Here is a 286398-nt window from a genome sequence, read left to right on the forward strand (position 1 = left end):
TATTTTGATGGCGTTTTCACTGAAGAACTTCCTGGGGTGTTACATACCCCTGCGGGTCTGGTCTGCCCGTCTCCCGGTCTGCAGCTCCTCATAACTTCCTGAACCCACCTTGTCTCATGGCAAGTTCCACCTCTGGACCTGAATCCAGCTGATAAATAATTTGCATTGATGAATCCAGGCAGCCTCAATTAATATGTAGCTCTGAATGCAGAGTCACATAGATCAAGCCTGTTCTCCCCTGCATCTTATTAACTGATTGGCTCATGTTTGTTCATTTATTTGTTTTGTTCTCCAAGAGAGAACAATTAAACTTTAATCAGCCTGTTATTAACTTCCAGCACGGAAGACTCTTTGAAAGCTCCACCCGTGGTCATATCTATTAGCCATTATTAAAATACACAGCGAGGCAGCCGTGGAGACAGTGATGGCATTTTGCTGCTTTGGAAGAGACTTTGTGAAATAGCCTTTGTAGGCTGTCACAGTCTCACAAATCAGTAGGCAAGGAGGGTGGTGCGGGAAGAGGGAACGAATCCCTCCAGGGGTTTGGGAACTCTGTGTGAGACATTTGCTGCAGCCTCCAGGCTTGGTGGATGTTACTGAGAGCCTGTACAATTTGCTGAGTAAGAGAGAAGATAATGTAGTGTTGAATGGGCAATAGATTGCGACCTGCAATCCAAGACTTGGTGTGTGAGCAAGGGCTCACCAAGGCTAAACCCTAAAACTGTAGTCAATGCCAGGGGCTTAGCCCTCGGGTGCTTCTGAGCATGTGCACAGTGCCTTGGATTTACAGTTGAGTAAAAACGCGGGTGACGCTGTGGGTTCAACCACAGAGCCCAGGACTTGCTGATCAGAAGGTCGGCAGTTCAAATCCTCGTGACGGAGTGAGCTCCCGTTGTTCAGTCCCTGCTCCTGCCAACCTAGTAGTTCCAAAGCACAAGTAGGTAAATAGGTACCACTCCGGCGGGAAAGTAAGAGGCGTTTCTGTGCGCTGCTCTGATTCGCCAGAAGCGGCTTAGTCATGCTGGCCACATGACCCGGAAGCTGTACGCCGGCTCCCTCGGCCAATAAAGCGAGATGAGCGCCGCAACCCCAGAATCGGCCACAACTGGACCTTTACCTAAAAACAACTGATCCTCATCTGCCTTTGGTGGCATGCACACCACATATTTTAAAGTACATAGCGTCCCCCAAAGAATCCTGGGAATTGCAGCTTCCCCACCCCACCCCCCACTCACAGAGCTACAGCTCCCAAAATTCTTTGGGGAAAGTCATGTGATTTAAATGTACAGGGTGTGTATGTAGTAGGGAATAGGGACTCAAGGACAGAAGATAATGTGGCTGTCAGACAGGCTTGTGAAAAACTGGAAGTGAGACTGATTGCAGGGCACCATGGGGAAAGAGGAAAAAAGTGGTCATTTTAAACAATGGTCGAGGTTTAAGTAGAATGTGCAGGGGTGACATTGGGAGGGAATGGCAAGGTTTGAGTACAGCAGGAAAGGAGCTGGAAAGGCTCTGTTGCAGTAGCTTTTTGGTGTTAGCTTTTGCGTTGTACCCATCTCTGCTGTTTCTCCTTCCTAAAACTGGTTTGTTTGGGGGCTGTTGTTGTTTTTAAACTCAGCTATACAGCTGCAAATAAAACGTCTGATGTGTGTTTTAAGTGCAATATACAATGTGACACTAAGACGGCGATGGTTAACCTTATGGAAAATTTAATGTATTTTTTTAAAAAAACGCTTTTTAAAAATAGCATTTGCAGAACATTTTTAATATGTATGTAGATTCCACCTCAGTGTTGGTCCATCCCTGCTTTTCTCAAATTTCTGCTGTTGTTATAAAGCAGCTCTTTTCCTCTCAGTGCTTCCCCACCTCTGCTTTTCTCAAACTTCTGTCATTTGCTTGGGAGTGAGCAACACAGAAATACTTCTTACTATTTCTGAGCAAAGTTGCACCATTAATCACACGAAGGGCTCATTCAGACATCCACTTGTCCCCCCGTTACTCCCCGGGGAAACCCAATCTTTACTGCTGAATCAGAGCAAGCATCCATGGGGTTTTCTGCAAACTGACTTTTGTGCTGATTCAGCACAAAAGAGTGGCTTTTCCCAGGGCAAACAGAAAACTGCTTGGACCCATGCTTTCTGAGCATGGGGTGAGCAGATGTTTGGACGACCCCTTACTAGGGAGTAAGCCCCACCGAACACAGAGCAGCAGGATCATGCATGAAGCGGTGCATCGGATTGTTCCATAAAACATTTGTGCTGAATACCAAAAATACAATTTGCTCGGATGCAGCAGCACAAAGGTGGTGAATATATTTGCTCTTCCAAATATAGATGCGATGAACCACTATTAACAGCTTTCTACGGGATTGCAATTCTGCTCTCTGGCTTCTTCTCCGCTGTCATCTGGGCTGAAGGAAAATGAAAAATTTCCTGGCCCTGGTAAATCCCAAATGGATATATTTTTTTAATCCCAATTTGTCTTGTTCTGCTTTTTGCATCTTCTCTTCTACCCATCGTTGGTTATCCCCCCCCCCAACCCTGTCTTGGACAGAGTGACAAGCATCCAAATGGGAAAGAGAAAAATAAGACTTTGAAGGGGTTTTTTTTAGGGGGGGTTATCCTGGCTATTGGTTTCCTAATAAAGTGAGAGAACTGCTGAAGCGTGAAGCAAGGTCGGAAAAGGTCTGTGCTCAGAGGGCTTCTCCCATCAATTAAGCAGCTTGCAGGGTGGGTAGAGGGGAAACCTCTGAAAATCTTAGCCAGCATGTGATTGGCAGAGGCTAAAACAAGGCTAGTTCCAGTCAGGACCATACACTATGGAAGCTTGATTCTGAGGGCCAAATCAAACGTCACACAGGAGAAGATTTCTGAGTGGCTCTCCCCATGCTTTCTTAAAAAAAAAAAAAAGATATTTAAAAGGAGCTGCTATGACCCTGAATTACAGCAGGGTGGTGGCATTGGAGGCTGGGAAATTGTTTCCCCAGCCCCATCAGTAGGGTGGCGCCTCATCCACCAATGTGCCCTCACAGCCAGTATAGTATAGTGGTTAGGGTGTAGGGATCAGCAAACTTTTTCAGCAGGGGGCCGGTCCACTGTTCCTCAGACCTTGTGGGGGGCCAGACTATTTTTTTGGGGGGGGGGGGAAATGAACGAATTCCTATGCCCCACAAATAACCCAGAGGTGCATTTTAAATAAAATGACACATTCTACTCATGTAAAAACACACTGATTCCCGGACTGTCTGCGGGCTGGATTTAGAAGGCGATTGGGCTGGATCCAGCCCCCGAGCCTTAGTTTGCCTACCCATGGTGTAGGATCTGGGAGACCAGGGATCAAATCCCTGCTTGGCCACGGAGTTCGCTGGGTGACCTTGGGTCAGTCACTAAGGAAAACAAAGGAAATGCATCACCAAACAAGACAACGAAAGAGGACACCCCTTTTCAGAAAATTGGCATAAAATAGATTTATCTGCAGAGGTGCAAATGTAGAAATAATCTCTTATAATTTAAACAGAACAACATCTCACCATAGTGGGGAAGGCAGGGACCAGGTGGCTTTGGAAGAGACAAATTCACAGTGGCTATGAGTCATGGTATCTGAAAGAGACTCCATGTGCAGAGGCAGCCTTATATTTAAGCACTAGGTGGCAAGGACTTGCAGTCAGGCAGGCAAATGGACTGCACAGAGGAAGGATATAGTGCTCTCAGTCTCTCCCTTGTCCACCCTCAGCAGGTTAATAAAAAAGATTGCAGTAACATTTATGTGTATATTTAGAAAGCTGCAGTACACTGTGGAGTGCTCAGTGCTCCTGTGGATAGTGCAATTCTACAGCTTAGTCACTAGGTGGCAGTTGTTTCCGGGTGGAGTCAGGAGCTTCCTGTGTCTGTTCCATGCTTGTTTTGAGAGAGACACCATAAAATTCTTGTCCAGCTTCCTGCCTGGAATGTCCCCCCCAGGTCTTGCATGATTTAGAGGCAAACCACAGAGGATGGCTATCGACTTTGTGCCCTGCTGGGAGGCACCTATAGGACTTCTGTTGGGAGGAGAATGTCAGATGAGATGGATCCCTGGGATTGATCCAGCATCTAAGTTCCTAGGCAGTAAGAAAACTGGAACTGGTTATTTTTTAACTCCCACAATTTGAAGGCACATTTGTGATTTAAAGCACCTATTTTGTGCAAGCAGGTAGAACTGGAACCATTAACATTTTGACAGCCTCTCAGCAGAGGGGAAGGGAGGGTTTGTGATGGCTGCTTGGGGGTGCATAAGAGATGCCTCAATGCGCTGGTTTCCTCCTCATCTCACCAGCAAGCTCCCCCCGGCTGCTCATTTCCCCTCCTCATAAATCCACACACTGACTGATACAGCCAAGCCAATTAACGTTCCAACTTTGGAAATTACTGCTCAGCTTCTACTCCATAGCCTGAGAGCTGGGATTCCTCTCACGGGAAGCACAAACACATAACACACACACACACACCTTTCTCCTTTACAGCTATTTTGACTACAAATAAACATTTCTAAAACAGACTGGATCTGCAGAGCTCCAATTTGCAATTACGGCTCCCTTGATTTACTGACTTTGGGACTCGCCCTTTTGGAAGCCGCAAAGGCATTTCAATGAATTGCAAATCATGAGTTAGGGCCTGCAACAGGAGGCTGTGGAAGTGGCTTGTCTTCACAATCCTGCCATCTGTGACTTGCACATCATTTTTAAGGTGAAAGGTTAGGCAAGGCTCAAAGTTAGTCCTTTTGAATTCATCAGGCCTTACTCCCAGGTAAGTGGGGTTAGGATCACAGCCTAAGTTTGCTGCACTTCCCATTCCCATTGAGGTCAGCAGAACTTAAGTCACGGTTCGCTTTCCGCATTAATTTCAGCGGGGCCCACGTTCTGCTCGTTTAGTCTGCATCTGGCCCACTGAGTTGTGTTTATTTTCCAAAGCAAGTTACTAGCCCTCAAGGAAAGGCTTCAAGGGCTCTTTGCTTGAGGTCTAAGCCATTGGTCAACTGAAAATTCAGGTTGTATAATGTTCAAGCTGCGTAATGGCTTGAACAACTCCTTACAAAGTTCCCAGTATTTTTTGCCTGGTGTCCTTTCCACACAGAGCCTGGCAAAACGGTTGCGCTATTATAGGGCTCGGTTGTGCTGAAGGGACACAACTTAGCTCACGCAGAGACATAAACCCGGAGCTCCAAAGTGGAACCACTCGTCCGTCGCGGCAGGCTACACAGCCTCACGTGTTCTATGTTTTCTCCCCCTTATTGTCTCTCTCACTCTGTGCCCTTTTGAAATCCATGCTTTGTGTAACCCGCCCAGGGGCCAAGAGCACAAAGGGCCGTGAAAGGACACTTCCCCTATTGTGTACTCTCACCTTGCTAGCTCCAATCTTTGCCCATGGCAGCAGCTGATTAAGATTTATGCCTCCAAGCATCCCCTGTCAAGGCAGCGGGGGAATCAAACTGATTGTCCGGGTGAGAATCACAGGAACCCAAACACAAATCCTGCAGCCTTTATCTGACAAGACCGGAGCAGGCCTTTCAATCACTCATCTCTTCAGAAAGACAGTGTTTGGGAGCGTTTGCATGACAATGAGGCAGAGGCTGGTGGAATGCAGAGAAGAGAGGAAAGAGACAGCTCACATTCCACTAGGCCAGAGGGGATTAATCCCCCCCCCATTTATTTTCCATTTTTATTTTGCAACACAAACACACACACTAATAAAAGGGAAAAGGAAAAAGAGCATGAAAAAGAAAAGAAAATATCAAAGGTAAATACAAAAACTTACACTAAACAAATATTAAACAATATGTATATGCGTACAGTGGTACCTCAGGTTAAGAACTTAATTCGTTCTGGAGGTCTGTTCTTAACCTGAAACTGTTCTTAACCTGAGGTACCACGTTAGCTAATGGGGCCTCGTGCCACCGCCGCACAATTTTTGTTCTCATCCTGAAGCAAAGTTCTTAACCTGTGGTACTATTTCTGGGTTAGCGGAGTCTGTAACCTGAAGCGTCTGTAACCTGAAGCATCTGTAACCTGAGGTACCACTGTATTCCTGTTCTTCTTTTCTTCCACTTGACTTCCTTCATCCTCAGCACGGTTCTGTTTTCATCTTTAGTAAACTGTTTCCTTCTCATTTCATTTTTGCCCCTTTTTCTTTCTGTTTTTAGCTTTTACCCCATAATATGTTTTGCAAAAGTTAATCAAAACAGGTCCAAGTATTAATTTGAGGGCATTGCTTTTTAAGGTATTCTCTATATTTCCCCCATTCTTTTTGGAATTTTTGTTTGTTCTGACCCCCTAATTGCATCTGTCATTCTGGCCAATTCTATATAATCAAATAATTTATCTTGCCATTTTTTTTGTCGGTGTTACTTCTTTTTTCCAATTTATGGCAATTAATGTTCTCGCTGCCACTGTGGCATAAAGAAATATTTTCTTAGTTTCCTTCGTTATCTCTATATCCAATATCCCCAAGAGAAAGGCTTCTGTTTTCTTGGCAAAATTTTGTTTGAACACTTTCTTCAGTTCTTCATGTACCATATCCCAGAAGCCTTTGATTTTATCACACAACCACCAAATCTGCAAAAGCGTCTGGAGGGGATTAATCTGAACCACGTCTCTCACCAGAGCTCAGGCTAGTTTTCTATGTTCCTGGACAATAATAATAAGTGTCTCTGAGCATGTGAAGATTGCTTGCTGCTCACCACTGACAGATCCGTGGTGGAGCCCCTTGTGTTGAGTCATAGCTCTGCTGCCATTTTATTGGTTATGCTATTAGTGTCAATTGCTCAAACCTAATTGATTTAAACATCCTTTCTTATTTATTACCATAATCCCAGTTCTCCGTGTTACATGTCAGATAGTTACACTATTATTGAAAACAGGCAATTCTGAATGCCATATGCTTATTCATGAATCCGACATCACATTTAAAATATAAAAATAGACTTTTTGGCTTCTCCCTGGCTGACCAATGTGAATATTTTTTTCCCAAAGACTTGAAAGAGTTATGGTGTACTCAGTGGTGTCTCCAGAACCAAATATTCCTGCTTTCCGTCCTACCGCATTCCCTGGTTAAACAGGTGAGTCTTGCCAGGTTTTGTAGCACTTCAAAGCCCTGCAAAATGTGTCTGACCACACACAAGGGCAGCAAAAAAGAGAAGGGGTGTCTGATGCACGGCATGGGCTCTAGCACATTAACATCAAATCTCTGGAAAATTCTTAATCTGCACACAGCCTTCCTATTACTGGCAGAATTCCTCTTTCTCAGAAAGAAGGAGGAGGAGTGAAGTGACTGTATTATGCTTCTGCACGAGCGTGCCAAAGCTTACATCTGCCAGAGATACCTCTGAATATTCATGAAGCTGATTCTGCTGCTCTCGGCTAGATGGATTTCGATGGATTGGCCTCTGTGGATCCCACTCAGAGGTCCATTGAGATGCACAGCGACTGCTGGCCTGCAAAGGGTGGAAGCGAAGAGAAAGGAAGTGGCTTCCATGTTCCTCCTCAGGCCTACACAAACTTTAACCACCGTTTGTGTGACTTCTAAAGCTGGGGCATCGGGAATTGAGGACCTCTGGATGTTGTTGGACTCCAACTCCCAGCAGCCCCCAGCCAGCATGGCCAATGGGTCGGGGATGATGGGAGTTGTAGTTTGGTAGGCCACAGGTTCCTCATCCCTGGCCTAAGGACACCTATTCCAAGTCGTGTGAGCTGCCTGTCAACCTGGTTGAAGGGCTTCAAATTGCAAACCAATGGCCTTTGGTGAGCGATTCACATTGGTGTTTTGCTGTTGTTTTTAGTTATAATTTATTATATTTTCAGCAATTTCACATATACATTCCAGTACGTGATAGGTTTTTCTTCTGTTTTCTCAACTTCCCATCCCATTTTCCATTTTTTTTTTTTATTTCTTCCCCCTTGGAGCACCCTATCTTCTCTCTCTCTCTCTCAATAATTGCAATAATACAATAATCTCTCGTTCCTTCTGTTGCTCATAGTTCGAATCCTGCTCGTGAATTCATCACACTATAATACTTCTACAAATAGTCTGAAAAGGGCTTCCATTCTTCTGCAAAACAATCATCATTAGGTTCTCTTATATTAGCTGTTCACCTTGCTGATCCCACATGGTCCAGCGATTCACATTGGTTAAGCTACCACAAACACAAATATGTTCCCATTTTAATCAGCAGCCTTTTGCCATATTATTCAGGCTGGTCGATATAAGGTTTCTGAATGTTATCAGCATTTCAAATTAAGAACTGTCTTCCTGGATGGCACTTGAGGCCCACTTAGTCTAGCATAGTGGTCAAGGATGGCCTGTCAGATGCCTCAGGGAAGCAGAAGTGATAGCTGGTGGTGACTACCCTCTGCTGTTTGTCTCCAGTATTTGGTATTCAGACTGCCTCTGAACATGGAAGCTCTTTTTAGCCGACTTTTAGCCATGGGTGGGCTCTCCCTCCAAGAATTTGTTCCTTTTTTCAGATCTATTATGCATTCCATTATTATTATTATTATTATTATTATTATTATTATTATTATTAAAGCCATCTAAATTAGCAGCCATAGCTACAGATTACTTCAGATCCACCTCAATGCCAGCTCAGGCTGGCTCCATGAACCCCCTTCATCGTGCTCTGTGGTGTGTCCCTCATATGTCAATGGGGCCTCCCAGCATGCTTAGCAGCAGCAATCCTCCAATCAGCAGTGGGTGTTGCTATGGGGCATTGTGGGAAATTTCAAATGGTGCCTCTTAGTCACCACTGCCTGGCAGTAGCCTAGAGATGCCTGGTGCCAACACCAGCCTCCCCCGCTCCCTGCCTCTGCCTCTGTTTTATTTTTAATTGCCTTCTGCAAGGATCTCACTGGGCTGGACAAACCCTGGGTTGCTGCCTTGCCCTTCACACAACAGCTGGATCTGCAGAAATCTGAACTTTCTTGCAGTGGGGAGAACAAGCTTCAGCCACCTGCTAATGCCCATGCATCAAGTTGCTGTTAAGGCACAGGAGCAGGGCCAGCAAAAAAGTCTGGCAACCCGTCCCCTTCCATTAGCCTCCTTTTCAGTAATGCTCATGGGTGAGGGGAAAGCTGGCGAGAGTGCAAAGAAACGGGGCTTGCTGCCAGATTTGTAGGCCTATGTACTCTGTGGGACATGATTGCTTCTAGGAAGAGAAGGCAGGAAACTGTGTAATCATCCAAGATCCCTAGAAATCACTAGGGCAGGAATCCAGCCTCCCACATCCTTCCTCTTCTGGGCTGAAAATCTGCTCAGGAGCTGCAGCCCCATCAGGCTGAATAGGAAGAACTGGCTGGGTTGGGGAGAGGGAGTAGCTGAATCACTCAGATAGGGAGTCAGGAGGGTGGGAAGCCTTTGGAAGCAAGGGACTCATCTGTTGTATAGCTACTTCACTTTTTTTATTGTCAGACCTCCTAAACCAGGGGACGCCAATGGTGCCCACTTGGTGTTGCTGGACTACACTTCCCATTAGCCCTTGCCAGCATTGCCAGTGATTTAGGTTGATGGGAGCTGTAGTTCAGCATCATCTGCAGGCCGCCATCTTGGCTAGTCTGCTCAATTTCAGTCCTCTCGGTTTCTCATTTCCCCCATTATTAAATTCTGCAGCAATCCGTGAATTTTAGTTAAAATATTCGTGGAAACTTGCATTGGTTTTTTTACAGTGAATTTCTCCTGATAAACAGAATTTTGTAAGCAATTCTAATATACGTTGATTTTTGCAAGCCATTTCCCCTGTTGCAATGCCTTTTTTGTATGCTATTTTTACTCATATGTGCATTTATGTACACACTTTACTTCTTTGCACACAGTGCATATGCATTTTGGTACACATTACCTGGCCTGAGAACTACATCGCAAAATTCGCAGAAGTGCAAATTTCAAAGAATGGCCGCGTTCTGGTTCGTAGATTGTTTCAGAAAGTGTGAATGAGGTCAGTTCACCTTTAAGTGGGAATTGAACTGAATCTCTCCTCTGTCCCTACATGATGAGGAAAGTCCCCCAGCCCCCGTTGGGTTCCTGCCAGCCAACCCATTGAGACATGCAAGGGCCTTTTCTGATGGGTGAGAGAGAATTTTAGCTTACACATATCTGCTAGAATTGAAGCCGATGTGCCCCAGAGATGTCTTTCCTTTGCAGGGGTGGAGGAGTGGAGGTATCTCTGTGGCTGCAACTGATAAGGATAAGGCTGTCAGCCTTAATGGGAAGGTGGGCGCTGATCAACCAAGCTTTGCTGAAGTTGTCAGCTGCTAATCGAGTCCCCTGGGGAGGCAGAACTGTTCAGATGTTGGTTGGTAGCAGCATGTAGAAGCCGGGGAGAGACAGAATCAGTAATAACAGGAGAAAGTAGTGGGTTGAGTGCAATGGTACCAATAAGCCAGGGCTTTGCCGCAGAAGCCCAGGGCATGCTCAGAATGCAGAATGAACAAGAGTGCCCCCAAATGGCACACTATGGGCAGATCCAGACCATACAATCAAAGCACGTTTGTCGTCGTCGTCCCCTCACTGAGCTATGATTCACAGGTACATTTCCCAGGATTCTTTGGGGAAGTCATGTGCCTCAACCCAGTATACTTGAAGGAGCGTCTCCACCCCCATCGTTCAGCCCGGACACTGAGGTCCAGCTCAGAGGGCCTTCTGGTAGTTGCCTCCCTGCGAGAAGTGAGGTTCCAGGGAACCAGGCAGAGGGCCTTCTCGGTGGTGGCACCCTTCCATCAGATGCCAATGAAATAAACAACTATCTGACTTTTAGAGGACATCAGAAGGCAATCCTGTTTAGGGAAGTTTTTAAAGTTTGATATTTTATTGTGTTTACCTGGCATTTCCAGGTAGTTCTGGGAGAAAAATCTGCTTGGAATCCTGGAGAGTCACTGCCCAATCAATGTAGACAACACTGAGCCAGATGGACCAATGGTCTGACTGAGTATAAGGCAGCTTCCTGTGTTCCTTCCTAAGTCAGTAAGTGATGTACACCTGGTCTGTGAAGCAGCCCTTACAAAGCAAGTCTTGGAGAGGGATGTGGACCCCGACCTGATCTAAGGTCCCCAGGCAGTCAGACAAGCTTCTGTAATGCCTGCTCCTCTACTGAGTGGCAGAGGTTGACTCATTCCCTTTGGAACCGAGCTGAAGCCGAGGAGTGAATTTGTGGTAAACTGTTTCAGCGTGTCAAAACAGATTAGTGGAGCTTTTCTGGATAATTCCCCTCCATCAGCTAAATGGCCTCATTTTCAGGAGAAAGCTGACAGAAATCCATGTGCATCTTCAACAATGCTCAGGCTGATGCTCCCTTTCACTTCGCCTGTTCCTTGGATTCCTGCTCATCTCTTTAATTTCCTCTTCAACCTTTTTGTTCTGGCTGAGCGCCTCTTGTGTGGCTGCCTCCGGGTGCGGGGGGGGGGGGGGGAGGGAAGTCTCAGCTAGCTTCCAAATTGAGAGATGCTGGGGCTCAAGTCCGTTCAAAAGCCACATGCTCTGATCCTAAAACCTTTTCGCCACATCCCAGATGAATGAGGCATGTGGCTGATATAACTCAGTAGCAAGGGGAAAGCACAGGGCTGGATGAAGACATTTTGCTGCCCGAGGAGAAGGCAAAATACCACCACTAATTTATTAAATTGTGCGTGCAATTGTTACATTTGTCTGAGAAGGGGGTTGTGGGAAATTGCAGTCAAACATAACTATGCATGAGTGCCAGTTAGCGCATGAAGGGGTTAAGACCAGAGAGTCCTGTTCCTAGACTCAGCTAAGTCACGCCTCCTCTTCTCCATGAAAAAGGGAGTGAAGAGGCTTCTCTTCCTGTTCCTCACTCTCTTCACACCATGCAACAGACCAAGGAAGAAGTGCCTAAGCAAGCTCCAAGTTTGGAGCATGCATTTGAAGCTTTCTGTATTTTCTACCCAAGAGTATTTTGCCTGTGTTCTCCTTGCTGCTATTTTGATAAATGCATGAATCTGACCTTTGGAGCGTTTTGTAAGTAAAGCATTTTAAGTTCACTTAGCACGGTGTGGTCTGTTTATTGCAAGAGGGGTAGAAAGAGAAGGTCACTGTTTGCAAGCAGTGCAACCACCTGTATGCCTAATGCTATACCTCTGCTTGACTTTTGTGAGTTTAAGCTCTGCTACAGGGCCTCTCTCCTGTTGGAGAGTGAGTTTAGCCCTGTGTTTTGAATCTAGGCACCCAGCTGATTCTTTTGTTATTTACATGTGGGTTGTGGGGATTTTTATTCTTCCCACACAGAGCTTAAAGGGGAGATTTCTCTGCAAAGGAGAACAGCATGACTCGCAATACCATGTGGAACTGTTCTTCTTCTAAACTAGAACCTTTCCAGCATCTTAAAATTGCAGCCTCTCGGGGAAACCCAAAGACCCATTTAGCTCACAGAGGGGAATTGATCAAGGGAGACGTAATTGCCACTTTAATACATTGACAAGGGTGCCTTATGTCACATGACTCACAAGCCTTTCATGACCATCCTCTGCAGTGCTGTTCTTTGAGTCTTCTCCAGTCCTCTTATGCCCTTCATAAAATATGTCAACTGGATCTCCAGCTGATATTCCAAAGGGGTAGGTTTTCTCCCACATCTTGTGCATGCTGTCAGTGCATTGTTGAATGGCATTTGCTGTCCCTGCAACGGAATCTGCATTCCTGCTGATTCAATGTTTTGCTAAAATCACCGAGCAACCCCCTCTCCCATTAGTGAGGCTGCCCTGGACTTGGCATCACCTTCTTGTGCCATGCATGGTAATTACACCAGTGATGCATTAGGGGGTGTCATGTTCTTGGAGAAGTCATGAAATTGGCTTTGGCCGGGTCCAGGGCTCCTAAGTGGAATAATGAGGTTAATAGCTCCCTTTTTTTGGAAGCCGCTGGTGCATTTACGCTCCCCCCGCCTCATTCACTGTAGAGGAGGCACTGATAGAACACCAAGAACTTACCAGGAGCTCATCTACATGATATGAGACAGAGCAAAAAACAAGAAAAGGGAGATTCAAAGCTGGGAAGTATCCAGCTATGTGCTTCCTAAGGAAGCCAGGATCACTTTAGAAGTGGAATTACCGTACTTCCTCATTGTGGGTTTGCCTTTCAATCAAGTACTTTTAGGGGCTCCTCCAGACAGACTTTTTCTCATGCATTTATGGTTATTTGTGCTCATGATCTCATGTGTGATTCTGCTTTCAATGCTGTTTTGAGCCTGCAAATGTCTCAGGGCAGACACCCTGCTTCGTTTCCTAGTGGTGCCATGTGCTGCAGCTTCCTGCAGAAATCCTTTAATTTTTCATACCGGAAATGTTCTGAGGGTGGTGGTGTTGCTGCCGTTGCCTGCGCCTCTTTCGAATCACAATAATGCGGTAAGATTTGAGAAGTGTCGCAGAACAGCTACGGAAGCGGAATGGTGTGTGGGTGCTCCAGGATAAATCCACCGCTAATGCGGTAGGATTGCATCAATGACAAGTTGCAGGAAACACCTGCAGAAACCTAAACTCCATTGGGAGGGGCTCCAGAGCTGGCAGGAGTTAGATCCAAGATGGGTAGAGGTAGGAAATGCAGCAAGCAGGGGTAGGATCCAGAAATGTACACTATTAAAAAGAAGCCTGCTGTCTTCAACTCGTCAAAAGACCTGCCCTTCCCCTTCATGAGTTTGCTGTTCATTTGTTGCTCTGTGATGATATGAAGACAATTAAATTTAGACTACCCAGCCCAGAATTGCTTGCTTAAATGAAGAAGGAAGCAATTCACTATGAAATATTCCTGCTTCAAGGGCACTCCCACTGATTTCCATAAAACACACAGCGAAGAGCTTCCTGATGGGCTATGCCCTAGGTTTATGCCTCGCAATTTCTAAATATTGTTGTCTTTCTCTCTCAAATTATTCACTACAGCTAATTAAAATCTATTTCTGGTGTCTGTCTGCTGTGTATCTGGAACACCGCTTCTGAACAGAGAGGCAGTGACTTCTGTTTAGAATGATGAGCTTTTGGGATATTTGTTTATTACATTTATATTCCACCTTTCTTTCAAGGTGCTCAAGGAAGCATGCATCGTTCCCCACCACACACCTCCATTTTCTCCTCAAAACAACCCTGTGAGGTAGGATAGATTGAGAGAAGTGGTCGCCCAGTGAGCTTCATGGCCCAGTGGGGGATTTGAACCCTGGTCTCCCAGGTCCTGGATGGACACTCCAACCACTACACCACGCTGGCTCCAGACACATTGGATGATTCGGACACCTCTACAGTATGTATGGTCTAGTTCCAGCTGATGGGATGACAAAACAATACCCACGTGGTGTCATTTTAGATGGGAGGATTTGAGGTGTCATTATTTCACTTGACATTACAATTTTTGCCCACATTTCTGCCCATGGACACACAAAATGGCTTCCAGTGGCTTCTCCGTCAGTATTATTGGTCTCTAGAATAGAAGAATAGAATTTCCCCAGCCACTCTGGGCAGCTTCCAACAAAGTATTAAAATACAGTCGTCTGTTAAACATTAAAAGCTTCCCTAAAGAGGGCTGCCTTCAGATGTCTTCTAAAAGTCTGGTAGTTGTTCTTCTCTTGGACATCTGGTGGGAGGGCATTCCACAGGGTAGGCGCCACTACCGAGAAGGCCCTCTGCCTGGTTCCCTGTAACCTTACTTCTCGCAATGAGGGAACCGCCAGAAGGCCCTTGGCGCTGGACCTCAGTGTCCGGGCAGAATGATGGGGGTGGAGACACTCCTTCAGGTATACTGGACCGAGGCCATTTAGGGCTTTAAAAGTCAGCACCAACACTTTGAATTGTGCTGGGAGCCAATGTAGATCTTTCAAGACCAGTGTTATGTGGTCTCGGTGGCCACTCCCAGTCACCAGTCTAGCTGCTGCATTCTGGCATCTCTGCTTGTCATCCATGGAGATGGGCAGAGGGTTGAAGGAAGCTGAAGAATCTGTCATACCCATTCAGAGGGTGAGGACCAGCCACTCTAAAAAAAATATGCACAGAGCTCTGTGGACTTTAAAATGATGGTGACCCTCTGCCTCAAAGGTGACTTCATGGAGCCCGTGGTTCTTTGTACAAGGTGGACACTACTGTTGACTCATTCATGTCTCACCAGGAGCCACATCAGATGTCACGGCTAAAAGACTCGTGAAAGGGGATGGGTTGAGCTCGGTGCCTGAAATGAATTAAATTGTTTTGCCTGCAAGGAAGGAGGCGCCTTTTGGTTCCAGGAAGCCTTTTTAATGGTTTGTTTATTGTGGCTCCCATCCTCCACAGTTCTATTTGGATCCCTTCCTAAATTAGAGCATTTCATTAAGTTCATTGACAAAGAAACCCATTACTCAGAAGGTGGCAAACAGCAGGGCAACTCGGCATTTTGGAAGAAGGTATTGTAGAAAAAGATGGAGAACGTTTCCTCTTTTGGGGTCTTGAGTGGCACGAGGGAGGGGGCTTCAGCCATTAACTGGTATCTACTCCCTCCACAGCCTCTGTGGGCCTTTGCCACCTGTGTCCCTCAATGAACCCACTCTACTTATTGTCATGATGAAAGCAAGAGGAAGTATAGTGCAATGAGTAGTTTGTTCCACTTGGATATATACAGGAGTCCATCTCTTGCCAGGCTCAGTCAACACACATTCAGCTGTTCAGGTAACTAGCAGAGAGAGGCTCAAAAACAAATATTGTTAGCCTCTTTTGCCAGTTCTGGGCACAAATGCTTGCTTGTTGGTGTTTTGTTTCAAAGACACACCTTGAATTCAGTTTGTTGGGTCTTCCAGGTTGAAATTGCTTTGCAATCTAGGTGGTCCCTGTGGGTGACAAGTTGGCCATCTCTGAGCTACAGAATCACTTCTATAGCCCATCTAAGGCAGGCAGGCTGCATTTTATATTAGAAGGTTAGAACATGAGGATTACTTTCCCCAGATCAGCTATCGGACGTATCGTCTGCATTTCAGGAGCAGCTACAAACTTTCCCACGGGGACAAGAGATACGCAAGCATGATATTTATATCTATCCTAGAAGAAGGGAAGCTATTTCAGCCTGAGGTTCACATTCCCATTCGAGGCCACTTGCTGTGGGATTTCCAGTCAAAATCACAAATGCATGATTGGCAGACAGTCACATGAGGGGCTAACACTCAGAGTTCCTGAATCAATATAGAAGGGACTGTATGAGGTCACTTCTTTAATGTTTTGGTCGGCATTTCTAACAAAGGAAATAATCCAATGTATTTCCTTCCTGCCTGAGTGCTCTCTCTCTCTCTCTCTCTCTCTCTCTCTCTCTCTCTCTCTCTCTCTCTTCTTTAAGCCAGGAATGTGAGAAGACATACCTGCCTCGGCTCTGCTCAGATCCCAAACTCCGTTTTGGAAACTAATTGTGTATTTTGAAACTACGAAGCATTCCCCCCCCCCCCCGAATATCGCTTAGAGGTATTAGTTGCCTGCATTGAATGTAAATAATAATAATAATAATAATTTTTATTTATACCCCGCCCTCCCCAGCCAAGGCTGGGCTCAGAGCGGCTTACAAGCAATAATAAAAACAAGTTGAATGATTACAACTTAAAAACAAAATTAAAATACAAGATTTAAATATTGAAACATTAAAATATTAAAATGTAGCCTCATCGCAGGAGGAGAAGGAAAGGAAAAAAGAAAGAGAGGGAGGGAGGGAATCAAATTGGCTCCAAGCCAAAGGCCAGGCGGAACAACTCTGTCTTACAGGCCCTGCGGAAAGAAATCAGATCCTGCAGGGCCCTGGTCTCATGAGGCAGAGCGTTCCACCAGGCCGGAGCCAGAGTTGAAAAGGCCCTGGCTCTGGTTGAAGCTAATCTAACTTCCTTAGGGCCCGGGACCACTAGGGTGTTGCTATTTATGGACCTTGAGGCTCTCCGTGGGGCATACCGGGAGAGGCGGTCCCGTAGGTACGAAGGTCCTAGATTTTTATTCTTACAGATACATGTGGTTTATTCTTAGCAATGGGGACAGACAAGGAAAAAGGGATACAATATGTAATTGCCTAATTCCTAGCTTTCAGTAAGCTGCAAAAGTGTGTAAGTGTTTTTGCTCTGCTAAAAAGGGCTTCACTGCCTGCTTATTCTCATATTTCTCCCACACACATGGGACAGGAGGTTTAAATGTTAACATTCCATTCAGGCAAAACCACTCAAGGATAATGTGAAGCAAGGTGGGTGATGGGGTGTGGCTGGCGTGGGGATGTGGAAAGGGGACAGTCCCAAGGGCCAGACAGGACAGGGGGGCCATATTTCGCCAACCGCTCCCAGGCCTGAGGTTCCACTTCCCTGCTGTTAGCTCTCAGCATGTGGTGGTCAGAGGGGAAGATTGCTGATGCTGCAGGTGGATGTTCTGACTTTTTGGTACCATCTGCAGTGGTTGATGCACACTGATAGAGCAGAAGGCGGGGAGGCTAACAGTAGGTGGCGCCAGAGCGAAGGACAGGCGGAGCCTCCAGCCCCATCCTCCTTCCTGCTGAGTTCTACAAGGGCAACAACACTGGGACTGAGGAGGAGGAAGCTACCCTGCACTGGATGTAAATAAGAAGGCAGGCAGGCAGGTGGGGGCTGACTGTGGGCAGAGAGAGGTTGGTGGGGCAGTGTCCCATTAGCCCTAATGAAGTAGCCCCCACCAGTTGGCACGGCCGATAGCTAGTCACTGATAGACCCGTCTTCCATCATGCAGTCATCAGCCACCAGACTGAGCCAATTTCTACAGGGGCTTCTCATAACATTGGGTGAATAATTTTACTTTAATTATGTATTAGTCTTTTAAAACATTCATGTCCTACCTCTCTTTCAAAATGAACTCAAGGCAGCTCATCGCGAAAAAGGTAAACACAAAGCCGCTGAAAGCATATACAATGCCTGAATTAAAACCACGTAGGACGGAGCCAAGCTCACATTAAATAGTCAACAGCAAGAACCATTGGTGATAAAATGGGCTATTAAGATCAAGAAGTATATCATTTTGTTTGCTCTTCCCAGGCTGCCTATCAGTTTCGGTGGATGACTGGAATTTTTTTTAAAAAATTATGAGACAGGAGGCAGAAGGGAGAGAGAGATAGACAGGCAGGGAGAAAGGGAACGTATTTTTCCCACTTTGCTTTCTTGGTGTCACTCATCACTTTTAAACATTATTCATTGCACTTTGCCGAGGAAGCTCAGGTCACTTACATACCACTCCACCCTTTTACCCTCACAACAACCCTGTAATTAATATTATTAATAATAATTTTTTACCCCGCCCATCTGACTGGGTTGCCTCAGCCACAATGGGTGGCTTCCAACATATATAAAAACATAATAAAACATTAAACATTAAAAAGCTTCCCTATACAGGGCTGCTTTCAGATGTCTTCTAAAGGTTATATCATCTCCTTGACATATGATGGGAGGGCGTTCCACAGGGTGGGTGCTACTACCGAGAAGGCCCTCTGCCTGGTTCCCTGTAGCTTCACTTCTTGCAGTGAGAGAACTGCCAGAAGGCCCTTGGAGCTTGGACCTCAGTGTCTGGGCTCAACATGGGGGTGGAGATGCTCCTTCAGGTAAGGTAGGTTAGATGAAGCTATCATGACTAGTTCTGTCTGAGCACTTTCTTCTTCTGTGCCTTCTTGCCACCACCACCCCCCCGTGAAAAAAACACCTCACTTGTTATTTCTAAGAATAGTCAAATTGGCTGTATTGACAGCTGCATCGATCCATTCACAGGATCAGTGAATTAGGCCCAAGCGATGATTACAATGCACTGTAAGGTGTGTGTTTTCCAAGTTACACAACTCTTTCCGAAGCCGGATATTAAAGGTAAGGAGAGGGGGGGGGAGAGATGTCTCCTTGAAAGAGCACTTTGTTAAATCCTGTGTGCGGTTTATTTCACAAGGCGATAACAGAGGAAACTTCTGCAGTCTTCATTGGATTAAGTCTGTGCCTTGTGCCAAGTTACATATTATATTGTCAGAGTTGCTTGAGGACAAGGAAGCCATGGAGGATTTGCACAACCCTTTGAAAATATAACCACAGCATAACCCTGGGGTGGGGAATACGTGTCCCTGCAGATGTTGCTGGACTCCGACTCCCATCAGCCCCAGCCAACATAGCCATTGGTCGGGGATGATGGGAGTTGTAGTTCAGCAACATCTAGAGGCCCACACCTTGGTTCAGATAATGAACCATTCCTCCAATACCATTTTATCTGCCCGTATTTTACTCTGTACCTTTCTCTAAAAGAAGACAGGTTCAATGAAAGAAGGAGTTGCGGGGAAGAGGAGATGGAAAGTCTGAAAGAAATTGAATTCAGACTGTCAGCAGAGAAGAACCTAACGGAACTTTAATGCCCTTATCTGCCTTCATACAGGCAGAATGTGGCAGCATATCATCGGCAAGGTACGTATTCATTATCAAAGCTCAGCCATCAAACAGACAACTATGTTCCAATTCACATATTATTCCAGGAAGTGCAAATCACGTCAAATTTGCCTCAATGTTAATTGCTGACCAAATGAAACCCTCAAGCATCCCTAGTTCATGGTAAACAAAATCTGAAGTGGGCTCCCCCCCCCCACAGACACATACCTGGTTCATATCTATTCCTCTTAACCACTATGGCAGACAACCCCACTCCCAAATGACTTTGAATATCTTGAAAAGACACTATCCGCTGGGGGGTGGCTATCTGTACCATCCTGGCTTTGGTGGAGCTAATGCAGGAGAATGCCCTGCTCAAAAGAATCTCTGACCAGTGTTTAATGTCTGCATTATTGCAGCATTTGTCAGTTCAGCTGAGAATTTAAGAACCAGCCTCCCGCTCCCCTCCCCCATCCCTCTGTATTTTCCTGCATGCAGATAAAATTTACTGCTGTAAAATGTTAGTTCATTGTGGGTGTGAATGTTTTATTTTCACCTCTGCTCCCCATTAATAGCTGCTGATTTAAAAAAAGAGAGAGAGAGAGAGGGAGGGGGAATGAAAGAGAAAGAAAACCCACTGCCTATGGAACGGGGATACTGCTAAGCAGGCAGTGGCCTTTGCACGCTCACACACCCCTTTGGTTCTTGCGAGGCGACAACAGCCTCCCATGAATCTCTCCGTTTTGGGGGCTGACGGCCTGACAAATGCCAGCCTCGTAATTAAGCTGCGGGAGACACCGAGAGAATCCGAGATGAGAGGAAACCACAGAGAAAGGGGGAAAGAGGTGGAGGAGGAGGCTGAAATGTTTGTGATTCTTGTTCATCCCATCTTCTCATTGATCCTGGTCCCGTCTACATCCCAGTGTATGACAGCATCTCGTACCACAGGGGAGGGGACCTTTTTCCAGCCCGAGAGCCGCATTCCCTCATTGCTAACCTACCAGGAGCCGCATGCCAGAGGTGGCCAGTGGATGTGGCTCTTTGTTCTTTGCACAATAAGATGCCAGGCAAAAGTCTCAAGCCTGCTGCAGTGAAAGGTTTCAAGGTACAGGCAAGCGGCTCAACGAAAGAGTCAACCTTTCCAGCTGGGCAAGAGCTAGGTGGTGGATTCCTCGCACAGTGAAGGGGAAGAGGCGTGGCTCGGTGGGAGAGCATCTGATTTGCATGCAGAAGGTTAAAGTGCAATCCCTGGCATTTCCAGATCGGGCTGGGAGTGCCCCTTGTCTGAATCACTGGAGAGCTGCTGTCAGATGGTGTACAGTAGAACATGCTGAGCGAGATTCAGTATAAGGCAGCTCTCTCTGTTCCACAACGTCTTCCATACTTTCTGCCACAAGGAGGCACTGGGCAGATCAAGCTGTCTCACTGAAATCAGGAAGAAACACATATTTGCTGTGGCTGCAGGCTACGCTGGCAGCCCACTTAGATTTCTCGAAATTCCAGCAACAACCTGCTTGCAGTCCTTCCTGTTTTGACCCTTGACCCTGTTACGTCTGGTTAGCAATGCTGCACTTCTTATCTTCTGAAAAAGCAGCTGGTGCTCAAACCGGCAGCTGACAGCAAAACAAACAAACAGACCTCCATTTATTCAAAACATTGGGTAAAGTCTGTATGCTTGGATTATTCTGTTTGCAAAAGTTTTTTTTTTTTTAAAGGATAAATAGATAGTAGGGAATGAGCATCAGTTCTGCACGTACCCTGAATGGCAAAGCAAATCAGATTCTCACATTTCTGAATTGGATCATGCCACTAAGAAAGCGTTTCAGATCAAACTGGGGACTCCCAGAGCTTCTGAGTGACTCTCTGGCCTCAGGTGTCCAAATATACACAGCCCAAAGTCAAGCTGGCTAGATAAACTCTCAAGAGCCCAGGAGGGGGTGGGGAAATGAGTAGTGGGATCTTTTATTTTGATGGACAGGGTTAACTTTTAATCCCAATGAATTATTTCCTCACTGCCCCGAAACACAGCAATTTGGGGGGAGGGATTAAATGTGGTATTTGCTTTGCATAAGAATCTGTTCCTTCCCTTACGCAAGTCAATGGAGACATCTCCATTGTATTCCCCAAAAGTCCATGAATGAGGTGGGGAGGGGATAGAATGCCACCTCCCACCAGTGGCCCCTGGAATAATAGAGTCCATGCTCAGGCAAGGATGATGTTTGCCACACCCTAGACTTTCCTGTGGATTTATTTTATTTTTCCTTCATTCACTTCCCCTATGAAAATCAAGGGAGATATATCTCTTTCCAAGGAAAAGAGGCTGTCTCCCAAGGGCTAGGGAAGAAGAAATATGCACCCCGTCAATAACTCTTGGGGTAGCAGCAGGATGTTTGCTAGGAGAGCCAGTGTGGTGTAGTGGTTAAGAGCGGTAGTCTCGTAATCTGGGGAACCAGGTTCGCGTCTCCGCTCCTCCACATGCATCTGCTGGGGGACCTTGGGCTAGTCACACTTCTTTGAAGTCTCTCAACCCCACTCACCTCACAGAGTGTTTGTTGTGGGGGAGGAAGGGAAAGGAGAATGTTAGCCGCTTTGAGACTCCTTAAAGGGAGTGAAAGGCGGGATATCAAATCAAACTCTTCTTCTTCTCTTCTAGGAAGGACGAATTCATAGTCATTTTTCCACTACCCTCTTTCCCATGCAAGTCAAGGGAGAGTTCTCTCTCTCCTAGGGAGAAGAAGCTGTATCCCAAAAAATCTAGGGGGGACATCAACAACCTGGGTCCTGACTGAGGTACATTTCCCCCACCCCAGCAATTCCTTGGGATTCATGGTGTTCCCTTTTACACCTCTATGATTCTTACTGCACCCACAATAAAATGGTGAAGTCTGTCTTTGCAGGATAATCACTGTAGCTACCATTCTGAACTTGGGCAGGCTCCATCTCATCACAAGGGGCAACCATGCCTCGAAGTTATATCCAATTGTAGATAAAACCCATTCAAATAAAGCAGCAAATAAATCCAATTCAAATAAAACAACATCAAACTTTAAACCCCTGGATGTACCTGCCTATAACCCAGGAGGCTTAATTCGCTTTAGAAGGACAGCTATAGCTGCAAATTTCAATCAATTCTGTGAAAAGCAAGGGAGGAGTTATAGCATTTTTTTTTAATTCCCCATTATAGCGAATAGAAGATGGGAAGACAGAGCTCCACTTTTTAATAGGTCTAATTCAACCCCAAATAACGTGTTGAATTGGAAAGACACAGGGAGACTCTGAAGCAGAGCAGGCTATTTCTCGAAGCTGCAGATACAGATAGAAGTCAAATCTTCTGGCTAGTGAACACCATAAATATATAGATAAATAGCACAATGCTGAACCCCATATGGGCACAGCCTGGCACATGGGGAAGTGGGTGCCAAGATGTTGAATGGAAACTTCTTTCCCTCTCCCAGCCAGTCCTTGGAACAACTTGATGCAAGCAATATTCCTTACACTGAGTTCAATAGGGAGGGAGATTTTGATGCCACTGATGCAATAATAGTGTGTTAGCGGTGGATTCATACGGGGCCATCGCTCCACTTGATTGGTGGTTCTGTGGTGCTTCCCCTGTGTTGCTGCATAATTGTTATCTGGAGGGGGCACTCTTGCACATTAGCGTCAAAAAGGTGGGGCACAAATAACAACAACAGCCCCAGAACATTTGTGGTATAAAAAGTCATGGGATTTTAGTAGGTCATTGCAAGGCACGTACTTACTGGGAACAAAGCAGTGCTCCCACTCCAAAACCTTGCCAGGTACAACAGGGTACTGAAAGTGGGAATGCTGTCACGATAGGTCAGGTGTGCGTGCAGGAGCCAGGCCCTGTGACCAGTACGGCTTCGCAGGACTGGGGCCTTCCTAAGTTTGTTCTGAAGAGGCAAGGCACAGCCTCACAGGTGAGGCCGATTGGTAACTCACAGCACCTGGTGGCAAGAGCTGGGAAGGGATATAAGGTCAGCATTTCCCTTCGGCTCTTTGCCACAGCAACACGCTTCCTGCCTTGCTGTGTTTGGCTTCTTGCTTCCTGATCCTTGAACCTCGGCTACTTGACTCCTTGCTTCTTGATCCTCAGACCCCTGACTTTGTGACTCTTTGCTTCCTGACCCTCAGACCCTTGGCATCTTGACTCCTGGCTCTCTGACCCTCAGACTCTTGGCTCCTGACTCCTGGATTCTGGACCCCCATTCCTGCTCCTACCCCGCCATCTTGCCCCCGGTCCTGACGTCCCCTGCTGGGACTTCGATAGCCCGTGAACCGGACCGTGACACGATAACGTCATGCGCACAGTTCATCCTGAACGTCCAATGGAAAGAGTCCCCTCAAGCTTAAAGTGAGAACCTTGATGATGTGAAACTGGGAGAAAGGACACTTTGCAAACAGCTTGTCTCCTGAACACCCCATGGAACTTGAGCACAACGTCAACATGACTCTTCTCAGAGCTTTCACACATACCTCACCTTAGGACTCAGTCAAAAACACCCAACAGCATCCGCCACCCCACTCCAACAGCTGGCCAGTGGAGACAAGGCCAGCACACCTCGTGCAGATAACTAAGGTAAGAGAGCAGCCATACTACGAATCAGGACCACAGAGACACTTTCATGGGATTTCATCCACTCTCCCAGCTTTGCTACATGTAAATAACAATAGTCTTGTCTGAGCTGCAGTGCTCTACAATGGGAGGTGTTCCCCTCCTCCACCATGCAAATTGCAGACATTGGTTCTCCATCTGGATCAGGGCCATAGCAATGTGGGGAGGATGAAGCCCCTGCTACTTCCCACCACTAGCACCACAATTCGGATCAGTGTCCCTGTGCCTGCAATTTATGTAAAAACACCCTGCCTTTAGATGCAGCTATGTAGCTAATGGAATGTTTGGTTTCCCCTTTTTGTTACTATACTATTTATGACAGTCCCTCCAATTGTGCCCTTAGCCTCATCTTCCCCTGCAACACACACACACACACACACACACACACACACACACACACACACACACTTAGCTTCAGACCTAGCTGCAGGATCCATTCTACCCTGTTTTCAAGTTTATTGGACTCTGCCACTTCACCCCAAAGCTTGTTGGCACTGTTTGCACAATCACTCTCTAGTGTGACTAGTCTTTGACAAAGGCGTTCTGGCATAGTAATTGCAAATATCCACTTGGGAATGCGCACTGTCCTCTTGGAAGGAGGGGGGAGGAGAATGCTCACAACAGGAGTCACAGGACAGGGAAATGGACCTGGCATTTGATGTACAGCCTCCCCAGTGATAAAACGAGGGCTGCTTCCCAAGCTGTGTTTTTAATGCCCTTCATAAAAAAGAGAGGGGAAATTCCACTGCACTGGAAACAACTCTTGCAAGCAAAAACAGGACCCAGGGAGCTGGGAGCCTGAAAAGTGAAACTGCACTGTACATGTGAGGAATGAATAGGAGTTGGTAGCAATGAAGGCGGAATCCAATTTAAACAGATTTATACACTGAATTTGATGGTTCTGACCCAATGAAGTGTCTGCTTATGTCTGAGTCACCCATGCGCTGTATTAAAGCATTGATCCACATGCATAATTTTATAAATATGAATACGTAAGTATTTTTATACCATTGCATGTAACATGCATGCATCTGGTTCCTTTAGGAAACCTGGATCATATACATATATAGTATGTGTTTAATATGTTCTTTAAAAATGCATTTTAACAGAACCTGCTAAAAATTAACCCACTTCTTCTTGAGATCAAGGAGCAAGGTAGGAATTGGGGGGGGGGGCAACAACCCTGTGCATATACACTCAACATGAAGAGTTTCAGAAAATTTCATCCTTAATCACTGGTTTTGGTTTCGCCTTCATCAACTAGGTTTAATAGCTAGTTTCACAAGTTCTGGTGCAACAGCAGAGGGCAACCTTCCTGCCTCATGTGAAGATAGTGTGAGACCTAAAAGTCTCCTATCCCACACCTACCCATACACATAACGTTAATTTTGATTACATCATTTGGCCACAATCCCACTTCAAATTCTGGATCCAGAAAAGCCTCATAAAGCACCGCCAAAAATATAATGAAATGCTTGTTATCTCTCTGGGAGACTGGAGCTATCTTGCATCTGATGAAGTGGACTCCTTAGTCCATAAAAGCTTACGCACCCACCATAAATCTGCTCATGTTTGTAATGTTGCACAAGGTTCTTTACTGATTCCCCCCACCCCCGCAGCAACCTAAGATGTCTACTCTATGTAGAGTAGTATCAGACACTCATTTGTGGCCAGGGTGTGGAGGAGGAAAATAACCGTGAGCACTGTCCTGTCTAGGGCACACCAGATTTCTCAAGCATCCTCTCTGTCCACCACCATTGACACTTTTTAGCGTTCTAAACTGAGATTCCCAAAGAATAGTCCATTTCAGGACCCTGGAGAGCAACACATTTGCCAACTTAAAACACAGCTAGGTTGCTCTTTTTCTCAGTTCTGATCCAAACTGGGGGATTTTTTGGGAGGGGGGGTGGACACACGTCAAAATGCAGTGTTTCTTAAGAAATAACAGGAAATATATGGGTTATGGCTAATATAAAGGGAATGTACACAGAGCCTTCCTCAAAAGTCTTTCCCAGATAAATGTCCTTTCTTTTTCTTTTTTTGCTGTGATAGCTACCTAACATGCAATTGTTCCACATAGGTTAAATGATATCCCAGCTTCCTGTACAAGGGCAAGGGTAACTTTTTAATGTGTGGTGGGGAAGGCAGTACTTTTTTTAAAAAAAGTAGATTGTGTATACCAAAACCACAAAAAATTAAGGAATTAAAAAGAAAATAGGGTGTCAAGTGTTCAAAATTATTCTGATAGGTAGAAGGGGGTGTCTTCCTTTAGGTGATGTCATGAACACCTTAAGTACTTCCTGTGCACTTTCTTCATGACATGCACAATCTCTGAACCTTTTCCAACTCTGAAGTCATTTTTGAAAGACAGATAGAGTGGCAGAAAAGGAGATTGTGACCTCGGCAAAGCCCTTAAAAATCACCACCACCACCACCACCACCACCCTCTCCTTCTCTCCTTCTCCTCTCTCAGCTATTTTTTCCTATTTTATATTTTGAGGTTGGCTGAATTCAGCATGATGCAATGAGGTTTGGGGCATTGGTTTCCCTCTGCTCGTATCTTAAAGACTCGAGGAGGATAGTATGGCATGAAAGTGGCCTCAGGCAGTGCCTCTTTGTAATATCTGAACTCCCCCAATTTGCCACTGTGTGTAAAATTTACTGGTCTGGTAAAAAAGACCTGTCTACCCACCCAGGCAGCCATTAGCTTGGACCTGCAAATGAACAAAGGGAGGGAGGACAACTATTGACGAAACCTCCAGACCTGCAAAGCCAGCCCTGTGAGTCAAGATGTTTTGCAACATTGAACAACAGCTAGAGCCAAATAAAAATCCATACCAGACATCAGGAGGGCCCAGAGAATGGTGCGAAGGCTCGTGATAAGACTGAAGGTAAACTAATCTGGTCCTGCCAGCTGCATGGATGTGGGGACTGTACAGGAGCCAGATGTATAATGCTCTGAGCCAAAAACATGTGGTAAATAAGAAACTAATTGCAAATAGAAAATAAATAATAAATGTTAATAGCAAATAAGATGTGCCACAACAGGCATGAATGCTGTTATGTGCAATGTAAACATAAGAAGAGCCAGCAGGATCAGGTATATGGCCCATCTAGTCCAGCAACCTGTTCTAACATGTGAAGCAATAGGAAAGATTGTGCATCCAAGCATGTGCAGAGTGCATTAGGCTACCACCAGGTAACATGAGAACAGACCTTTTCTGCTATGGTTCCCCGCTTGTGGAATGCTCTCCCCAAAGAGGTTCGGCTGACGCCTTCATTATCCACCTTTAGGTGCCAGGCAAAAACATTTATGTATTTTGTGGTTTTTATATTGTAATTTTATGTTGTAAACTGCCCTGAGATCTATGGATGAAGGGTGGCATAAATTTAACAGACAATAATATAAAAACAACAACAGCAAGAGGTCAGAGAGTAAAGTTTCCCAGCTGGCTTGAGCCCCAACAAATCAAGGTAGATAATTGAAATATTGAAAATAAACCTCAGCAGCAATCCGCATCACACATGAAACAGGAAACTACTAGTTTGTAGTCCAACAATTTGGCTACAGGGAATTTTCATTGCTAGCCTGAAATTGGGCAATCTGTTATTCCCTGGAAGTAAAAGAAAAAGCTACCAACTGAGTCTTCCTGGGGAGAGGGAAATGTGGGGATTTGGAGGGTCTTGTTGTGGTTTGTCATTATTTTCTCTGCCTTGTGCTTCTGCCATGCCATTCAGATTGCCTAAATAAAACTGTTCCACACACCACAGTCACTGATGGGCCTTCACACAGTCACTCAACTGCTAATGCAGCCTAGCAGGGCTGTGACCTGGGAGAGCTGGACTGTCAAAATCCACTACAAGGAAGACAAATGGTCTAAAAAGATAGTGGAAGTAACCAAGGCGACCTATTGCATGCTTAAAACACCCCCTTTCCCCTTAAAATCCCCCCCCAAGACCGTCCTTCCTGCAACCCCAATGGCTTATAGTGGTGCTGAGCTACTCACAGTGATTCGGTTTGTAGAGATCATTTTGAACTGTTAGCTTAACTACTCCAGAGTGTTTGCAATCAAGCCCGATGAAAATTTGGTTCACACCTTCGGTTGTAATTATGACGTGAGAAATTCATTCTGTATTAATGCCTCCTAATTACTGCTGGTACAATGGGCTGAGCCATTGAATTGATGCTGATAGATCTCTATGTAACACATCTAGTCAGCTCTCCGGGTGCCATTCAGAATGCAGGAGTGAGGCACATCCCTTGGCTAGAGATCTCGCAAGTGAGGTTAGAATGTCCTTGCTGGCGACAGTTTTGTACCGCAGAAACTATTGTGAATCACAGGGATGCAACTGTACCTTTGAGATCACCTACACAAATCTGCATCTGTAAAGCACATAATCCCACACAAGCCAACCTAGGCCCCCGCTTTTTAATAGTCACTTGAAGATTATCTCACATAAAGCTGCCTGTGGTTCTAGGCAAGGGACAAATTAATCAAAGGACTGGACTATAGTTTTACTACCCACATACTCTTTAAATAACAACTTGCACTAGTATAATGTCATTTTAACACTATGACAAGCTGCATTTTGCAACCTCTAGCAAATGTGCAAATCACATGTGTACATTCTAGTTTGGAAAGGCAAAAAAACCTACCAAGGGAACTGAAATCCCATTTTCTAACTGCATGAAATCTCACCTCACCTTTCCCTTCATAAATTCCACCAGCCATTGTCTGCATTTTTAAAAAGCCTCCCAGCCATCGAGGGAGAAGATGACCTTTCCTTTAATTGTTTAGGAAGCAGTTAATGATTTTTTTTTTTTTTTTTTTTTTTTGCATTAGGCACTAATGACTTGGAAGATTTTTCTTCAACAGCTTTTGATGGCTGGTGGTTCCTAGGTATGACACGCCCAACCTCCCTGAGTACAGGCTGGGGAGAAGTGGTCCAGCTGTTGGACTCTGGCCAGGGAAGGAGACAAGTGTTTTACAGCTGGAGGCAGCAATATTATGATTTTTTTTAAGGGAACAGATGATGATCGCCATCATGATATCTTCACATCCATGAACACAAGAAGCTTGCGTTTAAAAGTAGATAGTAAAGTGTTGTTCTAAGGGTGCTGATTTCTGGGCCCAGCACATGCCTGGTCCAAATACAGAATCCATACAGGCTTTTGGAAAATGCCCAGCAGGGTCGATGGCATGATCAAAGTCTCCCTCCTCCATCCCACTCTCGGCTCAATCTGCCGTATGCTGTGCCAAGGAATCCAGAGTTAAGCATGACAAATGGACTGATTTTCCTCATCCTTGGGAGTGTTTTATTTTGCCTCTGCCACCTCTGACAAGTTGCATTTTGCTATAAATCCCCTCAATTAGGCTCCAAAACAGCTCCGCAGTCATTTCCCTGATGTATGGCGATGGAATTAGCTTAATGTCCCTGGCAACCAATTCCTTGACTAAAAATAGTTCTCGAGTGCTTCTTTCCCTACCCCCCACATATCTCTTGCCCCCCTCCCGTCGCCAATATTTCACACAAAAAATTGTCATTGAAGACCTCTTCCACCCAATGAGGAACTGGGAAGGACTGGGAAGGTGCTTCTTGCCGTTGTGCTGCAGGTACCAGATTTAAGGAGCTGAAAGGAAGCGATGGAACTAATCCTTGGCCAAGGAAGGAGTGCCAACCAAACTGGAGGTGTCCAAGCAAGATCAATTCCTGCTCTTTTGCAGTGGAGGCTGGTTCACTGAGGCCAATGGGCCACTGCCTCCCTCCCCTCAAGCTGCCCCCACCTGCCTACCTTCTTCATTACAACCAATCAGCTGGGGGGCTCTGCCTGCCATTGACTCTGGCTCCCCCTAGTGTTGGTCTCCCTGACTTCTACCCTACCAGCCCCTAATGGGCACCAACCACCGGTGACCTTTTTCTAAAACCAATGAGCAAATGAGGATAGGAAGGTATGACAGACCAGTCTCCTGCCTGCCTCATTACTACTGCTTCACGTCGCTCAATTCCCCCAAGTGATAGGAAGTTTCAGGCGCAGCATTTTGCAAGGGAGGAGGGGTTCTGTGGGAAGTAAGAGGACTAAAGAGATGCATGCTTTTTTTCAGAATATCTGCTGATCTACAGCGTGTGGGGGCAGGTACGCAACCAGACAGTGCCAGACATTTAAAGTGGCATCAGTCATTGTCCCCCAAGAGAAACAGCATGCACACACAGCTGGAGCACACACACCAGAGAAACAGGCTTTTGCTTTTGCAACCTTCCAACTCCGAAATTGCTCAGGTCCACGCTTTGATCTCACCCCCCCACCACCACCCCAGACACACTTTTGTAGGTAGGCATGAGCATTCCTGGTTCTACAAATATCAACTGGCCAATTTGCAATCAAAGAAGCTATACAAAAGCCTAGAGACGATGTCATCCCAGAACCACATACGAGCTTTTCAGTGGTGTTGTTACATGCATGATCTGCATGCCATGAGAGGGCTTTGCTGACTGGGATCCAGCTCCAATTTTAAGACTGTACCGCTCTACAGAAATCACTTGCCTGTCCATTTTGTTCCACTTAGATAGCATCGTGTTACAAACAAATGTGCCATCTTTTCTCCCCAAAGAGTGTTAGGAGAATGGCGAGGAAAGTAGGAACAGAGCTGGGGCTACCAAGGGACAAGGGGAACATAAATTAATTCAAATACACAGGCTCCTGGTCTGCTTCTGTTTCACATCTTCATTGTAAAACAAAGACTGCAATTAGGCAACAGCTTCTCAGGAGAGTGGAGGTGGTATGATGGAGGCACAATTACATGTGGCTTGTACACAACCCCTACTGTTTGCTTCTTTTGTTGCAAAATGAATACATCGTTACGTATATGTGCTACAAATAATACTTCACAACTATCCAAAATTTTGATATCATAACTGTCAGGAGCCCAGGCTGCCATCTTGATAACGCAGCACACAAGTCGTAATTAGCTTGAAGATTTATTGCAAAACAAACAATCAGTCTCGGACGCTCTATCGGAGCTTCCATACCTTACGATTCAGTTGACCCTTCTGAGGAGCACTTCCTGGTTCTGCAGAATATCCTGAACCTATAACCCTTACGTTTCTGGGTTTGTTTCCTGTCTAATACCTTTCCCATACGTCTATTCCTTGGACTCAGGGGATTAATAGCCTCCTCTTCCAGTGAGGAAATGCTACCCCTCCTGCTTTCCAAGCCTGCCTATGCTTCTTGAGCGAGTTGGCTTCTCTCCATCTCGCTCTCTGCTAACGTCTTATCAACATCCCAATGTCAGGGGGAGGGGGAGTAGACAGCCGACTGCTCTCAGCTGTCTGACTGCTTTCTAACTCATGCTATGCTTCTCTACTTGGGGCAGATGTGTTCATGACAATAACCTTTTCAAGGGATCCAGAATGGTTTGTCCTACACCAGGGAAACCTGTAGCCCTCCTGTTGTTATTGGTATTCCATTTCCCAGCAGCCCCAGCCAGCAAGCCCAATGGCCAGGGATGATGGGAGTTGTAGTCCCAACGTCTGGTGGAGGACCAGACGGTTCCCACAACTATCGTTTACATTCATTTATTTAGTTCTGTTGTTGTCTCTGAGCAAGCTAAGCAGTCTTGCAGATACCTGAAGGACCGCACAACCCTGAACATTCCATTTATCAGCAACAATAGTGGGATGAGTTGGTAAATCACACACATTGTGTCTGTCATACCTTCAGCATTCTCTCTGGGGGAGGACTTTTGCACAGTCTCTATCACACTTTTAAGGGTGTTGTGGACCCATTAGACCTCCTTTGATTCCCCCTTGTCCGTGCGGCGTTCTCCTCCAACTACTACTGACATTCTGCTCCCTAAATCCAGATGTTTCCCATCCTTTGAAAACCCAAATAGCAGAGCTAAAACTCCAGATTTAGGGAGGAGAAAGTGTGGGGACAGCAGTAGTTGGAGAACGCAACATGGACGAGGGGGGGGGATCGAAGGAGGCCCAAGAGGTTCATGATCCACATTGAACTGAGTCTGATCAGGCCCTAACACACTGTCCTGCAGAGTGCTTGAAAGGGGCTCAGCAAGACTCAACAATCTGCTGATCGCCAGGGCTTGCTAAACCCCGGCCAAGTGTTCTCTTCTGCAGCTCTTGCAAGGAGCTTTGCAAGCTGGTGGTTGGGTTTTGCCAAGGCCTCTTGCAAAGCCCCAGGCACAGTGCTTTGCATGGCTAGGGCTTGGCATGTGCTACCCACCAGCTGACCCGTGGATGCCTGCAAATGCCTCTTTAGCTGAGCCCCACACATTGATGTCATATATGATGTGGGGTGTGGAGCAGCTGGGTGTGGTTTCAGTGAAATGGCTTTGCAAGCCTGCGGGATAGCTCAGTCAGTAGAGCATGAGACTCTTGATCTCAGGGTCATGGGTTCGAGCCCCACATTGGGCAAAAGATTCCTGCATTGAAGGGGGTTGGACTAGATGACCCTTAGGATCCCTTCCAACTTTACAATTCTATGATTCTAGGACACCAAATGGAGAAGCCTGGCAGGGCCTAAACTGGGCCCATGGGCTGGGGATTCCCCACATCTGCTCTAAGATAAAGCTTGCCATCTGTCTCATTTCCTAGAGAAAGGAATGGACAGCACATTCCTAAAATCCACAGACAGTACAAAACTGAGAGGATTTAGTGACCACTTTAGAGGACAGGAGCAAAAAAAAAATCCCAAGGCAACTTGACACACTTGAAGAGCTGGGCTGACAACTTTAAAATAAAACTGCAAGAGGGTAAATGCACACTTCTGCTCAAGGTGAGGACCAAAACGAGGCTCCAAAAGCCAACTGGCTGGGCAGAACCGGTGCTGAAAATTGAAAGGGGGCTGAGCATGAGCTGAGCATGTGATGCTGTAGCAAAAAGGGGGCCTTTTGGTTCAAATTAGTAAATGCAAAAATATCCAACTCTTAGGAGGTAATTTCAGCTCCACACTTAGTAGCTCCAAGAGCACGTTTCATATGTGAAGCTTAAATATGGCCGTGGGCCTTTCTTACGCTATTTACAAGGATGTTTGATCATGTTAATGTGGAAAGAGAGGCTTCTGCAGTGCAAAGCAAAAGAGGATCGTATTGCAAAGTGAATGAGGCAAGACCCTCTTTCCTTTAAGCTTCACATGCAAAAAGAATCTACAACCAGACTCCCACCCTGGGAGTCCTCTGTTCAGTTTAAAGGTAAAGGTAAAGGGACCCCTGACCATTAGGTCCAGTCGTGGCCGACTCTGGGGTTGCGGCGCTCATCTCACTTTATTGGCTGAGGGAGGTGGCATACAGCTTCCAGGTCATGTGGCCAGCATGACTAAGCTGCTTCTGGCGAACCAGAGCAGCGCACGGAAACGGCGTTTACCTTCCCGCCGGAGCAGTACCTATTTATCTACTTGCACTTTGACGTGCTTTTGAACTGCTAGGTTGGCAGGAGCAGGGACTGAGCAATGGGAGCTCACCCCGTCGCAGGGATTCGAACCGCCAACCTTCTGATCAGCAAGTCCTAGGCTCTGTGGTTTAACCCACAGCACCACCCGTGTCCCATCCGTGTCTGTTCAGTTTGGGGGGCCCTAATTTAAGGAGAATGTTGTGAAACTGGGAAGAGGAGTTGCAAGGAGATCTACAAGAGACTTGGAGACAAGCCCTATGAGGAAAGGCTTGAAGCAGAAAATTGCAATCTGTGTGACAGGGCACAATAACGCACTGTAAGAGAACTGCTAATGTGCTTGCAAAACGAACTATTTCAATCATATACTGTGGGGATCAAAGTAGCCATTGCCCATTGCCTCTTTGCATGTTTATGTACTCTGAACTTCCTTCCTTCCAATCTTGAGCATGCTCAGATCAGTGACTCGTGCAGAAACACAGAGGGCATACTCCTATGAAGGTACATAGCGTTCGATTTTACAAACTAAGCCCTTTCATTCGTGGAGGGGGAAACACACCTCGTTTATCAGACGTTGGGGAAACACTGGCTTCGGTGTGTGTTCAGTCGGGGGGGGGGGAGTAGGTTCAGGATGTGGGTGACAACTAAAAGTGTGTCCCAAAGTGGAGAGAAATTATTAATGCACCTTATCCTCTAAGACAGGGGAAGGGAGACCTGTAGTCCTTCAGATGTTGCTCGATTCTAACTCACAGCCAGCATGGCCAATAACCAGAGATGGTGGAAATTCTAAAGCACCTTTTAAATGCAATGCTATTCATGTGAAACAGCTAGATAGGCAAGTGCTTTCCCTATTATTTCCCACTTCCACTCGAAGAACTTGTCAGAGAGCAGCAGCTTCAAATTATAGGACTGTAGATTTAAGCCAAATGCCAGGAGAAATTTCTTAATAGGGCAGTTCAGCAGTGAATTGATGGCCTTTGAAGCATCTGGAACCTCCTCTTGAAGGTCTTCTATGGGAAGGTCAAACCATTAGGCAGAGTGTGAAGTAGCCTTAGATGGCAGGTGTTGGGCACCATTAAAACGCACCACGCATTGATGTAATTATGATTTTCTTTTTTTAATAGAGACTGTGTGGCTTTAGTCTCAGGTTGGGTTTGAGATCCTACGTTTAATCTTGGATGGTTCATCAGGGATCTTGCCCCAGAGCAGAAAACTGGAACTCGGTGGCCAGCTGAGACTTGGTTCATCTCAAGGCAGATAGGCTGATTTTATTGCACTGGCAACAAGTCCTTCTCTCCCCTTTCGTTATTCTAATTCTGTAGTGCTTCAAGACTGCACTCTGTTTACATCACACACACAAAGACAGGCCCATCAGAGAGAAGCAATGGGGTTGAGTGGCTATGATATTATTATTATTAGCCCTAAACGGCCTCAGTCCAGTATACCTGAAGGAGCGTCTCCACCCACATCATTTTGCCCGGACACTGAGGTCCAGTGCCGAGGGCCTTCTGGCGGTTCCCTCACTGTGAGAGGCCAAGTTACAAGGAACCAGGCAGAGGGCCTTCTCAGTAGTGGCACCCGCCCTGTGGAACACCCTCCCACCAGATGTCAAAGAGAAAACAACTACCAGACTTTTAGAAGACATCTGAATGCAGCCTGGTTTATGGAAGCTTTTAATGTTTAATAGATTATTGTATTTTAATATTCTGTTGGAAGCTGCCCAGAGTGGCTGGGGAAACCCAGCCAAATGGGGTATAAATCATAAATTATTATAATATTATTATTATATGATGGCTTCCTCCCCAAAGGCACAGCCAGGCCACCTCCCCACTCTCCACCTATAGCAAAAATGGGGAACCTTGGTCCTCCAGGTGTGGTTGGATGCCAACTCCCATCAGCTCCAGCCAGCAGAGCCAAGGGCCAAAGAGGTAGTCCAACAATATCTGGAGAGCACCAGGCTCTCCATCTGTGACCTACAATGTGTGCAGTAAACCGCCAACAGGTGCACGATGGGGAAGGGCTGTAGCTCAGTGACAGAGCATCTGAAGGTCCCAGCTTCAATCGCTGGCATCTCCAGGTAGGGTTGGAGGAGAGAGAGGGGGGGGAAACCTTGTCTGAAATCCAAGAGCTCCACTGCCCACCAGTTTAGAGACAAGGCTCCGCTATATGGGCCAGCGGTCTGACTCAAGCAGCATCCTTTGTTCCTACTCCTGCAGAACAAATGGGTCCAGGTGAGTCAGGTATGAGCTGGAACTCGAGCAGTTTTACTGGGGCACAGTGGGGTGAAATGAGAGAGACGGTGCTCAAGCCCAAATCAGATGGCGTTCAAAAGCCGGTGGTGGTGGTAGGTGACCGCAGAGCGGTGTCCTGGGCGATGTGAACATCCTCGCCTCCAGCTCAGGTGTGCGTAGGAGAGGGAGGAGTGTCCCCGCCTGCTTCTTAAACTGCAGGGGCCCTGCAATCTCCTGCTGGGGGGCGGGGAAGAGGCCACCCGAGGCTGCCTGTAGGCAGACCCTTCCCAAGACATAAAGTGGAGGCAGGTGGGGGCGGGGCAGGCCGGGGGAGGAGGCTGCCGCGGCGGCGGCGGCGGCTCGCCTGGCTCTTAGCTTAGTTTGGCTCGGCTGCTGCAGGAGATTTCTGGACTGGACGGGGACGACTTGAGCTGCAGAGCGATGGAAGCCCGGAGCAGGGGGTTGCAGGTAAGAGGCGGGCTGCGGTTTGACCTAGAGTGGGCAGAAGGGGGGGAGGGTTCTGGATCCCTCCCACTCCCCCTCGATTCAACTTTCCACTCCCCGGGGTACGCTGGTGGTGGTGGTTGGGGGCGTTGAAGGGAAGAGGGCAGAGGCAAGAGTGGGGATATACACACACCAGACTGGTAAATGTGAGCGGGGTGGAGGGGGGGGGAGAGAAAAGATCCCCTCTTCCTTCACCTCTTCTTCCTGCCCCTTCTCTTCCTCATTCAGCCTTCCAACCCCGGGGTGGGCAGCGAAACCGGGGGTGAGTTAGGGGTGTTCTGATCCAATATGGGCAGTGGAGACTGGGAGAGGAAGGGGAGTCTCGCCTCCCTCTCTTTTTAAATTTCCCCTCCCCTTTCTCCCATCTGTGGGTACGGAGTCTGTGTTTGTGTTTTTATTGTGTGAAGCCGGGAGCAGAGCCTCTTCCTCCTCTTCCATCACTGCCCCCCCCCCGGCTTTTTTTGCCTCTCTGCTGGAGCGCCTCAAAAAACGCCAGCCCAGCTTTCGAGTCCAAGACTCCCTGGCCAGCTTGCTTGCTTGTGTGTGAGCAAGTAACCCCAGCCTCTGAGTAACCCATGGAGTGAGCAGGCTGAGGAGCGAAGTGCTGTTCATGATGGGATCTTTTAAATAAATAAATAAATCCTGGTTAATTAATCTGTGATAACTGCTCCATTACTTAATGATCCCTAACACAGATTAGAATCTCCGCTCAGCCCCGCTAAACATGCAATGTCCCTGATTACAAGGAAGGAAGTGTAGTTGAAGCTATCAGGGCAACTGATAGCTCTCTCTCTCTCTCTCTCTCTCTCTCTCTCTCTCTCTCTCTCTCTCTCTCTCTCTGTGAGTGTGTAGCTTTGTTCCACACAGACCAAGAAATCTGTGTAGCATTTCAGGAAAGGCAAAATGCCACGGCAAACTGAAGATTCACATACTGTATTTGGAAACCAGCAATATTACTTTGTACTCTAACCTGGTGTCTTTCAGAATTTTGACCTTCAGGAAATGCCTTCCACACAGCTTCCAAGGAGCCCTTAAGTGCAAGTTTGTGTGGGTGGGGTGGGGGGACTCTGGTGGAACCTTGTTTCCAACAGAGGAGACAGCCGCAGTACTCTGAGCAGCGCCGGGCAGTTCCATATAGCTGCTCTGTTAATTTCCCATAATGCCCCAGACATAATAGGACTCCAGAGCATTGTGGGAAATTGAAACAGTGGCTAGCCTGGGTTGTTGTTTTTTAAGAGGTGTTAACCGTGAACCCTGCTGGAGCACTGGAGGCCTGGCAACTGTGGAAAGCCGGTGGGAGCTGTTCTTAAGTATCTGTCTTATGACCACTACACACTGCAGAGGATTTTGGGGCACATTCTAGCGATTCATAGTCTGGCCAGGTGAGCCTTGCCATGGTTTGTTGGGCCAGAGACTGTTCATAAGTGGTGAACTAAGGGTCTGCCTGCTGGTTGTACGTCGACGGGAAAATTGGCATTGGTGGGCAAGCTGCCCTTCAGCAAAGCATTGCAGGGGGTTGGACTAGATGGCCCTTAGGGTCCCTTTCAACTCTATAATGCTGTGATTCTATGAAAGCTCAGCTGCCATTACTGAGCTTCCCATTGAGGAATCCCTGATAGGCTTTCAGCAAAGAACGTGAGAGCCACTGCTCTGCTCCGCATTCCATGTGACATGGATGGTGCTGGAATAATGGGATGCAAGGTTGTGCAACTCTTCAGAAATATGGGGACGGATTGTACCCAATTAAAAAAACAAAACACTACGCATTTGCAAAGGCTCCCTAGCTGGCTTTTGTTTGTGTTGACTATTTGAATATTATATTTTTATACACCTCGGAACAGTCCCCCCCCCCTCCAGGTCATTGACTGGTGGTCCCAATTTTCGAAGCCTTCCCCTGTAGCAAGTAGCTCGACTCAGCGCATTCTTATGAAATTATTTGCTCTGAGGGCAGCTTTCGGCAATTCAACAGCTCTCTGCTTGCGGCACGAGGAGGACTAGAGCAGGACCGGTGTCAGGCTTGGGAGGACCCTTGGCAGGGTGCCCCCCCCCACAACCCAACACTTGCACACACTATGAAGGGCAGGCTGCAACCCTGGTTGTGATGGTGACAGCACCTCTGTGCTTTTGCTGCTGCCACTGTTGTGGTGCTCCCTGCCTCAACGCCAAACCCAGGGCAGAGGCACTTTTGAATGGGAGATAAGCTTCACTGCCTTCTATGATGGTCGCCTGTCATTGTAAGTTACCCCAAATGGTGTGCCCTGGCAGCTCACAGATCTATGAAATTTTCATGTTTTAGACTACAGATCAACGAAATACAAATCAGGGGTGCCAACTTGAATAAAATATGGGGGGGGTAGCTAAGCCCAGCCCTGTGTATTCGATCACAATACACCATTTGAATGGCAATGCCCATCAATGGGGGGGGCAGCCTTCTCAAATATTTTATTGGGAAGGGGCCCGAAGGGACCTTGGCCCCTAGGAGTCGGCTCCTGTGACCCATCCTATAGGCTGGAGCATTACATTTTCGACGACTTAAAAGGGCTGTTGGGAGAGGAGTGTGGCTCCTTTTCAAAAGTGCTGCTACTCCATCCAGAGCTGAAGAATATCCTTGTTGAGAGCAAAAACAGTGGCAAAGAAATCTGCAGCTGCCATTGCCACAAGCGAAACTGGACTCTGACCTGGTGGTGGTGGTGGGATTTAGGGGAAGTGATTTAGATAAATTTATTGTCATTGTCCGTATATACACAGTATACACAACAACGAAAATCAAACACCCACCCAAAGACCGGGTTCACATATACATTTGCACGTATCTCCGACACTCTCATCCTATTCAGACATAATCTATAAAAAACATAACATAATCCAGAATATAACATGACCTATTAAGGCATAACATAACCTAAAACCTATCTCATTCCTTCCTACTCCCTGCTTGCTAAACCTTGCAACTGGCCCTGAGATCATAATTTAGTGCAATCAGAGCTCTTGGATAGAAACTATTCAGAAGGCGTGTGGTTCGTGTTTTCATTGTCCTATATCTTCTGCCCGAAGGCAATAGTTCAAAGAAGTTGTGAGCAGGGTGGGTGGGATCTCTCAGGATATTATGTGACTTCTTCAAGATGCGAGACGTGAAGATCTCATCCAGGGTTGGTAGTCGGAGCCCAATAACATTCTGGGCAATTTTAATTATTCTCTGTAAAGCTTTTTTATCCGTTTCAGAGCTGCTCCCATACCACGATAATATACTATAGGTTAGGACACTCTCGATGGTACTATGATAATAGGACAGAAGTAGGTGCTGGGATAGATGCAGTCCCCTGAGCATTCTCAGGGGGGTGGAGGGCCCCATTACCAGACCTGTGCCAAGGTCCCTGCAAATCCGGCATTGGCCCTGCCGCAATCCTCCGTTTGCCACAAGCAGATCGTAAGGTGCACTGCCCACTGTTGAAAAGCACCTGGGGGTTGGATCAATGGGGAGGGGGGTGAATGGCAGCATGACTGGGTCAGGTCAGTGAGGGACCCTTCCAAATTCTTGGGGGCTCTGGCCAGTGACTGATATAGTTGACTGCTGGCACCAGGCATGGACTGACGGTGTGCCTTGATAGGCTGGTCAGTAGGGTGCAAAGTGTTCAAAACAGGAGCCTTGTATTTTATTCCACACTCTGTAACATCTAGGACAGCTTACCCATGTCATGACACGGTGGTGTTGTGGTTTCCCCATCCCACATCATTAGTGGGAAAATGCATGACACTGTGACATCCAGTTACAGGGAAATTATCCTAGGCATTATGGAAAGCAGGGTGGGCAGGGAAGTGGACAAATCGTTGCCATTGCTGGCTGCAACTGTGCATTTAAGCTCACTTGTAGTTTTGGTGTGAGGCACCATCACAAGCTATGTTAAAAATGCAAAGTCTGAATTGAAATCAAACCAATAGTTTTCACAAAAGGAAAACAAAAGGGCATTCGTGTCAGATAAGCTTAAAACAGAACACCACTGCTGAGATTGGAGCACGTTTCTGCTATGTGATTAGGTATAACTTTACTGCAGGAAAAGGATCTCTCCATCTCTCAAACACATTCATGTTTCCCTGGTGATGGTCATAGTAGTGGAGGACAATAATAATTGTGGAATAAATACGGGACACAAATTGCAGATGAGGCATGCTAATAGCCACAATGCCCATGTTCCGCCTCCTCTTTAAAAAAATAAATAATATTTATTAAATTTTCCATTTTAACAATCCAATAAAACCACATTAAAAATATTCCAAATCATAGTACAATTCAAAAAAACATTTTTTATATCTTTGGGTGACTTCCCATGCTCTGAAGTTCAGATGAGGCACAATGCCCATCTTCCACCTCCTCTGTCTTCTTGTATTCTTATGCTCTTCTGCAGTATTTTCCCCACACCCATGCTCAAGAACACACATTTCTCCAGAAAATGATGTGTCCTGGGCATGGTTCGAAGTTAGCCAGGCACCAGGTACATTTTGCAACCAGGGATTGGCAGATTGCAAGCACTTTGAGAAGTCTTGGCACCACATGTGGGGATTTGAGACTCCAGAAGAAAATTGTCACCACTGAGCACTGAGGGCGCAGGAGGAGAAATGAGAACCAAGGTACCACTGTAATTAAAATAAAATAAAATAAAAATGTCAGCCTTTGTAAATATCAATTATTCAATTGACTTATGGTTTTGGCCACGATTGCAGGGGCCAAGCCCCATTTACGTTTGTGGTGACCAATTAAGAATTGCTATTAAAAATGTGATATTGACAATGTGTCACTGATGTGAACTGTGTGTTAGTTCATGTGTTTAAAAAATATAAATAGAAAGTATGGCAGAATTGGGGGGAAGAGGGGAAATAATGCGACTAGACTTTGTGTTGTGGTGCCTGTAACCTAGGCTCCAGAGGCCAACAGCTTTTCAAACACTGGCCTGGGTCCTGCCACTGTATTAACATCTGGAATCTGGAGCAGCATGGGCAGGGCAGATCCCATGGGTTCTTTCCGCTCGATTGTCAGGCACTTTCTTGGCTGAGACATAATTGGGCAGAAAGGACCCAAATATTTGACTCTGGCTATGTGATTGCTGGTATTCATACATATATTGTAGCAGCACAAGAAGAGTGTTGGGGAAGTGGATCCCACAGTGATGTAAGCATGTGTGAATTGGGTCCCCCTTGTTTGGATGAAGTATAATAGGCTCCACAAACATGGATGGAGCTTCCAAACATTCCTGTGAAGTCATGGGATGAAGTCATAGGAAATGTCACCTCATTGCTTTGGTAACATAGAGAGTTATAGGTGGGTTCCAAAATATAATTTGTGCCTTTGAATACATTTCCCCACCATATCTCAGTTCTGGAACATATGAATTAACAATGTGCAGAGTGTCTCTCTCTCCCTCTCTCCCTCTGAGTAACCATGGTCTTTGATGTGCCCTGATACTTCTGTGGTTTAGTGGCGACATCATCCAGGTCAGAGGTATGGCTTTCAAGCAGACCGAAGCCCCAGCACCTCTCTCCTTCCTCAAGATGAAAGCAGCAGGCAGCTCCCAATTTCCACAGACGAATTAATGCATTTTGTGATGTGCATAATCCACACACATCCATTATTCCTTTGAGCAAATATAGTTGGCATAATTTCCCCCAACATATATTCATTCTGAATTCAGACAGGAATTAATGAATGCAAATCAACAATGGCAGTTATTTTTACACCTTGGGAAAGATACCCTTTTCTGAGGAGAACTTCGAGCCCATCCAGTGCTGTCGAAAGCATGAATATGTGAGGGGATGATTATAGTTTGCAGGCCCCCTTGGCAAAGGAATGTGGCAAAGTGCCTGAAGAAGCCATGAGTTGACTTCAGGTCTTGTGCAGTCAGGTTTTTTTTAATATAAAAAAGAATAGAATTCCCCCTGTGTTCCACCAATGTGCTTTATGTTTGCAAAAGTACAATGCATACTCAAGACCTCTTACTAGTTTATTTGTATTAAGTAAAAGGTAAAAGGATAAAGGACCCCTGGACAGTTAAGTCCAGTTGAAGATGACTATGGGGTTGCGGCACTTATCTCGCTTTCGGGCCAAGGGAGTCGGCGTTTGTCCACAGACAGCTTTCCGGGTCATGTGGCCAGTATGACTAAACCGCTTCTGGTGCAACGGAACACCGTGATGGAAACCAGAGCACACGGAAACGCCGTTTACTTTCCCGCCACCACAGTACCTATTTATCTACTTGCAATGGCATGCTTTCGAACTGCTACGTTGGCAGGAGCTGGGACAGAGCAATGGGAGCTCACCCCGTGGTGGGGATTTGAACTGCCAACTTTCCAATCGGCAAGGCCAAGAGCAGGCATCCCCAAACCCACCCTCCAGATGTTTTGGGACTACAATTCCCATCATCCCTGACCACTGGTCCTGTTAGCTAGGGATGATGGGAGTTGTAGTCCCAAAACATCTGGGAGGCCGAGTTTGGGGGTGCCTGTCCAAGAGGCTCAGTGGTTTAAACCACAGTGCCACCCACGTCCCTCATCTGTATTAAGTGATCCCAAGTGTTCACCCTGGCTTAAGAATGTAGGAAGTACTTTCCTTATCAGATCTGAGAGAAAACCAGAATTATTTGCAAGAATACCCGCAAACAGCAGGCATTAGATAGCCCACCAGAAATTAGCCAATGGTGCACCAAAGTCACTCATCACATGTGTGTATGGCTATTATTTGTACACACAACCCCCCCCCCCCAACAACCCAGCTGTTAAAAACTGAATGTGGATCATGGTTGGGAATAGGGACTGGGGCATTCTCAAGGGAAGGTATTATAACAGAAACATAGGAATGTTCATATTCTTCGCGCGCATTATCTCAGAAGTCCTTACCACATCTCTGATAGGTAGATCAATATTTACAAATGCGGCAGATTCAGGGGGCTGAGGCTAACAAAAAGAGAATGGATTCCCTAAGTCCACTGAATGGGTTTTATTCATGGCTGACAGCACAAGATGCTGATTTTAGTGAGATACTGATTTTCACAGATACACACATACTTAAGTGTGGCACTGTGTAAGGTTAATGAAATGAAAAGGGGAGGTTGAAATACAGATGATGGACTCCAGCTCCCAGCATTCCTGACCACTGGCTGATGGGAGCTGGAGTCCAACAACCCGGTTTTTGCCACTTTGGGGCTCCTTTGGGAGCAAGGAGGGGATATAAATTTAATAAATAGAATTAAGATATCTGGAGGGCCACAGCTATAGTTTCTAAAAGAAATGCTTGAGCTGTAGCTTTCTTGTTTGTAGAATTTGGAGTTAACCTGCTACATTTTTTTTGTCTTGAGGAAGAAATGTCAAAGTACGGCCCCTCTCCTGCATGTGAGGAAAATCGGCTGCAGAGTTCTCTGTGGAAGTCTAATGGAGAGGAATGAGAGCTGGCCAAGAACGTAGTAGCGGATTCTCCCACAGGAGTTCAATCTCCCTATCTTTATTAATTTATTGCATAAAATATATTTAAACTGCCCTTCATCCTTATGGATACCAAACTGGTATGCAATGGGCATTGTCAAATTCACTATGCCAAGCTAGAACAACTGGATAGCTCAGTTGGTGCAAGAGCGTGGTGCTGATAACATCAAGGTTGCAGGTTCGATCCCCATATGGGACAGCTGCATATTCCTTCATTGCAGGGGGTTGGACTAGATGATCCTCAGGGTCCCTTCCAAACGCCACAATCTATGAAATGCACTAGTACAAGGGGGGGGGACCCACAAATCTGCCAGTAAAACAGATTTTGAAACACCTGTCTTCCCACTCTGCTGACCTTAATGATTCATGGAAAGTCAACTGTGGATAGACTCTGTGCCCTGAGGTCAGACTCCTTTAGTACTGACATTGCTCGTTCTGGTTGCTGTTTGCCTCTCATTCACTGGCAAGCTGGAACTTACGAGCAAATTGATTTATTATTTCCTTTTTACAAAACTACCGTAAATCTCCAGTGCCCTTTTCCCTTGTCGGAAGAAAACTGACAATTCAAAAATGCTCTGAAGCTAACATCTCTCGAACAAGCAGAGCACAGCAGAGCCACATCTCTGCTTTCCATGTTCAGAAAAACTACAGTGGCTTTTGCCTCCCGGAATATGGGTACTGAATATCCCTCACAGGCTAGTGTAATAATAGCAGCGGGTTGCGAATTACCGGTCTATCCCATCTTAATGCAGGGGAGAAGGGAAGTCTAAAAGATTTACAGTTGTTTTAGAGTCATGGTGATTTGCAGTTAAATGAAACAACTACATCCAGTGATTATAAATCCCTATAACTTTAGACTAGGGATGGAGAACCTGGCTGTTGCCATTCAGGTGTTGATGGACTCTAGATCCTATAAAGTCATGTCCCAGAGTGTGGCTGCTGTCAGCTACTAGGAGCCACAGGTGAGAGCTGAGCGCCACATAATAAATCTTTACAAATAACATCAACCTACCGCTTCCCTCCCAAATCCCTGCTTCTCACTTAAACATATATTGAGTGGTCTCTCATAACACAGTTAACGCTAACCTGTTCCAAATTGTTCAAGGCACAGTTAAGAAAATGCCACCAGCTGTCTGCTTGTTAGCAAAATTACCTCAGGAAGGCTCGCGCCTCACAGTCGTTCTGCTGCCTGACTTCTGAGGGTGGGACTCTGGAGGCAAAAGCAGATGCCCAGAATTGCTCTGGAAAGCAGAGGAGAACAGTGCAGTGTTTTGGTCAATAAACATCAGAACTCTTGTCTTCCATAGGTAGTATCCAAACATATGTGAAACTGGGAACAGAAATGCATCATCACTTTTAATATAAGAGCAGACAGGACAACATTTCTATATGTTATGGGTGGGTGTGGACTTAAGAAATGCCCAGAGCCTACATATATACATAGTAGGATTACTGATTACAGTGGTACCTCGGGTTAAGTACTTAATTCATTCTGGAGGTCCGTTATTAACATGAATCTGTTCTTAACCTGAAGCACCACTTTAGCTAATGGGGCCTCCTGCTGCTGCTGCCATGCCGCCGGAGCACGATTTCTGTTCTTATCCTGAAGTAAAGTTCTTAACCTGAGGTACTATTTCTGGGTTAGTCTGTAACCTGAAGCGCATGTAACCTGAAGCGTATGTAACCCGAGGTACCTCTGTATATGGAAAGAAGCCAGCATCTATCAGAAACCCTGCTTCTCAGTTGTTCGTGTACACCAGCTTTTGCCAACTTAACACCCTTCAGACATTTTGGACTACAACTCCCATCAGCCAGTAGGGGTTGATGACAGTTGTAGTCCCTCCATAACTGGAGGACACCCCCTTGCCTACCACTGAACTACGGCTTGGGTTCACTTGTAGTACTTGCATCATGATGGATAGTGCCCTCTCAAGAACTGTCTCTGCATGTGTGCAGAGATAATTGTCACCAAAAGACAGGCTAGGGGATGTATAATGAGCCGTTCTGAGGTAATTTTAGTCTGTGGGCAGTCAATGGTACCACAAGACAGCACTCGGGTTGTAGGAGATTTTCATTGTGGGTTAAACAAGATCAATGGTTTATTGAGAGACATGTGTATTATTTGAGATTGTGTATTGGTGTGTTGTGTTCTTTCATCCTGGTGCAATGTTTGATTTGGGTGGGGCGAACTTGAAGTGTGCACTTTGCATAGCACAGTGACAATAAGCCTGTCTTGAGTAATCAAAACTGTCCTCATTCTTGGACAGCTGTTTAGCCCAAACATATGGGCTAGCAAGCCAAACTCCTAAACTTTCCCAATTTAATTGGGAGATTGCAGCCCCAAAAGACATTTTTTTTGCACTGTGCTCTTGCATGGGCCCGCTGACGCGCATGGGAGCATGGCCCCAAAAGACACATGTCTTGGAAACTATGGCAAGCATTGGATGCTGCCCCACTGGGGCAAATGGGGCACTGCCCCACCAACCTCTGCCTACTCTCAGCCTGCTCCCACCTGTCTGCTTTCTTATTTACAACGAGTCCAGCAGGCAGCCCTGTCTGTCAACTGCCTCCTCTTTAGTTTTGATGTTGCCTTTGTATAACTCAGCAGGGAGAAGAATGGGGACCAAACTAGAATTAGTTGGTTCTGCCGCTTGTTGGCTCTGGATCCAACTACTGTTGACCTCTCTGCCTTCCTCCCTACCCTACCCAGGAAGCAACAGTCACTAGTGCAAGCAAGTGAGCACCAAAGAGATCAAAACTTAACTTTGGTGTGAATATGCATAGGATCAGACTGTCAATGTACAAGGAAACATAACTTTTAAAGCTCATGTACAGAGTTACAACAGATGGTCCTATACAGGCACTGTGAATGATGAGAAGTTACCAGGAATTAGCCTCCCTTGGAAGAAGAGATCACTAGAGACTTACGGGGTTTTATAATATTTGTATAAGCCTGCAATTCAATGCACAATTACTTGGAAGTACTGTAAGCTCCACTGGCCTCAGTGGGACTACTTTCTGGGTAAAGATGCATAAGATTGTACTACTGTTCAGTGTCCAAGTGCTGACTGTTGAAGGACAACTTGAAAGCCCCTCCCTCTCTCTCTGTTTAGGGTTTTATTTTTACCTTTAAACCATATATTGGCTGGACAGCCATTCAAACAGAGGGGCTATCCTCTGCAAGAGACGCAGTTTGAATCCCCACGACAGGGTGAGCTCCCGTTGCTCGGTCCCAGCTCCTGCCAACCCAGCAGTTCGAAAGCACATCAAAGTGCAAGTAGATAAATAGGTACCGCTCCAGCGGGAAGGTAAACGGCATTTCTGTGCGCTGCTCAGGTTCACCAGAAGCAGCTTAGTCATGCTGGCCACATGACTTGGAAGCTGTCTGCGGACAAATGCCAGCTCCCTCGGCCTATAGAGAGGGATGAGCGCCGCAACCCCAAAGTCGTCCATGACTGGACCTAATGGTCAGGGGTACCTTTACCTTTATCCTCTGCAGAGGACAACACCTGGCCACCTGAATGCTTTCAGATCCCCAGAGTCATTCTTCCCTAAGTTGCTTTTATCATTTAGCTCACACTCTGCCTCTCCTCTTCAGTCTGGAGTCACTTTCCAACGTCAGAAAAATGCTTCTTTAGTTACCTCTCACACAAAGACTTTCCCATCAGCTTCATTCTCTCCATCAGTGGGAGTCATCTTCTGGTAGCTCTCTGGTTCAGAATATTTCAGAAATATCTCCAATAATTTCCCTGCCATTAGCACCATTAAGGAGCCATCAGCAACTCATCTCAAGTCATCATTTGTGCAGTCCTGTAGCTGATTGTGTGTGTGTTTGTTTCTGTGTGAGAGAAAGGCTTGCTGGCCCATTATGCTTCCATGTTGCAGATCTGCAATTTTGGACAAATGCAGCCCAAGACGTCAGATTATTAGAAAAATCTGGAAGCTGGACATGTATACACTTCTACATTGATTGGGGTGGGGACTGTTAGTGTATGTCGTAAAGGAACAGTAGCAAGAAATCTGACTTGCATATGGTCTGAACCACTGAGATTATAAGAAAAAGTGGTACCTGGACTTTTTAGAACCTTTCCCCAGATACCATTTTCTGTTTGGAGCAATATTATTAGCAGTACCAGGAGCAATGATAGTACATACGTTTATATACTGCTTAATGCCAAAATAGGTTCCTAAACAGTTTACAAAGTGAGGAAGAGGTAAGTGCACTGAGATCATCTGGCCCAAGCTCTTTCCCTCTTGATCCTGGAGTTGGTAATTTTGGGGAGAGGGGAGGAGAAAAGAACAGCAGACACCATGTATCTCTTTTTACTTCTCTCTTTCTCTCTGATTCTGGCATGCAGCTTAGAAACAGTGACCTCTTTCTGTGAAAGAAATTATCTTCCAGCAGTAGTGGAAAGAGAGATGAAATGTTGTGGTGGAGGAGGGAATGATTAACAGGGCAAAAACAAGTTATTTGCCTCCCCCTCATTCTTCCTGGAGATTTCGGAACAGTTACAGCTTGCTTACAAGGCGAGCGAGATGCTTAAATGGTGTCTGCCCTGCCATCGTGAAAAACGATTTAACATTTTTGCTTCTGAATGCAACGTTCCCTTGTTTTTCCCCATAGGGTGTGCTTCTTTGAGTCTCGCCCACAGTTATATATTTACACATGCTTCTGAGGCATTTCTTTCTATTTGGGAGTTGAGTTAATCCCCTTTTTTGCCTCTGTCCTCCATTTTACTGGGTGGGTGGGCAGAGTCGTTTTAAACTGACACAGGAACAAGTCTTGCAGCTGCTCTCAACCACAGACTCACACATGCCTGCATATTGTGTTATGCACCTGAATGGGGTTGGGACTGGGAGTCTGGCCCTACCCCTGGTATCAGACGGCTGCCATGGGGTATCTGCTCAGTGAGTGCAGGCATTTGAAAAGGAGCTATCTGCACAGGATCAGCTATTCATGCCTAGAAGCTCCAGGTCCACACTCAAATCAAGGGTGTGATGGGGCTCTTCTTCATCAGAGGTTTTTAAACAGAGTTTGGATGACCATCTGTCAGGGATGCTTTAGCTGTCCTTCCTGCATTGCAGTTCTATGAGTCTGTGTTGCAAGTGGGGCTAACTCAGTCATGTGACGCTTCATGCATGTAATATACATATGGAGAGGGCTGCACTCTTCCTGATTTGTGATTACCTGAGTCCTCCCTCCGTCTTTCTGTGAACTCAACTCCCAACAACATCCAGTAATATCACAGTTTTGTTCCAATTGTTTTTTAAAAAGTGAATCACTTCGCAAACTCATGTCCCATTGGAAAGCTGGGGTGTTCCCCCAAATATGTAGAAGCCACTGACTGATTTTGGAGGGCTCTGCTCTAGGCTGATGTAAACTCAAGCACCTAAATAACTTAGTAGACAGCATATCATCCTTTGTCTACTGTCCTGCAATGGAAGATACAATACCCCAATCCCACCTCTTCCGCTGTATATTAAAGGCAGCCCAATGCTTTCTTCTTCTTTTTTAACATCTTTATTGAAAGTTCAAAAATTACATAATTATATGTGCACTAAACATGGTGAGACTTAAATTAAAAAGAGAGAAAGAGAAACAGCCCGCGTAGAAGGGAAAATAAAGGGGGGGCCCAAAACTGTATATTTTACAAGGTTATTATTGTACTTCACCAGATCTTAACCTATTACAGTACAGTGGTGCCCCGCAAGACGAAATTAATTCGTTCCGCAATTTTTGTCGTCTAGCGAATTTTTCGTCTTGCGAATCACGAAATCCCATAGGAATGCATTGAAAATCAATTAATGCGTTCCTATGGTCAAAAAAAGTCCAAACAAAGCCAAATTTGGTACAACAACAGTTTATTAACTGCTCTTTAAAGTCACACATACTGTAAAGAGCAGTTCAAAAATTTAAGGGAAAATAAATTAACTTTATAAACAAAACATGTCTTTGTTTTTAGACAAAGAAAAAAAAGTCGCGAGACGTTTTCGTCTTGCGAAGCAAGCCCATAGGGAAATTCGTCTTGCGAGGCAAATCGAAAACGGAAAAACCTTTCGTCTAGTGAGTTTTTTGTCTTGCGAGGCATTCGTCTTGCGAGGTACCACTGTATTTGTAAGAATGGATTCCAAATATCATTGAATTAGTCCATGGCAAGTCTGCATTTATATGCAAGTTGTTCATATATTGCGAGTTTGTATAAGTCTTTTTTATTTTTCCATTTTATTGGTATCAGTCTTTTTGCTGTGGTAAGTGTACGGAGAGTCCACTTATACTGCCCTTTTGTAAGGTTCCATGTGCTGGGTATATAATTCAAGAGAATATTTTTGCTCGGTAAATGTAAGGTTGTTCCATACAGTTCTGTTGATGGTATCAGTTACTTTCTGCCAAAAACCTTTCACTATAGGACAATGGAAAAACATATGTTTTAAAGAAGCATTATCCCTATTGCGTCTCCAACAAGGGGGTCCAGTATATCCTAAATATTATTGTTTTGTTGTATGAGCCTCAATTTAAGCCCAGTGCTTTCTTTGACTCACAACCTGGCCAACCCATCCATGGAAGAACTTCAGAAAGATGGCCTTATCATTCAGGCAGGTTCATGTGGGAGCAAGGAAGATTCTTCTTAGACTTAGAGGATTTACGTTGCTGGGAGCAGCCTTGTGTTGACAACTTGTGGACCAGGAACTGCATGCAGATGAGTGAGTGGGCTGGCAGAGGAACGGAACGTTGTGTCCCAACTCCAACATCCTTCTCGGTTTCCATGCTAGCTCCGAAGGCAGGGAAGTCTCTTCTTCCTCCATGACCAGTGTGGAAATGCAGGGTGTGTGTGTGTGTGTGTGTGTGTGTGTGTGTGTGGTGACCTGACCCTCCTCTCCCAGCCCATTTGGTGGAAGTTGGCTTTTTTGTTTGCTTGCTTGCTTGCTAGCCTAGTAGACTGCATTTCAGTGCTGGGCATGAAGAAGGAAGAGGCTTCACAGAATCTAAAATGCTCATGGAAACTTCAACAAGTAATAAAACACGCTGACCTCCTCTGCCCTGTACATTTAAGGCAGCGTTATTCCACTTTAAGCAGTCGTGGCTTCCCTCAAAGAACCATGGGAACTGTAGTTTGCTGGACTTTGTTGAGAGACTCCTCTTCCCCTCACAGAGCTACAATTCTCAGAGTTCTCTGGGGACACGGGTCGACTGTTAAATCACACTGGGGCCTGTAGTTCTGTGAGGGCACTAGGGGTCTCCTAGCAACCCTCAGCACCCTTAATGAACTACAGTTCCCAGGATTCTTTGGGGAGAGCCATGACTGTTTAAAGATACTGCTTGAAATCTCTGGTGCAGACGAGGCCTTAGTGGGCATCACATTTTTGTATGTGGTGCTCTCTGTGTGCTCGCTCTACTTTTTCTACTAGTCCAGAGCAATATCTTTTTAAAAAGAAAGAAAGAAAAGAAAGCTCTTAGGACTAGGACTAAAAGCCTTAATTGCCGTGATTAATTGCAGATTAAAAGTGTGGGCTGTTAATCACAGTAGTACCCCATGGGGTGGGGTGGGGGAAGGAGCTAATGGCAGTGTTGCTAAACAAGCACTATGCATTGCTTGGCTGGAGGTTTCCCACACAGTGAATTATTTTCCTGTGCCACTTAGTAAAGAGAAACTCTTCTCTCCATCCTCGCCACTAAATAGCTTGGAAATATCACCTGAACTGAGGCTGCACCACAATACCTTTGAAGCACATTCAAGGCACATTCTTTACCTCAAAGGATTCTGGGCACTGTAGTTCGTTAAGGGTTGCTGGGGATTGTGACTCTGTGAGGGGTAAACTACATTGCCCAGAATTCTATGAGGGAAAGAATGTGCTTTAAAGATATGGCGTGCCTATGGTACCTGAGATAGTTGTTTGGCATTTCAGGTGAGATACCCACACAGTTGCTCCCAGTACCATTCACCACAAGGAAGCAGCTTAAGGTCCAAATTAATGTGGTAGAAGACAAGGTTCAGTAAACCAGTTCTGGACATAAATACAGACATATACAGATACTTACAAGTGCAAAGTATCTCCGTTGCTCCAAATAAACTGCAGTAATTCAAGATGTAACATGGACAAGTTAAACCAACAGGCTGACAACTCACAGACAAACTGACGGAGTTGACATACATTAATCACAGATATAGTCAGGGTACTCGGCCTTTGACATAGCAACTGGCTTGGCTGACCTTGCACCTGTGATTAGCTCATCCACTGAGTTATTTTCAGCTCATGAATGAAATCAACCCCTTCTCATGTTCATTTATTCCAACAGTAGTGACATATTGATTTTTAAGCAGATAATTAACTAAATAAGCATTTGTTGTGTACAACTATGGGCCAGTGTAGATGGTACAATAAATATGTGGCTGCTGAGAGTGTTTTCTGAATATAGGGAAAGCCAAATGTGTCACTTTTGATTTCTCATATTTCTAATCTTAAATTCAGTCTTCCACATTTCCTCATCAGGTTGCAATTTTATTTTATTTTAAACCTCTTAAAGATTTATCAGTGTTTAGTCTTTGTTTTCCTAATCTAATGTACAGTTGTTTGAATGCAATTTTGTTTAATATACTCATTTTTGCAAAGCAGTTTCCTCTAATGTATGCTATTTTCACTACTATGTGCATTTTTCTGCACACTTTGGTATATGCTTTTTTTTTTTTGTACACATTGCTTGGCCAGAGAACTGCACTGCAAAATTTCAAGAAGTGTGAATTTCAATGGATGGTTCTTGTCTACTTGGGAAAGTGCAGATGATGTAGGTTCGCCTTTAAATGCGAACTGAATCAAATTTCTGCCCCATCCCTAGCTGTATATGTATTAGATGTGTATGTGGTCTGTATATCTGTATACATTGTGTGTGTGTGCATGTGCATGCATACATATGCTTTGACCACACCCACTGCTGCCATGATCCCCAGAGGGTGGTTAATCATCAAATGTGGCCTCAAGGCAGAAAATGTTAGCCATTCCTGTACTAGACATCAATGAGGGAGAGCTAAATTAACTTTTGCCATAGTTTTGCTGGCAGCCATGTGTTTAATATAAAGTGCAAAAACAAGCACCAGATTCTCTGGTGGCCCACTGGAATGCAGAGTTAACCAGGACTATTGGCTGTCTGGCTCTGAAGCGTCCTCTCTGATTGCATGGTTTTCCCAGAGCTGAGGGCGATGAAACAATCGCTGTGAAGGTTAGAGCACCAGTGAAGCAAAACTCATTCTGAATCAGACTGAAAATGGGTTAGAGCTCAACGTCGAGCCTACCACGTGGTAATAGCGACAGAGAAGAGGACCTTATTTGCCACCTCTATTGCATCTGCAGAAAACAGCAGGTGGTCTTTCAGGTGGTCCACAATCTAACAGAACCACCTTCACCATTGGGATCTTGTAAGGACCCCAAGATCTCCTGCAATGATTTTGCAAAGTTTTTTTGCAGATAAAGTTGCTCAGATTCGGAAAGAGGTTGATTCCACCGTAGTGGGGCCAGGGCAGGAGAGTGCTAGAGTCCTGTCTGGTCAAGTCGCATGGGATCAATTCCAATCTGTTACCTCTGAGGATGTGGACAGGCTGCTTGGACGAGTGAAACCGACCACCTGTCTTCTTGTTCCTTGCCCATCCTGGCCCATAAAAGGAAGCTGGGAAGGGCTGGGCGATAGGCTCTGCGGGGTGGTGAATGCCTCCCTCTGTGAGGGAGTCTTCCTAGACCTGCTTAAAGAAGTGGTTATTAAACCGCTTCTTTAAAAACCATCTTTGGACCTGGCCAATATGTCCAACTATCGCCCAGTCTCAAATCTTCCATTCTTGGGCAAGGTGATTGAGCGGGTGGTCGCTGAACAACTCCAGGCATGCTTGGAGGATGCGGACCACTTGGATCCCTTCCAATCAGGATTCAGGCCTCATCATGGGACTGAGACTGCTTTGGTCACTCTAGTCGATGATCTCCGGTGGGCCAGGGACTGAGGTAAAAGCTGTGTTCTGGTCCTGCTGGATCTCTCAACAGCCTATGACATCCTTCAGGACCATCTAGAGGAGTTGGGAGCTGGGGGCACTGTTATACAGTGGTTCCATTCCTTCCTCCTGGGCCATGTCCAGAAAGTGGTGTTAGGGGGTGAGTGTTCAGACCCCTGGGCTCTCACTTGTGGGGTGCCTCAGGGCTCTGTTCTCTCCCCCATGCTTTTTAACATCTATATGAAGCCACTGGGAGAGATCATCTGGGGGTTTGGGCTGGGCGTTCACCAGTATGCAGATGATACCCAGTTCTACCTCCAAATCTGAACCTGTGAAGGCAGTGAAAGTCCTGTGTAAGTATCTGGACGCAGTTGGAGGATGGATGGCGGCTAACAGATTGAGGTTGAATCCTGACAAGACAGAAGTACTGTTTTGGGGAAACAGGTGGCGGGCAGGCATGGGGGACTCCCACGTCCTGAATGGGGTAACTGTGCCCCTGAAGGACCAGGTGCACAGCCTGGGAGTCATTTTGGACTCACAGATGTCCATGGAGGTGCAGGTCAATTCTGTGCCCAGAGCAGCTGCCCAGGGTGGCTGGGGAAACCCAGCCAGATAGGTGGGGTATAAATAAAATCATCATCATCATCTTCATCATCAATGGTTGCTACCAAATACTGACAAATACTAACTGCCATTACATGTCAACTGTCATATATTGCCAAGTATCAAATACTGAACAAAAAGCATTGCTTGTAAAAGATAGCACATAAGCAGTGTATATATCCAGCAAATATTCAAATAATCAGACAACAGATGGTGAATTTTTGACCTTGAAATTTCGAAAGGAAGAGTTCTGAAAGCATATTTGATTCAGATCCAGATTTAACCCTTTCGTTATTAGAAGATGTCTACACAGTGCACTTAAATCAACAGTTTGGGTATGTGAATAATAGAATTGTAGGGTTGGAAGGGACCCCGAGGGTCATCTAGTCCAACCCCCTGCAATGCAGGAATCTCAACTGAAGCATCCATGACAGATGGCCAACGTCTGCTTAAAAACCTCCAAGGAAGGACAGTCCACCACTTCTCATGGTAGTCTGTTCCACTGTGAAACAACTCTGACTATCACCAGGTTGGGCACTGCATCCACCAAACTTAATTCCCCCTCCAGGCTCCTTTAGAACATGAATTAGTAGTTCCCTTTAGGAGATTAAATTTCAAGGGAGAATGTGCTTCCCCCTGTAATCCAATTTAATCACCCCAAAGGGGCTGTGAAGGCACAGAGCCCTTTCAGCTTAAGGGATCCCATAGAGAGGGAGAATCAGACCCATTCCCTGACCTCATCCAGTGTGCAACTTATAACACCAACTTTCCTTCTAAAAGCAGAAAGGGAGCTGGCTTTCCCCTAAAGGCCTGTGTGTTTCTGAAGTCTGCTGCCATGCTCTGCCAGGACTCCTTCCAGGGAATTTCAGGTTGTACAATTAAATATGATTTTGTGTTCTTGGAGAACCTGCCTACTCAGAGAAATCTGACTTTCTTTCCTCTCTTTTTTTAACTGTAAGGAAAGTGACCGGGAAATGCACTTGAAAGTGTGGAGATAAAAATGTTTGATGTGATGACGTATAACCTCCCCACAAACAATGAATAATACATAATAAACAGGTTGTCTGGAAGTGAACTAAGGTACCCTGGCAGCATGTAAATGTTCAACTCTTGGTGTTGCCATGCTGTTTGCCCTCCTCCCTTTTAATTAAGCGTTAAAGGCCAATTTGTCAGCTGTATTAGGTGGCCTGCCACCAGCCTTCTTCAAAGCTTACTGATTCCTTTTCCTAAACAAGCCCATCACTTTTAATCCCTGTTCATATGAGCAGAAGGTACTCTACTGCAAAGGCCATTTAAAAAAAAAAGCATTCAGGGGAAGCTCATCATGAACGAGAATTAACTGAGCCATGGATCAGTGAAAAAAAAGGACCTGGGGTGGTGTTCTTTTTTGTTTCCAAATTGCTCAAATGAGTTAATAACTTTTCAGATTTATCCTACAGTTCGTGTGGCATACGGATGACACTCCAAAGAAATCAGCTTGCCATTCATGTGCTCACATTTATTCAATCAAACTCTCATGATTATCCATTAGTGGTTCTGTCAGATGAAATAGTGCAGGGGATACAAGTAGGGTTCAACAAGATAATTTAACCCATCATTGCCTCGTCTTCTTCAATTGATACACCTCCAGAATACGTAAATCTTCATTCTTGGGTTTCATTTGAGCTGGGGCTTCACTCCAGCCCTGGAGCATGTGAAATAGCAATAAGGAGAAGGATGATGAGCTCACAGAGGCTGTATTTGGACATCATGGTTAATGATAGTTTGCTGTAATGGGAATTAACTAGGCTCCTTCCTATACTTGCATGCGCCCCTCAAGGTGTAGATCAGAAGCTTTCACTTCTGATTTCAGTTCAGCAAAGTTTTGGATTAGTCTGAATCCTATATATGGTTAATGTTGACTATGGGTTTTTTTGTTTTGTTTTTTTAAAAGATGGATTCAATAACCATGGTTGGATGTTGGCTTCTTTCAAACAAACCATAGTTAAGATCAAGCACAATGTGCTGGGTTCAGTTAATGGGAAATGGAAGCAAAAAATTCCAAACTTCTCCCTGTGGCCATGCTAAAAGAGGAGGGGGAGTACATGAGACTGAAAGGAGCTAGGCATGTTTCCATCACACTACACCGTAGTTTACTGTGTTGCCCAGACACAGCCTGTATATGCTCAGATACCCTCTTTTTCTTTATTTCTGTTTCACATACTCCTGGGCTAAAGCATGTTTAAACCCATAGTTTATCCTGACATCTAAACACAGGCAATATGTGCTCAGTCTCCCCATTTTCATTATTACTATTTAATACACTCCAGGGCTAAACCATGGTTTATTGTTACCCGCTCTGAGACCCCACAGCTAATTCTCCCCTGGCCTCCTCGCCGGCCCAAGTAGGACCAATTCAGCCAGCTAGCCCTAATGCTTATTTCCCCTAAATTGATTTCTGAATTTTGAATTTTATTGTTATTCATGTTTTTATACTGTATTTTATGCTGCTTTTACAATTAAGTGTTTTAAATTTGTTGTTAGCCACCCTGAGCCCAGTTTTTGAACCGGGAAGGGTGGGGTATAAATAAAAATTATTATTATTATTATTATTATTATTATTATTATTATTATTATTATTATTTATTGTGCAGTCCGAATGCAGCTGCATAGACCACAGAGATTACAAGAGAGGGTCTCCTGGTCAAAGGGCATGCATTTCAGAGAGTCTTGAGCTGTAACATCTTTCATTTTAGAAATCAAATTCTGCCTTTTTAATTCAAAGCATCTCTCCCCCTCTCTCCCAGAGACATTGTTCTGTTTGGCTGTAAACAGCAGGAAGAATTATTTGCCCAATAAAGTGCGGCAATTATCTTGTAACAAGAGTGTCCAGAGCCCTGTTGGCGAATTCTTCCGAAGCTGCAACCCCATCCATCTTCCTTCTCCAGAGCTGTCAGGGCACTTCCTGACACAGCAATCACATCTTGTTGCAGACACTGAAATGTCTGGACCAACAGTGTACCCTTCTCATCAGCATATATCTGCATGTGTTACTTAGGCTGAAGGAAGGCATCCTTCTTCATATTTGCCTTTCATATGTTATAGCATCTTCAAGGTTTACCCTGAGCAATATAGGTGCCTGCTCACTCCACAAGCAGGTAATTACACTATCAGAGGACAGCGCTTTCATTTTTATTTTTTAATACGATGCGCTATAAACAGGAGCGAAGAAAAGGATGGAAAGATTTCTCCGCCCAGAATCCAGCAGACCTGGCAACCCTACTTACAGCAGCAGGCTGCTATCATCATCTCACACTGCTTGTGAACCTCACTGCAGTTTTGAAAAGGAATATTCATTGAGGGGAGAGATGGCACTTTACAGGCGATCAGTGGGTGATGAAGGAAAATGGATAGAGGAATTCCCATGCTGAAAATACTCTGAATGATCAAATATGTCCCAGGTATAACAGAATATTGGACATTTACATGAGCTATCCTTGTTAAGTGGGGCCTGCCAAAGCAATTAAAATATGCCAATATATCTGAAGCACATTTAGTACCTTCAGAAACATTAGCTCGTTTGTTTTTTTTTAAGTCACCATTCAGCGTTTAAATTACAAGGTCTCCTTTTTGCCAATTTTGAACAATTTGTTTCAGTTTTTCTCACAGTTCTGCTCTCCAAAGTTTGTGCTGGTGGAGTGAAAAACCACATTACTGCAGTCATTCCTACACTCCACCCAGCCTTTCAGAATGAGCTGCCATAGACTCATAACGTTACTGAATTTTAAGAGTTGGAAGCAGCCTCAGAGGTCGTCCAGTCCAGTTATTTGTAAGCCACATTTTCCACAAGTGCATTGGATTGGCTCCAAATTAAGTTAGTCGCACTTCAATGCAATCAATTCAACAAGCTAGTCATGACTTAATTTTAAGACCCATTGATTCCAAAGGGAGCAAAGTACAACTAGCTTACAGCACAGTCCTATACATGATTACTCTAAAGTGTGCTCCACTGACTTCTATGGGACTTGCTCACAGGTAAGTTGGTATAGGAATTGCAGCCTTACTCTGGTTCCAATCTACTGCACCCAGAGCAGTTCACAGAAAAGTCATAATCCATAATAACATTTTTAATACCGCTACAACATGACAATTCCAGTTAGCAATTCATTTAAGGCACATCAAAGATTTGACTTACTCCTTCTCACACAGGTTATTCTCTTCTGGATCAACCTTGCCGCAGCTTCCATCCAGGATGAACACTGTGAGAACCTTTCTCTGGCCACCAACATCACTGGTAAGTGGGCTCCTGCTATTTGGGTCTTGTCTCCGGAAAACCATCACACTATCCTGCTTCACGGACAGGGGAAATGCAAGCACTCGCCAAGGTTTTAAGACTACGAGATTGATCTCTGTGTTTTGAGACTAAGGTTTGTGCCCAGTGGCCTGGACTCAGTAAATGTCAGGTTCTGGTTGGCAGTGGGTAACTTGGCTCTTTAAGACCAAGGGTAGGGAATTTCAGGGCAAGAGGCCATGAGAGACAGATCTACACTCATGGTTTTTAATGTTTTCTTCCTCCTCCTCCTCTTCTTCTTTAATTTTTTAATTTTTTTTGACAAAGTAATAATTATAAATAAATAAGAATAAAAATGTGAACCCCACCACTGAGACCATTCCATTGTAACTATCCAACCTCCCAAAATTTCAACACCTCTTGTGTTTTAATGGTACAAATTCTACAAACACCCTCCATATCTCCTCAAAATAATTTCTCCTGCATATTCCCCGTCTTACTTTAATGGCATATGTTAATTTATCACCAATTGCTATACCCCACACCTCTTTATACCACTCTTCCATTTTGTATTCTGCTTGCCCCTTCCACTTCCTAGCTACAATAATACGTGCAGCTGTCAATAAATTTATGAGCAAGTCCTTCATAGCCTGTGAACCTTCCACCCCATCGTAAATTGCTAACAATGCTAGGTTTTTAATGTTAAGGAAGGGTTGAGGAATGGTTTTGATAACCATATGGCCGCATGACATTCTACTTTTAACGTTCATAATGCGTTACTAAAATATGACACCAGAGGGTCACCATGGACCAGAGCACGCCAGGCACTCGTGTCTTCCACTGCCTCCTGCAGTTTGGTCCAATATAAAAGCCAACAAAGCCACTTTCTATAAACAAACATTATCTTCAATCCTCAAATGCCCCTTTCCTGAAACTTTTCCAACTATAGGTTCCTGGAAGGTTGCCTAATGTCACCCTCAAACTGAAAAAGATTCATCCCGGCAGCAGCAGAGCAAGCCGATAGGGCACCTAAGGTGGCGCACATGCCCTGCGCCCAGAGCCAAGGCCAGTCGCCTGCGGGGCAGGGCAAGCTGGGGCAGGACGCTCCTCGGGGCCTCCAAGGAGTCTGCCTGCCTCCTTCCACTCAGCCGCCCTACAGCTGAGGCAGGGGCAGCAGGCGGACCATTTGGGGCAGCGCGGAACCTGCGGGCGCCCAAGCCACCGCGTCACTCCCTGGAGAGACGCATGACTCGGGTGCGCTGCAGGCCCCGCGGTGAGTGCCGCCCGGCATTTTGTCACCCCCCTCAGTGGTGACACCCAGGGTGACCGCCCCCACCGCCCCCCTCTTCTTCCGCCTCTGCATCCCGGTCCTGATAAGGCTCTAATCCCCTAAAGAGTGGGGAACAAGGCTGATATTGACTCATGAGTGAGGCAGGAGCCATTGTTATGCTTCCTAGCCCTGAGGATAGTTCAGTGATTTGTTTGGAGTGGGGTAGGAGACCCGAAGGACACAATATGGAAAAACTCCCTTCTCCAGCTTGTGTTTGACAACACTGGGCTTAGAATTATACTAGTCAAGACTCTCCTCCACCCAATCTAGAAATGCCCGGTGTAAATGGCATTCATTAAATTCATATTAATTAACTTGCAAGTTAATTTCCTGCCTAATTAAGGAGCACGCTTTGCCGCAGCTACTCCTTCGTGTGGATTGCATCTGCCAAGTCATTAAATCATACTGAGTAATTTTATAAAGCACGCTCGCATGAAGAGTTTCTGATTTGGGTCATGGGTTAAGTGTAAAGGGAATGGAGAGTGTTCTAGGCTAGGCAGGCAGGAGACAGAAAGTGAGACCTGTTTGGCTAGTTGCTCCTCCCCAGGGCCTTATACATCTGCCAGGGCTCCTTTGATAAGCACCTGACACCCTCCATTAAAGGGTAAAGGGACCCCTGACCATTAGGTCCAGTCGTCACCAACTCTGGGGTTGCAGCGCTCATCTCGCTTTATTGGCCGAGGGAGCTGGCGTACAGCTTCCGCGTCATGTGGCCAGCATGACTAAGCCATTTCTGGCAAACCAGAGCAGTGCACAAAAATGCCGTTTACCTTCCCGCCAGAGCGGTACCTATTTATCTACTTGCACTTTGACGTGCTTTCGAACTGCTAGGTTGGCAGGAGCAGGGACTGAGGAACGGGAACTCACCCCGTTGCGGGGATTCGAACCACAGACCTTCTGATTGGCAAGCCCTAGGCTCTGTGGTTTAACCCACAGCGCCACCTGCGTCCCAGACACCCTCCGTTATAACTGGCCTTTTATCGGATTTGCAGCTGTGGCTCAGTGCTCTCTCCTTTCCTCCTGGAGGCCTCATGTGGAAATCCATCACAGGTAGAATAAATGTTTGATGGTGCCCTCTGTTTGAGGACTGTCCAGTCAGTTTGAAGATAAGGAACTAGAAAAAGGGAAAGCGGGAGCCTTGAAGTTGCCCATCAGAAGCTGGCAGCAGCTGGTGCCTGCAACCAAGTCTCCCAGTGTCTTCGCCGTTACAGTGAGATGTATTGCATTTCTACTGAAATTATAGCAATTATTTCTAAATCTCCCATCTATGCATATGAATTCTCATGTGCAAATTAAATGCAAATTGGTGGCCTCTTTCCCCCCTCCCCCCACCATTATGGGAGGGGGGTGATAAAAGACCTTCTTCTTTGGCGACGCATTACTGGTCATCCTATTGCTTCTGCTTCAATGGTTCTCTGCCCTGGTATGCAGAGGGGCAAAGGCAACTGGGTAGGGAAGGAAATGGAGCAGGTGAGTCAAATGTTCTCCACCCAAAGGCAGTATTAAAACCCACAGTTTTCAAGCATCACCTAATACAGGTTGAGGGGGCCCCCACTGAATGCGTCTTGCCTAAGGATCCCCAGATTTTTGGGGCCAGCATTGTGGCCAAGGGTCATTTTTTAGAATCTGAAGAATGCCAGAGCCAGTGTGGTGTAATGGTTAGAGCACTGGGCTTGGACCTGGGAGTCCCAGGGTTTGAATCCCCACTTGGCCATGGAACTCGCTGGTTGACCTTCGGCCAGCCCACCATCTCTAAGCCTAACCTACCTCACAGGGTTGCTGTGAGGATGAAGTGGAGAGGAAGAGAACCACATATACCACTTTGAGATCCTTGGGAGATAAAAGTGATATGTACAGTGGTACCTCGGGTTAAGTACTTAATTCGTTCCAGAGGTCCGTTCTTAACCTGAAACTGTTCTTAACCTGAAGCACCACTTTAGCTAATGGGGCCTCCTGCTGCCACTGTAAATGGAATAACTAACTAACACAGGAAGCTAGCTTAGAATGAGTTAGACCATGCATCCCTTTAGCTCAGTGTTACCTGCACTGGCTGTCTCCAGGGTTTCTGGCTGGCACTTTCCCCCACTCTACCTGGGCACACCAGTGGATTGAAGCTGAGACCTTCTGCATGCAAAGCCAGTGTGGTGCAGTGGTTAAGAGCAGTAGACTCGTAATCTGGTGAACCGGGTTCGCGTCTCCGCTCCTCCACATGCAGCTGCTGGGTGACCTTGGGCTAGTCACACTTCTCTGAAGTCTCTCAGCCCCACTCACCTCACAGAGTGTTTGTTGTGGGGGAGGAAAGGAAAGGAGATTGTTAGCCGCTTTGAGACTCCTTCGGGATATCAAATCCAAAGCGGGATATCAAATCCAAACTCCTCCTCCTCCTCTTCTTCTTCTTCTTCTTCTTCTTCTTCTTCTTCTTCTTCTTCTTCACACCAAGTTACAGTCTATCCTAGGATTCCCAGGCCCTCTGTGGATACAGGTTCCAACACATGCATCAAAATATGCACAAACATTTTCTTGCTTTTCCTCCTTTGGTTTCAGATCCATTTTACTCACTTACCTATGAGGAGGTGGGGAGGGTGAGGGAGGATAAAACTCTGGATAGTGGCAGCCAACTACATTTTTCTCAGAATAAACTCATTGACGCGAATGGACCTAACTTAGTCCTCCTAATTCTTATGAGTCTGCTGTGAGCAAAACTGAGCTGAAGACCAACCAGGGGCATTGCAGGTATGCAGCCTCCTTAGGCCAGTTCTGTAGAAAGACCAGTGCTGGGGAGGAGAGACAGAGGGAGAGGAGGATGTGTGCTTGCAAAACACCTGGCCAAACGCTGCCACTGGCCGCGGAATCGTGGGCTTGTTTTTGGGGTTGATGGATGGGCTTTACGGATTGCAGATGATAGATGTCTCTGCCAAGCTGCTCATTTACAGGGCTTTGCAAAACTGCTGCCTGAAATTAAGTATTGGCATTTTCAGCAGGTGAGTCAGTCCTGTTTGAAAGAGGCTGCAGGGAGAACCATAAGGTCACCCTTTCCCTGCCCCCATTTCTCCAGACATAATTTACCTCTGGCCTGCCAATGGTCAGCAGGCCTCTCCACATAGACCAACATCATTAGCACTGTCATGTGGAAGCGGAAGCGTTAGTAACAAATGGTTGGTTAGTAACTTTTCTGACTTTATTTACAAGGCATGCCATAAATGAAACCCTGCATGTAAGTGGCCCCCTTGGCCCTTTCTATCGGCCCATATGGGACCAGCACGGGTGACCGGGCCTGGCGAATATTTAATATTCCTACCTTCATGGCTGTGATTCGTGGGTTGGCCACTTAATTTTATTTTGGTTTTACTGTGATTTTGAGCTGTGTTTTAATCAAGTGTTTGATTTTGTGTTTTTAATGTATTATATATTTGGTTTTAGCAACCCTGAGCCTTGGCCAGGGAGGGCGGGGTATACAATTATTATTATTATTATTATTATTATTATTATTATTATTATTATTAACCAGGGCTGTGGGTAAATTGTGATTCTGCAGGTGCACAAGTAAAAAAATGAGCATAAATCCAGTTTCCTAAGAATCTACTTGCTCTATTATCCCCCCCCCCAAAAAAAAACCCCACTGGATGCCATCTTTCATATATTTTTTTTAACCCCTCTTTAACTTGAAAAGCAAAATACGACACTTTTTGAAACCCATAATACTGCTGGGTCTTAAACTGGTGCAGAACCTCATGTCATCTATTCCTTACTTTTTCCTTTTGTGACTTGATTCGTGTTCTCCTTCACACTTTTCCTTATTTACCCCACACAATAGATTCATCTTATCCCAATTCATGTATCAACCCATTTGTATATACCCACCGATCAGTGAATACCCAGAAAAAGGACAAATATATCTGTTTGAGAAAAGGCAACGCTTTTTAAACGCGGCTTGCAAACTCTTCAGACAGTGAACACATTGTATTAGATTAGTATTAAAGAATGTGTTCGGAGAGGTATGTCTGCTCATTGATAGGATATCAAGATTTGGATTGATGATGGAGGGAGTCACCGCCGCATGGAGGATGCCCTTGCACCACTCACCTCTGTTGATGTACACAGTTGGATCAAATTTTAGCATCAAAAAGGAGGTGTGCATGAGGGTAGCTAGGGCTCTCCACCCTCCGATATCTTGCTTCCCTACAATCCGTCTTCTATCAGAACCCTGGCACCTCCTTCTGAAAGCCCAAGAAGCTTCTGTCTGGCTAAGAGATGGAGGCGTGATGCCCACATGCATGATGCCAGGACGTCAAGATGTCATGCGCCCCCTCCCCAATCTCCCTCGCAAGCTGGCACTTCTGGCCCTACGGAAAATTTCAGTGCATGCCACTGCTGCCAACCTCTCTACCTAATTTATATCTTGGCTTTCCTCTGAAGAATCTTAGGGTGGAATGCACAGTTCCACAGCAACTGGAGGTCTCAGAGCTGTGAATTTATTTCCCGCACATTTTCAGCCAGGCAGACTCAAGAGGAATGCCTCTTAGCGTGCACAGAAAATCTTCCCAGTAGCAGAAAACCATCTAAACTGAGGATGCTCACAGTCAAAGGATGCAGCTTCCCAGAAAGCTCCAGAGCTTCTAAACTAGAGTCATCTGTCCAGTAAATATGTGACGAAATGCTTCCCTCCCCTCTTTGGCTGGGAAAGGAACCTGCCTTCTTGTTTCTCATTTTTTTTCCACCCTAAAGGACCTCTTTCCTTTTGCTTTGGTAGCTGCCGCGTGCCCTTGGGTGCCAGCCGTGATGGATGGCCGCTGCTTTCCCCTGCCATTTGTCATGCCCAAACCTGTAGTGCCAGTGGCTTCTTGGGCTCCTCGTCCATTAATATCCCAGAGAGTGTCTGGGTGATGCACTGTTTGCTTGCCGCTTGCTACACACCTGCCAAGATTGATACAGCAAAGAAAGCGGCAAGCAGATGGGAAGATGCACAAGCGAGCCAACCCATAATCAAACTGTCCGTTACATGGCAGAGTGGTGGTGCTGGTGGGAACTATTAGCAAGATGTTCAGCCCTGGGGGTCCTAAGTTAAATCAGTGGTGCTGTTACATAATTTTAGACTCTGGACTTAATGGTGACACCGGTTTTTCCAGTCTTAAATTGTTTCACAGGAGCATCCCCCCTCATTAGATGATTGTGTGCCAACCCTGCTGTGTTTAGGGGCCTTCCTGCTCATTCTGCTGAGTCCTGCTGAGTCCCAGTCCTGCTCTGGTGGCACCACTGAGTTCAATTAATTGCAGAAGCGCTCCATAACATCAATGGAGGGAAAATAAAGGAGTGCAGCTCTTGAACTTTTTTTAGTGATGGCATTATCTTCCGGAGCGCCAGGGCAAGTGGTTTGATGAGGGAATAAGTTGACCATGAAGCTTTCCACTTTTACTATTATTTATGACAGATTAGCATAGAGAATAAGGGAAACAGCCAAGCAGAGGCTAGGCACTTCTTTCCTTTCCTTTGATGGAATCCCTACTTCAGGCACAGAGTTTTAATGATAACCCTTCTTTACAAAACTGTTTGTGTTTCTAATTAAAAGCTAAATGTCGCATTTCAGCTGCCTTAAAATCAGTGTGTTTTACAAGGTGAATCTGTGCTGTCAAAAGCAAGCACCACTGAGTATGTTGCAGCGTACTCCCAGAAAACTATACAATTACAGCCAACTTTTTTTCCAAGGGTGTGTACATTTCATTGTTTGTTTGTTTTGTAACAGAAGAAAATCCTTAATAAAAACAAATTAAAAACAAAGCAAAACTATACTCCCAGGAAGCTATATAATTAATTTCATGCTGATCCTAATGAACTGGGTATTGTGCTATGTATTGCTGCTCATGTGTCTGTTTGTAATTATTATTATTTTCTTATATATTAATTTATGTACCACTAATATGCCAGATTGGCTTCTAAGGTGTTTGCAACTATGAAATCAATACATAACTAAAATACCCAATAACAAGTCCATTGGGGCACTAAAACATCCTTAATTTAAATATATGGAAAGCAAAACATTATAATTAAAACGGCTTTTTAAAAAGTTAAAATAATTTTTGCTGTTCATTTATATACCATATTTATTAATCTGAATACCCATAATGATATATAGGATCAACACAGCATTCTATATTGAGTGGAAGAATGCAGCTGCCTGCATGTTTTTATTCTCTTTATGGCATGGCTGTGGGTTCCAGGGGGAAAGGGGGTATGGGGCCTGTAATCTTATTTCTAGGTTGCTTTCTATAAAAACATCTTTAAGTGGTGTAGAGCAAACCAAAGCATATCATAACAACACTGAAAGCATGCCATGAAATACCAAAATAAAATATAGCCTCTTAAAATACAAAAGGGCAGTCTCCACCTTTAACAATCCAGGAAAGCCTGAGCAAAAAAGCGTATCTTCAAGAGACTTTGAAGCAGGGAGGGATGGAAATCACACAAGAGAATGTTTGAGTGGTATTCCCTGTTGTTTTAGTCTTCAAGCATTATGTCAACAATTACACTATTTCCCGCCTTCTTTTTGGCATGTCCCTTCCATTGAAATGCATTTGAATCAATTGTGTGATTCGTTATGTAATTAATTTTGTTAGTTTCGGCCATAGCAGATAGGTTTTAGCAGGAGCCGGGGAGAAGCCGAACAGCAGCAGAAGGCAAACAGCGCTGATTGTGACAAACACAGGACAGCACAGAAACTGCTGCCTCCATACATCTCTAGACACAGGTGACCCAATAGCACATCCCAGCTATGAATTCCTGGACTTCAGAATTTAGCATGACACCACCGCATTGCATTCTACTGGGGCTCTTCAGCAGCTCCTGTTTATATCGGTGGAGACAGTGTAGCTGAAGTCTTTGTGACTTGTGCCTTGCGTGAGGCCAGCATAATATCCCTAACTCTGGGTTGTGATATCAGGTAGTGAAAGATGTATTTACTGGAAGTGTCTTTTTGTTGTTGTTGTTGTTGTTGTTTTTTGAAAATAATATTTATTACTTTTCCAACAATTTAAACACAACACTACAAAAAAAACAATACAATACAAAAACACTACATAACACTGACACATAACCAAACAAAAACAGCTTAAAACACATCAAACAATTTCAATATCTTATCTTTCATTCACTTATTTCAACGACCTCCTCACACCTCCCTTTTTGTATTCCACTTCTGTTAATTGTTTCCGCAATTCCTTTCCATCTTACTAAAGCCATAGAACGGAGTTATGCTTACTGGAAGTGTCAATGGAGGGTTTTTAAAATCAATCAATCAAGGGGCGTGGGTGGCACTGTGGTCTAAACCACATGACCCAGAAAGATGTCTGTGGACAAACGCCGGCTCCCTCGGCCTGAAAGCGAGATGAGCGTTGCAACCCCATAGTCACCTTTGATTGGACTTAACTGTCCAGGGGTCCTTTACCTTTTGAAATGAAGGAAGGAAGGAAGGAAGGAAGGAAGGAAGGAAGGAAGGAAGGAAGGAAGGAAGGAAGGAAGGATAATTCTCAGGCTCTATCTGTTAATTGATCCCATTTGCAAACTGCGATTGACATTCATCAGTACGCCTTTGGAGAGGGCCCAGAAGAAAGGAGACAGTTTTAAGTGTGAGGTGACTTGGTATTTTATAAGCAAAAGCTAGGACCAACCAAGGGGGGGGGAGTGGGGGCATGCAATGAAAAGTTGTGATGTGGAATGCTCCTGTTCAAGGATCCATCCTATCGTGTTCCAGGATACTCCATTACATTCCTCCTGCCTGCTGTTTTTCCATTCCCCTCCCTTGCTGCCAGCACTCTGTGGCCAGTGAAGCATACTTAGTTCCCACTGGGCTGTTTTTATCCCCACACGCAAACACTTTCGGAAGGATTCTAAATAATTTTTTGTACTTCTGCAAATCTTGGGGTGCTTCCAAGCCCACTGGCTGCCAGCCTCTTTCTTGTGTATGGATAGTGCCATTCTGACTACATAAGGATCCACACTCAGAGAACTGCATTTCTTTGATATTATTTCCTCTTTCAATGCGCTTGGGAAATTTTGAATATGGAGTCATTCTCCTGTGGTCTTAAATTGCCAAACAGTGTGACTGACAGGCAAGGATGCAAGAAACTCTTCAATTTCAGTTCCTCATGTTTTTCATCATTCCACTCTTAAATTCGGTTCTCCACATCTCTGCAGTATGTTATGATTTATTTATTTTTAAACAATCCTCCTGAAAACTTGTCTGTATTTTACTATGTGTTTCTTCCAATATGCAGCCTTTTTAATGCGACTTTGACTTTTTTTCAAAAAGTTTCACCTAATACAATGCACTTTGCATGTAATTTTCACTCCCATGTGCATCTTTCCCCCTAATATTATTCATTTTGTACTTTCTGTTTGGCTGGAGAACTGCCTTGCAAAATTTGGAGAAATGGAAATTTCAAAGGATAGCTGTGTTTTAATTCTCATATTCATGCAAATAAGGTAAAAAGGTAAAGGGATCCCTGACCATTAGGTGCAGTCGTGACCGACTCTGGGGTTGTGGCGCTCATCTCGCTTTATTGGCCAAGGGAGCCGGCGTACAGCTTCCGGGTCATGTGGCAAGCATGACTAAGCCGCTTCTGGCGAACCCTACCTTCCCGCCAGAGCGGTACCTATTTATCTACTTGCACTTTGACATGCTTTCGAACTGCTAGGTTGGCAGGAGCAGAGACCGAGCAATGGGAGCTCAACCTGTTGCGGGGATTCGAACCGCCGACCTTCTGATCGGCAAGTCCTAGGCTCTGTGGTTTAACCCACAGCGCCACCCGCGTCCCTGCAAATAAGGTAGTTTCTCATTAAAATCAAACAACAACAGTTCTCTCATCCAGCCCTACCGACAAGCTACATGGGTGTGCCGCTGGAAATCAATTAAACTGCTGAGGCTGCAAACAATGTCACGCTTAGCTGAGAGCAAGCCCCAGCAAACTCAGTGGGGCTTGATTCGGAGTAAACATGCATAGACTGAGAGCCAGTGTGGTGTAGTGGTTAAGAGCGGTAGTCACGTAATCTGGGAAACCGGGTTCGCGTCTCCGCTCCTCCACATGCAGCTGCTGGGTGACCTTGGGCCAGTCACACTTCTGTGAAGTCTCTCAGCCCCACTCACCTCACAGAGTGTTTGTTGTGGGGGAGGAAGGGAAAGGAGAATGTTAGCCGCTTTGAGACTCCTGAAGGGGAGTGAAAGGCGGGATATCAAATCCAAACTCTTCTTCTTCTTCTTCTTCTTCTTAGGCTTGCTCTGCAAAAGCTGTTGTGGTTCCCAAGGATCCAGTGGTGCAATTAGTTAATTTTTATCACTCTGGACTTTGTGGACTTAATTTTTGTGGCGGCGGGGTGTGTGTGTGTGTGTGTGTGTCTTTAGATGGTAAATGTGCATTGTTTCACTTATTTCAAAATTCAGTGGTACCTTGGGTCTCAAAATGCCTTGGTACTCAAACAACTTGGATCCCAAACACTGCAAACCCAGAAGTAAGTGTTCCAGTTTGCGAACTTTTTTCAGAAGCTGAATGTGCTCCATTTTGAGTGTTATGCTTCTGATTTGAATGACACACTTTCATTTTGAGTGCCACGCTTCCGTTTCGAGTATTATGCTGAGGTCTGTCTATTTTTGCTATTTATTTTGTGTTTTTGTGGCTCTTTTTGTTTTTGTGACTGTGTGGAACCCAGTTCAGCTACTGATGGCTTGTGTGACTGCAATACATTGTTTATTGCTTTCATTTTATGGATCTATGTTCTTGTTAGATAGTAAAATTCATGTTAAATTGCTGTATTAGGGGTTGTTTTTAAAAGTCTGGAACGGATTAATCCATTTTGCATTACTTTCTGTGGGAAAGTGCACCTTGGTTTTGGAATGCTTTGGTTTTAGAACGGACTTCCAGAATGGATTAAGTTTGAGGACCAGGGTACCACTGTATGCTAAGCCAACTCTACTGTCCAGCTGTCCAGCTGCCCTAAAGTTCTGCCCTAATGGCACGACTACTAAGTCTCACTGTGTGCTTTAATGGGGCTTATCCCCAAATAAAGGTGCCAAAGTTTGCAGCCTAAGTTATACTTGAGACAGGTAGTGCTTGCCTGGACACACAGAGAATTCTTTGCCTACCACAGAAGGTGGTCGTATGGATATATAAATGAAATTAGAGTTCGGAAACACTTTTTACAAAGAAAAGTGCTAGAGAAATGGCTATGAATAAGTTTTTTAAAAATACATCAGGGCCCAGAGCTGTGGTTAATGGTTATTTTTATTCCTTATCGTCTAGCTTTCTTCCAGCAGGATCAGAATCCAATTTTGACAGAGGCAGGCACTCAAAAGCTTTCAAAAGGCACAGGTTTTTTTCCTCCCTGCCACAATGGCCAGTAACGAAATAAACGCAGCAGGGACTTAACTTAAAAACCACAGAGCCGGTTCCAAGTAAAATATAAATGATACACCCATACACTCTGCTTAATGGAACTCTAAGTACAATGAAGTTAAAATGATTTCATGCAAGCTTTATTTCATCCTTTAGCCACAAAGCATTTTACCTCTGTCCTTTTTTTCCTTTTATGGTGTGAAATACAGAAAAGTCGTGGGCATCTGTGACGAGCTGGGCAGGATGTGTTTGACAGGCCACGAGAAACATGACATTACTCATGTTTGTTTGTTTTTTAAGTGTGCTTCAGCATGTCGCATTTGCTTGGAAGGAAAAGCACACCTATCTGGAGCATGCTCCTTGTCTCTGAACCTGTGCCAACTTCCCACCCAAAATTGCACACACACTCCTCCCAGCAGCCGTTTGTCATTGAAGGTGATGATTGCAGCAAAAGTTCAAGGCTAAGAGTTGTTACCCAAATGGGGTTCTGCCCCATGATTTCTAGGCCCATGAGAGTCTTTTTCCTTTCGTCCCACCTGTTTCCCTAGGAAAACCTGCAGTTTACTGCAGAATCGGAACATATGTTAACTCTGAGTCACAATTCACATCTTGGAAGTTTAGACAGCCAATCAGATTGGGAGTGGGAGTGGCCCAGGCTTTCAGAAATGTATATAAGGAGTTGCTTTGCACCTGTTGTCCAGTTCTGTTAGTTCAATAAAGGTTTTTGCTGTTATCACTGTGTCTTGTCTTGTGGGAACCCACCTTCACTTAGTCTAGGTAAAAGCCAAAAGTACATGTTTCTGCTGCTCCCTTTCATTTACATCTTGTAATTGCTGTGGATTTCTCTCATGCAAGGTGTGGAGGGATGTCCTCTGCTCTTGGGCACAGGGAAGCCTGTCGGATGACAAGGACAATCAAAGTTGATTAAGTGGGCAATTAGTTGCGGAAGGAAGCCCTGTAACGAATCTGTCTCTAGCCACCAAGACGGCATATTGCTTGCAACATGCTCTTTTAAGTAGGAGCAGCTGGTGGAAAGAGAGCTTTTCCCCTAGTGCTGACTTGGTTAAATCAGGCATCAGTAGCTTCCTGCACCCTCAGGTTGGTGTAGAAGCAGGATTCTTTTAGAGTGTTGCATATATGATTCTTGAGAGTGTTGCAAGTGCTTCAGAAGGACCCAGGTATTGAATGCTAAGTGTGTGTCCTGGCCACTGAGCCTCGGAAGCTACGTAGCTACACAGAAATTTTCCAAGGAAGCAGTTTTGTAGCATGATAATTAAGAAGCAAGCCTGCTATCACACGATAATTGTTCTCTTCCAAACAAATGTGTTTTGGACTGGAAACCAGTTAATTTTGAAAGTTTCCTAAAATCGAAGAGCACGGCAGCAGAACAGCTGAAGTATGCATGGGATCTGAAATGAATAATGATTAGATTTTCAACATCCAATAATCCAGCTGTGTATTTGAATATATTCTGGGAGTTGCGTTGCTGTGTTACGAAAAGTGGCTTTCCATATTTATTTTGTGTGTGTGTGTGTGTGTGTGTGTGTGTGTGTGTGTGTGGCTTGCTGCCTAACGAAGGACTATGTGCATTGGGCTGCTCCAAATATCTTGAGTGTGCCTCACATCTACCTATTATGGTGAGAACTGAAGCTAGTTTTTTTACTTAGGTTGTGCACAAAGAGATTGGAATCCCAGCAGCAGCTGATCTGGCTGGTGCAAAGCATAATAGACTGCGGGTGGTCATGGGCTATAGAATCATAGAGTTGTAGAGTTGGAAGGGATCCCAGGAGTCATCTATTCCACCCCCTTCCAATTCAGGTTATGTTTATCTATAGGCAGAGTGGCCGTAGCTCAGAAGCAGAGCTCATGTTGCATGTAGAAATTCTAAATCTCAGCCCCTAGCATTTCCCACTTAAAAATGGATCTCAAGAGGCAGGACTGGGAGCACCCACTCCCTGATTTAAAAAAGTAGACAGTACTGAGACAGCTGAACTCATCTGGTATGAAACGGTTTCAAGTAGTCACTGTACTTGCATGCTTGCACCCGTCTCTCTTTAATATCTGCTCCAGTGGTGTGTTACATCCATACAGTCATCCATACAGGGATCTGTGCATTCTGACTCGGGTGAATGGAGTGGTAAATCCGATGCCAAAAGAAAAATATCACCTTCTGCCAGTTGGCTCCTTATGCGTACGCCATTTCGACGGTTAGAAGAAGGAAGGCTCAGAAATAGCTGTGCCAGCCTTCTGTTACCAATTTTGGGCACAGATAATGAATCAAGAGCATGAATGGAAACTGGATAAACCGCTTCTGAATTTGATCCTGCCTACGTACAGGCTGTACTTGAACAACACACAGTCGCATATCTCTTATAAGTGAATCCATCAAATCATTATCAAACTGTATCCTCTTTTTGCCCCTGTTGCAGTGACCTAGCTGGTCTTCCAAAGAAATACATCAAGGGTTTTCCAAGGCTCTGTAATATTATGAAGAGGTCACCTGGGAGGTACCAAAAGGTTAATTTCAACACTTTGATTGAATACCAAATTCCATACAGGGCAGTTTGACTAATTAGTCTTATCCACAGAACTGCAAAAAAGAAAAAGGTAGAAGCAAGGATGTCTCTGTTTAGGTCAAGACCATCTAGTGGTGCGTAAGTTATACCTTGAGGATAAAGCACAGGGTTAATAGGCAGGTATGGTCTTTTCACCCTATACAGAGATTTTTCTTATGAATATAATGCAATAGTCATTAGGTGGCTATTCTCCAAATATTTCTCAACATCGTTTCCTTTGCTTAAGAGCAGGGTTGCATTGCTGGGGGAGAAGATGAATAGTGTACCCCTGTGCTGTTTCCCCCATTTAAATCTGTCCCTAAAGCTGCTATTTCCATAAAGGAGGAAGGGGAAAGGCAAGGTGTATTGAGGCGTATCCCAAAAAATAATCATCAGAATATGTGAGCTGTGAAGATAGGACACACATAGAAGCCAAGGAACAGAACCTCTGGCCAGCCTCCTGCTTGAGACCAAGTGTTCCATCCATACAGGGATCTGTGCGAAAGAGCCATTGCCCAGTGGTGCAAAGGGGAGGGTTGTGGGAAGAATCTTAGGTCCTGTCAATCAGTGGGTCCAGGGAACCGCCAGCAGGCAATAAGGCAACAATGTTGGGCAGAAGGTGAAAGTCAGGTGTGTAGGATGGCAGGAAGGGCATCAAGACCTTGGACAGAATACAGTGAAGGCAAGAGCCAGGAAACAGATTATTTACGCCAGTGCTCCAAAATGGGTCACGAGCTTTCTGAGGCCAACATGTGCATAGGGTGCAGGGAAGGCTCTCCCAATTTGTTTAAGTATACACCAATATCTGGAATTACATAGCTTCTGCTAAGAGATGAAAAATTACGATGAACCAAACCAAAATTGTCGTATGACAACTTTGTGTGATGAAATTGCATGCAACAGTTTCTAAATATTTCTGTTTTTGGTGCCCCCCCCCCCAGAGCCAGGAGCTATCCTACACCACATATATTGTGTGGCTACCACTGTTCTGAAGGCACACTGGGTGGTCTTGGTCCCCCCTCTTTAGAGATCAGCACAGCTGGGTTGCATTCTGGTTTTGAGGAGTGTGCTCCAAATATATTCACTACTGTCCCTTTGGGGCCAGTGTGGTGAGGTCTGAAAAGATGCTATACAGTGGTGCCTCGCAAGACGAAATTAATTCGTTCCGTGAGTTTTTTCGTCTAGCGAATTTTTCGTCTTGCGAAGCACAGTGTCGGGAAAGTTTTGGAAAAGCTTCAAAAATCACCAAAGTCTTCAAAAACCTCAAAAAAGGCTACCACACCGCGTTCTATGAGTTGCTCCTCGAAGTCAAGTCGCAACTGTATTAACGGTGTTAAGAAAAAGGAAACAAACTTGCAAGACATTTTCGTCTTGCGAAGCAAGCCCATAGGGAAATTCGTCTTGCGAAGCAGCTCAAAAACCGCAAAACCCTTTCGTCTAGTGAGTTTTTCGTCTTGCGAGGCATTCGTCTTGCGGGCCACCACTGTAAATATGTAGGGATATCAGCAGGGAGACATTCTGGGGAGGGGGGGCTGATGGAGAAAGCATGGCTCCTGGAGGGTTAATTCTCATCTGTGGATATCTTGGCAGAAGGAAGCTCTGCAGACACTTTTTTTTCTGTGCTGGTCCAGGGAGATGGTCTTAGGGTTCTTGGTACCTTAGTACTACTCCAATGCACGGACTCCTGAGTCCAGGTCATTTTGAGTTATGCATGGCTCAGTCTCTGTAGGGTCCAGGGTGAACATTAAGTGGCCCAGGCCCACCCAAGTCAGCATCAAATCATGTTCAATATGCAATCTTGTTGATGCAGCTTAAGGAAATAATATCAAGTTGCTGAACTCTGTACTTCAAATCCTGTTTTCTAAACTCAACAGCATCACACACAAACACACAATTTGAATTAGTGGGATTTATATCGTGTATCTTTGCAAACAATCTAGGTGTTAGAACACTTCCCCAAATTAATTTCATCTCAGAGGTCTTCACCTCCCTCTCCTTGCTGCCATCAGGCACAGGGTTTTAGAGAACTATTCTTCCGATTCCTTATCTCTAGTATTATGTTTCTTATGAGGATAAGAAAAATCATGGTAGCAAAACAAAACAAAACAAATGCGGTGGTCCAAATAGAGATAATTATAGAGAGTTTTGAATCTCTCCACTTTCAAAGCAGGTGAATGGCTCCATGTGGGATGAGGTTCAGAGATGCAATGTTCTTGGCGATGGATTTTATAATTTTATTTAATTTTAATTTTTTTGCTGCTTTGGAGAACTGCCTGTTCTAGGGCACACCAGAGGAGAGGCTGCTGTTTTCAGCATGGTCTTAAGTAATTTGAAGGAGCTAATTCCAGAAGCATTCAGAAATGACTCACTTAATAACAGAGACCACGGGCTAATTAGGTTCAGCATTCCAGAGGGAGGGAAGGAACCACAAAATGACATTTATTAAACAGTAGGACCCGGGTGCTTTCTGCAAATGTGACAAGCTGCATGCTGCCACCCAACCCCTTCCGATGTCAAACCAAACAAGGGGGAAAACATGCGAGGCACAGAAGTTGCGTGGGAAAGCCAATGGAATTCATAGAATCCTGGAAGAGACCAAAGGCCATGTAGGCCACATTAAACTACCCTCCTCCCTGCTCCAGGTTGCGCCAGCCAGGCTGTGCTGTTCCGCAAGCAGAGAGCAACTGCCCTTCAGAAATGGTGCTGGCAGCAGAGCAAATTGCTCCCGAGATGATTCAAGCAAGGGAGTCAAACCACACACCAGTCAAGTGGCAAACAAACCAAGATTGCCAGTCAATGGGTGGAACTTTTCTTCCTAACCCCCAATATGGCAGTCATCCTCAGCAAGAACAAAACGAAACCTCATCCGCTGAGGGTTGCTTCAAATCCTTCAAACCTTTCTCTGCAGGAGACACTTTCATATAGGAATTACAGACCTTCCAAGCGTGCGTATTTTCCAGGGACAGTCCCGGGCTTACAGAAGCCAGCCCTGTTTCTGATTTGATCCCGGAATATCCCGCTTTTCCTTAGAACATCCCTACTTTCATCAGAGAAATAGGTAGGGCTAGCATACGTCTGGACAGAAATTGCTGAAATGTCCGGGGAAATCTGGCAACTTTTCTGTCTGGATTTTCAGTCTTTGAAATACGGCAACCCTAGTATGTGACCCCTGAGCCAAGGAGATAAGTAACTGTACAACCTTTAGAAGACATCTGAAGGCAGCCCTGTACAGAGCAGTTTTTAATGTTTAATGTTTTGGTATTTTTTATATATGATGGAAGCTGCCCAGAGTATGGAATGGGATGTCCCTATTTTCACTGGAGAAATGTTGGAGGGTATGTGGTGATGGTTGTTTCAAATTCTTCTCATTAGATAAGTTCTGCATCCATGCAATTGTCTCAGCTACACTTCTTTGGCAGTACAATTCTAGCCTACTGGGCCTCTGGATGGGCTTGTAAAAATAAATAAATTATGATGTCATTGTGATTATTTTGCTAATTCCTCTTTGCTTTCTTCCCTGTAGGTCCCCAGTGCTATGCCTTGGTGGATCTGATAGGGACATGTTGGCCTCGCAGTGCAGCAGGGCAGATGGTGGCCCGCCCCTGTCCCGAGTATTTCTTCGGAGTGCGATACAACACTTCAAGTAAGCCGGAAGAGGGTGGGGCTGCAGGCGGGCACCTCAAGATAGACAGATCAGCCTGTTTTCATTCGTGGGCTGGAGATTCAACATGTTGCCTTCAGTTCCTTTAAGCAAAAGTTTGCAAAAAATACTCAGTGGGTTCACAATTTCTAGACACAGATCCAAGAGGTTTTTCCATTTGTCCTACCACTTTCCCCGGGAAAATCTGTGGTTTACTGTTGAATCAGAACAAATGTTAATCAGGTTTACTGCAGATTGATGTTTGTTCCGATTCAGCAGTAACAGAGGGTTTTCCCGGGGAAAGAAGGCGGGACAAAAGAAAAACCTCATGGACCTGCGCCTACAAATGATGTGACAAAGGGGTGTGTGGATGAGGCCAATGTTGTCTCTTAACAGAGATGAAGAAAGGGAAGAACCCCAGTGATGATAGTGTCAGAAGCTCAAATTTTACAGTTAAATGGGGTGATGGTTATGAATCAGAACGACATGTTATCCTTCCAGGATAAGATGCTAATGTCTCTGATGCCCATGGTCTTGGGAGATTTTATCTACCAGTGCTAAAAAGGATATTTTGTCATCTTGGCTACTCCTCCTGGAGTATTATTTATTTATTTATTTTAGTGAGGAGCCTTTTTGTGAGGTTGACCAAGTCGAGATTTGTAGAGTTTTGTCCTGGGGGCAATTTTCAAGGCTAGGAAAGTGCCTGCATTTGTTCCACATTACAGTACATTTATCTAAGTAGATAAATAGGTACCGCTCTGGCGGGAAGGTAAACGGCGTTTCCGTGCGCTGCTCTGGTTCGCCAGAAGCGCCTTAGTGTCATGCTGGCCACATGACCCGGAAGCTGTACGCTGGCTCCCTTGGCCAATAAAGCGAAATGAGCGCCGCAACCCCAGAGTCGGTCACGACTAGACCTAATGGTCTGGGGTCCCCTTTACCTTTTACAGTACTGACATAAATGCTACGTACACATTAGTGGCTTAAAACACAGAGAAAATGCAGGGATGTCTTCACCCAACGTGCATTACATGATTCGTTTTCCTACGCTTGCAAACACACAAATCCTATTCAATAAAGCTGTTATCGGCACATGCACAACGGTTGCCTCAAATTGTACACACCTCAGCATAACTGCAAAATGAATGCGGCAGATGTTTTCGAATCGGATAGAATCTAGCTTGAGGGAAAGCACATCAAACAGCAGTATTTCTCAAGGAACTACACGATAGATGTGGGTTGTGACTAACATCATGTGCATGCCCCTTCAAATACTAGCAGTGAGAGTGCACGGGAGCCAGAGTAAACCAGAATATGTACACAACCAAAGTCCTCCCTTTTGTTAGCGCCAAACACATAGCCTTGCAGCCGTTTCTAAAAGGAAAGAACCAGACCTTGTGGGGAGTGGGAATGGCCAGGAACAGAGAAATGGCCATAACTGCACAGGGCGCCACTGAAATTGAGGTGCCAAGGTCCACACCTACTCGCCCCACTGCTCCTGCTGCTCACCGTGGCAGCAGGGTTCAAAATGCATGTTTGAATTGGGGATACCCCTGGTGTGTGTGTGGGGGGGGTGTCTCGGGCAGGGAAACAGCAAGTACAGAAAGCAGCTCCCTTCTTCCACTCCTCCTGCCCCGTACCTCTGTGTTCTAAATTTCCACCTTAAAAAATAAAAAAGAGGTCACTGCACTAGTATTAACATGTAACGTGCAAATTGAATCACGGGGATCTTCTATACTGCCTCCTCAGTGCTTGGATTATGCTGACCTCTTTGCAGACCTTTCTGCTTGATTTCCAGCTTGTCAGGAAGAGCCATGGTCCTGTTGCAACGCTGAACATCATACTGGGGAAGAAAGCAGGCCATCTTCCTGCTGTCTTTGGATGGTGTCCTATTTTTCCAGTTCAGTTCTTTTGCACTTTGTTGTTTTAAGCACTGCTAGGAATTGGGGGGGGGGGCAGGGAGCAGGAATAAAAACTGGGAGGGACAAGGGGCCTTGGCAAGCCTCAAGGGTCTGAGGCTGCCATGTTGTCCACTGCCACCATCTTGGCCACCAGCATCACATACCCTCCAACATGTTGCGTCCCAAAACTGTCTGTGCTCTTCCTGTCTGTGCTCCCTTTATGAGTCACGTGACCCGTGTGAGATCGCAGCCCCCCCCCAAGCGCTTTTTCGGTGCGAGATCTCAACACAAAATCATGCGATATCACGGCACCCAAAATGGCCGCCATGCTCTTGGGGGGGGGGGAGAAATGGGATGTCCCTATTTTTCCAGGGCACTTTCCAGGGATCAGGGGTTCAAGTTGGTTTGGGCCTAGTGGCAGGAATACTGCCTGCCACACAATACCTTTGAGTCCAACACTGTAGGAGCTAAATGGCAGAGACGGCAGAATGCCTCACCATCCTGCTTATTTGAAGTCTAGCCACATTTCACTTGGCTTGCTCTGCCGAAGCAGCTATGGCTTATCACCCTTCCAATCTGACCTGACAGCTTTGATTTGAAATGAGTGGGAATAGCCTCATAGTTTCTGAGGGGATGAACGGCCAGCAATGAAGCTGTCATGTGAGCAAAAACGATCCTGTCACACAGTTTCAACAAAGGTTTAGCTTTCCCCTTTCCCTCCTTTCTCCTGTCAAGAGGGAAAAGCAGTGTGTGCGTCCGTCTGTCCCCCCCCCCCCCATCTCATTCTCCAGGGGCTAAAGCTTATTAAGACCTTGACTTGCCACGGCCATTCCCATCTTTGCTAAGGTTATCTGCAAGACTCCTGAGGAAAATAAAATGGGCCAAGAAGCTCTGAGGAATTCACCAAAGCTGGGAGAAAAGCTCAACCCCAGGAGCGCAGGCCCAGCACAGATACAAGAATCACCTCAGAAATCTGTCTCAGGTTGTCTCTCTAAGATTCCCTGTCTAAGATTGTGAGCTTAGACAAGGGCTGAAAGCTGACACATGCGAGTGTCCTGGCAAGATCAAATGCAGAAGAAACTTCCTGTCCTTCTTGCACCGCAATATAAAGGTGTGCAGTTTTTTCACCCTTCCTCCTCACCTTGCCCTCACTTGGGACACTTTGAGTACTTAGGTCGTGTAAAATGCAGTAATTTCTAATGTGGCTATTGTAGTAAAGTGTTTTTTTTCCGGGAGGAAGGCCATCAATAGAGTTCCTTGCCACCCCTTTGCAGCCAGCACAATTTCATCCCAAAGTATGAACGTAAGGTCAAGGGTGAAGCCAGCAGGCGCAAATTCAATTTTCTCCATCTTATCCATGGTTATGTCACAGGGCAATTGTGTAAGAACTTTGCCCAATTTGAAAACACCCTCTGATTATGTGTAATCCAATTCCGCTGCTGCTCAGACCACCTTTGTCCTAAAGAATACTAGACTGGGCCAAATTACATGTTCTGTATCAACTGTGTTTTTCAAATTGCGTTCTGAAGGGAGCGGGAGGCGCTTTCAGCAGACAATGACTGCAGAAGCATCAAAGACTGACTTGGCTGCGAAAACTCATCAAACATCAGAGGCTGGGCTTTCACATTATCTCAAGAACAATACTTTTCACTGAGTGCACTGCAGCTGAGTGGCTCGAGTTATGAGACACTCAGAGATACATGTGTGTGTAAGCCATGAGTCTTCAGCCTGAATTTGTAACATCTTGTTTTATTGTTTGGGGGGTGGGGCATGATTAAGAAGGAGCTTAATTTGCAAATGGGTCAGTGAGATAATCACAAACGTGTCATTGTCAGCAATTTTATTTCCTTATTGGGTTTTCCAAGGAATGGGTAGATCAGGATTATAGGGCGTAGGGATAAGGGCTGGAATTTTGAGGCCAACATTGTTGTGTGGACAGTACCAATTTTTTAAAAAAATCATAGACTTGTAGAGTCATCTAGCCCATCCACTTGCAATGCAGGAAGCGCAGCTAAAGAAATAGAATCAAACCTGCATGCATGTGAAGCACTGACCGCGCCATAAACACCCACCTGGAAACATTTAAATACCACAGTTTGACACAGGTAGAGTGTGTCATTCGAAAGCTTAACTTCTGTAACAGGGTAGGGAATCTGTGGCTCTCCAGATGTTGTTGGACCCCAACTCTACAAGTAGCCAGCAAGGCCAATGGCCAGGGATGGTGGAAGTTGTAATCTGATAACATCTGGAAGGCCAAAGGTTCCCCTCCCTTGTTCTATAGACTAACAAGATAATCCTCAGCAATGAGGAACCTATAACCCTAAACTACATCTCCCAGCATCCTTCACCATTGGCATCACTGGTTGGGGCTGATGAGAGATGGAGTCCAGCGACTCTGTAGAGCAGAAGACACTTAATCTCAGGGTTGTGGGTCCAAGCCCTACGTTGGGCAAAAGATTGCTGAATTACAGGAAGTTGGACCAGATGACCTTCATGGTCCTTTCCAACTCTACGATTCTATGATTCTGTGACGATGTTCCCCACCACCTGCTACGCATGTTTATTCAGAGGCAAATCTCACATTGTTCAGTAGGGCTTCCTTAGTGTTTACAGAACTTCAGGCTGGTTCAAATAAGAAAGCCAGGGATTGTTTTGCTTGTTCTGTCACCATATCTTGTTCTAGCCCTCTTATTGGATAGAGAGAGGCAACTGAGGCCTCAGGCAACTGATTCCGAGTGTCATGAAATGGCAGCAAATTATTAGTTGTTTGATTTATTATCATTGTACTTTGATAGTCAGGGACGAGGAGAGATTCCTGTAGGACTGTATGCCTCAGGTACGAAAATAACTTGGCTAACCTTGAGTACTTAAGGTTAGACATGCTGATGATTAAGCAGTATACAAATGCCTTGAATATTATAATAATGCCTAATTAAGGGGGTTGGGCAGAGGTGCCATTTGCTGTTGACCTCAGGCAGCCAAATGTCCTGGAGGGCTGGCCACCTCTGCTACTTCAATGAGTCTCTCACATAGCTTGTGTCACACTCCCAGGACCTCTCTCAATCTCTTTGTCTGCATTTTTCTTTTCCAGACAATGTGTACAGAGAATGCTTTGCAAACGGGAGCTGGGCAATCCGTGTGAATTACTCCCAGTGTCAGGAGATCCTCACCGAGGAGGTATGAACTGCCATACATTTCAAGTAGGGCTATATTTCATTATAAAGTGGCCATACCGTGCCTCACTACCGTCTGAGTAATACAGTCCCTGGGATTTTCTATATAAAGGGCCAGATTAACTTTCACAACTTCCCTCAAAGAAATTGCCCTACTCAAATGTTAGTCCTACTCGGACTCATTGAAATCAAGGAGCATGGCTAACTTGGGTCCATTAATTTCAGTGGCTCTACTCCGAGTAGGGTTACCATTTGATGCAATCCTCTGAGAGTATATCTTTACCTGTGTTCTTATCTTGTGAAGTGCCCTGAGCTCTTAGAATGAAGGGCAGCATATAAACGGAATAAATAAATAAAAATCACCCTGGCTTTTGAAAGTTAAGGTATTTTGCTTCCTGGGATCCACCCCCTTTTGTTGTTGTTGTTGTTGTTTAATCTCCACACCGGTGTTTCCCAAACTTGGGTCTCCAGCTACTTTCGGACTACAGTTCCCATCATCCCTGACCACTGGTCTTGCTAGCTAAGGATGATGGGCACTGTAGTCCAAAAACAGCTGGAAACCCAAGTTTGGGAAACACTGCTCTAGACTGCTCCATTTTTGTTCGGGACTGTTTTATTTGTCTTTATAATTGTATGACTATATTGTTGTAACCTGCCCTGGGACCTCATGATGAAGAACAAGTAAGAGATCTTATAAACAGAATAAAGTTGAAGCAGAGATTGCACCTGCTGGATTTGTTTTAGCTCTAGAGCTGAATGACCCAAAAGTTGGGATACTGATTCTGGTTTTATTGATGCCTTTTAATCTCCATGGATATATCAAGTGATTATGCAAAGGAGACTTTCCCAATGAACTAAGTTCTACAGATCAGATCTGTCATCTCCTCTCTCTGCTGCTCTTAATAGTACCCAGAATGTACCACCTTGCCACACCTCATAGTGGGGTCATCTCGGGCTTGTGGTCACCTTCTAAACCTTCTGCTTTGGGTCCCTACTCTCAAGCCTGGCCCATGGATTCTGCCATGGGGCAGAGTGTCACTGCAGCTGCGTAGCAACAGCCAGTGGCTGGTGCATATATTTCCTGACTATGCAGCTTGTGTGCGCGCATGTGTGTTTAGTGGAGGGGCACGAGAAGGAGGTGTGCAAGGAGTTTTCATGGTGTAGCCATTATCTGGAAAATCCCAGAAGGCTGTCACTTAATTAGAATTTAGAAAAGGTTCCTGGAAACATGATATATCCGCAGCGGCAATTACATTTGACTGTCCCTGGGGGCTTGGGTTGAAGTCGCAGGAGAGGGTGGCTGGATAATTAAATTAGCCAACTGTCTTGCTGTGAAGCTTGCATCCATTCTGTGAATTAGCAATTAATGTGGGGGGTGGAGAGAGAAATAGCTGTGCCCCCCCCCCCCTTTGTGAGAGGACAATAGCATCTTAAACATCAGAAGGCTGCAAGTTGTTTTTCTCCACATGGTACACTGTTCCACATCTCTGAAGATCCCTCCTTCTACAACAGCAAGGCACAGCCCAGGGACCACATGTGGCCCTTGAGGCCTGTTTTGGTGGCCCTCAGCAACATTTGACACCCCTGCCCAGTAGTGCTGAGCTTTGGTAAGTGAGTGCTGGGCTTTGGGAAACAGGCATGAGGCTGTGACAGGGTCATAGGGTCCTCCTTCCTCCTTCCCAAATCCTAGTTAGCACTTTCCAAGCTTTGGGAAGTAGATAAGATGGTCTAGGACCCTGACAGAGTCTTGCAGCTCCATCCCAAATCATGGTAACCTCACTTAGCCAGCTTTCGAAAGGTGGCATAAAGGCTGGAGGAGGGCACCCAGTTTTGACCTTGCTTCCTCTTCCCCTGGTGCAACAAGGCACTGTGTGGCCTGCAGGTTCCATGTCAAAGTACTCTTGCAGCCCATTTGGCAGGAAAAGGCTGCCCTGTTCTACAAGCACTTTCATGTGACAAGACATAATGCTGTTAAAGGCTGAATGAATGAATGAATTTGACAGACCAGCCCTGCTGACCAGTCGGCTCCTGGGCTGCTTCCCTTTCCTATATCGCTCCTATCAAGTCCAAATGTGACTCTTAGAAAAACATTGCTGACCCTACAAGTGTCCCTATTTTCCAGGGACGTCCCTGATTTAGAGAAGCCATCCCAGTTTCTGATTTGATGTTCCACTTTTCCTTAAAGGTAAAGGGACCCCTGACCATTAGGTCCAGTCATGACTGACTCTGGGGTTGCGGCGCTCATCTCGCTTTATTGGCCAAGGGAGCTGGCGTACAGCTTCCGGGTCATGTGGCCAGCAGGACTAAGCCACTTCTGGCGAACCAGAGCAGCGCACGGAACACCGTTTACCTTCCTGCTGGAGGGGTACCTATTTATCTACTTGCACTTTGATGTGCTTTCAAACTGCTAGGTTGGCAGGAGCTGGGACCGAGCAACAGGAGCTCACCCCGTCGCGGGGATTCGAGCCGCTGACCTTCTGATCGGCAAGCCCTAGGCTCTGTGGTTTAACCCACAGCGCCACCCGCATCCACATTTCCTTAGGATGTCCCTATTTTCATTGAAGAAATGTTGGAGGGTATGGAGTTATCCAACCCCCAAGCCACCTGAAGGCAATCCTGTTTAGGGAAGAGGTTTTTTTTAAAAAAAATGTTTAATGCTTTATTATGTTTTTATGTACCGTATTTTTCGCTCTATAAGACGCACCAGACCACAAGACGCACCTAGTTTTTGGAGGAGGAAAACAAGAAAAAAAATATTCCGAATCTCAGAAGCCAGAACAGCAAGAGGGATCGCTGTGCAGTGAAAGCAGCAATCCCTCTTGCTGTTCTGGCTTCTGGGATAGCTGCGCAGCCTGCATTCGCTCCATAAGACGCACACACATTTCCCCTTACTTTTTAGGAGGGAAAAAGTGAGTCTTATTGAGCAAAAAATACGGTATGTTGGAAGCTGCCCAGAATGGCTGGGGCAACCCAGTAAGATGTGTGGGTATAAATAATAAAATAATCATTATGGAATGTGACGTCCCTCTTTTCATTGTTGGAGGGTATGGCATTGTCCTCTTCCATCAATCATTGTGCACAGTTCTTCTCAGACCCTCTGATGCTCAGTATCTGTGGAGCTTGCCATTACTTAGTAAAACATATGGGAAGATGGTTCAGGAGTGGCAAAAGGAAGCATCTTATTCCCACACATGTAAAGAATAGGAAGAACGGTAGTAGTTCAGCGGTAGAGCACATGTTTTTCATGCAGAAGGTTCCAGATTTCAGTTCTTGGTGTCTCTAAGAAGGCTGGGAAGATGTCTGCCTCCAAAACTATAGAGAGCTGCTGTCAGCCAGTATAGACATTGCTGAGCTATGTGGACCAATGGTTGGGCTCAGTATAAAGCAACTTCTTGAACTGACCAGCACTTATTCTGCTCCTTATAAAAGATCATTAGCTAAACCCAGAATAGGAGGAGGAGGAGATCATTTCACAGATGATCTAAAGGTCAACATGACGGTAAAGGAGCTAAAGGGACCTGTGGCTCTCATGATGTTGCTAAAAGTCCATTTCCCACCAATTGCAACCAGCGTTGCCCATGCTTAGGACTGATGGGAGTTGTAGTCCAGCAATGCCTAGAGGGCGCCAGATCCCTCCATCTCTGGTTTGAGGAAAGGGAAAGCATTGGATTCAGGGTAATGGCTAAGCAGCTTCTGGTTGTTTAATGGAGGCTGCTTCCACCACTGGCTAGTGAAAGAAAGCAAGACTATTGTGGCATTCTCTTTGGAGCATGGTTGAAAAGGTCTGAAGGAATTGGACTACAAATGATAGTTACTATACTATTGTGGCCCAATGCTGAACCTTTTCCTGCCTTTCCCCCTACAGAAGAGAAGCAAGTTGCACTACCATGTTGCTGTCATCATCAACTACCTTGGGCACTGCATTTCCCTGGCAGCACTGATAGCTGCTTTCGTCCTCTTCATGCGCCTGAGGTGAGTCAGGCCAAAGCGCCCATGACATCATTTGAAGCAGCCCTCACCTGCCTGCCGCTGGCCAGATGTTTACACACTACAGCTCCTCCAAGCACAGCTGTGCTAGCTGGGGCTGATGGGCGTTGAAGTCCCAAAAGCATTTGGAGGGTGTGCTAGGCTGGGGAAGGCTGATCTAAAAATTAAAGAGAGGTAGGGGCAAGGCAGTAACATGCGAGGGGAGGAGATCTGCCTTGAGAGTGGGGCAGTTCATCCTTTGGGCTGTTCCTGTGCTGCCATTTTGCACGCTCTTTCCTTTTCTCCTCCAGGAGCATCCGGTGCCTACGAAACATTATCCACTGGAACTTGATCACTGCCTTCATTTTGCGGAACGCCACGTGGTTTGTGGTCCAGCTCACCATGAATCCAGAAGTCCATGAAAGCAATGTGGTAGGTTCTCCTCAACCTGGCTTCAAATCTGGTGCTAGCAATTTGGCTTGGATGCCTGCTGGACTTTGAAAAACAAAACAAAAAAAGCAAGGGGGATCAAGAAACTTTTCCCATGACCTTTGGGGTCACTGCTTCTTGACCTGATATATGAAAGTCAAGCCTTGAAAACATACATCTCTATCAGGGTCTCCAGCTGTCTGTGGACTACAATTCCCAGCATCCCTGACCACTGGTCGTGCTAGCTAGGGATGATGGGAGTTGTAGTCCAAAAACAGCTGGAGACCCAGGTTTGGGAAACCCTGATCTATAGTGTAAAGCCCTAAGGTATTGTGAGCTGGTGATGATAGGGTTGCCATATTTCAAAAAATAAAAACCAGGACACCCCAAAAGTTGTTGAGCTTCCCCCCACAAAAAAAATGCCAAAAACCCCACAATTTCTCAATTGACTTGCCTAAGATCCAGAACAAAATGCTTCCTTTTGGAAATTCCCCCTGGGTGTCAATTCCACCTTTGAAATCCCGGTAAAGTGCGGAAAAATCCAGACGTATGGCATCCCTAGGAGATAAGGCCTCTGGCGGGGGCTGGAGCTGAGTGGTAGAGCATTTTGCAACATGCAGAAGGCTTCAGGATCACTCCCTGGCTTCTCCAGGTAGGCCTTGGTAGAAATGCTACCAATTAGTATATAGACCAACATGATCACGATCACTTTGCTTTAGCACCTTGAAAACATTGGCATGTCTTTAAGAGTTTAAAAGAGCCAGCTGATCAGGCCCATAAACCTGTCAGATATTTGCAAGTTAAACTGCAGGTATTTCACCATGACTGGTCCTACAGTAAGACCAAAAATGAAATTCTAATCCACGTATCTCCTTGTTGGATTTGCTGGCAGAAGCCAAGGCAGCCTGGCTGAGGCTGGGTGGAATTGCTGCACCTAATTCCTAGAGGGTGCCATGTTGCTGAAGGCTGACGCTTACAAGTCTGTTGATGTGAGCTACCCGGCAGCTGAGGTTCAGCCGGGGTCTCCTTTAGTGTGAAAAGGAAGCTGAATTTCCATGAGCTCTAGCATCTTGAGAGTGATGCTGTAGTTTATTTGCAGATGAGTTGAGCTATCTTGCAGTTGGCTTTGCTTCGATCTGAAGGGTTGGGAATTTTAAAGCCGAAGGATGGAGCCTCAGCATCACTGTTTATGAATGTTCAGCCGTTAGCAGGCGAAAGGGGACGATGCTAAACTGTTCAGAGCAGCCGTGTCCTCATAGAGGTAGGGTAGGCTTCCTTGTGGCTAGGATTTGCAGGGCTGTTTCCTCTTAATTCATTCATTCTGCCTGTTCTCTCACCACACACAGCCCTGGTGCCGCCTCGTCACAGCTGCCTACAACTACTTCCACGTCACCAATTTCTTCTGGATGTTTGGCGAGGGCTGCTACCTTCACACAGCCATCGTCCTCACCTATTCAACAGACAAGCTGAGGAAATGGATGTTCATCTGTATCGGCTGGTGTGAGTGGCAAGGAGAGGGGTGGCTGCAGCATATCCTGCAGGGTAGCCAGGGCGACAAAGGGATGGTAGAGTACGAGACTCTCCACCTCAAAGTTGTGGGTTCAAGTCCCATGTTGGCCAAAAAATTCAAGGGGGTTGGATTAGACTCAGAACTCCGCTGATGTTCAGGAGTACTTTTTTGTTTATCATGTATACCTTTTCAGAATCTGAAAGCACTTTCTGGAGTTCAGCTATAGGGACCCAGTGTGCCTTTGTTATACGCTCAGAGGCACCATCAGGCGTTCTAGTATGGGCAACAGGGCCTGAGGCTGAGCTGCGATGATTCCAGGGGCACAAATTAACCTATTCGCTCTGCAGATGCTCAGAAGCACTCTCATTCTCACTCATTAAAGGAGCACTGAGCCCTCACGCAAGAAAAAAACAGGCTCTGCGTCTGAGCTTAGGAAATAGCACCGTGATAGTTTCGCTCGGTATGGGTGGGTACCTGAGCTGAGGCCACATATCCCATTTGCTCCCCCAACTACCACAACCCCTTGCCTTAATGCCAGGTCATTCCTCACCGGATGCCCTGAGACCTGTCTTTGCTTTCATCCACAGGCATCCCTTTCCCCATCATCATCGCTTGGGCCATTGGGAAACTCTACTATGACAACGAGAAGTAAGTCATCCCTAGTCTCTCTCTCTCTCTCTCCCCCATCCTGCTTTTCTGCTGCTATGGTAATGGCTTCTAGAGCAGGCTTGCACAGCCTTGGAGTGGGTGCTATGGAGGGATCTGGGGGTGGAAGGAGGGAAGCTCTGCTGGCATTTCTCCGCTTTGCACAAAGGCAATCAAGAGCAGACTTGGGGGCGATTTCAGCAGACGAGCAAGAAATCAGGAGTGGCCTTGCCTGCAGGCAAGCAGTGTTCTTCCCCCACTCTGCCAACTACCACCCCAACCGCCCATGAACCAAACAAAAAGCTGTTTACCTGCACCAAGAATGTGGATCAGTGGCTTCCAAACGTTTTGGAGGCCACCGCTCCTTTCGTTCCATAAACTCACCCCCAGGGCCCCCTAACCTATAAAAAGCACTACTCAGAATATTGAAATGCACCACCCACCAAGGGAGATGATAATTCAATGAAATTTGAAACAGTGGCAATTAGTTGCACGTGCATTCAAAGCCCAATTACTTAGTTTAATTAATCAGCAAAACTGATGAATGCTTGATCCAGTGATACCAGCTTTTCAAAGTCTGATAGTCATTTACGTCTCCAGCACCCCCTGCCACCTTTTGGCACCCTGCTAAGTAATCCTGCCGTCCCCTGGGGGGTAGTACCATCCACTTTGAGAACCTTGGATGTAGGTGCTTAAATTTCAGGGATATCCTAGTTCCAATGGATAGGATTAGTTCAGGGAATGGAAACCTCTGACCAGTGGGACAGATTAGGCACTTCCCATTAGGCCGATGAGGCTGTTCTGCGAAGCCTACCTGCCCTCCACCTGATGTCACATGTCAGATGTGAGGCAGGTAAAGCAACAGCTGGGCCGAAAAGAAGCCTGTAGGATCAGTGGTACGTGCAAGGATCTGTGTAGAGTGAGTGCCCTGCTTGGCTCTCTCCTAGCGCCAACAGTCAGCTGGTTGTCAGGGCTTTGAGGGCCGTGTATCTGTTGCACTGGCTCCCGGTGGAGTATCGGGTCAGGTTTAAGATGCTGGTTTTGACCTTTAAAGCCCTTTGTGGCTTAGGGCCCTTGTAGTTACGGGGCTGCCTCTCCTGGTATGCCCCGCAGAGGACCTTAAGGTCCATGAATAATCATAGTTTAGAGGTCCCAGGCCCTAAGGAAGTTAGATTATCCTCCACCAGGGCCAGGGCCTTTTCAGTGATGGCTCCAACCTGGTGGAATGCTCTGTCCCATAAGACCAGGGCCCTGCAGGATTTAACTTTCTTCCGCAGGGCCTGTAAGACAGAGCTATTCCGCCTGGCTTTCAATTTGAACTTAGCCTGATCTTTTATTCCCCTTCCTTCCCTCCCGCTCCCCTTTTTATGAAGATTACCCGCTCTGGGATCCCACAGCTAATTCTCCCCTGGTCTCTCCACTGGCCCAAATAGGACTAATTTAGCCAGCTAGCCCTGGTGATCATCTAATGTTTATTGGATGGATTTCCCCCCTAAATTGATTTTTGAATTCTGAATTTATTGTTATTCACGTTTTATACTGTATTTTGTGCTGTTTTTTGTTGCATCAAATAAGTGTTTTAAATTTGTTGTTAGCCACCCTGAGCCCGGTTTTCTGAACCGGGAAGGGTGGGGTATAAACAAATTTTTATTATTATTATTATTATTATTATTATTATTATTATTATTATTATCCACCCAGGGCTAAAGCAACTCACCTGACATGATTATGATGTCAGGTGATTGGCAAGTGGGCAGCCCCTTGTGGGCAGCAAGCAATTTAGAATCAGGAAAACAGTGCGGGAGTGGAAGGGGATTAACACACCCTCTTCCCCAGAGCTGCATTTCAAACCCAGCTTGCTCTCCCCACCCACCCCCTGCAGCTACTTTTATAAGAAACAGATTTTTTGAACAAGCTAGAGGTCCCATCCCAAATTTCCTAACATCTCTGCGTCTTTTGGCCCTTCGTAGTGGGTTGAGCAGAGGTGAAGGAAGGAACGTTTGGCGTGCTCCCCGATTCTCTGTTCTGTAGCTTAAAAAAGTAGGCTAAAATAGGAAGATTCAGCAAATCTAGACAAACTTGCACAATTTATAGAGGTAGCAGAATTAAACTACTTGGTGATTTATTTTTTTAGTGTAAACACAGCACTGGGCATTGCTAATGAAACACCATCGTGGGAGGTCCCCCCCCCCCCCCGTTAAAGCAGCCTGGGATTTAATGAGAGGGTCTTATGCCTTTCCCTCTGGGCCCTTGATCCTGCTTTCCCAGGGACTTGCTAATGGAGGACATAGCAGTCCCCTGGCAAGTTGCTTCCATGGCCATTAATCACGCAGGCGAGCAGGATTGATTTGGGCTGGCCGCCATTTGCCTTAATTATCAGCCATGGCTTCTCGCTTTCAAGTAAGTTCTGGCTGTGGCTGTGGCTGTGGCTGTGGCTCTGGCTGAAACCAGTCACCCACCCTCTTGTTGGGGGTTGCAAGCCACTTAGATAGGTCTTCTTGGCGGGTTTTTAGAAAATTGTTCTTTCCCCTGACACCTTTCCCTGCCTTTCTCAGCAACTACAGTCTTGAGGGGTGGTGAGTGGTGACAGTAACTCAGATTATGAGGTTCTGGACTCTGGTTCAGCTTCAACCGTGGATGACGTTAAATCCTCACTGTGGTTTCTTTGTGCTCTGCGTTCCAAATTACAGGTGCTGGTTTGGAAAACGAGCAGGGATTTATACTGACTACATCTACCAAGGTCCCATGATACTGGTGCTGTTGGTAAGAGCAGAAGTCCCTTCCTTCCCACTCTCAATACTTTTTGGGGTGCAGTGCAGGGTTGGAGGCTGCTTTTGTGGCTAAGGTGATGTAAGAACGAAAGAGGCCAAGACTCCAGTACCTTTTCATAATTGTGCAGAAATGGGAGCATGGGCAGCAAAAGCTGATCATAGGGGCCGGGCCGATCTGTCGGTGGGAAATTCTGCACTAAAATTTCCTGTTCTACCCAAATACAATAGCTCTGTCATTCTCTTGCATCTGGTCCTTCTGGAAGTAACCCCCTTGCAGTTTTGCTCTTTTTTGCAGAATGCCTAGGAGGGTCACTTTTTAAATTTATTTTCAGCCAAACTAGATGTGATGCAAGCCGTGCATGAAGTTAAACCAGGCCTGAGAGTTTCATCTTCACACATCTTAGATGGGAAGGAACCAGAGGCGTCCTCTTGGGCTGAAGATTAGGGGGGCCCAGCAGCATGGCATGCCTGTGACATCCCATGCCCAACATGCGCATAGTTGCGAGGAGGTCTTGCCCAGTGCCACGCAGCTTCAATGCCCACGGTTCCTCCTCTCTCACACTCAGGAGGAGCTTGCCTTTGATGCTGTGCTGGCTCAGCTGTTTGGCCTCCTCTACCCCCTCAACATTTGCAGGGCTGAGACCCCTGCTAAGGAATATTGAGGGGCATGACGACAGTCTGCTCCCTAGAGTCAGCACTCCTGGAAGGGACTCTGAATTTGATCACTGCTTTTTTCGCTTATGGTTGGGGAGGGGGGGAGGATATTGGCTCCAAGCATATCTTCCCCTGCAGGTAAAAAAGTTTAAAGGGGACAATTTCCATAAAGGCTGACTCCCTTTGGAATAAAAATTGTCCAGACTCGTAATTATTATTCAAAGCTTTACTAACCAAACTTCTTCAAAAACAGAACAAAAAAATCAATGGTACACCCAAAACGTCGTATAAAGCATGTACATATCCAAGAATATATTCTTAAATATATAATTATAACCAGAGCTGAGATCAGTGCTCTGTCTTTCCCATAGCCTGCATTACACTGCATCCAGCCTGGAGAGGCTTCTTATTACATCCTTCTCTCACTATGCCTGGGAACAAAAGGCAACCCCCTTCAAAATGGCAGATTTGCAATTGAATACCCTAATCATGTGATCTAAAGTTAAACACTCACGTGAGTGCTAGCAGAGAACAACAACAGTTAATTATCAACCCAGCTAGAAGCTGAGATAGAGCTTCCTTCTAGCTGAGTATACGCCAGTGGAATTTTCCGATGTTACACCCTTAACAACATGCATACAGGCGTTCTGCATTTCAGTGTGCGATTAAACAATTAGCACTCCACACCTAGGGTGGCCTGATGCAAAGGAGGGGACTTGCACCTTTAATAAGTTGCATAGCAAAGGGAATTTTCAGCCGATAGAGCCTATGTGACAAGCTCCACCTGCTGAAATAAACAACCATTAAAGATGCTGGAGGCCCCCATCCCTGTTTTGTATTTGACCACCTGATCCACATCAAATTCAGACATGGTTTTTAAATTTAAAAAATAATAATCCAAAGGTTTCCTGCATCACATCTAATTGGGCTCTTCCTTCCATCTATCCCTCCCACTCTTCCTTTCCTTATTGCTTTTGCCATCTTGGCACAATTTCTATCTTGCGCGAGCTCAACACTACCGCCGGCACTGCTACCAACTGAACACAGCACAATTCGCACACCTCCCCTGCCTCCAGCAAATTTGTTAATGATGTTATTTGATGAGGATAATAGCAGCCGCTATCAGGCAGCCTAGGCTGATACAGAGGCCTGGGGGGGAAAGTCGGAGGTGATTTGTCTAGTTAGAGGGCCTGCCACGCCGCCTGAGGAGACTGCTGCCGCCTCTGCCCTCTGGGCAGCCACTTTGTAACACTTCCTGAATCCTCATGCCTAATTTCCCCCAGGATTAGTGCTTCTGGAGGAGGCCAGAGAGCGAAAGAAGGCATGAGGGTTCCTCGCGTGTTATCTGGACAAACGTTAAATCAAAGCAGCCTCTCTCTGGGAGAACTTTCGGTCTGAGCTGGGCTCGATCCCATTCTTCCATCTCCATCTCATTCTCTCTTTGTCAGAGACAAAGTAAAGTAGGGTCTTCATTACTTCTTCAGAAACCCTGAATCACCTCCCAGCATTCCTGTGTTATGTTATTATTATTATTTTTTGCCTTTTCTTCATCTTTTTTAAAGCACTCACCTGCTCGCTGCAGGCAATGAGGAACTCCACGTAGGTGAGGGGGCTGGTGCAGGAAGGACAGATCCTTCCACCTCTCCCTCTGCTCGTCTGCTTGATAGACAGCAACTTTTGAACAAGCCCACAAAGAGGCTAGCAGCTTGTGTTTTCCATCTTGGTTGCACAGGAGGGGCGTTCTACTGGCCTCTTAGCAGACTAGTACAGTCATACCTTGGGTTACAGATGCTTCAGGTTGCGTTATTTCAGGTTACGGACCGCCAAAACCCAGAAGTACCAGAACAGGTTAATTCCGGGTTTTGGCGGTTGCACATGCGCAGAAGCGCTAAATCATGCTTTGCACATGCGCAGAAGTGCCGAATCATAACCCGTGTGTGCACAGGCACAAGTTGTGAATGCTGCAGATTGCGAACATGCATCCCGCACGGATTACGTTCGCAACCCGAGCGTCCACCGTAACTTTGGCTTATTGACAAGGCTGGAGTAATACTACAGTGCTTGCTATAATAAAAAGCAAGCCAAATGCATAAAAACACTTCTGAGGGGTTTTGTGGCATTTCTATAGAACTCAGAAAGCTCAATTTCATATATAGGTGTGATCCATTTCACATGCTGATCTCAATCCCGAAACACAAACGTAAAAGTGTGTGTGTGCTTTTGTGTGTGTGTGTGTACATATAATCTTGTTATGAAGACATACAGAACATTTTGAGAACTTTCCCAGCAGGGTGTGGCAGCATAACCCTAACCATGTCTACTCAGAAGTAAGTCCTGCTGAATTCCGTGGGACTTAAGTCCCAGATAAGTGGGTTTGGGATTCCGTAGGCTTTTAAACCCATAGTGTGAACCTGACTTGAGAAGTACAAGGCAAGTGAAATGATGGAAATGAGGGCTGCTTCCCAGGTAAAGGAATCCAGTTCTCAAATGTTCCTCCCATGGAAGGAGGTCCTTAAAAAAGAGAGAGAGAGCAAGAGATGCATCTTTCTTGTGACACGCTTCCCCCCTAATTTTTTCCAGCGTTTTGAAAACTGGTTTAAAAGGTGCTGCAGGGATTTCTTGGGAGTGGGGTGGTAACTTATGAGTTGGTGGTGTTGAGGCAATAGTCATTGGGCATCCCCCATACCCAGCTTCTTCCCAGCTCTCTCTGGGGATCTGCAAAACCAGTTTTATTTATTTTTTACTCCTTAAGGCAGGAATATATATATATATATATATATATATATATATAGGCTGTCAAGCCCACCCCTGCAACTCTTAAAATGTTAGATCTGTCTTTACTTATTGCTGTGGGCCAAAACAAGAGGGTTCGACAAATACAAAACGCTGCAAGTGGAATGAAATGTCATTGACCTAATTTATCAGCAAAACCATCAATCACATTTGCTTTAACAAACTGCTCTGCAACAAGAAGTAATTCAGCATTTGCTGGCAGGCCAATAAAACAACCCAGCTTGAAATGGGAGGAAATCCTCTACATATCTAATCTTTGCAAACAGTGGACAGTCAAAACTGTAAGGAGAGATGGAGCTTCTGCAGCCAATGAAACAGATTTCAAACGGCCATATACAAATTTCTGTGGCCTGATCAGTAAATAAATTTACTGTACACACCCACCTTGCTTTTCATAAAGGAGCTTGGCATATTTTGGGGAGACAGATCAATTATCTGAGAGGATTTATTTTGCATCACATCCAGAATGTGGTTGTCACTATCCCCCACCCCGACTCCTTATTTCCACTCCTAAAAAGCATTGACTCTGAAGTCCAACTAAGCTCTGAATACTTTTAAAGCAAGATTAGATTTCAGATTAATATTGTTCTGTCAGATGAAATAATGGCCATTTGTTTTTGCAATACCTGAGAGAGTAGCTCCCCCTAGTGGAAGAGAGAGTAAACCGGACTGGAAATGTTACTTCTGTTGAGATCCATTCAGGTGGTTCTCAAGCGCGGACTGATTTTGAAAACTTGCCCTAGAGAACAGTTGTGCAGGGGCATACTGCGGGGGTTGCGGCCTGCCCTGGGTGCCACCCTGATGGGGGATGTGACAAAATGTCATTTTGCATTGGTGATGGAGGCATTTCTTTATACACTTACTCCACCACTTAATCTCATTTCTGTGTCTATTCCAGATCAACTTTATCTTTTTATTCAACATTGTCAGAATCCTGATGACGAAGCTTCGGGCCTCGACCACCTCAGAGACAATACAGTACAGGTATCAGTGCAAGAGCACAGGTGGGGAATGGGTGGCCAGAGTTTATGATAGGGGCTATGCTAAACCACTGTTCTGACTCCTCGACTCAAATATATTGTGCAAATTGAGCAGGTTTCTATTATTGCTTTGCAGAATTAATTGATTCTGTTAACTGTCAAGAGTCCTGAAGAGAAGGCCCACTTGCCCTCCCTAGCTACAGAAAGCCCTGCTCATCAGCCCTTTTAACTTTTAAAAGGCAGGAGTCTGGTAACCCAGACGCAGGAAGTAAGGCTCAGGGCTTACTCTGAGCCAGAGGTCAATTCTAGAATTTGCCCTGAACCGGGACCAACCCTCTCCCGCTTGGACTACTGCAATGCACTCTTCGCGGGGCTGCCATTGAAGGTGACTTGGAAACTACAACTAATCCAGAATGCAGCTGTTAGACTGCTGCCTGGGATATATCATTTTCAAGTGTTGTTATTTGTGGAAGGTTCCCTGCAAGTGGAAGTCTAAGCACACTAGGAGAAGTTCTAGCTATCCTTCTATTTGCTGCTATAGAGTCCCATTTGCAGGAAGTGGCTTTGGTGTGTGTGTGTGTGTGTGTGAGAGAGAGAGAGAGAGAGAGAGAGAGAGAGAATATTCAGGAATGGGATCCTAGCCTCAGTCCACCCTTTGGACTCTACCACCTCATTCCCACTTCATTCTGCTACATGTGTAGATCCAACCCTAACCATTGGCGAGGGGACACTGGGGTGCCGGTCTGGAACTCGCTTGGATTTTAAGTCCTGTGCTCTTCCTTCAGAAAAGCTGTGAAGGCTACCCTCGTGCTCCTTCCTTTGCTGGGCATTACCTACATGCTTTTCTTCGTCAACCCCGGTGAAGATGAAATATCCCGGGTAGTCTTCATCTACTTCAACTCTGTCTTGGAGTCCTTCCAGGTATGGAAAACCTTGTGGAAACTAGAGCCCAAATGCATTTGGGGTTAAGGGGTGCAAAATCCATACAGAATCTTATAACTCGAAATTGCTTGCAATAACTTCAGTGTATTTATGTACTTATTTTAGATGTTGTTTTAAATCGCATTATCCCCACCTGCTGGCGATTCCAAACTAGGGCTTCTGTTGGACATATATGGGTTTTAGAAAGGGGGGGGACCACACTGAGATATCAAAATCGGCAGCATGAAACTTCCTTTAAATTCACTTGCAAGGCTTATCTCCCAAGGGTTGACTTTCATATGGAAAATTTGTAGCAAAAACAAAAAATACTTAAATCTGATTTGGGAATTTGTTTTGTTTTGGCTCACTGCACGCCCAGCTCCAGGGACCATTTACTAACCTCATCATGTTCCTCCTCCTCTTCCCAGGGCTCTAGGAAACCTGTCTGCATGGTCCAGATCTCAGCATTGTATTTGCAAAGTGATGAGATTGTGCTGTTGAGCATGCAAAGATTTCATTATGTGAAGATTGCATCTCATTCCCCACTCTGTGTCTATTCTCTCTCCCCAGCCCATCTCCCAAACATCTTGGATTATAAGGCAAGGTTTACAGATCAAAGCATCTGGCACTTGCCTTTTAAAAATGAAAAATAGCCCCATAGGAAGTGCCCACAGGAAACATGGTGCAAAAGGCTGCGGTTATTTCTCTTTCCCAAAGCTTGACTATGCTATTCTTTCTTCTCTAATCAGGGCTTTTTTGTCTCTGTCTTCTACTGCTTCCTGAACAGCGAGGTGAGCCAGGGTTGGGGAATGAGTGGGCAGAGATGGGGGAGGCTTGCTGGGTCTCAACTTGCATGCTGCCCAATCTATCATGCAGCCTTTTGAAAAACAGATGAATTGCCAGATCAAGGGGTTGGCACAGGGGCGAGAGCAATTACTATGGGCAGAGACAAATCATCCCAAAGCAGAGGGTGAAACCTCATGCTTAGGAGAACAGGATGACAGCAGAACTGGTGCTTCTGCATATGAAGCAGTACAAACTGCCTCTTTGTCAAAACATCCCTGCAGGGGACAGCTCAGGAAAATGACCATACTACGACGTCTCTCCCTTTGAGCAATTTTTCTATGACCAATCCATTTCAAATTGAAGAATTTTATGTTGCCCCCTCTCTTGCTGCATGTAGGATCAGGTGGAATAGCTCCAGGAAAGTTAAGATTTTACACTGCATGGTGACACTCACATTTTTAAAGGATTTTTTTTTCCTTTTTACATATTCATCCTTGGCAACCCTATGGAATCAGAGGTGGCCATTAGTCCTGATTAACTCACCAGTAGCCTACTAATATAAAGTACAAGAAGGCTGCTAGTCCTACAGATTCACAGAGGCACCCCTATGCTGTGAATAACTTTGGGAAAGGATATTTTCAGTGTGTACAACCCCTTCTACCGCCAGGAACAAAACCCCAAAGTTCTTCCACCTGCTGAAGCTTTCCTGTAGATGTACTTGGAACTCCAACTCCCATCAGCCACAGCCAAATAGACAGGGACGATGGGAGTTGTAGTCCAGCAGCACCTGAAAGGCTGCTGGTGGTCCGTCCCCCATCCCTTCACAAGCCTTGTTCTCCATTAAATCTGTCACCCCTTTTTAATTGGCAGATTACCCCTTTATTTACAGTACATTTATGGGTATTTGTGGCTTGTCTCCCCAGGTTCGTTCTGCAGTCCGGAAGAGATGGCACCGGTGGCAGGACAAGCACTCCATCCGAGCCAGGGTCGCCAGGGCCATGTCCATCCCCACCTCCCCAACGCGTGTCAGCTTCCATAGCATCAAGCAGTCGACGGCTCTCTGAGGCTGCTGCTCTGAACCGTGGGGCCAATACCTTTTGCTGAAGTTGTGGGACAGGACAGGACAGGACGTGACTTGCCAACTGCAAAAGACAGGATTTTTGTTGCCTCCCCCTCCGGAGTTCCGGCTCAGAAAAGTCCCCGGAGATTGTCGCCTGCATTCTGTTGGCTGAAGCCTCATGTTCTACGTGGCTAGAATTGCAAGTCTCGGGAGGTTCTGGTGGCTCTTAAGCGACAGGAATTCGGAGGCAACAGCCCCAACATCCCGTTCTTCGAAGGTGTGGCTTACTTCACTTTCCCATGCTGTCTGGAGCTCTTTGGTCAATTCGCTAACAGATCGGGGAAAGGGTTATGAAATCACACAAGTGCTGTGGAAAGAGCAGAGGGGTGGGTGGTTCACTTCCAACTAAAAAACAAACAAAACCCTCCACTGGAGTTGATAGATAAGCAAAACCAAAGGAAGAGGTTCTTTTTAGGAACTCCCTAGCTACAAGATGCCGAGTTGGCCACTGACATATTTTACAGGATCTGAATGGTTCAGGAAGGATACATATATGGCTAATAGCCAAAAAAGAGCCAAAAGCACAAACTCTGAATTCAGGGCTGCCGACTACCTGATCCTGAGGATTGAAAAGAGCAGGTGGACATCCCCATCACACCTGCTTGTCACCTTCCTTCGGACATCTCTTTTAACCATTTGTGAGAATGCTGAGCGGAAGCCAACAATGCCATTCCAGTGTTCTTCCTCATTCCAGCTGCTGCAGCAGCCGCCAAAACAGGAGCTGATGCCTTGTAAATCCTCTGACCTCAGCAAGGCAACCAACCCAGTATTTCCATAGTCTGCTAAATAGTTGTTTTGGAAGCCCCCTTGAGCCCCAAAGTGGAATGAGGGTATTCATGCATTTGTTTTGATATCTCTGAATAAAGACCACCACCATCCCAGTCCCTACTTGCACTTTTCTATTTTTTAAGAATTTTATGTTGGAGAATTGCTCTGAGTCAGGCCCTTTCTCCAACCCAAGGGAACCGAGCAAGGCCTCTGCATATTCTGTAATAAGCACCACACACACGTGTATATGAAACAGCACTGGACACAAAATCCAGCAGCCTGAAAATCTCAGCTTTTTGTTCGTTTTGAGTTTTAAAAGCAAGCTTCTAGCCCTTATACATGTCAAGATAGATCTGAAAATAAATGAGCATGATATATGAACCAGGTGAGATCTCAGAAGCCAGGGAGCCTGAGAAGAATTCCTGTGCTGAGGAGGAAATGCTTTGTACGCCTTTCCCACGATTAACAAAATATAGGCCAATTTGTAGAGCTCATACAGGTCACGGCGCCTGAGAATTCAGGTTGTTGCAAAATTTGGGTTTACTTGATGTTGGAATCTTATTTTGAACACAACATATGGTCTCATGCCAAGTTCCACATTGGAGAGACAATGGATTCATCACAAGCATTTCAGTTGAGGCTCACTGGTCAAACCCTAGATCTACTCATGCCTTTTGTGGGATGTATTTGCTAGGGTGGTTTATCTTGGTGACTGTACTAAGTACCCTTACCAGTGAAGTGCCCAAATCAGCCTTTAGAAATAGCCTAGTTATTTGTTAGTAACTTGGAAGGGAGGAGTATGTGCAAATGAAGCCTTGGTGCTATCAGGAATTGATACTGAATCCCTGCATCAATGGTCCATTACCTATCTAGACTCTTCTAGGTGGCTGGCAAGAATACCCACTCTGTATCCCCCAACTCTATTAAGTTTAAAACAGGCCTGCGTAACGTACGACTCACCAAGCCTAAATTGCAACCTACCAGCAAATCACTAAACTGTTTTTGGTGCCTGTGATTGCAAAACCGGCTTGGATCCTAACTTAAGTCATGTTTTAGTCGCACTGAAATCAATGGACCCAAGTAGGGCCTTGAGTTTCTCCTCCTCCCCTCCCCCTTCAGGTTCTTTCACCATGTCACTAATGAACTAGGTTCAGCTTGGTAGCCACAAGTTGTTTGGACCTGGAATGTTTCTATGACTTTATCAAACCATTCAAGTACTATCCCAACTGAATGTAAAACTCCTTTGGCAATACCTATGGGCTAACAGCCTTGCAGCAGCAAAGCCTTGTGTGAATATGTTAAGGAGGGCCGTGAAGAATGACCCACACCCAGTATCTTAAAAAGAATCATCGTTCCTGTACATACACACAGTTCCAACTGTTGGAGGTCTTCTCCCTCTCCATAGCTAAAAATGCTTTTCCCTCCCCAAGAACCCTGCAAAGCCTAGCTTGATGAGCACCACTTTTTTGCCATATCTGACAGTTCACACTAAAATGCAAATATGTCTGTCAATGCTCTGTCACAGCATTTCCCCACTTTTGTAGACCAGTTAAAGGACAGGAGAATTGAGCCAATCAGAATGGCTTTAGCTAATTGGTGCAGACCTACTCAGAAACTCCTATTTGGATCCACTGGGAATTACTCCCTGATAAGTGGGGTTACGGTTTGAGGCCTAACCTTTTAAACTCTTCCAAAACAATGGAATCCAAGGTACGTGAACAGAACCCAAATTTTCACTTTTTATCAAGCTAGCAATGCCATTCTTGCAGCTGTGCTTAGGCCCACTTGTTTCCCTATTCGTGTTTTTAAAACACACATAGGTCATAAAGTGGCAGAAGATGTGCATTACAGCTGCAACTGTAATGACAACTTTGACACCCCCCTCAAAAAAAAGAATGAAAATTGCACAAATTCAAAAAGTGACAGATTTTCCCACATCCAGACACTTGTCAAATGGAGGCAAATGGCCTTGAACCTAGCAAAACCCGGGTTCTGAGGATCTGTCCTCACCAAACCCGAAATACTTGTACAAAATTCACATTTAAGTCTTGAGAGGTGCAAAATATCTTCTTTGGGGGAAGGGAGTTGCAAAATACTCTATTGGATTCATTTACATCTACAGTTTTGGATTCATCGTTTTTCTGTGTTGGTTAAAGACACTCCATGCTAAGATTTGATAAAACAAAGTTCTACTGTATTAGTCCTAAATCAGTTATTATTAACCCCTCCCTACTCTAGAGCCCTCTGATCCCACCCCTAGCCATGAAACACCAGTCCAAAAGGTACCAGGAATGTACAAGCAACTGGAGAAGTAACACTGGTCTGGTAAACTACCATAGAGCTGGAAACAGTCCTAGAGAGTGGTACAGGCCACGTGGGGTTGAGCCCAACTCAGCAGCGACTTTACCATTCTCACTAGAGCTGGAAAACATATGAGGCTGTAAAAACCAGACTCCCCACCCACCCCCAACTCCGCCATTGTTCTAGTCCACAATTCTGATCAAAGCACATGCCTCCTGCTTCTCCTCCTCCATCAGCCTGCTTTCTCGGGAGCTAATGGTGAAGGAAGCACTATAGCCCCTTTTGAAGGCACCAGCCATTTTGTCCCATATTCAACAAGCAGCAACCGAGTTCAAATCCTGACACAACTCAATGGACCATTTCTCTGCTTCTGAACTGCTCTGAAGAATCATTGAACATCCTCCTTGCTTTTTGGCTTGTTTCTTGCACTGTGGTCCCAGATCTTCATGGGCTTGGGCCTTGCCATGAAACTTCTTTGCAGGCAGAAGAGAGAAGCACGAGCTGTGTTGGGTCCTACAAGCTGCACACACAACCCACTTCCCAGATTATGCCACAGTCAGCGGTTTTTTTTTCTGTGAGAGGGACTCAACAGCATGGCCAAGAGTGCCATCTTGTCTCGGGAACTGGGGCCAAGCACTTGGGAGAAGCCTTGTTGAGCTTTTCTTCCCGCAAAAGGAAACAAAGGCAGTCTGGTCAAGAGAGACAGTCAGCCAAGAAGACCCAGGGTTAGAGTGTCAGGAGGAGCCTTAATGACATTTACAAAATTATAGGGGTGGGGTGGGGTGGCGGGGAGGATAGGTGACCATGTGCTTGGATGATGTCAGGAGAGCAAGTATCCGTGCATGTTTGTCTCAGAAGTGCATGCCGGTGATCCTACTGTGTCTCACAAGCAACAATGACGGCTTGCAATGGTTAGCTGCAATCAACCTGGGGTACTTCCCTCCCCAAATCCACAAAGGTAGCCTACCTAACCCCTCTCCCACAGACTTTAAATAATGTGCCCAACAGGGTCACACTGATTGGTGCTAAAGAGCCCAGTCAAAAGTCCAGGGAACGCAGCTGACATCTCATCCAAGGTCTTGGCATGCCCACCTTACTCCCTCCATCTCACCCACAGAATCGGGGCCCTACGCAGAACCTAGCAGGCTCCAAGGAGGGGGGAAAAAGCAAAAGAAAGCCACCAGGCTTCCTAGCAAACAAGGGCTGGGTCCAAAAATACGAGCTACTGCCTGCTGCCTCCCCTGCTCCTTTGGAAACTGGTCTGCCCCTAGTGCATCTACCCAGAGCTGGGCCTCTGAGGTTCAACCGAGGAGCCTGCTGGTCGCGAGGGAGTGACAAAGGGCAGGGATACAGGAAAGCTACAGCAAAATCAAAGAGAACTGGAACAGAAGGGGAGGCGGGCGGAGGAGGTCACGGCCCAGGGAAGGCCCAGCGAAGCAGCACCCACAGGACTTCGGCCTGCTGAAAAGACAGGCTCGGATGCTGGTGGGCGTGGGCCCGCAGCATGTGTGTTGGAGCAGGGGCGTGACTCCAGGGCATCGGGCGCCCCTTCGTGTTCAAGAAGGGGTGTGGTATCTGCTGCGGAAGGGGCCAGCAGACGGGCACTCTGGTGACGAGAGGCAGTGGTTGCGGCAGGCACGCTGCCGTGAGTGCGCTGGTGGCGTTTGAGGTGTGCCCGGCGAGCAAAGCGCTTCCCGCAGGCTGTGCAGGGGTAGGGGCGCTCCCCGGTGTGAGCACGCTGGTGGATGAGGAGCTCGGAGCGCTGCAGGAAGCGCTTGGCACAGACCGAGCAGGCGTGGGGGCGCTCCCCGCGGTGCATGCGCCTGTGCTTGCTGAGGTTCGAGCTGACACTGAAGCGGCGGCCGCACTCCGTGCACACGTAGGGCTGCTCCCCGGAATGTGAGCGCACATGGATGGTGAGGTCGGAGCGCTGCAGGAAGCGCTTGCCGCACTCTCCACAGCCATAAGGCCGCTCCCCCGAGTGCAGCCGCCGGTGCTTGCTGAGCGCCGAGCGCTGGGTGAACCGCCTCCCGCATTCGCCGCAGGAATAGGGCCGGTCGGGTTCCGGGGGCGGGGACGGGGGTGGAGGTGGCGTGGCCAGCCCCCCACCACACTCCACGCAGCGGCGCGACCGCCGGTGGCGCTCCAGGTGGCAGCCCCAGCGGAAACGGCGCCCGCAGTCACGGCACTGGTGAGGCTTTTCCACTGCGTGGCGCTGCTGGTGCCGCTCTAAGTTGGTGAGGATTCGGAACCGCTTGCCACACTCCTCGCAGCCATGGGGTTTCCGGGGCTGGGTTGAAACAGAGTTCCCGCCTGGCAGCTGGGTAGTTGCTGCCCCTACAGAGTTCAGAGGCAAGGCAAGAGAAGAGGCGGAGGCAGAATCCAGGACAGGAGCCAAGGCGGAATTTGGAGGTGAGCTGGAGCTCTGTGGCGGGACGACAATGGTTCTCCTGCATGGCCCGCAGCGGTGGGGTTTCTCTCCTGCAGGCGGGCGCCGGCGTCTCTGGGTGAAGCGTGGTTTTTGCCACGCCGAGAAGAACTGGGCTCTTTCGCCAAAAGGCGGCCAGAGTCTCGCGGCATCCTGGGAGTCCCGGCTCATACTGTGGAGTGGGCTGCAGCCAACGCTCTCCCGGGGCTCAAGGCCTGCCCCCCATCTCGTTCCCAGAGGGCTCTGCTGGTGGACAAGGCTGTTCTTACACCCTCTGGCGTCCCCATGAAAAATCTTCCCTGAAATGGGTTGCTTTTGGCCTGCCACCAGCCCTGGGCACAGGAGGGGCACCTGCAGCTCATTCGCAACTGGCTTTCTAGACAAGATGGTGGGTGCTTCCAACGTTCCAGCATGTGAGGCCTCTGAGTTGTTCTGCCCACCTGCTTCATCACCTGCTGAGACAGAAAGGTGGATAAATTTCTGCACCTTGGGGCGGGGGGAGGACACAATAATGTCTACAAGGGGGAGCTGAACTCACTCTTCCATATTCCTGAGAAGGTGCTCGTGGTCAGTTTACAGAGTGTGCTGCGTCAGAGGCTCTGCAGCAGAGTGGCTCTGCAGCAGAGTGGATGCTTTGCATGTAAAAGGGCCCATGTAAAAGCCCTCCATCAAAATATCATGGGTAATAAAGATGTCCAGCAGAGACCCTGAAAACCTGGCACCAACAAAAGACAGGCTGGACCAGGGGTAGGGAACCCTTTTCACCCTGAGGGCCATTTTCCCTTCTAGGGAAGCCTACAGGGGCCAGTTGACAGTGGTTGTCTGGGCCAGAGAAAAACGAGACAGAGCAACAAACACTGATTTTACACTTACATGTACAGCAAGTAAGTACCTCTGTACCCTGGCTTCCGACACTTGAAATGCCTGTTTTTAGGACCTACATTACTTCCGGGAAGGTAAGAGTTTTGAACAGTTTTTAATATTGTATTTCAATTGTAATCTGCCCTGGGACCTTAGGGTGAAAGGCAGGTGATAAATTATAGTAATAATAGCCTTCTTTCCACACACATCACACCCTGCTCTATCCTTCGTTATTAGAGTTCAAGGATACTTTCTAGCCAGGCAAACACTCTCACGGAGGGTGAAAAGCAGGGCTGGTGACGTGTGGGGGCATCCCAGGGGAAAGAGGGGTGGGGTCTGAGGAGAGTCCTTTGGGCCAGATAGGTCTGTAGGGCTGCATTTGTTCCCATGGCCTGAGGTTCCCCCTCCTAGCAGAGATGTGGGTTAAATGGTTTGGCTTGGTATAAGACAGCTCCTTAGGAATGTGTAGAGGCAGTTGGTACATTGGACTCACATCATTTAGACCCCATAAGTTAAAACCAGCCCTTTAAACTGCATTTAACATTAACTGCAACTTTCGCATGGGTGTCCATACCCCTCAGGGCCCAAAGCGCTATCAATAAAGGCATTTTTCCTCCTTCTCCCCACACTGCAGGAGAAGACAGGAATTAGTGATATTTTTGTTCTGAATTATTGTTGGGATTCTGTTTGTTTGCTTAAAAACAAACTAAATCAAAATTTGACCCCAAGGTAGGTTAAAAGTAAACACATTTGCAGTAAATTTGGTGAATCTGAATATATCTGGAAGTTTTCCACTACAGTTGTACCTTGGTTTTCGAACAGCTTAGTTCTCGAATGTTCTGGCTCCCAAATGCCACAAACCCAGAAGTGACTGTTCCGGTTTGCGAACTATTTTTGGAAGCCGAACATGGGCTTCCTGCAGCCAATCAGAAGCCGTCCTTTGGTTTCCGAATGTTTTGGAAGTCGAATGGACTTTCCAGAACGGATTCCATTCGACTTCCAAGGTACGACTAAGTTTTATTTGGGGGCCGAGATGCTATGCAGAAAAGAAGGGTTTAGGTGGCAGGGAGCGGAAGGATGGGTGTCCCAGGAGAAAGGCTAAGCCAGAAAAAGCTCACACTGTACACGATGGCAGAGGGTTTTGAGCAATTAGTAGGAAGGCAGAGAGAAAGAGAAGAAGCCTGAAGACTATGTAAGCCAGGGAGGCCAAGATGACTGGAGGGGTCAGGAGGGTGGCCCTGAATATCACATTGTGGTTTGAAATAAAAGCAAGCAAATCCTTGACTGCAGATCTTAAAAACAGTTAAGAATTAAATGGTAGTGTCTGATTGCTGCAATGCTCAATCCTGCCTGCCACACCTTTTCAGCTGCCCAAAGCAAGGTGGCCAGGCCTCAGAGCTCCACTTGCCCCAGCTGATGCCCTTACCTCCAAGGCGGGGGCTACGGGTCACCCTTTTGCGCCGCCTGACTCTTCCCTGCTGCTCCTGCTCCTTCACCAGCTCCCTCAGCATCTTCTCCACTTGTGCCTTGCCAACAGTCTGCAGGATCACCCCGAGCTGTCTCCGGAAGTCCGGCAGGATCCCTTCTTCACTCGAGCCGGCTGTAGCTGCTGCTGCCGCTGCTGCTGCCGCCTGCCCCTGCAGAGGTGCCAATTGCCCCTGCTCAGGTTCCATTTCTAGCCCTGGGAAGAGGGAGAGAAACAAAGTGAAAGGAATGCCAGACTCCGCTGTGAACGGAGGGCCCTAGGAGCCCTGTTGCCTATTCTAGGCATGAGCTAATTTACACAGGGGCAAGGCCTGCGAAACACTGCAGGAGGATTGTGCCCTTGGGACAAATGGCGTGAGTTAAGACAAGACGGCTGTCTTTGTCTGCTCCAGGATTGCTGTGATGGGACAGGCTGTTGGGTCGTCATCCTGGAGACCCAGAGCCGTTCGTGGCAGGGAGGAGACACAGCCAATCAGGAGAGAGTGAGGATGGTAAAGGGAGAATTTGACGGTTTAGCCAAACAGCTCAGAGGCTCTGCTCTCGCTTGGGGGTGGGGAGGTTACAAAAGGAACAGCAGACTTTGCTGTGAGCGCTTGTCACCACCTGAGTCAGAGTACCCGACAGTTTGTAAATGAGGTTCCATCCTTTCTGCAGTCAGTGTTAGAAACTCAAATAAATAAACTCAAATAAACCAAGGTTACAGTCGCCAAAATGGAATGTCTAGTTGTCATTTTGGGGCAAGACGGCTCTAAAGTCTTATTTTTCCAAAGGATTGACTGGCTGTGATTGATTATCACTTAAACATCTGGCTAGTTCAGACTTCCGGTTCGGCGCCAGCGCTAATGGCTGCTCTCTCTCCGAGCTCCGGAGAGTGGACGGCTCTGCGAGTTCGGGTCTGACCCGCTACGGCAAGCGGGGGACCCCTAAAATCACAGGAACAGAGCCTGTGAACAAGGAGATTCGGTGGGCACCCGAAGCGCCCCCCTTTACCGCAGAAAGAGCCTTTTTAAAGGCTCCGGAACGACAACGGGGAGCGCGGTGCTGAGAATCGCTACCCAGCCCGCAGGGTGAAGCCGCGTCGCCATTAGTGGAGAGCGCCGATTCCCTTCCTGAACAATTTGGATAAAAAAAGACCCGTGAGTAAGATTGAGCCTTTACTCGTGTCAAAACTACCTGAAATTAAGCTGAAAACGGGAAAGGTGAAAATTAAGGAAGTCTGCCTTCCCCCGACTGCATGACAACTAAAGCAACAAAGTTACTAAGCTGCATCCGTATGGGATATTGTCTCTAACTGCTTGAATCCGACATTTGGACTTTGACTTTGACTATCCCCTCTAGCTTGCAGGGCAGAGGGGAAGAGAAGTGATTTTATAAGCTGCATGATTAATTTAAAGGAAAAGGAAATTCTCTGCAGCCTCTAACCCGGCACAAACTGCTTGTAAAACAAAGGGACATTGAACTGACTGTGATCTCCTGTGAAAGTAACAAAGTGGAAAGCCTTACTGCTCATTTGTTACAAAGTTTCTGGATTTTGTGGACACAATATATTAGAGAAAGCTGGGACTTTATCTATTGGGAAAGTGTTGTAATATATATGTAGAGCCTCCTGACAAAGTTGCTTTTTAAATACTTTTTGTCTTTGTCTGTGGACATTTTGATCTGCTCCCTCTAGAGGGTGAATTAAAAGTTGCTACGCTTTGGGACAGTGGAATTTTCCTTTAGGAGAAGGCTCTCGTGGGAAACGACCTTGGGATATGAGTGGTCCAGCAGATGAGATAAGCACGAGAGCCAAGACAAGGCAATATCAACAACAGCTGCAGCAACACAAGAAAAGAGGCTCGATCTCAGGCATAACCACTACAGCGACAACAGGACAAGAAAAAGGTACAGCAGTCTCCATGGATGCAGTGTCGCAAGCCCTTCTTAAGATAAACCAAACTTTGGAGAATCTAACAAAACAGACGGCAGAAAATACCAAGAAATTGACAGAGAATTTACAGAAATTGACAGACTTAACAACAAGACTTGATCTGAATACAGAATCTATAAACAGGCTTACGCAAGAAAATTCTGCCACACGCCAAATTGCGGAGGAAGCCAGAACTATTGCTGGAGAAACCCAGGAGAAATTAGAACCGATTGCCAGGAAGGTTCATGACCACGACGCAACTCTGGCATTGTGGGAATTACAAAGAAAAGAAAGGAATTTAAAATTACGATCAATTCCAGAGGACGAAGGAGACAATCTTACGGACTTTTTAACCAAAGAGTTTGCTGATGCCTGGGAAGATCTAGAGGAGGACGAATTTAAAATCACAACAGCATTTAGATTGGGCAGAAGACAGAATAGAAAGGCACCAAGAGACTGTTTGATTACCCTGAGATCGAAGGAGGAAAGAGACAAAATTCTAAGACTACATTTTGAAAAGGCCTTACAAATTGGGAACTCACCGATACAGATCTTTAAAGATATCCCTAAATACATTCTGGACTTGAGAGCTTCTTATAAGGATTTGGTTTACCTGTTGAAGAAGAATACCATCCTCTTCAGGTGGGAATTTCCACAGGGACTGTCTTTTGACTACAGGGGCAAGAAGGTGAAAATAAAGACGATACAAGACAAAGACAGGTTCCTGCAAAGAAATCAAGAAGATTTGCAGAAAGGAACTGTAGACCCAATTGCTGAGCAAAAGAGTGTAATAGATATCTTGAACCTTTCGTTTGGACAGAACCTTCCACCACCAACAGAGGAGGAACAACAATTGGGAGCTGTTGGAGGAATACCAGAAAAATAACAAGATGGCCCTGCAATTCCTTAGTTGGAATTGTAATGGGATGAATATGCCTTTGAAGAGACGACAAGTATTCCATATTTTGTACAGAGAACAACTGGACTTGATTTGTTTACAGGAAACTCATATAACTAGAGCCCATAGGAGATTGCTTATGAACAAAAAATTGGGACAAGAATTTATTTCGTCGGATAAAGTGAAAAAAAGAGGAGTTGTGATTTATGTAAAAGAGAAATGGGCTCCAAAAATGATGTTTAAAGATGAACAAGGAAGATATTTAGCGGTGGAGATACAGATACAAGGAGAAAAATTTTTGATAATAGGGATCTACGCACCAAATGAAGGTAAAGCAGAATTCTTCAAAAAACTTCATGAAACTCTGATGGACTACATGGAATATAATATGATAATCATGGGAGATATGAATGGCGTGGTCTCCACAAACATGGACAAGACACAAAGACTGACACTTACTAAAGAAGGGAGACTCCCGAAGACTTTCTTCGAAATGACTGAAAATATGGACTTAATAGACATTTGGAGAACAAGGAACCCTCTTGAAAGAGAGGGAACCTTTTTCTCCCAAGCAAAGATGACCTGGACCAGAATCGATCAAATATGGGTGACTAGTGGAATGGCTCCGAAGATCAAGAAGGTAGAAATCTGCCCGAAAACCTGTTCCGACCATAACGCCGTGAAGATGGAAATGAAAGTTACAACAACTGGTCAGTTTAGATGGAGAATGAATGACACCCTGTTTCGAGATAGAGAGTTCCACCTGAAGGCCCAAAAAACCTTAAAGGACTATTTTGAAATCAACCTAAAGGGCGATGTGGAAAAAAGAGTGATCTGGGATGCAAGTAAAGCTGTGATGCGAGGGTTTTTGATTCAACAAAATTCAATAAAGAAGAGAAAGCAGAATGAGAAAAAGGGAAAAATTTTGGAAAAGATAAAAGAAGGAGAGAAAAAATTAAGATCAAAACCAAAATCCCAGGAGATTTTGAGGGAGATTAAGCTTTATCAAACACAATATATGGAATTGATGAACCAAGAGATAGAATGGAAAATAAAGCAAATGAAACAAAAGACATTTGAATCGGCAGACAAATGTGGTAAACTTTTGGCATGGCAACTTAAGAAAAGACAGAAATTAAATACAGTTACAAGTCTAGAAGTGGATGGAAAGATTATATCTAAACCCAATGAGATAAGAAATTGTTTTGTGAGCTATTTCAAAAAACTTTATTCCCAAGGATTACAAAATGAAGAGGACATAGATAAATTCCTTAATAAATTTGGATTACAAAAAATCTCTCAGCAAAGCAGGGTGGATCTAAACCAGAAAGTAACAGAACAAGAGATAGAGGGTGCCATTCAGGACATGCAACTGGGCAAATCTCCAGGGCCAGACGGACTGACCTCCAGATATTATAAGTCTTTAAAGGAATGGTTGATACAACCGTTAAAGGACGTCTGTAATGAGATTTTAGAGGGAAAGAAGGCACCCGAATCGTGGAAAGAAGCATATATTTCACTCATACCAAAGACAGAGACTGAAAAGACTCAACTGAAGAACTACCGCCCAATTTCGTTACTCAATGTGGATTACAAAATTTTTGCAGACATTTTAGCAAAAAGATTTAAAAGAGTATTGATGGAGAAGATTCACAGAAACCAAGCAGGCTTTCTCCCAAAGAGACACCTCTCAGACAATGTTAGGAATATAATAGACATTTTGGAAAAGTTAGAGGTGAATATAAATACTAAAGCAGTTCTAATATTTGTGGACGCGGAGAAAGCCTTTGACAATATTTCGTGGAGTTTTATGAAAAAGAATCTTCATGGGATGGGGGTAGGACAAGGATTTGAGAATGGTGTGGGTGCAATATATTCTGAACAAAAAGCCAAGTTGATTGTAAATAATGTAATAACTGAGGAGCTTAAGATAGAAAAAGGAACACGACAGGGGTGCCCAATTTCCCCATTGCTTTTTATTTTGGTCCTGGAGGTGTTGCTGAACATGATTAGAGAGGACCAGCAAATCAAAGGTGTAAAGGTCGGAACTAAACATTATAAGTTAAGAGCGTTTGCAGATGACCTTGTATTGACTTTGCAAGAGCCAAACACTAGTACAAAAAGAGTGTTGGAAATAATCCAACAATTTGGACAGGTAGCTGGATTTAAATTGAATAAACAAAAAACTAAAGTCTTAGGGAAAAACCTAACAGATATGGAGAAGAATAAGTTTCAAGAAGAGACAGGTCTGATGGTGGTTAAGAAGGTGAAATATCTAGGGGTTAACTTAACATCTAAAAATCTGAATTTGTATAAGGATAATTATGAAAAATGCTGGTCAGAAATCAAAAAGGATCTAGAAACATGGTCAAATTTGAGATTGTCAATGTTAGGTCGAATTGCAGTGATTAAGATGAATGTATTGCCTAGAATGTTATTTTTATTTCAAACTTTGCAGATTATTGACAAGATGGACTGTTTCAAGAGGTGGCAGAAAGATATTGCGAAATTTGTCTGGCAGGGCAAAAAGCCCAGAATAAAATATAAAATATTAACAGATGCAAAAGAAAGAGGGGGATTTGCCCTGCCGGACTTAAAATTGTACTATGAAGCAGCAGCATTCTGCTGGCTGAAAGAGTGGATGCTCCTCGAGAATACAGATATCTTGGATTTAGAAGGTTTTAATAATGCATTTGGTTGGCATGCATATCTATGGTATGACAAAATTAAAGTGCATAGTGCCTTTAAAAATCACATTGTAAGGAAAGCGTTGTTTAACGTTTGGATGAGATATAAAGATCTGTTGGAAAACAAAACCCCTAGATGGTTATCACCCTTAGAGGCCAAGGCCCACAAGAAAGTCAATATGGAGGTCGGATGGCCAAAGTATTGTGAGATTTTAGAACAAGATGGAGACAAATTGAAATTGAGGAGCCATGAAAAACTAAAACCCAAAGTACAGGATTGGCTCCACTACTATCAAATAATGGAGGTTTTTAAACAAGACAGGAAAATTGGCTTCCAGGTGGAAAAATCAAAACTTGAGACAGAATTGTTAGAACCCAATATTAAGAATCTGTCAAGAATGTATAACTTGCTGCTGAAATGGAATACACAAGACGAAATAGTTAAATCAGCCATGATTAAGTGGGCGCAGGACATTGGTCATAATATTATGTCTGCTGACTGGGAAAGGTTGTGGAACACTGGTATTAAATTTACGGCATGTAGTGCTCTAAAGGAAAATCTGATGAAAATGGTTTATAGGTGGTACATGACCCCAGTTAAGCTAGCAAAAATTTACCATTTGCCTGATAACAAATGTTGGAAATGTAAGGAAACTGAAGGTACCTTTTATCATCTTTGGTGGACATGCCCGAAGATTAAGGCCTTCTGGGAGATGATATATAATGAAATGAAAAAGGTATTTAAATATACCTTTCTAAAGAAACCAGAGGCCTTCCTCTTGGGCATCGTCGGCCAATTGGTGCCAAAAAAGGATAGAACTTTTTTCATGTATGCAACAACAGCAGCAAGAATATTGATCGCAAAGTATTGGAAGACACAAGATCTACCCACCTTGGAAGAATGGCAGATGAAAGTGATTGACTACATGACATTGGCGGAAATGACGAGCAGAATTTGTGACCAGGGAAAGGAGACTGCGGAAGAAGACTGGAAGAAATTTAAGACTTATCTTAAGGACTATTATAAACTTGATGAAGCTTAGAATGTCGAGATCTTATGGAGAGAAAGGGTTGCAGTAATACAAGATTGGATTATGAAATGACTATGATGAATTAAGATAGGAAAAAACATTTATAAGTTGCTATAAGATTTGGACATGAGGATGCAGAAAGGGGAGGTATGGGGGAGTCTGAGGAAAAGAAGTTTATGAAAGAACATTAAGAAATTATATCTGTTTGTTTGTTTGTTTTGTGTATGTTTGTCTGTTTGTTATAAAAACTTATGTAAAATCAATAAAAATTTTATAAAAAAAAAAAAAATAAACATCTGGCTAGTTCAGATGACAGCCTTGAGCTAGATTACGAACTTTGAGAACTTAAAAGAAGGAAAGTCCACATACATTCCTGTCCCTACCTCTTTTTCTTAACGGTGACATGGACCATTCATAACATAAGAATATTCTTCACAACTGTGAGCAGGGCGGTGGGAGTGGGGTAAGTGAAGATAAGCTAAAGCGGTTAACTGTAATGTTGGTCACTGCTCCTGCTCAGGCGGCACAGAAAAAGCATTTTGGTTCCTGAAATTCATTCTGATTGTGCAGATAAAATATAACAGGATGGGGTACTAGTGTGTGAAAACAGTCCAGATCCAATGATCCCCAGGCACGCACCTCCAGATGGTGGAGATGTCAGGCACCATCCTGGCACCCAGGCATCTTCACTTGGCCGCTAGCCTGGATAATATCAAACACTGTCTACAACTATTGACAAATTGAAATATTTAGGACCATGATCGGAAGAAATTCATACAGCAGAACACAGGTGGGGAACACCAGGGCCCTTCAGCTCTAGCTGGGCCTTCAGGAATTTCCTCAGGCCACACTACCTCTTCCCAGTCTGCACACCACACCGACCCTCTTTCATGTCCTCTTTGAAAGCTTTTGCCTGGCTGGAATGTGCCCTTGACCTTTAATAACAACTCTTGTTTGCCTGGAGGAAAGATGGGTGAGGGGTGTGCGTGTATAAACTCCTGATTTCTGCATCGCCTGCTGCACACAAAGGTAAGAGTCATGTCCGTCGCTCTGTCCGCTTCTGCCTGGCCCCCACCCACTACCGGCATGTGGCCCTCAGAAGGTTGCGACCATAAGTTTCTGCTGCCCTGCAACGTGGGAGCCAATTCTAGTTTCCTTTTCAGGGCAGTTTGAGAAGGGAAGGCTTACAGCTCACAAGGGAGAAATGAGTTCCACTCTTTTAGGTAGTTGAACAGAGGAAGGATTTGTAGCCCACTCTGTCACCACACACAATTTCTTAAAATCCTCTCAAATAAAGGACTTACCAGGAGCCAAACCTCGGCGCCCTCGGGTCTCTGTGAAGGCAGTTATCCGGGGCCAGCTAATGGCAATTTCTTCCGCTAAGAGGAGAGGAGCAGAAAACAGGTTGATAAGCCAAACAAGATACTTCTGGAGGATAAAATGTTTGGCTAGTCAGTGGTCTTTGGATGCTATATAGCAGGGTTTCCCAAACTTGGGTTTCCGGCTATTTTGAAACTACAATTCCTATCATCCCTGACAACTGGTACTGCTAGCTAGGGATAATGGGAGTTGTAGTCCAAAAACAGCTGGAGACTCAAGTTTGGGAAACCCTGCTATATAGGGGAGAATGTATTGACGTGTATATGGCCTTAAAAATCAGCAGCTCTTTCCCACCGCAAAAAAAAATGTATATAAACCAACGTGCGGTCCCCACTATTTTGTTGGCGTTCATCTGTCTTGGGAGACAAAGGAAGAGGGTGCCACTGGAGGTAAAGTCAGTGATTGAGGCAAACTGGCATCACAACACAATTTCCATGTGATCACTTGAGATGCCACAGGGCTATTTTTAGTTCTGGGTAGATAAGGTTCGAGTTCAAGTCCGGCGGCACAGACATTTTAAGCAGTGGGATCCCTTACCCAGCGAGATCACTGTTTCATAGCTCTCCTGCATCTCGGCACACACGGGTACTCTCTTGCCAGAAATGCCTGGAGTCCTTCTTCTTTCTCTTGGCAAAGGAGGCTCCCGACAAATACCTAAATAAAAAAAAGAACTGAAGGCGTTTGTGCCACGTCACATTGTAGAAACCGTTCTACGGCAACCCAGTGTTTTTTATAATCATATCCATGTAGCAATGGGGTGACACTGGAGGGAGCAGGTGGGGCAGAAAGAGAAAATGATGTTGTGAGAGGGGCAAACTGTCGTATTATGAGATGGGGATGGGTCTGATGAAGTGGCTTGGGCCTTGCAAACTTTGGGATTGCATCCTTCTGTACATTATCTGGGATATGCTGGAAGGGCCCTATTGTGGGTGCTTTCCTCTAGGGAGGTGAATTCTATGGCTGCTTGGTGCCAGGCTTTCTCAAGAGAGGAGTCATAATTATGGAATAGCATTCCCAGGGAGGCCCACCAAGAAGAAACTCCAATGTTAATTGAACTCAAGAGTAGACCCGTTGAAATGAATGGGCACCACTTAGCAATCTATTCTAAGTATGACTAACACTGGATTCAGCCATGTCTTATTTCTGTCCCCAGGTTTAAGGCCTGTTTATTCATTTGAACAATTATATTTTTAATTTTGTTGGACTGGCAGAGCATATTTGCACAGCGTTTCTAAGCTACTCTGTGGCTTTTAGGTTTTTCTTTTTATAATCACTATACCATTTAAATGGCCCCTGAAGAGTTTTCAGAGCGCTTCATTAACCTCTTGGTAATCCACATAACAATCTGGTAATATAAGATCAGCTTCATTATCCCCATGTTGGAGATGGGCTGGGGGAAGGACTGAGGCTGAGAGGTAATGGCTTGTTTAAGGGGATCCACTGAGCTAGTAGACAAGGGTAGAGATATAAATTCAAATAAATGACTGCTCAGCATGGGAAACCGGTGACTTTTACTGAGGTGTGTACACCATACAATACACCAAGAGATTTTAAAATGTGAATGGAACTGAACCAACTAATCAACACGCTATTATTAAACAACTTGTATTGTGGCATCCTTGAGGAAGGACTGGGAAGAGCATGTTACACTTCGTGATGGGATTACACATCTGACACACCCACATGTGGTTAGATGCTCTTTGTTATATATACAGTGCACTATCTCACTGTACAGCAGTCAAACACTACAAAAGTCTGTGTTGTCTCTGGCTGCAACAGACTGCAAGGTAGCTGAACCATGAACATGTCCATATATCGCTACAGATTATTAGTCCTTAGAAAATCAAACCAAGGGAACATTGAAATAAGACACAAAGTAATTGCAGGGAATAAGTTGGTTACCTAAGACTTGTTCTCCATTGTTTACACTTGTAAAAAAAATGCCTGTAAAGAAACCTGGGCCACTTTGAACATTATATCCAACCAGGTTTTGTTTACATAATTCCACAATTAATGGACTAAATCATGTCAATTAATTTTTATGGGTCTGCTCTGAGTATGACTAAAACAGGATACAACCCTGTGGTTTTTAGGTATATTCCTTAAAAAAAAAACACCCTCAAGTCAAAACAAAAAAATTCCTTCCAGTAGCACCTTAAAGACCAACTAAGTTAGTTCTTGGTATGAGCTTTCGTGTGCAAGCACACTTCTTCAGATACACTGAAGAAGTGTGCTTGCACACGAAAGCTCATACCAAGAACTAACTTAGTTGGTCTTTAAGGTGCTACTGGAAGGAATTTTTTTGTTTTGACTATGGCAGACCAACACGGCTACCTATCTGTAACTGGAACACCCTCAAGTATACATCTAAAAATCGAAAGTGTGAATGTGATGAACAACTATTTAAAAACACACACATCACACCTTGTTGTTGAAAAGCTTGGACTGGCCACAGCTCCCTACGGGGGAGGGGGTTGGGAACCTGGATTTCTGTGCAATGTGCAAAAAAGCTCTTCATTTCTCTGTACTGTTAGTACTTTGTGTCCCCAAAACTGTTTGTTTAGTTATATTTTTTAGATCATGGTTCAAAATCCCCTCCAGTCCAGTTGGCTTGTCTGGTGGTGAAAAAACACATACACGTACAAAGGACAAAATATGAGCAAATGCCAGAGGGACAGCGGAGTTTGTTGTGGCAAATATAAATCCTGTTGCATCCTAAAGGCAAAACAATTATATTACGGTAACACAAGCTTTCGTGGATTATAAACCACTTACTCGACTGCATGGAGCGTTATCCCAAAGGGCCCAAGCTAGTGTTAAATATCTTCCAACTCTCTACGGATACTTAAAAAATAATTTTAAAAATGCAGCGTGGAAACAAAACTACCTCACTATGAGAAGAAGTCCATGCAAAAAGCTGTGGGGGGTGTTACGGAGGAATCGGGGCAATTCCTGGGGGCGCGGTGGGAGCCGGAGAGAGGGAAAGAAGCCGTAAATTATGGGGAGGGACGTACTTTGTTGGGAGGTAGCATCTTTTGAAAATTGAGTAAGGGGGACATGGGCAAATGGGTGCAAAGGTTACAAAAGACAATCGCAATGAACTGGGCCCTCCTTGCCACCCTTTAAGCTGACTCTTTCCCACATTGCATGAAACATCGCCCCCCGCCCTTCTAAGTACAGGATCTTCGTGCAATGTCTTAAGTCCAGGCAGCAAAGGGGGAAACGGCTGCATCGAAATGCTGTTACCACCCCGCACCCTCCACCTCGGGGTCCATCTATGTCCTGCACAGCCTCCATTGTTTCCTCCTTGTGAATCGGACCTTGCAAAGGCGGCGACGGGAGGGTGGGGGCAGAGGAGATCGAAAAGGCCGGGTTGGTCTTTTGCACCCCACCCCCGATCATTTACCTGCACCTAGCCAGGGACTGCAACGTGCGGCCTGCCTGAGAATGGTGAAGGCCGATTACAGAGAAATCCTCGCCCCCTTGCAGGGAGCTGGGATGAGGGGGGGGGTCCTTAGGGGAAGCAGCTGCAAGCTGCAAAATCCAGGAAGCTCAATTCCACATCCTGGCTAGAGAAAAGAATAAAGAGAGAAAGACCTCCCCTTTCTCCTTCGGCAGCTAAGCAGGCCCTCTTGTGGCTGATGGGGTCTCTCTCCTGCATAAGGGACTCGGTGGCCGGCGCTCTCTCTTCCTGCTTCTCAAAGTTTCTGTCCTTCTTTTGGAAACTGGTGGGTTAAGGATTCTACCAAGTCATTTTGTGTTCCACATACTGTATAGATCAGACTCAATGCAACATGTGGATCCGAGTGATCGGGAGCCGTGCTGTAGCCGCTTAATCCTTCTACTTCGTAAAAAAACAAATATATCCTCCACAAAAACAAACCCAGTACAGTATTGATCAAACCCTATTTAGGCCGTACATACGTGCTGTTGTTTTAAGAAATACAATGGCTCGAATTTAACATATAAAGTATGAAAGTATACGAAATATTATTGTTAAAGGACAGTCCCCCATCTTTGGTAGGAATTTCTCATTATTCTGTTCCCAAGTTTATCAAGAAATATCCAAAATGGTTAACTTACTGGATAGCTTATCAGCTGGTTAGGAGCATGGTGCTGACAACGCCAAGGCTGCAGGTTCAATTCCAATATGGGGCAGCTGCATAGTCCCACATTGCAGGGGGTTGGACTAGATGATCCTCAGGGTCCCGTCCAACTCTACGATGCTATGATTCTACCTGTTCACATTTCTCCACAACCGTCATTACTGAACATGCGGACTGATATCACAAAAGCTTGGCACTCTAAAGAACCTTTGACATCCATGCTAGCTGCTGCTGGGATTTCAACAGCCCAGCATTGGAAAACTCTGGAGGGGGGAGGGAATCTACATTTCTCTTTGTGGTATAAGAACCTATGGACTTTCGCTATTGTGGGGGAAAATAACACACCAATTGCAGGTCTCCAGAGGGATTGGAAACTCAGAATGCTCCTACGTCATCTGACAGGGTTTTATTTCTTATGCTTTGGACATAGATGGCCAACGTGCACCATCTACACCAGCTCAGGAAAAATGGATGACTTGGTTTATATTAGTGTGTTACTACTCCGGGCCTCTTTTCTTACATATGTTATGGTGTCATACTCTGATATTGTACTTTTACGTTGTTGGTAATGGTCATTATGCTTCAATAAAACTTTATTTTTTTTTAAAGGCTATTGTTAATAGGACAGGGGTACCAGGGTACAGTGGCAGAGCAGGAGGGGCGGGTAACATTGCATACCTGTCTTCCCAACGTGGAGGCAATCGGCCAGGGATGGTGTCATGAGACAGTGATGACTCCTCACTTTCAGCTTCTATGGAGTCTCATAGACACTTGGCAGCTTCAGCTCAAAACCTCCTGAAGGAAGGAATGAAAATATGAATACTGTACGTACTGACTTTGAGCCAATGTCACCATCACATTAGGCCGCTGCTGAAGGAATTGCACAGCCTGCCAATGACCTACTAGGCTAGGTTCAAGATGCCGGTATTGGTGTACAAAACCCTATACAGCCTACCAGGATACCTTGAAGATTGTCTCATCCTACACATACCACTGAGTTCCACATACCACATACCTACACATATCACTGAGTTCTGTAGGAGTGGGCACAGTGCAGGTACTATCCTGCCAGGGGCTCCATTCCACATATCAGACAGAACCTACCCTATTGGCTTTTCAATGCCTGCTAAATATGTGGTTTTGCATGCAATTGCTGTGTGTGTGTGTGTGTGTGTGTGTGTGTGTGTGTGTGTGTGTGTATTTTAAAAAATGTTTTATATATGTCATTATAATGCCAGTTGCTTTGAGGTCCCTCACAAGAAGTGATTCATAATGATATAAATAATAATAGCCAACCTAAAGGGTCTGTAATGTAGGCGGCAGAAACATGGAACACATGTGGGGGTAAATAGAGTCAAAAATAATTTTGGAAAGGGAAATTATTTGGACAGGTCAGGGAGGAAAATTAATGGTTTGAGGATGAAATTGATTGAAAGGAACGTGATGAGGGCTGTGGTTTTTTTTAATGTAGTGAGGCTGTTCCCACCTCTTCCTTGTACTCTGTTCATGACTTTGGGCAAGTAACTTCTCTCCATCTAGTCCAGTACTCTGTGTACATCTGGCCAGCCTTCCTGTTACTTGCGCTCTGCCATCTGGTAGGTATTCAGATATACAAATATTCCTGAAGGGTGTGGCAAAGGGATCCCAATCTACCACTCCCAGTAAAGCCACAATGTGTGGCAATGTCATAAACTTTATTGACCGGCATCCGGGATGCAGGAATTTGTGAAAGGGAAAGATAGATGTGTGACGCTGTCAACCAGTCACTCTAGCAATGCCTTATCCTGAGCCTTTGACAATGAGAGAAAAGAATGAGCAGTGCTTGGTGTCTCAGCACACCCCCATAAGTGAAGGGAAAGACTGCAAGGACTGTGATCATATCCAGAAGAACTCGGTGTGTGCAGGAGCAGCTTATTCAGCTGCCTGTATCTGAGCTGTGACCCCACAAGGCCAAAGTGCTCAGGAGTTTATGGCCAGCAGTGGTTGAAGCAGAGTGCCTGGCATTTGCCAACAGAGAGCTTACCTACCTGTGAGGGTGAATGCTTCCCCTCTGTGTAAGAGACACTGCTCCATGCTGTTGGAGGAAAAGAGTGTTACAGCAATACCGTTCTGACAAGACAATCACATAAGGCAAAGGTGGTCTGGGAGGTAGGGGAGACATTTACAGGCAGCTTGCAAGCTTCGGCTCAGCAAGAGCTGACTGCAAATTAGAGCACAGACACTTAGGGTGGGCGGGCATCCTGCCACTACCCTCTCCCAATTAACCTCCATCTCCAGGGCCCACCCAACATTATATCACCCTAAGTTTCATGTTTGGGGCCTGAAATCTTAAAGAGTTTGGGGTAATCCTGACCAGGCAACCCTAATTAAAATTGCTATTGATATAAACATATATATTAGATATAGGCCCAGGCCACTTTGAGTGGGGATTTGAACCTTGGTCTTCTATTCCAGCTCCTAGCCCAACACTCTGACCATATACTACACTGGCTCACAGGGTCGTCTGGATCCTCCGGCCATCTGGGTTGAGGGAGAGAGCAATGAGGGAAAGGGCCTGCTGGTGGCATGGTCTCCTCAAAGGTACTTGCCTGACATCTGCTTTGGCCTTCTTGTTTCCCCAGACAAAAATAAATGAGTACATGCCACAAAACGACAGGATAATATCCATTCTCAAAACTGAAATGGCCATGTAGAATGTGAAAGGCCTACAGTCTCTGTTAGATGCTATTTACCTGTTTTCCAACACCTTATTCAATAAATAATGAAAAGAAACGTGATGAAACACCGGTAGTGGCAATGAGAACCCTATTGGATGCCTTTCTCGTTTTGCCTCATTGGCACAGGTGAACAGGTGGGCCCTCCGTTAATATGCCAGGTTGTTTATTTATTAAAAATATAGACTGCCTATTTATGAAAACATCTCAAGGCGGTTTACAGTAAAATCCATTAAAAATATCAAACAAAAAACACACCAGCAGCCTTAACAGCCAGTACGTTTAACTGCATTACACCAAAGGCTGGCCTCAGTGGTCAGCAAAGGCCTCAGTAAACTGGTAGGTTTTCAACATGCATAGAAACCACATCCTAGTTGGCACATCATGCTTCACACACTACCGTGGGCACCAAAACAGAAAAGGCCCTCTATCTGACTGATCCCATGAGATGAGCTTTCACAGGCTCCTCATGACCTTAGTAACCAGGCAGGTCTGCATGGGAGGTTAAAAAGCAAGTCCCATTTCTGCCACTGGGAATTTCCCAGTGAAGCCAATGAGAAAACTGCCTGGGGTGGCTCAGGCTTAGCCAACCAATATCTTGCTGTCGAAGGGATCGAGTATTTGTTTTTACTTTACCTCACACTAATTTGATATGTGGCAGGGTAACTAAATGGTAGGCTGTGTTTAGGTGCATTTTCATGTGTTTAATGTTTGAAGTTTCATTCTGTTTTTAATGTTCTGTTGAAAGCCGCCCAGAATGGCTGGGGAAAACCCTGCCAGATGGGTGGGGTAGAAATAATAAATTGTTGCTGTTGTTATTTACTTATTTATTTACGCCCCAGGAAATGTGCCAACGTTCATCTCCCCCAGGCAGTGAAGTGCGAGATTGAAAGAGTTGCTTCCGAAAATACACGATGCTCCAGGGTCGTGCTGTCAGCACACTTGGAAGGCTGAGGGGACCCCCTTCGTAGGCGCACTTTCTTGAGGGTGTGAAGCCCCTCTGGAAGCGGAGTTGGCCGGGGGGCTCCCATGTGAGAGAAAGAAGGAGAAGCGAGCCCGCCCAGCCCCGCGCGACCGTCTCTCGGGAGGCGGTTGCTCGATAGTGGCGCCTCGCGCGCAGTGGCCCGAAGGTCCCGAGAGGCGCTTCTCCCTCCCAGGCTGGGCTCTGGCGGTTGGTTGTGAGGAGGCGGTCCCGGAGGAGGAGCCGGGCAGCTCGCTGAGAGCCGCCCCGCTTCGTCAGTCAGCCAGCCAGCCAGCCAGCGCCGCTTCCCTTTTTTTCTGTGGGGCGCGCTCGGAGCGCCTGACGGCCGTTGCCTCCTCTGCCGACTTCCTCACTTCGGCTCCCCATGGCCGGCCGCGGGGGGTTTCCTCTCACGCCGCCGCCGCCGCAGCCCGGGGGTCCCCCTCCGGTTGCTTCGGCGGCGCTGTCCGCCCTTCCTCCGCCGGCTCCGGGGCTTTTGCGGGGACCCAGCCCGGCCGGGGCCACCCCGTACCGGGCCATGGGGCACGCGCCTCCGTTCCAGGTAAAGCGGGGGCGGCGGGGCACGTGCTCGCGCGTGTGTTGTGTGTTGAGTTGTTGTTGCGGGTCGTTCTCGAAAGTGTCGCGGAAGGAGCGCGAGGTAGAGGAGCAAGCACGTGGGGACGTCGGGGTTTCGAGACACGTGAAGGGATCGTGGCAGTTTGTGTGTGAGAGAGAGGGGGAGGGAGGGAGCAATGCAGGTGGGGGATACACTTGAAATAGCTAACTCCCTGGAAGGGAGACGTTGCCGTTCCAGGAGTCGGATATGGGGGTTCAAGGGGGGCGGCTTGCGGGAGGAGAAAAGGAACGTGTGAATGGCTGGGCATGACTGAGATCGGTGAGGGCAGCAGGTAAGAAGAGTTTTTGTCTAAAAGGCCTCCTGGCAGAAGCGAGTTTAGGAGCTGTGCGTGCGGCTACACGGAGAGGGTCTGGACTGTATTTGGCAGAGACGTCCCAGTGTTGGGATGGTTGCTGAGTCCGAGAAGTTGGAGCAACATCAGATAGCGTCTGCTGAGACGGAAAGGCATTTGGGGGTTGTGGGAGAGAAGCAACTGTGAAACTTCCGGCTGGAATCTGAGTTTGTACTTTTTCTTTTCTTTCTTCCTCTTCTCCTTTTAAACCCAACATGCTTTGGTCAGGTTTAAGTTGCCTTGTTTAATGTACTGTACTGTTAATGTGTGGCGTGCTTTTAATTTGATATATTCTAGCCAGTTACAGTGGTACCTCGGGTTACATATGCTTCAGGTTACATACGCTTCAGGTTACAGACTCCGCTAACCTAGAAATAGTGCTTCAGGTTAAGAACTTTGTTTCAGGATAAGAACAGAAAGCGTGCTCCCGCGGCGCAGCAGCAGCAGGAGGCCCCATTAGCTAAAGTGGTGCTTCAGATTAAGAACCGTTTCAAGTTAAGAACAGACCTCTGGAACAAATTAAGTACAGTGGTGCCCCGCAAGACGAATGCCTCGCAAGACAAAAAACTCGCTAGACGAAAGGGTTTTGCGGTTTTTGCGTTGCTTCGCTAGACGAATTTCCCTATGGGCTTGCTTCGCAAGATGAAAACGTCTTGCGAGTTTGTTCGCTTTTTTCTTAAAGCCGCTTGAAGAGGCGCAGTTGCGACGGACCGTGCTTCGCAAGACGAAAAACATCGCAAGACGAAAAGACTCGTGGAACGAACTAATTTAGTCTTGCGAGGCACCACTGTACTTAACCCGAGGTACTACTGTAGTTTATGATGGCTTAAGTAGTTCATTTTAAAGTGTTACGTACCCTCAAACTCTCAAAGTGGTGCTTAAAATCTAAACATAAATTGGAGGGGGGACGGGTCATTGAAGGAAACTGAGGCCTTAGGTTGGCACTCAAAAGTAGGTGTCTCTGAATGGAGGTGGAGAAAGTTTGCTATGCACACTGAGGGCTTCTCAATGAAATCCTGTGTATGACTCCGGGAGGGATTTAGATTTCCAGCCTGTGAAAGTCTTGTAATGGTTTTGTGCCGCTGGAGGCTTGGATTGTGTGGAGATGTAGAAAGCGTACAATCAAAATGCTGGTTTTTGTTCTCTAAGCACTAGGTGTCACAACTAGCTATGAAGGCAGAGCTTGTATCTGTTGATTGAGTTTATCAGAACTTGATGTAAAGAGCCACATGGGCTTTCTTAAGCGGGTAAGGAGAAGAGCTTATTTATTGCATTTATATCACACCCTTTTCTCCAAAAAGTACATGGTCTACACGCCCCTCCATAATCTCCATAACAACCCTGTGAGGTAGGTTAAGCAAGAGGCAATGACTGGCCCAAGGTCACCCAGTGAGCTTCATGACTGAGTGGGATTTGAACCCTGGTCTCTCAGGTCCTAGTCTTACGCTCTTAACCACTACACCACACTTGCTTCCTAGAGTACTTGTGCTATAGAGCAGCTATATAAATTAAGTAGGTAAATAAATATAGGGAAAGCATAATGTCACTTAGAGAAAGATCTGAAATATTTTCCTTGAAGCTTGAATTTGTACTTTTTGGCTTGTGGCTCAGTCTGGAGCAGAATTCTCAGCCGCATTCTGCTTTCCCCACCACCCAACCTTTGATTATAAAAGTCTTTATATATTAGAAGAGTTGTATTCTCAGCAGTTCTTGAAGTAAGGAGATAGTATTACAATCTTAGGTGGCAGACTGGGGAGCGGGGGAGGGAACAATGACACGCAGCAATAATGACAAAGGCGGAGGGACTTCTGGAGGTTAAAAATATTTTGTTGGTTTAGAGAAGCACACTATGGGTACATCTTCAAGACTGACAGATGTAGATCAGTTGTCCCTTAATGGAGCTTAAAGCACTCTCCTGTGCTTCCAAATGGGATGAAAAGAGTGCCAAGAGGGATTTTGTCCCATGCTTTAAAAGCATGCTGCAAGCATAAAAGTAGGGATTTTAGTACATCAAGCCTGTACAATTTCTAAACCACTAATCTAAATGCAGCCCACCAGCCACGCATAGCGGCCCTCCAGAGATTTGCCAAAGTACCTTGTCCTACTCTGTGCTTTCAACTGCAAGAACTGGTGTGGTGTAGTGAATACCTGCCTGGCTACAGTACATGGGCGTGGGGGGGGGCTGCAATCAGCTTGGTGGGCCATCAGTTGTGTAGGCCTGTAATATGTGTTAGTTGTTGTTAATACAGAATCAGGAAATGGTAGTTACTGCAGATTAATTTGCCCAAAATACAAAAGTATGGTCCAGGGTGCTCCTTTTATTTTTGATGCCCTCCTTTTGGAATTGTGTTAGTCGATTCCATTTTTCAAAAGGCCAGAAAAGACGCCCAAAATCACCCAAGGGAATCAAAATAGCAGCAAATAAAGTAGGAAAACATCATATGGTTCTCTATACAATGTTTTTGCATTACAAATGTATTGAATAAAACACTTTTTAAAGGGGGAAATTCCTTTACAAATCTTTTCAGTGCTCATGGCTAAAAGATTTCTTCCTATTTGAGATAAGTCAGTAGGACCTGTTCATACACCACCTAAAAAGGTAAAGACTTGTCATTCAGACAGTCACAGTTTTTGAGGTCGTTTTGATCTGTGCTGTCTTATCTTAGGGGGGGAAATTTGGCTATGATACTAAAAGGAAAATACTGTCTTGTCTTCTATATCAGCAGTGTGTGTGTGTGTTTCACACACAACCACATAAGTGCTTCACAGAGCAATCCTATGCATGTTTAGACAGAATTAAGTCTTACTGATTTTGTCGGGACTTGCTACCTAGAAGGTATGCACAGGATTGCAGCCTTAGTTTGACAGAGTCAGTGTGGGCCACAGGGTCAGTTGGGCTTGGATTAAAAGACCTTGATTTCGGTATTTGCTTCTTCCATTAATTCATTTTGCGGTCTTGGGCAACAGACACACTGAGCCTTAGCTCCTCTTCTGCAAAATATAAATTGTAGGAGTGAGCACAATACAGTTGGTACAGAATTTAGCAAACTAAGGATGCAATATAAATTTGTAGTAGGCCAACTATTATTTGCTTCATTTTGTTTGAATTATTTTCCTATACTGTAATTACTAGTGGTATTAATAACAAAGGATCTTGTGTCACTTTAAAGACCAACACATTTGTTGTGGTGTAAGGCTAAAAGCTTTCACATACCGCAGTCTATTTCATAAGATGCATGAACTGCAGTCCTAAAGTGGCAAGCATATCTACCCATGGTTGGCATGGGAGTGAAGTCGATGGAATAAAATGCAAAAGGAGCAGTGACAGTTACCTAAAAGCAAAATAATTGTGGTGACCAATTAACTAGGCAGTGTTTGTGATAACACAGTCATTCTGACATTTGTTAGCTAATTAGCATATACAGGGTTTTTTGTTTTTGTTTTTTAAAAACACAATCTTGAGTCAAGCCCCAGGTGGCAGGATTGAATTGCCTGATAACTCAGAATTCAGCAGTTTCACACTGAACATTCAAGAATAGCCACCTTAAGGTCAGTTAAAGAGTATTCTGATAGGTTAAAATGTTCTCTAACTGGTTTGTGGATATTGCCATTTCTGATGTTGGATTTGTGTCCCCTTATTTTGTTGAATAGAGATTGAACTGTTAGTCCTGTGTAGAATGCAAAAGAGCATTTGTCCAGACACTTGCAACGTGCAGATTTGCATTGAGACTGCAATAATACTCACCCACTGAAATAATAATTTAAAAAAGATTAATGAAGTTGGACTGGTACCCAGGAATAAGACAACCTAAGGCAGCTACTTACCAGCAACACCAGGCCACAGACACAATCACAGAGTCCAGACTCTGCAGCAAACATGCCAATTGTGTCATCATACCTTCCCAGGAAACACTGTTATAGGGCCTAATAATAATCCATAACGTAATAGGTTCATTTATTAGCTCAGCTTCTGATGTGATATATGGCACCAGCTTTTTCAAGTAATGCTCCTCTGAATGTTTATTGCATTCAACGCATTTTGGAGTGGAACTTCCTTCTTCAGGAGCAAACTTAGACAGTTTGAAGCAACTTACACAAATATTGCCGCCTATCTGGCACCAAAGGAACTGTTTCCTTATGGTGCCAGATAGGCACCAATATCTTTGTGTAAGCTGCTTCTGAATGTCTAAGCTTGCTCCTCAAGAAGGAAGTTCCACTCCAAAATGTGTTGACTTAAGGCAGCTTACAGATAAAAACAAGAACCGCTAAAACCATAGAAGAAGCAGTGATTAAAAAACAATTAAACATGGATAGAATCTAAAACGATATACATATATAAAATATATTAAAACTGTAATCTATTAAAACCAAAAGTAATAGTAATAGTGCCTAAAAGTCTGCTAGGCACTTCTGCAAAGATAAGCAGGTATTTGTTCGAAGCAACTTTCATACAAAAGAAAGAAGGAATGGCAGAAATATGCACACAGTATCCCAGTTCATGCATAATGGTAAGCCATTGTCAGAAATAAGCCATGAGTTACTGTGGACAAGCAGTGCAGGTGCTTGCTGCTCTGTACTTCCTGCTTTGCTCTGCCCTGTCTGCCTCCAGGAGAAACAAACCACAGTGCTTGACTTAGTGTTATGTGTGAACTGACACTCATGGTTGTTTTTTTCCAAACAACCCACAAGTGGAAGCCAAAGTGTGTTCATGGCTCACCACCACCCATGGTTTGTTATTCCTGAACAAACCATAAATGCCCGGTTCACCTAATGCCAGGTGAAGCCTCGTGGTTTGGTTCTGTCAGAGGCAGAATGGGATTGGTTGAGCTATCATGCTCAATCTTTGGGTCAGAAACTTTTGTTCTTAATAACTTTGTTTTGGAAAAATCCTTGGTACATGAGGATGTTTGTGCACTTTTAACATTCCTATGATGTGGGGACTAACGGACAACAAAAGTGGATCATCTGAGCCCTTATGGTTGAAAAGATAATTATATTCCAAGGCTGGAAAGATGAATACCCACCACCCATTACTCAGTGGTGTGGAGATCTTACTGCCCTTTCTGCCTTTGAGCATACAGTATATTGTGCCCATTTATTTATCATATAAATTGTCTATATTAATATACTGCATTTAGGAATAGTGGATTGTTATTGTGGCATTGTGTGTTTTCTTTCTGTTATTACTTTTTAAAAAGAAAGAAAGAAAAAAAGAACAGCAACTGCCAGCAGACTACTCCTTATGGTAAGCCATGGTTTATTTATTTCTGACTATGGGATAGTGTTGTGTGCTTTTGAGGCCAGTTATATGCTCCAAACTCTACAAGCTGCTTTCAGTTATTGTTGTTTTTACTTAAAAGAGAGAAACACTTTAAACCATGAAGCAATTTAAATTAGGTAACATATTGTTTTAATCTTAAAATAATACAGTGTAGATGAAAAAGTATAAAGTGTTTTGATGGAGGAAGAATGACATGGAACGAAAAAGATAGAATAAGAGTTCTGGGGACTTATGAGTAGCGTCGGATGACTGAATGAGTTCAAAGTAAAGCATTATGGAAGTAAAAAAATAAGGAGTTACTGAACTTGTGCAGAGCTTGTATAGCAAGATTATTACCTCAGAACACTGAAGGTAAGAACCACGGGGTGGTATCCAGCCAAATCATACCTGGAGCACACCCACTGAAATCAATGGACTTATGTAATTTCCATACCATTGATGGAAATTGTTCTGTGCTCAGTATAGACTTGTTTGGATATTGCTAATTAGGAACAGCCTTCAAAATGGGTAATCAGGGAAACAAGACCTGCATTTTCAAAAAGGTAGCTCAAAACATTTATGTATGAGTGTTGAGTGGGCCATTTGAGTCTCCAGATGTCCTCTTGTTGATAGGACTGGAGAAAGGTCCATAATGACATGTCTTGACTCCTTGTCTCAACCCTCAAAATAATAATTACACACACACACACACACACACACACACACACACGTGTGTGTGTGTGTGTGTGTGTGTGTACAATGTGGATATATTAGACACCTAGGAATGACAGTCCTTCTCTGGAGTTGTCTGCCTCCTTAAAATAAACCATTTTGTGTTGGAGTTCTATTCCTCCCCACTCCCACCGCCCATAAGCCCATTCTGCCCCACTCTTCCAGGTCCTAAAGGACCCATGCGTCAGCAGTTGCGCATCAATTGGACACATGCAAAATGGTTACCACCTTTACAGGCAAGTAAGAATAGCTCCCCACACCCCACAAACCCTTAAAATCACATTGTCTTTAAGCCCTTATTCGTTTGTAAAAATTGCAGTGCCAGTTCCCTTTTTATGTTATTTATTTCATTCAGAAATAACTTTCTGACTACCAGAGATCATGGGTCCTGGTTGCTGTTAGCTTAACTCCAAGCAAAATCCTAGATATGTCCCAATAACTTTCTTTTGAGAGTATTGAATGAATTTAAGATTTGGGTTTAACTTTTCCTCAAAAAAGCATTTTTCTGTATTATGACACTGCAGTTAGCATTCGGCTTAGATGGCGCTTTTTGTAGTACGCTGTGTGGTCTCCTGATTTTATGCTTGCATCCCATCATAATGTGAATTATTGTGCACGGGATACTGGAGTAAGGGACTGGACTTAATGTCCTGCTGATCCCTTCCAGCCCTATTCTTTTGTAACTGGAACTGGCTTCTCAGCAGTCTCTTCATGCTATGAAAGTATTAGCAAAGACCAGCAGACAAGCATCCCTAGTGGTTAGAAGTTGAGGACATTGGCTTAGTTGTTGCATCAATTTCAGACAATGGGAGGTACACACTTTGTGAATATTGGGTGCATCCCATGTGAGGAGTTCTAGCTTTGCTTTTCAAATGAAGACAGTTTCAAAAGTCTGGTGTGGATTTTTAGCAGTGAGAGAAACACTGCCTTCAAGTCCCTGCACTTCCTTTGGAGGTGGTAATGCTTCTGTAACAAGGAAGCCGGAAGCAGAAGCAGCCAAGTACAGCAGTTTCAGCAAGTATCAGCCTGATGAACCTGCTATGTTGTGCTTTGCAAGCCTCTGACTAGAGGGATGGAGCAGGAAATAAATGTACTACGTGGGATAGGGAAGATGAATTAGTACATGCATTAGGGAACGTTTCTGAAGGCATGGGTGCTTCTTGAAGCCTTTAACAGAGAGTATTTGCATATTTTCATTATGAGGGCCAGACATATATTTTAAGTCCCAGCTGAAATTCACAAGATGCAGTTCTGTAAGCAGAATCTTGGAAATGCATTTCCTTGGATGAGTTTTAAATAGGACTCAAATGTTTGATACCATACACAAGTGTCTAGTGGGCTAACCTTTTAATGTCAAGTATTTTATTGCTCGCTTTTCTCTTCTTTCCTTAGTCTTCCTGCTGTGACTTTGAATTGCATTAAACCTGTGAAAACCGTTAATGGCAACTGAATGCTGACTCACCTGTGATGCTACTTAAGTAAATGCACAGGGTGGCAATTAGATTAGATGGCAATTATCAGATGGCAAGCAGAATCTCTGGCTGTGGTTTTGTGTTGGTGAAGGACTGAGACTTACCTACCATGGGACTGGCATGTTATTGCTTTGTAGATGCACCTTCTAAGGAAACTTCAGCATAAACCACTTTGTGTGAAGTTTGTGTTCCGTGTCTTTCACACTTTCTAACAACTTGCAGATGAAAAGAAGAGCTGTCTTGTGTACTAGTAAACTCCCGCTTCTTCCATCAATGATTACATGTTTCAGAGACTAGAGGGAGAAGGGGGCTGAAACCGTAAGGACACTCTAGAATTTTTTCACAGGCTTCTTCAACATCATTCCCAAAGACAAATGAAGACAGCACTGTATGAGAGACGGGTACGGAAAATAGAGATTGTCCTCAGTAATCAGGGGCAGTAGTTTTCTTTCTGTGCCTTTTAAATCCTATCTCTTCCCACTTTTCCCCTGTTCAGTGTTTTCAATACTGTAGTTCCTCAGTAGCTGTGCTTTCATATCAGATGCAGAGAGGAGTGGATGAGTGACTTACGGTCACCTGCAGCCCTATGATTCTGTGGCCAGGAAGGACCACATTCTAAGCCAAGGAAATGGTCCTAAGCATTTGCTGTAATCAGAAACTTGTATAAGAAAGTAGCAGCTCTTTTAAAACTGCAGATGGTTGTCTTAATTCCTTGGGGGAGATGTGGTGGCAATTGAGACCTGCTCCTGTCTGAACTGAGTGTTCCTCTTGGGGGTAAGAAAAAACAGGCTGCAGCTGAACACGTAACTAAGACCTTTGTTTCCCAGTGGATGTTTGTGGTTTTGAACAATAACAAGCAGACAAATATATAAATTGCCTATGTACGTATAATAGCCACATTTGAGCTACCTAGGCAGCTGTGCAGAATAATTTCAAGTCCATAGAATTATAGGAGACCATCAGATTCATCTTCCACAGAACAAGGCAGAATCATCCACACACATCTTGCTATGTGTCAACTCTCACATTCCATATTACAAGGAGAAAACAAATACATTGTAAATGGTTCAAGCAAGTGAGTCACACATTGCTGGGAAAGGTACATATGCGCTGGCACATCCTTTCTCTTACTGTTTCTAGAATTTCATTTGACCTGGGAAGGTTCCCCCTCCCCCAAGTGGCAGCAATTGGAGCCATTTCACACGCTGCACAGTTTGCCACATTATACATTCATTCAGCTTACCTATCTGATGCAGATGTTTGCAAACACATGTTTATCACACTGACAGTATACATGTTTAGATGCACACTTAAAATTTATTGCATGTGCCCCTAAAATTGAAATATGTGGAGAGGCTTTTTCCTGCTCGTGACAGAAAACCATCTGCAAAGTCTTCCCAAGGAAATTCTCTCGTTGGTGTGGAGGTATGGGATCTCAGCAGGATTTCACAGAGTGTGACCCTTGTGTAGCAAATAGGAGAAGTTGCTTTTTAAAAGTGTGTGGATGATACAAAAGGCATCTATCGTAAATGACCACTTCGAAGGGTCCGGTTGCCTTTAACTATATGAATGTGGGCAGTGATGTAGCTGATAAAAGAGAGGGTGAAGAGAGAATGTCGCGTATAAAATGACACAGCCAAACAACAGCGGAGTAATGAATATTGCTCCATTTGTTTGAAGAATGCTGGGGATTAACTGCACGCCGTCCTTTTCCTCAGCCAAAGTCAACACTGGCCCAGAATATGTAGTAATTGATTAGAGAAAGGAGGGAAGAAATAATTGTGTTGAGGGAGGAGCCTCTTGTTAAGAGGGGCAGTCTGGGAAATTGTGAGGATGCTGGTTATTTATGAATCTGCTTGCTAGAATTGAACCTCAAGGGTCCTTGGAGGGGTAACTTGGTTGTTCGTAGCATATTAACATGCTTTATAAATCTTTGGTAGTAACTGGAGTTTATTTAACAGCAAAATAACAGTCCAGAGACTCATAGACCTGTGTACATGCTGCAATTTCTATTTGGGAAATCTGCAAGGAAAGTGATTCCACAATCTCTCTGGGCAACTTATTCTGTCACTGACTTGGTGCTCCTGTAGTTTGGAAGTTTATCTCCAGTTGCAACCTATATCTGCCTCTTGGTGCTTTACAGCCATTGCCACTTGTAGCATGTTTCACATACATTATCGTCGTAATTTTTATGACAACCTTGTTAAGTAGGCTAATATTATTAGCATCGCTTTTCGTAGAGTCTACAATACCCCTGTTGTAGATAGAAAGGAGGAAGGGAGCCGAAGCTGAGACCGTGTGGCTTAATCTGACCCACAGAGCGAATTTATGGGCGAGGTGGGATTTAGTTAACTGTGACTCCCTCCTGCCTGACAGTGTTTCAGATGCTTGCAAACAGTCAACATATCTCCTTTCATCTTTGTTTCCATAAGTGAGCATACCCATTTCCTCCAGCAGCCTTTCTATGCATGACTTGTCTCCTGCCTGTTCTCGTGCTCATAATGTTCCCTTTGAATGTTTTTCTCCAGTATTCGCTGCTGTGGGCAATCCTTTCACTGTTGGACTTGTATGGTGCTGCCCAACCCCCTTTGCCTGAGTTCTGTTTGGGAGTGGCAGTGGACTGGAGGCTCTGCCTGGGCCTGCTGGGGAGGGATGAAATGTTGCCCTGCTGGCTTGGTGGCTTTGGCAGCTGCAATAGCTCCTTGGCAGCAGACGCTTGTTTCAGATCCCACAGGGCAAGGGAGTGCAATCCCTTCTGAAGCAGGCTCAAGAGGGCAGGTGTGTATATGTGCGCATACACAATCAAATGCCCCTCAAAGGACTTAATAAACAAGCCCTGCGCATAGGTAACCTGAGCTAAGTGCAGCTGTGAATCATGGCAGATCCAGCATGTGCTTTTCCAATCAAATTAGCAGTTGCCCCCAGATGTCGGGTTGCTGAATTCAGTCCTAGACAAGCCTTTAATAATTACAAGGGCAGGAGAAATGTGAGCAGTGTAGCTTCTCTTGATAATGAGCCTGACAGTTGGCAGAGTTTCTCCTTTTTATGCAGTTCTGCATAGAGCTATTAAGTGTGGAAGAGCCAAGTTTTGTCTGGTGATCCTGGGCCTAGCCCTTTGAGAAATAGCTCCATGGGGTACTGGTGGGAAAGAGTGGCTCAGAGACTCTGCCATTAAAGTTGTGGATGACAACAGGCAAACTTACCTAAATGTAATTATAAGTGCCAGCATTTTTGCTTCTGCTCCTTAAATCACCTGGCAGTCCTAGACTGCTGCCTTGCAGGACATCTCCGGGAGAAGAAAAGACTAAGGAGTAAACCCAAACAAATCTGGAGTGGAGTCCCTAAGGCGGTTGGATGGTATCTTGTCATCTGGGCAGCCCAGGACCTCCATACACACTGCCAAGGCCAGGCATAGGCAAACTCGGCCCTCCAGATGTTTTGAGACTACAGTTCCCATAATCCCAGACCACTGGTCCTGTTAGCTAGGGATGATGGGAGTTGTGGTTCCAAAACATGTGGTGGGCCGAGTTTGCCAATGCCTGGCCTAGGCTGTCCCAGGGAGGTTGCTTCAGTACTGCCGATGCAGCAAAAACAACATGGGAGGCAACAATTATGAGTTACCAGTCCCCGCAGCCGTAGCAGGCACTGTGATTCTCCAGCAGTTTGACTTCACCCCCAAGGTGCACTCCATTGTCTCTTGAAACAGATGGATGCCAACAAAGTCTTAGACAGGGTACAGCATGCAGACAGTGACCTAATTTGCATATAATGCTAGACTAAACCATAGCATAGTGTTATGTGTGAACCCTATCCGGAAGCTATGGTTTGTTTACCACCAGCTTACCTTGGTCTGAAGCTATTGCTTGTTGGCTTATGGGACTTTGGTTTGTTTTAATGAAGACTTAGGGTCAGGTGCCTCGGTAGAGCAGAAAGTAAAAAAGCTGATCCTCACTAGGTGCAAGAAACAATGGGTGATGATCAAGGCTGGCCAAAATCTGTGGTGGTGAATTACAATGTTTTGCCAAATGACCCAAGTTTGTTACAAACACCTGATGTGATTCTGCTGTTTGACTTGTGTAACATACAAAAGATCCTGGTTGTATTGTTATCCTCTGTTAGTATGGTTGGCAGTTTCTATTGTGCAAATGTTTCAGGTGAGTTCAAAAAGCTTTGGAATAAGTCTCTGCAATAGTAACTTATAAAGTGCTATAGAAAGTTGAAGGTGCTTTGTGCATGTTCCTGGGATTCCTTAAAGTAGCCATTCAGAGTAGTTCAGTATTACACACATACTGCAGGCAGGCTACTGTTGACTTTGTGGTTTGAAATGAGATTTGAACTGGGGTTTTCCTAGTCCACAGCTCAGGCTCTTAGCCAGTGTGCTACACCCACAGTATGTGCATCTCCAGGGGTTCTATGGGAATGTCTAGGCAGTGGAAACCTGTAAAAGAATCTGCAGAGGGGCCTCTCTTGTGCAAGAGGAATAATCTCACTTGTTAGGTAGAGGGGAGGGTCTTGCCTGCAGTTTTTGTTTGGCTTTGGTTCAGTGGCAATGTTCTTGGGACACTGGAAAGTGTTAAGGGTGTGAATGTTTGTGGAGGAAAGTTCATCTGAGTGCATTCAAGAATAGTAAAGCATTTTAGACTTTTCTCCCCAAGTGCTACCTGAAACTGGAGCTAGAGGGCTGTAGCCTCTTGCACTCACCTTTCCATGCCATCCACTAATCCATCATTAGGCGTAAATTTTGTTTTTATCTGCTCAAAACAAGTTAATCTGAGATTCTTAAATGTGGGTTAACGACCCAACTGATTATTCATGTTCTTATATTTATAACTGTACCACCAGCAGCAGAAAGCCACCAGATGTGCCGGGGGGGGGGGCTGAGGTTGTTCTTCCCAATAGAAAACCACTTTTGCTCCATTGTCCATGTAGGCCACCAACTTAGATTAGAGGTTAAGAGAGTGTCTGCTTCCTCTTTCATGTCATTCTTTTGAGCACATAGCAACTGGGCTTGTCTGCTAAATTCAGGAGAGGGTTCCTATACCTCCTCCTATACACAGAAGGATGAATGCTGGAAAGTGCAGCTTCCCCTGGCATATCATGGTGATGTGAGAACTATATCTACCTCAAATGTTTGCCATCTGTACATTCTTTAATAGCACAAAGTAAATGTGGCAAAGGTAAGTACAGCTGTTACTTAGCATTCTTGCAGTCTTCCAACATTTCTTCTCTTCACACTCGTCTGTACTACAAACATAAAGCTGGTTTAATTGCCATGGATGTTCAAGAGCTATAGTTTCATAAGAACTCCATGAACTCTCTTTAAGGTGCCTATCTTTCCTCTCTGTCCGTGATCTACATTCCCAAGCGGTTCTTTGGAATACCATTAAAACAGTTTGCGTTTTTAATGTGGCTCTGCCTGTTGCACTTTGCCCTGCTATGGGAAGTAGAGTGACTTCAGCCAAGCTGCTGCCAATGAACTCTGGTGCGTACAGTGCCTAGTTTCCTAGAATGTCTTTTGTTTTCTCTTGCCAGCGCCCTGGGATTCTGCCTGGTGGCCGGATGCCCATGGCAGGATTGCAAGTGGGATCCCCCTCAGGGCCTCTGTATGGATCACCTTCTCCAATGAGACCTGGAATGCCACAGTCCATGATGGATCCGTTCCGGAAGCGCCTGCTTGTTCCACAGACCCAACCGCCTCCATCACTATCCCAAAGGCGAGGGTAAGTGCATATGTGTCTAAGTAATTTGAGGGGGGTGAATGTAGAATATAGGGTGAGACTGTATTGGTACTATTTGCAAATAAGATCAATTACATAGCCATCCTGTCTCTACAACATACGTAAAGTAGCCAGCTCCCATTCTTCATTAGACAACTTCCAGTGTCTCCACACACGCACGCACACACACACACACACACACACACACACACACTACTTTACCACACCACTGCTTAATATTTTGGGTTTGCGTTCAAGAAGAGAGATTGTTTTATGTCCCTGACCCCCCCTTAATAACCACTGGTAATTCCCTCTCAGTCCATTTTGGAAGTTGATTATATTCCTGGCTATTGTGGTATGCTTTTGCAGTGAGATCCAGAAAAATCTAAGAAATTCCAGGGTGCAAAAGTGTTTCCTTGTTGATTTAACTTGTTAACTTCAGTACAGAGTTTAGAAAGAGCAAAAATACACTTCTTAGCCAGACAAAACAGAAGGGATTGTGCAGATATTGACTATTAGCTGACAGGCTGAGCGAATACCAAAAAAATGTGCTATGTTGGAGCTTACCAGACCTTTTGGTATCTAGAACAAAGAGGGTTGTTGCAAACCATAAGATGCTGGTGCATATTGAAACACACACAGCAATGTTATCCACTAGCCATGTGTCAAGATCATGGTGCAGTTTTGGCTAGCTGTTATGAGGTATATTCATATAATTGTTGGCACCATTCATTCCAACACCTTATATCTACCAGATGGTGGGTCTTGACTGAGGCATTATCACATTTATACCAAGTGCAGATCTAGTGGTAAAAATATAGTGCTGATATTACTCTTCACTCCTGCATCCTGGTTTGTCCTCTAAGCCTGACTTGACTCTGGTCTTGACTTCCAGTTTTATTCCTCTGGTCTCTAGGCTCTTGATGGCTTGCTCATCTCTAGTTACTGCCTACACTTGCTGACATGCAGCCCAGTTATATGCATATATACTTGGAAGTAAATCCCACTTAGTTCATTGGGACTCTCCCGAATAAGTGTGTGTAGCATTGCAGATTTGGCAGCAGAAGTACAAATGATACACAGGAGGACCAACAAAATCAAATCTGATTATTTGGGCACCAAATTAACAACCTTTAGAGAACTCCACACGTACCCTCCTCTCCTTCCTTGAACACCTTTTTCTTCTTTATCTTTCCACTTCTTGCCTTATAGCTTGCAGTTCTTAATTAATTTTTTAACAGAAGCAGGCTTGGATGTTTTCAGAGAAAGGTGCGTAGGACCCAAAAGGAAAGGATTTAACCCAAGATGTACAAAAAGAAAATATTTCCTGCAGCTTCTGTATATTATGTTTTATTCGGAACTACTTGGAGAAAATTTAAAGATTTAAATAAGAGGCAATAAAACCAGTAAAATACCTTTAACAGTACAAAAATAGGTAATAATGGCAAGGTTTAAAATGGTCTTGCCCAGATCCTCTAGTCTTCACCAGTGGAACAGTTCTGCTGCTGACAGGAGAGTAGGCAAAAGCTGAAACAGAGCATTTGGGGAAGGAGCAGAGCCGGGATGCAAAAGAATTTGCTGGATTGGGAGCTGGCTTCTGCCAGTACATGACTGCACCAGCTTAGGAGCCAATGTAGTCAAGAGGCTACACATTGAGGCAAAACTACCACCTGAAATGGGTTCAGAAAACCATTCTAATCCAGAGAATCTGAGCTGAACCACCATCACTTGTTCCATAACATTGTTCTAAAAGGCATGTCCCAGGCAAGTAGACAATTTCATAGCTCCAAGGAGGGCTTCTTTTAGGAGTGATTGTAATATAGCCTTGTGAAGAGGACCAGGAACCACACTTTGCACAAAGAGGTGTAAATGGTCAGTCAGATAGGCGCAGCTGGCCTCCCTCAGTTAGCTAGAACTAGCAAAAAACATCAAGGTTCCAAAGCACAGATCGTTTGTTGGACTGTTGCAAGGATCTTGACTATGAACTCTGCTTACACCCACAGAAATTCATCCAAGCAAGAACAATAAGACGAGACTGAGGGCAGCTTGGCTAGGGGCATTGTCATTAAAGGGGATTACGGATTGGAGTGGATGTGGGAAATTCTGTCTGCTAAATGCTAAGCAAACATATCAATAGCTTACAGAGCAGTCAAGGGTACAGGATAGAAGCCTAGGACTAATTAAACCGCATATTGCTTGGAATGACTCCACTAGACAATACTGAGCCAATGCAATGAAGATGGAGAGGAATGTGTGCTTTGCTGTCCTTGTTGCCACAGAAGGTCTTCATATGGACTGTAATTAGTGCTTTGTCTAACCCAGCCCCAATCTTTTGTCTTCACCCCTGCTCTACCTTTATCCAGACTCTTAGATTGTCAGCGATACTAAAGAGCAGCATGTTGGGGACAACAGAGTAACTTTGAGCATCTCCACAAAAAGCATTTTTTTGTCGATTTTGGGCAGAACAGACCATTTTGATGAAGCAGCCAAGGATTTCCCCTCACAATAAAAAAAAAAAAACCCAGTTGCTTCTAGAAATAGCAGCGGAGGAGTCCAGCAGTGTCCCACCTTCATATTGAACAGATTACCCCAGTAGGAATGATACCGGGACTTAATCCTCTACCTGTTCATGATAGCAGCAACTGAGGTGAACCAAAAGATTTAGGGCAATGTTCTTTGTGTGCAAATTGCTTCTCTCTCTGGATGTCCACTTCCCCCGTCCCCTAGATACTGTATGTGACTACTAGTTCCCAGCACTGAAGGGTGGGACTTCTGAGACATCACGATGTGGTTGGCCTGGGGGCCTTGAATCCACCCAAGTTCTGTTTTCAGTTAGTTAGAACCAAGGTCACTTGCCAGGCCTTTCCAACCCCTTCTAGGCCCCTGATCTATCTTGGAATTGAAGCATGTTTAAAATGGAATGACTCAAAACGAGAGTGAGAAATGCACTAATGACAATCTGAATTCTCTGTGACCTATCTCAGGAACTCTGTAGTACACCCCTCTCCTGTAAGCCTAGGGAGACTGCTATGTGCACATTTTCTGCCTTTGTCTTTTAAGCTCAATGTTACTGTGAATAACGGCAGCTCGGGCTGCCTGCTTTCTTCAAGCTAGCCAGCTATTTCTACATACTTGGAAGACTTCTAGGTATGCAGAAGTATGTAAGCTTTGTCAATGAAAGAACATAAAGTTCCCCCTCCCCTGGCGATCAGCCCAGTGTGGACCAAGTATGCTCGTTGGTTTCAAGGAGTCATATAATTTTAGTTGTCAGCTGGAAAGCCAGGGGTGAAGTGAGGGAATTGGCCTTCTTGAACCCTTAACAGCTAACAGTTTTTGGGAGAAAGCTTGGTTTGGTACTTCTCTTAGGGGGTGGGGATACTTTAGCAGTTTCTTTGCAGGTTCTACTTGTCTCCACCAATTTCCTGACCTGCACACAGTTTTCAAAAGCAATAACTGTGTACTTTCCCAGAAAAAGCTGAAAAACAATATACGTATTTGGTATTTATAGGCTACATTTCCAGTGTTCAGAGTGCTCCTTACAACTTATTTCAGCAATCCTTAAAATAGCTTTGCAAGGTATCCCAGCATTATCCTCCTGTTACAAAAGGGAGAGTGGAAGAAGAGTGACTTGCGTAATATTATCAGCTCCTGGTGGGTCCAGATTCTGTGGCTCTTACAGATTTTTTTTGTTGATGGAAAATCAGATAGCTAAGATTAAGCAGCACCCCATTCACCCCCATTCTCATTATGATATGGGTTTTTGACTCCCTTCACTACTATATCCTCCACTCCCCTTCTGCTAAGCTACTTCTGCTGAGCTTGACTTTCATCTGTTCTTCTCTCATGCTCCTCACAAGTCCTGCTTGGCCTGATTTTACCAGCTGTTTTTAAAAACAAATGGGATGCAAATGACATTCAGTTTCTTGGCAAGTCCTCCTCAGCCAGCTTAATCCAAGGAAGGAGATGCATAGAGAAACAAGCAGCTGCACACATCTGGCATCCAGGCTTCAGGGGCCATGTTCTACATGGTAGAAGTGGGGGAGTAAGTCTATTGTCTTGTTGGATTGCCATTTCAGATGCCAGAATATGATCCCTTTGTTAATTTGAGCTCCGTAGCTGTTCCTTTCCTTCTGTGGTGGGTTAAAGGCGCAGTTCTGTTCTGTGGTGCTGCAGGCAGGGTTTCATTTCCCACTGTATGGGTCTGAAATATGCTCTCTCCTGCCTTTCCTTTCCCCCCTTCTTCACCCTCTTGCAGCAGAAGAGAGGTTAATCATTTCCTTTCGAATAACACAACTCTGACAACAGCCACAAAATAAATTGCACACACCTTGAAGCTATTTGCCCTGGAAGGGAAGTTGCTCTTGGTATCTAGGAGTTCCCCTCCAAAGAAAATTTCAACATTGGGGGCAGTTTTGTTGGAGCTGCAGTGTGGGTGGTGGGTGGGTGGGAGGTTGAAAGCCCAACTGTGCTATGGTTATGATCCAGATCAGGATGCGGGTGGGAGTAGCAGCAGCTATTTTATTTTTTAAAATAAAAATAAATATGCACATGGTGAAATGTGAATGCATTTTTTTTAAAAAAATAGTTTGGCCTGTTACAAAATAGAGTTTGAAATGTGGCAGTGAGTCTTCAAAGAGTATCATTCTCAACACGAAAATGATAAATCAGCTGAAATCTGCATAAAGCCAAAGCATATGACCCTTGCGGTATTTTTGAGGGAAGGGTAGGACAGGCACCTATTAGGAATATTACAAAAGCCATAATGTTCCCAAAGTTCTAAGTTAGCTGGTTCATAATATGAATTTGAACATCTCAAAATGCTCAGATATATTATGACTCAAACATTTTTTCTGACATTCCACTCCATCAAGGAATGTACAATGAGATTCTGCACATGTGCAAAAAGTATGTTTAATGAAATCGAACATTTCACTGAACATCCAAGCAAATCGCACAACCATTGATGGTGGTTTCTGTTCCTTCCATTCTTGGACACTAATATTAGCTCAGACAGAAGACATGCCCCCCCCCCCGATTTTTTAAAAAAGGCAAAGCTGTGGGGAATGGTGTATTACAGGTCCACAAAACACAATGCAGGGAGATTGCCAAGTGATGAGAATAGCGAAGCTATACAGTCCCTAGGTTTATCTGACCAGGCAACAGGAAACACCTCAAATCTGACTGACCTGCTGCATAAGCAAAGGACCTTTCTTGGCTTGCTAAATCATCCTTCCTGCCTCTGTTTTCCTGATTTTCCCCCTTATTGTGAAGTAAAAAACTATCACCATTGATGACATAGCTACACATTCTCCTGGAGACAAGGACAGAGATTGGTATCAAGTGTATTCTGATCCCCACTCCCTGCACAAATGTTCATCATCTGAGTTTCAGGGTTAAATGCAAATCAGATGCTTTTGCTACTAGAGCTACATATTTTTATTTTTATTTTTACTATTAGAGCTGGTACTGGAGCTAGGAAAGAAGATGCATTGAAAATAATTTCCTTTTATGCCAGTTGTTTTCCTTCCTTTGCAAGCCAACTCTGAATCAAGCTACATGGAGTTTGTTTATCACTATTTTTAAAGCAGGGAAGGTGTTTTAGCTGATACAGGTGGAGCTATATTATAGAATTCCCTGGGACACACAAGTAAAATGTTTGAAATTCATTCCAGTTGCGTAGTTTGGGCTTTCCATACATGTGGATATTAGGTACCAGATTCTAGACTGTTTTTGGCCTCTTAACAGCTTGCTTTTTTGCACAATTCTTGCAGGCTCAAAAGGAGGAAGATGGCAGACAAGGTCCTGCCACAGAGGGTAAGTGCTCCTTGTCTGAGAGAGCTCTTGGCCTCAATGAAGGATGCAGGCAGTAGGCACATGTGGTGGAAATGGGTAGAAACGGATTGCAGGGCTCAAGGCCATGCCAGCTCTTTCTAGAAAAATTATTCAGGTGTGCAGTTTTTTTGAGTGAGCTGTTCCTATGTAGTTGTGGAATGGGAGGATAATAAACCCAGTATTTTAGAGGGTGTTGGAACATTTTGCTGCATATGTCACAGCTGTTCCCACTGGGAATTCCAGTCCATTATTACAATTGTTAATCAACTTTAATTTGCAAAGTAATTCACTGATTATCCTCAAAACAATCATAGAAAGGGCAATAGTGATTGTGAGATGGAAGGATATTGACCCTTTGCTAAAGGGGGATAAAGCTTTATTGTCCCCTTTCCCCAATGATATGCAGAGCAGGGATAGGTCAGCCTTCGTGCTGGGAATGATGGGGAACATGATACAAATCTTGGATAATTGTACACATTGAAATTCCCCTTCTGTGTAATTACTCAGAGGCAAAGGATGCTTGTCTTGATAGAGATGGCATTCTGATAGACTCTGTCTTCACAGATTCGTGAACTAGTCCCAGAGTCTCAGGCCTACATGGATTTGCTGGCCTTTGAGCGCAAGCTGGACCAGACAATTGCCCGCAAGAGGATGGAAATCCAGGAGGCAATCAAGAAACCTTTGACGGTGAGGAGGGATGGAGGGAGACTGAGTTAGTCAAGTCCTTCAGGGATGGAGAAAGCGAAAGGATCAGTTCCTTTGGGGTGTTCCTTGGCAGTCTGAGGCTTCAGTTATAGAAGCAACTTAAACTGCCAGCTCAGATTGCCTTGGGAAGAAGGACCAGACCTGTGGAAAGGAATTGGTGTGTGGTTGATTTGATCCTATTGCTGTCCTTAGTGAATGTTTCTCTCCAAACTTCAGCAAAAGCGGAAGCTTCGCATTTACATCTCCAATACCTTTACGCCTGGCAAGGAAGAATCTGAAGGCAGTGAACGCATAGCTTCGTGGGAACTTCGTGTGGAAGGCAAACTCTTAGACGATGTAAGGCTGAAACATCCCTGCTGATAGGTAGCTTTGTGGAAAGTGGCTGATGTAGGCTTCCCTGGAGATTGGTTCAGGGTAAACCCCCTATATCACTCATACATGCACACATGGGCGCACCCAATTATCTCAGCTAGCCAGCTGTGCACCCTTAGCTGTTGTCCATACAGGAGTCGTCTTGTGTGTCTTCCCTTCACCTTGTCCTGCTTGTGCAAACCAAAACCTATCTAGTTCAACATCCTGTTTCCCACTTTAGCCAACCAGATGCCTATAGAAAGCGAACAAGCAAACATGAGGGCAATAGAGCTCTCCTGCTGTTGTTTCTCAGCAGGAGTTTCCTGGAACCTGCCCCCTGCCCATTCATTTTTTAAAAATTACGTCTTTTGTTGACTGCAATAGCTGATTCCAGGGGCAAGTTACGTATTTTTGTTTGATCATATTTGAGTTCCTTAAGAATTCTTGGGTATATACTATATGGACATGATAATTTGCTAATTTTTAATTGTCATTAAGACCTGGAACTTCATCTCTTGATACAGTTATTTGTTTTAGCTCTTCCGACTCCCTTCTGGAAAAAGACAGTTTGATGTTTCCCTTTCAACTTGGCCACATGTTAGCACCATAAATCCCCACCTCCCAGAGTTTGGATTGACAAATCTAATTGAAAGGATCCAAATGATCTCATTGCTGAAGAACATAGCAGAAGTCCATTATTTCAGACTCCACAACACTAAGGACTGTTCCTCATTTAACTGGCAACCTTCATGGAATGTAGACTTTATAAAATTCCCAGTTCTTCCAGAGCTTCTTTCTCCCCAGTCTCATAGAAAGGCCCTCGTTTTATTCAGAAAAGCACAATAACAGTGATGATGTCAGTAGTGGCTGTATTGCTCCCAACATTGCGCAAGCTAAATGAAGTCCCTCATTGGCAGAGTTGGCCCCGCTTGTTTGTCCTTCACTTTTAGAGATGTGTTTTTGGCAGCGGTGCTGTCTGTGTGCTTCTGGGAAAGGCGGGGCTCAGTTTCTCCTGTGTCTTTCTATCTCAGCCAAGTAAACAGAAGAGGAAGTTCTCATCCTTTTTCAAGAGCTTGGTCATTGAGCTGGACAAAGAGCTGTATGGCCCAGACAACCACCTGGTGGAGGTAGGTGACTTGGTGCATGTTGCGTGCTGGGAAATGGGAGGCAGCTCAGAGGAGCAGAAATACACAACTGGGGCTGAGAACAGCCCTGTTGACCGAGAGGGATGATAGGCCTCATTTGCAGATGATTGATCAGGTCCGGGAATCATAATTGCTGGAGAGAACAGTTTCCAAGGAGGGGTCAGATGGTGTTCCTGGATTTGGTTTAAGATGAGCTATGTACTGGCATCATGGGGTTTTATCCAGCTAAGTTCTGTTCCCCCCACCAATAACCAGTGTTCATTTCTGTAGAACTTTCCATTGCATACAGAATGCTTCCAGTACTGTCTCGGTTATCTTCACCGCAAACCTGTTTGGTAAACTAGGTTCTGTGCTACCATGGGAGCTTAATGACTGCATCTCCCATGTCCAAACCAACAGTTTATTCACTGTCTGTGTGGAGCCCTGTGCTAGTATTCCTAGAGAAGCCTTTGCATATGGTGATCTCCACCACTTCACACAACATAGACACATAACGGCACACTTACTGTAGTTAAAGGTTCCCGAGTGTGTGTGTCCATAAGATTGACATCATGTATACAAATAAAAAAAGAACTTTCATTTAGCACAGGTGCTATTGAAGTGTCTTCAGTGCCTTTTTACACCATTGTTAGAACTGCGATATTTGGCAGTCTCAGTGACTTCATTTAAAGTGCTTTTGGATTAATTGAACAGCACTGGAGAGGCTTGCATAGTTCCTTCAGCTACCGGGGATGGAGTAAGGGCAGTGGATAAGGCTGGGCTGTTTCCCATCTGTGTTCTGTTGATATTTGAGATGATAATAGTATAAAAACCTCTGTAACCCCACCTGATTAGAAGAGCAAGGGTAAAACATGAAAACCAACCATTAAAATATCAGCTACTGTGTGGTAAAATGAACCAGTTTGTTCCCCATGTTTGTCTTGCACTATCTCAATATGGCTTTTTCCCTCTCAGTGGCACCGGATGGCCACAACCCAAGAGACAGATGGCTTCCAAGTCAAGCGCCCGGGCGATGTCAATGTGAAATGCACCCTTCTGCTCATGCTGGATCATCAGGTAACAGGGAACAAGCGCCAGTAGGTGGTGAGAGCAGGCGAGTTGTAGTGCCCTGAAATTATCAGGTTCCCAACCACATCACTTCCATGGCACAATCCAGCTTTGAGATGGGAGGAGATACAGCAGTACTAGACCAGAAGCTTCTTTCTCCATATTTTATTATCACAAATCGTGTGGCTTTACTTCCTCCAGCTTTATGTACAGCTGTTCTCCTTCTTGAGGATACCATAGTATTGTGCTGAATTTGGATTCCTATTAATCTCAGTGCTTGTGATTTAAAAAGTAAGTTTCCAGCCCAAGTAGGACTATGAAGATAGAACTGAGAATGAGAAGGCACTGGGTTCAGAGGCTGGTGCTCTTGCAGACTTTCTGTTGACTGTAATTCATTTGGAGTATGAAAACAGACTTCCTTTTCATGAATGTTTCTGCTTATGGATTAGAACTGGTGGGTGGGGTGGGTGGTTCAGAGGCCTGGCCAGAGTCCGCCTGGGATAACCACTTGGCTACAGATCGTCTCTCTCTCTCTTGATGGTTATTCAGATGGGTTCCATTAATCATTCCTGATTTGGAGATGCAAGCAGGTTGCAACACTCAGATTGGTCTGAGGTTACAGAGGACCCTACTTCAAGTGCATATTAACCAGGCAATATTACCCTTGCAGCCTCCCCAGTACAAGCTGGATCCCCGTTTGGCTCGCCTTCTGGGCGTTCACACCCAGACTCGGGCCAGCATCATGCAGGCTCTGTGGCTCTACATCAAGCACAACAAGCTCCAGGACAGTCATGAGCGAGAATACATCAACTGCAACCGATACTTTCGCCAGGTCAGTAAATACATGGCTTGCCTCCCTGCCCCATCTCTTCTTACTTCCCACCCCACCCTTTGCCTCAGGGCTTATTCATGGCATGCTCTCTTTATCCATTCTAGATCTTTGGCTGCATCCGCATGCGATTCTCTGAGATCCCCATGAAGCTGGCGGGGCTCCTGCAACATCCAGATCCCATTGTTATCAACCATGTGATCAGGTAGGACTGGCGTGGCAGGAGCTGAAACTGAGCAAGCTCTTAATTCAGGGGTGGGAACCTGGGGCTACCGATGTTGGTGGCCTGTAACTCCCATCATTCCTGATCGGTGGCCTTGGTGGCTGGGGCTGATGGGAGATGGAGTCCAGCAACACCTGGAGGGTTTCACATCTGAAGAAGCTCCCCATCTGTGCTCTGATTGGTTGTTATCTCTCTCTGGAATGCAGCTTCCATCAGAGAGAGAAAGGGGAGATAGTATAATCTCAATCATGGTAATATGTGGGGGGACCCCACCTCTTCCATGGACAATCATATTTGGCCTTGGGACAAGCCATGTGCTTCTTGAGTTCCCATCTGTGAAATGGGAATAATGTTGGCTTGCTTCATAGAACTGTTTGAGAAGATAAACAATAAATATTTATAAAAATTAGTATCAGGGTAGGGTGGAGTATTTCTCTGGGGCATCTGAAGGAGATGCTGTTGATGTATCTAGGAAGTGATGGAAGATTTCTGCCACTGGAGCAGCATATATAAATGTGGTTTTTGTGTGTGCATGTGTGTCAGAACTAGTTTCAAGCCTAAAAAAGATTAGTTTTTCTGTAGTATCCTTTTGAAAAGACTGTGAGGTCCATTTATTTTACTTTCTGAGGTTGATGTGTTTTCCTGCTTATGAAATTTGCTATGATGTGGTTTCATTGTCTGCTTTAATTTCTATATTATAATTCTTCCTTGAGTCCAGGAAAGGCAGCATATGCATACTTCAAATAAATAAAAATATTTTTGGAACATGCTATATTAGTTTCCTTGGATTCATATGTATTTGTGCATCCTAATTTGGGTGTACCCCTGCCATTCAAATTAATCTGTTTATCCTCTGTTGAAGCCCTCAGGGGTATGAGAGAGTCAATTCCTAACCCTAATGTTTGTGGGGTGCTGGTGAAGGAACAGCTCTTGGGGAGATGTAGATTCTCAGCCCTCATCCCAGCCTCCTGTCCCTACCCACCCCTCCAGTGTGGACCCTAATGACCAGAAGAAGACTGCCTGTTACGACATTGATGTGGAAGTGGATGACCCTTTGAAGGCCCAAATGAGCAACTTCTTGGCCTCCACTACCAACCAGCAGGAAATTGCCTCCCTGGATGTCAAGGTAGGTCCCTGGTGACCATTGGGGCAGGAAGCAGAATCAAGCATACCACCTCACATACTTTGGGGGTGCCGTAATGCTTGCCTTGCCCTGCAGGGGCACTCAGCTTATCCCCAAAATATAAGCAGGGGATGCCTCTACCTGTTTTCAAGATTGTGCGACATTTACCCATCCAACCTGGCTTTGGCAATCTAATATTTTGTATTAATTTCAAATTCTGTACTTGCAATAAACAGTGCAAGTAAAGCAAGGTTGTGCAAGTTGTCCCATTTTTGTTGAGTAGGCTGCACATCTTGTTTTCCTACATATTGAAGTAGTTTTGTATAATCTGAAATTCTGAATTCTTTTTTGAGGGGGTATCAGAAAAGCATTGACACTGTTACACAGCAAGTAGGTAGGATTTGGTCTCTTAAGAGCAGGGGGAATGGGGAGGAGCCGGTTGGCAAGCTGTGAAAAGACTGGCATCTGGAGAGTTGGAAGTCTAGGCAGATGGCTGGCTCTCTTCTTGCTGTCTGTAAACAGGTGGGCTAGGAATCTGCATGGCAACCAACAGAACTCATGACAGATTGGATTCAGAGTGTTCAGAACATGGAGTTGATTTTGGGAGTGGGATTTAAACAAGGTTTCTAGCTCTGACAAACAGAGACCAGTGATGGCAGCAGAACATCTCACCTCCAAGACCATCCAGTCCTTACTCTATACATTTTTTCCTTATCTTGCTCTCTTCCTCCCACCTTTTTTCTACTTTCTCCCATCTGCAAAATTATGCAAACCCATTGCATAATCATTGCTGACTAAGCATGCTAACCTAATTTGCGAAAGTATTGTACTGCAAAAAAAATATATAGCAGGGATCCTCATTCTAGAACTCTGGTTATATAGCTTGCTCTAGCCTAAGGGGTTAGTAAAAATTACAGTGAATGCACATAGACCTGGGGGTGGGGAGAGACTGTGCCTGAAGGGCTGGCGATTATGGCGGAACAAAGAAAGGAGGGCAGGCTTGAGAGGAAGTTAAACGATATAGAAAACTAGGCACTTAATCTTTCCAATACTTTGTGTCTATATCTGATACTCCTTTCTCTTTAGGTCTTCCTTCCCTACCCCAAATTGTCAGGCAACATGATGCCATTGCTTTATGGTGGAAAGTGCTTCCATTACTCTTACCTCCAAATGTCATACTTCTGTCTCTACTGCTTTCTTCCCTGTTGCCCTGTGCTGGCCCAAACCTGCAGGCTCCTGAATCAGTAGTCAGGACTTATTCAGTTTGAGGAGCACTTCTTTTCCTTCATCAGAACCCCCTATATCTTTTATTCACATTTAGATCCATGAAACCATTGAGTCGATCAACCAGCTGAAGACACAGCGAGATTTTATGCTGAGTTTCAGCAACAATCCCCAGGACTTCATCCAGGAGTGGATCAGATCTCAGCAGAGGGACTTGAAGGTAAATTTAGGGACTGGGCTCTGAAGAAAAGGACTATCAGCACAATTCCATGAATGTCTGCCCAGAAGGAAATCCCAGTGAGTTCAATGGAGCTTACCCCAGGGATGTGTGTGTATAGGATTGTAGCATAAGGGTGTGCATGGTAGTGCTGGGGGTCCTCTTGCATAACACAGCTTCAGTGCTACAGCTTCTACAGCTTCACATGCTCCCAGACCACTCGCTGCACCCGAAGTCATTCATTTATTTGCATCTTGCTTTTCCACAAGATTGTTCCCAAGGCATCTCAAGACATAACAAATGAAGAGCAATAAATATAATTCAGATATGAACACTTGGAAATAATCAGTATTAATATGCAAGCACACTAATCCATGGAAAAGGGGGGAAATGGCCAAATGCAACAGCAAAAGTAAACACAAGAGCAAATAAAAGCCTGGCACAGAAATAAAAATAGCACAAATGCAAGGCCAAAGATCTCTGTGTTCCACAAAAGCAACACTGGGTTCCCATTAAGTTATATTTCCGCTTGTGACCCTTGTAGGACAAGACAGTGGGAATGCCCAGGCCTTTGATGTTAGTCTCTCTCCGTGCTCAGCCCAATTCCCTATATGTAAGCCATGTCTAACTTGTTCCCTGTCTTTTGTCCACCTGGTCTATCCCTTCCTCCTTTGCCAGTTAAAAGAATTCAGGAACGTTTTGATTCTGGCAGAAATGTGCAAAGTAAATCATTGATGTATTCCAGCTGGAAATGTGGTATTTTGAAACTAAGAGATACCAGTGCCATGTTTGTGAGCATCTCCTTGGCCTGTTGCGCACATTGCTGGGTTATAGTGACACTGAACAAGGCAGTTTTAGTAATCTTGCTGCGGTCTCTGTTTTGAAACTCTCTGAACATTGTTTTGAAACTCTCTGAACATTGGCAGCACAGGAAATAGCTTCCCCTTTCCCCCCATTTTGCTCTAGATCATCACCGACGTGGTTGGGAACCCTGAAGAGGAGAGGCGTGCGGAGTTCTACCAACAACCGTGGATGCAGGAGGCTGTTGGGAGACACATCTTTGCCAAGGTTTGAAGAGGCTATTTTTGCAAAGTGTTTATATGGCATTCCCTATTATTTAAAGTCATGCGGCATCTTCCCAACCTGGACTTGGCCATGGAGGGAGGATGTTATTTTCAGTTCCAGCACATCCCCACACCCCAATAATCGCCTTTCTGGCTTTCTTTTTGCCCCTTCCCTGGATTCCTTTTGTACTTAACAGCTGATCCCAGCAAGTGATCTACAGCCTCCACTTGCTCCGTTCTTCTCCCATTTACTTTCCTCAGTGATTGTACACCTGAGAATCACTCTTGCCCTTGGAGAGCAAGGAAGGCCTCACTGTGCTTCTGCCATGGGAGGCAAAACGTATTTGCTCCTGCTCATCACTGTGACCGTCTTGTATCTTCCAGGTTCAGCAGCGCAGACAAGAACTGGAACAAGTGCTTGGCGTTCGCCTTACCTAGCGCTGCCACCTTCAGCACCCCTTCTGCACCTTGTGGTACTTTGGAATGGACCAGCAGCCAGGCAATGCTTGTCCAAAATCCTCTGCCTCTATCAGGGCTGGGGGAGTTCTGCCCCCATTGTCTCATTTGGGGATAGGGGGGAAGCTTATTCAGTATCCACCTGGGGATTATACAAGGCTTAAAACCTCCTTTAGAGAGAAAAGTGAGCTCCTCTCCTTCCTCAGACCCCCCCCCCACCCTTCCTATGCGCTTTGCCTCTGGGACACTGGGAATTTTTGAGTTGCCTTCTACCTCTTAGCTGAGTCTCAGCAGCCTCCCTTGCAATGTTGGGTGGCTGCTACTGCTGCTCAATTTTTAACCAAAGCTTCATCCATTCCAAACTGTCAGCCTTGCTTGCTGGCATTTAGTCTTTGCACTATCTCTTTTTTTGGGAGCAGGTTTGGTTTTTTTGCAACGGGAAGTTTGTTGTTAATATGTATTGGTGCCCTTCCTCCCTCTGAAACAGCATGGTTCTGAAGAGGGGTTTGTTTGTTTTGCTGTTCTGTTAATGACAATCAGTTGATATTTCTTCCATGGTTCTCCAGCACGAAGTTTAAAAAGTGAATAGTGGAGACCTGTTCCTCTTCGGTCAAGGCCACATGTACTGCAGGAAACATTTGAGGCCACCAGCCAAGGGGAGATTTGCTTGAGCCTTCTTGCCACCCCCCACCCCAAGTGCCTTCAGTCCCCAAGCTCCTGGCCCCTCGGCACTTAAATCTAGAATATATCCTCCTTGCTTTCTGGTCCTCCTCTCGAGATGTAGTTGGCCAAGTAGGAGCTGATGGGATGTTCACTCACTATGAACAAGAATGTTACCAGTTTCTATGTTGAATGTTTTCTAATAAAAGTACTCTTAAGCAGCAGCTTGAATTAAGCTTGCCTGATTTCTCTTCTGCCCTACAAACGGAGGCTACTCTCGAGGAGCAGATGTACCTTTCAGCTGTAGCAGGATGAGGGAACTGTGGTTCACCAGGCGTTGCTGAGCTGCAGTGCCCATCATCTTTGGCCCTGATGGTTAGGGCTGATGCGAATTAGGACGCCAGTGATATCCAATGGACCACAGCTGCCACATCCTTGCTCTGCTTATGCAAGGTTCACTGCCATGCTATAAGTGAAACACAAGTAACTTATAAGCTCTTACACTCAATGTCCAGTTGAACAAGTATTACATGGAATACCAAATTCATTGCGAAAATCTCTACAAAGCAGACAAGTTCTGTCTAGCACAGTGTGACGATTTTTTCCGTAATGTGAAAATTTCAGACTAGTTCTTTGGAGTAGGTCTCCAGCTAATTGCTGCACCCTTGCCACCTTTCTGCGCTCTGGCTTTTGGAGGTGGAAGAATGGAGAGAAGTAGGCCTGCTGTCTCACAACAAGCTACTTCTTTAAATTTGCCCACTTTGAAGCACTTGGGAACCTAGTATGCATTACTTTTTTCCAAGAATTCTTTTACGCAGCTTCATTTTAGCACTCAAAAATTATATGTAACAAAATCTAGCTACTGAATGCCATTTCTTTTTAGCTGTATAGCAGCCTTGTAGTGGTAGCCTGTGGTGCTCCAGATGTTGGACTCCTCCTTTTGAGGCATGCTGGCTGGAGCCAATGAGAACTGCCACTCAACATCTGGAAGGGCACAGGTTCCTCACCCTTGCACATATTTGTCTAAAATGACACCGAATTATAGAAATGTGTGATCTGAGTAACAGTCCGAGGCCAGCAAATTTAATCAGTTCACTTTAAAATTTCTCCTGATCGCAGTTTCTAGTTGAGTGCTCCAAAGACAGGCTTCCTTGAACAATAACACTGTTTCATACAGATCATGATAAATCATAATCTCTCAGCGGTTCTCTTTTCATACCAACCCTATAAGGGTTCTAGGACAGAGAATTGATATTTGATGGGTCGAAAGACTCACAAGCCCACTCATCATGATTTGGGGAAAAGATACACTGGGAAATACCAACACTTAAGGTGTTTAACATAGCATTCAATTAAGAATGGCATTAAAGAGGCTTTTCAAATAAAGCTATTTGACCTTGGGCCTTAGTGCTTCAAAATGTTACCTTCCCACAGTCAGTGGAGTGAAATCTATTGTACCAAAAGACTCTGCTTCTGGGAGCTAATTTTCTGTAGAACTGGAGGAACAGATAATTCTTTAAGCACAAATTTCTGTGCTTGCTTCTCCTTCCTCTATTTACAAGCACAACTGTTAATATTAAGTTTTATTAAGAGGGGGGAAGGACATTGGGGTGTAAAGATTACAGTGGAGAATGAGGTCGGAATTCACTTGCTTGGGTAGGGGCAGCAACTTATTTCCACAGCTTCTTGATAGACATATTCTTCTCACTGTCTTTTTGCATAACCTGCCAAAGAGAAAGAACATTAGATATAAAGTCAGAAAGGCAAAAAGGCCAGTAGCAGAGATCAAACTTCCAAGCAGTTAAATGCCTACCCAAATTCTACACAATTTAGTAACCTTTTTGTATACTACCTGTTGGACAATATGAAGTCTCAGCTCCAATCCCACCCTGAATTACATGCATTAAACTCTCACTATTCCTTCCATATCCCTCCCACAACAAAAATGGATGTGGGCTTTTTTTTTCTTTTTGTAATGTCTACCCTGCCCTGGAACAAACCACATAGGCTTTCTCTGTAAAAGTACAGCCTTAATGTAACAAGTGACTACACTATAAGGTCCCCACTATTACCCACTCCTTCATTTAATCTCTGCAGCACCTTAGGAGAAAGGCAAGTTCTGACACAAACACTGATGACAAGAGCAACAAAATGCAAATCCCCTATATCTTGGGCTCTTTCCACCCCGAAATAATAGCCCTTCCCTCATACCCACAACCCACAATACCTTTGCTACAGCCATCTCGAAGTCTTCTTGAGTTACATGTACCCGCCTCTCCCTCAACGCGTACATTCCAGCTTCTGTGCACACGCCCTGCAAAAGAGATATGTAAGGGACCCACCTGAGCTGCCCCACACAAATGCCAAGAGAATATACAGCCCAGATAGGCTTGCTTCTGCCGCACTCAAGGATAACAAAATGATAGCCGTCAAAGTGGATGTGTGTGAGAATACATATGACTAGGTACTGAACCTCTCCACTGATGGGAAATGGTTGGTCAGGACAACCCAATAGTATCAAAATAGTTTGAATGTGTGGGTGCACACACCACCACAAGAGATTCCGAAATCCTTGATTTTTAAAATCTTTGTCTGAAGTCCCTTCCGCTCACTGATGCAAACATACAAGCCTCAAAAAGTGTTACCAAGAATCTCTAGCAAGCCTTGATAATCAAATGATCCTTAATGCTGCATGTGGTAGTTAGAGAAGGGGTGCCAAACTTGGGGAGCAGAATTCTCAGACGCAAGCTTGCTACTTTACCTTGACCTCAGCCCCTGAAGCCCCTGGCATCAGCTCCGCAATTTTCCGCAAATTAATTCCCCGTGTCAGGTTCATCTTGCGAGAGTGGATCTTCAAGATGTCAAGTCGAGCCTGTGGAGTGACAGGAAGGAGAAAGGAAGCGGCAGTTAAATGACAATGTAGTTTTGCAAACAGGGACACTGGCTGCCAGGGTAAGAGAAGCTATTGAGGGAATGCCTACTACAGGGAGAAATACAATGGCTGTCTCCCACAAAGTCTCCATTACCTCTTCATTTGGTGGAGGGAATTCAATTTTTCTGTCGATACGCCCAGGACGAAGCAGGGCTGAATCCAAGATGTCTATGCGGTTGGTCGCCATGATGACCTAAACAGGACAAAAAGAGCATTTCACTAGAATCCTATATGCAGTGTTTTGGCTAATAAATACCAGCAGATGCTACATCTATCCCCGCTACCCTTCAACAGACCACAGTAAACGTTCTTCCCCAAGCCACCTATTACTTCTCTTCTCCTGCAGCCGGAATCCTCTGCCTCCTCCTCCACTTCTGTCCCTCTATAGTTTGGTAGCAAGGTTTCATAGCCTTAAGTGCAATCTAGGTTCAAATTATGTATTTCTTTAAAAACATATATGCCAAGAAGAGCAACAGTCTTCAAACTTCATCAATTATACGAACTACGTTCCTGTGCATAATCCACAGAATGATGGGAAAGTGTGGATTCTGTCCCTTTCACAACATACCTTGATATTCTTGGTGGCCTCAAAACCATCAAGCTGGTTGAGCAGTTCTAACATGGTGCGCTGAACCTCGCTGTCCCCACCAGAGCCACCCTCCAGACGGGAGGAGCCAATGGAATCAATCTCATCCATGAAGATAATGGAGGGAGCGTGCTCCCGGGCCATGACAAAGAGCTCACGCACCATCCGTGCACCTGCCACCAGGAAACAAGCCAAGATCCTTTAGCAATTACTGCAGTGCCCCCCAAGAGCTAGATGAGCTTGTCCCCCAAACATACAGCCCTATCTAAAAATGCTCCCTTACCCCTCTATCAAACACAAACCATCCCGCCAGCCCCATCTCAGAGAGCCTAGTTGCATTTTTAAGAGACGGGTAGAATAGTGCTCAATCAACAGGCATACCCTGGAAAAATTATGGCAAAGAGGCAACTTGATCACAGAACTGGAATCTTGTGACCAATTCTGTGCTTGGAGGACTGTAGAACTCCTGTTTTTAGGCTCTGCAAAATTGTAAACGGTCTTTTTCAAGTCATCCGCCAAACTGTACAGGCAGCTACCTTTTTCTAGTGTGAAAAAGAATACATGGCGGCCACCTTACTGAAGTTAAGGAGGGCTGGGTCTCCTCAGTGCCTGGATGGTTGGGTCTCCTGAGAATAACATGTACACTGCCTAATAAAGTTTGAATGGAATGCCATGGAGAGATGGACTGGGAAGTCCTAAGAGAAGTGACTTGTAATGGTTAATGTACTTGTAATGTATATATGTACAATGGAACCTCGGTTTTTGAAATGTAATCCATTCTAGAAGACTGTTTGACTTCCAAAACGTTTAAAACCTGAAAGTTGAAGCCTCAATACAGTAGGGAAACTCAGAACAGAAGCCGTGTGGGCACATTCACCTTCCGAAAATTGTTTGGAAACTGTAACAGTTACTTCCGAGTTTTCGGCATTTGAAAGCCAAAACATTCAACTTCTGAGACACTCAAAAACAGAAGTTCCACTCTATAAAAAACTTGTGGGTATGTGTGTGTGTAAAGCACGCTGCCTTAAATTCCAGGCTAGAATAAGGGAAGGATAAAAATGTGATAAACAATAAAAACTTTCTCTCTCCCATCCACCCCGCCTCACTCACCTTCCCCAATGAACTTCTGCACAAGCTCAGAGCCAGAGACACGGATGAACGTGCAATCAGTGTGATGAGCCACTGCTCGGGCCAGCAAAGTTTTCCCAGTCCCAGGAGGTCCATACAGCAGCACACCCTGCAATAAGTGTAACATGAGATTAGTATGGAGAGGGAACTAAACCCATTTAGTGGAGAGGAAGAGAAAGGAACTCATGGTGGCACAGCACGTCCGACAACCTCTCTTGCAGACTATCTAGTACCTTGATGGTGTCAGTTGGAGCGATGAAACAAAAGGTGTAGAAAATTTGCATCGTTTTGCAGGCTTTTAATACAGAGACCTGCTTTCTACCCACCCTCCATTTGTCGTGGGCATGGAGTCCCAGGAATCTGCCTTATAACAAGACAGACCCTTGGTCTGCCTAGCCCTGAACAGTAGTTGTTTTCCATTCTGAGAAAGGCTATTTCCCTTGAACTGGAGAGGTCAGGGGCTGAACCTTGGCCTTCTGAATCAAGGCATGTGCTATAGCCTATGCACCCCTCCCTAAGGAAGGCCCAGGAAACGGGGGTGCCAGCAAACCGGACTACTTCTCTTCATGTGGGATGAGTATTTCAATACTTATTTGTAGTTAATGTCAAGTGTGAGTAATCATCTATCCATTTATCTAAAGTCTGGTCTAGTGAGAAAACGAGGCATGATATGGTGGGGACACCACATCTCTCTTCACTTGCCTTGGGTTGAGCAATGCCCAAGGCTTCAAAAAGCTCTGGATGCTTGACGGGCAGCTCAATCACTTCCTTGATCTCTTTGATCTGCTTGTCAAGGCCGCCAATCATCTCATAAGTGGAGTCTGGCACTTTCTCCACCATCATCAATGAGACCAGGGGGTCCACCTTGTTTGGCAAGATCTTGTGGAGTGTGTAGCTGTCATTCCGTAAGGCAACACGGCAGTTCGGGGTTACCTGTGTGGTATAGAGGTACATGAGACGCATGTTCCACCCTGGGTTTCCCCAGGGGCATTTAAAAGATAGAGCAAACCCAGACACAGGAAAGAAAACAGCACACATGCAAATCCAACAGAGACATAAACACCACTATTCCCATTCTGGTATTCCCATGTCTGTGGAATACCAGACATGGCCCAGCAAATACTCACATCGTTGATGTCTATGTTTTTATCCACATCAACAACAAACTTGCCTTCAGGGTGAACCTGGAATAGAGGGCCAGTTATTACCGTAAGAATCAAACACTTGCAGCATCAATGGCAAAACAAGTCAAGCCAAAGAAATCAACAGTCAACATGGCTCATAGGAAAAATATACCCACTTCCAGCCTTATGGCAAAGCACTTCTAGCTTACAGTGCAAAACAACTTGAAGATATTATTGAGGAAGATTACTATTGTAAAAACAGATAAAAAAGAGTTTTGGAAGCCACACAGGAGTCATTAAGCACCTAGATATCCAATCATTTTTGCTACTTCTGTCCAGAAACAGCAAAGTAACAAGAGAATGAGTTGTGAACCCAGTTTAAAATTCTCTTCTCTACCATGAAGTAATTGGGGGCCTCAGACATGCCACTGTCTTCCAATTTCAACCTTACAGAGCTGTCCTTTTCATGCCACTCTTCCTCCAAGGAGCTCAGAGCAGCATATATGCATCTCTTCTCAACCCCCATTTTCTGCTCACAAATTTGTGGGGCGGAGGCTCGGGTGAGAGATGGCAACTAGCCCAAGATCACCCAATGAACTTCCCAGCCAGGTTGGTATTTGAACCCATGTTCTTCCCAGTCCTAGTTTTAACACTGTGCTTTGAATATTGAAAAGTGCTGTTTTAACGCCAACAGTTATTATTCCTAGCTCACAATCATAGCCTGTTTGAAGGACAACCCTCCTCTACACAGAGGGATGTATATATCTGATACACACGTGCAGGGGGTGACCATACCTTGACAAGCACTTTCTTTTTGTCCATAGCCCTCACCACTTCACCCACATAGGAACCTTGTTCCTGCAGAAGTTGCAACTCCTCGCGAAGCAGGCGCACTAGGGTGGTCAGAGAAAACAAAACAGCATTAGCATCAGTGGAGAGGAAGTCTCCCAATTCAGCATCATCTTGGACAACTCAGGAACTGCCCCTCCCTAGAGAGGCAACATTTCCAGAAGCAAGGGAGGAAACATTTCTCGGGGGGGGGGGCGGTTTCATAAAAAGAAATAAGAAAATAAGTAGCATATCTGTTTCAGAACAGTCCAAAAGCTTAGTTAACCACCTTAAGGAAACAAAATGCTTTATATACAACTTAGGACACAAAACTCTGCTGCTTTCTATTTTGATTACATTTAAAAGTATTTACATCTCAGGTTATAAATATACCCAGTGTTTGATATTTTACTTATGAGATTACATAAAGTGACCACAGATTCTTAACATAAAAGCGTTACACTTTATAAAAATATAATCAGTAAAGCAAAGTTGCTTCAAATTAAGGTAGCAAACATATACTGGTTTTTGCCATTGGGGAAAATGTGGGTGCAGAGTAGAAACAGAATTTAAAAACAAAAGCCATCAAACCTCTCCCAAAACACAAAAGCAACACTGCAGAGAGCTGAACAATCCCCAACTTACCCTTGGCATTGAGTTCATTCCGCTGTGCCTGCAGCCGCCTGAGATTCTGGCTCTTATCGTTGACTATCAACTTGAAGAAGAAATGGAGAAAGATGACACCTCACCCCAAAATAGCATAGTACCCCGTCAACTAAGGGTGTTTGCTCCCCCTGTGCCAGCCACCAGATAATTATTCTCACCGAGATATGAGTTGGGGCACTCTGGCTACTAGCTGGCAAACAAGGGTTGATTGGTAATTGCATTATCTTTTCCTAAGTAGTGGAAAAGCAGCTAGCTCCAAAGAGGATGTAAACACCAAATGCATGTGGTGGTCAGAGTTTTGGATTAAGGTCAAGGAGACTTAGGTTCAACCCCTCACTTTGCTGTGTAGCTCTCCAAGTAAGCTTTGGTCAGTTACTATCTCAGCTCGCCTACCTCACAGGGCAGGAGTGGGGAGGGGGGGGGGAGAACCACCATGTAAACTGCCTTAAGCTCCTTGGAGGAAAGGTGTGAGATAAAGGTAGCAAATACACAAGTCTCTTCTCCTCTCCTCCCCCCCCCCCGCAGTATTGTCGAAGAGAGCTCTCTTTTCCTTCCAAACACCTTCCTTTATGTGTCATGTCTTGTCTTTTACAGTGAAGAAAGACATACTCTGTGTGTGTTGAAAGATATTTGAGCACACGCACGTCATAGCCCAGCAAACTTTTTGTCAAAATCACATTATAGAATGCATGCCTAATCTTCATCCCTTATTTATAAACCTGAGTGGAGGGCCTATATCTTGCCCTTAACATATGCACTATAGAAATAAAAAAGTGAGCCAATAAAGAGCCTGGAGATCATCTAAAGATCCACTAGCCATAGTATGCCCCACGTGTTAAAACAACTTTAACTACCTGTGTGTATGAAAATTATGTTGTCTGCATTTGAGAAAGGATTTACAAAGTGAGAACTTATATTGATCCTCCCACTCCAGGAAACAAGAATATCTCACCTGTAGCTCTTCAATCTTGGAGAGGTAATACTGGCGCAGCCCAGTCCCACCTTTGCCTTCATCCAACTCCATCTGCCCAAAAGATTTCCGACAGCAAAGAGAAGAAGACAGACAGATAAGCTCAAGGACAAGAGGCACAGCTCACCACCTGCCCCCAAGTTAAATTACAGCCCACTACCCAAACCATGAATTGTCACCCCTACCTTACAATTTGCTGTTTCACTCCTCTCCCCAGCCCACCTACTATTTAGAAACAGGCACCCTTTAACTGTTTAAAATAGGCAGTAACACCCTCGCCAACATCTGGAAGTGACAGCAAGTGAGAACGGGCCTTTTCTGCGATGGCTCTCCGTTTGTAGAATGCCCTCCTGGAATGCCCTCCCCGGACAGTCTTGCCTGGTGCCATTGTTACATATCTTTAGGTGTCAGGCAAAAAACCATCCCTCTAGTCTACACCAAAGGCCTTTAGGGCTGGTTGAACAATCTATGGCCTTTAAAAAATGTGTTTGTGGGAGGGGGAGCTATGGGTGGCAGTCCTTTTGATGTTTTATTGTGCTATACGTTTTGTGTCTTCATCTTGCATGAAACCACCCTGCGATCTTCACGCAAAGAGGGTGGTACGTATGTTTAATAAATACCACAATCACTACTAGTACTGGTAACCTTTCACGTGACATTACAAGCCATCTCTCCACATTACGCGGACCCTCCCATATTGTCATTTTATGGCAGGCAAAGCAGGACACACCTTCCCCGCTTTATAACTGTGAACCGCCCTGAGACCCCCGGGTATAGGGCGGTATATAAATTCAATTAATAATAATAATAACAACAACGCCACTGAGCAGCAACTACACCCACCCAGAGTGGCTTCATACCACCAAGCGCCTCTGTCGGATCAGGGGCCCTTTAACGTCAGGCCACCTCCTTCCCCGGTTGCCCCGCCAACATCGCCGTCACTTTCGCCGTTAATCTGAATCCACACACAAACGAATTTCCTCCTCTCTCCCCCGTTTATAGCCCCACCACCACCATTTTTAACGAAAGCCTCTCCGCCATTCCTTCCCCCTGTGGCCAGGCAAGTGGCAAAAGGACATCCCTTATCTCTCGCCGACTTTTACAAACAAGACACCCCCGTGAGAACAGTGAGAGAGAGCGGAGGCCGGAGTGACTCAGCACTCGCGGGAACCCGCTTACCTGCTCCGGCCCTTCAACCGCCATTTTCCCCCTCGCCGGTATCCACATTCACTGAAGGGCGCATGCGCTCACTCAACGGCGGAAGCTGCGGGAAGGGAAGGCCTCCTTCCTCCTTCCGGTTGCTTGCCCTCAATCAACATGTCCGACGCGGGAGCGCCCTTCTTGGGAAAAGGAAGCCGTTTCCTTCCCCTCTCCCTTTCCGCTCCAAAGAGATCCGGTCCACAGTAGGTTTAATTGATATACTTCCGGTTCTAGATTGCCGGGTTTTCTGTATGTGGCAGAGCAAGAATTCCCTCCCTCCATATTATGAGTTCTACAAATTTCCGAACGAGAACCGGAAGCAACGTTTGTTCACACTTCTTATATTCATATCTCTTAGTTTTCTTGTGGCGTTTAGGCGCTGCACATGCGTACGCACCCCCTTCCGCCTCAAGTCATTTTTGACATACTTTTGCTGCCATGTTGGTAGGGTCCTTAGTACCTCAGATGGAAAATAGGGGAAATCGAATGACAGTTTGATGTACAGTAGTTGCCTTTCGGATTCCCTATGGTCCCCTAGGAGGTAAAGCTTGATCTCTGCATAGCTTTCCTGTCCGTTTGTATTTGGCGGGCGGGCGAGCGGGGTGGGGTGGGCGAGGACTCTGCCACACTCAAGATGGCTGTGATAATGCCGGCGAACGTAATTGTACGAACCGGAAGAGGAAGTGCTACGGGCTGCAGGAAGGATCAGATCAAGTTCCGAGCACGTGTGCGCGTAGTGGCTGCTTGTCTGCGCCGGAGGGGCCGCAGCTGCTGATTCCAAGATGGGCAAGAAGCCCAAAGTGGGGAAGACCCGAAGGGACAAGTTCTATCACTTGGCCAAGGAGACTGGTGAGAAAATTGGGGTGTAGTTCTGATTTATTTGTTTACTTCCTTAAATAATAAACGACCCCAATGTATGTCTTGCCCTCATTCCCAGATACACGGGGATAGTTGCTCGAAAAAGAGGAAAAGTCACTCTGTGTGAGCTCAGAGTCACTCTTTCCCCGCTCTTTGCCCTGTGAGGTAGTTACTATGGCTTAAGTCTTGGGCTGGGTTTGATTTGTGGATTAACGGGGGCCCGGAGGGGTGGTTGAAGTTGAAACTGTTCCACTCCGGGATAGCTGGGTCGATAGAACATGAGACTTATAATAATAATAAATAAATCTCAGGGTCGTGGGTTCAAGCCCCACGTTAGGTGAAAGATTCTCGCACTGCAGGGGGTTGGACTAGATGACCCTCTTGGTCCCTTCCAACTCTGCAATTCTATGATTCCCTGAGGAGGCGGGGAGACGTAGCTGTAAGGTTACTGCTGAGGCTTGGGTAAACAGTAACCGACTTAAACTTGTGGGATGTAGAATTAGGTTAAAGTTTATATTGGGCATCATCACCCTTTCCAAACCCAGGTTCCACTTTGGGGACCCATTTCTTAATATTTTACCATATATTAGCAAGGTGGCAGTGTATCTGTTGCAACACATTTCGGATCAGATTCTGACCCACCTGTTGAAGTACCATTTCTTTACATGACTCTTAAGAGGAACTTAATAATGCTTAGGTATAACTTGCATATGGGGGGGGTGCAATCTTCTTGCAGGGGCAAAATATTATTATTACTAATAATAATAACAATAATAGCAGCAACAGTTGACATTTGATAAGTGCTTTCAGGTGTTCAAAGTGTTTTAGTTACCATCTTTACATCAGTCCTGTGAGATAAATAAGTGTTATTCCCCATAATGTAAATGGAAGGGACTGAGAGGTAGTGGCTTACCTAAGGCCACCTTAATGAGTTTATGACAGAGGCAAGATTTGAACTGGGGGCTTCCCAATTCATAGCTTAGTCTCTTTAACCACTACACTATGCTGCTGTTACAATTCAAGATTTGGGTGAGTATCCATTGGGCTTGCTTTAGATACAGTCCTTCTTCAAGGGAAGGACCATAATTCAGTGGCAGAACATAGGCTTTCCATCCAAAGGTCTACACTGACTGACACAAGCACTCCCCAGGGTTCCATCCTTGGCATCTTCAGGGAGGGGTAGGAAAGATGTTTGTGTGAACAATGGGCATGACGGCACTTTTTTCTCTCACGCCGTTGGGCCCACTCTCACTTAGAACAACCCTTTACTTGAAGGTTTATTTTCCTTTCCTCTTAAAATTCTAGCGCAGAGTATCCTGCGGGGTACCTTTGTGAGGGGACATTTAGTAATAGGAGTCTCAGACAGGTTTTCTTTAAATAAACAATAAAGATTTATTTAAGGCAAGATAGTATATAACACAAATGGATTACATTTGGGTTACTTCAGGCGTACAGTATGATTACACTTTAATTCGTCCTCCGTTTTGTGTTATAGGTTTGGTTCTGGTGATACTTTTCTTTCAGTTATCCACCCCCTTTAACAATCCTGCTCCTGAGGTACCTTGAGCAATAGACCCAAGGGCTCTCCACACCCCCTCCCTTCACTGGGTTTGGGAGTTTCTTCTTTTCCTAAGACTCTCTCCCCTCCAGACTAGATTTGAGTTCCAGGTAGGCTGTTCCTTTCCAGCTCCTACTTCTGGCTCAACCTCTGCCTCCCAGTAAAATTCTGGTCTATACAATACACTCAGAGGGGAAGTTGTCTTTTTCCAGAACCAACTCTTTCTCGAATTCACTCTTTCTACCTCAACCTGTCTCCCGACCTCTCCAACCTCTAATCCAACCCACTCACTCTACCTCCCACTGTCTCTCAAGTCCTCTCCTTTTAAAAACTCCTTCCTGGAACCACGGCCAATCAGAGGCTGCCGTTCATTAACCATTTGCTGGCAGGGAAAGAAACAAAACACCCCACTTTCTTTTGTTTTTGTTCCAACTGATCCAGCAAAACCAACTTTTTCGTCACACCCCAGATAGCTGCTTTTTGTCAGTCAGTGTTAATGGAATCAGCCTTTTGAGTCCCAAGACTTTCCTTTTGCACAAACACGCATCTGGGGACCCACTCTTTCAATCTTAACTATTATATTTATACTGTGATAGAGCAGCTGGTGTGGCCTACCTTGTTAAGTTACAACCTAGCAGCAGGTCCCAGCCAGCTGGTTGAGTTTGGGCTAATGATGTGCGAAGGCCGGTTAAAGTGGCTTCCTATGTTATCTAGGTTGGGTTAGCTAAATGATATCTGGGCCACATTCTTTTCTGGCTTAAAATTTGAGGCACACTTCAGTCTTGCACTATAGGGTATGTGTATTGGATTGATAGTGAAATAGATAGATGATAAATTGTTCTTGATCAGCCCCTGGAACAATGAGCAGCCATTCTCCTTGCATCTGTCCATTAAATACTACTTCCTAGTGGCCCACCCTCATCTTGGCCAAATAAGACAGTGCTCAAGAAAAGGACTTTGCCTTACAGGGTTGTTCTGGGGGTTAATTGGGGAGGGGAAGAACCATGTACGCTACCTCGAGTTCCATGGAGGAAAAGGGGGGGATATAAATGCATTGAATGAGGTCTAACTGGGCATGGCATGGTGCTCGTGCATCCCTTTTCCAGGATTCCGTTCCCGTTCGTCTTTCAAGCTCATTCAGTTGAACCGCAAATTCCAGTTCCTTCCAAAGTCTCGGGCGCTGCTGGATCTGTGCGCTGCTCCCGGAGGATGGTGAGTGACTGGCAAGCAGGGCAGGGGGCGTGTGGAGGGTGTTTTGTTCAGGATTAGAAAAGTCTTGCTACTGACATGTTACGGGTACAGGTCACATATATGAGGCTGTGTCGTTCTGACAGTTGGGGAAGAGCTTCCAATAAACAACTGCGAAATATGTTCAGTATAGGCCAGTGATAATGTTGAAATTTCAAGATACTCAAATTTCAAGATACTCATTTGCTTTGGTCCTGTGACTTGCCCATGAAAGGATCCCCACTGTGGAGATATTTGGGGAAGTCAAGGTGAAGCGGACTGCCTCTGAGGCTTCAGAACTACCCCAAGTGGACTTGTAAGGTTTGCAGCTGCCCTCGAGCTGTCCATTAATGAAAAAAAGCACCACCCAGAGAGGAAGTGGGGCTAATTCTGTGAGCGACAACACTGGCTTCCAATCAAGAAATGCCTTCACCAGGGCTCCATTTTTTTACTTTGAATCGCTGTGCTTTTGGGAGGGGCAGAGAAAGGACCCCATCAGAAGCAGAAAACATTTTTAAAGAGGAAAAGTGTTTGGTCACCAGCAGCAATAATATTTATATATTGCTTAATATGCAAAACCCCTAAGCTGTTTACAGAACATGCAGTAAGATAATCTTAAAAAGAAAAATGTACGTACAATGTTCAAAACAAAAAATGTGATGACATACATTAGTAAAAACAGAGAAGTCATCAATAAAACATTCAGTTAAATTCAATAAATAGCAAAACAGAACAGTGCAACGAATGGCAGCCTTTTAGTCATAACTTTCTAATCTCTGCACTCATCCTGCTGAAATTCCATTGTGGCGACCATAACTCAGGTTTAAGGTGGCACTTGGCAATTAGCTTATATACCTGAGTTTCTAAAACTGGTCTAGGCATTTCTTGGTCTCCACACTACCCCTCTTTTATTTCCTTTTCTGCCACCACCTCCTCTCTTCCCACCCAGCATGCTGCAGAAGGAGGGATAGATTGCTAGCTGTCAGTTCAGGTTTCTGGGAAGAGCGGAGGGCTTTTGAAGTTAGGTCCAGGCCTGTAGGCTGACCACCCCTGTCCTGAAGACTCTGCCTTCACATAGCATGTTTTGTAGGCCTATGTTTGCACAGATTATCAGTAATCTTCGAAACAGCCCTATAGAACAGACTGGAAAGAATATTTTTGTGGGAAGACCCAGTTCTTTTATCAGGTGAAGAACCAGGTTTGTTCCCACTCTTTGGGTGTCATTGTTGACTCGCTCAAAGGTAGACCTGATTCTGTTCTTCCAACAGGTTGCAGGTGGCTTCGAAGTTTATGCCTGTGTCCAGTCTTATAATTGGTAAGTAGCCTTGATGGGGGAAGAAGAGAGGGAAGATACTTAGAGTAGAGCCCTAATCTAGCCTAGCTTCCCATTTCCCAACCCAGATGTGTCTGGGGAGCTCACAAGAAGGGATATGAATCATAGAATTGTAGAGTTGGATGGGACCCCATGGGTCATCTAGTCCAACCCTCTGCAATGCAGGAAACTTGGCTGAAGCATCCATGACACATGGCCATCCAAGCTCTCTGCCACTGCTGCTCTCCCAGGTGTCCAGAGACACACTGGCTAGAGCCAAGGTAGGGAACCCATGATTAACTCGAAATTAATGGACTACAACTCCAGCCAGTGTGACCAATGGTCAGAGATGATGGGAGTTGTAGTTCAGCAGAGCCTGGAGTACAAACAGGTCCCCCACCCCTGCAAGGGAGGATGGATGTGGGGGTGTTGTACACAAAAGGATCATGGTTTTTCATTAGCATAGTAAAGAGCATTGTGAACTCCCCACATACATTATCTTTTTGCACATCCTCTGTAAGGTAAGTAATATCCCTGACGAGAGGCTGAGAGCAAGGGGCCTGCCTAAAAGGATCCCCACTAAGATTCCTGCATTGCAGGACTGGATAACCCTTGGGGTCCTGACTCTACAATTCTAGGCTTCAATGTCCATGGAAGAGAGCGCATTTGAAGCAGGTTCATTTCCTGGTTCAGAGCCATTGTTTCTTAATTGCCAGGTCATGCCAGCTCTCCTGAGCAGGCAAAGGAAGCAATGGGAGGCTGTGCATTGAGCAAGGTGGCCTACAGCAGGGCTGGGGAGCCAGGCTTTGGTGGACTCCAGATCCCATCATCCCCCAGCCGGCGTGGCCAGGGCCAAGGAGAGTTGTTGCCTTCCTGCAACCTGGAGGGCCACAGCTCCTTCATCGCTGCTACAAAGTGTAGAAGGGGTTTCCTGATGCTTCACACATGAAAGCAAAGCACATTGGTAGAGTACGTGCCTCAGGTCCCAGAGTCAACCCTTGGTTTAGAAGGATTTCTAGCAGAAGGAAAGACCACCTGCGGTAGGGCTTGGGAAGCTGCTGCCCTCCCAACGCAGGTGCCACTGCTGCTTCCCTGGATAGGGTGGCAGCAGAACTGGGCGACGTGGCTTCCCCTGGGGGTCTGTCTAGAGCAGTGTTTCCCAAACTTCAGTCTCCAGCTGTTTTTGGACTACAACTTCCATCATCCCTAGCTAGACCAGTGGTCAGGGATGATGGGAACTGTAGTCTGAAAGCAGCTGGAGACCCAAGTTTGGGAAACACTGATCTAGAGGCACTGATTGTTGTCCACTTAGGCATCTTCACAGGAAGACATGTACACATGTACTTATTGATCTGTGCAGCCCAGCTGCCATGTGTTCAGACTGTGCCCTCGTTGAATGTTGCAGCTCAGTGTAAAGCTCAGCGAGGGGATACACAGATTGCACACTCTTTGAATGTGACACGTTAACATCCTCTATGTATAAGGCAGTTTTGCCTGTAATGGGCTACTCTGCAGAAGTTGGGCAGTGAGATTCCTGGCACTCTTTTTTCCCTAAAGAAACTTCTTCCCCCATATTTCCCTCCCTGCATTCTCCCATGTCTTTGATTTCAGGGGTTGACCTGGTTCCCATAAAGCCCATTCCCAATGTGGTAACGATGCAGGAAGACATCACCACGGAGAAGTGTCGCCAGGTAACTTGCTCTCTTTTCCCGGTACCCACACCCTGATTCCCTGTCTTCCGTCTCACCTGCCTTTGCCATCCTCATCTCTCATCTGTTTGTTTGGGGAATTTACACACCGGATTTCATGCTCATTTGTTTTTCAGTGAATAAATCCCAGGGAAGGTAGCATTTAAAAATGGCGATAAAAGCATAAAACATAACAAGGTCTAAAAACACCAGAACAAAATGCCAAGTTAATAAAGCAGATTGAGACTCTTCTGTGTTCTTGTCGGCTCTCTGTACCTCGCTGTTTCTCTCTCATGCACACCAAGAACATAGGCAGAAGAAAAGCCCTGCTTTTTCAGGCCCATCTAGGCCAGCCCCCTGTTCTCACAGTGGCCAACCAGATGCTTGTGGGGATCTGGGTACAACAGCCCTCTTCCCACCTGGCAATGGTGGGTAGGAGCCCTCCTTTCCCAATGACATCCCGCCCTCTGCAATGAGGCAGAGATGTTTTGTCCTTGGTGAATTCTGTCACGTACTTCTCTGCGTTATACTCAGCTAGGTATTGCCCTGAATTCAGTCTCTCTTTCTCTCTCCCCACCCCCCAGGCCCTACGCAAGGAGCTGAAGACGTGGAAAGTGGATGTTGTGCTGAACGATGGGGCTCCCAACATGGGAGCCAGCTGGGTGCATGATGCGTTTTCCCAAGGTGTGGGGCTTCTCTTCCAGGGGTGCTGGGAGGGAGCAGGCGGTCTTCTCGCCGGCAGCACATGCGGGCTCTGTCTCCTGAAGGAGAAGCGGGCGGCTGAGCTGCGTATCCAGAGCTGTGTGCATAGAGCGCCCGGCCTGTCAATCACTGTGGGGTTTAGGAGCAGCAATGATTCTCATGCGCACAGGACAGGCCGTGCGAGTCCCAATGTGCATGTAGTGTCTATTTTGCAAGAACCCCCTTGGCCACATCGTCCATCTGCTGCAAATAAAGTGATATACACATGAAGCCATCAAATCATATAATACATGGTGGAGTTGTGTCCCTGCATTTGACACCAGTGAGAGCTCAGCCTCAGATGGGACTGTAAAGTCACATTCTTGTGCTGCCCTTCCTTCCCCTGATCTTGCCGTTGAGAAAGAGAGGCCGTGTGCCAGAACATGGGCCTTTTAATCTTGCAGTAGTTTTAAACCCATGCTCTGGCTGCTTCCAGGTTAAGACTACTGCAGTTTTGGAACTCCCCCCGCTACACTGGTTGCCCCCTCCCTGTCAGCACTGTCTTTTTTTTGCTGCCGTCTATTTTTTTTTTTTTTTTTTTTGCTGCCGTCTAAAGGGCCATTTGTCTACTCAGTCATTTGGAAGTGAGGTTATGGGACTCTGTAGAAACCAGAGACTGTGTACGACTTTATTCATCGCTGTGTGGTCATTGGATAAAGGGTGGCTCAGTCGGTAGAGCATGAGACTCTTAATCCATGAAGTTTAGAAAGCAATTTAATAATGATAATATTTGGGGCTGCTTTTAAAGGTTTATTATTGGCCGGCTGAATTCTAGGCACGCGCATGGCGCTTTCAAAGGGTGCTTAAAATAAATTTATCTTGCAATCCGTACAACAACCCTATAAGGTACATAAGTATTGTTATCCATATGTTGCAAATGATTGCGGGGGGTGGGGGTGGGGCTGAGTGTTTTTGTGCGTAAACATGCTGGTGGATTGGGCTAAACACCAAGTCGGTAGCCCTTGCCACCCATTTCCCTGGCACCGTCTCATTCCCTTTCCCCCTCTGCTCTCCCTTTAGCGAACCTCACGCTGTCGGCGCTGAAACTGGCCTGCGACTTCTTATCCAAGGGCGGCTGGTTCATCAGCAAAGTCTTCCGTTCCCGGGACTACCAGCCCCTCCTGTGGATCTTCCAGCAGCTGTTCCGCAAAGTCCAGGCCACCAAGCCCCAGGCCTCACGTAATGAGTCTGCCGAGATCTTTGTGGTCTGCCAGGGTGAGTCCACAGAGAGGGGGAAGTGGGTACAAGTCGAACACAAAACAAGATGAGCAGCAGGAGGTTTGGTAGCATCATGGCTTTAGCCCCGCAAACTGCATTGATTGATTGATTGATCATTTCATTTCTGTATTGCTTAATATGTTAAAAACATCTAAGCGGTGTATACAGAAAACCGAAGCGACAACAAATATACTGCAAAACAAATACTGCAAAAATGCGCAGTTACATATAATCATATTAGGTTAATACAAAGTTACTAATACCTAGAAATCAATATGTAGTGGTACCCCGGAAGTCAAATGGAATCTGTTCCGGAAGTCTGTTCAACTTCCAAAACGTTCGGAAACGAAGGCACGGCTTCCGATTGGCTGCAGGAAGCTCCTGCAGCCAATTGGAAGCCGCGTCAGGCATTTGGCTTCCAAAGAACATTCGCAAACTGGAACACTCACTTCAGGGTTTGCAGCATTTGGGAGTCAAAATGGATGAGTACCAAGGCATTCAACAACCAAGGTATGACTGTAAATTCATTTTCTCTTCTGCTACCACTTCCCCCCTCCAGGCTATTTGGCCCCAGATAAAATCGACACCAAGTTCTTTGACCCCAAGTTCGCCTTCAAGGAAGTGGAGGTGCAGGCCAAATCCGTCACTGAGCTGGTGTCCCAGAAGAAGCCCAAGGTTAGTGGACAAGCAAAGCTTAAGGAGATCAGTTTATTTTTGTTTTGAAATAGCTAACTGGCCACAACACTGCCTCCAAAGGACCTTTCTCCACCACCTTGCCTTCTCTGATTTTGCTCCAGAATTGCCCTTCTCTGATCTTGCAATAAGGAGCTGCAAAGGAAGTGGAGTAAGGCTGGGCGATATCTGGTTTGCAGCATCGCAGTATATTGATATATTGCAACGTCTGAAATTAGGATGGAGCCATGCAGAAGCACTGGCTGGCTTCGTGGTTTTTCCTGCATGGTAAATTTTGCTGGAGCCCACTCTTGTGATTTGCTGCCCCCCACAGGAGATGGGGGAGAGTTGGGCCAGCAGTTAACAGGGGACGCAGGAATCGAGAGAAGTATTGGCTAGCCTCACGGTTTTTCCCACATTGCGATTTTTGCACAGCACAGCACGTACGCACACACCGTGATTTGATATACATTGCCAGGTCAAAATTTATAAAGCTAGTATCACAATATGGACTTCAAACTGGTTTGGGATGATATATCACCCAGCCCTGGCGTGGATTGCTTACGAAGTCCATCCGTCTTGCTTTAGATTTCTACATTGGATACTGACTGCAAATTTCCATGCTTTTGCTTGGGCACAGTGCCAACCTGTGGCTTTGAGGCGTCAGTGGGAACAAAAAAAAATCCATAGTTAAACTATGGAAATTACTCCCACAAGAGGCAGTGATGGCCAGCAGCTAGGCTGGGTTTAAAAGAGGATTGGACAAATTCATGAAGGATATAGGGTTATGCTCTACTGCCAAAGTCAAGAGGCAGTTATGCCTCTGAATTCCATTTTCTGGAAACAGTAGGAGGGGATGGTGCTGTTGTGCTCAGTTCCCGATTGTATGTTTCCCACAGGCATACAATTGGATGCTGAGAACAGGTTGCTAGACTAGATGGGTCAGTGGCCTCATCCAGCAAGGTTATGTTAAAATCCTTGGCACCTGTGGTGGACCTGTTAAAGGGTAAAAGAGTATTGAGAAATAATCCATAATGAATTGGAAAAAATGTTTAAAAATACTTTCCCCCAAAAAAACCAGAGTCCTTTTTGTTGGGGATAATTCAGACGGAAATTCCCAGGTGCCAAAAAAGGTTATTTATGTATATGCCACTACTGCGGCCCGTGTTTTGTTAGCCCCCAAATGGAAAATGAGCAAGGTCCCAACCAAAGAAGAATTGCACCTCAAGTTGACAGAATATGCTCAGCTTGCAGACTTAACATATAGAATAATAGAACAACAAGAACATACATTTAGAGAAGATTGGGAAATGTTTATTGAATATATGGGGGGGAATTGTGTACACCTGAAAAGGTTGGCAGAATTAAGATAAATTCAACAGTGTTAATAAGTTTTGATGGATGTAATAATGGAATACTGAATGGTTTAGTTTGTGTAAAATACGCAGGCGTTTTTTGATATGAAAAATGATCCATGGAAAGAGAAGAAGGGAAGTCATTGATATTTTATGTTTAAAGTATTCTAAATTGTAAAACAAAATGTAATAAAAATTATATATAAAAGATAAATAAAATCCTTGGCACCAGGAAAGTCAAGAAGAAAAAGATCTTGAGGTTCAGGTGAGTGGCATGGAGGTGCGCGACTAGCCCCAAGTCTCTGCTCCATAGTCTGATGGGTTTTCTCCTCATTTTTATCTCCAACTAGGCAGAGGGGTACGAAGATGGCACCACAATTCTTTATAACCGCTGCACACTGACGGACTTCCTGAAGGCCCCCAACCCTGTGGACTTCCTGGCAAAGGCCAGTGAGGTGAGCACCCAGGTGGCCGGGACTGGAAAGTTGCATAGTGTGGGGTAAGGAGGGCTGAATGTTGGCAGCAGCGGCTGGCTCATCAGGAGGGTGGTAGCAGCATTAGACACCAGAGAACCTGGAGGTTTTGAGTTGGAGGGGTTACTAGCTGAAAGAACCTGAAAGGTGCTCCAATCCTGCCGTTGCTTTTGATATCTTGGTATGGCTTCGATTTGGTTTTCCTGTGTAGGGTAAGCTCCTGAGGAGGCTCATTAACATAGGGCAAAGCCCCTTGGATGGATAATGCGATTGGTGCCTCTCTCATCCCCTTGCCTTTCCTAGATTGTCTTCGACAGCGAAGAGCTGGAACGCCACAGCGCTACCACCGAGGAAGTGCGTCACTGTTGCCGGGACATCCGTGTTCTGGGCCGTAAGGAGCTCCGGTATGTCCCTCCTTTAAGGGTAGGACTTGGGGTGTAGGGAATGGAGGAACAAAGCCCACCTTTTGTTGGAGAGAGAGGTTTTGAAGAGATTCCTAGTCTCCAGCAGAGGAGTTAAACACAATGGCAGTTGCTCCAAAGCACATTAAATCTCGGTTAGATTTGCATCTGCCTTCATCCACCTTTAAGCAAATGTTCCTCATGAGAAAACTTAGGCTAGAATAAATAACAGGCACTTGACTTTGCAAATAAGTGAATGTTTTACTCACAGTAGTTTCTCCGCATTACTTGTCTCCGTCCACTGGCAGTGCAATGAAGATGAAAAAGGGTTCCAAACAATCTTTGAGTTAGCAAAGATGCAGACTTTAAAATCTCATTTCAGAGAAATTCAGTTCACTTGTAGAGAGCCATGGCTTCTTGCTTGTTCCAGTAAGCTGGGGGGGGGGGCAGAACCAGCTGAGTGCCTGCTAAGCCACACCCACTTGCAACTTGAACAGGTTCACCCTTTCAGGCGTGCAAGTGTGAGTCAGTAACTATATATTTTGGCACTTTTCACGTCCCAGTCACAGAAGCAGCCTCACTCAGGCCCCTAGCTATGCTAGATCACCATCCATCTAGTTTGCCAGGCATTGCCACATACTTCCCGTTCACAATCATAAAAGCTAGAAACTGTTTTGAAAAATCTAAATTGAACGATGCACCCAGTATCCCATTATGCACTGCTTCTGCACTCCAGCTGAATCGTGGCACAAACGCACACCCAGCCCTAGAAGCTGGAACAAAAGTAAACAGAGGGGACTTTCTAAATCTCTCACTGAAAAGTCCCAGCTCCATAGTAGCTACTGGTCAAAGCCCTGCGATCACCATTGACTGTGCCAGAAAACAGGTGGGCAGGCATAGTGTCTGACTGTCGTCTTCTTTGCGTTGCTCAGGGGCCTGCTGAACTGGAGGACAAGGCTGAGGCGCTTTCTTGTCAAGAAGCTGAAAGAGCAAGCCAAGGAAATAGATATCAAGTAAGAGGGACGGGGAGGGGGCTGGCGACGTTCTGCTTACAGGGCAGCCAGCTATATAGGCTGGGGGAAGAAAGTGGGCTGGATTTGCAAAGCCTCTTTTCCATGTTTTCAGCTTGAGCTCTGGCGAGGAGGGCGAAGGGGAGGACGAACCGCAGACTGAGCGGACAAGTCCAGAGACCCCGAGCAGAGAGGAGCCAGATGAGAAAGAGGAGGAGGAGGAGGAGCTGGAGCTCAAACTGGCAGAACTCAAGGCCCAAGAGATGGCCGAACTGAAGAGGTGGGTGGTTTTTGCAGCCCCAAATTGCCAGCTCCATTTGTGCCTGATGACAAAGGGCTGCAAGGAGGGACCGCGTGGCATTCCAGAACTTCTAGGAGAAGCTGGTTGACAGGTGGGCGGGGGCTGTGGGAAGCCTGGAACGGAAGAGATGCCACTCATGCACAGGCCACCGGAGAGCAGTGTTAGAAACTCGGGTATATAAGCTGGGCACCCTTATGGCTTCTTAAACCAGGGTTACGGTCGCCAAAACGGAATGCCTAGTTGACAGCTCGAAAGTACTATTTTTCAATATGACTTTTTGGAGCCTGAAATTCATTCTGGTTGTGCAGATAAAATATCACAGGATGTGTTGCTACTGTGTGAAAACAGTCAAGATCCAAGGGTCCCCAGGCATACACCTCCAAATGGCGGAGACATCAGGCGCCATCATGGTGCCCAGGCATCTTCACTTGTTCACAAGTGACCGATTGCCAAGTGCGCCTGGGGAATTTCGAACGTTGGCCCAGGGGGTGGGCCATCTTCCTCTTCCTCACTGTTGCCCTTGTAGAACTCCTTGTCAGCCTGGATAGCTTACTTGGTTAGAGCATGGTGCTGATAACACCAAGGTTACAGGTTTGATCCCCGTAGGGGACAGCTGCAAATTCCTGCATTGCAGGGGGCTGGGACTAGATGATCTTGGAAGTCCCATCCAACTCTACATTTCTATGATTCTATGAACTCATCAGGGGAGGAAAGTAGGGTTAGTTGGCTCTGCCTGCCATTCGCTCCTGCTCCAACTATTACTTGGGCCCTTTGCCTTCCGTCCCAGCCATTCCAACGTTCTCCATCCACCGTGTCACCATCTTTTTCTTTGCCAACATCAGGAAGAAACGCAAGATCCTGCGTGAGCGACGGCGGCAGCGAGAGCGCGTTGAGCTCAAGATGGATCTTCCCGGCGTTTCTGTCGCTGATGACGGTGACACCGGCATGTTCTCCCTGCGGGCCATCAGCAAAAGTCAGGTAAGCAGGAAGCGTTGCAAACATGCATTCAAAGTGCGGGCCCTGGAGGATTCATCTTAGTCCATCTTTCCACCACCTGATGCCCTCCAGATATTGTTTGCCTGCCATTGCCCCCCAGCCAGAATGAGTGATTGCCTGTTCATTGTTACTGGTAGGTGAGGCCCACTCGGTGGCTCCTGCTCTGAAGGTGGGCAGTGCGGGGGCCTGTGGAAGAGCCTTTTTGGTGGTGGCTCCACAGCTGTCATGTGTCTTTACAGTGTCTTTGTTTTGGCAGCGGGTGGAGACACACCTCTTTCATCAAGCTTCTATAGGTGTGATGAGTAAAGCCAGTTCTAAGTATGATACAAGTTCCTCCTAATTCACATATCCTGTTGAACTCATATGATGCTTGACCCACCAGTGTGCTTGAAGGGAAGTCCATAATTTAGGAGCTGCCATGGAGAATGCCCACTTCTGAGGGCGGTGGGACTACCAAGGGTCCCTCACCCACATATATAACACCCAAAAGGGTCTGTAAGGATGGATCCTTCAGATATTTGGGTCTTAAGTTTTAATAATTTTGCTATGTTTTAATAATTTTGCTATGCTAATGATTCTGTTTTGTAGCGTCTTGCCCTGTGCCTGTTGCAATGAAGGGCATTATAAAAACGCCTTAATAAACAAGGAGAACTTCTATCGTTCATATTTGTCTATTTAGTACATTTATATGCTACCAAGGAGCTCCAAGTTGTACGCATGGTTCTTTCTCACCCAACCAAAAAATATATATATACTGTCTCAACAGCCCTGGTGCCCAAGGTAACCTGAGTGGGGGTTCGAAGCCTCGTATCCCTTGTCTTAGTCTGACACTCTAACCATTGCACTACACTGCGTAGAGTGAGCAACTTGGAAGAGTGGTAGCAGCTCCCAGCGGTAAGGAGAGCTGCCCTCTAAGACGGTCCCGCCTTCCTTTGACACATCCCATACACACACCTGTTCCTCTTCCACTTCTAGTTGCTGAATGAGGTTTTCAAGGGAGACATGGCGGCAGCAGATACCTTCGTGGCGACAGCGGCAGGTGCAGACGACGACCTCTCGCTTTCGGAAGGGGGAGACTCCGACGACGACATGTCTCTGGCCAGCGAGCTGGACGAGGAGGAGATGGCGGAGGTTGAGGAGCGGTCAAGGCAGATGAAGCGGGCCCAGGCCCCACAGCTGAGGTACCCAAGGGGGTGGGAAGATGCAAGGCAGGTTGGCTGCAGTGATGAGGTTGGCTTGACGTTCTGGAGGGAGGCGGAGAGAGACACCGCAGGTGGTCTCCTCACCTGAGCAGCACTAAGCCTGGGGGTGAAAATTACTGCAAGGTCATGGCTCCCCCTTCTGTGGAAAAGAAGGATCCGAATGGAGAGAGAGCGCAGGAACCTGGGGGGCTGGAAAATCAGGTGGAATTATTACCTTGCTGACCTCGAAAGCCAAACTGTTATCTATTTGTGATTTATTTTTTTAATGCCTCACACAAATAGTTGAAGATAAAACTCTGCTTGTCAGGTTGGCAACATTTGAACAGTAAGTGTTGTTTGCAAGCTCCTCCAAGCAGCATCTGCATGAAGTCCTCTCGCCTTCTCAGTCAAGATTGAATTATTTGAAATAACCAAGTAACTGCCAACTGCCAACTGCCACCTCCTTTCCGCAACGTCATTTATTGAATGTGAATGCAGTGTACTGGAAGATCATGTATCCCCCTTCTGTGGAAAAGAAGGACCTGAACTCGGAGAGGGAGAAAGAGAAAGAGAAAGGGGGGAGGAGCAGGACAGGAGCTGGGGGGCTGGACAGTCAGGTGAAGTTACTACCTTGAGGGTCTGCTTTCTAGAACAATCGCTAGAAACGGGGGGGGGGGGGGAGACACCATAAAAACACTGACGTAGAAAGCCCAGCTTGCCTTTATTCTGTTCCCATCCCTGGAGATAAAGGAATTGTTTTGGTTTTGGTTTTGTTTTATAAGCTGCTTTAAACAGTGTCAGACCATTGCTCCATCTAGCTCAGTATTGTCTACACTGACTGGCAGCAGCTCTGTAGGATTTCAAGCAGGGGACATCCCATCCCCACCTGCCAATGCCGGGAACTGAACCTGCAAATCAAAAGCTCTTGTCAACGAGCTACACCCCTTTCCCCCCAAATGCTCAAGGCAATAGGGTGTGGACAGATATTATTCAGTCGCCCGTTAACCCTCAATATGCCTCTTAGGTGGGATTTCATTATTCCTCCCAAGTGGGAGTTCCTAGTCCTCCAACAGCAGTAGGGATACACCTGTGAGTCCAACCAATCTCCCTCCCACCCATCTCCGGTGGGCTACAGGTGGGTCTCGTGTGTTTCCAGTGCTTCGAGCTCTGCTGGAGTTCTGGCCAATGTGTTTACAGGGTTGCCAAGGAAGAGGAAGAGGAGAGCGCCGAGGCAGAGAACCCACTTTTGGTGGTGCTAGAGAGCAAGGAGGAGCGGCAGGAACATCAAGCGAGTCTGTGGTTTGGCAAGGTGAGCATCTCCTGATAAGGTTCTTTGGCCTCCTCCATGACCAATGACAACATAACTCAGGACTGGGTGACCAGTGTTGCTGAACTGCAGCTCCCATAGATCCCTGACAACTGGCCGGGCTTGCTGGGGCTGATGGGAGTTGGGAGTTCAACAACAACATCCGGAGGGTGGCAGCTTCCCCACCCCTTGGTCTAGTGGGAACGCTAAGAGCATCATTGTTGGAGTGTCATGTTAGATTGGCTCAGCTTTCCAGATGGGTGCCCTGCAGCTAGAGTAGGTAGCTAGCTATTCTAGGAAGCAGCACCTGGTTTGGGCAAGGGATGCTTCCAGCTGTGCCCTTCACGTTTCTGTTCTCCGCTGTCCAGGAAGCTTTTGCTGGGATTGACGACGATGCTGATGAGGCACTAGAGATTGGGCAGGCGCAAGTTCTGTCCCAGAACCAGGCAGAACCTCCCCCAGGTAAGTCACATATTTGAGCCTGAAGGATGACAAAAATCTATCCGTTCCTTGAGCGACTAAATGCAGACTTCCAGTGCCTGCCGATTTCAGGGGTGACAGCAGAGCTAGCAACTTCTTGAACAGTGGTAGGATTTACATTGCCTTCAGTAACCAGAAGAGCTAATATTGAATCCAGGATTGAAGAAAAGCCTGTGAATATAGGACTGCCGATAAGCTGTTGGTTTTTCACACTCTCACCATATATGAAGGGATTTCATATGCCAAGCTTGGCATCCATGTACACTGGTGGAGGAAAAGGAGTGTGGGGGAAGCGCACCACAATGCTGGCAAGGTGCCATCGCGGCTGCCCCCTTGTGCACTGCGTGCCCAACTCCCGCTGGCAGCTGCCCCATGCGCCCGCCCCGCACCCTCAGGCGGCGGGCCATGCCCCCAGGATGCGCGCCATGCCCCTGTGGGCAGCACACCCTGCCCCCACGACGCACGCCAGCCCTGCCCCCACCTGCTCTCCACCCCCCCCCCCCGGTGCCGGAGCATGAAATTCTGCCCCTGTCCGTGTATGTGAATCTTGACTCTCTGGGGCTGAGCCTCCTCCTTCGTTCCCTCCCCCCACTCACGTTTGCCCCAGGCCAGTTAGTTCAGGATGACTGATGGAAGGCGAGGGAGAGATTTACTCACCCTGTCTGTGGTTTTCTCTTACACAGCCTCCAAAAATACAAAGAGGAAAAAGACGCAGCCCCGGTCTGGTGCTGCGCTCGAGACGACACTCGAGGTAGGCCCAAAGCCTGAAGGTCCTACAGGTGCAGCTGAGGGGAAGGGGTCTGACACGGGGGAGAGTGACAGCAGCGACAGTGATGACGAAAGGTGAAGTCCTTTTAAAATAAATGCATTTTTAAAAATTAATTTTTAAATTTTACATCCCACGTGAACATCTTTCAACATTCCAACCACACTGCTCTAGAAGATGAAGTCACATTCCTGTGTTTTAGCCCAATAAGTCCTTCCGCATATTGTCATGAGATTTTGGTGGACTGCACATACTGTCCTCTATTTCTCTTGTGCTGCTGCTCTAGGTTTCTTTTAAAAAATCACTGTTTTTAAGCGCTCTCTTTCCATTGCACTCTCTTGCTTAATCCCTGTTGCCTCACTTACACAAGTCTTTCTTAGAATCACCTTCATCGCCTCCCATGATGTTGCAGCTGAGATCAAAGTAGGATTTTAGTTCTGATGAAATGCATCCAGCTATTAAATCATGTTGGTCAAGGATCAGTGGGATTGCTGCTGTTCCCAACTGTCTTCATCTGCTGCTATCTTGTCATGTTTGGTTTTGGTATTATTGTGCATTGTGTTTTGAGCTGCCTCTGGGGTTGGTTTGTTTTTTACAAGTAAAGGTGAGGTATAAATATTTTCAGTTAAATTGAAAATATAGCAGGGGAGTTCTGTCTGTTTAGAGACCTCTCCTTATTTTGGCCAGTGCAACTTAGCCGCTCTATGCATTATTCCATTATTTCATTTTTAAGGCTGCCTTACCTCTGAAGAGAATTAAACATTGTGAAATGGCACAGCTGCTAAACATTTGGTTCTCTCAGGTTTGACAGTCATCATATGCATCGTGTAATGAGATCAGTTACAAAACAGCACAACAGACAGCAGAAGATGAGTTTTAAAACAATACAAAAAGGGGGACACCTACTTCAGAGACCCACTCCTCCGGCCTGGACGGCTATTTGGAACAAAATGGTCTTCAGTTATTTCTGGAAAGTGCCGACCGTGGGGACCTGTCATATCTCAGCAGTGATGCTGCTCCACACCGAACGTTACAGTGGAGCAGGCTTCCGATAACCTTGGAGCTGGAAGGAGAAGCTCTCTGGCAGAACACAGTGGCCCATTGGGTAAACAAGGGATGCAGTATTCTCTCAAGGTCCCTCTTCCTAAGATGTACAGGGCTTTACGTGTTAGTACCAAAACCATCTTGACCCAGTGGAGGATCAGCAGCCAGTGCAAATCACACAAGCGAGGTGTATTATGTGTTGGCAGTAGTTTTTCCCCACAAGCAACCTAGCCACCATATTCTTCATCAGCTGCAGCCTCCGGACCAACCTCAAGGGCAGCCCCACACAGAGTTCATTGCAGTAATCCAGCCTTGAGATTAGCAATGCATTCGCAGCTATGTTCAAAGGATCTCAATCCTGCAACAGTAACAGGTCATTAAAAAACACTCCTAGCCTCCAAGGACACTTTAGCCTCCACCTAACAGAGGTGGATTCAGGAGCAGGAGCGTTGGTGGAGATCCCAGAAAAGTAAATCCCAGAGTTCTTGGGAGTTCCTTTCCAGCTGTCCATGTTGTTTAGATTTTGGTGAGCAGTATGCCTAATGTGACATTTCTAAGGCTTATTTTGGAGGACGTGGATGGGACGTGGGAGCGAAGGCGTCTCATAACTCCCTACTCTTTCCATGTTTCAGGGAGCAGCCAGCCTCACGCAAGGGAACAAAACGGCTCCGGTCAGAGGAAGAGCCAAGAGGCATTGAGGTGGTCCCCATTGATGATCCAGGTGAGGATGAGCCAAGAATGGGGGCTTTTGTATCCTGGTTGCTTCCGCTTCCTCTCTGAACCTCGGAGCTGGAGAAGCCGCCTGGAAGACAGTCTGAAATGTTGTTGTTGCAGCTGCACTCACCCGGCAGTTCGTTTTCTTTCCCCAACAGTTCCCCAAGTGTTAATTTTTGCAGTATACTTGAGCTTCACACAACTTCTGTAAAAAAATGAAGAGATTTAGAGCAGTATACAGCAGTTCTTTCCTGCTGTTTTCATGTGGGGATCATAAAGGAACAGAAGCCTGCATATGCAGAAAGTGCGTAGTGACAGTGTCCAGTGATCTGAATGACATTTAGATATGTTTAGCCTGTAGAAAAGGAAGTTTGAGAAGGTGATATCACAGCCATCTTCAAAGATGGACCCTGCTTGTTTTCTGCTGCTCCAGAGGGTAGGACCCAGACCAGTGGATTCAAATTGCAGGAAAGGAAACTCCCGTTAAGAATTAGGAAGAACTTCTGTGGCAGCAATTCAACAGTAGAACAGACTGTTTCAGAATGTGATAAACTTTCCTTCACTGGAAGTTTTTAAACAGAGGTTGTGTGACCATCTGTTAGTTGTGTGACCATTCTTTAGTTGCGATTTTTGTATTGCGCGGGGTTGGACTAGATGAGTATCGGGGGTCCCTTCCAGCTCTAGAGTTCTCTGATTCTAGTGCTGCGGGGTGGTTTATCAGTCCCAAAGCCACATGGAAGACTTAACACAATATTCCCCATGTCTGAATGCAGCCTTTGTCTCTCTGCAGTGAAGCGAGCTCGGATTCTGGACCCTGAGGGCCTGGCACTGGGCTCCGTCATTGCCGCCTCCAAAAAGGCCAAGAGGGATTTGATTGATGACTCTTTCAACAGGTAATGGAGGGTAGGGAGGTGTTGGCAAGCTTCTACGTGTCCCTCATCACCTTTTAACACAGAGATTTGCATGTGAGCATCACCGCAGAAGTGTGATGCTTCAAGACCTTGCACCTAGAGCTGCAGCCTGACGTATAGATGCTCTGTTACACTTTAATGACCAAGACAGATCACCAGTACATCAGAGCCCCAACTGGAGTGAAAAAGCAGATAGTTTATTGGTACTAAATGCGAAATGGAAGGTGAACAGTAAAGCCTGCTATTTGTGGGGGTAGGGGGGCTCCAACTGCAGCTTTAACTGGAGCCGGCTGATTTGAACTTATTTCGGCTACCTTCACCTGCGAGCAGGTAATCCTGCTACAATTGGATCCTCCAGTCATCCCTGATGAGGCAAAGCTGCGAAGAGTCTCTGCAAGAGTGCTTGTTCTGAGAGCTTGCCTCCTTTGAGCTAAGAAGCATGCTTGAAATGTTTCCCCATCCTAAAGAGTGAACTGTGCCTCCAGTTTTAATTTTAGGGAGGGGAGGAAGCAGGCGCTTGTTTTGATCTGCCTGCTTACTGCTCTTCGTGCCCCCAGATACACCTTCAACGAGGAAGAAGACGAGCTCCCTGAGTGGTTTGTACAGGAAGAGCACCAGCACCGGCGCAAACCGCTGCCCCTGGATCGGCAGACCGTGGAGGAGTACCGCCAGCGCTGGCGCGAGATCAATGCCCGGCCCATCAAGAAAGTGGCGGAGGCCAAGGCCCGCAAGAAGCGGCGGGTAAGCAAGAGAGCAAGCTGCCCATTCACGCACACAGAGTGGGAAACTGCCCTTTACCAGATTAGAAGATCTGTCCATCCTTATTGCCTTCTCTGACTGGCAGCAGCTCTCCAGGTTTATTCCAAACCCCACAGGAACCCTGCTTGCCTGCCCTCTCCCTCAGTGCCCTGACTGCTCTGTCCCTCTCCGCAGATGCTGAAGAAACTGGAGCAGATGAAGAAGAAAGCAGAGTCGGTGGTGAACACCGTGGACATCTCTGAGCGCGAGAAAGCTGCTCAGCTGCGCAGGTAGGTCTTCAGCTTGGGGGGAGGGGTGCTTCCTGTGGAGAACAGCAGGGTTGCTACATGAATCCCACAGGGCTCACAAAGGGAGATTCTGTTTCCTCTTGAGGTCTGCAGTGTGTAGATATCACAATATTCTTCCAACTGCAGGGAGGGGTGGGGAACCTGAGGCATTTCTAGATGTTGCTAGGTTACAACTCCCATCGGGCCATGCTGGCAGGGCCTGATGGGAGTTGCAGTCCCACAGCAGGGCCGCTAGAGCCACCGTTCCTAACCAATCACACAGCGGCTTCCGTAGCGTTCCCAAACGAATGAACCACCCAGGCTCTGGGGAAAGCCAGGCCTGCTGTGCTTCAGATGTAGCTAAATCAGCCCCCTTGGAACCTGATAAACTAGTTAGCTTTGTTGGGGCCAGGCTTCTAGGATCAGATTTCTAGGATCAGATTTCCAGACAGAGACTGGAGAGCTAGCATGGTGCAATGTTAGCAGTCTGGGAACGCAGGAGACCATGGTTTGAATCTCTACTCTGCCATGAAGCCTGCTGGGTGACCCTGGGACACTCACTGTTTCGCAGCCCAAACTTACCTCACAGGATTGTTGTGAGAAGAAGAAAGGCAGGCGTGGCAACCTCCCTGTTTCAGAGGAAAGGCAGGATATGAATTGAATAAGTAAAGCAGCAACTAAATAAACACAAGAGACTCTGAAGCACTTGTACAGGGTTCTAAAGAGAAGCCTTTCGCTCATAACTCCCCACTTTCCCTGTGTCCCCCCCCCCCCCACTTCTCCAACAACAGCATTTACAAGAAGGCAGGGATAGGCAAGGAGAAACGGCAGGTGACCTACCTTGTGGCCAAAAAGGGCGCTGGGAGGAAGGTCCGGCGCCCTGCCGGAGTCAAGGGCCACTTCAAAGTGGTGGACAGCCGCCTCAAGAAGGACATGAGAGCCCAGAAACGCAAGGAGCAGAAGCCAAAACACCGGCAGCGGAAGAAGTAAACCATTTTGCCCTGCTGCTTTGTGGTTGCTAAGCGAACAGGCCTCTTGCCACCCTTGAACATGTCAGAATTTCGAACTGCGCCCCAGGAGTCTCCAAGCAGCAGCTGACCAGGTTTGTTGAGATGTCACATGGAATTTCAGAATTCCTGGCACTTGATTTGGTGGCTGGTGGCGTGAGCTGTATGTGCATTGGGACAATGTTGCCTGGGCTCATTTTCTTCTATCCTGACCCACTTGCAGCTCACCAGGCATGTTTGTGGAGAGGCCTCTTCATGAGTTACCTCCCTTCAAGGTGTCTGCCCTTGGTTATTAAACATTGTTTTCTCATGAACTATTCTCTGGCTGCTTTTTTTTTTTTGTCATTAGCGCTGACACGCTTTTAGAGTGGTAGGGTGTTCCTTGTATTGCATCAAAGACAAACATCCCTCTCCCCATTGTTCATAGCTTTGATTGACATTCCCCTGATTACAGACGTGTGGCACAAGATCCCAGGCATGTTGGGAGTAAGTTCCCTAATGGATCAAGCTGTTGTTTGTTTTTGTTTTTTTGTTTTTTTTTTAAGTGATATTAATTGAGAATTTAAAATTACAGAGAAAAAAAGAAAAAGGAAAAACAAAAACAAAAAAGGAATTAAACAGTACAAGTCAATAAAAAGAAAAGATAACAAAACACACAATACATCAAAACCAAAAACAAAAGCAAACAAAAAATTAAAAACAAATCCAATATTCCCAAATCTTTATCTTTTGTTAACTTGTTTCATCGACCTCCTCACACCTCCTTTTGTATTCTAGTTATTAATTATCTCAGCAAATCCTTTCCATCTTTCGCTATATTCTGTCATTAAATTATCTTAATTTATTTTAACCTTATCTTACCATAAAAAGCCCTAAAACTTAAAACTTATTTGTACATAACTCCTTATGTACTAAAGCCAAATATTTTCATTCCAACATTTTTTCTAACACTCATTAATTTTACAATAATTCTCTAAATGAATTTTTAAACTTTCTTCCAATCTTCATCCACCGTCTCTTCTTCCTGGTCTCGGATTCTGTCAGTCCTTTCTATCCATGCCATCTAGTCCATTAACCTGGTGATCTTCTATCCGAGGCTCTTAACTCTTTTCCATGTCCCTTCTGCAGATCTTCATATTTATACCTGCACTTTACTTTGTCTTCTGCTGATCTTGTTCTTAATTTCCTTCCTTTATCGCTGAGGAGTAGATCTCAGGGAAACTCCAACCTAACAATGTCTTTATCCCTTCTCGACAGGTCAGCCCATTCTCCATAGTCAGCACTAAAATCCAAAAGGTATTTGAAGGCATGTTTCAAAGTCCCTCCAAAGTTAAAGGCCCCCACAACTCCAGACTCCCCCTGGCCCAAAACCAAATCCCAGAAGCCAGAACACCCCTGCATAGGGGGATCTATCCAACTTCCCATCTCCAAACCAAACGAGACTCCATCTCTCCAAATCTGACTTTCTCCAGATTCAGTCATCAAAAACAACAGCTTATGTTCCTGCAAGGCTCTCTCCACGTGTATTACTTGAGGTTCAACAACAACCTCCTCCTTTGTCTTCTGCACAACTTGCCCTGTCAAAGCAGATTCCTGGGTCGGTTCCTGAGTGGTTTCTATATAGGTATTCACTGTTTGTCCAAAATTATTAACTGCAACAGTCATCAAATCCATCTTCTCATGTAGCTGTTCCAGTAAAGCGCTTGTCTTGCAAAAAGCAATCACTAAGGCTTCTTCTGCGCACATTCTTGTTCAAGGTCAATGTCTGGTTCTCACGATCTTTAATCTCTGCAGCTGAAGAATTCCCCAGATCGACTCCAACAACAGTTTCAAAAGCTCCCTCTAGGGGAGACAATTTCTATTTGTATCCGTCCTTTTGAAAGCAGATCCAGCAACAAAATTACTTTCGTTTTTCAAATATTTTGTTCCTTTTAAATGCAAAAGGAAACATTGGAATCAATATGTTTCTCTTTTTTAGCTATCTGTCAAGAAACGTTTTATTCACAGTCAATGAACTTTCCCAAAACGTCTGTCTTCCTGGCACCCCGTTCCCAGGTTCAAGACGGTGAAAATTTATCTTTCTTTACTCTCTCTCCTGCAGGCTTAAACAATCTTAAGCCTGCAGGAGAGGCTTAACGTCTGTCTTCCTGGCACCCCGTTCCCAGGTTCAAGACGGTGAAAATTTATCTTTCTTTACTCTCTCTCCTGCAGGCTTAAACAATCTTAAGATTTCCCCCCTCTTCTCCTGCTTCCAAGGGGGGTTTAGTAGTTTTAGCCGATGGAGATTTAGTCCTTTACAAAAGACTTTCCAGACTTTAGCTTGCAATGTCTTTGCTTCAATCTATTTACAAAAGCGGAAGGCGGACTTCCTGTTTAGAACCTTCCCGCTTCGGTGCCAAATTAAGATGTTTCATAGTCCAATTTTCCATTCTACTCATGGGTAGTTGTTTAAAGTCCAATTGTCCACAGGAAAAAGTCAGCGCTCTCCGGCAACAGCAATGCGGCTTCACTCCGTGAAAAGAGCAGTCGATTTGAAGCACCGCGCCACTCACCCCACGTCGCTCCGGATCCCCGAAACTGGGTTTCCCCGCGAGTAGGGGAGGCGCAAAAGGTGCCAGCCAAATCCCACGTCCACAGGCTTCACCCGCCTGTGGTTTTTGGTGGGTCTCCGCCTCACCGTGGCGGTCCAGACCCTAATTTCCACAAAGCGGATTCCTCCCGATCAGAGGAAATCCGCCATTGCCGGAGGCGCTAACCCGGAAGTCCCTTAATGGATCAAGCTGTTTAGGGCTTTAAAGCAGGCGTGGCCCATTATTATCATAAATCTTTGTCTACATGTCCTTTACTAGCAGGTGCCAGGTCAGGTTATAGGAATTAAAAACCAATTACCGTCCCTGGAATAGGGCGTGCCTGGAAAACAAACGTTTCATGTCTTCAGCACTGTCTGAAAGCTGTATAATGAAGAAGCCAGATTCACCTTTTGGGGGAGGGAATTAACACAATTCTGAGGGGGGGTGGTGGAAATGCCACTCTTAACACTCAGGACGATCTGTAGGCTGTCTTTCAGGTATTTGGGGCCTCTCCTCCAAGAGTTTCCTGCGAAATAGAGTTGATTTGCTAAACCACTGTAGCTCTGTGAACAGAATAGGGTCCTCCGAACAACTCTCAGCAACCTTAACAAACTACAGATCCCATAATTCTCTGGAGGAAGTCATGAATTTTAAAGCGTCATGCTGCTTTAAATACATACTCCTCTACTGATTAAATTGGAGCATCCTGTTTTTGGGGGCCCAGAAAGATGCATGTCCCTGTTTCCTCCTGGAAAATGTTGGAGGTTATGGGAATGAATGGTGTGAGTGTAGCCCAAGCCTGGCGCACAGACAGTGCAGCAGGCCAGAATGATCTTTGCATCCAATCACACGTGCAGATTTTGAAGCGTTTGGCTATTCTTCCTAGATTCTCACATTTGCTCTGCATTTGTAGAATAGTTTCACAGCTTTCCCTAGCAGGGATGGTCATACTTGCCACTTCCACCTTGCACTCACTTCATTGGCACCAGACTGAAATCTCCATTGGCATACAAAAATCTCCTGCCCGTTTGCTTCAGGTTCAAATCCAGACGCCACCTCCCACGCTCAGCTAAGAGATCTTCCGATGAGGGCAAAGCAGGCTTAACCTTGCAGGAAGTTCCAGCTTATGTCATTCAGGCACCTTGGACTGCTGCAACATCTGGGCAGATGATTGCATGTGGCAAATCTCAAAACAAGTTGTGTTCACCTGATTGCATTCAGGTCAAGTCCATAAATAAAGACGGTAGAGTCCATTTGTTAGGGCTTTGAAATAACAAAAATTGGAGAGAGGAGGACCCCTACATCTTGCTCATTGAAATTATAGGGCAAAATGCAGACTTAACAATATAGACTCAAAATACGTTAGGAATCCAAAGGGGCACAAAACAAGGATACCCACTGTCTCTCTATTCATCTTGGCCCTGGAACTCCTAGCAATACAACTCCAAGCAGCCCCAGATATCGAGGGTGTGGTAAGAAGAGGTAAAACCTACAAACTAGGGCTTTTTGCAGACAACCTGATGGTCACAACACCAGACCCCATCGACACAGCAACCACCCTAACTAAATAACAAATTCGCACCCTAAATAAATAACACATTGGTGCCGGGCCTACAAGTAAAATTTGCAAAATCTGAGGCTATGTGCTTCAACACCACCATCCCCATCCGAAAGGTACTCACCAACTACAAAGATAAAACTCTGCTGCACCAAATTCGGGTACCTAGAAACCTCAACAATCTATGCTTCTACAATTACAAGCCTCTGTGGTGACAAATCAACAGATTTCACCCTCTCAGACAAAATAGCCATGTTCAAAATGATCACCCTCCCAAAACTAACCTATTTATTCCAAACCCTCTGAATCTGGATTCCCCCAACCAAACTCTCGAAGTGGTAGAAAAAACTACAGGTGTTGATTTTCACACACAAAAAGCCAAGAATAAGCCCCAAATACTTGTACCTCCCCTCCTCAGAAGGAGGATGTGGAATCTCCAAAATAGAATCATATTATATTGCCAGCCCACGTACGTCACATCCCTTATATTCTAGAAGATGAGACAAAACAATGGGTCCACTTGGAGAGAGAAACCATCGAAACCACCCCCACAATAGCATACCCATTTCTCCCAAAGTAAAGAAAATCCTCACAGCACTGAACAAGCTCACATAGTCCATGCTTAAAGCATAGAAAGGAAAAGTAGGCAAACTATCACCATCCCCACTAACCCCCCTGTCCTATCACTCACAAAACCTCCAGATAAAAACCTGGCAAACCAAAGGCCTACACTGTTTAAAAGACTTCTACAAAAACAACAAATACAAGACAAACTAGGACACACCCAAATACCTTGGCTTACACACCATCAACTACATGCCTTCTTAAATAATCTAACAGTAAAATCAGTGATCTATGGGCCCTTGACCACCTTCGAAAACCTCCTGACAGCAAAGGGACATGGCAAAAGGATGGTATCCACAATATACAAAATACTGCTCCAAAATTCCACAACCCCTCCCCCCGACACAATCAAAGAACAATCGGAGCACGACATAGGCTATGAAATTAACCCCACCCAATGGACTAGAATGTGGTCTAAACCTCCCTTTAAATCCATCTTAGCCAAAAGATGGCTCTGAAACCCATCTGCAGGTGGCACTTAACACCATGGAAACTGGTGCTGATACTTCCAGGAACCTCAAAGATGTTGAAGAGGCTGCACCTCCACAGGCACATACCTCCACTTGTGGTGGGAATGCCCCCAAATCCAACCCTTCTGGACAGCAGTCCTACAAGAGATATACAAAATAACTAAACAGGTTTTAGAACTCACCCTAGAACTGGCCCTACTGAAAATCTTCCAAGATCACAATGGCCACTCACATTATACAGAGTTTATAACCCACCTACTCTCATACCAGACACCTCATAGCCAGACACTGGGAGGACCTGTCATTACTAAACATGGGCCAATGGTATCAAATTGTATGAGAAACAGCCTTACTAGAAAAGCTAACCATTAAACTGAAACTGACAAGGGGACAAATAGAAGAGGACACCTTCACCCCAGTATGGCTCCCCTTTATCATATGCCCAACAAGAGAACAAGAATCCACCGACAGTACAGTATATGAATCAATCTGACTTACCTGACCCAACAAGCCGCCCCCCCCCCCCCAATGCAAGCAAACCCCACTGCAGACAACCACAGACAACCAACCACACCCTGCCCCCCCATACCTCTCACTACCAAGGAAATGTAATAAACGAATAGAAAGAAAACCTACCCAGTTGACGCTGACACAAAACGCCACACGTACACTTCCAAGCACAATTCAAAGTGTTGGTGCTGACCTTTAAAGCCCTAAACAGCCTCGGCCCAGTATACCTGAAGGAGCGTCTCCACCCCCATCATTCTGCCCGGACACTGAGATCCAGCGCCGAGGGCCTTCTCGGTAGTGGCGCCCGTCCTGTGGAATGCCCTCCCGTCAGATGTCAAAGAGATAAACAACTATCTGACTTTTAGAAGACATCTGAAGCCAGCCCTGTTTAGGGAAGTTTTTAATGTGTGACATTTTAATGTATTTTTAATCTTTGTTGGAAGCTGCCCAGAGTGGCTGGGGAAACCCAGTCAGATGGGTGGGGTACAAATAAATTATTATTATTATTATTACTACTACTACTATATAAAAGAATATACCGGTAAGTCTCACCACACCACCCCTCTTCTCCCCTCTCTTCTTCCCCAACCTTATACTGTACTCAACACTAATGTCTCACAACAAATGTAACTGATTTATAAGAAAGACAGTACAACCTGAAAAAAGAGACAAGGCATGTACTTTTGTAAACCAATAAATAAATAATATTTTTTTTCACCTGGCTGACACTCAAAGATTACTGAAATATATGTGCTTTGAAGTCTCAAAGTATATGTTAAGGATAGACAATATGTTAAGGAGTTTAACAATGAAGGGTAGAGTGCTTTGAAAACTGGAAAAGGTGTGTGTGTCATGTCTTGTGATCAGTTCTGTAGGGCAAGGCTCATCTGGGCCTCCCCCAATACCCAATATTTTATTCAAGTTGGCACCCCTGGTTGGGGGGCAGGGAGATCAGTTTGGGAAGCATTTTGATACTCTCTCAGATCACAACTGTAACAAATGTTCAGGAATGGTAAACCTGAGTGATGAATCACATTTTGCCACCAAAAATGTAGCATGATTGACTCATGGAAGCCCATGAAAGACTGCATCAGGACTGAGGATATGCCTACCCTGAATGCCCTTCTGCCCCCAGGAACGGCTGCAGTTCCTCAGCAGGGCAAACTCCTTTCTCCTTTGTTCCCTGGGGCGGATGGCTCTAAAGCCACATTCCCCTTATAGTCATGCATGGCACACATCCTTTCTTTACTCACCCACCTGGCAAAATCCTCTTCCAAATATCTGGTGTGCAGAGCAAAATATTTCACCACCCCAGAGCCCAGGAAGCTGCCTTCTACCAGGTGAGGATCTCTCCAAGGGCGTGGGTACAGAAACTTCCCCACCACATGCTGCTACTTAAATTAATATTCCTCAGCTGGAGATGCCAGCAGCTGGAGCCGTTGTATTTGCAAAGCATGCACTCTACCCCCACCCCAAGCGATGGCCCCTCCCAGGGGCTGCTGCAGTCTCATAGGGTCCCTTTGACTCCTCTCCCACCAGCCATCCTTTCCCAGCTACTCCCCCCCCAGAGCTGCACCCCTCTCTGCATGTGCTCTCACGTTTTGCTGCAGAAGGGTCCTTGTGATGTGATCCATGGTGTCTCTGGCTGAGCGCTTATTACTCTGGTCAACAAAAATGAATTTGGAAAACCACGGGGTGAAGCCCAGTGGGCCCATGTACATCATCTCCTTTTTGGTAAGTATCACACAGCAGTCAGGATATAACTCCGCTATCACTTGGGAAGGAAGAAAGACTTTGTTAATGGGGCTTTTGGGTCCTTTGCATTCTGACACTTTGTGAGAAGGCTTTGTGGCTAGAAATTATTCTTCCTGGATCTTCCCTGCTCCCAACCCATCTTCCTGGACATGTATTCAGCTTTCATAGTGGTGAAATAAATTGCAAACATTGCCATTTTTCCAGTGTTATTTTCCAAGAAAAACAGATGCCGGATCTTGCCACAAACACCTCCATTGTTCTCCTAGAATGGCAATTATCTTTTAGTTTGGAAAATCCCCACCACCACCCTGGCACCAATTTGATTTTGAGCTGTAAGCTCACATCTTTTGCCTCCTCTCACATGCATGCTGTGCTTCTATCTTGCCTCCTCCCTGACGCTGGAGATGGAGCACAGCAGTGCCAGATCTACAAATTTTGCCATGATGGGCAAAGGTCTATGCTGCCACCTTCCTCGCCTGCAGGTGGGTCAGAGACGAACCATTCTGTTGCAGACATACAGGCCTCAGGCAGAGCCATAAGCAGCCGTGGGCAGGGCCAGGATGGAAGGATGAGCAACCAATGCCCCTCGAGGACCAGGAGAGGGAGAAATCTGTGGTTAGGCTGGTGGGGCATTGAGGGAGGTGTCCATGAGAGCCTGTCCAGATCTCAGTGATGAAGGAGGAGACAGGGCAACCCTGAGGGGTCCTGGGCTTAGATAAACAAATGGAGGGGGGGTGCATGTTCTGCAGCACACCCTCCCCTTCCTTCTCCCACACTTCATCTGCATCATAGTCAGGAAGCAGAGCAGGATGTCGCCTTCTGCCCCCCCAACCTGCCCCCCCAGGACACCTGTCCCTTTGATCTGGGCCTGGATTATGCTCCTGATAAAATTTGTATCTTTTCCAAATAAGTTTCAATGCAAAATTCCAAAAGCGACAGGCTAGCAACATACCCAGAACATCGAGAATGGACTGGTGGTTGGCAACAACCGCATACGGCCTCTTGGTATTCAGATTCTCGGAGCCTTGAGCTGTGATTTTGACGCCAAGGAAATATTTCATTTGTCGCATCACATCTTTGCCGAAGCAAAGAATCCTTCCTGCAGGGGGCAGAAAACAGGCAGGCAGTGTGGACAAGGAACTGCATTTATTTGCGTGTTCATAATTTGCCTCCTAAGCAAAATAATTGAGGAAGCTTGCACTGTGTACAAAATACAATAAAAGAGATGGATTACTGGGAAGAAGGAAATACAATCCCCTCCCTGCCACCTTCAATTGTTGCAACTCCCACTTTGCTGCTGAATCTCTAGGTCACTCAGCAGGTCTCTGAGGAAATAGTTCCAGTCCATAAATGTCTGCTAAAGCTGCTGGTTGTTAGTATCTCACAGACTAAGATAGAGATGGGGACCCTGCGGCTTTTCCTTGTTGCTGGACTCTGACTGCCATCAATCCCAGCTGGTGAGACCAATGGTCAGGGATGGTGGGAGCTGTAGTCCAGCCAGATCAAAAGGGTTTCAGCTTCCTTACTCCATGTTGTAAGCCACATTCAGGCTCACATTTTGAGGGAGTCGTTAAGGATTGCCCCCTCCCATTGCCCCTGCATATAACAGTAGCATATTGTTGCACCCCCATCCCAATCTTACAGCAGAGTGAGATTTCAGGGGTCTCTGCACTTACCCAATCCTTTTGGGATTGAGGTAAAATGGAGACTGTGGTGTCTTTATGATAGATAGTTTATTTGCACATACATACAACCTGAGTTTGGGGAATGGGATTCCCAGCATTTACAGCCCAAGAGAATCTCACGCGTCTCCCAGATGTGCAAAGTCTGTCTCAGACTTTAAAGAGACTTCGGCCATGGCTCTGCGTCTCTCCCTCCCACTTGCAGACTCGAGAGGACTTTTCTTCCCCACCCCCACAATGTGCTCTGATCCCACCACGTTCTCAAGCTTGCAAAACTTTTCCCACCCCACCCCAACTGTTCGCTTACATCAGCCACACGGCAATTCTGAAACTGTATTGTCTTTGCTAACAAGCCCCCATTTGCGGCTGGCACAGCCTCTGCTTTGCGGAAGTCTGGTCTTTGTTTCTTAATGGCTTATCTCCCAGGGGATTCCCTGGTCAGGAGGGGAAAACAAAGCAGGTTTAGCCTGTATTTTTACACTGGTAAATCTAACATCCAGTGGTTCACCTTAATACTCAAAGCACTGATTGAAACCCAAAACCCAAGAATTTAAGGGAGGATCTGGTGGGAGAGTGCTCTGGACTATCTGCAGGCCCCTGGATCTCCGAGCGTCCCTCGGTAAGCACAGCTCTGGAAAAGGCACCCCCTTCTTCTCCAGGGTGCTCCAGCGACATAAACCAACTTGATTTATGCAAACTAGCCTTCTCTCTTGACACAGCAAAAGGAAAGAGGCATTGTAGTTCTAAACTACTATTTATTTATAGAATATTTACAGACAACAGCATTATGGCGTCTGTTCTCTCCAGCTCTGAGAACAAATAGGGCAGCGTAAAAGTGAAGGTACAGTTTCACAGGCACACACCGGAAGAGAGGTAAGACAGTCTTCCTTTCCCAGGCTCCACTCAGACAGGCATGTGAAATATACCAATCATAAAATCAGCATCGGGGAGCTTGAAATTCTAACAGGATCTGGAACCCAGGAATTCAGGGGACTCATGGCACCCCACACACCCACAGTAGTATATATGTCAATGGTGAGAAGGGCTCTCAGGTGCATCGAACTCCTTTGTGGGAGGGGGATCCTGGGCCAGTTGGGACTACATTTGTGTTTAGGATTTCCATGCACATATGTTTCTACAGGGCAGGGTACTCCACCCAGGCCTCTAACTCCCTTCATTATGGGGAGGGTGGCTGATTATCTGCCCACGGCTTTCTATGCCTTAGGCTGCTGTTTATGGTCTAGGAGCAAGGCTATAAACAAAGGTGATGGCACCAATCCTACTTGCGGAACACTCTGAAGTATTGCTGTGGGTTTGTAATACTGATCTCTAAATCAGATTAGTTGCTTGGGCAAGAGTGTGAGCACCACAGCATTCAACACTTGCTATTCCCAGGAGCTGGCACTCAGAGACATATTGCCACCCAGTGCTATTTTTATAGAAAAAGAGGTGCCAGATCTCACTATGAACGCCTCTCTTGTTCTCTTATAATGTCAATTGCGCCCACCTAAGAGGTGCCGGAAGTGACCTGTCCCTCTTGTTTGTTAACCGCCTTCCGCACATGGCCGTGTCCTTCAGGCACCTTGGACTGCTGCAACATCTGGGCAAATGGTTGGACATGGTAAATCTCAAAACAGACCTTGTTCTCCTGATGTGTTGAGGTCTTACACCAATGGGTTTTCTAGAAGCATTCCAAAGACTCTGCTTGGTGACTTGACACCCCCCCCCCCCCGCAAAGGTCCTTGGTCTCAAAAGGAGGAGAAACTATGTCAGCACTGAGGAGGCAGGTTTAGTCACTTTCTGAAGACTGTCCCTGTCTCCAGGTCTGGTGTAGTGATAAGGTGGGATTGCTATGAGGAATGATAACAAATATAGAGTAAGCCATCCGTGTTAGCAATGAAAGCATTGCGTTGACTGGGTTTAAACTATTTTGATATGATTCTTGATCAATCCACACCTCTACACCCCTGTTCCATTTCTCTTTCTTGACAAGTCACATACTGCAGGCAGGCATCCTGGGTCATCAAAGATAGTGGGCAGCTTCTTTTAATGTAGCTTTTCTGATAGGTTAATCTTAGGGCCAGGAAACAGATCTCACATGAAGGTGATAATGATCGCTGTCCTCCTGGCCATCCTTATCATGTAGATTGCTTGTTTATCACCTCCTGGGGTTGCCAAATGCACTCCTTTTTAGTTCTGTTTTATTTACCCCATGCTTAATTAGTTTTGGTAGTTTAACTTTGTCCTCACGTGGGGTTTGTTGAAATGCTCAGAAGAAATCTGATTGCTTCTTACGAACACTCTGTAAAAAGTTCTTTTGTGAATAAAACGACCTGGGCTGGAGGGTGGAGACACAGATTATTATACGCACCCTTCCCAGAGTCTTGCTGGTTCAAGCCTCTGTGTGTATTCTTATTAATCAGAGTTCACTCCTTCCTTTGGGAACGCCTCAGTCTGGTCTTTACAAGAAGGATACAAGTATCAACAAGGGTCTCCCATGTGGCTTTAAAGTGCTGCTCTGCAATGGCAGGTCAATGACCAAGAAGACTGGTGCCATCCATGACACCATCAGATGAAGGGGAAAGCTCCTAGCCTATATAATTGATGTAAAGACTGAATAGGAGTCATACCAAGATGCAACTCTGTTTAACTCCCTTTGCTGTTCTAATTGAACCAGATAGAAAACATGTCCTGCCACATTGAATTTTAATATCAGCGTTAGTATAAAGTTGTTTCCCAAGATACACTCCACATGAACAACACATCTTTCAACATACCAACCACACTGCTCTAGATGAAGTCACATTCCTGTGTTTTAGTCCAGATAGTCCTTCTACATATTGTCATGAGATTTCGGTGGATTGCACATGCTGTCCTCTATTTCTCTTGTGCTGCTGCTCTACGTTTTTATTTTAAAAAAATCTGTTTCTAAGTGCTCTCTTTCCATTGCACTCTCTTGCTTAATCCCTGTTGCCCCACTTACACAAATCCCTCTTAGGATCGCCTTCACCGCCTTCCACACTGTTGCAGTCTGGATTTCATCAGTACAACTGAGATCAAAGTAGGATTTTAGTTCTGATGAAATGCACCCATCTATTAGACCACGCTGCAACAGCAAGGGAAGGAAATTCCAGCAAAAAGGTTTCTCAGGTGTGCCTAGTAACTGCATGGAAGCCCACCCTCTGAGAATGGGCAGTGGTCAAGGATCATAGGTATTGTATTGTGGGATTATAACATGGGATTGCTACTGTTCCTAACTGTCTTCATCTGCTGCTATATTGCTTCATTTGGTTTTGGTATTATTATGTATTGTGCTGTGAGCTGCGTCAGGTTTTTTTTTACAAGTAAAGGTGAAGTATAAATATTTTCAGTTAAATTGAAAATATAGCAGGGGAGTGCTGTCTGTTTAGAAACATGTCCATAATTTGGTCAGTCAGACTTAGTTGCTCTATTCATTATTTCATTTTTTTAATGCTGCCTTACCTCTGAAGGAATCTCAGGACAAAATGGGCAATAGGTGTGCTTGCCGTTAAATGTCCTCGTCCTTTTCTTTTCTTTTAAAAACAGCAGTGTGGTGGTAAGAGCCTGATGAGGACGTTGACATGACAGAAAGGGGAGTTTAACTCTTCCTTCCCATGATATCGTTGCAACGAAACATCCTTCGCCACTGGCGAAGCTACTATGCCCATGGGAATGATGGCTGTTTGAGAGGAAAAATATGTCAGACAGTAGCACAGGGAGGAAAGAGTTAAACTCCTACCCCCATCCATGCCCTCTTGTCTCTCAGCACCCTCCCCAAGCTGCTACCATTTTTGAAAGTGAATGACGACACTGGCCAATTTCTGCTGTAGAATAAAAATTCTAAACCTGGTAATCCATCCTCTGAAGCACAATTCGAACCCCTCCCTTGATTTTCAAAGGCACTAATAGAAGGATTAAACACTGCGCTTGGCCAGCATAATCATCTGATGGGTGAGGGTCAAGTGTGCAGGTGATTGCCCTAAATACTTTATCCTGTCCACATCCTCATACAAACCAGAAAGTACATCTGAAACTACTGCTAATGTGGTGTCCAAATTGGAACAGATGTGAGTGATTTTTTTTACCCATGAAGAACTTTGCAATCTGGTCACAGTGGCTTACTGAGTCCTGGGATGCAGGCTACGCTAATGTGCTCCAATTGCAATGCATTTCATTTCAATCTGATATCTGCTACATTTCAAAACCTTTGGAGGTAAGTCATAATCAAACACTTACACATACACATATTTAAATTGGGCTTCAAGGATGGCCAGCTTTTTCTCTCCACCTTTTAATATCTGCATGACAGGGCATAGCCCTCCTGATGTTGCTAAACTACAACTGCCAGCATTCCTAACTATTGGCTTTATGGGAGTTGGGAGTTGGCTTTATGGGAGTTGGGATTTATGGGAGTTGGGAATCCAATATCTGGAGGGCCATCTCTGTATTAAGGCATAGAGCCCCTGTCAACATAGTGCTATGGTAGTAGGGACGCGGGTAGCACTGTGGTCTAAACCACTCAGCCTCTTGGGCTTGCCAATAAGTAGGTCAGCGGTTCAAATCCCCACAACGGAGTGAGCTCCCTTGCTCTGTCCCAGCTTCTGCCAACCTAGCAGTTTGAAAGCACACCAATGCAAGCAAGTAGATAAATAGTTACCGCTGTGGTGGGTGGCCCCCTTGGCCTGAAGCAAGATGAGCACTGCACCCCATGGTCGCCTTTGACTGGACTTAATCGTCCAGGGGTCCATTACCTTTTATCTTACCTTTGCTATGGTAGTAGTTTTGTCAGTGTGAGCATTTCAGCTTTCTAGAAGGAACAATTTCCCCTTCTTTTACTTCCACACACTTCCTACCCCCTGCCTCCTAGCCAACTTGAGGGACAGGGGAAAGAGACGGGAGGGGGAACTCATTGCACTAGTGGAAGTCCTGCACAGGCTTCTGCTAGCAAGTTTCATTACTTGAATCTAGTCCGATGTGCAAATATAAAACTGCCCCTTGGCTAAGGCTAAGTGATGAAGAAAAACCTGAAAGTCCAAATCCATTTGCAGTGGTTGAAAGACTATAACACTGACTGGGAAGCAGCATCTTCTGGAATTGCTAGATATATGACAAACTATCAACAATAGTTTATTATTACAATTACATTAGTTTTTAAATTGCTGGTTTTGGTCTCCTGGTTCTCAGGTTCTTCATGAGACAGGTTGCCTTTCATTTTAATTTTTCAGGGACCTGTTTCTACATCCATCCCCCCATACACGATATTAAAACAGCAATTTGTGCACCATAAAAGTGTTCGTTGTGTGATTTATGGCAGTTCTCATGGGATTTTCTGGCTTGATGTGGCAGCTGAAACAAGCTAAAATTTACAAGCCTATACATGTCGAATCAGAAGCAAGCCCTTCTGAGTTCAAGGGAACTTACTCCCAGGTGAGGATAGGATTGCAGCCAGTACTTTCAACCCCCCCTGTCTTCTGTTTTCACCCTCAGCCAGGACGCACAACAACGGAGACTGGAGGTGTGTGTGGGGGAAGATAATTTTTGACGAGCGGAAAGGCAATGGGGCAGATTTGTCAGGCGCGCAGGGACAGCTTGAAGACTTTACACAGAGAGGAACCCCACGCGGGTTTCCCCACACATAATGTAACAGGCAGGGAGCCAGCTCAGATAGAGAAGTTCCAGGCAGAATGAAAGGCGCATCCACTGATCCCGCTTCCTTCCTCTCCCCTTCCCGCCCGCCTCCGTTGTTTGCTCGCCTGCATCCTTCCCTTCCTCTCCCCTGCCTGTCTGCCTCTGTGCTGTTGCCCTGCGCTCCAAGCTGGAGGAGGCAGGTAGGCAGGCAGGGGAGAGGATGAGCTGCGCCGCTTTGCCGGTGCCACTTTGCTCAGGGTACGCTTGGGAGTCGCAGGTGCCAGGTGGGCAGTGCGCTGAATGTCACCCCACCCTCAGGATGACACCTGGGGTGGACCGCCACCACCACACACTCCTTGCTCCACCTCTACCTTTATCTTGACCCAGTGGAGAATTGGCAGCCAGTGCAAATCGCACAAGCGAGGTGTATTATGTGATGGCAGTACTTTGCCCCCCAAAGCAACCTAGCTACCATATTCTAGCCATGAAGCTTGCTGGGTGACCCTGGGACAGTCACTGCCTCACTGGCTTCTTGTGAGGCGAAGTCAGGGAGACAGGGCAACCTCCCTATTTCGCAGGAAGGCCGGGATATGAATTGATTAAGTAAAACAGCAGCTCAATAATCATGAGAGACTTTGGAGCAGTAGGCCAGGGTTCCTTTGGAAATGAAGGTTAGGGGTGACAGCAAAGTGGTTGCTAAGGCAGGTCAAGGGCCCTGTGGTAGGGGTGTTTCTCCTCAAGAGGTGGCAGGATTGGGTTTGAGGAGAGATTCCGAAGAGAAGCCTTTCGCTCGTAACTCCCCACTTTCCCTGTGCCCCCCCTCCAACAACAGCATTTACAAGAAGGCAGGCATAGGCAAGGAGAAACGGCAGGTGACCTACCTTGTGACCAAAAAGGGCGCTTGACGGAAGGTCCGGCACCCTGCCGGAGTCAAGGGCCACTTCAAAGTGGTGGACAGCCGCCTCAAGAAGGACATGAGAGCCCAGAAACGCAAGGAGCAGAAGCCAAAACACCGGCAGCGGAAGAAGTAAACCATTTTGCCCTGGTGCTTTGTGGTTGCTAAGCGAGCAGGCCTCTTGCCACCCTTGAACATGTCAGAATTTCGAACTGCGCCCCAGGAGTCTCCAAGCAGCAGCTGACCAGGTTTGTTGAGATGTCACATGGAATTTCAGAATTCCTGGTGCTTGGTTTGGTGGCTGGTGGCGTGAGCTGTATGTGCAACGTTGCCTGGGCGCATTTTCTTGCCCACTTGCAGCTCACCAGGCGTGTCTGTGGAGAGGCCTCTTCATGAATTACCTCCCTTCAAGGTGTCTGCCCTGCATGTTTGGTTATTAAACTAACTCCGACTATTCTCTGGCTGCTTTTATTTTTCTTGTCAGCAGTGCTACAGTAAACTGGGATACTTAACAGATATGGAATCCTTTAATGACAACAAAAGCCCTCCAGGCCAGAGCTACGAAACTTTGGTTGAATAGTGAATTACACAGTGGGCACAGATATATTTCCTTTCAGAGTCATAGGGTGTTCCTTGTATTGCATCAAAGACAAACATCCCTCTCCCCATTGTTCATAGGATTGACTTTCTCATTTAAAAAGGTGTGGCACAAGATCCTAGGCATGTTGGGAGTAGGTTCCTTAACGGATCAAGCTATTCAGGGGCTTTAAAGCAGGCGTGGGGAACTTGTGGCCCATTATTATCATAGATCTTTGTTTACATGTCCTTTACCAGCAGGCCCCAGGTCAGATTATAGCAATTAAAAACTGATTCCACGTGCAGATTTTGAAGTCTCTGGCTGTGCTTCCCAAATTCCCACATTTGCTCTGCATTTGTAGAATAGTTTCACAGCTTTCCCTAGCAGGGATGGTCATACTTGCCACTTCCACCTTTCACTCACGTCATTGGCACCAGACTGAAATCTCCATTGGCATACAAAAATCTCCTGCCCGTTTGCTTCAGGTTCAAATCCAGACGCCACCTCCCACGCTCAGCTAAGAGATCTTCCGATGAGGGCAAAGCAGGCTTAACCTTGCAGGAAGTTCCAGCTTATGTCATTCAGGCACCTTGGACTGCTGCAACATCTGGGCAGATGATTGGATGTGGCAAATCTCAAAACAAGTTGTGTTCACCTGATGCATTCAGGTCAAGTCCATAAATAAGGACGGTAGAATCCATTTGTTATGATTTTGAATGACAAAATCTGATATTGAAGAAAATGTATAATTTATTGTTGGAATGGGAAACCAAAGATGAAGAGGTCAAATGTGTTATGATTAAATGGGCACAAGATTTGGGACACAATATTCAAATGAAAGACTGGGGAAAATAATGGAAAGTCGATTTAAAATTTACTGCCTGTACAACTTTGAAAGAGAAGTATATGAAAATGATGTAGCGATGGTATTTAACTCCTGTTAAAGTTGCAAAAATGTATACAACTAGTTCCAATAATGCTGGAAGTGTAAAGAGAAAGAAGGTATGTTTTGTCATATGTGGTGGAATAAAAAAACCCTGGTAAATGACATATAATGATTTGAAGAAGATGTTTAAAAAAACTTTTGTTAAAAAACCAGAAGCATTTCTGTTAGGTATAATAGGACAGGAATTAGCAAAAGAGCGGAAGAAGTTGTTTATGTACGCAACAACGGCGGCTAGGATTCTCCTAGCCCAAAAATGGAAAAATGACAACATACCAACGAAAGAAGAATGGCAAGTCAAACTTATGGAATATGCCGAAATGGCAAAAGTTACAAAAAGAATCAAAAACAATGTCAATGAAGATTTTAAAAAAGACTGGGAACCTTTTATATTGTATTTACAGAAATACTGTAAAGAAATGGACTCACTAGCAGGGTTTGATTAAACACTTACAAGCAAGAAAACAAGTTTAAAGGTCAAGAAACAATAATATGGAATGTAATTGAGTGTAAGATGTAATTATGAAAATTTGGTATAAAAATGATAAGAATTTTAGAGCATTCAGATACAAGATCATAAAAACAAGATAACAATTAAGCAGAAGTAGTAAATATTTAAAGATCCAGAAGGGGAAGTTGAGGGAAGTGATGGAGAGGGGTTTTTTCTTTTATATGATAAATGTTATATTGTGTTATTTGACTGAATATTAAATTGTAAAACCATATACATATATGAAAGAACAAAATCTGGAGAGAGAAGGACCCCACGTCTTGCTCTTTGAAGTTACAGGGCAATAGCAGTTCCTGAATACAGGAGAAGATTAGGGTGTTGGATTAGGATGTGTTCAAATCCCAACTTAGTCATGAAAGCTCACTGGCTGATCTTGAGCTAGTCACCCGTCTCCCAGCCTAACCTGCACCATAGGTTTCTTGTGGGGATAAAATGGAGAAGGGAAGAATCTTATATATCACATTGAGCTCTTTAGAGGAAAGGTGAGATATTAATGAGAGCTAACAATAATTGCAGAATTGCTGGGCGACAAATCAGAGCAGCCTTTCCAACCCTAGGAATCTCAGCCCAAGGTAGCATGAGTGACTGAATAGTGGAACTATCAGACGTTTCAATAGTGCTGCTAAATAGAATTGTTGTTCCTGTGAGCTGGAGCGATGCCTGGATCATGTCGTCATATAGCTGAGCCAGTAGGTGGCCCTGGTCTTAGTTGGGTCTGGGTGGAGTGAGGCGTTTCCTCTGTCCTCTTCTTTGGACTGAAGCAAAGTTCTTGTCTCGCTTCCTGGTTGGTGGGTCCTCCCAGGCTTCCATGATAAGGAGGCCCTCACTCTCTGGTATCTTTCTCTAAAACTACGTGCTCATTGATCTCATTGAAAGTATCCAGCATCTGTTTCCGTGTGCTGTCAGCAAGTGCAGGGACATCTTCTGGCCCAAGGCCTCGTGTTTCTATCTTGGGCAAAATCTGGATGATCCACTTATCTGAAGGTGGCAGGGAGCAACAGAGAGAAAGAGAGACAGTGCAACTTAATTCTATGCTGAAATTGCCTTGTAAAGTCTATGCCTTAAGCAGTGGTCTATACATGAGTATATAAAGGAATAATTTTTAAATAAATTTTAGAACAGGTCCAAAATGGCAGTGTTGTACAGAGGAGGAGAAACGAGTGGCTAAACACCCCCCTCCCCAGAAATAAGTCATATAGTGATTAAGGTAGTAATTTTTATACAGCATTCAAATTCAAATTAAAGCAAGTGGAAAAGGCTTTCAAGCAAAATATACATTCCCACTTCACGTTGAAGTGTATAAACCAAATAAGCAAGACTGTCATTTAGACTCACTCACCTCTACAAAAAAAGGGCCTCTGGCCATCTTTCAGGTTGGGGGGTTGTTGATAATAGGAGGTCACAACAGGGATTATGGGGATCTGTGCATCAAAAAACAGTGGGAAATTAAGAGACCCAGAAGGCGCTAAGCAACGTTTTAACAGGGAAGGTGAACCTACAGGGATGGTCTTGCCTTTCAGAGTTTGACTCTTACCTGAGGTGGAACAAGGGTTCTATTTGGGGCTGACCCAACCAGAGCCGGCCCAAGACAGTTTGGCGCATGAGGCAAACCACCAACTGGTGCCCTCAGCCCCCCCAGGGAAGAAGGGGTGAGTGAAGATCAGGAGCAGGAGAGGGCTGCATTGGAGCTACCTTTGAGGGGCCGATGTCCTTTATTCTCCCAATAAAATATTTGAGGGGCTGCCCTCCTGCAAGTTGACAGACATTGCCATTCAAATGGTGTGTGTGTGTGCTTCGTCTTGTAATCAATTATGCTGGGCAAAGTCCCCTGGCCTCCCCAATATTTTTTTCAAGTTGGCACCCCTGGTTGTTGGGGCGAATAAAGATCTACATTGGGAACAGGGTGGGGAATCAAATCAACCTTACCTGACAGGGGTGAAGTGGGAATCAAAGGCCACTGTGGAGGGCAAAGGGGCCTGCTCTGAAGCACTGGGCGGCACACATAATTTCTTCCCTAGGGATTGGAGGAGACCAGCAGCACCTCCTATCTGACAAGAGACGACATTGCAGGGGGCTACCGAGAAGGCGGCAGATGTCGCCAGGGTTCGAAACTCCCACTGTTCTAGGCACATTTTGGGACAGGGAATTTCATTCGCACAAGCAGTTTCTGAATTCTGGGTGCAGCACTGCGCCGAAGATTTCAGATTAAAACTACAGAGTGGAAGGAAAGGAGCTTTTTCTGCCTCCCCACTTCCAGCTACTCTCCGAAGACTGGAGAAGAGACCCTCTTAAGAATATTAGAGGGATGGGCAGGGGAAGGATTAGACCATCTGAAAAATGAACATAATATTTAGCTGCAGTGCATTCCTTTTCAGTTTTGTATTCTTGTTATAACAAAAGCGAGTGATGTGTTCCCTGAGGCCAGATCTGCTGCCCCTGGCGAGAGCCAGTGTGGTGTAGTGGTTAAGAGCGGTAGTCTCGTAATCTGGGGAACCGGGTTCGCGTTTCCGCTCCTCCACATGCAGCTGCTGGGTGACCTTGGGCCAGTCACACTTCTTTGAATTCTCTCAGCCCCACTCACCTCACAGAGTGTTTGTTGTGGGGAAGGGAAAGGAGAATGTTAGCCGCTTTGAGACTCCTGAAGGGGAGTGAAAGGCGGGGTATCAAATCCAAATTCTTATTCTTCTTCCTGCCATCTGAGGTGGTCACCTCAACTTGCCTCATGGGTGGGCCGGCCAACCCACCCTCCCCTCCCCCCCAAAATATTGAAATAATGGCATTGAGCCCAACAGAAAGAAATGCCTCCCACTGGCTCTATAAAACAGATAACGGCCAGCTTTATCAACAAAGTTCTTTCTCCTTGCCCTCCTCCACCTCCTCTGCAACTGCAGTTTATAAATTAAGAGCTCCAAGGCACCACGCCAGCCACTCCTGGTAGTATTATGTTTGGGAAACCTAAAATCTCATGACTGCAGAAGTATCCCGCTAAGGCTTATCCCTTCCCTCTCACCCCCAAAGCAACCCAGGGGTATGAAACTTTATCCTTGCTTTAGGAAGCCTCCATCATTGTTTGTTTGATATTAGCCCTGCCCACTAATCTCCATCATCTCACATCTATTTGCATGGCTGGCAACCGACACACAGTCTTTAATAGACCTAGAAGCAAACAGGAATGTGGAGGTGAGCAAAACCCAGCGCAGCTATTAGGGATAGAAAGGGAAAGAGAGAGACTCTCCATTTGGTAGGCATTTTGATAAGTCTCTCAGATCGGAACTGTGACAAATGTTCAGGAATGGTAAACCTGAGTGATGAATCACGTTTTTCCACCCAAAATGTAGCATGATTGACTCATGGAAGCCCATGAAATCCGCCAGCATGAGACAAATATCTATTTCACAATTCACACGTTTACCTGAGCCTTCACAGCCACACTGAAGACTCCTCGCTTGAAGGGATGTAGTGTGGCCGTCCGGTTCCTGGTGCCTTCTGGGTAAACCCAGATCCTCAGCTGCATAAGAAACAGGCAGAGAAAAACGGCCACAGATTAAAATGTGTCCACGGACCACATCTTTGGAGATCACAGTGAAATATTATTATTTCCTCACTCTTTCTGGTGTAATATGGCCTGTCACTCAAGCTGCTAACGGTCTAGCTGGAAACCAGTTAGAAAATATGAGACTGTATCAGGACTGAGGATATGCCTACCCTGAATGCCCTTCTGCCCCCAGGAACGGCTGCAGTTCCTCAGCAGGGCAAACTCCTTTCTCCTTTGTTCCCTGGGGCAGATGGCTCTAAAGCCACATTCCCCTTATAGTCATGCATGGCACACACCCTTTCTTTACTCACTCACCTGGCAAAATCCTCTTCCAAATATCTGGTGTGCAGAGCAAAATATTTCACCACCCCAGAGCCCAGGAAGCTTCCTTCTACCAGGTGAGGATCTCTCCAAGGGCGTGGGCACAGAAACCTCCCCACCACCTGCTGCTACTTAAATTATTATTTCTCAGCTGGAGATGCCAGCAGCTGGAGCCGTTGTGTTTGCAAAGCATGCACTCTACCCCCACCCCAAGCGATGGCCCCTCCCAGGGGCTGCTGCAGTCTCATAGGGTCCCTTTGACTCCTCTCCCACCAGCCATCCTTTCCCAGCTACTCCCCCCCCAGAGCTGCACCCCTCTCTGCATGTGCTCTCACGTTTTGCTGCAGAAGGGTCCTTGTGATGTGATCCATGGTGTCCTTGGCTGAGCTCTTATTATTGCGGTCGATAAGAATGAATTTGCCTAGCCAGCAGATGATGGCCATCGGGCCCATGTACTTCAACTCCTTTTTGGAAAGAATCACACAGCGGCCGGGAAGTACCTCCGCTATCACTTGGGAAGGAAGAAATACTTTATAAATGGGGCTTTTGGGGTCACTTGCATTCTGACATGTCATTCCGACATCCCCAGGTGGAGAAGGCTTTGTGGCTAGAAATTATTCTTTCTGAATTTTCCCTGCTCCCAACCCAGCTTCATGGACATGCATTCAGCTTTTGCGGGGGAAAAAGGAATTCCAAACATTGCCATTCGCCAGTGCTATTTTCCTATAAAAAGAGGTGCCAGAACTCACCATGTTTTTTCTTATTTGCATGTTTGTTTATTTATTGTTTAAATAATACAGAAAAAACAAAACATCAACAAAAAAGAAAGAAAAAAAATTGAAAACAATCCAAAAACATTGAAAACAAATATTACATACTTATCATATAATACGCCCCCCCACCACAGCTTCCCTCTGCCACAATTATACTTCTTTAAATCTCTATTTCCACATTTATCTTTGCATTCTCCAAATGTATCATTCTTTGTGCTTATTTTGTCTCTTCTCTTTTCCAATTCATAGATATACTTTACATTTTTATTCTAGTCATATTAGCATATCTTTCTTAGAACAATATTGTAACATATAATCTTCGAAACATTTCCATTCCTTTTTAAATTTTTGATTTGACTGATATCTTATGATTGAGGTTAGCTTTGCCAGTTCTAAATATTCATTTAATTTGCAAATCCACTCCTCTTTTGGGGGCAAGATTTGAGATTTCCATTTAGAAGCAATCACTACCCTGGCTGTCGTAGTTGCATATAGAAAAATCTTTTTTTCACTTGCGGTATATCTTTCCTATCAAGCCTAGGAGATATGCCTCTGGGTTTTTAACAATTGGGATTTTCAACATTTTCTTTAATTCCTCATGTATTACTCCCCAAAATTTCTTAATCTACTCACAAAGCCACAACATGTGTATTGTTGTTCCTGCTTCTTTGCCACATTTCCAACAGAGGTTGGATTTCAGTTTATAGCTTTTGGCCAGCTTAACTGGTGTTAAATACCACCTGTGGAACATTTTAACAAAATTTTCTTTAATCGTATACGAGGCGGTAAATAGTATATCTTCTCGCCAGAATTTCTCCCATTGCTCTAAGTATATCATGTGTCTGACATCTTGAGCCCATTTGACCATAGTTTCTTTCACTTCTTCATCCATCAATTCCCAATCCAATAAAAAATTATATATTTTAGACAACTTTTTTATTATTTTGTAATACTGTGGTGCTCAGTATAGAATCCTCTTTTGCAAAACCTTTTTTAAAATCTGAATTAAATACGCTTCTTAGTTGCAGGTATTGCCATCTGTCTGTCACAAATTGTAGTATCTCCTCAAAGGATTTTATTCTGAGTTTTCGTTGATCTTCTTCCAGTAGTTGTTTATATGATGCCCAGTTCGTTCTCATATTAAGTTTTTGCACCTCTAGGGGCGAAAGCCACCAAGGGGTCTGTGGTTCCAGTTGTGATTTATATTTGTTCTAGACCTTAACTAGTGCATCCCTGAGTATGTGATTTGTAAAATCTTTATGGACTTTGGCCTTCTCGTAAGCGAGATAAGCATGCCATCCATGAACACTTCCCTTGTTCTCTTAGAATGGCAATGGTGTTTACCTGATAGGTGAACACCTTCTGGCTGGAAAAAAAGCTCTGCATTCATCTTACTTCCGTAGCACAATGATCAGTGATAATCTGATTCATCTTAATTGAGAATCTAAAAAAACCGAATGACTTTAATGTTTCTAATTTAGGAACATTTAATTTAATGTTCCTAATTTGATTTTGAGCCGTAAGCTCGCATCTCTTGCCTCCTCTCAAATGCATACTGTGCTCCTATCTTGCCTCCTCCCTCCCTGAGGCTGGAGATGGAACGAAACAGGGACAGATCTACAAATTTTGCCACAATGGGCAAAAGCCTATGCTTCCGCCTTCCTCTCCTGTTGCAGACATACAGGGCTCAGGTAGAGCCATGAACAGCAGTAGACTGGGCCAGGATGGGAGGATGAGCAACCAGTGCCCCTGGTACATAGGTGCCAACTTGAACAAAATATTTGGGGAGCACCCTCTGCTTTCTCCCCCACTTCTGAAGATTGCACCTTCCTCTGCTGTATGCAACTGGGCGCAGGACTCCCCCACTGCCCACTTGCCTCTTGGCTCCTACCCGTACGCAAGACCTTTCTGTCTGTTCACCTGCCTGCTGCCCGCTTACCTCTCCTGCTGCTCTGGCTCAGATGAGCTTGGAAATAGCAAAAAGCAATGGTAGGACAGCCAGGAAAAGAGGGTGGCCCCTGGCTGCTGGAGAGGTGGCTGCCCAAGACAGGGATGAGGGCAGGGATGCAGAAATTTGCAGAAAAGGGGGGGGGGCGCTAAATATTTTATTGGGGCGGCCGAAGGGACCAGGACCCCAGAGAGTTGGTGTCTATGCCCCTGGAGGACCGGGAGAAGAGATTTGTGGTTAAGATGGTGGAGGGTTGATGGAGGTGTCTGTGAGGGCCTATTGATATCCCAGTGATGAGGAAGAAGGAGGTGGGGTAGCCCTGAGGGAAGCTGGGGTTGGATAAGTGGCTGGGGGGGGGGAGAGAAGATGAAGAGTCACTGAGCATGTCTTGCAGCACACCCTCCCCTTCCTTCTCCCACACTTCATCTGCATCATAGGCAGGAAGCAGAGCAGGGTGTCGCCTTCTGCCCCCCCCAACCTGCCCCCCCAGGACACCCGTCCCTTTAATCTGGGCCTGGATTATGCTCCTAATAAAATTCACATCTTTTCCAAAATACGTTTCAGTGCAAAATTGCGAAAGCCACAGGCTAGCAACATACCCAGAATATCGAGAACGGACTGATGGTTGGTAACAACCATATACGGCCCATTGGTATTCAGATTCTCGGAGCCATGAACTGTGATCTTGATGCCAAGTAAATATCTGACTTGCCGCATCACGAAGCAAAGAATCCTGCAGGGGGCAGAAAACAGGCAGGCAGTGTGGACAAGGAACTGCATTTATTTGCGTGTTCATACCTTGCCTCCTAAGAAAACTGCTGTGTACAAAATACAATAAAAGAGATGAATTACTGGGAAGAAGGAAATACAATCCCCTCCCTGCCACCTTCAATTGTCGCAACTCCCACTTTGCTGTTGAATCTCTAGGTCACCCAGCAGGTCTCTGAGGAAATAGTCCCAGCCCAAAAATGGCTGCTAAAGCTGCCGGTTGTTAGTCTCTCGCAGACTAAGATAGTGATGGGGACCCTGTGGCTTTTCCTTGCTGCTGAACTCCGAATCCCATCAATCCCAGCCGGTGTAACCAATGGTCAGGGATTGTGGGAGCTGTAGTCCAGCACCCCCATGCTGTAACCTTTTGTCACAGGAGAGCTGCTCCAGCTTCTTGATAATTTTGGTTTCCTTTCCAGCCCTTTTTCTATTTTTTCTATTTAAAATTTTTTAACATATAAAACACATACATATGCAGTGGCACCTTGGGTTACATATACTCCAGGTTACATACACTTCAGGTTACAGTCTCCACTAACCCAGAAATAGTACCTCGAGTTAAGAACTTTGCTTCAGGATGAGAACAGAAATTGTGCAGCGGCAGCAGCAGGAGGCCCCATTAGCTAAAGTGGTACTTGAGGTTAAGAATTGTTTCAGGTTAAGAACGGACCTCCGGAACGAATTAAGTACGTAACCAGAGGTACCACTGTACATTTACACAATACACATACACAACACACTCCCTTATTTTCATAACATAAAACATACCTACATTATTCTATATAATACTTACCTATACTGTACATATCAACACTTACCCGCCACGGACACCCACCAAGTGACTTGACTTCCAGCCGTTCTTGTTACGCTACTTTATTTTTCCAACTAGCTTAAAATTTATCTTAAAGCCAGCTAGGTGTCCAAATTCATTTTTACGTTCTATTGCTCTTGGGATACATTCTATTGGATTTTCAGTAGTGATGATCAAATTGTCCGCGAAGGCTCTTACTTTATACTCCCTCCCCCATCACAATCCCTTTTATATTCTCATCTCTTCTAATTTTATTCATTAATATCTCTAATACCAATATAAAGAGTAAAGGAGATAAAGGGCATCCTTGCCTAGTTCCCTTTCCAGCACTTTTTCTAATTCCACCATAACTTTCTTGACTGGTATCAACCAGAATGGGATACACAGTATTTCAAATGATTATCCTGTTCCCAAGCATCCCTGGCCTGTTTCAAGAGGAACAGGTAGATGTGCCTGGTACCGAGTACCACCTTGTTCCCAGAGATGTGACCATCCCAAAAAGATGCGGGTACAGCCAAGGCTGCCTACTCACTTCAAGTTTTCCACTCTAGACCCCCTGATTAGAGCTACCCAAGGGGACACTAGGATGATCATCACTAGAATCCAGCCATAGAAAAGCACCATCTTGCAGTAGACATCACTCCTTTGGGAAAAGAAAAGGACCCCAATTAGCAAGACGATGAGTAAAAACAGGGTCCACTTGAACAGCTCCATGATGGTGCCAGATGAAAGCAGAGCAAACGTGGAGATTTGCAGCCTTGAGGAAGGTCAGCGAGTGCTTTTATATTCTTAGTGTTGCAACATTCAAAGCAGCTGAACATCCCAGGGTGGAGAAGAGGGATGGCCTTCATATTGATACTGCAAATATCCTAAGTCCAGGAATTTGTGGGAGTGTCGTGTACAAGAGTATTGAAAGTATTGGTGTAGGAGGGCCAAAGCACACTGAGTCAGTCTGACTTTGTATCAGGATTTTATCCAGTATTCTGACCAAAGCAATTTGTATTGAGTTTAACATAGTTGCTTAATGGGGTGGATATTTTGCTTTAGAACGTTTGAAAAGCACAGGGTCAGGGACACTTCTGCAATGTTTGGGTCGTTTATGACAATCTGGTGTCAGTTTCCAGTGTCTTATAATGATGCAATGCACAGGAACAGAACTGTAGTCCTGGGCCCTTTGTGGATTTGCTTGAGTATATTACGGAAATCTATGTTTTGGATCTGGCCAGAAGATGCACATCTTTCTGGTTCGTTCATGTAGGGATTAGAGGGGCACTGTTCCTTGCACTGGGACACTTTGGTTTGGGCTCATCCAGATTTCCTTTGGCACAGGTCTTGGCTTTAAAAACGCCATGTTGTTGTTTGGTCCTGGGGCTTTGTCCAGGAAAACCTGCACTTTACTGCTGAATCGGAGCAAACAGCAATTGCCAATTGCTCTAATTCAAAGGTAAAATGCAGGTTTCCCAGGGAAAAGCACGGGGGGGGGGGGGAGGAACCCTGCTTGGATAAAATATTTCGGGGACCCAAGTAAGCGCCGTCCTGCGTAATTGATCACATAATGTGCCTGCACGCACCATTTTAATGGCAATGCCCATCAACTTTGGGAAGGTCCAGTCCCCTCAAATATTTTATGGGGGCACATGCGAAGGGACCTTGGCCCCTAGGAGTTGGCTCCTATGTTAGCAACCCATGAACATTGCCTGAATAGAAGGAATCAGAACACCCATGCCAATCCTAGACAAGAACCTAAGCAGATCTTGGCAAGTCTGTCCCCTAAGTGTCCCAAGACCTGAATCTGGTTGTGTGATTTAAAAATAAAAAGGGCGTTGCCCTTTTTCTGCCCTTTCCCCAGCTGTACAATATCATTTTTAAGGTGCTGTGACCTTAAAAATGTCTATCAAATGTGGATCTGTATCAAAAATGTGGATCTGTGTGACAGTCTATCAAATGTGGATCTGTATCAAGGAATTATGATATTGGCTGTTTTGCTTTCCATCCTTTTCCTTGTTATTCCTACCATGGAATTCACCCATGTATTGGCCATTTGATTATGAGCTGGTTTTTATAAAGTTATATTGTAGGTTGCTTTATACATGGTGCAGATTTTTTTATATTCATAGGCTACCTTGACTTGATTTTGCATTTACCAAATTATTATTATACATGTAAGCATGGCCAATATAGAGACTTTTCTGTGTTCAAACTGATCAAGAGTTTAGGAGTTGTTCATTTTCACCTGCAATACATTTTCATCAGATTAGACTACATTATGTTATCAAGTGTGATTCATAGCTGAATGTTCCTGAATTTGTTTATCAGAGAATATGGAAACACCTGGATGTGGTAATGTATATCTATAATTAATATGTTGTAATTAAGAACTGCATCCTTTTAAAATGGAATAAGCTTCCCAAATGAAGCTTATAGAGGGCAGCATAGAAAATCAATAAATAATAATGATTAAAAAGTAAAGGTAAAGGACCCCTGACAGTTAAGTCCGGTCGCAGACGACTCTGGGGTTGCCGGTGCTCATCTCGCTTTAAAGGCCGAGGGAGCCGGCGTTTGTCTGCAGACAATTTTTCTGGGTCATGTGACTAGCATGACTAAGCCGTTTCTGGCGCAACAGAACACTGAAACCAGAGCAGCACATGGAAACGCCATTTACCTTCCCACCGGAGCGGTAGCTATTTATCTACTTGCACTTTTTTGGGGGGGGCGTGCTTTATATCAGAGGTTTTCAATCTTTTTGAGTCCATGGCTCCCTTAATCAACTACATTATTTCTGCTTAGGATTCCAGTTATGTCTAAGAATGGAAAATAACATAGCGAAATTGACTTGCGAGGTGGTGTGTGGTTCGATAAGAGATTGAGTGTTGGGGGGGAGAGGTTCGTTTAATTTCATTGTATATAGAACTTCCGGGGTGGCGCCACCGGCAATGGCGGACTCCCTCTGAACTGGAGGGACTGGCTCCGTGGTAAACAGGGTCTTCTCCGCTACGGCGAAGCGGGGACCCTTTTAAAATCACAGGCGGATGAAACCTGTGACCGTGGGACTCGGCGGGCACCTTTAGCGCCCCCCCAATCTGCTAAGGAACCCACCAACGGGCTCCGAAGTGAGGAGGGGGAAGTGGCGCGGTGCTGTGAGTCAATCGCTATTTCCGTGGAGCGAAGCCGCACAGCTGTTGCCGGAGAGCGCTGCCTTTTTTCCTGGGACAATTTGGACTTTAAAAATAAGCACCTGTGAGTACTTAGAATTTGATCAATTGGATATTAAACAAAGATTTTATGAGAAGGACAGAATCAGACTATAAAAAAAAAAATCTATCGAATTGGATACGGAGCGGGAAGGGCTAAACAGGAAGTCACCCTTCCGTTCTTTTGTAAGCAGAATAAAGCAAAGGCAATTTATACTAGAGCTTAGAAAACTGTCTTTAAAAGATTGGATTTCAACCTTTTAAATTGTGAACCTCTTTTTTTGGACTGTTTGAAGTGACTTTAAAGGGAAGTAACTTTCCTCCGTCCTGATCCTGGAGCGGGGTGTCAGGACTGACGTGGAAGTTCACCAAGACAATTGTTTTTTGACAGATAGCTAAAAGAAGAGAAACTTTGCGATTCTACTGTTCCCTTTCGCATTTTAAAGGAATATATATGGACAAAGTATCTAAAGCATTTTAAAAAAAGGAAACTCCGTAGCAAGAATAAACAGAAGTCTTCCCCCTAGGGGGAGCTTGTGAAACTGTAACTAACTCCAGGGAACTGACAGCTGTTGCAGAATAATCGTGGGAAAGTATTTGACCTTGTAGGACAATGTATCCAGAAGCCTTGGTGTCTGCTTTTTACAAAACAAATGCTCTACTGGAAGAATTACACGAAAAGGTGAACTGGACGGTCATTTCGACTAGAAATCTTAAACAGGCAGTGGAATGTTTTGACCAGACAGTGGGAAAATATGTGGAGCCCACTCAGGATTCGAACCAGGAGTGTGTTTTGATAGAACAGGAGTTTGTGGCATTTAACCAGGAGTGTGTTTTGACAGAACAGACCCAACAGGAGTATGATCTTTTGGATTGGACAAATGAATTTGGAAAAAGTCAGATTTGGAAAGGGAAAGTTTGGTGTGGTTTGGAAATGGGGGGCTGGATTGACCCCCCTATGTTGGGATGTCTGGACTCTTCAAATATGGTAATTGGCTGCGAAATGTTTGGGACTGTCGGGGCTCTCAATTTTGGAGGGCCCTTGAAATATGCTTTTAATTACCACATGGAATGCAGCGATGAACATGGGAAAGGGTCTGATCTGTCGAGAAGAGTTAAAAACATTGTTAAGTTGGAGCTACCACGAGCAAGAGATGTTGTTAAGCTGGAGTTACCACGAGCAGGAGATAAGGGAAATTATAACTACAAACATGAAGAAGAGCCGCGGAAGAGCCATGGAAGTGACTTGAGGGCCTCGGACATAAGGTTACCGAGCTAGACTGATGGGAATAAGGACTGACAAATCCCGGAACCAGGAGGAAGGGGCGTTGGATAAAGATTGGATTTGTTTATACCTTTCATTTTTTTCTTTATCATTATCAGAATGTTTTATAAAGTTGATGAATGATAGAAAAATGTTGGAAGAAATCACCTGGCTTTAGCAAAGATGCTCAAAGAATTATGAAAGAATATTATGATTATAAGAAGCTGGCAAGGTTAAGACTTAAGCTTTAAATTTTTAAGGTTTATCTTATTATAGAAAGATAGGATTAAAATATTCTAGGGTAATGTAATGATAGAATTTTATGAAACATGGAAAGGAAAGGATTTGCTGGGATAATAAACAACTAGGATACAAAGGAAGGGAGGAGGAGGAGGTCTAAGAAAGAAGGTAATGACAGTTAAGGGTCTGAAAATAATGAACTTGTTTTTAAATTTTTCTTTTTCTTTTTCTTTTTCTTTAAAGTTTGGGATTTTTGTAATTTTGTCATTTTTTTGTTTTTTTACTTGGTTTTCTTCTTTCTTCTTTTTTATATGGTGGGAAGGGGATTCTTTGTATTTTCTTTTGTTGCTATTTTCTCTGTTTTCTCTATTTGTAATATTTTGAAAATTTTAATAAATATTATATATAAAAAAACCCACATGACAGCAAAAAATAATAATTTCATTGTATATAGGTTGTACAATGACAATAAAGGTATATTATTATTATTATTATTATTATTATTATTATTATTATTATATCACTGGTCTCTAAGCTGCCTCCCTCCCGTACAAAATAGAAGTGCCACCCAGAGGTACCATTCGCTTGCGGAGTTTATAACGAGGGCTGCTGCAATAAACAGCTATACAAGCGTTTGGGAGGCAGAGACATGAGAGGGAATCAGGAGAGGGAGGGAAGGGAAGAGGGACAGAGGCCAGTGTTGCCTGCGGCACTGCTGATTATCATTCAAGGCACCCTAGGGTGCCACGGCACACTGGTTGAAAACCACTGCACTAAATTGATGGTATGGTACAAATAATAGGGCTTATAAAATTATCAGGGAAGGAATTATGCCAGTCCTAAAAAGAGATGTAAATGACAAACATGACAACACATTATGTAGCACACTGTGGTGTTATGTTGGTCACAAGAAATTCTGCGTGTAAAACTCATTGCAAGTAATATTTCAACACATTTTCTTAATGCTAAGAAATTCAAATAAGAGAAAAACAGCAAAACATAGGTTTTTATTTTCATTGTTGTTGCTGCGGGGGAGTATGTATTTCTGTAATCAATGTCAGCTCACCAAATGAGAAAGCAAAACATTCAGTACAATAAAATGACATTAACCTATTTATTGCTTTCTTGGAGAAGTCTTTAACTGAAGGGGGGGAAAATTCTGAGTCATCTTGCATGTCATACTTCTGGTTGCCTTACTCACGTGTAAAATGCCATTCTGAAAAACATTTCCGGGTAATGAAACATGAGGAAATAATACAGTAGACCACATTATAATAGGATTTAAAATTAATCCCCAAAGCCTATGAAGTCCTACACTTAACAGCTTTTACAATCCTGTTTTCCTCTTGCCTCTGCATTCAGTTCAAACTAGGACTATGAACTAAAGCTTGGACTCAGCACGGAAACCAGGTCGTTCTGGGTGGATCAAGCTTTGGCCAGATAGGATTGAGGCAGCCCAGATCACCCCACCTGAACTGATCCAGGGCTGGCCCAAAGTGGAGTGTTTAGGCAGGAGGGGAGAAGACAAGGCGGGCAGCATCTGTGTAAGGAATGTACTTACACCGCAGGATCTAGCAGCACTTAATCCTCTGCTCACCAGGTGAGTGAAAGATTCAGTCTTTCTCTCTGCACTGCGGTGGGGTGGAGTGGAATGAGAAGCTGTGTCTTCTTTCTGCACGTCCTCCATGCTAGACCTCTGGCACTGACCGAAGTTTTTTTTTTTAAAAAAACCACCAACAACTTTCAGCAGTTTTTATTCTGATTGTTTAGTTTTAAGCACGACTGAGCTGATACTGAACTACTTCAGTGAACTTGAAATAGATGCCAGTAAATGTAGAGGACAATCATATGACAATGCAGCCAATAGGACCGTAAAGTATAACAGTGTTAAACAAAAACATATGGAAAGGAACACGTTTGTAAAAGTTTATTCCATGTGCTGGACATTCCCTAAATGAGGCCAAGAGGGGTAGGCTGCCATATGCCTGGAATTTCCCTGTGATTTGTCCGCTGGGATTTGTCCGATGAAAATGGTCAGAATGTTCAGAAATTGGTTAAAATGTCCGGGGGGATCCACGGAAGTCTTTATTATTATTATTTTTTACAAGATGTAGTCCATTGGTCCTCAATTGGTGAGCTGGGACTCACTATAGCTCACTATAGTGGCTAAACTTTTTTTTGAGCAGAGGGAATGTGGCCATCCCACATTCTGCATGCACATTCACTTGCACACATAACACACAGGACACCTACACACAACACACACACACACAGGAAATACACAGAAGCTGGATATAAACGTACCATACACACAGCTCCCACTTCAGCTGATCCTTATTTTCACCCCTCCTTAATCATCATTTCTTTTCTTTCTTTTTTGCTGCCGCCAAAATCAGCGCCACCACTTTAAACAGTTATGGCTTCCCATGCACAAAAAAATAATAATTCTGGAAACAATAGTTTGTGAAGAGTGCTGAGAATTGTTAGGAGATCCCTATTCCCCCCACAGAGCTCTAATTCTCAGAGTGGTTAAGCAGTCAGTCCCTCTTCCCAGGGAACCATGGGAATTGTAGCTCTGTGAGGGGAACTGGGTAGATTGTCCCATCTCCACGTAAGGCATTGGTAGGAACATGGCACCCTCCCATTGGTGATGGACTCCATCTTCCATCAGCCCCAGCCAGCATGGCCAATGACCAGGGATGATGGGAGCTGTAGTCCAACAACATCTGAGGGCACGAGGTTGGCAACCCCTGCCTTAAGTTTTGAGGAAGGATGGTTATATAAATTATTCAGATAACTGGCACTGATCTACAGAGGGCTGTTGCTTGTGGGTTTCCCACAGAGCTTCTGGTTGGCTGCTGTGAGAACAGTCCAGGACTAACTGGGCCTTTCGCATGACCCAGCAGGCTATTCTTACGTTCTTATGATTAAATGCAACTCAGGCAAATTGATGAAGTTTATTCCAAATGCACATACTCAGAGGCCTCGATCAAACAAGGGGAGGAATATGCCACCAAGTTATCCATGTCACAGCAGTGCTGTTTGCTCAGTCTCTGATGCTGAAGGGGCAGCCAGGCAGAGTTTGAGGCCTGCGTCTTGTTCTGCAAATGCTCAAGCAGGTTAGACTTTCACCTCACCTCCGTGCCTCAGTGTAGTCATAGTATTCTGGAAGGAGGAACCACTTATGTCAGCCTTGCCAGTGCATAAAGGCAGCCCCAGACCCCCCCCCCAAGCACTGTCTATCTTAGAGATATTTAATAGCATTGTGAGCTCAGCCATCTTAATCGGGGTCCTGAAACAAAAGAACTGAAATGGACTTTAATGGCCAGGAATGTCTGGCAGGGAATCTCTACAGCCCTGGATTGTAGCACCCATCAGAGTTTAGGAAGGTGGCATCCTCCCGCTGGTGGGAGGAGGAAGAGAAACCATTTAGAGCCAATTTAGAAAACAATTTGGGGCAGGGTGGTTGTTGTTTTTTAAAAGAAGAAAGAACACTGTGAATAAGCCAAATGGAGAAGCAGGGCTGATGGATTGGCCGCCTGCTGTGGAAGTGCCTGTTTGCCTCCACCTAGATTCTCCATTTATATATCTGTAGATGAAGCAAATATTATGAAAATAACTTATTTCCAGTGTTCTAAATCCAACTTATTTCCAGTGTTCTAAATCCAACTTATTTCCAGTGTTCTAAATCCTGTAGTGCTGCTCTAGTTCTCTGGGGGAAGCAGAGAATGTGTAGAAGTAGTACAGTGGTGCCTCGCAAGACGAAATTAATTCGTTCCGCAAGTTTTTTCTTCTTGCGAGTTTTTCGTCTTGCGATGCACGGTTTCCCATAGGAATGCATTGAAAATCAATTAATGCGTTCCTATGGAAACCGCCTTCAGACCAGGTCCGGGGACAGTCTGTCCCCCAACCTCTTCTGAAGGCTGGGGGGGGCAAGGGCTTTTCTTCCCACCCCCAGCATTTTAAAAAACCCCGGGACAGCGGAGGACTTCTCCGCTGTCCGGGGCGATCTTAAAATGCTGGCGGGCGGCATTTTAAAATCGCCCGGGACAGCGGAGGACTTCTCCGCTGTCCGGGGCGATGTAAAAGCCCCTGGGAAGGCAGGCAGGGGGGACAAAGACTTTTGCCCCCCGCCCGCCTTCAGAAGAGGTCCTGGACCTCTTCTGAAGGCGGGCGGGGGGCGAAAGTCTTTGCTCCCCCCCGCCTGCCTTCAAAAGCCATCCGCGATAGCGGGAAGCTCTTCCCTGCTATCCCGGACTGCTTTTAAAATGCTGGCGGTGGGGAGCAAAGCCTTTCGGCCCCCGCCGGCCTTCCTGGATCTCTTCTGAAGGCCGGAGGGGGGGGGAAGGCTTTGCTCCCCACCACCAGCATTTAAAAGAGGTCCCCGGAGAATTCCCTATGGGCTTTCGTCTTGCAAAGCAAGCCCATAGGGAAATTCGTCTTGCGAAGCGCCTCCAAAACAGAAAACCCTTTCATCTTGCGGGTTTTCCGTCTTGCGAGGCATTCGTCTTGCGGGGTACCACTGTATTGAACAGGTGGAGCTGGAGGGAATAAGTTTGTGTAGAGCGGCTGTCCCCAAGCTGGTTTCTTCCAGGCTTTTAAGACTACAACTCCCATCATCCTGTTGGCAATGATGATTGGGGCTGATGGGAGTTGTAGTCAAAACAAAACAAAACATGGACGGCACCAGGCTGGGAAAGGATTAGCACAGTAGACTAAAATGACATAGGACATTAAGTAGGTGGCAAAGGTGCCATGGTGTCAGCATTAGGATGTCTGGGACAAAGAGATACCAAAAGCCCACTTGCACGGAAAGGCTTGGGAAAATAATAGCATTGCCTGGGGATTTCAGAAACAGATGCTTCAAAGCCTGCAGCACCCACCCTTACCTGAAGCTGGTGGGACATCGGCCATCACAGTTCCAGTGGCGCTTGGTGGTGGGGGTGGAGGGACTGGTTCCCTATTGGGACAAGTCAAGATGGGAGAGTTAGTAAAAACTGGGGTGCAAAAATCTCCACTGGAAATTCTGTGTGCCTCACAGGACTCCTCACAGGAGTGCAAGTAGGAGAATCAGCTTAGCTAATGCTAACCAGGCAGAGGGCCTTTCGGTAGTGGCACCCGCCCTGTGGAACGCCCTCCCACCAGATGTCAAGGAAATAAACAACTATCCTAGTATTAAAGGACATCTGAAGGTAGCCCTCTTTAGGGAAGTTTTTAATGTTTAAAGCTGTACTGTGTTTTTAATATTTGATTGGGAGCCGCCCAGAGTGGCTGGGGAAACCCAGCCAGATGGGCAGGGTATAAATCAATAAATAACAACAACAACAACAACAACAACAACAACAATAATAATTACAGATGCCTGCACCCTCAAAGTATCATCTTTTATGTCTTGCTTCCCCCCCAGTCACTTTTCTAGGCCTTATTATGATGGCAGCAAAAATTAAGTTTGGACATGCTTACTAGTTGTCTGGTGAAAATGCTGGAGGCCGAAGGATGAAGGCCTGCACAGTGCAGGGGTTTCAGGGCTCTACAGACTTCCTTGTCCTTCTCCGGGACTGAAAGAAGGGGGCTGGATCATGAACAAAGGCCCCGTATCCATATCTGTGCCATTTATTCAGGCAGAAGAACTTGGATGGGCAGGGTCCTGGCCGTACCATTAGCTGGCCACCACAGGCACTTGGTTTCAAGGCAGCAAATGGTTAGTTATTAAATTTATTGTCTGTGTGATTTTACTGCTAGGTAGGGAGAGAGGTTCCTAGCGGGATTTTCTGCCTGACGTGCCAGAATAACCTGGCTGGCTTTGGTACTATGCTCACCTTGACTTTGAGGGGTCAGGGGCAAAGCACTATTTGCTGCGAAATCCCTTGGGCTGGCTCTGCCCTGTCTGATGAGAAGTTGGGAGATATTGGCTGCAAACACATGACTCCCCCCGAACAACAAAAATAATCCTGGGAACTGTAGTTTGGTGCTGGGAATTACAGCTCTGTGAGGTTCATCGTTGTCCCGGAAGTCTTGTGGCGAGTGTTTATTATTATCTCACGACTTGTGCTAGTGTTATATTTTTGAATGCAACGTTTGGAGTGTTGAGTTGCAGATAGGAACATCTCCATGAAGTTCTGTCCTCCACATTTGATTGTGCTATCCTTTCCTCATAAACCCATCTCCAGCTACACTGACCTGTCTTGCCTCCCCATCACCTGAAGGTCTGGGCCTACATGGCGAATGGCAGGTTGTTGCTGAACCCGAGATGGAGACTGCCATCCCATGAATGGAATAATGCTTGGGTAGGGGGCATAATGATGGTGGAACACAAGGGGGGCTGGGTCATCCTCTTCCTCTTCTTCTATCTGCCAAGGGATGTGGGATACCTGCAGGAAAGAGAGGGTGAATGGCTTGAGAAATGTCCACTGGAATACATCGACCCCACTTTCCTCCTCCAGGGCGACCGGGTATATTTTATCTCTTATGGAGAAGAGTCGTTGGGGCAGAGTTGAAGCAGACAAAAGAAAATAAAAGTTAAGCTAACCCTCCACTCTGCTAGGCCTCTGCTCCCAATCCCAGCTTTGATCTCAAGTCCTCCAACCCCATGCTAGATTGTGATAGGGCTGTGTCCGGGGTGCAAGGCAGAAGGATTATTTAGGAAAGGAGAAAATGTCAACCTCTTTTCCCACTTAAAATATGAACAGATCAGCCTATTTCCGCCCTGTGTCTCACATGTCTGTTCGTAATTTCCACATTAGCCTGTATTTTTTAAAGTCCAAATGAAAATTCATATTTAAATATGTACTTAAATGCATATTTTAGCTTGTTGCATGCAGTTCTAAACTTATTTTACCCTAAAACAAACAGGTTAAACACATTTTGGTTCGTTTATGAGCTGAATTGCAAAATTCAGAAAAGTGCAAATTCCAAATTACATTCCAACCTACAGATTAGTTTGGTGCAAATTAGGTGGAGTGCAAATTAGGTTCCTTTGCTTAAAAATGCGGACTAACCAAAATTCTCCTCCATCTGTGGAACAGAGCGTTTCCCTTCCAGTTACCTACCTGTGCCAGAGACTGGGCCGGGCTGTTTTCAAAGTGCGCCACTGCTGACATGGCCAAGTTGTTCATTATGACTTGGTGCATCTGGGCATTCTGTATCATCATGAGATCCATTAAATCTGCCAGAAAGAAAGGGTGAAATGAATGTTCTGGGCCATAGATGGCACTTTGCAAAGACAAATGGCAGATATAAGCCTTGTAAATTAGCTGGGCAGTGAAACAATCTCTCCACTTTCAGCACAGTGAAGTGTTGGACAGCGAGCTAACCAAGTGAAATTCTACAAACAAGAGAAGTAGCTTAGTTAAGAAGATACCAATGCTTAGACCAGTGTTTCCCAACCTTGGGCCTCCAGCTGTTTTTGAACTACAATTCCCATCATCCCTGACCACTGGTCTTGCTAGCTAGGGATGATGGGAGTTGTAGTCCAAAAACAGCTGGAGGCCCAAGGTTGGGAAACACTGGCTTAGACTATGTGAACTAAGTTAGGAGCTAATATACTGTACAGTGGTATCTTGGGTTACATACGCTTCAGGTTACATACGCTTCAGGTTACAGACTCTGCTAACCCAGAAATAGTACCTCGGGTTAAGAACTTTGCTTCAGGATGAGAACAGAAATCGTGCTCCGGCGGCGCGGCGGCAGCGGGAAGCCCCATTAGCTAAAGTGGTGCTTCAGGTTAAGAACAGTTTCAGGTTAAGAACGGACCTCTGGAACAAATTAAGTACTTAACCTGAGGTAGCACCGTATGGGAATACAATTTCCCTGCAGTTGAAAGAATAAGGGAAGTTGACATCACTCCTTTTAAGTTTCTCAAACAAGGACTGGGTATATCACAATGACAGACATCTATGCACATGGCAGTCTAAGCCACAACTCTGGGACTCACAACTGACCCCTGTAAAGTCATGATCAAACTTCAGGTTTTCAGAAGGCCTTGAAAACCCAGTTGAGGCAGGTGGGTGCAGTCTGTGGGGTGATATTTCATCTTGATATTGTGCTCCTTTTGGCTGGTGGATTTGTAAAACTTGTTTCCTTTCTGGGCTACAGGACCAGCAACAGGCTTCCCTCAGCACAGGCCACCAATGCCCCGAATACACTCTGGCTGTTGCCCCCCCCCCCGATGTGTCCACTTAGTATTTCTTCTTCTGCTCCTGCTATTACGCTGGTGGTAGCAGCAACTCTACTCACCACCTTCTCTGCAAATTTAGTTGTAGCTCTGTGCCCACAGAACGAAAATTCAGCCAACATTTAAATTGCACATTTAAGGGTGTGAGTATTTAGAAAGGGTGGGTATGTGGAGAGGTTGGTGCATTTATTTTTCCCCTTCCAATCTGCTATAAAGCCTGTCTTGGGCTGCAGATGATTTACATTCAGCCCTGCCTTTCCTTGGGGTGGGTGGGTGGGTTTCGGCGCAGAATTTTAAACACTCCTGCTAATGGCAGGCATGGCTTTCTTGTGCTGGGTTTCCTACCTTCCCTGATGTGCCCTGCCTTGCTGGATGTCGGAGGAACAGATGTAGCCCAGGGCAATTGCTGGAGAATTGTCACCTCCGGCTGCTGCGGAATCTGAGAATTAATGTCAGAGAAAAGAATCGGTCTGCGCAAATAAATCCTGTCTCTTCTTCGGAGGTCATTTCACCGCTCCCTCTTGGGCCAGGTTTTCCTCTTTTCTTTTCTTTTCTACCATCAAGTTACACATTTATTTAATGAGAAGTCTGATGCAAGAGCCAAACTGGGTATGATAGCAAGACAGACAATTTTCTGCAACCAAATGGAGGATGATCTCCAAATCTGATGAGGGCAGCAGTGGGCCGATGGGGTGCTTAAACCTTTCCCCATGGACTGTCTGCTCACTCAATGGCAGAGCACATGATTTGCATGCTATAGGTCCCAAGTTCAATCCCTGACATCTCCGGGTAGGTCTGGGAGAGACCCTGAAATCCTGGGGTGTTGCTGCTAGTCTGTGTAGACAATAGTGAGTTTGATGGGCCAGTCGTTTGACTCAATATAAGGAAGCTTCCTATTTTTCTTTCCTAATAATCCCCCCCCCCTCCTGCTGACTTTCTCCTAGCATGGGGTGGGAAAACCATGGACCCAGCATTGTTTCCCCTCTGGGTGGGGAAACACAAGAAGGTGGGTTTTTGATCAGAAAATCAGCCTTGGGAGTGGATTAAGCATGCCCTGTTTCCAACTGAATTCCTTTTGGAACATTTGGCGATGGCAGCAACATTTATAAAAGTGCACACACACACACACACACACACACACACCAGGAGACACTTCATGTGTCCCCTACATCACCTGCCCCCCTTAGCTTTGCGTGTGAGAAGGCCCCCCTTTTGCCAAATACTGGTCTGACTGTGCAAGCAACCCAAGCAGCTGTCTAGGGAGGCAATATATCTATTGGCACTAAGTGTAGGAGGTTGTGACTCCGAGAGTTGTACTCTGTGCAAGAACACCTTTTACAAAGATTCTGGCCTTGGCTTGCCCTTGGATTCCTCATCCATCCATACAGAAGAGCGTATGGAATGAAGCATAGGGTCTGCTCTGCAACATTTGGGGCAGCTCCAAGCCATACTTTTATATATGACCCCCCCAAAAAATCCCAGGAACTGTAGTTTGTCAAGAACTGCAGCTCTGTTAGAGTGAAACTGCACTTCCTAGGGTTCTTTGGACAAAGTCATGTGCTTTAAATGTGTGTTGAATGAGCTTTAAAATATACTGTGTGGCTCTCCCCTTTGCCTAAGGAGGCTGTGTAATCCTATTCCTTGGGGGATTTTCAAGGCAAGGGTGGTGGTGGTGGAACTGTTTTCCCCAACCCCTAATTGCTGTGTGGGGTCAGTTCCCACATGCGAAGTCCAGGGCAGAAGGAGGGGAATTCATTGACAGGATCCAATGAGGCAGTTTGCGGACTGCCTCCCAATTGGGTCATGGGGTTTATCTCTGAGACAGAAGACGGCAGGAGGGTTTAACTGCTAGATGATCCTGCAGAATCCCCTCCAAAGGTAATTAACTTTTTTATTTTTAAAAAAGCTTCATTAATTTCCTTAGCACAGGGCAACTGACCCAAATGTTTCAATGCCCCAGCAGCACCAGCTCCCCAACCCTCTCTGGTTATTCTTCCAACCTCAATTTGTAGCTGTGGGGATTATTGCAGATTTAGTGATGACACAGCATAAAATAGTCTGCTCCAGAATTTTTAAATTTTGCACCCCGCCCCTGCAGCCAGCATCCTACTGCAACCTAGGGATTATTTTGTGGGATGTGGGGAGGATAAATCAGATCTTTCAGAGTCCCAAGGGATTCTCCTCTCTGCTGCTCATTCAGGGGCGCAACTCTGGCTCCCTCTCGACTCCCCCAGCCTGCAACGATGACTTACTGGTTGCTGAATGAGGTGCACTGGTGGGGAGGCGGTCCCTTGGCCCCTCCGATCCATTGCAAGGCCCCGACTGCTTGGTGGCAGCCAAAACAAGCAAGGAAACAAAGCAGGCTGGTTGCTAAGGGAGCTGTGCTCAAACACACTGGCCCTGCCTGCCTGACAGGTGGCTTTTAGTTGTTCAAAAGGTGCCTTCTCAGCATAAGCACCACAGGGCGGGGGGCGGGCAGGGGTTGCCCAACAACAAAAATAATGTAGTAATAACCCCACAGTGTTACCACACACATAAAGATTCTAACATCTCTCTGAGGCACATACTTTTGGTGATCACTTTCTTCTATTTTGATTTTAAATTATCGCCTTCCCCATGCAGTAAATACTCTGGGTGTCTCCAGACTGTTGCTGTTTTGTGTGAGGGATTCAAGCACATACCAGAAATTTTGGCTTGTGTATTTAAAGTGGGTTAAAGGATTCCGTCACTCTACTGCAACAAATCTTTCTTTCTTTTAAAAAAGAGGACTTTTGCAGTTAGGAAAGTGATGGAGAAATGTGCTGAAAAGAACAGTGAGATTTGTAGCCCTGTGAGCTTCGTGGTCTGGTTCTAGTCTGACACTCTAACCACTACACCTTTCTCTCTCTGTCTCTTGTAGCCCTGTATTGGGAAGGAAAGCAAGCATGGAACTACATACTCTCCAACATTTTTGTCCCCAAACTTGGGGTCATGCCAGAGCACCTTCTGGTCTGGCTCTCTGGTGTGACCCTGCTGACTCGCGCCAGACCAAAAAACGGGACCTTCTGGGATGCAATCAGAAGCTGGAATTGGCTTCTGTGATTCCAGGATGTCCCGCTTAAATTGGGACAGTTGTGGGATATGTGTGACCTCTCATTTCCATGAATATTCATCTCCCTCGTTATCACAAACTTCCACGGGATACAAATCATTGTTATGTCCAATGCCAACAACCTCATCAAATGAGGCTCCTGTCATTCTCTTTAGAAGACTGAATGGAAGGAGGGTGGAACAAGCCTCACATACTAAGAAAATTGATGCTTTGTATGTCGGGGGCTGCTGCAGTCAAGAACGATGGGAATGCGACATTTAGGCCATGATGAGGTCAACCCAGAACACGATGTTGTCCTCTTTTCTCAACCTCACATCACATAAGGCTTTCCTCTGATTATCTGTGGTTTTCATAGGAACAATGAAGGGGGTTTGGGAGAGGAATCTGCAGTATTAGGCAGCCTTGGGTATTTCATAACAAGATTGCCAAGCAACTGAAAACAAATCAGCTTAGCCAGACAGCAAAACAAGAGAGCAAGGAGATGAGATAGGGAAGGAGATAAGGCTGCTGAGCGTTGCAGTATGGAGCAGACTAGGCATAGGTGAAACTCGCAACCTAGGGCCATCCCCATCTGGCTCTAACACAGAACCCACAAAGACAATCACCCTGCACACTTCAGGTGCCTTCTCCCATGTGAACCTAGGGGCACAGACCCCTCATACAGTTAAAGCACCTCTAGACCACGGCTTCCCCCAAAGAATTCTGGGACCTGTGGGCGGTCTGCCCCAGGTGTCACCACTGAGGGGGGTGACAAAATGCACTCACCGCAGGGCCTGCAGCACACCCGCAGGCTCCACACTGCCCCAAATAGTCTGCCCGCCACCTCCCCCTCAGCTGTAGGGCAGCTGACTGGGAGGAGGCAGGCAGCCTCCTCGAAGGCCCCGCACGCCACCCCCGGTTTGCTCCATCACTGCTCCTAATGACTCTTGGCACCCTTAACAAACAATTAAGCAATGGGTGTGACTCTTACCTTTAGGCAGTAATCTACATTAAAGGCCCACGAAAGGTGCTTTCTGCAGGAACTGGTTCTGCGATAGAGTTCATTGAGCCTGATGTCTACCTGCCCCACACCTGACGTCACATGTCAGGGCTGGGGCAGGTGGGCATGGTCTGGGGGAAAAGAGTCTTGCAGGCCCAGCTGGGACTTGTGCAGGGCCAAATCTGGACCATGAGATGGAGGCTCCGTTTACTACAACCTACGGCAAAAGGGGCTAAAATGGTGCCCTCCAGATATTGCTGGACTCCACCTTCCACCAACCTCAATGGTCACAGATAGGAATCACAGTCTAAAGGGTGTTATTGTGGTTATACCTGCTTCTTCCCCTGTTGTGCCATCTGCTTACCTGGTGAAGTGACCTACCTAGATGCTCTCTAAGCCTTTGTTTTGAAGGAGATGGACTAAGAAGCTCTTCCTTCTGCTTCCAGAGTTCCCAGTATGAGCAAGGAGCCCACACATCACCACCATCCATCTCACTCTGCTCACTTCCAGGTCACATAGTGATCCCACCTTTCCAACCTAAGAGGCTCACCCCACAACGAGAACCCAGGCAAAAGCATTGTGAAGCTGCTGACAAGTATAAAAATAATATGGGGAGAAGAAGCAAATCATCATAATCCAAAACTGTGGATAGCTCAATCAGTAGAGCATATTACTCTTAATCTCAGGGTTGGGGGTTTGAGCCCCACGTTGGGTGAGAGATTCCTACATTGCAGGGGGTTGGATTAGATGACCCTCGGGGTACCTACCAACTCTGTAATTCTATGAAAAAAGCTAAAGCTGTTTGTACAAATGGTTCTGGACCACCAGGGGGAGCTGTAAGCTTTAGATTTGTAGGCCTAAGTCATTTTCTTTCTTTTTAAATTCCAGGTTGGGATTGTTTGGCCTTTCAAACATACCAAGAGCATCATAGGAACACAGGAAGTTGCCTCGTACCAAGTCAGACCATTGGCCTACCTAGCTCATTATTGTCTACATGTATATTCGAGCTTTTCACATCCAGGGCTCACTTTTAACCCAAACAGCATATGGGGACCCATTTCTTCATCTTTCACCATATACTTGTAGGGTGGTAGTGCTCCTGTTGTGACCCACTTTCGATTAGGCCATCAGTTGATGACCAGGGGTCTACATACACAGGCTAGCAGCAGCTCTCCGAGGTCTTTCTGGGCCCTACCTGGAGAAGCCCAAGGTACAAAAGGAACCTGCCCATTTTAGCCTCTGACCCCACATGCTGCTAGCATGTGCCTGCCTCCCCGAAGCAAATATGGCCCTCAGGTTGAAAAAAGCGCCCCACCATGGCTCTCCATACTGATCTAAAGGACAGGAATCGAGCCTCTCCGCCTCAAGAGCCTGCCAGCTCCCAGGATCTGAGAGCTAGTGTGGTGGTTATAGAGTGTCAGACAAAGGGGAGGGGAGGCCAGGGTTCAAATCTTGACATGCCTATGAAGCTCACTGGGTGACTTTGGCCCAGTCACAGCCTCTCAGCCTAAGCTGCCTCACAGGGTTGTCGCGAGGAGTAAATGACGAGGGGAGAACCATGTACCCCACCTTGAGCTCACTGGAGAAAAGGTGGGATATAAATGGAATAAATAAATAAGAATAAATACTGTATTTTTCACTCTATAAGACACACTTTTCCCTCCTAAAAAGTAAGGGGAAATGTGTGTGCATTTTATGGAGCATTTGCAGGCTGCACAGCTATCCCCAAAGCCAGAACATCTCCCTCTCGCTGTTCTGGCTTCTGGGATTCAGAATATTTTTTTCTTTCTTGTTTTCCTCCTCCAAAAACTAGGTGCGTCTTATGGTCTGGTGTGTCTTACAGAGTGAAAATATGGTAAATATTAGGGAGAAAGGAGGCTTGAGAGACACCCCCCCGCCCCAAGTTGGAGAACCTAGGGCAGAAGTGAGGAATCTGTGGTGCACCAGATGTAGCTGGACTCCAACTTCCCTCAGTCTCAGGCAGTGTGGCTCGATGGTCAGGGATGATGGGAGCTGGAGTCCATCACCATCAGGATGGCCACAGGTTATTAGGCATTAGGGCATTGATTCCTTTGCTGCCAAGGAGAGGTGAACGGAGTCACCTGTTCTGGCCAGCACTTCCCGAAAGGCTTGTCTCAACAGGAAAGTTTTACAAAGAGTTAATTAATCCACCCACTCACCCTAGGTTCTGGAACCAGACCAAGAAACCTCGCAACCCCTACGGCTGGCTTGTAACTTACCTAGAGAGTTACTTTGTCTTCTCTGAAAATGAAATGTCTCCCTGAGACAGAGAAAAATGTCCTTGTAACATCGAATGATTTGGCACAGAGATGGGCCCTGTTGTTGAAAAGGGGCAGGAGATTAATCCAGCCACGATGGGTACTTCGTTTGCTTTATGATGTCCCATACATCAGTGTCACAAAGGAGCGAGCCGATTAGCTGGACCTCACAGCTTTCTTGAAGCCTAAAGCCTCTTGAAAGACGCAGCAAGAGGCTGGTGGAGGGAGCGGGGAGGCAAGTGGGAGCCTTAGATCATGCATGCCCATTAGAAATACACCGGGCACAGAAACAGAGAACCAGAAATACACTGGGCACAGAAACACCACGAAATAGGCAGATTCACACCATACATTCAAAGCACATCCCATGCACATTTAAAGCACGTGACTTCCACCAAAGAATCAGGGGAACTCTAGTTTGATAATTGTTGAGAGCTGTAGCTCTATGAAGGAAAAAGTACAATACCCAGGATTTTTTTTGGGGGGGGGGTGTGCTTTAAATGTGTGGTATGGCTCTGCCCAAGAAAGTGAGGGTGACTGACTGCCTCAGGCAGCATAATTTGGGTGAGCTGGGCTGCATACAGATTGACATGAACATAGGGAGGCAGTCCACAAACCTCTAGATTGTACCACAAGTCCATCAGCAGGGAGAGGGTCCTATCATTGGGTGGTGGTGCTTGTTGCTTTGGTCTCAGGTACCAAAATGTTTTGGACTAGAAAATAAGACAGGGCAAGCTGTATCCCATGAAAAGTTGCTGATGCCAGGAGACAAGGAGATTTGAAATAATGGCTTGCTGTGCACTAACTCATCAATAGATCCATGACTGAACTTCTCGTCTTCTTTCCCAGCCCTTCTTTCCTGGTATACTCCCTCAGAAAGATACTGACAAGCTGAAACATGTGCAGAGGAGGGTGACCATCTCCATTCTGAAGTTCAGCTCTTCGCAGTTCCACACCAGTTTGCAAATTATTTGTTGTTAAAACCCTCATGAAAATTCATCAGCGCATCAGCGTGAATTTCTCCTAAGGTTGCATATGTTTACATGCAATTCTTCTGAGTTCCACACATTTTTGCAAAACCAATTTGCCCTAATGCAATGCATTTTTGTACGTTATTTTGCAAATGTATACGTTTTTTACACACACCTTATCCAAGCATATGCAAATTCGCACACATTATCCAGCAGGAGAAGCACATTGCAAATTGTGGGTGAAGCAAGGATTTCAAAGGGTGGCTGTGTTTCAGTTCACATATTGTTTTGGAATGTGCAAATTATTACTATTATTATTCATTAAATTTCTAGGCTGCCCTTCATCCAGGGATTGTGGGGCAGTTTACAATATAAAAGCACAAAAATCACAAACAAAGTGATTGCAAAACACTCTGGGAGTGTGGGGAATAGCACTTGCTTTAACACAATGTCTTCTAACCTCCCCACACACAAATCCAAATGAATGCTCATTAAATAGCCCACATTGTCTAATCTCTCTGCAGGCAAATCAGGCTGAATGCTCAGTAAACTGGAAGTGTTTGCAGTTTGCTCTGGAAGTGCATGAAATCTGATGGTTGCAAATCTGTTAATTAGGAATTGAATACCAGTGAGGAAAGTACATGGTCTTGGCCAAGTATACAGTATTGTCCTAGCATAAGGCTCAGCCATGGTCTGGGAGGGCCTTCATAAACTTCTTGTAATTCACTATCACAAGTAGCTGTAACAGGGGTGAGGGATCCAAGTCTCATCAGCTCTAGCTGGCATGGCCAATAATCAGGGATGATGGGAGCTGGAGTGCAATAACAAGTTAGCCACCCCTGATTTAGATGGTGCATCACCCCATGAAGACTAAGCTGAACCTATCTCAAAATCTATGACACATATTCGGCACTGCAATGCAATTAGAGCAGATGCGAACTAAATTTATTGGGCGTGCCAAAAGATAAAGCAATTAATCTCCAAAAGTTCTGCATCTAATAAATCCCTAATTAATTCCTAATATAGAGAAAATGACTTAATTATAATCTTCCCTTTGACCAGGGGTGAGGAACCTTTCTGGCCAGGCAGATCTGCCCCCACTTTTGACAGGTGAGCTGGGTAACCCACCTGTCAAAAGCCCTTTATACAGCACCAACTGCCAGTGGCACATGGGAACTGCAGTCCAAGAGGCTCTGTAAAGAAGTAACATGCTGAGCATAGAACTGGCGAAGATGCTTTCTGTGGGGATCAGCTACACAACTGACTTCTCCATGGGGAACTTGGTTGGGTATCAACCGATGGGTGAGGATTTCAGTCTTGCTTTTGGAATGGATGGCTATGAGAGAAAGCTCCCCATGAGGAACTTGGTCTTGTAACCAATCCACCCACCTGATGCCACATGTCAGGTGGGTACGGTTTGGGGAAGCACCCTTTCCTTAGGCCCTCGAGTTGTACTTTTTTGTCAAGTGAAATCAGCAGCTCCCAGTTTTGGAATAGGATTAAAGGTGAATGCTGATAGAATGCCTGTTAGTTATAAATGGGGGGGGGGGGGGGAGAGAGATACAGTGGCTAATGAGTATCTGGGATATAGCATGTATGATCAATTTAACTCGTTTTGTCTAGGTCAGGGAGGGAAGGTTGACGACATATTCAATGATGAAAGGAGCACTTTTCTTACATATTGGAACCCTAATGTATAAGATCATATGCATGTTAGGTGCAATTAAATAATTTTAGGGTTTCTTTTTGTTATATATTGTTTTAGGCAGGGTGAAATGATAATAATAAAAAATTGGACGTATAAATATGAATGTCAACAGTAAAGGCAGAGCATGATAAACGCAATAAATACAATATAAACTAAGGCAGGCACCAGGACACAAGCATATGGGAAACACATCTGCCAAAGGAAGTAAGTTCTGATGCTTTTATTCTGTGAACTGCCTCAAGACCTGTGGTATAGGGCAGTATATAAATTTAATAATAATAATAATTCCAAGTGCAGTTCCATAGCCACGAGGGAAAAGCACTTATACGTGCAGAGGTTCTTTATTATATATTGCTATGTTGCATCTGGGTTTGTTTTTTAAAAGGAGCAAGAAACGGCAATTCATCAAACACTCTTTGGCAAAATCCTACACACCTTCAACAGAGATAAGCAGTTGAAATCCTCTTGGTGGCACCACAGTGTCAATGTTCCACTTTGAATCCACTTGTAAGAGGCCTTTTACAGAAATGACACACCTACCTTTTGGAACAGCCTCCCCCATATAAAAAACCGTACTACCTTTTCGCCACGTGCTGGAAACATGTTTTGTTCATACGGGCAATGTGCTGACCACAGACCTTACTTGCACACAACACAGCCCATCAGCTGGGATTGCATACGTATTCCTGCTTTGCTTTGTGTCTTTATACAGATCTATTGTTTTGATTGTGCTTCCTAGTTTTGTGTCACACACAGCTTCAAAACATTAAGTGGTATTTACATAGTTTTCAAATAAATAAATGGAGGTGGCGGGAGGCATTCTTGGTGAAAGGGTGTTTCAGCTTTGCTGAAGCTGCAGGAAACTCTTTAAGGCATGTTGTGTGTAGTTCTTGGGCATGTTTTGCTGAGGTTAAGGGCTTAAGACCTGGAAGCTAATTGTAGCTTGAAAAAAGACCTACTAGATACAGAAATGCTATCCACTTAGGCTGCACATCCTATTCCCTTGTATAGGGGAGAAAGCCTCATTGAACTCAGTGGGGCTTTTGAGTAGACAGGGATGGAATTGCACTGTTCATTTTCCTACTAGCTCTTTTGCAATTGTTAAATTACCTGCATTAGAGAAGCTTGCTCTTTCCACAGCTGGTTAGACACAATGCACAAGCCAAATTCATATACACCTATTTCACAAGCCCCTTCTCTTCCACTTTTCCTCTATTCTTCTGGGCATTCTATGAGGAATATGTGTCATCTTTACTAGGAAATTAACTGTAGACAATCTACCCACCTGAGCTGCTTCCTGCTGCAATCCTTCCCCCACAATCCTTAAAAGCTGTTCAGGCCAGAGGTCTCTTTGGAAATAGATCAAATAGCCTTTTATTCCTGGAACTGCTCCCTGATACATTGTGCATCTTCCAATGAGTATTTATGATGTGCCAGCACACCTTGTCCCACAATGGCACATTATCTGTAGACTTTCTAGCTTAAGCAACATGAGAGCCAAGCAGTTTTCATTTTGTCCAGACATTCCCTTCTAAACAACTGACCTAAAAGGAAAAGGGAAAAAAGCGGTTTTCCTGCATTATTGTGTTGCTTTCTTACTGAAATTCAAACTTCTAATGGAAGCCAGAAAAGGACCGTGTGTGTGTGTGTGTGTGTGTGTGTGTGTGTGTGTGTGTTGGACTATTGTTTGGGTTGAAATTGGGTGCTGTCTTTCCATAGCAAATCCTATCATGTTCTGTTTTTTTGTTCAAAGAAATCAGATTGGAATGCTCACCAAATACTTCAGAAGCAAGAGCTCATGGGACCACAGAGTTAATCAAAGCATCACACATGAGAAGGGATGTTGTGACACTGGATGCCATCAAACTTCAGTAAGGAAAATGACACTGATCAACACACTAAGAAATCACACAGCCAACATGATGCCATTCCTAAACAATGGTTGCTGTGTGGTTTCACTGGTTGCATTTGCATATAACACTAAGCCATGGTTTGTCTCAGCCATGGAAGAAATCACGTGATTTCAAGAAACCACCTGATGTCACAGACAAGCAAACAAGCCACAGCTTGTTGCTATGAACTGTGGTTTATTTTCCAGATGATATTGCCTAGTGCCCCTGTATTTTGGCAAGTATCTGCAATGCAGTGGCACAAACCATGGTTACGCAGAGTTAATGGGTCAGGACAAAAAGTCAAGCTACTGTTAAAACAAGCCATGGTTTGCAAGCTAACAACAAACCATGGCAATTTGTTGCCAGAAAACAAACCATAGTGAGTTTGCTGGACTGGGTCTGGACATTCCAACAAACCACAACATAGCTAAACGAAACTAAGCAACGTAGCTACGACCTGAGATAGCTCAGTTGGCTGGTAGAGCACGAGACACTTAATCTCAGGTTCATGCCCAACGTTGGGCAAAAGATTCCTGCAATTGCAGGAATGACTAGATGACTCTTGTGGTCCCTTCCAACTCTACAGTTCTATGAAACAGGAACAAAGCAGGCCACTGTGTCCGAGTGTAGGGCTGCTCACTTGGTCAGCAATGGATTAAGCCCAATTAAAATGTTAAGAGCATGTTGACTAATAGTCCGAACTTCTCTTTTTGGTGTTAAGAAAAACAAAGAATGTCTGCAAAGAGACCCCTCCCCCTTTCTGCAGGTTCCCAGCTCTGGTCAAGCATCCGCGACGGTGCAAATAAACAGATGCAGCACAAACTGGCCCCTTCCACAAGACCACCTTTAATAGAATGAGGAAGCAGGGTAGGTCAGAATGTCGATTGAACACAGCCTCCCCCATGCCCACCCTCAGCCCTGAGACACACATGTTGTATTATTACACACCAATCTGAACAAGACAGAAGCTGTGGCTTACGAGTGCCAACGGGGCTGGTGTGTTTGTGGGTGCCTGTGTGTAGGGGGGGGGCGGCGGTCTGGAGCGGTAAGATGAGGGGAGCCATTTTGTAGCTGAGCCTGCTCACCTTGGTGGCCAGTGACCGGGTCCAAATAAAGGATCTCAAGCAGGGCTCCGAGACCCTTTCACAGATTGAGACGAAGAAAAAAGGAACAGTGGCTTTTTGAAGGTCGGTCAGGCCTTTGATTGTTCCTAACTCAGCTTGTGGTGTCATGTAATTGTGAACTCTTGGGCGGGGGACAGGACGGGACGGGACAGACGGGGAGAGGGAGGGGACGTCTGTGCCGTGGCCTCCTCTTTTGTCGTGGAAAAAAAAGTAACAGCTGTTAAGACACGGCTTGTAAAGAAAGAAGAAAGTGGGGGAGATATTGCCATCAAAAAGACTGGCATGCAGGCTTCTTTTGTACAGTCATTGGCAGTTTATGAAATGACGGTTCCTTGGTTGTCGGATTTGTACAGTTCAAAAAATAAAACCACAAAAAACCGAGGCGCGGCATCCGCTGGCGAAGACAACCCTGCCCTGCCCCTTCGCACACCCTCCTCCTCCTCCTCCCCTCCCTACGTGGACAGAGGGACGCGACTGAGTCCAAAGCGCCTCTTGCTGGATTTTGGCAAGAAGAGAAAGAGAAGAGTTGGATGCATAGCAAATTCCTCCGTGGTCGTCCACACCCCAACCCACCCTGTGCGGCGAACCTGAGCAAGATTCTCTGGCTTCCGGGGGTGGGGGGCAGAGGGGGGGGGATAAGAGTTTCTGCCATCTGGATATCCATGGTGCCGAGGGGCTGCTGTCAGCACGCAATCTCATCCAGCGTGCCCAGGGTCGTCTGCAGGGGGACCGTCACAGTGTGGCTGATGGGATCGGAGTGGTTTGGCAAGGGCTCGCATGTGCTCTGGGGAAGGAGAGAAAGAGAAAGAGAAAGAGAGAGAGAGAGAAAGGAAACGTGGTGTGCAGTGCAGGGGCTAAAGAGGCAGTAAGCATAGAAGGGCCTTGTTCAAATCTCACCTCAGTCATGAACTCACTAGGTGGCCTTAGGCAACCAATTCTTCCTTCAGTCTCAGCTCTCCATCTGCAATACGGGGATAACACATTGGGCTACCTTCCAGGGACATTGTAAGGACTGCTGAGACAATGCGTGGGGAGTGCTTGGACCAGACTGAGAAGTGATATACAAATGCTAGGTTTTACTTTAATATCTGCCCTAGGGGCTGGGAGGATCCAATTCCTCATACTATTAAGGCGCCTAGAACTGAAACAGATTAGGAAAAGAAACTTGGAGTGGAGGGAGCTTATGTAAGATTAGCTTCCACTTTTGATGAAACAGCTGCACTTGTGATTTTCAAACACTGAATCCAGAGATTCCAAAGCAGCACTGTGGCTTTCAGCAAGGCAGTCTAAGCCCCCAAAAACAAATCTAGCGGAAATGGTCATGGCAACCATGTGTGTGTGTGTCGTGTGTGTTGTATATGTATATATGTGTTTGTTTGCGTCTGCAACAAATATCGTACTATTAGTGTCAAAATGTACATTAATATTGGACATGAGCCATAAACATGCTTAAAGCCTGTTCATTCCACTAGAAGTGAGTTAAGCACTTATTTCAATTTATCCATTGAAATAAACAGAACCTCAAAGTAATCAGCTTGTGAGTATTGACGTTTGCACCTTGAAACCATCACGCTTTGAAATCTGAAACAATCGGTTTTGAAATGTGCATTTTGTGTGGGCGTGTGTGTGGTGTCAAATTTGGAAAAGCAAATGTCTTTGGGGGTTTAAACAGCTGCAATCTGAAAATACGCAAGTAAGTCTTACTGAACTCAGAAATATCTCACACTGGGTAAACATGTTCAGTATTCTGCTTTAAACCTGACAGCTCAAACTGAATTATTGGTAAAATTTTAAATCTGAGGGAGCAGAGAATCTGTAAAAATACAGAACACAATCCATCCAAGTTTAAGTGTTGTGCAATACAAGCCAAAGAATGTTTATTCCAGGGTTAAGTTCCACTTTGTTCAGTGGGTCTTATTGTCAGCTAATATGTACAGGATTGCAGATTTAAAGACCCATTGATTTCAGTGGGATGGATTTAAGAACATGGTTGACACTCCATAGAAATATGTGCTTAACTCTGGCTGGATCATGTCTGTGATTGATTTATTTATTTACCATATTGGGACCTGCATTGAGGTAGAAGGTGATATAAAATCCATACACACAAACACACAAACACATGTATTTAGCTATCATCTGTGTTTTAAAAAATGTCAACAAACCAAGATTATTTTGAATTGTGGGAAGGGGCTAAAATAACAATAATCTAAATAAACCATGCACACAGGGCTCTGATTCAAACAGTCCCATCCTCCAATGTATTCCATAAAAGGTCTAATCTATCTTTTATTTCTGTGGCTAACAACTATTTTGCTCTTGATACAGCATGATGGATGTGTCCTTTTGCTTGTTTAGTTTAAGCTCACAAGGACCTGAAATACCCCAAAGTTTTTGCTCTTCTATACTTTTCTTGAAAGCTGACAAACTTTCAAAACCCCATCAGGACCAATGAGCCCGTGTCAGGTAAACTCCAGCCTAAAATGCCTCACACGGCAGAAATGAATCACAGCTTCAATTCTTACCCACCCACGGAAAGTGAGCATTGCAGGGTAATGAACCAGTCTGGTTTGCGAGGGCTTCTGGTACGCCCTACACCTGCTTTAGGCCCAGGGAATCTCATGCTTACTTACCACATTCTCATCGTGGCTTCCTTCCTCCTCTTCTTGGCCAAGAAGATCTAACAACTTCTCCTTGATCAGCTAAAAGAAATGGGAGAAAGGGGGAGGCTCTTAGTCCCAACAGAGCCTTGGCACAGCCCACCCATCGAGAGATGCAGGGAAACTGGCCCTGTTTGCTTTATATGAGACTAATGATTTATTCTGCTTCTGCTAGTCCACGCAGATAGTTCATATCATATTGCGGATATGGAACTGAGGCTGAAAAAATAGTTGCTCACCTATGGCCACCCAATAAACTTATCAAGGAGGTAATTGTCAAAAACACTCCTGTGCTACGTATATACTTCCAGCCTCTATCTCCTTTTACTTTATTTTTTTTTAGATGGTTCTCTTTCTCCCCGCCCCCCTCTCCTGGCAGTGGCGTAGCGTGGGGGGTGCGGGGGGGGCGGCCGCACCGGGCGCAACATCTGGGGGTTAGGGTTAGGGGGCGCAAATCCACGGGTTGGGGGCGCAAATTACTTGCCTTGCCCCGGGTGCTGACAACCCACGCTACGCCACTGTCTCCTGGTGCTGAAATTTTGCTGATTTGCTACGGCTTCCAAGACCCCAGCACATGTGCTGGAACGAGCAAGCTTGCCCCCTTTTCTTTGCCTTCTCAGGAGCACGTGTGCCAGGTCAGAGGACCACTGATAAAGGCCCAGTGACATTTTTACAAGTGGCCACTATGGGTGGGAGATGGAATAACTTTTGCTGAATCAAGCGGTGGGTCACATTAACCCCATTGTTCAATGCTGTCAGCACTGTAAAACTTGCAGCACCTCTGAGAGTAGCAGCTCCCACCAGAAGCCAATTTTCAAAAGTGAGGCATGGAGTGAAACCACAGGAATCTGATCTACACTTTAGAAATTGTAGACACGGGAGAGGAAGGAAGAGAGATGAGAAGGTGCAGGGTATCACGGTAAGGAGAAGGTTGGTTTTCCCTTCCAACCTTGTTGCCACACAGACAACAATTAAAAAGTGGATGCCATCCTTTTGCTTAATTTTATGTAGAATCCAGATTGCTGACCCATTTCATTCCAGCATCTCCCATATTGTCCTTGTGTCTGTTTCTAGACCTCATTTGGGGAACTGTATTTTTTTGTTTAAAAATAAACAATTGCAGTGCCAACCTTCTCAGGAGGGACTGGCAAAATGTCATTGAGGCTTCTCAGGGTGTCTGTCCCTTTAATTCCACCCTTTATATGTTAAAGCTGCTTCTGCCCCTTTAATTAGTGGCTTTCTGTTTACTCACATGGTTGACATTCACCACTTCAATAGCCAATTCTTGTTCCTTTTTTGCAGGGAGAGGGGCAGAAGGGCAATAATGACAGGTTTCTTCTTAACAGCCAGAGCAATTTCACTTTTATTTCTCCCCTTGTTTTAGAATTGCAATTGCACCAAAATAAAATAACAACAACAACAACAACAATAAAATAGCTGCAAATAAGAAAGCAGAAAGGAGATCCCCTCACTTGAAAGGGGACAGGAACCAGCTAATCAAAAGTTGATTCAGGAATTCAGTCATATGAGTGAACAGGAGAAGTTTAATTAAAGGGGCAGAAGCAGAGAGGAAGAAGCCATTTTAAAAGAAAGGGGCAAGGAGGGAGCTACCAATAAAAGAGACGGTTGCAGGATTTTTATAAGGAATACAGGGCTGTTTTAACTGTTTCAATTACACTTCCAGCTGAAAGGTCCCCACTGTGAAAGCAACCCTTTCCTCAGTTGCTAACAATTCTGAGTAAATGCCTTTCTCATTTGCCCATCAACATCAGGACTAGACACTTGCCCCATTTTTTTTACAGAAGACAGGTTATCAGACAGCAGTGGCAGGCACCACGCTGTGTGCAGAAGGACCATAATCCACGTTCTGTGGCATGACAATGGCTGCCCAGACCTGACTGCCTGGGGAACTGGGAAGCAAGTGTTGCAGGAGCTGAAAGTGGCGTGCATGGTGGTTGCAGAGCTCATATTTGGCCTGGCCTGTTTTACTTTAGGTTTTGACACTCGCTCGACCCGAAAGGAATCCCAAAACGTAACTACGCAGTTTTACACAAATAGATGGAAAACCTTCAAAGTCTGTGAAGGTCCCTGGGGGAAGAGAAGGCAAAGGATAACTGCTGCTGGTCTGCATGTGTGAGAGAAGATTCCATGAAGCATGCCTGCTTCTGCCTTCAGCATCTGTGAAAGCTGCTCCATTAGGGAATCTGGGGCACTACCCCACCAGCCCCAGTCTGCCCAAAAAATCATGGAACTGTGCAATTGGAAGGGACCCCAAAGATCCACCCAGTCCAGCCTCCTGCAAGGGAGGAATCACAGCTAAAGAATCCCTGTCAGATGGTCATCCAAATGCTATTAAAAAACCTCCAATGAAGGAGAGGCAGACCCCTCTTGTCTGCCGACTTATTTACATCCAGTCCAGGTGCTGCCCCTGGCTGTCAGCATCGTCCTCCTCCTAGTCTCTCTGTTGCCCTTGTAGAACTCAGCAGAGAGGGTGATGGGGACAAAACTAGAATTTGTTGGCCCTGCCTGGCTCCTCCTACTGCTGGCTGACCCTACCAGTCCCAGTGAACACCAGCCGCCGCTGTTCCCGGTCCACCCCTCAGAAAAAGCTGCTTTAAGAGGGAGGCCTGCTTGTTCCAGAGCACCTAGCTGCACGTGCCAAACTCATGAGCTGGCATCCAGCTGAGCTGAACGAGGCCCCTGGCTAAGTGGCTCTGACAGAACTAGCACACAGCAAAGGTAGCTGGGCAGAGCGTATTTTAAGACAGGGGCCTCACAGGTGATCCTATGCCCAAATTTATCCACATGCAGCTCCCTGTATTTGGAGTTGCGGCACAGCAAGGTAGGCCTTATTTAATTTCAGTTTGTACTATTAAATTCCAATAGGTTGTTGGATATGCCTTTATTTGATATAAGTTGTTTATTTTAAAGTTATATTTTTATCACGACATTTTTTTGTATTGGATCAGATTGTTATAAGGTGTATGTTCTTTGCTGTTTCTTCAGCTTGTACTGCCTTGTGTATAGTAATATAGAAAAGCAGTATACAAATTAAAAGTATTCTTATTATGCTCACTTTCTCCCCCCCATTTTTTTTTTAAATAAAACAAAGATAAAAGAACTACAGTCATACCTTGGATCCCAAACACCTTGCAAGTCGAATGGTTTGGTTCCCGAACGCCGCAAACCCGGAAGTGATTGTTCCGGTTTGTGAACGTTATATGGAACCCAAACATCCAACGGGGCTTCTGAGGCTTCCGATTGGCTGCAGGAGATTCCTGCAGCCAATCAGAAGCCACGATTTGGTTTTTGAATGTTTTGGGAGTCGAACGGACTTCTGGAATGGATTCTGTTCAACTTCCGAGGTACCACTGTACACACAATCAGAGAATCATCTCCAAACAGTCCACAGAGCTTTGTCAAAGCGTATATGCTAAAATCATCACAGTCTTAACAAACACCAGATCATACATAATAACCTCTATTGCTTGGACAATTGTCCACAACTAAAAAGGTATTATGCCCACTTTCTATCTCTATTAATTGAGTGCCCACCTCTGCAATGTGCAGGAGGGTGGCCTGCGGATCCAAGCCGAGTGAACTAGGAGCAAGGAAGGTGCTCCCATCTTTCACTCTGCTCAAGAGTTCCCCGGCCACTCCAGCTTGGGCTGCCCAGACAGGGGGGAAAGGTGTAGAGAACTGAGCAAGCAGGAATGAACAATGGATAATGGGGAGCCTCTCCTGTTGCTGCCACTTAAAAGGGGGGGGGGGGGCAGAGCCAGGCCTAAGGGACTGCGTCCCCCTGCCCTTTACATCTCTCTTGTGTCTTGGTTTCTCTAAGGGCCATGCTAGACATCATGTTTAAATGCATCTTTACATTCAGCTTTCTCTTTAAAAAAATGCAAATAGAAATTGCTGGGTTATTAGCCAAATAATTACTGGGATTACAGCAAGTGGGAAGGGAGTCTATATCCCTCTTCTCTCCTGTTGTGATCCAAAGGAAAATTGTTCACTGAAGCTGCTATTTTCATTGCCCAAAAATCCCCCCACTGGTGGCAGCTGTGCTTTCTTCTTATCTTTGCTATAAGACTGGGACCAAGGGTGGAGGTGGGAGTTCCTCCCAATGCAAATAGCAGCTTTGAAGAAGCATTTTCCATTAGGGCTGTGGTAGGGGAAGAAATGGTTAAATCTCCCCACCACGCCTACTGCAGTCCTGATAATTATCACACACCCACACCCACGGAGGCTCATATTTGCATTTAATAAAACATGCAAATATGCATAATGCAAATAAGCATTTAAACAGCACATCTATTTGGGTCATACAATTCTTAAAAATTGTAAATCTGACATTTGAGGGAGCCTAATTTAAGTTTGGGGGCTATTGTTCTGCAGCCCAGATTTATTACTGAGGGTTGGTGTTGCACCCAATTTGGTCTTGATAGCACACAAGACCCCGGCTTTACACTTCTGGAACTTGGTTCACCATTTCTGAGTTTATAGCAGAAACCTGAAATGTGGGCTTGGATTTTGTGCTTCAAGTTTTCAAAATTCATTGCAATCAGGAAATCCCAAGAAATGCAGATAGCAGAATTTCAAATGTATTTTGTCTTGGAAGGAGAAGGCTGGGGAATTCAGGGAATGGATTTTGTAGAGAAAGCTGGGTGGGAACTGAAGGCCAGGAGAGGCAGAGAGAATGAAATGGGGCACTTCACACCACAACATTTTGTTGCAGGCCCCAGTCATTTATTACGTTTACATGCTGTTCTCTCTCTTTTTAGCCAGAAAAAACCTCGAGGCAGCTTCAAAAGGAAAAAGAAAATACAAGGGAGCCAAAGGAAGCTTAAGTATCTGGGCACTTGATGGGGTCAGAGAGGAGGGGCTGGATGGTACCTGGATGCCAGGGTTACATATGTCACCACAACAGAGGGCCACAACTTACCTCATAGATGTAGTCAAATATTTCCAGAATGGTGAGGATACTAGCACCAATAAAAAGGCCCATCTGACCTCCAATATCACCTGGAGAAGGGAAAGGAAACCGAAGCAGACGTTTTATCCACACACTATTTATGGGGGTGTAGAGAATAACACAGTTTGGACCTTTTGTGGATCTGTGCTCACCACCTTTTGGGGCAAAACATGCTACCCTCCTTCAAGCAGTCCAGTTCAGGAACAACTGGCTTCCTTGGTTTCCAGCAAAAGCTTTGCAGAATGCAGATTGGCTGGACCTTGCACTATCACAAAACCAGGCTGTTCAGGCACCAAAGCATGTTCAAAGCAGTTCCCCACAAAATCCTGGGAATTGTAGTTTCCCCCTCACAGAGCTATGATTCCCAGCATCCTTTTTTTAAAAAAAATGCATTTAATGTAATTCCTTTTTGGAAGAAGGCAGATGTGTGCATTGAAAATGCTTTAAAGGTCTTGTGTGGCGTTGTCTCAGTGAGCTACTGGGAACAGAGCGCATTTGGGCCTCAGAGTACTCTTCAGGCACCAAACAGAAGGGCATTTGCAATATCAGCTCCTGTGGCTGGCAGGCAGTAGCCTCTGAACTGGTAAACACTAGCATCATTCCTGAGATCTTGGGCTCCTGGCTGTATGTGATCAGCAGAACAATATAAGTTGCCTATTATAGTTCAAAGACCCTTACTCTCTCTCCCTTTCTTTTACAGTGAAGTAAACTTATTTCAAGAAAACTGGCAATTAAATCCTCCCCATTGCCAGTACTGTGGAAACATAAACTAATGATGGAACAATTAGGAGAGGTTATTCAAGGAGGAATTAGTATGCCATTGATGGCTCCATTCACATTCATTGGGAAGTAATAAAATGGGTTCCACCTGCACACAGGAAGTGTCTAATTAAAAGCACAGTAGCACTTTAAAAAGTCTAAGTAGCACTTCATCTGTCCACACTAAAAGGGGAAATTCTACAATTGTGCTTTATTATAACACACACACCCCAAATCCCACCAGACTAAAACTCTGGTCTTGGGGATGGGAAAAATCTGAGGACCACAAAGAAAACACCAGAATGCAGCAGAATGACAGGGGCATCTGTATCCTCCATGAAAAGTGAGTGAGTAAAGAATGTCCACTCTGTGTGTGTTTGGTGGGTGGATGGGAAGTCCGGGCGCAGAAGCTATGTTTGTGGTTGAGGGGCTCAGTTTTGATAGCAGTGGATAGCATAGTGAGGTGGTGGCGTTTACCTGATCCCCCAGCAGATGAGTCACTGCTGCTACTGAGAGTTGGAGGGGAGGTTGGCAAAGGGCAAGTGCACTGGTGCAATCAGGTCAGCACTGCCACTGCACTGTCCACCACTGACCCTAAGCCAGCAGGCTGCACCTGTCCTCTCGGATAAAATTACAGATTTGGCAAGGGTGATACGGACTGTCCCTTCTGCTAAGCTAAAGCACCCCTACCCGTCAGCTCAGTTCTGATGGCTGAGCTGCTTGGAGAAGAGTTATCAACTTCTCCCAAAACCTACCCTCTGCCTGGAGAAGCATATTGTTTCCTTTCATACTGTCAGTAAACATGTTAAGCATCCACGAGATGCCTTCTTCCTCTCACAGCTTTCTGATGCTAATTTAAATGCAACTTAAAATGGCATTGGTCATTTCAGCTGTAGCACCAGACTGCTGATTGATAAGTACCTCTTACTGAATTCAACAGAGTTTATTTCCAGGAAATCATATACGTACAGGTTTATAGCTTTAATTCTGATGCTATCTGCTATCTGCCCATCCTCTATGATTCCTTGGTTCTTGGGAACTTTTAGCAATCTCCCACAGCTGTTGCTATTGTTATTAATGATCATTGATTACAATAATTATATTTCTTATATCCCATCCTTCTTCATAGAGATACTAGGGTGGAAAACAATGTTTATAAAATACAGCATAAAAAAATTTAAACCACAATTTACAGTAGCAACAGAATATGACAATCTATATGGCAGCTGATCCTTGAATGAATATAAGGTGAGAGGCCATTGGAGCAGAACTGGGAAGGTAGTGCCATAGATCTGGTACCATTACCAAGAAGGCCCTGCTGTGTACTGTTATATGCCATCTATGAAGATGATACAAGGATCAAATTCCTTTTGAATTTCTACCTGCCTCGCAGTTATTGTGCTCTTGAAAATCTGGAATCTCTCTTCTATTGGCATTTTTTAAAAATGCAATTGTTATATTTGCTTACTTCTGCTACTCTGATTCAGGTTCTTGTTCAATGTCCATGAAGCATCTAGGGATGAATATGTTATTGAACAGATTATCCTTTCCCTGCCAGTAAAAATCATAGTTATTCTTTATATAAACTGGTAAGAATCTCTCTGCTTATTGTTCAGAAAGAAAGAAAAGGCTTACATCTCCATGACAACAGGGTATATGCTTAAACGCTGCTTACAAAGGCCTTGGGACAAACAGACAGACATTAAACTCTCCTTTCTTTCATCTAAATAACAGACGGGCTGGATTCTGACTTTGACAAGTCAGGCGAGCCAATAATTCTTCATTGTGATGGATAGAAAGGCAAACTCCTGTCGACAGGGTAGGGGCGGGAGCAGGAGACAAACTGAGGCCACTGGTCTACAACAGAATGGAAATTAACAACCAGGCATACATGTAGGAAATAAACTCTAATTTAAATTGTCCTAACCTGCTTTCAGATATACATTCTTTCATCTTTTTAAATATTTCTAATTGTTGTTGTTGTTTAGTCGTTTAGTCTTGTCCTACTCTTTGTGACCCCATGGACCAGAGCATGCCAGGCACTTCTGTCTTCCACTGTCTCCCACAGTTTGGTCAAACTCATGCTGGTAGCTTCAAGAACACTGTCCAACCATCTCGTCCTCTGTCGTCCCCATCTCCTTGTGCCCTCCATCTTTCCCAACATCAGGGTCTTTTCCAGGGAGTCTTCTCTTCTCATGAGGTGGCCAAAGTATTGGAACCTCAGCTTCACGATCTGTCCTTCCAGTGAGCACTCAGACAGGGCTGATTTCCTTCAGAATGGAGAGGTTTGATCTTCTTGCAGTCCATGGGACTCTCAAGAGTCTCCTCCAGGACCATAATTCAAAAGCATCAATTCTTCGGCGATCAGCCTTCTTTATAGTCCAGCTCTCAGTTCCATACATCACTACTGGGAAAACCATGGCTTTAACTATACAGACCTTTGTTGGCAAGGTGATGTTTCTGCTGCTGTCTAGGTTTGTCACTGCTTTTCTCCCAAGAAGCAGGCGCCTTTTAATTTCGTGGCTGCTGTCACCATCTGCAGTGATCATGAAGTCCAAGAAAGTAAAATCTCTCACTGCCTCCATTTCTTCCCCTTCTATGTGCCAGGAGGTGACGGGACCAGTGGCCATGATTTTCGTTTTTTTGACGTTGAGCTTCAAACCATATTTTGCACTCTCCTCTTTCATATTTCTAATTACTGGCGGTAATTCTACATACTAAAGATTTGTTGGCAGAGTGTGAGGAGAATGACATATAGGATTGGGTAGAAGCCTCACTATGCTGGAAAAACAGCAGCTAAGCCACTGTCATGACATCTACACCTCTGGTGGAACATGCCAGGTAGGTTGGCAGTAAACAACATTGCTGGAGCTGTTCTACTGGCAAAGATATGCAAGCAGAGTGACTGAAACATGGCTTGGGTGACACAGTGCAACACAGGAAGCTGTCTTATACAGAATCAGACCATTTGTCCACACTGACCGGGGATTGAACTTGGGCCCTTGTGCGCCAAAAGGAGACGCCCATATATGTTGGCCCCTATATCCCTTTTGATCCATGAGCAGGCCACAACAACAGACCAACTTTACACCAGTCCACGGACATGGCACAAAGCATTACCCTCCTGCTGACTTCGATGAGAGGAAGGCCACCACAGCAGAGCATACAGGATATAGGGTGACTCAATGCCAAATCACACAGCACGCCACCAGTGGCAGAATATAGATGCCACACAGGGAGGCGATAACCCAGGTGGCAACGGGAAGCAGCACAGGACTGCATCTCTCCAGCTGAAGGGTCTTGCATGTGTAATAAGCTCATGGGGGGGGGGGGAATCTGCTGATGGGAAACAGGGAGGGAACAGCACTTTGCACACAAAGGGAGCGATTTGCACAAAACTGATTGGCCTTGCAACCCATGCTCTCAGCTGCTCCTTGCTGAGGTTGGTAACTTTCTTGTTTCAAGCATGCTGTGGACATGCTTGCAATTGGTATTCAGAGGAAGAGTGCCTTTGACCCTGGAGGTAGGATATAGCCATTGTGACTAGTTGCTGGGTGATCTCCCCGCCCCCGTTAAACTCATTTCCCCTCTACCTCAAATTGCCCACCACCACTGGAAGGGAGTTGGGCCGAAACCCCCAAATTCCATTCATTTTACACACACACACACACACACACACACACACACAGGATTCTTACTTACCAAGTAAAGCTGCCACTTCGTATGCTTTCTTCTGCTCAATGGTCTCATAGTTGAGGGCTTCAAAGAATATATCGAGCACAAGAATATTCTCCCTGAGGAGAAAACAAAACAACACGGGCAGCCGAGAGACAGAATCAAAAGGAAGGAGCTGCATCCGTGAAAACAAATAAGCTTTCTGCTGCCATGGCACGTTTTTGAGTGAGCGGCGACGAGAGAAAACTCATATTCCAAATGGGTAGCCTGAGGGATGTGTTATGCCTGAGCAGGGGGTCAGGCCATCCCAAGGGAAAGAGATATTATGTAATCGGCAGGGAGTCTGTCAACGCGCCTTGCGGCTTCTAGACAACCGCAGCGTACTGCTTTTACTTACACCTCCTCCATCCTCAAGGCTCTTCCCCACCGCCCACCAAAAAACAAATAACAATATTCGGTTGATTAAAAAACATAAGCTGCTTGTAAGCTGCTACACTGCCAGCTCCTTTGTAACTTGAAAACCAAGGCGCCAAATATTCCAGAGATACATAAGAGCCCCACTAGATCTTGACCAGAGGTCCCTCTATAATTCTTTTTTCAACCAGGCACTTCTAGAAGTCTTCTAAGCAGAGCTTGAAGGCAATAACACCCCTCAGCTGCTTCCTTCCTTCCACCCACCTACCCCCAAACTGGAATTCAGTGTTGCAGCATCTCTGAACCATAAAGATCCATATGGCCGTTGTGACTTTTAGCTCCTGACAGACCTCACCTCCTCCACAGATTGATCCAATATGGTTTGTGGGTTGTAGTTATTTGGGGTTTGTTTTTTTACATTTTTTTGTTTTCATCTTGTATCTTTAAGCTTGTGAACTGCCCTGAGATCTATGGATGAAGGGTGGTATACAAATTTAATAAATAATAAAACAAAGTCTCCAGGTAGCTCATAGCAGCGAGTCCCAAAAGAAAGATGTGTGTTTTGTGAAGGGGTACCTTAAAAAACAAAACAAAACAGCCCTGTCCTGACAATCTATTAGGAGAAATGTTTCTCTCTACATTTTCTCCCCACCTCGCGTAATTTTGTAAGCCCCTGTCAAGCACCCCACCGCCCAAATGTATTCCTGGGTTCCCCCTCCCTGCCACTACACTGACCCCTCCAGCTCACCCTCCCCCCCCCAATTTCCAAGTCCTTTCTCATAAGGAAAGTGTTCCAATCCTATGAATATCTTGGTTTCCGTTTTCTGCCCCTTGTCTAACTAGTTTCAGTCGGGAGACACCAGTTGCTCGCAGCTGGTACGCACCATACATTTAATACCTCTCCCCGCCCTCCCAGAATCCTGGAAATTGTACTTTACCCCTCACAGAGCTACAATTCCCAGCACCCTGAATAGACTACAGTTCCCAGGATTCTTCGTGGTAAGGATGTGCTTTAAGTATATGGCATGTACACAGCCATAGTGCAGATTTCTCTTTAGGCCACCTAAGGTTGGCAGTATTCTCCCTTCCACTTTCCGGCTGCTCATTTGCACCGTGTTAAACTAACAGGGCAAAATTCCAGGGGGGCAACATGCACGTAGGTGTGTGTAACTCTAGAACTCCCAGATGTCAGTGCCATCGGCGCTCAGTCCCTATGGTGAGCTTGCAATGCCAGCATCCAGTCAGCTGGCCAAGCAGACCACGCTTGAAGAAGCCCAGAGCTCAGAGCTAGCTCCTCAGCCTCAGCAACTTGCCCTGAGTGTAATGACTATGCTTAGCTTCTGTGCCGCTTGCCTCGTTGCTGCCTTGAATATTGTGGCCTCTGCCTGCCTTTTGACAATGCAACTGCTTCACCAGAAGCTTTCTTAATAGGAATTATAGGTACAGAGAGTCCAAAGGACCAGAAAAGACTGTTCATGTACACGACAACGGCCGCACGGATACTACCAGCCCCGAGATGGAAGGAAGAGACAACCCCGACCAGAGAAGAATGGCAAACCAAGTTGATGGACTATGCTGAAATGGCAAAACTCAACTGGGAAGCTCAGGAATCAAGAAGACAAGATCTTTAAAAAGGAATGGGAAATGTTTATAATTTATATACAAGAGCACTGTAAGCAGGTGAAAACATTGACAGGATTTTAACCACACTTGTAATGTAACGGAATGTATGGATAATTTAGAAAGACAAAAAAATCAGAGAAGTATTGATATGGGGTTGAAAATATTATCAGCAAGACCCATGGAAGGGATGAGGGGCAATTAGGAGATTCAGAGTAATCTTGATTGGATTTTGAATTGGTTTTTGAATTAGGAGATTCAGAGATTAGGAATTAGGAGATTCAGAGTAATCTTGGATTTTGAATTGGTTTTTGTTGTATGTTTATATTTTTAAAAATCAAATAAAAATTTATTTACACTAAAGGACAATGCAACTGCTTCCAGCCCCTTCTGTTGCTACGTTGGATCTTGACTACTGCCAGCCTCTGACTAGGTGCCCTGCCTGGGCCACTGGAGGGGACAGGCAGCCAGCTCCCCAAACCCGACAGCCTAGAGACTGACCTAGTTGAGGCCTGGCAATCAATCACCATATACATGGAGTTCCATGTGGAGGAGACCCATTAAAATTACTGGACGCAAGGCAGTCACGTCCATTAGCTTCAATGGGTCTACTCTGAGCAGGGCTAACACCAGCTACAACCCTCTGTGTTGGGACACCACAAGCAAGAGCCTCTCCTTGGGCTGCTTAGCATCATTCTAGCCCTGACCGGAATGGGCCTACTTACGAGATGTATTTCTCTGACTTGTTGAACTTTTTCTCAAGGTACTTGGCCGAGGTCTTGCTGGGGATCTTCACCATGGAGAGTTCCTTGTTGTAGCGCGTCAAATTGCACGGCATTTGGCACACACAGTAACTGCTGTCCTTTTCACCAAGAACCACTGCAAGGCAAAGTGGGGACCAGATAGATGGGTTATCTGTGGAACTACCAGCTCAGAGATACAAGCATAAGGGGAGCTTTTGCTTTGCTCGCCATCATCAAGGGTCCATTCTAGGCTGGCGTGGAGGAACCTTTTGGACCCAATGGGCCAAACAGCTGTCTGTTCCCCTTCTCACAGGCCAACTCTTGACATGTGGGCAGGACAACTCATCTGTCAGAGTCCCTTTGGCAGGTGGCTGCTGGGCGCTTGGGAACCGCAACACAAGGGGCTTTTTGACAGCCCTGTGCTTGGCATGCCTCTTCACCAGCCAGATTCATCTCCTCTCCTCTCCTGCTTCTGCCTCTAATTCTTCTGCCTCTAATTCTTGACTTTCCTCTGCCACAGACTCTCCCAAGCTCACTAAGCCCTGCCACCTCTTCGGCTTCCTCCGCCTCCTCCATCCGTTCTTCTTCCTCTGACCACTCATCCGCTGTCCCACCACCAATCCCCAGGCTCTGAGCCTTCTTCCTGGGGGGTTCCCCAGCTGGTTCCTCCCACCCTTCCTTTGCGTCCAACAAGTCCGCGACAGGTTGTGCTTTTTATCCCGATGTTACCAGAACACAGGCCCTGAAAACACATTCCTGGCTTGAAATGAGATCCTTGGAGGCGGTGGGGGGGGGGAATAATAATAATTCTGAGAAACTGACAGTGAGAGAATCCTTTGTCCTTCAGAACTTACCTAGCGCAGGCTCTGCACACTCTTTATACTGCTCCGGCGTGCAGAACGGAGCATCTCCTGCACACAAAGAAAATACAAAACACACAGGGACATTTTTATGCAAACTTTGCAACAGTGAGTTTCTTTCTGACTAGTTTGGGAAACTAGTCCTTGCTTTGTTCTCAACCTGTGGGTCCCCAGATGTTGTTGGACTACAACTCCCATCATCCCTGAGCTCTGGCCTTGCTAGCTAGGGGTGATGGGAGTTGTAGTTCAACAACATCTGGGGAACCACAGGTTGAGAAAGGCTGCTTTACAGGGACTGGAATAAGGATTACTGGCTGGGGTTGTTGCCTGTCAGTTCATTTCTGGACCAAATTCAAGGTTCTCACAGTAGCATTTAAAGCCCCAAACAACTCGGGTCCCAAAGATCTAAAAGACCACCTCCTTCCCAGGTGTTATGATCAGCATAGGGGGTCCTCTTGGTAGTTCCACCTCTCTCAGAAGTCTTTTTTTTGGGGGGGTGTCCCAGGAGAGGGCATTCTCCATGGCAGCCCCTAAGTTTTGGAATTTCCTCTCCATAGGTGCATATGGCACCTTTACTATACAGCTTTCACTATACAGCAGATGCTGAAGATGCACTTTGTCACCCTGGCCTTTGACATCTGAGATGCGTGTTTTCGGGTCATCGTCCCGTCCCCCCTATTCTTGTGATGGTAATCTGTTTTGACTGACTTTAATCTTGAATTCGAAATTGTTGTGACCTGTCCACCTGCCCCTGCCTGATGAAGGGCAGGCAATAAATCTGGTAAGAGTAATATAGTAAGACTGAGCAGTTACAACAATATATATGGAAACCAAATCCAGTTTTTGATATTTGTTTGGGACCTGAGAGTTACTACTCCCAGGAGCACCCTCCTTTCAGATGTCAAGGAGATAAAGAATTACACAACTTTTAGAAGACATCCGAAGGCAGTCCTGTATCTGGAGGTTTTTAATGTATGATGTTTAATTATGTTTGTCGATATGCTGTAAGCCGCCCAGAGTAGCTGGGGAAACCCAGCCAGATGGATGGGGTATAAATAATAAAATTATTTACTATTATCACTCTGAGAAAACCATATGACGTAACAAGTGTTACTGAGTGATCCTACGCATGCCTACTCAGATGTCATTCCCACTGACTTCAATGGGGCTTACTTCCAAGTAAATGGGCATAGGATCATATAGCTTGAAAGCACACAGATTTTCACCAAAATAGTGATGTTGCCAAATTGCCTCCAAAAGTCAAATAAACTGATAAACCAAAAGAGGACTCCTGCTACCAGGAATAAAGGTTCTGTAGCTACTGGGTGCAAGAGCCCTGGCTTTGATTTATTGAAAGCAGGCTTCTCTCACTTTAGTGTAACAGAATGTTTACTTACATTCAAATTGTTTGGGTTTGGATTTTTTTGTTGGTTTGTTTTTTAACTCCTAAGCAATCTATCAGCGCACCAGACCAAGGGACCAGATGGAAGGAGGTAGAACTATCACATCAGTAGCCATCTGTCTGGCAATGTGTGAAATGTTATGTGTGTGAGAGAGTGGTACATGAATTAGTGGCTGAGTACAAGTAGGGTTATTTGTGAAGAAGTGAATGGGGAACAGGTACAGGAAGCAATATCCATGTGTAATAGCATATTTTAAAGTGATCTTCATATGCATTATCTCAGCAGTTTCTACTGTCTTATCTCAGTGCCCAAAGGCAGGATGCTGAACCCAGTACATTTCTTTTCCCCCAGAGGAGTCTTAGTACATAGAAACACGGCACTGGACATCTATAGTAAGTTATGCACGGAAGTTGGTAGAACAGCACAACTGTAGGCCACGCTCATCAATTACCTATGGCAGTGATGGAAAGTGTGGTGGCAACCACAAGCGGCTTCTTTCACATATACATTCATCCCAGAAATGGAACACCTTATTCAAAAGGCTGGTTTAAACCAGGGCATGGTCCAAAATGACACCAAAGCATTAAAAAAGGGCTAGTTCAAAATCAAACCTGAGCAACTTCTGCTGAAAGAGCTCGTCTTCATAAAAGGATAATGTGAGGTTTGTAATAGAGGACAGGTGTCAGGACTCGAGTCCAAAATCTGGAGCCTTAGAGATGCCAAGGCAGAGATTCAGCCTCTAGGTAAAGGCAAAGGACCCCTGGATGATTAAGTCCAGTCAAAGGCGACTATGGGGTTGTGGCGTTTGTCCACAGACATTTTTCCAGGTCATGTGGCCAGCATGACTAAACCGCTGCTGGCCCACGGAGGACTGTGACGAGTGCCAGAGCGCACGGAAACACCGTTTACCTTCCCACTGCAGTAGTACCTATTTATCTACTTGCGCTGGTGTGCTTTTGAACTGCTAGGTTGGCAGGAGCTGGGACAGAACAATGGGAGCTCACCCCGTCGCGGGGATTCAAACCGCCGACCTTCCGATCAGCAAGCCCAAGACCATCAAAGTGAGAACAAAAAACTTACTCAGCCAGGCCATCAAGGAGGCCTCTTGCACATCCATAGGCTAGGGATGAGCATGCAGTAAAGAAGATGGTCGCATGTGATTGTGTCAGGCCCCACCTACTTTTGGATCAGGCCCCGCCCACTCCCAAAATGCAGCCCCTGAGAGATTTCTACCCAGGTGAACTGGGCATCAGGTTGCACAAGGTTCTTCACCCCTGAACTAACCCAATAATATCTCAATGACTGGCAGCAGATCTGCAGGGGTTCATACAGGGATCTTCCTCAGCCTTACCTGGCAATGACAGGGACTGAACCTAGGGCCTGTTTGTGTGCTCTCCCCCTGACCTATGGCCCTCCTCTTTGCTTCACACCCAGGACTTGGCCCCTTGACAAGAGCCAGCCCTGACACCAGGGGAAAGGCACATGCTGAGGCTGTTTCAAGCTCACCCCTGAATACCTTACCTGGCATGTGGACCATTCTGCAGTTGCAATTTTCCACCACGTAGCGGGTCTCACAATCTATCCTGCACGCAGTGATGCTGTAGATGGGAAAGAAGTCCAGGCCAAAGTCTGAGGAGCGGCATTCACCCCATGGAGGTGGAAGGTACGTCAGCTGCAAGAGAAAGATGGGGGACTCAAGTCAGAATATAGAAGGCTGTCTTTATTTCTTTTCTTTTTTTTTTAACTATGAGGGACAGAGGAATGTTTTGAAATTGTGCTTTTCTAGCAGACCAATACAGCTCCCTTTGATTTTTGTGTGTCCCAGAGAATGATGAATCGAGCCATTCAGGAGCAGATGTTTCTATCACCTGAAGGTAGGATTTTGTTTTTTGAAAGTTACACTCCATTCAACATGTGCAGGCTATATAGAATCAGTGCTTTCCCCCCCCTTAAAAAATGTTTAGGGGTACTCTGATTTTCCTACTCATATTGAAATACTGCCCCTCACTGAGGTCAAAACGTTTAGGGGTATGCATCCCCCTGCGTCCCCCCAGAAATAAACACTGTATAGAATAAATTGAACATTGAACCTTCCATGATGACATCATCTCCATCCAACCTTTAGGCAGTCCTCCCCACTTCGGCTTTTATTAATATGTTTTACCTCCTAAAATTAATCTTCAGTTTTGCAAACATAAAACCTCTGTGTTTCTCTACCTAGACCCCTACCTAACAAGGAACATGTTAGGTGTATTGCCTAAGGTAGGAGACTGATCCAGGTAACTTCTGGGATTTATACTTTCCAAATTGGTGGATCAGCCACTGCGCATATCTCTGTCCCAGTAATCTACAACCTGGCACAATGTTAAACTTGCATGATACCTACTAGAGCCTAAACCATGTAGTCTTACACATGTCTGCTCAAAGGTAAGTCCCACTTTCAGTAAGCTTACTCCCAGGAAACCTGCTATAGGATTGCAGCCCTAGCCTGTGATCTCCTACACTCTGTCTAAAGATTGTGACAATTATTATTATTTCCTTCTAAAGCACTGCTTTAAGGTAATTTATACTTAAGATAATTATCAACAATTAAAAACCCATCAACAACACTAAACACCTAACAAGTGGACACTCGTGGTCAAGATCCATTTTTCCAGCTGGGAAAGCCTATCAGAACAAAAATGTCTTCGACTGCTTCCAGAAAGTGCAGGTTGTAGATGCCTGTCATATCTAGACAGGGTTGCTATTCCACAGGCAGCCTTGATAAAAGCCTTGCTCTGAGTCACTGGGGAGTGTGGGGGCTTCTGAGATCTTTGGAACTTGCAGGAGAAACTCTCCCACAGACAGCAGTGTTCTACTGGGTGTATAAGGGATAAGGTGTTACCTGAAGTAACCTGTTCTGAGTTCTATATAACACCCACAGGCAGGGTGATATATGGCAACCAGTCTGGGGTAGTGGTTAGAGTGTTGGACTAGGACCTGGGAGACCTGGGCTCAAATCCCCATTCAGCCATGAAGCTTGCTGGGTGACCTTGGGCCAGTCACTGCCCCTCAGCCTAGCCTACCCCCCAGGGTTGTTGCTGGGATTAAATAAAGAGGAGAGAACCATGTATGCCACCTTGAACTCCTTTGAGAAAAAGGTGGGATATAAATGCAATAAACAAACAAATAAATGAAATCATCCCCCCCCCCCAGCAACCTAACAACCACCTTCTGCACTGGCTCTAGCCTCCAGACCAACTCAAAGGGTAGCTCCACAGTGTGTTATTTGTGACTTCAATGTCAGGCTGGCTTTTCAAAATCTCTCTCTCTCTCCCCACTCCACCTTGCAATGCTTAAATGGTGAGCCTGATGAAAGAGAATTTGCTCACTTTTTTTTGCAACGTAATGGTTTAATCCATATTAATGGTGTTGCCTGATGGTACGATTTGAAAAGGAAATAAATTATATAATGTAATCCTCATAAGCTACTATATCAACATGGATCCTGGATTTCAAATGAAGTGTTGTTTTTAAAACACACACTCTCACACATAGAACTCAGAGGTAGTGCTGAACAAATCTTCACAAATGTAGATTCAGACTGGGCCCAATGCATTTTGCTGCCTGAAGTGGAACAGGAAATGGCACCCCCCACAAAAAAAGGTCAGGGTGCATACTAAAGATCAGGCAAATTATTTTGGTATTTGATGCAAGAAAAGATCCAGCCCTGGGATTTTTTTGATAAATGGTAGTGGTGATGATAACAACAACATCCCATATGTACCTCTCTCCACATAAGTAAAAATATGAACAAAAATGTGGCAAAGGCCACATCCACACCATACATTAAAAGAAGACGCAGACTACTTTTAACAGTCATGGCTTCCCCCAAACGATCCTGGGAATCTTAGGTGGTTAAGGGTGCTGACCTCACAGACCTATTGTGCCCAGTACCCTTGTCAAATTATACTTCCTAAGATTCTCCATGACTGTTATATTGGTGGAAGAGCACTCTCAATGCATGGAGTGGATGTGAACTCAAAATCTGCTACCTGAGGCAACTGCCTCACTCTGCCTAACAGTTGGGTCGGCATCCTCTCAGCTCCATAAATATGAGAGTTACTTCACCCCCAATTTCTTAAGGGCCAGAACGGCAGCCCTGGGCCAAAGTGGCTGCAATGAGACACCCCCACACCCCCACACTTCTGGTTGGCTCAAGGCTCAAAGCCTGAATTGTTAATGTGGAGTCTCTTCAAGATAGAAGAATCAAGATTTTCTTTACGACAATGACAAAACACCACCGGAGGGCCTCCACACCTCATTTGCGTTTTTCTACCAAGCTAATAGTGTGGCATCTGCCGTCGTTTAGTCATCTGGAGTGGGGAGCGACACCCATATGTTGCAGACGGCATGATAAAGGAGAATAAATAATTGCCATCTCTCCTGACCTCAGCGTCTGCACCAGCCCGGCTTCCACACAAATCTTCTAAGTTGTTTAAATTGCGCTCACAACATAGGTGATGGGATCGGAAATGATGGAATGATCACATATTCAGTTTCTGTGTTTCTCGCTTAGCCAGCCTTGGCTTTGAGCCACGTCGCTTCCGAGCCGGCCCAACGTCTGTGGGGAAGGCGCAGATTGAATGCTTAATTACACCCTCCTCGATGCGCCTTGATTGACAGAGGTGGGAAGAACAAGGAGTTTGCTTTGCTCTTGTAGCGAATGCACTGATGCACATGGCTCCCGGCGCTGGGCTGTGCCCAGGTCTGCACTTGAAGTGTGTATCCTTGGTGCCCCTGAGGTCAGTTGCTCCCCGAGCTGGAGTAACAACCTGTCAATCAGGCAAAGGTAAAAGGCCCAGCCAATCCGAATGTTTCATACTGGCTGCCAAATAGAGGGGCTGGTACTGCAAACCCCTGCTTTCTTCTACTCTATCCTCTCCCTGGGCAAGCAAGAGGTCTTAAGAAGAACATTCCAGCCAGTCAATGATGCAAATTAAGGGTGGTGAGGAGACATGGGCTGGGGAGAGTCCTGAGATTTGGAGGGCAATTGAGCCCCCAGGCATAAGGTTCCCTCACCCTGTTACAGTGGGCCAAACTATCTGTCTCCCTTGACTGGCAGTGGATCTTCAAGGTCTCAGGCAATGAGAGGCCCTTCCTATCACCAACCTACCTACCACTTGGTAGGTAGCCTTCTGAATGAAACAAAGCCCCTACTATTGCTGAGCTACAATTCTGAGTATGTTGGTGGCCAAGCCTCACTGCCTTGGCCCAGCACTTTGGCCGGCCCTACCATTAGGTAGAGTTAGGTGGCCACATCAGACAACAAACACAGTGGGGTAGGGAGTGGCAACAAGACAATGGAGGATAGAGTGTATATATCACATGGCCTGTCCTGGGTTTACCTGCTGCATCTAGGTGACATGAAAGACTCTGCTTCAACCCCAATATTGAAGGAAGATTCAACTGGTCAGCTTCAGTGCATGGAAGGGGAGGGCTGCCATCTTGTCCTCTGCAAACTGTGTTGGCAAAATATCTTATCCTTGCTGCTAATGGCATTGTGGGTTTGATCACGTCAAGGGCTGTAGCTGGAAAGCATCTGCTTTGCATGCAGAAGATCTCGAATTCAATCCAAGGCATCTTCACTCAGTGCTGGGAAAGGTTCCTTGCCTGAAACCTGGAGAGGTGCTGCCAGTTTGTGTAGGCAACACTGAGCTAGAAGGGTCAGTGGCCATACATAAGGCAGCTTCTTGTTCTTATCGACCTGATTTGGAAACCTGCTACAGTGGCATTGTGCAAGTGGGAAAGTGTAAGTAATCCTCTCTGCAGAGATAAGCCATTGAGAGGAAGGGGAGCGTCACATCTCAGTTCCCGCAGCCAAGGCAGGCAACTTTTCCTCTGCTGACGGCTATCTACTCAGCTGCTTCCACGGGGAGGGAATCACACTGCCAAGCCCCCAAATAATTACATTGCTTTTGCCATTGTGCTCCGATCAATGGGCCTCGCCATCTCCCTTGTCGTGTCTCAAGCAATCGCATTATCACCCGAGCGTGTCTCCATTAGCAGCATCTTAAACAAGCTTCGCGGAAAGAGAGATGAGGACGGAGAGACACTTCGTTTCCCTCAAAGCCGCTAGCTGGGGCTGAAGTGCTCTGTTCAGGTGGCATTTCAGGTGGTGAGGGGTGTGAGAGCCCTAATGTGCTGGCTGGGGCTCACGGGAGGTGCGGTCCAAAACTTCTGGGGGGCACCAGGTTGGCAAAGGCTGCCCAGTTCCCAAGGCCCTTTCATTCTCCCTTCTGAAGAATTATACATTCCCACAGCTGGGATGGACAACTGCTCAGTGGGGTTCTTAAAATAATAAGTGATAATAACAAGCTAAATGGGACCTGCAACAAAATGTTGCAGCGCAGAGTGCTGCTGTTCAGGAATGTTAGCCACTTTGTTGCAGTCACCCTTCCCCATGCTCTGTTCTCCACAAATAGACAGACAGCGGGGCCTTCTATGGCCACTGAGCACACACAGTCCTCGTGGGACAGTTGTTGAGGTTCATCACACTGTGAATCAATTTTTTAATATATATATTTTTGTGCTTCTGCAAACCTTGAGGCTGTCCGAAATCTGCTATTATATGTGGGCAGAGTCATTTTGGTTACACAAGCAACGGCACTCACAGCCTGAACATCAGCTGCAGCGGGAAAGACAAGAAACTGCCTTATACTGAGTCAGACTCATTATTCCATCTACCTTAGTGCTGCCAACACCAGGAGCGCAGAACCTTTGCTCCTTCAGATGTTGCTGAACTACAACTCCCATCAGCTCCAGCATGCATGGCTGATGGCCAGGGATGATGGGGATTGTCGTTCAACAACCTCCAAAGGGCCAAAGGTTCTCCACTTCTAGTTCATGTTGACTGGCATCAGTTCTGCAGGACTTCCAGCAGGGGTCTCTCCCAGCCACTCCTGGAGTTGCCAGAGAATGAGAACCTGGGACCTTCCGCATGCAATACCACTAAGCTATCAATAATAAAATTATAATTATACAATTATAATTACTTAGCATTTATATGGCCTATCTTAACACGTTCAAAGTGCTTTGAATATGATAAAAAGTAGGTGATAACCAGTTTGTGGGCCATTGACCAGCCTTGCCGCTTTCTCCGTGGGATCTGGCATCAGACCAGAATGTGACACCCACTGCCCAAAAGGCGTGTCCAACACCTATAAATTCCCCATCACACCAAGTGTCAACCTACTAAATCCAGGACTCACACACACTGTGGAGACACGGCCTGCAAAGCAAACTAACTTCAGGTGACTTAAGAGAGAGACTCTGAAGGCACTGCAGCAACTCTCTATATCTGTCACTTATTTGGCTTCCCTGGGGGTGAGCTGAGGTAATGAATGAGTGGTTTATTTATTTTTGAATACCGACAGGCAAACAGCAGCCCCATATTCTGCCCACAATGGCCCAAGTCCCTGCCTCCCTGGCTACCCAAATCTTTCTCAAGAATATCATCCAATCCTATTCCAAAGTCTCAGTTTAACATTTTGAAGCAAATTTCAGGAGAGAATAGTACAGGATTTCTAGTGCATTTACATCCTACTTTCTAATTACTGCGTTATTTTAACAGGACTGCTTTGGTGTGCATTTCCATTATGGAGGCTTATATTTTCATGCTTCTGCAATTGGGTTTTTATTCTTGCAAACCGCTTAGAAGCCTAACTACATATTAAGCGGCATATAAATAAATAAATAACTAAAGCAGCAGCAGCAGCAACAACCCACAGATAAATAAGGCAAAATTTCCCTGTAGAAATAATCCAGTATTAACGTACCACCTCTTCCCAAGTACAACCCCACACTATCTTCTGAGCCCACATTAACATGGACCTTCTCTCACAGTCCTGGTGTCTTATTTCTATCTCATAACACCCCACCCATTTCTGCCCCTCCAGAGCTGAGGCCCTCTCTTTCTCCTTATCAAGTTATCTTAACTGCATGCTGTCCACAAATCTGTGTAATGTGCCTCAATTCTTTCCCCCCTTGTAATAAGGATGTTTAACTTTGGGAGAGGGCTACTGGGTTAGGTCTCAGTCCCTGAGTTAGGCTGGGACAAGACCACACAACATGGTCCACTGCAGGCTCAGGTCCACAGCATGATCGCACCAGCAGGTGGCGCTTTGGTCTAAACCACTGAGCCTCTTGAGCTTGCTGATCCTAAGGTCGGCAGTTCAAATCCACGTGACAGGGCGAGCTCCTGCTGCTTTGTCCCAGCTCCTGCCAACCTAGCAGTTTGAAAGCATACCAGCGTGAGTCGATAAATAGGTACCGCTGGTGGGAAGGTAAACGGCGTTTCTGTGCGCTCTGGCTATTGCCACGGTGTTCCATTGCACCAGCAGTGGTTTAGTCATGCTGGCCACATGACCCAGAAAGCTGTCTGAGGACAAATGCCAGCTCCCTCGGCCTGAAAGCGGAGATGAACGCCATACCTCATAGTCGAATTTGACTGGCCTTAACCATCCAGAGGTGCTTTACTTTTTACCTAGCACCAGACAATAACAAGGGTAGTCCCAAGTCAAAGTAAAGCTTAAGGCAGATGTCAGCAGTAGGAAGATCTGTCAGAAGACAGTCAGACTGAAGGAGTAAGGAGCTGAATGCTGCTGACCTCAACTGAAGGTTTATAAGGCCTGGACTCCCAGATTCCACCCCAATTCAGCTGCAGGTGTTTTCCAATAACCTTTTACTGTTGCTGAATGCATTTACTCCCAAGGAACCCAAGTAGAGTGATAAATAAAACAAAATAAGAATAAACAACAATGTGCTCTTTCACTAAGCAGCTGCCTGAGCCTGGACCTTCTATAGCTGATTCTCTCCCTCTGGCTTGATCAGAGGCTCCTCTGCCAACAGGTGAGATAGGAGATGGCTTGAGAATGCTTCTGGGGCATCTCCTGGAGGCAGGCCTGGTCAGGTCTTCCCCTGGAAAAACCTGGGGTTTTCTGGATCAGTGCTGCAGTTGGGGGGCTCGGTCTGCTCTCCTTGGTCCTCTGGCTCTGGGCAGTCTGTGTCTCCAATGAAGTATGTGCTGTCTTGGGCCGGGACAGGAAAGCTTTCAATTAACAACACTCATGCCTTGGATTAACCTCATTGGCTACCATTGGGCAGGGCTCAGCATGGCAACTATTTTGAGCTGAGAAGTGGTAGTGGTGAGGTGGTACTTAACCCTTTCCCCATCCACATTTCTCTTTTACCAAGCTACCTTCCACAAGTGACTTTTCCCATCCGCGTGCTCCGTGAAATTTCATATGAGCACATGTACATAGTGTGCAATAAGCTCCACATCCATACCACCCCCATGAAGAGTGTTCTCCTCACTTTCCCACACCCATTCACAGCACAATCTCCGCTTGTTCACAGCACATTAGCTTTTCACCTGAGAGCGCTACTTCTCACCCTCTTCATTACATGCCACCTTTTGTCATGATTTCAAGGTAGTTTAAAAACACCCTCTGTCCTACACATTATACGCAAACGTGTGTTACAGCACAGAATTCAATTTTTTGAAAAAGAAAGAAAGAAAATACGCTTCTGGAGGCAGCAAGTGAGAACGGAAGAGTGATGCTGCTCTTTCCATGCTCCAAATAGCTTCTGTCTTGCTGCTCCTGTCTCCAACATTTCTACTGCAGTTACGTCCACAGCACATATTTAAAGCACAGGCCTTCTCCCAAGGAATCCTGGGAACTGCAGTTTAAGGGTACTGGGAATTGCAGGTCTGTAAGGGGTAAATCGCAGTACCCAGGATTATTTGGAGGAAGCCATGTGCTTTAAACTTGTAGCGTGGATGCAACCTGTATGTTTTCAAGCTGGTGGGAGGAGGAGGGGAACTTGGAAAAAAAAATATTTCAGGCCAGGAATGGGTTAATCACCCTTCCTCCCTGCTTTTCCACTTTCAACTGCCCGCCCCCTCCTGAAGCTGCTTTTCCCAAAAACAGTAACAAGCATCAGGGATCTAATATGCATGTTCTGCATACCACTGTGCAATTAGCTTCTTCACAAGCGGCATGTTTCTGCTGTAGCCCATCATTCTTCTCCCCCATAGAGAGTTATGATTCTGATGTCTCTGAACACCAGTTGTTGGGAACTGCAGGTGTTGTTGCACTCGTGTCCTGCTTGTGGGCTTCCCATAGGCATCTGGTCAGCCACTGTGAGAGAAGGATGCTGAACCAGGTTCGATCCAGCAGGAGCTTCTCTTATGTTGTTATGGCTTCTGCACGCTGCCCTGCCTGGACCACAGAAGGGAGCTGTTTGCCTGTCACGCTCTTCCCTCAAAGTTGCGAGCAGACAGCCTTTGCCTTTTGCTCAGAAGTGAAATAATGGCGAGAAAATTGTGTTCGTTAATGAGACACCGGATGGGATCACACAAGAAGCGTTGCTTCGGCGCTTGTTAAGGCATTCAAAAGCATCCTTCGCGCACCTCTCAGCGTGCCATTCAGGCTGTCATTCTCTGTGGCACAGAGCTATTGGAAGCAAAGCAAGCTCCCTCTTCCTCTCTTCTAAGCATCTCCCAAGGAAGGCAGCTCACGAGGTTCTTTTGAATTTGATCCCTTCACACCTCCTTCTCTATGGGGAATTTAACATAATGTGTCTTGCCAAAATTGGCTTTGCTGCACAGACCAGAGACGGCCGGTTTATACAAGTTGCAGAATCAAAGTGGTGACCGGTTCTTGGATTGAATCACTGCAGGATGCAGTGGGGGTTGTGTGCCTGAATGTTCCCCCAACCCAAAATATCTCCCTGCAGATGTAAATATAGCATGTCAGAGAATAGATTTGTACCCAAGATGTTATTTTTCCATGTACAGATACATTTTTCTTTCTTTCTTCTTTGCAGGAGGCCATTCAAACCTGCCCCAACCCAGTACACACCTTGAGATGTATAGTGCGAGAAAACAACATGATTCCATTCTGCCGAGGGTCTAAACCAGGCATAGGCAAACTCAGCCCTCCAGATGTTTTGGGACTACAACTCCCATCATCCCTAGCTAACAGGACCAGTGGTCAGGGATGATGGGAGTTGTAGTCCCCAAACATCTGGAGGGCCAAGTTTGCCCATGCCTGGTCTAAACAGTTGGAGATGATGGATAATGGAGATGGGGATCACAAAGGAGCTTGAAGCAAATGAAAGGCTCTTCCCCTGGTACTGACGCAACACCTGTGGCCTGGCAGATGCTGTTGGACTCCAACTCCCATCAGCCCCAGCCAATACGGCCAATGCTAAGTAATGATGGGAGCTGGAGTCCAGCAATACCTGGAGGGCTACAGCTTCTCCAAAGCTGCCTTGTTAAGAAACATAGGAAGACCCCGCTGGACCAAGCCAGTGGCCCATCTAGCCCAGCATGCGGTTCTCACAGTGGCCAACCAGATGCCTATGCAAGCAGGATTCGAGCACGAGAGCATTGTCCCCTTCCGTGGTTTCCAGCAACTGGTATTCAGAAACACTGCTGCCTCCAAATGTGAGTGGCTGGTAACATCACTCATTTTACCCAGCCCTTCCATTGCTGCTGCTTTCCCCAATCCCTGCTTCTCTGCCCTTCATTATGGTTCATCCTGTGCCCCACAGCATCCTCGTCAACTGACAGGCAGCTGCTGCTGTCCTTCACTCCTCTCCCACCACCGCTGCTCTTGAGCTAACGTGGCAGCAGCAATGGCAGCTCCTCCTCCTCTTTTTCTCACTGTGAGGAAGGAGGTCATGGAAGAAGGGATGAGGGTGCAGGTGCTCTGGGGAGCCCCGCAGGAGCTGGGGTGGTGGAAGCCATTGGGTTAATGGGCTAGTGAGCGGGTGTCTTGCAGCCCCCCCCCCAATTATAATCTACCACCCTACTGCTTGAGGGAATTGCCTCAGTTTGCCTAGTGGCCCCAAGTCTCCCTCTCTCTATTCAATTAGCATCTTTGCTATTTTCTTTCAAGACCCTCCTCTCGAAGGACAATGCACACATTATATAAGGAAGGGGTGATGCCATGACCTCAGAGTCAAGACACAGAGTCGGAAGCTGCAGAGTCCCAGGCTAAAAAGCCAGACCAAGTATCTAACCCTGAGCCTGGTGCTGGTGCGCAGAGGTCACCCAGGAAGAGTGATGCCAGAATGATGCTTTGAGCCCTGGTCTACCCACGTCCTGGTCTGGCCCTCTCTATAACCACTGCCTCACACCAGCTCTCGTCTGCCCAATGTAGGCCTTCTGGACCAGAATCCCAATTTCCATTTCTCTCCCTCCCCCCCCCCCCCCAGAAATCAGCCCGCAGCATCCCAGGATCTTTTCCTTTTTTCCTCAGGCTCTGAACATTCACCAGGACGAGTCTCCGAGGCGCACTTCAGCCATCCTCCCCAATATTGCCACAGCATCTCTAACCTGTTGCTTAATTGAAGCCTCTTAAATTTTTATGGCCAAATTGGCAGAAATGGCTGCTTTAGGGAACATTTCATCTTCTTTAACATGCCTGCCTTTGGCGTAATAACGAGGAGCAATAGAAGAAAGGTTTCCTGAGCCCAGGCGTTCGTTCCTTTTGTAACTGGTGTGGACAGTTTGCATCCCCAACAAAGGATTTGTTTTGTTTTTGAGCAGGAGGCTTTTATCAGCATCCCTCCTTGCTCCAGCTGCTGCACGCCTGACAAAGTCACCTGCAAACGCCTGGAGGCCCTTACAGTTGCTTTTATCAGGCAAGCCCCGTGGGCTGCTTTGCTCGCGGTTTGTGGGTGGTGGGGTAGGAGCACTTAGCAAGGTTTAGCCTTACACACACACACACACACACACACACACACACACACACACACTGCTCCTCCTGTGTGGAAACTGTTTTGTCCTTTTCTCTCCCCCTCACCCCCTTGTTAGAAGTAATGAGGACAAGCTGTGCCAGGGACAGAAGAAAACAACAGCCTCCCACTGCATGCCAGACGCAGCCCGGACGCGACTTGCTCCTCGTTCTGCATGTCCCTGAGCTGGCCATGAGAAGACAGAGAAAGCCAGAAGCCCTTCAACGTGATATAGGTGCTGGAGAGAGTACACTGGAAACTTGGGGGCATTTTCACATGAAGGTTACAGTGGTACCTCGGGTTACAGACACTTCAGGTTACGGACTCCGCTAACGCAGAAATAGTACCTTGGGTTAAGAACTTTGCTTCAGGATGAGAACAGAAATAGCGTGGCAGTGGCAGCGGGAGGCCCCATTAGCTAAAGTGGTGCTTCAGGTTAAGAACAGTTTCAGGTTAAGAATGGACCTCCAGAACGAATTAAGTTCTTAACCCGAGGTACCACTGTACAGTAGTCTGCACCTACATTTCTTGAATTCTTCTTCTACATCATCATCATTAGTATTTCAAACCTGAAAATCTCTTTATAATAAAAATGGATTGGTCAGAACGCTCATTCGTGTCACAGGTACCTCTCTTGTGCTTGCTTCCTCCATGTGATCACATGACCAGAAATAATGAAAGGCTCAAAGGCAGGGATGGGGAGCCTGCGGCCCTCCCTAGATGTCAGTGGACTCCAGCTCCCATCATCCCAGATCACCCTGGCTGGGACTGATGGGAGCTGGAGTCCAACAACATCTGGAGCAGGATGGTGCAACACTCAATTTTTGGGCGGTCCCTGGCAACATTTGATGCCCCCACCTCAGGCTGCTTTCCCAAAGCTGGGTAAGTGAAGTGCTGGACTTTGGGACAGAGGTATGAGGGCTCTGACAGGGTCCTAGAGTCCTCCCACCTCCTTCCCAAAGCCTAATTAGTGCTTTCTCAGCTTTGGAAAGAAGGTGGGAGGGCTCTAAGACCCTGCCAGAGCCTCATGTCTCCTTCACAAAGCCCTATGCGTTGCTTAGCTGGCTTTGGGAAGGCAGCATGAGGGCTGGGGCTGGGGGTGTTAATATTTGGCTTCTTGTCCGTCCGTCCCCCTCAACAAGGCAGTGTAGGTTCCATGCCATAGAGCAGGAAGGTCTTGAGAATTGCAGCTCTGTGAGGGGACGAGGGGTCACAGAAGAATTCTCAGTGGCCTTAAACAACTGCAGTTTCCAGGATTTTTTGCGGGGAGCGAGTTGTGGCTGTTCAAAGTGGTATGATGCTGCTTTAAATGTATACTGAAGAAGGGCCATTTCCTGCAACAGAGTCCAGCTTAAAGCTTTTCTCAAACATTCATAGCCTCATCTCCCATTGTCTTTTTCTGGTACCTCTTTCTTCCTTCTCTGCTCTCTTTGCCTGGGAAGCCTCCCCCTTTCCCATATCGGCCAGCCCCTGCACTGGCCCCTGTCCTTGTCCTGCTGTTTCTTCCTCTCCTTCAAGTCCCGTGCCAAAGCCTTTCATGGATCATCTCAGCCCTCCCGCAATCTGCCTCTCCAGCTGCCCTGTGATCCCCACCCCTTTTCCTGTCTTGCAGCTGTGCAGTTTTCATCAATATGGCCATAAAGGTTTCCTCCAAGACAGAGAGGGACGCAACATTTCAACTTGACAGTTTTCACGGCGAATGTAATTGGTCCTAATTGCGACCAGAGTGATCTTACCTGCCCTCCAGACACATATATCCAAATGCTTATTATTAAAAATTTGCATGTGGATGAATGAATAAATGGTGTAGAATTCAACAGAGTCAGTTTCACTCCCTCCCTCTCTGTCTCTATGTGTGACTGGTAAAACAAGTTAAGTGAAGAGGTGGTAACTTTACATTCACAGGTCTTGAGACTCAGAGGTTGGCTGTGGGCCCACAGCACCTAATACTGGGTGTATAGGGATAATTATGGGTCATAAGCCCACTGTTTGCAGGGGAGGGCCCTGGTAACATGGCGCCCTGTGCGGGCAAGACTCTGAAAGGTTCCTAGGCTTTGGAAGGATCCTAGTAAGGGCTTGCTTCCCAAAGCTGAGCAAGCCCTTACTAGGCTTTGAGAAGGAGGCTGGAAGGCCCCCCCTTGGTTTGGTGCCCTGTGCAAGGGAACCTGTCGCGCTGCCCTCAACCCACATCTGCTGTTTGTAATTGCACATCTGCCTCCGACAATGCACACAGTGGTTGCAAAGTTTGTTAGCACTTCTAAGTAATTTCAGTTCACTACACTGAATGCTCTACGGTCAGGACTGGACCATTCCTTATCCTCCACTTGAATCGCTGAGCTCTTCTGATGGGGCATGTTTGGTGGTCTCACATGTTCCTCAGGCTTGGCTAGCATTTACCTGGGATGGACCCTGAAGTGTGCTGGGACTGCCCTGCAGTAGAGCTCCTTGCCACCCTGCTCGCTTTCAGGCATCTTCTGAAAACTGCTTTATTTAGGCAGGCCTCTCAAAGCCAAGATCCTCTGCCAGCCAGCTTTTGCTAATGTGTCAGATGCTTTTATTGTTGCAACTGTAGTATTGCTTTTTTTTATTTTTCAGATGTATACTGCCTTGTGATATTTTATATGACAGCGTGATCTATAAACATGTAAATAAAATTTTAAAATAAACAATACAGTTAAACATTTTGCCATCCGAGATGGGAACTCCAAATGACATCCCCTGCTGTTTCAGGGGAGACGTGCAGAACTTCCTAAAGGATTGTAGTGACTCCCGCTCTGCCTCTTTTATTAAGCATTCATCCTGATTTATTTGCACCAAGTTTACAGGGAAGTTAGATGGCAGTCGGCTATTTATCCATTCTGTCTGCGGGGAGGTTAGATGACATTGTATCAATCAAATGTTATCCCACACTTTCAAGCGCATTTCCTGCCATTTTCCCTATTGCAAAAAAAGTCAGATTGTGTGTTTGTGTGTTGCACCAGACCTTCATTTTAAATGTTAATTTTATTATTGAAACCAGGTTAGCTTATTTCTACTCTTTTACACAGTTTTGCATGGACTGGGATTTTTTTTGTGTTTTGTTTTTTTACTTATTGATATGTGGTTATTTCTTTCTTTAAAAAAGAAAAATTATTCACAAGTTACAATACAGCATTTTCAATGAATATATCCCCTCCACAGACACCTCTGTGATGATAATGATGATGGCATTAAAATATCCTGTTCTTTCTACGTAATTGTTTCTCATTTGCTTTGAATTGTACAAACATTTGATACACTGTGAGTGGCTTTGGGCACAATTGAGTGGAAAAGTGGCATACAAATAAACTGAGGATGGTGAGGAAGGACAATGAACTGCACAACCTGAATTTGTCCGTGTGTGATTGAATCCCACCCGAAAACAGCAACAGTTTGGAAGCATTCTAAGTCTCATCAGGCAGACCCCTCACCCATTCTGCCACTGTCCATGCTACTAAAATATCTCCCACTTCAAGTGGCCGCTTCTCCTTGCCTTATGGATAGTATTCTCTCAAATGGCAGCTAACCAAGGCAGCCTCAGCCTCTCCTCTCTTTGTGGCCTTAGAAGGAATGACTACAGAATGCGGAAATTTATGAGAAAAGCAGGACTCACTCTTTGCTCTTGCGTGGCTACAAAAGTCTGGAACCCAGGCGCCACGCCAAACCCAAGTTCCTGAACAAACGGCGGCTCAGACTGACTGTGGATCTGGACTTTGACTCCTGCTTCAAATGTTGTTTCATCTGCAAAGAGAACGAAAAAAATGTTAATTAGTCGGGGACGATCTTGTGCTTTCAACACTCAGAAAGGCGATGAGCTTAATCACTACCATAATCAGCACCCCTGCCATCAGAAATGGCAATATCCAAACTTGTCCAAACAGCAATTTTCCAATCTAAGGAACTTCTTATGTAGCTACTGGCTACATTTCTCCTTACCCTTAGAAATGTGTAATTTTGAGTTATTTCGTCTGTGATAGCCAGAGTCCACATATTCTTGTTCCATTTCTGTTCTAAATAAGTTCTAAATAAGGTTCAAAGTTCTAAATAAGTTCTAAATAAGTTCTAAATAAGTTCAAATAAGGGTAAGGAAGACTTGAATCATTTCTGTACCATATTGCGGTGGGATTTCATCTCTTAGGTCTCAAATTCAGATATACAAAACTCTTCCCCCATCAAATTGTGAAATCTGGCTTCCATTATGTGTTTTGCTGTTTTTATTTTTCTATATCATCTGCTCTTTATTTATTTGGAAACACAACCTCTGTATTGCTCCTATGTTTTGTAACTTTAGGTTTTGTCATTTATTTGCATTTATTATTTTTTGTTAATAAAATGTTTTTTTTTACCTTAAAGCTACTATCCTTGAATAAAGGCAAGTCAAAGGGAAGCTGCAGCATGAAACTGTTGAATTACAATTCAAGCAACAGGTTCCATGCTAAAATTTGTGAACTGAGTCGGAAAAGAGGTTTCCTTTCACATCACATATGTCAGTGCAACCTGGGGTTTCCCCAGCTTACCTTGTAAGTAGAAGAAAGTGAAGTGGAGGAAACCCTGGACACAACAACTTCACACCATGCATCTTTTTCACTAGACATTACCAAGGAAACATGGTTACTAGCCTTCATTCACACATCTTTTTCCCATTCCACCACCACCACCAGTTTGTCTGGTTGGAGCATTAGTCATTCTTCTCAAAACTCACTAAGCTGTGATTTGTACATAGAACTTCCTAAAATTGGTCTCAGCCTTAGCTTTTTGCAGAATTGTGTGTGTGTGTGTGTGTGTGTGTGTGTGTGTAGATTTCATGTTGTGCTTTTGGATTTGGAGGAACATTCTTTTAATGCCTGCATTAACCTCTCGCAGCCCCCCAAGTTGTTCAGCTGTCTCCCTGCATCGCAGATGGCAGAGTTGTGCAAGCGATGCCACAGTTTCTATTTCACATTCTGGCAACAAAGATCCATGTTTTAAAGAAAACCCTCTTCCAGATCAATGTTTGTTCAAACCCCCTTGACACCCAGCCTGTTTCTCATTTGGATAATTCCAGCAGTGTGCTCACGAAATGCAGCAATGAGCTGGCCGTGGTGGTGGGTGGGTGGGTGCGAGTCCTCTGCCACTAAACTTCCTTCTAAAAAGGCTTTTACAGATGTGGCACAGAGGACAGCCTATTAAAACATAACCTTTTCAGACTCTGCCTTTCTGTCTCAAAAGCACAAAAACAGCTCAAAGATAAATAGGACACACACAAAAATAACAATAACACTCCCTTATGTAATGCTAAACAGCCTCCCCAGGAACCTGTTGCTTCTGTGAACACGATCTGCCAGCTGGTGGGATTTCTTTTTTTGGGGGGTGGGGAGGTTTTCAGTCAATCGGGGGGGGGGGGTCAAGCTGATCCGTGACAGCTGGCTTGGAAACTAAGCCCTGTCTGCACAATACTTTTTGCAACTAGGCTGCTCCTTCTCAGTCCGCGTGCATTTGTAAAAGGCGATACACCTTTTCACTCAGGTTGGCAAAAGTCTGACTGTTAAGACGCATGGATTTATCATTACAGCTTGCTATCATTATTTTTTCATGGTGTTATTATGGCTCTCCAGTGTGCAAACATATAAATATTAAAGCCCAAGCCCATCCGTTAGCCAGCCGAGGAAAACAGTTGTGAGGCATAAGGATGAATCATAGGAGAGGTGCAAGCAAGGGAAAGGAGAAAACCAGGATGAATGGATGCAGCTGTGAGTGCTTTCCTTCAAATCTGGGATGTGTCAAGGCTTCAGTAAGGGGCCTGTTTCCCCCCTCCGCCACACCAGGATTCAGCCCTGGCACACTTAACAAGATAAAATTAGCTAACATGCAGAGTGCATTCACTCCACAGCACTGTGAAATTACACCTTAACTCCAAACGTTTTTGGAAATGGGGAGGGGCTTTCACATCACACTGAAATGACGATGCCAACCCCATACTTCCAAGGAAGGTGAAGGGGAGAAGCCAAAAGCAATGCCACCAAGCCTCAATCCAACCGCATTTCAATGCTTCCCTTTCCATCTTTGAGTTGGCAACTGCGGGAAGAAGTCCAGAACTAGGAGAGGGCTCATTTAGATTGTGAGCTTGCCGACAGCAGCCTGGTTATTTTTATTTATGTATGGTGTCTAATGAACACGGGGATCGTTGCAAATGATAAATGACAAAGATGACAATGACAACTTAGTTAACGTCCCAGAAAGACAAAGTGTCAAGTCCCTCGTGAATCTTCCACGCTCTGTTGCTCCCATTTCCTTTCAATGGTGCTGGTGCAAGAGGAAGAACTTTCCCAAAGGACTGTGCTCTCTTGGGTCAAATCTGCCTCTTGCTCTGCTGCCCTTAGGAGAAGATGTGAGCTGAAATGGAGAAGGCATGTTTCAAGCACACAAAATGTGCCCTCTACTTTGAAAGTTGTTTTTTCTTTGCACTCCCTTTGTGAAAGGAATCGAAGCTGTTCACAAGCGGGCTGGTGCTCTGTCAACCTGATGCCTAGCTGAGACAGAAGGTGACTGGGGTGTGCATTTGGATGCAGTGATGGCACCAACCTAGATGGCTTTAAAAGAGGATTAGGTGAATTCATGGAGAATTAGACAACCAGCGGCTACTAGCCATGATAGCTATGCTCTGCCTCCACAGTTCAGGGCAGCAATGCTTCTGAATACCAGTTGCTGGAAACCACAGGAGAGGCAGAATGCTCTTGTGCTCAAATCCTGCTTGCAGGTTTCCCATAGGCATCTGGTCAGCTGCTGTGAGAACAGGATGGTGGACTAGATGGACCACAGTCCTGATCCAGCAGGGCTCTTATGTTCTTAATACATGCATGCATATCTAAATGCGGATGCCACCCATCTTCACAGCATTACTTGCCTAATAGGATTCACACCTTTACCCCCATCGAGCCCCTGCTGGTCGTTCAGAGTGATGCATGAGCATCAAGGCCAAAGGATTCCCAATCAGTACTGGAAGCCATCAGCACAGCATGACAAAACAAGGAGAGCTGGCCTGGTTGCCGGGACAATGGGGAGGCATTCAACAGGAGGGAAAGGCAACAGGTAGGTTTTCTTTGCCATCAATGATATTATCATACAACTAAATATGTGGCACTTTGAGACATCGTGCTCGCTATGGGAGACCTGATTGGCTGGGATCACACGGTCCAGAAATCCTTTCACGCACAGCTAAAAATGACACTGAAGTAACAGCAGATTGTGAATACAGGTGCTGTGTAAATATGAGCACACAAAAAATAGGCAAAAGGGTAGAGGGTGGTGTTCTTGTCCAGGCAGTGATCTCAGTTGGGTGAGGTTCTAGCATGGACAGAGGGGGGCTGCAAGGAATGAGTTCAAGTCCTAAGAAGAGGAGCAATGTACAGTCAAGCAACTCCAAGTTCCAGTTCTGGTAAGCCTGTCAGGTTTCAATAAAGCCAAATTAAGCAAAGAGGAGGTCAGCACCTAGTGAGGCAATATCCAAGCAAAACTGGTAGCATCATGGATAGCTCCACAAGAAGCCCAGGCTGAAGAGTCACATGAGCAGAGATAAGTTGGGTAAAATGTCAGTGAGGCCTTGTAGGGCTTCCAAGACAGAGGACCAGACAGGCATGGGCTGCAGAATCTCTCTTTTTAGAAAATTAGGTACGGCAAGGGATAGATTCAAAAATCTCCATTGGAGACCAATGTGATGTTCACTTAGAAAGAACATACTGGCTTGTGGCCAAGTCAGCTGATTTGGGCACATGTGCTACTATCATGGTGGGGAGGAACTGCCACCCTTTTGCATCCTTATTTGCAGCTGGCTGGCCAGCAACTGGGGTGGCCGTAAGGCAACACTGAAAAAACAGGTGGTAGTTGGGGAGGTCAAGGATATAGGTAATAGCATCACTAGACTGCTGGTGTACATAACACACACACACAAGTGGCCCCATCTGCTGTAAGCTAAGAATTTGAAGGCAAGGCCAGCCTTCATCTTCTCTGCTTCAAGCCACTTTGTAAAGTGAAGCTGTGATTCCTGACTCCCTGAGTAACAGAAGGTGTCGCAACTAACTGCATTACGCATGCCAGCTATTTTTAGCTGAGCAGATTGTTCTCACAGCCAAAATCCAGAGGCCATATGCCTCGAGGTGTATTATTAAAAAGCACATTATGTAATATCTAGGACAGGAAAGGTGCTGTCCCTGGAGCCTTATGGAGAACTCACAAACCACAGTAAAAAAAGTCAACCTTGTGGCATCATGCCCATCTTGCCAGAAACCAACATGGCAATTATGGAGACATACAGCGGGGACAGATGGATACCATCTCCCTGAAGTCCTTGACTTGGTGTGGTTGCCCATGAACAGGAGCGTGGGAAGTGTGCTGGGGAAAGGCTTTTCGTCTTTCCATGGGAACACCCCAAGCTCACTGAGAGAAGCCTGATGTGTGAAATGCAACTATGTGATTTTGCATTCTCTTTGCTTCCCGCAAGCCTGGAACTCCCTCCCAGAATGCTCCTTTCAAATCCCCGCCTTAAGACCTACCTCTTCTGATCAAAATCTTTGGCTTAGCCCCTTAACCCCTATCCCCAAATGAAATCCAAGCAAAGCGTAACTGCGCAAGCTCTAATGCGCCCCAGGGCCACCTGCTTCTCTCCCATTCTCCTTGCCCTGTTGAAATTTGGATTGTAAGCTCCTTGATGCAGGGAGGGTGCTGTGCCTTTTCACATAGGCCAGTTGTGCTGAGCACCTAGCTGTTGAAAGTGTAGTGTCTCAAAGAGCTGAGGTTCAAAACAGTGGGTATAATTCAGCCAAAGTTAAGAACTGTGAAGCACCACTGATTTCAACTGGAAAACTAAGCCTAGGCTTAAACTTGCTAAGTTGAAATCAATGGTGCTTGATTTTGCCTGAATTGTGCACACTGTATAGATAAACAAATACTGGATTTCATTTCACAGCTCCTTCAGTGCAGGCACCGGATCTACCGAAAGGTATGTCCCGACAGCTCTTTTGTGTAAACAGGTGCACCATCTAGTCCTCGAATTATGAGGCAACACCACTCAAATGGGCTCCTACTGACTTTTTATGTAATGTGCATCCTAAAACAAATAACCTTTGCCAATATAAGGACTACTTCACTTTAATTTCAGCTCTCCAGCAGATTTGCAAGTCACAAGCAGATGTGAATCTTAAGGCTGTATGGTTTTTCTACAGTTAAGAAGGAGTCCTCGCTAACAACAACAACAACAACAGGAACTGAACCAGGGATAGGCAACAAGGTGCCCCCCCCCCCGGCTGTTGGATTTCAAACTACCATTGGTCCCAATAGGGGTGACAACTTGAATAAAATATTTTTTTAGAGGGGAAGTCCAGGCAAGACTCTTCCCACATAATCTATCGCAAGATGCAGCGTACACACACCATTTGAATGGCAATGCCCATCAACTTGGGGGTGGGGGGGCTGGTCCACTCAAGTATTTTATTGGGGGGCTGAAGGTATCTTGGCCCCTAGCAGTTGGCTCCTATGGTCCCAGCCAGCATGGCCAGTGGCCAGGCATGATGGGAGTTGGAGTCCAGCAACTTCTGGAGGGCACCATGTTGGCTATCCTTGATATTATTATTATTATTATTATTATTATTATTATTATTATTATTATTATTATTATTTTATTATTTATACCCCGCCCATTTGGCTGGGCTTCCCCAGCCACTCTGGGCGGCTTCCAAAAGAATATTAAAATACTATGATACATCAAACATTAACAGCTTCCCTAAACAGGGCTGCCTTCAGATGTCTTCTAAAAGTCTGGTAGTTGTTGTTCTCTTTGACATCTGGTGGGAGGGCGTTCCACAGGGAGGGCGCCATTTCAAATATATTTCATATGCATATTCTCCCACCAACCCTGTTAGTTAAACCAGCCTTAGTGTCCATGTACTGCAAACAGAGGGTTGAGGGAGAAAGGCTAAGTGGCTGCATTAAGGCCACTTGGTGAAATTTGAATTTCTAGCTCACAGCCTTAGATGCTACTCCACACCAGCTCTCATTCCTCAGTGCTGCTTTTGTGAGAGTAGTTGAAACCACAGCACTTGGCTGAGCCTTACCCTAAACAAGTCTGCAAATTCTGCTACTTCTTCCATCTTACTGCCCCCTTTGAAAAAAAAAAAAGGTAACGGGTGGAAATCCAGCCTAAAATAAGAATTCTGAAAAGCTCATGTGCTGCAATTTGAATGCTGGTTGGTGCTAAAAACAGAGTGTTTTTTCCGGTTCATTGTGTTTCAGATTTTATTGTGTTGTTTTGCATTTTATTGTTCAATAAATACTGTATCAATATTTGATTATTTTTTTATGTACAATGCTCTGGAATCCATGTTTGGATGAAGAAATAGAAATTAAGTTCAGACTAGAAAATTTGAAAAATAAAATAAATAGTTCACTGACTTATTTAGGGGACAGAGCGAACCCCACTGTGTAGATGGCTTCCATCTACATTGGACCCCTGCCAGTCTCTACACATTTGGCTTCTCTCAGCTGGGTCTGTAATGTCTTGGAGCTTTGCGGAGAGATCCTGCACAGTGGTCAGGCAGCAGATTAAGGAGACAGATGGGCTGTCACATATTTTGCGCCTAAAGGGCTAATGTAAACAGAATTTCAATGGACTACGCAAAAATGTGGTTTTTAAGGAGAAATGCAAGAATGAAAAACTGCATTGTCCAAAACTCACAGGAGAAATGATATGTACTATACACACAAAAATAACGTACGCTGCAAGTCTATGCATATTTATGCAGGAGTCCTATTGAGGTTAATGGGGCTTACTCTCATTGTAACTACAGAGACTGCAGCTGACAAGGTGTCATGTTACAAACATGTTTTCATTAAAACTGAGCATAATATAGCCACTTACTTCACAGACAAATTGCATCAAAGGGCAGGGATTATGGTAATCACTTACTGTTCAGTTTTGGCCCTTTGGGACACTTTAGCTGCCTGCTGCCCAGATAATTTTGGGATCTTTGTAAAGCAGACAACATAAAACGGGGCAGGCGGGGAGAAGAGAGGGTAGTGGCACCTTTATTAGGACCAATCAAAATGTTATAGGAGCAAGCTTCTGAGTTCTCCAGAACTCATACCCTTCATCAGGCCAGAGGCTAAATAAACTGGCAGAGAAACAGCAGGGACAAAAGGCAGACAGACTGCTTGTCACACCCAATGCAAGCATAACTGGATTAGTCTCACCAGGTACAAGCCAGATTACAGTTGTACCCAGGACTATAGGAACCAACTAGCAATCACAGCAATTCCCCCATTTTTGAAAATACAAAACCTTGGAGTCACTCACAACTTTGTGACATTGTAGTTAAGACTAATAAAGGGGGTTGTTGGTTTGAATTCAGCCCTACCCTCCAATAATGGACCAGAAGAGCCACCAGTGATATATGTCTCAGTATTTCCTTAGCTGTCTGTTAAAAGAATTCAAAATGAAATACTGCACTGTATTGCTTTGCTTTTTACCTAACTTGGAAGATCACCTCCCTCTCTGAAATGCTTTGGTGTGATTCATAGCGTATTCTGTAGAGAACTGGCCTCTTAGTTTTTGAGTAGGACAGGACTTTGCCAGCCAGACAGTTAACATTTGGAAACATGACACAGACTGCCCTGCCAACCATCTGGACACATAAACAAAAAACCAGGCACAAGTTACCTACTGTACTAGGTACGGTTGGAGATGACGAATCGGGGCTTTAGGTTTTTCTAAACCCACCCGCCACAATCCTGCATTTCTCTGCGACAAAGGCTTGGGCAGAGAAAACCACCCACCAGCTTGCATTCAGCTTTGCAAAGTGGATTCCTTGATGCACAACCTTCACTGCGGCAGCTCCGAAAGTCTTGAAATATTCAACAGTCAAAGACTGATGGGCAACCCAGACTCATTAAGAAGCCAGCTGGAGGTAAATGTCATGCTCAAACGCTGCCCTGCTGTCATCGCTCCTCGGCCTCCTTCCCAAATCTTTCTTGTATTAAAAAACGTTTGTTTTAAAGGTTTTATTGATTTTGTCTTTGTTTTTAATGATGATGGCGTCATGTATGTTTGTTTTGAATTGGTTTGTGGCCTTTAGCCATGTTGTACCTATAATTTTATTTGTACAACACTTCGAGAACTTGTGGTTTATACTTTTTCGAAAGAAAGAAAGAAAGAAAGAAAGAAAGAAAGAAAGAAAGAAAGAAAGAAAGAAAATCTCTTCTGATTCATTGCTCAGGTGCACACCTGAGGTTGTAGGAACTGTATCAGGAAAAAAGCAGGTACTGCTCTCTCCAAAGACACCTGCATGTTCAAAGGTTGGGTGTGTTTGCACCAATACTCATCTTGTTTTATTTCATTTCCCTGTTTGCAGTCTTAAAAAGTCTACTCAGAAGTACTGAATTCAGTGGCACTTGCTCCCAGATAAGTGGGGTTAGGATTCTTATCTCTCTCAAAACAATTTTCACACAGTTGTCTATCGGTATCCTTCTCACCCCCCAAAATGGCAAATTCAGAGTTTCCTTCTTAATTCAATTAACATAGCATGGTGGTGTGCTCTGCTTTTCTTGGCACCAAAATTTTAATGTTTTAAGCACGAGGTACATGCAAGCCTGACACTCACCTGTGTTAGGGGTGGGAAACATTTTTAACCCAGGAGCTGCATGCCCTTGTTGCCTGCCCTTTGAGGGTCACACAGCAGTGGCAGGCAGGGCCAAATGGTGGGTGGAGCCCCAGCTGGCAGTAGGAAGGATCACGTTGTCCCACACATACATGCACCACACCTGCATGCAGGACACAGGTTGTATATTGCAGGAGATTTTGGTCGAGCCATCCCCTCTCAGGCTTCTTATCTAGGAGTGGGAGGCCTACACACGACAGACTTAAATAATTTCCTCTCTCCTGGGAGCCATAGTTCAGTGAGAGCCTAGGGATGTCTAACGGAGAACTTTCATCACCCTGCCAAGATACATTAAAGTGGTGTAAAAATGATGTTTAAGTTATGCCTTGGGAATAATAGCTACCTGTCTTGCGGGATTCTTCCAAGGATGAATGAGTTAATTACTGTAATAGCAGCAGCTCCAAAGCTCTCTGCTTTCAGAGATCCCTTTCAACACTGAAATCTGACTGCTGAGAAACTCATGTGCACTGTAGAAAATTCTGGGTGGTTTAAGTCCTTTCAGGTGGAGTGCTGGCCAGGGCCGTCAAACCTCATTACTGCCTCAGCTGAACCACAAAATCACACACGACTTCTTGGCAAATGGTCTGCCCACCCACAAACATTCAAGTGTACCCAGTGGCCACCATATGACTCTGGCATCCGTTGCGGCGAATGCCAATGCTACCACTTCAAAACGTGAGAATACCTCTGATGGATCCAACCAAAAGCCGATCTAGTCCAGCATTCTGTTTCCCACGGTGGCTAAGCAGAAGCCTATGGGAAACCCACAAACAGTAGGTCTCTCCTCCTGCTGTTCCTCCCCCTGGCATATGGCATTCAGAGGCATACACCTTGAAAGATATCCAGGTAGAAAACTGGGATGAAAACTCTCCATGCCAAAATAATAGGATAGCCATGAATCTACGGCAGTCTTCCCCAACCTGTGGCCCTCCAGATATTGTTGGACTCCAAAAGCCCCAACCAGAGTGACCAATAATCAGGGGGTGATCATTACAGCCACAGCCCAAGGTAAGTTATAAAGCGGAAGCTATTTCCAGTGATACTCGGAGCTCGCTCGCTATCCAATTCCAAGAGTGATTCCTCGGCATACTCAATAGCCTCCTGCAGCTGTACACTGCCGGGGAAGATAAGCAGTAGTGAGCAAGTTGTCTTTTGGGAAATGGTCATGGCTCAGTGGCAAAGAGCATGATCTGCATGCAAAAAGGTCCAGGTAAGGCTGGGAAAGATTCTGGCCTGAAACCGCAGAATGCTATTGCCTGGCAGTGTTGGCAGTACTGAGCTAGATGAGCCAGCGAAGGAAGCTTCCTATGTACAGTTACTGATTCTCTCACAGATTATTCCCAAGAACCCCCATAATACAGCTGAGCAGTCAAATTATGCAGGGACTTTTCTTGGGCTGGTGGTACCAATTACAAGGGAACTTTCCACTTGCTAAGAAACTCCCTAAGCTGCTGCATGAGACGTCCCAAAGTATCAAAGACATGCACTTTAAAATGGCTATCCCCTCATTATGAATATTTGCAGAGGACAGCAGCCGCCAGCCACTCATGGAACATTTTCAGCCACTCATGGCAGCTCTGTGGAAAGATATTCTGGGTCGATAGCTAAAGTAACGGGACTGTCATGTACTTGAAAGGAAATGATCCATAATGAATTGAAAAAGATGTTTAAAAGTACTTCTGCTCCCCCCAAAACAGAGTCCTTTCTGTTGGGGATAATTCAGATGGAAATCCCCAGGTGTCAAAAAAGGTCATTTATGTATGCCACTACTGTGGCCTGTGTTTTGTTAGCCCAAAAATGGAAAACGAGCAAGGTCCCGACCAAAGTAGAATGGCAGCTTAAGTTGACAGAATATGTGCAGCTTGCAAACTTAACATATAGAGTAAGAGAACAAGAAGAATGTACATTTAGAGAAGACTGGAAAACGTTTACTGAATATATGGAAAATAACTCTGTACAGCTGAAAATGCTGGCAGCATTAAGATAAATTCAACAGTGTAAATAAGTTTTGATGGATGCAATAATAGAATACTAAATGGTATAGTTTTTGTAAAATATGCAGGGATTTATGATATGTAAAATGAACCATGGAAAGAGAAGAAGGGAAGTCATAGATATCTTAAGGATGTAAAAATGAGTACTTTAAATGTAAAACAGAAAATTCAATAAAAATTATATACAAAAGAAAAAGGAAAAAGAAAGGAAAGTTGTAGTGTGCTTCATGGAAGGGGCTGATGGCACTGCTGTTTTTATTGTAGTTGTGGTTTGTTATTAATTTTTTAAGTTACCTAAAAATGAAGAACAACTAGTGACCAAAGGAGCAGAGCCAGACTAGCCATTAGGCCAGATGACGCTGCAGCCCATGGATACCCCATGTGCCCTGCTACCTCTGCCATTGGTAGAGAAGCGCCGCTGCCATTGGTGCTGATTTTGGGCAGGATCAGTGCAATCTTGTCTGAAACTGGCACCAGTGGCAGTGCTGCTTCTTCACCAGCAGCAGATGTGCCAGGATAAGCACATGATGGAAGCAGCAAGAGCAGGTAGGTGGTAGTGCGACGGTGGCAAAGGCAGGCAAGGTGGCGCTTCCCATTTTGCCTCTAGCAGCGGCACATGATGTGCTGCCGCTGATAAGGAGTTATAGGATTGTAGAGTTGGAAGGGTCTTCTACTCCAACCCCCTGCAATGCAGAAATCTCAACCTGTCCATACACTTAGGTGACCCTCCTCTGTTCCACTGCTGCTTGAAGCAAGGCAAGTCAATGAATGGGTAAAAAGGTCTTCTTGCTTACGGAACAGTCTCCTGTTTAGGGAAGTTCACCAGCAGCCTGCTCTAAAGTCCTTTCGGCTCCTAGCAAAGAGCTTTTAATTTCCCCAGATTTAAAAACCTGCGGTGGAAACTGTTTTAATTGCTCCTGTTTTTCTTCTGCTGTCTCACCTAGTGCAGTCTCAATCTTATTTATTATTGGTAATTTGTCGCTGTAGTTTTAGAATTTGCAGCTACGATTTTGTAGGCCACCCTGGAAACGTTTCATGCTGAAGGGCAAAGTTAATACGTTTATAAATTAATTCATAAGAACAGAACTGTATCTTGGACAGTGCTGCTCAGCAGATGGAACTGAACTCATACCAGGGAACTTGCAGCCAGTGACATGGCTATTTTGATCATCAAAGTCAGTTCTTCTTGTTCCTCAAAACCCCTTTCCCGCAGCAGCACGTTGCTATTCCTACTCCTAGCCTCTGTACTAGGTTTTCCCCACTATCACTGAGTGCTCTCCCTGCCACGTTCCCCAGAACACTCCTCCTTTCTGTATTCTGCACCTCCCAGCAACTCTACTTTTTCTAGCAAACAATCCCACACCTCTGCTTAGGAAATATTGGGGAATGGCGGAGGTGGGGGATATTGTGCAGGCGAGCATCTATGCCCCAGGGTTGGATTGCAGCAGAGAAGCGGACAAGCTGGGGGATGGGCAGCCACCCACTCTAGCATGTAGCTGCTGGCACTTCCCATTGCTCTCCCCTGTCGTTTGCGTCGCGGCAACAATGCTTAATTATTCTTGCAGCAAGCTGAATATTTATAGAAGCTCGTATAATATCCATGTAAATAACCAAATCAGCCGGTTATGATTGTTACGGATATAAATACCCGCTGCTGGCGGCTTTCAAGATGAGACAGGGAAGATGGATTGCCGCCGGCACGTTAGAAGCTTGTTTGGATAAACATTGACATTTGTCAATCTCTCCCTGGGGTCTGAGATACGTGAAGGGCTTGTGCGGGATGGAACACCACGGAGGAAGAACCTCAGCAGGCGTTTGCAGCCGGTAGCCAGACCCTCGGCCTCAGTTTTGCTGTCACACTTCTTCTTCCTAGTCCCTACAAACCCACGGTAACCGGATAATGCTTTAGGGTGCTTTCATGTATTATGACCCAAAGACTGCCATCCCTAAGCTCATGTACACAAAACTCAATGGAATTTGCTTCTAAGAAAATATGCTAAGGATCATAGTATAAGAGCATGTTTGAGCACCTCCAGTGCTATATATGGGGTGTGTGTGTGTGTGTATGTGTGTGTGTAGGTTGTTAAAGTAGGACAGAAAGTAGAAGAGACACATTTTTAAACTGAGTGTACCATGTAGCCAAATGCACATTACACATTAGAGAGCCAGTGTGGTGTAGTGGTTAAGAGCGGTAGTCACGTAATCTGGGTAACCGGGTTCGAGTCTCCGCTCCTCCACATGCAGCTGCTGGGTGACCTTGGGCCAGTCACACTTCTGTGAAGTCTCTCAGCCCCACTCACCTCACAGAGTGTTTGTTGTGGGGGAGGAAGGGAAAGGAGATTGTTAGCCGCTTTGAGACTCCTGAAGGGGAGTGAAAGGCGGGATATCAAATCCAAACTCTTCTTCTTCTTCTTCTTATGGATACAGGAAAAGCTAAGGGCAACATGAGCACCAGTGTCCCAAATTGTGAGATTTGTTAATGTAATTAATTTGCACAAAGGGAGGCAATGGGGGCTTGTGACTTCTTGGAAACCACACACTGTTATCTGAATTTCCTGACCTCAGATGCCCTGGGTACTAGCTGTGGTTACTCCATGAAGGGAATGCACTCTCGACATGCATAAATACTCTCTCTTCATTATCACTCTACAGATCCAAGGTTTGAATCCTGGTGCGGAAAACAGATTCTGGGGCTTAAGATTTGGTGACCCTCTACATCAAATTAAGCTACGGATGCCAGCTCCCCCCCCCCCCACTCCTGCACAACTGACATTGGCTCCTGAAATTTTAATATACCCCCCTCAGGCAACCTAGGATGAAGCAGCAGAATTCCGGTTGCTAGATCCAGGAGGACAAGCAACAGAAAATGTACATCATCATGCTATGCTTGCAAAGACCTCAGAGGCACCTGGCTGGTTGATGTTGGAGATCAGATTGCTGGACCAGATGAGCCTTTGATTTGATCCAGCAATTCTTGGGACAATATGGAGCCTGTTATTCAAGGATGTTGCTTCTTGCACAGTTCTCTCTATTCCACTCCTCTTTCTCTGCCCCAACTGTTCCTCACCCCCCTCTTTCTGCCACATTGATTTTCCCTCTCCTTTTTAGTTAGCTGTTCTTTCAGAGCCCCGAAGCACCTTTTCAGAACTTCAGCCGCCTGCCTCTGTGGCTTCCTGCCCCAATGCTGCTGTATGGAGCATTTCCCTGGGCTGTAGGTTACATTTCCTCGGAGCCTGATCATTTCCTCCCTCCTCCTGCCTCCTCCAAGCCTTTCCCCCAGGCCCCTTTCTTGCTGCACCTCACTTCAGTGCAGTGTTAGCTCTGGCTCCCCCCTGTTGGTTTCCTTTCGTAGAGCCGAACAAGATTTTAAGTGATGCAAACAGCCGTCTCCATGGCAGCCCTGCCAGACTCACTCCCCTTACCCCTTTGGGCCAAGAGCCATGGCTGTTCATCACTTGTGCCTTGTGCGCATGCACCAAACAGCAGATCCCATCCACGTTCTCGCCACTTGCCCGCAAGGCACCCTGGGCGAGCTGTCTAGGGCCCCCTTCCCTGCTGCTCCACAGATCCATCACTGTCGCCAAGCTTGCTCTCAGCGGCTCAATCTAAAAAAAAAACACCACACTATCAAGAGTCACAAGCCTTGGCGCTGCTGAATGTACCAGGAATGTGGCTCCCAACCTCTATTAAGCATCGTCCAACAAAACAAGCCTGGGAACAGAGATTAAAATTTCTGGGAAGAGAGGTGCCAGGGGCCAGGCTCAATTTCGCCAGAGAGACGCGGCAGCTGCCACAACAGCTCTGTTTCCAGAGACTGTCTGAGGCACTGGCAGGCTGTGGTTATGCTAGTAGCGAGGATGGGTGTCACAGAACGCGAAAACAATTTGGCCTGGTTCGCACATGCTTGCTTCACCATCTGATGACACTATTAAAGGCATGCCTTGCGTACGTGAACGGGCCATATCACAGATAGGATTTTCATCAAATGCAATGCTCTTCAACGGAATCATGTTCACAAACACACACACACACACACACACACACACACACACATTCAGCCTCAAGTCATAAAGGGTCCAGGAAGGCAGGCCTGCTCTACACATGAAGAATATGAGATAGCCGAGACAGTCCCGAGGTGGCAAAATGGGACTGTACCACTTCACACTATAGGAGGGTGATCACATTTCAGAATGTTCCCCTGCAACAAAAACTCCTTGATTGCTGTGCTGATTTTCTATTTGCAATGAGCAAAGATAACCTCTCTCTCCCTCGTTTTGTTGTTGCTTTTTTTAAAAGTGCAGCGGTTTTTGTACATGGAATAGCATTCACAGTCAAAAGCGGGATCCACAGTCATACTATCACCTGATTCCCTTGCACATGTAAGACCAGGTCCAAGTGCAGAGCAAATAAGAGAGGGGCATGCATATGCCAAGCATGCCGAACCTTCAAGTCAGAAGGGTTGCTGATCCACTCTGCACATAGTCTGTGGCATTCATGATGACATACCCACCACTTCAGCTCAAAACAGGTTTTGAGGCTAAGCCCTAATAAGCCTTGGCTGAAATGAGATCCTGCCTCTCACACAAGTGCTACTTATAGCAATGTATTCCTCCCCATCCCCTGCACTTGGAAAAAGCAACTCGTAGGGAAGCAGGCATAAAAGTGCTTCAGGCATATATTCCTTTGTAACACTGAAAAGACCAGGTCTTCGACCTACAACCCTTCCAAAAATCCCTCAATCTTTGGATAATGTAGCCCTCACTCTGAGTCCTCGACAGGACAAAGGCAGGGTGATTCTAGATACTCTCTGAATGTGTCCCTTCTACATCCAGTTATGCACTATGTGGTCAAACGGTTCCCCAACTACTGTATTTATTTATCTGAAAAGCAGCATCAGAGGCTGCAGTCAAGAACAGAGGAGTGATACTTGGGAGGGTGCTTAAACCTTTTTCTTCACCCTGCTTATCTGCTCAGATTGCCCTCCCCAAACTGCTTTGCTCTCAGGAGAAAAATAACACAGGAGCCATATATTTTACCCTCTCAGAGAAAAGCAGCTTGGGGGAGGTTGCTTGCAAGTGGACAAGCAGTAGGTAGGGGAAAGGGTTAAGCAGTTTCACTCCCAGTGCTCTCCAACTCATAAATGTGGCTTTCAAAGACTGCTTAGTTGTTGTTTAAATAAAAACTCCTATATGAAACAAAACCCTACCATCCACCTCCAACATACCATTTAGTTTACCCACATTTAAAGAATGTACGGTACATGGTTAGCGGGATCTGTCCAAGGTTCTGATCTGGAGCATGGCAAATCTGGGGGATGATGATAAGTTAGTCGTTCTCAGTGGTACGCTGGCCAAGGTATACCAAATATATTGTGAGCTATGGACTCTAAAGTATCTACCCACAGATCTGCCCCCCACCCCACCCCCTGCATCTCTGTACTGTTTGACGGGAAAGCAGAATTCAAATTTACTAAATACATAACTAAATAGCAGTGAACCATGCAATCAGCTCCAGGACACTGCATCTGACATGCAGCAAAGTTATCAACAGAGAAAGCACATCCAGTTCAGTAACATCCAGAGCAGCAGTTCCCAAACTTATTTTTCCTCATGGACCACTTGAAAATTGCTGAGGGTCTAGGCAGACCACAGAATAATTTTCTTCTGCCTATTGTAGCAACTGTAATGCACTGTGCTAAGTGCTCTATGGTTTTTAATTATAGTTTTAATGCTTCTTTTATTTCTTATATATTGTATTCTATTGTATTACAGTTTGAATCCCATAGAAATAAAACTGCAATACAATAAAATACAATGTAAGAAATAAAAGAAGCAATAAAACTACAACTAAAAATCTATATGAATATCCAGTGCGATGGATGTGTCATCTCCTATCTTCAAGCACAACTCCACAGGCATGCTGTAGTCCACATGAATGAAGCTTGTGGGCAATAGGTAGTATGCAGACAACAGTTTGGGAACCCTAGTTCTAGAGAGAATAAGAAGGTAGGTGAGGATGTACTAAAACTATTTAGGTTTCTAAGGCTTGGCAAGAATTAAACATCAAGTTTTGGTTGCAAAAAACCCATTAGTTTAAAGTTGTGTTCTTTGAACCTGGGTCCCCAGGTATTGTTGGACTACAATGCTCATCTTCCCCAGCCAGCTTTATCAATGATCAGGGATGATGGGAGTTGTAGTGCAATGAAATCTGGTTCCCTCGGTTGAAGATCACTGGTATAAATTGTATCACTGGTATAAATTGTATCATCATTCCAAGGCAGAGACAAGCCTTTTCTGGAAAGGGTGGGCACGAGTTCAAGTGCTCTGAGGATGAAATGCTGCCACTTTTAATGCATGTTGCAACAGAGATGTAGACCTGACTTAAGCCTTGAACAGTTTTTTCTACTTAGACAGGTAAGCAGGCATCTATGCAATACTGCAGCGGCAGGTGCATTCCTCATCAGCAACTAGTATGGCAATTTTGAACCAGTGCCTCAGTACCCACAACCTGAAGTGGCCTGCCTACAAATCCTGTTGCCCCAAATGCCAATTTATTCACACCTCTTTTGCCACTAGGTTTGAAATGTTGTAGAGGAGGGTCAGGGAACATTTCTAAGTGTGATGGATTTGGCCCATGTCCTTACATGTTAAGCTTAGCCATTCAAGCTGGGGTTTCCCAGGAAGGCCACAAATTCAAGTGGCTGCTGCCACCCATCTCTTCCTTCCTTCTTTTTTAAAAAGAAAACTTCTCTAGGAAACCACAGGAGAATTTCCCAACAGCTTGCCTTTCTGAAGGAAGTTCCACTGCTCTCCAGAAAATATTGTGGTGTCCCAAAGACAATGTACCCATAATTAAAACTGAGTGCCACAGCCTGTGGCCTGTGTGGCAGTATGTGTGGGAGTATTCGGCCCGGAAATCCAGTGCTCCAAAATGTTTCTGACACTCGCACTCAGCCGAGCAGAGCAGGCAGCAAAATGGAATCAATGCATGGAAACGCAACGGGCAGGAAAGAAAACAACATTGAAAAATCAAACAGCCCAGGGGAGTTTTCATGCAGAACCCTTTTCTGCTGGGTTTGGCTGCCTCTGGTGAATCGCTAGCTGGCACATCAAGCAGCACCTTTCAATTAGGGATGTGCAGGGAAAGGAAAGAGTGGGAAAGAGAGAGAGAGAGAGAAGAAAGAAATCTTTCAAGCCTGGCATCTGATGCTGCAAATTCCACTTTCAGGCTTAATAATAGGAGCACAGAAATGTGAGCCGCAGGAGGTAAATGAGCCTCTCCGTTTAGCACTGATATCACCTGGCCATACCTTTCCTCTATCTATGTAGCCACTTTTTTTTACTGCAAGTCCTTCTCTCTAGGCTTGAGTTCTCGGCAAAGGCATTTCCGAACCACCTTGTTGCCTGACTGCCCTGACCCCACCCCAGCTACTCTTTTGCCAGCCCTATGTATGCTGATGGTGCTACGTAAGTGCTCTGGCTACCATCCAGCAAATCCTATTACAGCATGATTTCTCCAAAACGTCCCTCATCCCGTCAACATCGTGCAGCTATAATGTACACAGAAAGGTAGGGAAATCATGGCTGCTTGGCAGCCACGAGCTAAGCAGCTGCGATGTCACGGAATGTTTGCAAACATTCCAAATGAAGACGGGAGTTCTGGAAGCCTTCTTTTAAAATATTAAGGTTACACTCTTAAGTGAACACCGCAACTCATAACCTGTGCATAGTGAGAGAGCTGCTATCTAATCTGGTAAGAATCCAGTCAGATGCAAAATATTCCCATCACCAGAAATGAAATAAATTCTTCACTCCATTTGAATTCCACTGCTTCTTCCTAGGACCCATGAGAGTGATACAGAGCTGCATTTTTTTAAAAAAATCTTTATTTAGATAACCTTTTCCTGCCCTGGAATAAGGAAGGATCCCTACTTCTCCCAAGGGAAGTGGAGGGATCCTGAGGCCATAAGAGAAGATTGGTGGGAGAAGGAGTGCCAAGCCAAAGTATGACTCAGTGGAAAGAGGGATCGGCTAAAGGGCAAAACAGCTTTGGTAATGGCTGCATTTGTTCAAGTACACAGGAGAGGCCGCCCCCTGAAGCTGGAACAAATCATTTTCACCGTAATACAATCAAGACAGCTGAAACCCAACTGACCTTTGCAGAACCCTTTGTTCCTAGAGAGATGGCTTTCAGAAGAGGTTTAGACAAATTCGTAGAAGAGAGGTCTATCAGTGACCACTGCCTGTCATAGCTAAAATAGGCTTCTGTGCTTAGCAGCAGGGCACCTCAGAATACCAAATTGTAGGCGCAAAGTGTAACAAAAAGGGAAAGACTCAGGAGAGCCTGCTTACGCCCCTTCCTTGCACACCTGTCTTGCAGAGTAGGCCAATTGTGCTTCCCAAGTATATAGTAGAGTAGCCACCACTTCCTATCACCCTTCCCGCCCCCTTCAGGCATGAAGAATTTGGAGGAGGCTCAAAGCAGTTGCTTTCCAAGGGGCTCTGAGTCAGTCCACCCTGCACTTCTTGGGCCAAATTTCCTGCTCCTTTCTGGGATATGTAGGGCTAGCTTCTAACTGTTTATCGCACCCTGGAGATCAAAACAGCTTCCTCATTTCCCTGTCAGACCTATCCAGTCTCTCATATGGAACAGAACTAGGTGCTGGTCTTTTGCAACCCTGACCTGATCCTAAACTCCAGCAGTATGAAGCCAAATTGATCTAGACAAATGGGGATTCCAAGAACCCTGAGGTTGGCAAACACACACACTCCAGACCCCAA

General features: G+C 45.5%; 8 protein-coding genes across 35 annotated transcripts in view; 3 read left to right on the forward strand and 5 right to left on the reverse strand.

Moving 5' to 3' along the window:
- Nucleotides 1-35971: 35971 nt before the first annotated feature.
- On the forward strand, nt 35972-98871 carry LOC310690662 (corticotropin-releasing factor receptor 1). 7 transcript variants are annotated; one of them, XM_083470078.1, is made up of 13 exons: nt 35972-36090; nt 58356-58440; nt 76225-76344; nt 81331-81416; nt 85278-85384; nt 85690-85810; nt 87154-87307; nt 87905-87965; nt 90653-90725; nt 95079-95164; nt 95946-96081; nt 96831-96872; nt 97791-98871. In XM_083470078.1, exons 1-13 carry the CDS (start codon nt 36064-36066, stop codon nt 97929-97931), a joined length of 1239 nt encoding a protein of 412 aa, XP_083326204.1. In that variant the 5' UTR covers nt 35972-36063; the 3' UTR covers nt 97932-98871. The 7 variants fall into 7 exon arrangements, with proteins under 7 accessions (XP_083326204.1, XP_083326206.1, XP_083326209.1 ...); XM_083470080.1 differs by lacking the exon at nt 58356-58440 and having other exon boundaries at nt 35991-36090; XM_083470083.1 differs by lacking the exons at nt 35972-36090; nt 58356-58440; nt 76225-76344 and adding an exon at nt 77818-78222.
- A 406-nt stretch (nt 98872-99277) lies between these two features.
- LOC310690560 (uncharacterized protein) lies at nt 99278-121540 on the reverse strand. Of its 11 annotated transcripts, none has more exons than XM_083469762.1 (7): nt 121379-121540; nt 119869-119915; nt 118520-118636; nt 114273-114389; nt 113660-113734; nt 105772-106026; nt 99278-103939 (listed from the first exon to the last, which is right to left on the reverse strand). In XM_083469762.1, the coding sequence occupies exons 3-7, from the start codon at nt 118560-118562 to the stop codon at nt 102426-102428; spliced, it is 2004 nt and encodes a 667-aa protein (XP_083325888.1). In that variant the 5' UTR covers nt 118563-118636; nt 119869-119915; nt 121379-121540; the 3' UTR covers nt 99278-102425. The 11 variants fall into 11 exon arrangements, with proteins under 11 accessions (XP_083325888.1, XP_083325890.1, XP_083325887.1 ...); XM_083469764.1 differs by having other exon boundaries at nt 99278-103936; nt 120430-121540; XM_083469761.1 differs by lacking the exon at nt 121379-121540 and adding an exon at nt 120430-121228.
- On the forward strand, nt 120392-150765 carry SMARCD2 (SWI/SNF related BAF chromatin remodeling complex subunit D2; the record flags this gene model as incomplete). Of its 4 annotated transcripts, none has more annotated exons than XM_083469925.1 (13): nt 120392-120421; nt 135481-135668; nt 141437-141479; nt 142062-142184; nt 142419-142538; nt 143585-143680; nt 144653-144754; nt 145416-145577; nt 145682-145779; nt 146719-146923; nt 148242-148364; nt 149328-149429; nt 149810-150765. In XM_083469925.1, 13 exons carry the CDS (start codon nt 120407-120409, stop codon nt 149861-149863), a joined length of 1431 nt encoding a protein of 476 aa, XP_083326051.1. In that variant the 3' UTR covers nt 149864-150765. The 4 variants fall into 4 exon arrangements, with proteins under 4 accessions (XP_083326051.1, XP_083326048.1, XP_083326049.1 ...); XM_083469922.1 differs by lacking the exon at nt 120392-120421 and adding an exon at nt 121902-122078; XM_083469923.1 differs by lacking the exon at nt 120392-120421 and adding an exon at nt 121902-122078 and having other exon boundaries at nt 146788-146923.
- A 1344-nt stretch (nt 150766-152109) lies between these two features.
- On the reverse strand, nt 152110-160102 carry PSMC5 (proteasome 26S subunit, ATPase 5). Of its 2 annotated transcripts, none has more exons than XM_083470075.1 (12): nt 159955-160102; nt 158758-158829; nt 157785-157854; nt 157107-157204; nt 156315-156371; nt 155890-156120; nt 155170-155296; nt 154042-154232; nt 153568-153666; nt 153303-153413; nt 152769-152855; nt 152110-152265 (listed from the first exon to the last, which is right to left on the reverse strand). In XM_083470075.1, exons 1-12 carry the CDS (start codon nt 160000-160002, stop codon nt 152212-152214), a joined length of 1245 nt encoding a protein of 414 aa, XP_083326201.1. In that variant the 5' UTR covers nt 160003-160102; the 3' UTR covers nt 152110-152211. The 2 variants fall into 2 exon arrangements, with proteins under 2 accessions (XP_083326201.1, XP_083326202.1); XM_083470076.1 differs by lacking the exon at nt 159955-160102 and adding an exon at nt 159619-159843.
- A 251-nt stretch (nt 160103-160353) lies between these two features.
- FTSJ3 (FtsJ RNA 2'-O-methyltransferase 3) lies at nt 160354-182533 on the forward strand. The gene is made up of 22 exons (XM_083469623.1): nt 160354-160407; nt 160592-160824; nt 163498-163603; nt 164887-164933; nt 166542-166621; nt 167203-167302; nt 168380-168574; nt 169137-169252; nt 170955-171059; nt 171381-171481; nt 172411-172491; nt 172604-172768; nt 173632-173767; nt 174761-174966; nt 176164-176275; nt 176641-176734; nt 177436-177595; nt 179195-179283; nt 180067-180169; nt 180745-180928; nt 181121-181215; nt 182004-182533. Exons 2-22 carry the CDS (start codon nt 160758-160760, stop codon nt 182200-182202), a joined length of 2541 nt encoding a protein of 846 aa, XP_083325749.1. The 5' UTR covers nt 160354-160407; nt 160592-160757; the 3' UTR covers nt 182203-182533.
- Nucleotides 182534-200293: 17760 nt separating this feature from the next.
- On the reverse strand, nt 200294-209166 carry LOC310690730 (1-acyl-sn-glycerol-3-phosphate acyltransferase alpha-like). Its single transcript, XM_083470255.1, has 6 exons — nt 208652-209166; nt 207140-207273; nt 204155-204330; nt 203376-203471; nt 201303-201384; nt 200294-200941 (listed from the first exon to the last, which is right to left on the reverse strand). Exons 1-6 carry the CDS (start codon nt 208831-208833, stop codon nt 200787-200789), a joined length of 825 nt encoding a protein of 274 aa, XP_083326381.1. The 5' UTR covers nt 208834-209166; the 3' UTR covers nt 200294-200786.
- A 5226-nt stretch (nt 209167-214392) lies between these two features.
- On the reverse strand, nt 214393-226623 carry PRR29 (proline rich 29). 4 transcript variants are annotated; one of them, XM_083470314.1, is made up of 6 exons: nt 226373-226623; nt 221333-221426; nt 219864-219979; nt 218995-219185; nt 217694-217774; nt 214393-214510 (listed from the first exon to the last, which is right to left on the reverse strand). In XM_083470314.1, exons 1-6 carry the CDS (start codon nt 226373-226375, stop codon nt 214408-214410), a joined length of 588 nt encoding a protein of 195 aa, XP_083326440.1. In that variant the 5' UTR covers nt 226376-226623; the 3' UTR covers nt 214393-214407. The 4 variants fall into 4 exon arrangements, with proteins under 4 accessions (XP_083326440.1, XP_083326438.1, XP_083326439.1 ...); XM_083470312.1 differs by lacking the exon at nt 226373-226623 and adding an exon at nt 223240-223495; XM_083470313.1 differs by lacking the exons at nt 214393-214510; nt 226373-226623 and adding exons at nt 215758-215915; nt 223240-223490 and having other exon boundaries at nt 217704-217774.
- A 669-nt stretch (nt 226624-227292) lies between these two features.
- LOC310690604 (acid-sensing ion channel 2) overlaps nt 227293-286398 on the reverse strand; it is a 375157-nt gene continuing 316051 nt past the window's right edge. For 2 of the 5 annotated variants that reach the window (XM_083469913.1, XM_083469914.1), the window contains 9 exons: nt 266555-266682; nt 251659-251809; nt 248729-248785; nt 247857-248010; nt 245125-245216; nt 242891-242935; nt 240634-240713; nt 235665-235733; nt 232734-233815 (listed from right to left, as the gene is read on the reverse strand). In XM_083469913.1, coding sequence (XP_083326039.1) covers nt 233714-233815; nt 235665-235733; nt 240634-240713; nt 242891-242935; nt 245125-245216; nt 247857-248010; nt 248729-248785; nt 251659-251809; nt 266555-266682 — 878 coding nt within the window. In that variant the 3' untranslated portion in view covers nt 232734-233713. Of the gene's footprint in view, nt 227395-231300; nt 231560-232733; nt 233816-233928; nt 233993-235664; nt 235734-240633; nt 240714-242890; nt 242936-245124; nt 245217-247856; nt 248011-248728; nt 248786-251658; nt 251810-266554; nt 266683-286398 lie in introns of those variants that run through there. The other 3 variants (XR_014518134.1, XR_014518135.1, XM_083469915.1) reach the window with 3 other exon arrangements.

Source organism: Podarcis liolepis (assembly GCF_965112155.1).
Source record: "Podarcis liolepis genome assembly, chromosome: 13".
Taxonomy (NCBI): Eukaryota; Metazoa; Chordata; class Lepidosauria; order Squamata; family Lacertidae; genus Podarcis; species Podarcis liolepis.

Coding starts and splice junctions, on each gene's coding strand:
- LOC310690662 (XM_083470078.1), top strand. CDS start 36,064: ATGGAAGCCCGGAGCAGGGGGTTGCAG. Junction 85,385..85,689: donor GTCCTCTTCATGCGCCTGAG/GTGAGTCAGGCC, acceptor TTTCTCCTCCAG/GAGCATCCGGTGCCTACGAA. Junction 96,082..96,830: donor CTGTCTTGGAGTCCTTCCAG/GTATGGAAAACC, acceptor TTCTCTAATCAG/GGCTTTTTTGTCTCTGTCTT.
- LOC310690560 (XM_083469755.1), bottom strand. CDS start 116,253: ATGAAGAGCTTTTTTGCACATTGCACAGAAATCCAGGTTCCCAACCCC. Junction 114,390..116,159: donor CCAAGCTTTTCAACAACAAG/GTGTGATGTGTG, acceptor TTTTTTATTTAG/GTATTTGTCGGGAGCCTCCT. Junction 103,940..105,771: donor CCGTAGCCCCCGCCTTGGAG/GTAAGGGCATCA, acceptor TTTCTGTCTCAG/CAGGTGATGAAGCAGGTGGG.
- PSMC5 (XM_083470075.1), bottom strand. CDS start 160,002: ATGTGGATACCGGCGAGGGGGAAAATGGCGGTTGAAGGGCCGGAGCAG. Junction 157,855..158,757: donor CCAAGATTGAAGAGCTACAG/GTGAGATATTCT, acceptor TTCTTCTTCAAG/TTGATAGTCAACGATAAGAG. Junction 153,667..154,041: donor AGGCCACCAAGAATATCAAG/GTATGTTGTGAA, acceptor TGTCCTGTTTAG/GTCATCATGGCGACCAACCG.
- FTSJ3 (XM_083469623.1), top strand. CDS start 160,758: ATGGGCAAGAAGCCCAAAGTGGGGAAGACCCGAAGGGACAAGTTCTAT. Junction 167,303..168,379: donor GCATGATGCGTTTTCCCAAG/GTGTGGGGCTTC, acceptor CTCTCCCTTTAG/CGAACCTCACGCTGTCGGCG. Junction 177,596..179,194: donor AGCGACAGTGATGACGAAAG/GTGAAGTCCTTT, acceptor TCCATGTTTCAG/GGAGCAGCCAGCCTCACGCA.
- LOC310690730 (XM_083470255.1), bottom strand. CDS start 208,833: ATGGAGCTGTTCAAGTGGACCCTGTTTTTACTCATCGTCTTGCTAATT. Junction 203,472..204,154: donor GGACCCTTCTGCAGCAAAAC/GTGAGAGCACAT, acceptor TTTCTTATGCAG/CTGAGGATCTGGGTTTACCC. Junction 201,385..203,375: donor GTGTGGCTGTGAAGGCTCAG/GTAAACGTGTGA, acceptor TTTGATGCACAG/ATCCCCATAATCCCTGTTGT.
- PRR29 (XM_083470312.1), bottom strand. CDS start 223,296: ATGGATCGGAGGGGCCAAGGGACCGCCTCCCCACCAGTGCACCTCATT. Junction 219,980..221,332: donor GGCAGGGCACATCAGGGAAG/GTAGGAAACCCA, acceptor TCTTTCTGGCAG/ATTTAATGGATCTCATGATG. Junction 219,186..219,863: donor CGGCCCAGTCTCTGGCACAG/GTAGGTAACTGG, acceptor TCTTTCCTGCAG/GTATCCCACATCCCTTGGCA.